Genomic DNA, 207,369 nt, shown 5'->3' with positions numbered 1-207,369 from the left:
TTTTTCCTCCGGTTCATGACAACAGCTGGAGATTGAGCTGTTGGGTGAGATTCCCTCCTACATTGGACAGTTTTACCCATTGACCTAGTGCCTGCTGTGACTTTGGTTAAGATAATACAATTCATTCAGTGTTATTCACAGCAGGAGCAGCAAAGAAATTGTTTCATTACAGGAGCACAGAACAATGATAATACTACCAACTGTATATAAACACAGAGCACTAGTTACCCACCAGCCAATACTTAATGGAGGTAGAAGACTGGGTGGATTTCCTCAGCTACTGCCATCTGCCAAAACGCATCCTGAAAGAACAGACGTCCAATGTTGTGCTTTGAAAGTTCCAAAACTTGTGATCCAACTGCTGAATTCATATCCCCCAGACTGTAAATCACAGCTCTCCCAGGCTGCAAAATGATACCAGCTGACTGCAGCCTGAGTGAGTGAAAAGGGTTGCATCAGACTCCAGAAACAGTGAAGTAATTCATCTCTTTGATTTGGCAAAATGTTTTAAAAGGTACAAACACTGACTGAAAGAAAATGCTGGCGTTCTGCCTTGCTTTACTACCTCACTCCCTTTTTCTTTCCCACAACCCCTCTCTCCCCTCACTGCAAAAAGTAAGCATTTTAAAGGAAACAGATTTACCAAAATTACAATCCTGCATGTGAGCCAGCCAGTTTTCACAGCATTGCAGTCATTAGCATGTGCTGCTGGAACGTACCACTTTGGATATCAAAGAGAGATTTGATCGGGAAGCTAATGGGTGTTCTGGGCAGCCACATTTGTCCCCCGGTTTGCTTTGAAAGCTAGTTTCCATGTGCAATAAAAGTAGCCATACACTTTTGTGCGACTGCTATCCAACACCCACAATGAGTGATTATAAGTGAAAGGAACTACTGATTCACTTAGTCATCTTCTATCACAGATGCCCAATGACCAAACACTAATTGACTCTTTGAAATTGTTTTCAAAGTAGATCTATGTGTGCAGGGGGAAAAAATTACCCTAAATGCTTGTGGTTTTGTCGGTAGCTGTTGTGACTACTGATCAGTCCTCTGCTATTCTTCAGCAATGAGAAATGTGTTTGAGTTTCACAGTGGAAAAAGACAGATGAATTGGCCTTGCAAACTTATCCCTAAATTAAGAAATCCATATTGATCTCGCAGTTACCAATAAAAAACCATGATGTGGGGAATTTGTTCTGTGATAGCACTGTGTATCACACAGAGAGCAATAAAGAGCACACCAGATTGTGTCTCCTGCTAGGGGTTTAACAGGAGTAAATCAACCCAGGTGATTCTCAAACTTAGGACTTTGAGACCAGGAAGTCCCAAATACAATTGCTCTGATTCCTAATGCATTTGCACTGTAAATTTGCCCCAGGGAAACTGCTGAGCTCATTAGAAGAGGGACCTTTCCATCTGCTTTTCCCCACAACCTCTGGAATAAGGTCAGTGCTCTGCTACCTCTCCTTTCCTCTTGAGACTGCTCAATGAGGAAAACTAATCTCTTACTCCTGGCTTGGGAGAGGGTGAGAAGACCCCTGGCACTGGGTCTTCTATTGTTTTTAGGTGACCGGTGGCCCTTTTCCTGATGGCGTTGGGTTGTGCATGTCGCTCCCTCTGCCAGTTTGCGCTGCTGGTGAGAGCCCAGCAGCTGCTTCTTCTGACCTCCGCGTGGCTGGAGCCTCCTGTTGTTTCGCCCTGCCCTGCCTTGCCCCCCCTGGAGCGTCCGAGCCATTCTCTCCTGCCACAGGGCAGAGGGAGCCTGGGGCAGGGTGAGAACCAGTGCACACTTGCTTCACAGGTGCAGGTCACCCGCATTATATTTGGCGTATTGATGATATTCCTGTGCTGGGAACAGTAGAGGTGCAGTGCGTTTACTAGAGACCTGAGAGTTATGTTTTTTGAACAAGTGAGGCCCTTAACAGTATTATTTGGAGTGCAGCACTTGGAGGTATCTAGCTAGGATTTAATCATGTGTCTTCTCCACAGTGTGCTGCTAGTTATGCTATACCCCCTTCCCCCCAGCCTTTATTTTCCTCTTCCTGTGTTTTCTTTCAGCCAATAGAAACTTGAAAGCTATAAAAAGAAAGGATTTTTTTTTACAAGGATCTAGAAGTGCACAGTTTTTCCTCTTATTGTAAGTTTTAATATTGCTGATATCCATCAAATTTACTTGTTGCTTGACATGTCAGTGTGAATATATACAACTCTCTTTCCTGAGGATAGCTGAAGTGACAGATGATTTCATTGTTGGGTGTACAATAGGCATAAGTACAATGGAAAAGAAGGGCTGACATCTGCTATGGTGATATGTTTTCAAAAACATGTATTGTCATCCCTTTCTTTTGTGTGTTATGCAATGATAATTAGGAGTGGCAAAGTGAGCATCAGTTTGACTGCTTTGCAGTGATTCAGAGTTTCTACTCAGCAATCTGTATAAGTGCCTTCCAGGGTCTGACAGTGTAGCAAGCATATTCAGATGCCACATCTTTCTCTTTCTGAAGCGGTGTGCTAAATGTGCAAAGATGGCAAAGGATATGCACTTTATATGAACTGCAATCTACCCATCCTTCCATAGGCCAGCTTCAGGCACCTCCATTCTGTCCATGCAATGCCCACATATTGATCGACCCTGGAAAAGCCTCAGGTTAATTTTCTATGTCATGTGTTTTTTTCTCTCCTGGCTTTCTCTGTACGCTGAGCATGAAGTTTCCATCATGTTTCACACCCACAGAATGCCATGCCAGTGAAGACTGTGATACTGTAATGGCCGTTCAATGACTAACCTGTTTCTGAAGAATAATCTTTACATCTCTGCTGAATTTGACTCATACTTCCCATTTGAAAAACTGTAACAAGCCCAGATATGATTGATGGGCAATAAAGTAACACTGTCCACCTGAAATATTAACACGTTTTCTCAGATGATAGCCATATTTCCAAGCACCTCAGGATCCCACTGTGTGGGGGTCTACGTTTTTAGTTAACATGATAGTTCTTGCATTAAAATCCATTTCTAACCTAAGATGAAGAGTGAACAGGTAGATGAGAGAAACAGAGGAAGGAGTGAAAAAGCTGTATTTGAAAGGTAGATTGGAAATCAATAGGTGCAGTCACAGCTGTGAGCACAGTGCAGTACTTGATGTGCATTGTACGGAATGGGAGTTTTGATGTCTCTCAGCTCCCTGCTCAAAGGTGGTGCTTGCAAAGCAAGTGCTGATTCTTTGTGTAAGAGGTAGTCTGGGAAGAAGTTAAAGAATTGGCAAGGGAGACAGATTTTGGCAGAGTAGGGCTGATCTTTTAATGAGATAAAGATACAACAGGGGAGGGGAGCTGCATTGTGAAGAGTTTTCAGAGAAAAAAATACCAGAGTTTGCATTTCCTTTCCCCTTGCTGAGCACTTCATTCTCCCCCCCCACCCCAAATGGGGTCCAGTCTATGCCTATCACATCACCTGGACATATTGTGCTCTCCAGTCTATGCCCCAACCACCTCCCTAAGGAAAAGTTGTGTTCCTTGTTTTCCAAACACTGACTAAACGATTTACTCATTCGATCTTTACATATGTTAATTATTTTTTTCCCTATCGAGGGTTGGCTGTGGCTCCCATAGCATTTTATAGCGTTTAATAGCATAACTAGTGGTAGCTATTCATAGAATACCCAACGCTGGAAGGGACCCACAAAGCTCACTGAGTCCAACTCATGGACTCAGTACTCCACATGTAGGTCACATTATTCAACCTCCTCGTTCACATTTGGAAGGCTTTGGCAGCAGCTTTACTCATCTCCTACTACACGTGGGTTTGGGAGTTTTTTGCCTCCAAACACATCTGGAGAAGCATGTTGGGAGAGCATGAAGCCTTGCTCCCATCACAGGTGCAGGCCATTTAGCAGTGATGTGGAGCTGGCCGGGCATAATGAGCAGCAGCTGTGCCAAAGCCAGCACCAACAGCTGGGGCTGATGGGAGCTGCGGTGGCCATAGCAGGCCCTGAGCATGTCCTGCAGTCACGTCTGAAGATGTGCTTTTGTCCCTCTCTTGAGATGGGTTTCCAGGTCTAGCTGCTGGAGAAATACAGGTAGCGTACCAAGCAGTGAAGTTGATTTCTGAAGTGGTGTTGTAAGGGATTAGTTTAAGGGGTGGGAAGGGCAATGTCATTTGCCTTTGTGTATACTTGGTGAAGAGGCTGGTAAAATTAGTCCCTTGTTGTGAAATATGACTTAACTTTTAAAGGTGTTGGGAGAATTTACTGTTCCCTTGTAAAACCTCTGACATGTGAGGTGTGTATTTCCATGTTACCAACTACATGGTGTATGTAAGCACTCAGGGTTTCCAGTAGCTTTCTAATGTAATGAATATGGGGGTTAAGGGTTATTTGTAACTGAACTATTTCTTCTAGTAGCTGATGAAAGTTTCAGTCAGGCTTCTGTTGTGCTAGATTGTGTTCAAATGCCAAGCCTGTGTCTGAGTCTGCCCCCCTCTCAAAAAGAGTTTTCTGGTGTTTTTTACTAGATACAAGGTGGTATAGGTGGTATAACAGAATATAGTAAAAATAGAGCATGCTACTTTGCTTATATGTAATTAAATGAATTTACTAACATGTGATGTAAGAATCTTAAGTGGTACTAAAAAAGTTTGGTGTGTGAAGTCTACACTTGAGCATAAACTGAGTAAAATCATTAGTCTATTACTCTATTTCTAGAAGAAACTACCATTACACTTCACTCTATATTGATGCATAGGTTGATGGTGGGTAAGTTTTACTGATCATATTTATCAGGAAAAATAAAACTAAGAGGAGCTAGTGAGAGAAAATATTCCTCAAAATATCAACATCATATTAAAGTTTCAGTAACTGTTCCTTGATCTCTGCTTCTGATGTACTGTAATTTTAGTAAATTGAGTTCTGGATCAGAGGCTGATCTATACTGGCAAGGTATTTTGTGTGGTTTCAGTAGCAGAAGAGCAAAAGCTATGAGACAGGATCCTCTGACTTTAAGGTCAGCCACTTTTTGTCCCTTTCTCACTATGGAGATGACTAGAGGACAGAAAAAGAAGTTGTACATGAAGTTTCTTTGTGCTTTAGGCTTGCACGGTGGCAAAGCAATGCTTGTGCATTTCTTTTGCTTCTGCAAAGAGATGAGTGGGACGGGCAGGATTGTGTTTCCTTTTATCCATGTGCAAAAACTGCCTATTACTGATAGTTCTCTGCCTCTTTAAAAGATTGAAATATAACTAATGGATGAAGGTTCAGGCTAGCTTAATTTGTGCATAGTTTATCCTTAGTTTAATGGCAAACATTTCTTTTTTTCTGATATGAAGTTAGACTTTTTTAATGTTATTTTGTGGTTGTCCTCACAGCAAGTGTAGGACCTGTGTTAGATTTGTCCTGAAGGGAGATAAGACCACTGAGTTTGGCTGACGGCTAACGCTTGGCCTGATGTAGATAATGAGACAGGAGGTCTCTTGTGGTCAGGTGCTAACTTGAACAATGGGGGCTTTGCCGTTTGTCCTGGAGCCTGTGGAAAGAATATGGAAATTATTTTTATTGTCTGGGATGGTTCTTGGAGTGGGACAGGCTGTGGCGGGATGTATAAATGAAGTTCTTTTTGTCAACCTCTCTTGGATTTTTTTTTTTTTTGGCTACCAGCACATTTTCTATTAATGTGGTGTGGTGGATGGTGTCCTGAGCTGCCATTAGCTGGAAAGCAGAAGGAAGCTAGTATGTTGGCTTCAGTCAATTCTGTTTCTTCACCCTGTGTGTGTGTATAATTGTTCGTGCATAGGTTGCAGTGGCACTACCACTGTGAAGCGGAAGAGTCCAGCCATTCCCTGCTGCCTCTGCTCTGTGCTGGCTTCGTTTGTATGTGCTGTGTGAAGACCTGGTCTGACAGTGCTGGGAGGACTTCCCTAAGCAGCAGTGCTGGCTTATTCCAGCCTCGAAAGTGTTTGTGAAATTAGAGCCTGTGAGAGAGGATTTACGCTTGTACAGCTTGATCTCAGAGAGCTTACAGAGGCAGGGTCATATAGACCAAATACTATTAGAGCTGCTCCATCTTGTGCAAGTTTAACCCCCCACAAAAATGCAACAAGAAAGTGAGAATAGAAGCCCAAAGGCAAGGCTACTTGGATTTCTTTTTCTTGGTCTGTGCTCATGTAAATGGTCACTTTCTTACAGTGCTTTATATTACAATAGAATCAATTCTCCATGTGTTTTCTTGTATTCATGAAACAATTTGAAGAAAGGATGCTATTGCTGTGGCTCAGGCAGCAATGTTCACAAAATGTCAAGGAACATCTCTGCTGAATATATTTACCATCATTACAGTCTTTAAGATTGAATGTCTAGAAGAAGCACACAATAATTCCTTGAAGAATTTTATAATCATGCCCCCAGTCCCTCTATAAATAAAAAGATTTAAAGCACTTTACTTCCCTGAAGTGAGGCTTCTCAGATTTCCTAGGGGAGAAAAATCTGCAGACAATTGTATTTTAAATACAAACTAGGTGCTAGACTGTGTTTTGAATATTGGCTATATTTGTTCAACTTCGTTTGTTGCAAGAAGAAACATGCTCGTGGGTTGTCTTTTTTCTTAGTTGCTTGGACAGCTGCTGAAATATCTCAAAAACTGCAGACTGAGAAATACTTCCTTGATTCATCTTTTATTCAAATTTTGCTGTCTATTCTCTCTCTTACCATTTCCTTTCTCCTTTAGGCAGCCTAGTTTCTTTTTTTCAATTTTTGAAAAGAAAAAAAAAAAAACACATAAAAACTAAATTAAAACTGCTCTTAATGAGTCTTATGCCAATTGGGGGTGGATTTTTTTTTTCTGAAATCTTAATTTCAAGTTACATGGTTGTATCTCTGACTAAGAAAGGATTGTTTTGTTTGTATTGTGAAACCTTCCTATAACGAATGATGTTTGTACTTGATTTGAACTACAAGAACTTTTTTTTTGGTCATATTTTAACCTTCAGTTTATCACTTGCAGTCTTCATTTTGGTATGTACTCATGTTGCTGTACTGGGGGCCTCTTTATCCTTCTCTCCTCACCTATGTCCATTGCTTGACTATTGAAAAATGTATAATTGAGGTAAAGCAGGGAGCAAAATTGGTAGTATAGACCTCTTAATGATGTTTATCTTTATTGTCACTTGTGTGGTTCTGCAGAAGAGGAGGACTGGAGTGGTGTTGGAGGGCGTGGTGGGCTGGGGGCCCATGTGTTGGAACAGGGTGCTCTGAGGGTAACAGAGAGGTTCTCATAGCATGGTCAGTCTTTGCTTTCTCCTGAACAGGAAGCAAGAGGGCTCTTGATGTATATAACCAACAGCTTAATAACCCAGAACTTACTACGTCTCCTCTTTGCCAAAAGCCAACCAGGAAGACAATAGAGGTCAGGGCTGGGTGGCAGCAATATAGATAGAGGGCAAGGTGCAAGCTGTGGGAGGAGACTGAACACACCTTTCATAGAGACAGCTCTCCTATCCTCCTATTTACTTTCTGTTCCTGTTCTACACGCTTACTGGTACACACCAAATAGAGTTGGGCTGGTTGGACCAAACTATGAATAGTCCCATGCTAAAACTAAACATTTATGGTAGGCTATTTTTAACCTGAGTCAGTCGTTATTTGTCTGAATGCACAACCGCACGAGCAAATGTGCTGGCATAATGTGAATGAGTGCAGAGCAAATCAGTAAGAGTGAGGAAAAGGGACAAGGGGCTGCAAAAGTTGGAATTGCTGCTTAGTAATGTGCCTGTCAAATTACAGCGTAAGAGTCTGCTTACAGCAGCAAAGCAGTATGTGGTCTGCTTGAGAGCTGCCAAAATAAAATGCATCTCCTGAACAGGCTGCAGAGGCACCTGATCTGCCTTGTCAAGGCTCATTAGCAATCAAGGTGTGGTCAGAGGAGCACCAAGGTTTGGTTACCTTTATCTACATGTAAGCAGAAGTTCTATTTATAGTTACAAAATGTCATTGTCCTCTTGGCAATGTAGCCCTACTGGGTAAGGGAGTGATTTCCTTAATAACTGCTAGTTTTAGAAAAGGACAACTTAAATGCTACATTGTGGGTTTGTTTTTTTGGTTTGTTTGTTTGTTTGTTTTTGAATATGAGGGAAAATTAAAATTATTTACTTGTCACGTAGTCAGAAAATAATTGGATGCTTTGCCCCTGCATGCCCTGGAGTCTGCCTCCAGTAATTCTCATGTGCAATCCAAATACCTGTGCCTTGTATTTCGGTGACCAAAACTGGATGCAGAAGGGGTTTACTCAGAATGGCCAAACTCTTGACAGACATGATCTTTTTAGAGAATCATTTATTAAGAAATGCTAGGTGTTGGGGTATATCTGTAAGCCTACCAATGTTAAGGTAGGGGTCAAGTAAAGCTAGAGCTGCAAAGAAAGTTGGTCAGCCACTGAGGATCCACAAGATGAGCTCACTCTTCTCTTTTATGCTGTGGTCTATGATGGGAGAAGTGGAAGCCATTCTGATATATTTTGCCACGTTCTGGAGGTGGAAATGTACTCAGACAGAGTACATTCTCATCAGAAACAGATACTTCTCATCCCTACGCTACAAGGGCCAAGCAGGCATCTTCTGCCACTGAGGTGACAATCTGGGTGTCTTCTGACAGATTTTGCCTGTTGAAATCCTGGTACTGCAAATACAACAGGGAGCAAGACTCTCTATTTGAATAATTTGAATGGGAAGCTGTAGCTTCCATCCCCTTACTTAATATCCCTGCATTTTGTTTGTTTGCATTAGTAGTGAGCAAGAAACAAAACCAGGGCTCTCGTTTGAGCTCCCTAAGCACCATGTCACAGATCAGGCTGTAGTTTGACCCTTACATTCCTGACTGTCTGACGCCATGGTTTCTAAAGGAAGGACCAGACATATGGTTGGAGTGCTCTCTTGGGAAGAAGTGTAACTGCTGGACTGATATACAGAAACTGGATGTTGCACCAAGCAGCCTAGCTTTCATCTCTGTGACTGAGCAGCTGCATTTTTATCTTATTGTGCTGATGTGAGTTCAGTGCGCTCGGGACATGCCTACCTGTTTGGATGCGGGGTGCCTAGATATTGCTAGTTCCTGGAGCACACTGCAGTTTCAGCTGGGGTAATCAGAATCAGATCAGACCGGGCATCTCAGTGGATGCAAAAACAGAACAGAGGAAGTTTGAGGCCAGGCAAGAATTAGTGCCTGGCTTTTTTTGGCCTTAGGCTGCTGCGGAATGCTGCATTTTGGATGCATAAGGGAACAATCCACCCCTCACCTTAAACCCCCCAAAAAGGCAAGCAGAAAATTTCACTGCCTTCCTCTCTTTTCATACTTGATTATTGCTAAGAGATCTAGAACGTCTGTCCCAGGTGGGGTGTACTTCCCATTTCAGGACCAAACTTCATCCCATAGAGCCCTGATCATCTCAAATGTGTTGCATGGGGTATATAAACAATGCAGAACTTGGACTGTACTTTGCTTAGCTTATTGCATGTGTCAGTGGGTATTTCCCACAATAAGGAAAGACTTTTTCCTTTGATGGCAGGAATACAAATAGGATGTACTTGAGAGATTCACAAGTGGGGAATAATTTGTCTCTTAAGGACTGGTAGGTGCCCAGCTTCCACCAAAAGCTATTTTAAGTACCTCTTAGATACTGTGTTCTACTGATTTCTGTGAAGTCTTTGGAAAAAGAGGACTTCTGACAAAAGGTTTGTATCATCAGTGACATCTGAAGTAGTTCCCGGAACTTTTTAATGGGACTTAGTGCACAGCAGAGGCTTTCACATCGCTTACAAGGATTTCCAACCTGTTGATCAAGCAGTGGTATAATTGCAATATTTTAAAAGATTGGATTAATTCTTTTTATATCTAAAGAGTGGATTGAAAATGTAAATGGGCAATGTGCCGCGGTGCTTACATACAGCTGTCCTAATTTACTGTTGACTTGGCAGCATAAAGGCTTGCAACTCTATAAACTTGAAGTTTTGTACAAATAATTTAAAAAAAAAAAAAATCCCTTGCTACTTGCCAGCTGGGTATAGGTCTGTGTTGGTAAATGATGGAAAGTAAATAACAAATCACAGAACGTATTTGTGGTTCAGTTTCTGTTGGTCTCTGCAGCCAACTACCTTTGAATCGCAAGATAAGAGAACGTGTGCATGAAGTTCATGGATGTTTACAGTAAATAAGGTAACATTTTGGAATGTAATACTAAAGGCAATGCATCATTTCATCACAATCTTCACCAGCATTTGCTCCAGAATGCCTTAAGGGTGCAATAGCCTGTTGGGTCTCCAGGAGATAGAAAGCGTAGTTTTGTATTTGCATTCTAAATCATGCAGAAGAGGAGGGGTTAAACCTAAATTCTCTGTATCCGAACAGAGGATTACTTGAGCTCTGGTTATTTTGGAGCATGAATATCTTGTTTTTTCATGGAAAGGCAACCTGTTTAGATGTCTAATTCCAGAGGGGAGAATTTCCAGGGAATTGGGCGCTACTTTGTGAGATTTCTATGTGTTTAATTATTTGTATGAAGTGGGCTTGCATCCAGAAGACAGCTGTTAGCTGCGGCTCTGGGATATGTGAAGGAATAACAGACTAGGTGAGCATATCCAAATTCATCCCTGCCTAGAGCTGCACTTTTAACATCCACTGCCCCTTTAAGAGCTGCCTGTATCACTTGATGTTGCTTGTGGATGCTGAAGTCTTCTTAATCATGATGGGGAAGGTTAAAAGCAGCCTAACAGTGCAGGCTTTTGAATTCCTAGATTTGATAAACTTTGTTCAAATGAGGTATGGGTCCAAGAAGTCTGTCTCCACTACCAGCTATTTTCAGCTGGACTAATTGTTCAAAAGACTGTGCTGTTCAAATTTGATGAGTGCCGATTACCTGTCCTTGCTCAAAATGAGGGGGCAAGGGGAAAACAAACAGGCTCTTGTGCATTCTTACGGAAAGATTTCAAGTTGGGAAAGAAGACAGACTGCTTACAGGTGAAAGAAGTAGAATATTTCCAGAAGTGAGATAGCTGATGTGAAACCTTTGCTCTCATTCCTGAGGCTTTTGACGCACAGTAACTTTCTACTGCCTGTCCCTCCCTCTTCCCCTATACCTGCTGTGGGGCTACCCTCTGCTGTTTGCATTCCTCACTGTCCCTTTCTGCAAAAATTGCCTTCCAATTTCTCCTACATGCACCAAAAAATAAAAATAAAAATATATATTTTTAAAAACTATATTCAGTTGATGTTAATGCTCACTAGAAAGTTTATCCATGTCCTAGCTGATAGTACTTCAGTATTAGTTTTTCCTGCTTTATTAAGAGCCCTGGGATATGGATATGTACTTAGATCTTTAATTCAATTTGTGGTGGTTACAAATAATTTTCTAGATTGAGGCTGGAAGAATGCATTAAGGTAGACTAACCTGACCCTCTGCAAAGAAAACATGTGTAATCTCAGCCGGTGATGCCTGCAGGTAACCCAGTGACTTATGAGTGAACCTAGCATATCTTACAGAAACTTCTCTTCAGCCTTGATCTGAAGATCGTTCCTTCTGGCACATTGATTGTATCCTTGTGTAATTTGAATTTCTAGTGCTTGTTTGCTTTTGTCTAAGAAATGGAGCCCTCTAGTTACTGCTATTCTCTCTTCTCATACGTACCTGTAGATTATGATCAAGTTAACTTTTGACCTTGTCTTTGATAAGTTAAATCCCCAAGTTATCCTGGCTATGAGGCCTTGTGTCAATGCTGTGTCACTCTTCTAGACAATTTTTTGCAGGAGGCTTGGGGGGGGAGGGGGAAAAAGAAAGGTCAGATTCTTGATGAAAGGAACTCCCATGTATGCAACTTGTATTTCTAATGTGGAAGTACCATGGCCTTTTCGGTATTCATGTGTACAAGTTGGTTTGTTTAGGTAGTTAAACATTAATGTTCCCATTTCACAAACTGAGAAACTGGAGCTGAACAGTCAAATACCTTATCCAGGGTCATGCTGTGATCCAGCAATACCTGCTCCAGTGCTCTGCGTGCTGGATGTCTGCTGCAGTGCTACCGCTTGGATCTGTACCTGAACGCTCCTTCCACAATCCTTTGAGATGCTGGTCGTTATCACAGCATGCATGCAATGCACATTCTCATTAGATATATATATATGTTAGAATATTGTTAAAGTTCAAAAGTCTAGTGCTTAAAAGAAAAAAATCACCAATAATTAAAAATTAGATGCTTTCATAAGATATGGGAAAAGTGATAAATATGTCAATGCATATGCCTTTATTTTGTATTTTCACAAATACTATTTGTCTTTCTAAGTACACAGAACAAAAGCAAATACATAAGTAGCCAAAAGTAGGGACTCTGTCAAAAATGTTAAAGTAAATTCAGCTTGTAATTGAAAAGTGCGTTTTGGGCATTTCTTCCAAGATTATTCTGAGAATAATTTTGCTTTGAAGTGTTCTCTGTAATTAATATCTGGGATGGACTTCTGCCATCAAATTGAAGAAAAACAGATAATCTGATGTGACTAAATATATGTTTTGTTTTGCTTTTAACAAACGTATCTAAAGAACTTGCCTTGGTTACAGATACTATTAATGCGCCAGCATGTATGCTATTGAGACATGAAAAGTTGAAGCAATCTGTAACCTAGGCTTCAGAGAGGCTTTGCAAATCCATTTAGCACTGTCTAGAAGGAATATAAATATTCTTACCGTGTTGTGACCCTGTAAATTCCTTTATAGGGCATGTTCTTTTTTTAATATCTCTGAGGCTGAAACTGTTGCATTTCAATGTATTTAAATTCATTTCCTTTGTTTGCCCCTGGAATGCATGTTCTTAGTCATCCAGCTATTGAAGAGTTGGATATCCCTTTGTCTCTAACTTGACATAGAACATTACTGTCTTCATTGTGGAAAAGGATAGGTATGGCTGATAGCTGTATCAATTTAATACTTTGCTCAAATAAAGCCTCTTGACAAGGAGGAACAGGCAGGCTTGAGCCTGCTTTCAGGTAGCTTTGTAAGCTTCTATTATGGTATTTAAGACACTTGTTATGATTGCTGGGGGCAGAGGGAAAATATTTTTTCTTAGTTCAAAGGGTCCCCAAATGGATAATCTGGTTTATCAGAATTTCATTCTATTCCCTGACCAAGCAAGTTTGCTTTTGTGGGTTGCTGGTTTTTGTTTGGTAGAAGCAAGCGTGGTTTATAAAGGCTATCTTGTCTAATCAAGAAGCACAATGGCTGCCAAGATAGATTTCTAAAAGAGCTCAGTTCGGAAACCATTATCCAACCGGTGGAAGTGTTGTTTGTTTATTTTAAATAGGGTTTCACCTTTTGATTTTTAGAAGGAGGTAATTCAAAAGATAGCTGAGAATCCACCTTGGTAGATCTCTACATCTTAGACTTCCTTGTAACACACTTCAGAAATCTGTGCTGTAACATTTGCAATCAGACTATGAAGTCAGATGTTTGATACAACCTGCTTGAGCAACCCCAAAAAATACAAGGAAGTGGAGGCCCCAAACATGTCTTTTCCTTATTAAGTTAGCACAGGAAGGATAAACTCATCAAATCACAGTAAATATTTCAATATGTTCCCATAGTTATCTCCTGTCTTGTCACTACTAGGACTAGAGTCACTGGGAATTGAGTAAAGTTGGGTTTATTATTAACCACAACTTATGTAAGAGGTTATTGCATCTGATTCTATTTTTTGAAATTACTTGGACTCTATTGATTTCTTTCAGGCAGGCAGTGTTTTGTGCTGCCTGCACACAACTGCTCACATGAAGCAAATGTAACATGCGATGGGTGGGCAACAAACTGGGAGCTCTGAGGTGGGGGTCTCCAGGTGTGGTGGGCACACCGCCAGCTCCTGGAGGTCATGCAGGCTCCATCCTCTGGCTGTGGAGTCCCAGGAAAGGGTTCCTTAAACACCAATAGCAGAGTCCCTTGTATAAATGCAAGTGTGGAGGAAACAGCACAGGGGTATGCAGGCTTCCCAAGCAGCCTGCTGACCTGATGTAGGAGGCCAGCAAAATCAATATTTCCTGGTAACAGTCCCTATGATGAATCTTTTGAAGGGGGTAAGGAACCTGTCCAGAGCCACACAAGCCTAGGGGGAGCCAAAACGTGCTGCTCTTGGTTTCACAGAAAAGCACATGCTTGTGCAACCCGTGACGGGTGTGAGATCAATGCATTACTACACTCTGCAATGAGGTGCCAGTTTGACCCTTGAGGTTTTCTTGGTGTCACCACCACTACATTGATGTTTCAGCGAGGTGTAAGTGGAAACAGGAGAGTTCAGGCAGGACACAGGAATTCCAGCATGGATGTGAATGGGATTTCCAGCTTTCCATGAAGGATGGTTCTTACAGGAAGTAAGTCCTGCCCTTCCTCTCCTTGCCCACCCCAAACCACATGCTGGTGCTGAGCTCCATCTGCCCTGGGCAGGTACGTGGCACCACTGCAGTGTTCCCCCATGTCTCTCACCCCAACCCCACCAAACTGTACTAGTGCAGTGGGCAGGCTGGTTCTCCCATACAAAGTTGAGGAACTGTGAAAACAGGTGCAGTACAGCCTCATATTCACCAGTACAGCACCCCATGTCCACCATAGCAAGGGGCCAAGATATGGAGATTTAGCAACATAGTCAAGTCCCCCTGCTGCTGTGAGTCAAATACATGATGCATTTAAATGTGCTGTGTGCATATGCAACCTGGCAAAGGAGGGAAGACTTTTTCTCATGTTTTGGGTTTGTTTGTGTGCTAAACATATGTATAAATAACTGTGGGGGGCCTCCTTAAGGCTTTCGGTCTCTGTTGCATGTTTTATCCTACATCACATGGGAAGGAGTGGAGGGTAAAAGCCAGAGAGCTGCAAACTGGGACCTGTAGCTCCTGTGTGGAACTGCACGTCTGTTTATGGAGAGGTATCCCACTATCTCCCATCCACTTATCTGCAGGCAGACTGTGTTCTTTACTGATGCTGGCACCGTAAACACGGCACTTGCAAGGCATTCTTTGCCATCAGGCAGCGTTGGAGCTCCTCACCTGTCACCCCCAGGCTCTTTCCTGCTTAAGCCTTCAAATTTTCTACATAAGCTAGCCCAGGTGAGATAGTGTCCCTAGAAACAAGGGTATTTTGCCGACTGAGGGTCAAATCTCACTTTCAAATCTGCTTCGTACTTCTCCTCAGGGATGAAAACATCCTGAGGTATGGGGGCATCCTGAAGTTTTTGAGATTACTGTCTGTGAGATAATTGACAGAGCATGTAGCAGCCATCTCTGGAGTGAAACTGTGATGAAAAAAGCAACACATCTGTACACTGACATGAAGTATGTGATAGCTCTCCTATGGTTTGCCTAAGCTGGTTCTTTTTTTTTTTTTTGGCTGTTGTTCAGGAATATGAAGTGTATTTCAGGGTGTGCCAAAGAGCCCCAGTGCATCGAGCTGGAGCTGTGGGTGTCTTTTTGCATGAAGGCTGGTCTCTCAGTGTGAGCACCACTGTAGAAAGGCTAGCGTTTTGATGGAGGGAGCATTGGACTTTGATGTGATCATTAGTTTCTCTTTGATTTACCTGAGTTGCAGGCATAAACAGCTGAAGAGCGTAGGCCAGTCAATATGTCTTGTTGTGAAAAAGCATTCCAAATCAGCCTGCTTTTTCCCAGGAAAGGAGGGGGAAACTTATTTTTCATCTTTCTCCTCTATCCTCCCATAATTTAAAAAAATAATAAAATAATAATTAAAAACCTTCCAGGACCTTAATTATCTTTTGATATCTTTGCCAAGCTGGGTTGACATCAGTCAAGTCCAGAAGCTATGTAAGTGGATGGGCAGTCTGAGAATTTAATTACCTTTTAGGATCGTGAGACACTTCAGGTTGGAAGAGGCTCAAGTGGATCATCTAGTTCAAACTCTTTATCGAAGCAGGGTCAGATATTTTAGCTTATGAAACTAGGCTATCAAAACAAAACTTACTGAATCTAAATCCTGCGGTAATTACTGAAGACCAAGGTGTAGCAAAACATATATAACTGTATATGTGTGTGTATGTATGGGAGCATTTAGCATTTGGACAACACTCTTACTGTGTCTTATTTTTTTGTGTGATCCTTTGGGGATCCAGGAGTTGGACTCGATGATCTGTGTGGGTCCCTTCCAATTTGGGATGATGATTGTGAATGGGATTATGATTTTGTGATTCATTTTACCCAGGCTATGATTTCTGCAGAGCAACAGGGCTGTTCCTTAGACTGTTCCTTAGGTTTTCGTTACACCTTGTGCTTGTATCTCCCCAGTTCTCTCTTTGGAGTGGGGAGGGATGTGCCAGATAAGAAGGGTTTGAATAGGCTTGAAGGCCCTGCTCTCAGTCTTAGGTAGCAAGTGAAACCATTTTGAGGGCTAAAAGAATTAGCTTTCCTGACAGGCTGGTTAGAAGAGGGCAAACCTTTGCTCGTCTCTCTCAACAGAGTGGTGTTATCCATAGGGAAATAGATCAGCTGCAAAAAGACAAGCACTGAACCTTTGGTACCACTCAAGCTCTCAGTAAAGCTGAAAGGGGTTTTCTGGAATAAACAAGAGGAAAAATAGAGAAAAAAAAAAGACTTAAAAAACAGGCTGTTTTTTGTTGTCGTTGTTTGTTTTGTGTGTGTGTGATTTTGTTTCTATTTTTAAGAACATGAAAACCAAGGTGGCTTCTATTAAAATCTGTCTCTGTCTTTAAAAGAAAGTGAGCCTTCTAACATTTTCCTACGGTGCAGTGAATCCAAACATAACAGTGACAAGCTGGTTCATGGGAACCGGAAACTGAGACAGACTAGAAAACAACATCCTTGGAGGAAAAAAAAAAAAAAAAAAAAAGGCCAAAATGCTACTTTCAGGGCTGCTTCTTTCTTTCTCTCTTTTTTTTTTTCCTTCTTTATTTTTATTGCTGTCGGAAACAAGTGACCTACTGGAGTCAAGTAGGCCTGGGGCTAAAATAAAAGGACCTTCAGAAGGCAACCAAAATATGCAGCCCAAATGCTGTACTCAACATGTGTAATTGCTACTGTGCTGTCCTTTTCCTCTACCACTGTGTATCATTTTAATTTCTGGGGGAAAACCAAATGTAACTGGAAAGTTTCTATTGCCTGAGTTATTGCTCCCAAGGGGGAGAAGAATTGAGCTAAAGGGGAAAATAGACAAGAACATGAAGTTTGTGTGCAGATAAGTGTCTATGGGGAAGGGGAAGGAACTAGAGGAAGATTTGGTGAAAAACGTTTCTCACCAACGTAAATGGAAAGATATAATATGCAGAAAATAAAGGTTACTATATTTGTATATCTATGTGCCATAAAGCTGACAGATGCCAAGCTTTAGGCAAGACAACAGTTACGGCTTATTTTAAGCTGGAAGGAGATGCAGGAAATATTGCCAGTTTTCAGCAAGACATAGTAGGTCTAGGAGTTGGAAAATACTTATTAGGTCACAGTAGCCTGTTGTTCCTGCCAGTACACTACTCCCTAGTGAGACACCAATCTGGTAATGTAACTGTTCTCTAATGTAATTAAATACCAAAATAATTAAAAACGTACACTTTCAACTAATGCATCAGTCAATACTATAGACATGGGGATAAGAAACAGCAGAATTATGTGTTCTGTTCATTTTTCTACTTTTTTTTTCTGTGAACTTGAGAAGATTCAGTTTCTGACAATGAAATCAGAATGCTCTGGTTATAGCTGTGTTCTGAGGACTTCTACAGGACTTAAATGTATTTTATGCAGTCTGCTTTATGACTGAACCAATGCATGCAAAATGGTTGTCATCAGTTGTAACAATTTTTTTGCCCTTTGTGGATGAGCTTTCTATATAAAATAGCAGGTCAGTATTTTTAATTGTTTTTTGAATGAAGCATTCTGCTAGATGCTTGAATTAGCAGCACTCCAATTATTTCAAGAATTTAGGGGAATACTTTAGACTTTGAATTTGAAAAACACCAAAAAGTCTGTCATCCATAGGGTGTTATTTTCTGTTATCTCAGTTTACTAAGTGTAGTAATCCCCAGGGCTCTGTATAATTCCAGTAAATAACACCCCACACATTTGGTCAGTACCTGATAATCTGGACTGACACAGCTGCTTTCCTCTCCTTTCCTCTCCTATTTACTTCACAGCAGAATCATTCTTGGGTACACTTTTCCCTACCAGCTAACTTTCTATATTTTAATTTTAACCTGTGACACTAATTGGCTTTGTAGTTATGTGAGAAACTTCACTTTGCTTTTGGGCTTCAGGTGAAGACTCTCTTTCAAAAATTCTCAGGTCTGTCTCCTATTGCTGCTGGAGACTGCTCGGCCACACTAGATATGTTTAGCTCTTATGAAGGAGCCTCATTCCACATAATTGTTTTGAAGATCTTCTAAATCCTTCATGATTGCTTACATCTTTCTGAAGTGAAGATGAAAAATCTTTCTAGGTTATCGCTGGGCTTACAAAGAGATGCTTGCTGATTCAAGCCTCTAAAGACCGTCTGTTGTGGCTGAAGGGGTCCTGAAGCAGCAAATCTCGTTCATGCATTCATACAATTTTATACCTTAACTAGCTCATGTGGTTTAGTTAAGGATAGATCCTTAACATCTGAACTGTCCATTGGAGGTCTCAGGTTTCATCAACTTCACTGCCTCAAGGTTTGTCCTGTCTCTATATATTTTTATAGGAGCTGCAGCTTCATTCTGCTCAAGTTGGGCTCTGTGAAGCCTTAGTATTCCTGTTATGCTGAAATAATTTCAAAACTATTGATTAACTGCTCTGTGCTCTCCTATTCAGCATTCTAGGTGAATACCTTCCTAATACAACATATGTGACATCAGTGTTTAAAGTGAAGTATATGCTCACTGCAGTGAGCAAGGGGGGGAAAGTGAATTCAGATGTTAACTAGTCCAAAGTAAATGGTTAACGGTGAATACTTGTGGTTTTAAAAAAGTCAAGTCTCACACTTTACTTGCTGTGTTAGAGTACCTCAAGTCTTCCACCTACTCTGCATTAGGTGCACTCAGTCAGCCACTTTTCTTTGTAGAAGCACTTACAGGGTCTTGCTTTTTGTGAGAACTGACCCTCCAAGGAGGAAAGTGCTCTAGGACCAGGTCAGAATGCAATACTAAGCAATGAAGATAACCACAGAAATGCAGAGAAACCAACAAACCTGTAGATGACTTGTGGAAGACGCAATGTGCTGCATTACTGCTTATCAGCTGGCATGGTGCACTGAGGTATCGTAACTGTGAGGCAAGCTTTCTCAACTCTTTTGTAGTCCTAGAGGCAGCCCATCCATACCAGCCATTAGCAGATGGTTACATTAGGAAACTCACAAAATGTTTATTGTATCACACAAAGTTGCAGATTTCCTGTGATAACATTATTTTTTTTTCATCCTGTTTGGAATTTCAAAAGGTTATTGTAAACCTCCTCCCTCTTTCAGTCCCAAGGCTTGTGTGAAAGAAAGTACTTTTCCTATACCAGTATGTCTAATAAGGTAGTGCTGCACTGACATGCCTGTTTCTTTTGCACTGTTCCTGTGTCTCAAAGCGTACTCGAGTAAATGTTGCATCTCCTGAGCTGCCTGGCGAGGCCAAAGGCTTTTCACCCCTCTTCTCCTCTACCCCTTTTGGGAGAGGCGCCTGGCAGAGCACGAACTGGTAGCCCCATGTGCCAGCAATTCCAGGCAACTTGTGGAAAAGCAGCCCGCTACTGCAGGACTGGTGTGCAGTTGATTTAAGGCAATTTAGATTGAGATCAGGGCTGGTATTGTTTTCCCCTCTGAGAAAAGGGAATTCAGCGCAGTGCCTGTGGCTACTGCAGCACATGAACACTGATGGCATTGCTAGAGAGCCTCTGCAGTGCATTTCTCCAGTGGTTTTATGAGCTAACCACACCCGCCACTGGTTTCTACAGTACCAATTTACAAGATTGGCTGGTTTGGATGAGGAAACCCACACTTCCTGAGGTATCCCAGGGAGCTTGAAAGCCAAGATCTTCAGAAAATTCACAGAAGTGGTGATTTTTTCAGCACTGGGCTTTAGGGAAGCCTGTGTGCTTCTCCCCGTGTTGAGGAGGGAGGTGCAGTTGCATGCTTACAAGTATTAGGAACTTCAGGCATTTCTCTTGTGACAGAGCTGGGATCACTACCCAGTTGTTTGTTTTGTTTTGTTTTTATCTTGATCCAAAACTAACATTCTGCCCAAAGGCATTGTGTAGCCTTACTCAGGTAGGCAAGGGGGTAGCAAGTCTCTGGCCCAAAAAAGGAGAAAAGCAGATGCATCAGTTTTTCACTGGAAAGATGAGGAGGTCTGGCTCGCTTCCTTGTACCAACTGCATAAGACTTTTTTTTTTCCTGGTATTAAGGTTGAATCATCTACTTTATTTTTTTGCTGGGTTGTTTTCCTCCTGGTTTAATAAGTTAAAGTGGCTGATAAGAATAGTCTAATTAACATCAGGTCTGGCACAACATAAGGCTGGCATGGGTGTGGGAAGGTGGAAATGCTTTTCTCCTGTGGTGAGCCATTAGGTGGCTCATTTGGTCTTGTGGAGCTGTGGACCTCTTCCTTCAGCAAAGCCGTGATACTTTGAAGAATTTGTGGGAATGGGGTGAGGGATTGGACGTAGGAGCCCCTGGTCAACACCAGTTGCAGTCTTCTGGCCTCCAGTTGCCCTCCTGCTGAAATAGGAAAGAAGTGCTTTCCTGCTGCCTCTGGAGCTCTGCTAGAAAGTGTTACACAAACTCTTGTGCAAGCGTAAGAGGGTGGAGGCTTTTTTTGAGTTGCTTAACTCAAAATTTTTAGGCATTCCTTTTCTTTTACCAAAATTACCAGTAAATACACTGAGATAAACGTTTCTTAAAGAAGTAACAACAACAAAAAAGCAAGACATGCTTGTCAGGAATTGCTGACATAGTTGTAAGAAAATCATTACTAAAACTAGGGGATAGCTGTTCAAAAAATACTTTGTAGTATAATAATTACTGTTAAAAGCCGGGTAGTGCCTTTAATACTTCAAGGAACGTGAAATGCAATTTGCAGTTCTAATTCTAGCCTCTGTAGTTCTCAACTGCTACTATTGCAAATGCATTATATGCAAAATCCATTCTAGGGTAGTGCAAGTGCAGTTTCCTATACACCTGGAAACTGCAGAGTCAACCCATGCAGGATATCCAGCCGGAAAACAATGATGCAGTGACGTACCCACATTATTTTTATGGCACATACTTAGCAAATGCTGAAACATGAGAGTCTGCTGCTTAATGACTGCATCCAACTTAGTGAAACACCCTAGGAGCTGTCTTCATATTTCCAGGCAGTGCTTTGGGCATCTTGCAAGAAAAAGAAAATGGAAAGAAATGATCCATCCTTGAAGAGGTTACAGCCCAGTGCTGGCAACAAGTTAATATAAAGTGGAGAGGGGAAGACACAGGGAAGTGTAAGGGTCACTCTTAGATGGCTGTGTGATTACACGGTCTGGGCATGTTCATGACTTGATGGCTGATTCCTGATCCACCCACTTGCTGCAAATCTGAAGACCCAGAGGCTTTGGGAGATTCCACAATAGGTTCTCAGTGTGGTACATACTTCAGGAAAAAATTTTTGAAAATAACAGTAGTGGATATTTCACAGCTAAATGTTAATTGCTGTTGGAAACTTAATTCTTAAATTTCTTACCTTTTAGGGAAGAGGTTTTGTTTTGTTTAATTTGGTTTCCTTTGAAAAGAATAATCTACTAAACCTTTCTCTTTGTTCATCCTACCAGTTAGCTTACATGTTCTTTTTGAAAGTGATCAGAGCATGCATCTAAAATTTGAAATGGTTTTCTTATGTGTAAGATATCTTTATGCCCTGTCTCCTAGCAAAGAAACCCTCTCACTCAGGTATCTGCAAGGAAAGCTTTGGATCTGGACTGCCAGTCCAGATGAGTCTTGAGTGTGTTTTTCTGGCAGGACAGGAAACTGTTTTGGCCAGTGAAAGGATTTGTCATGAAACATTCAGAGCACAGTAGTTTCATCCGCATATGTTACCTGATAAAGAATCCAGGAGCTAAAAACCCAAGTACTGTTACTTACATAGTTAAAATACTGTAAATGCCTACCACACCCTGTTTGGGTCCTGTTTGAAGGAGAACAGCACATGCCACTTCATCTGGCTTTCTCTTTAAACCAAATACTGTTTTCTTTGCCTCGAAGTGCTCCATTTTAAATGAATGTCATGTAACTGAGATATTTTGTTGTTGTTGTTAATATGGGATAAATGGGAAATGACAACTGCATTTTCATTACTGGGGAGACTAAGCAGGTGATTTCTTGCAACTTCCTTTTCATTAGGGAATGTCCCAGAGGTTTGCACAACTGGGTTGAAAATTAAGGATCCAGTTGAATACACTTCAGTAGTTGCACACTAGTGCTCAGGCATGAGTCGCTATGGGATTTACTGATGCTCTTAAAAACTAAGCATATGCTTTATGTCATAGAGCTAAGGGAGTTGGCTTTCTAACTTCAAGATGATCTTTTCTTCTTTCTGTTGTTACAACATGAACCTGAGTTAACCAGCACAATTATAAATGCTGATGCAGACACATACATCTGTTCATTGCTGCAGATGGCCCTGAATCTTCCCATGGAAAAACCAAGAATAGGTCATCCAAAATGTAAGCTGCTTTACCCCAAATGCCCCTAATATTGCTCCTTACTTGCTCTGCTCATAAAGGGATAAAGAAGGTATTATCTCCTCATGTCTTTGGCTAATGATCTGGCCAAAAGTAAATAGAGGCCATATCACAGGAATGCACGGGGCTTAACTGTTGCTGCTCTCTGGCTCGGGGACAGCCCTCCTCGGTGGCTGCCTCACTGGCCCAACAGCGACTCGTGCTGATGGGGCTCTGCTGATGGAGCATGTGCATGCCCTTGGAGAGGAGCGAAACCGTGGTGCTGGATGAAGATGCGGGGCTTCCTGTAAAGCACACAACCTGGTGGCAGCTATTCTACCTTAAAAATACTGTAAAGAAACTGTTCTTCTGTGAGTTTGTCCTGGTTCTTGTGTTTCTGCTCTGCGTGATGATAAGTACTGGCAAAGAGGAAATGGGGTTTCTTTTTTTAGAGGTGAGAGACACCCCTACATGAAAGAAACAAGCATGTGTGGTGGCAAACAGCAAATCATTAACAGCAGCCATATACTCTTATCTAACTATAAGCGTATCAGTTCCACATCAGAACTATCAAACCTATTCTTCTGAGAGCCCCAGACCAGAATTTGTGTTTTGCTGCCTGCTAGTCAGTCTCTTGTTGATGAATAACTAAATGTCATAAAGGCATCAGCAAGCACACTTTAAAAAAAAAAAAAAAAAAAAAAAAAAAAAAAAAAAAAAAAAGTAACTTACAGCAGATGAAAAGAGCCAAGAAACATGAGTAACTGCCCTTAAAGGACACTCTCTTGATCAATATGTCTGTATTACAGACACTCTCTTGATCAATATGTCTGTATTACAGATTACTGGAAAAGATGAATTGTAATCTTCTCCATGCATTGAGGTCTGGAGATAAAGTGAATAAAACTCCTGCAGAAAGGAGTCAAGATGAAGAAGACAAGTAGGAACTGTATTTCATTGGGGGAATTCGTGGACTTATGAAATTTGGAAGAGTGCAATCTTTTTAGTCTTTGCCAGATGGTCACACAGTTTAAAAAAATAATAACTAAAAAAAAGTGCAGTTGTAAGAACTCATATTTTGGTGCTCTTAGTCAATATTAATAATAGTCATAATAAGACTTTAAATACTTGGAATAATGGTTTGGCTTGGTTTGAAAGACACCTTAAAGATCATCCTGTTCCAACTTCCTGCCCTGGACAGGGACACCTCCCGCCAGACCAGGCTGCTCAAAGCCCCATCCAGCCTGGCCTTTAATGCTTCCAGTAATGGGGCATCCACGACTTCTCTGGGTAACGTGGTCCAGTGCCTCACCACCCTCTGAGTAAAATGTTTTTTCCAAATATCTATTCTAAACCTACCAACTTTTATTTTAAAGCAATTCCCTACTGTCCTATCACTGCATTCCCTGAAAAAGCATCCCTCCCCAGCTTTCCAGTGGGCCCCCTTTAAGCACTCAAAGGCCATTATAAGGTCTCCTTGGAGACTTCACCAGGTTGAACAACCCCAACACTTTCAGATTTGGTTTATAGGAAAGGTGCTTCAGCCCTCATCATCTTGGTGGCCCCTCCTCTGGCATAGCTGTAATTAGACCGCGTCTTTATTTTGGTGGGGGCCCCAGAGCTCAGGACTCCAGGTGGAGTCTTACAAGGATGGAGCAGTGATGCATCTTAATGTTTTTTCTTGTATTACTATGAGTGAGTCAGGGTTAGCATGTCTAATGAATGCAAATAAAATTGAAATAAAACACAAGGCAAAAATGAAAGTGATTTGATTGGAGCATAGTTCTAGGATTTGCACTGATTTTGTAGGTTACGTATCATAATACCGTGGTATTTTGTGGGAGATGCATGTGTTGGGGGATGCATGTTTATATTGCAGTCTTAGTTACTGAGCTATGAACACTTATACATTATTTTTCCAGGGCAGGAAACCCTGAGCTAGTGTGAATTGACCAAGTTCATTTATCATGATGTTGCTGTAGATCAGGTGCCTCTGATCTACAGTAACTGTGTCGGCATGCATTCAGGTTTCCTCTGCCAGGAAGTGACAAATGAAACCTATGCAAATAAATAAGAAAAGGCTTTCTGATACTGTAGCCACATTCACTGGACACCTAAGACAATTTCTGACTTCTTGTTAATTAATACCACGTACAAAATTTGTTCTATTTTATTGCTATTGGAAGTCACTGTTTTTTAGATGGAGTCTGAATATGTGGTATTGATTATGAAGTTGGGAATAAAGCATTACAACTTAATTCATACGAATCTCTATCAGAGTTTTTCATTATAATCAAAATATTGTGTAAAAGCTTGTTGTCTAATCAAGTGTGCAAACTGGAGCTGTTGCTCACCTGTGGAATTTGCATCGTACTTAATTTGATCTAATTCCCACTGCAGTCAGTGGGAATCTTCTGACAGTGGTATTCGAGAAATGGTTAAAACCTGCAATCCCTTGTTGTTCCCATGCTGGCTGGGTGGCTGAGTAGGGAAATAAACTTGAAAATGATCCTAAATTTAGACACATCAAAATATCAAAAGATTATTGTGATAAAGGATCAACTTGAGTGAATTATTCTGTTATTCTAACTTCTAAATGAAGATTTGTTTATTTTTAAAAGGGTAATAGCAATGAAGAAAACTTCTTTTAGAAGCTGAGGTCCATAGGACATATTGCATAGATTGAAGACCAGATCCTCAAGCAGAGTAACTGATGCAATTTCTCTGAAGACTTTACTTGTTGTCTCTTATATGTTGACCATATGGATGTATGAATATCCCTGTTTAAACACATTACTTTAATTTGTTTTATCTTGCATGTCTGTCACACATCCTCCCATTCAAGATACAGGAAAAAAAAGTAAAAGATGACAGGAAGTAGTTAATAATTCATCACTTCTGCAAACCATGGGTAACATATTTAAATGCCTGTTTGTTTCTGTTTTAGTGCTTAAATGGCAGTATCAAAATGTACTGTAAACAAGAGATAACCTTCTGTGAGACAGCTGCTTTAAAATCCTTCTTAGAATTTTTCTTACTGCTGAAAGAACATTTAAAAAAAGAAAAAAGAGATTTCAGGAGCTGATCAATCCTTCTAGGAAAATGTCATTTAATAGTCACCCTATTTCTAACAACCACACATGCAAACTTTTTTTTTTTTTTTTAACTGAATTAAAAAATACTTCCTCATGCAGTGCAGTTGGAGAAATTGGCAAGCAGTCTACGTTTAAATGGAATACAAGTACTGTCTTTTCTTCCTTTGGATTCTCTCAGCCCAGCTGTAGTGGCTTCCTCCCTCCGCTGGCTCAGCTCCTTGTGCCAGGTGGAGTCTGGGTCTACAGCTATTTACATCAGAGATTTAATTCTGCTCTTCCTGCAAAATTTCATGGTCTACTTGCTTCACTATATTCAAATATTTATGCTCAAGAATAGAAATGTTTATTGTGGAGACAGTAATAATATGAAAAAGCCCCAAATAAGTATATCTATTTTCTATCTTAAAAGGATTAATAGAAAATCTGACTGAAAAACAGAAGATGGTACATCATCGTGATATTGAGAGATACGTATCACTTGGCTGCTACCCACGGCGGTGGCTTGTACTGGAATTAGTCATGTCTAGAGCTTCATTAGGAGGTTTGTGGCTAAGGCATTCGGAAACTGTCTGTGAAGTCTCAAAGGCTGATATCCTCTCACCAGGTCGCTTCAGTGGTATTCACTTTGCACTTGGGTACATGATAGTTCTTTGACACTTGTGGCTTTTCTTTGAAGCTAGTTTTTCCCTATTGGGTCCTAGAAGAAGAGTAAAGAAGAGTAAGCAACAAAAGGCATGTGACACCTCTGGCAAAAATGACCAGGCAGTTTCAGCTCAATTAACATGTGAGTTGTCATAATTTCTACTTTGGTTTATCTTGTGCAGTTATCTCTGTTACAAACCTCTGCTCAAAGGTAGTTCTGCACCCTAATGGTGATAAATGCCTGTTTTTGTAACTCCCATGTTGTACCACGTGAGAAAAATCAAAAGGTCTCACCCGTATGCTTTTGTTGGCTTTCTTGTGAGGCAGTGAATAACTTCAGGAAGCTTGAGTGCACATGCGTCCTCTACTGAGATTTCTTGCATGCCCTCTCTGTAATGCATGGAAGCATGTAACTTGGTGCAGTCAGTCAGTCACACAGAAACACAACGGCTTTCCCTGTCCTCTCAGCTACCACCCAGCTCGCTCTAACAAGAGCTAGAACTTGTCAAGTACCTGTATCAAGATGCTTTGACTCATCTGACTTCCTGACTCACCTAAACTAATCTCTCTCATTGCATATGAATGTAATAAATCCTTTTTAAAAAACAAACAAACAAAAAGTATAAAGTGACATCTGAACTATTATCTTCCCATATATTTTTGCTACACAGCTATTTAGGCTATTATTCCTCCAGTTCTCCATGTTCTTCTCAGCCTGAACACTGTATCTTGCAGAATTGCTATTGATTTACCAAAAGTTATATGGTAATTGATTGCTTTTCTAGAAGACAAGGAATGGAATATAGTTCTAGCTTGTCTGCTGTGTACAACAGAAGTTGTGTTGAAGGGTTTGTAAAACCTGGTACCTGGTCTATGCAGCAAAACAAAACCAGTACCAAGTTTCCACAGAAGACTTGTATATGACTGTTTCTTGCTGCAAACTCTGAACAAGTGGTAAACACAAAAAAAAAAAAGTTTTCAAATGCAGAAAACGGATACCTACCATTAAGGAGGAGGAAAGAGAAGATGCATCTTCAAGATATTATACTACCATAATTCCTCTTCTATTATAAAATTAAAGGAAAAAGTAGTGGAATTGCATTGATCATGTTTTAACTCCCCTCTTCCACTCACACCGGTCTGTAAGCTGTGTCCTACACACTTTTTCCAGTTTCATGCTGCTAAAGCTGGGATTTCCGTGCCAACCACAAGAAACACAGGACCGAGGCACCTGAGGAGATGATCTTTCAGCTTCATGTCTCTCCTCATCAGCTAATCACACTATTTCTAAGTGTTTGTATAAGTCAATATTTAGTCACAGCTCTTCGTATTATTAATTAGTTCTCACTAAAATCAGAGTCCATATAACTTAAGTCTTGGTTTTGTCCTTCTCACCACAGATGATGATTATTTTTTTTTTTTTGTTATTGAAACCTTTCTGAATTTTGAGTGCAATAAGGAAGATGCCCATGCTCATAAAATTTAAGGGTAATGAAGATCAGTCCATTGATAACAGAGCACTTGCAGGAAAAGGAAATTAAAATGGTAGAGCCGTGAATGGTACAGTCTATGAAGATAGGGATTTTAAAATATGACCTGTATATGTAAGTTCACTTAAACATAAAAACACGAGCATGTTTATTTGTGTTTTGTACTTGAGAGAAATCCAGTGACATAAAAATGACAGGAAGAAATCAAAAGTGTTTCAGTATTACTCAAAGGAGTATACGAATCAGAAGTTTCTTGACTCGCATATTGATAGGCTCAAATGAGTTGCAAAATGAGCTTTAAAAGACATGGCTGAATGGGTCTCTGAGATGCTGATTTCTTCTCCAGCAACTTCCTCAAATAGTTATTCAAAACTTTAGAAAAGATTTGACCAAAAATGTTTTTAAAGACATAAATTATAGATGAGTTTGGGGGAAAATGATGAAAGAAGCAACACAAAATGTGATGAAGAATTACCAGATAAACTTTATGGAATGCAATAGTGCTGCAGTGTAATGTATGCCCCACTAAACAAAATTTTCTGGAAGTTTTGCTAATAAAAGTGGTCTTTAGTAATATCTTTTACTTTCTATAAAACACTTCAATTGATATCATACATGGTTTAAATTAGAATAGTGGCAGGTACTGAGTGGATTGAAACTACATGACTGATAGTCTCAAAATGTTATTGTGAATAGGAAGTGTTTCTAGAAAGGTTTGGTCGAGTCTAGTTCTTACCAGCTCTGCTTGCTTTTAAGGACTGATGACTGACTGACTGACTTAGATTTATGAGCAGAAGAATTCCAAGTAGATCAATAGAACCTACTCTTGCTCTATATTTGACACGAGATGCCTTTATAACACATTTTAGTTAGGCTAGTATAGATATTACAGGAAATCTGCCAGGGGACGATTAAAAAAGTAGAAAACTGTGTTTGTAGTGCAACCCAGGGAGAACATACTTGAAGAGTCAAGCAGAAGGACGGGAGTTGAATAGGTCACAGATCATGAGCTTCTCCCAAGGAAAAGGGAATTAAGTTGGGGGGGGGGGGAGGAACACACTTATTTCTGATTTAGAAACATATAGCATGACAGTAGAAGCCAAGCCATTTCACACTTAGTGTAGATTTATAACTGGGAGGATAAAACATGAGAACAGTTACCAAGAATTGAGATGTATTCTCATCAATCATCCAAAATATACTAGAAAACTTATCCGGGATGTGCTGTTTTACTGGCTTTTATCTATGGATTTATGACAACTGTATTTAATGTATGTGAAATAGAGCATTTTGAGCAAAAGTGAACTGTCAGTTTGAGAAAGATGATAAAGAGTGACATGGGCAAAGAGATGTGAAGGGGGAGTTTGGAAGGAGACTTCCAGCTGCTAAGAGGGAAGGAGGAAAAAGAGAGTGAGGATTTAAAGGACAGTAGAGAGCTGACATCTCACCAGTAGGCTCCTGCAGGATAAAAGCTAGTTAGGAGGCAGCTCTGACAGCGTCAGAAGGCAGACAAAGCCATGGGACTGGCTGAAGGGGGAGTCCTGTGGCAATGCTTGAAGAGTGCTTTCCTTCCTCCCAGCTTGGGTGCAAACTCCAGCTGCTAACAATCCCATTTACTTCTCTGTTTCTCCAGAAGAGATGTGTTAGGCTCCTCAAAATATAGGAACTGGAAGTATAATTTTATGGATCTCTTCTAAATCATGAAGATTAAAATTAGCTCAGCTTCTACAGGGGAAAAAAAAATCCAAGAGAAAATCAAACAAAGCCATTTACAAGGCATGGAATATTTTAGTCAGTCAACAATACTTAGTGATTCTCTCTTTTTTTTCCTCTTCTCTCTTTTTTTTTTTTTTTTTTTTTTTTCCCCTGCTGTTATAGGCCCAAGTCCACTGCCTGCTTGAACACTCGCTTTGTGGTTGAAGTTTCCCTACCACTAAAGGGGTAATTCACAGAGGGTTTTATGTTTGAAGCTAATAGGAACTAATCATCCATGTTGTAAATCTCAGATAGAAAGTGAAAGTTATCCCACATAAGTATAGCAATTCTCAGCCTCTGAGCTCAGGACTAGTCCTGGCTTTATTCTGATACTTAACCATATAATTACGTACTTCATGACAACACTGTTTCCAGTCTCAACTCCTTCATCTGAATCCTTCGTAATCTGTGTCTGTTATTTATTCCACAAATTTAAATGTTTTGACATAAATTACACATTCATCTCTCAGAAGATTAATTCTCTCTTTTATTTGCCAGGTTTTGCTGGAAAAGAATTGAAAATCACCTTCAGAATAGATATTCCAGTCTTGTCTTTGTGTTTTTCATTGTTTTAGGCTGTATGGTAGGGGATATCAGGTGTTTTCTTGTTGGTGTTTTTTTTTTATATATATAAAAAGTCTAAAGAATATTCAGTATTTTAATGTGAATTAGCTTGTCATTTGAATAGAAACTTCTCTGTTGCATGTATTCAGACTACAAAAACCACTGTTTCCATAAAAAGTCATCTGTTCCTCTTGTTTCCCTTCCAAAACATTTTTAGTAGACAAAACTACAGAACACAGAAATTAAAATTAAATGGAAAAAATAAAAAATAAAAAATAAAAATAAAAAATAAAAACATTTAGGGACAAATTGAAAACTGTGCTAATAATGTGAACACTGGGTTAATTCAGCTTGTTAGAGAACTGCTGAAGTCATTTATGTGCCTGTAACTTTGGATGTATGCCAGCACCCTGTGTTAAGCCAAATCATATGAGTATCCAGTCAATGAAGGACTTAAAAACTTAAGTTCTTTACTGTGCTTGGAACAAATCTGGGTTTATTTAAGTAAGAGGCCGATTCCCTGTTGTTACCTTGCCTTTGGACATTGCTAAAAAATCCGAATGCACTTTTATTTTTCTGACGACACAATGTGTGCAGACTTTCAAAAGCTTTTCTGAGGCCTGGATGCATTGAATGAAATGGCTTGAAAGAATTAATAATCATAGAATATTCCGAGTTGGAAGGGACCCACAAGGATCACTGAGTCCAATTCCTGGCACTTCTGCTAAAACATATGTCTGGATAACCAGATCAGTGTCTGGAAGCATATAGGTTTGGGGGAAAGTCTTGATAGCCAAAGCGGTTTTAGCTAAATTGTTATAATAACAATTGGTGTTATGATTTCAAAATCCTGCTGTTTTATTGAAAACTGGTGTCAGTGAGGACTTAGGAAAATCCCGCCAGTGATCATTTAGCATAATGAAAACAACTCGTGCTGACAGTGGGAAATGTCTTAGGTTGACTGATGTAGATGCCTTTAATGTTAATGAGGGGAGCTGTTTTCAGTGGCATCATTTGCGTTGATGTTCTGCGGGACTCTTTTAGCAAAGTTTATACCTGTGTCTCTCTGAAAACTTGAGCCCAGAGTTCATGTATTGCTTGTTGTTTCCTTCTGATGCAAGGCATGTCTGGGGCTCTGCTATACTTGTTTCAGGGCTGGTGACACAATTCAGGGAGAAAACCTGCTGAGCCTGTCAGGCTGGCCAAGATTTTGGGCCATACTGGCCTAACATGCTTTGTCCGCTATTTGAAAAATGTAATTGGAGGTTTTAACTGGGTTCCTGAAGCCTCTCTGTCTAGAGAAAAACTCTGTAAGTCAACAACTCCCATAGCTTGATCAAATGTGAGTTTTTTTTTTTTCTTATTGGTTTGTCTGAAGAAAGCTTGGTGTAGAGCACTAAAAAAAATGTCCTGGAGATGGAGATTCAGAGCTTTTAGCATTTTTTAAACTTAATTTAAAGATAGTTGAAGTATGATATGAGTCTTTGGGCTAATTCCTCTGTCAGAGGTAGAGACAGAAGAAAAACAACACATGATGATGATCTGGATTCCATGTTACTGAATTGGATTTTCAGACGCTTGAATCCTGATTAGTTGTCTGTATCAATGGAAATGAAAAGTGACTTGGAACCAGTGACTACCTAAAGGTATTCATGTGGTCCCCAGTTTTGGTTTTGTGGAAATGTAAGTACATATAGCTGTTAGTTCTGCTGTTTAATATTAATTTTGTGTATGCAAAAATGGGATGATGAGCTCTTATTTGAATGGATTTGTTGTGACCATACACCCTGCCAGTTTGGGGTTCATCATTAGGGAACCTAAGCCAGAATGGTGGTTCTTGTTTTCATTCTTATGACTAATGAAACCCAGGAGGTAAGGGTTTGGTGAACAGTAAAGCCTTCCTCTTCTCCCTTGCCAAAGCAACTCACAATGAAATTGTTTGGGTTTCTTTGTGTGTGTTTGTTTGTTTGTTTTTCTCCCCCAGAAATAAATGACTTGAGAGACAATAGTTGCAGTTTTCTACTTTTTTTTTTCTTTCTTGTCAAAATGGTACATAGTATCATAAATCATGTATTGTAATCTAACAACATTAATGAAGAGAAATGTCTCAATGTCATTACTGATAGAAGGTGCTTCACACAAAGGGTGCAGCACATCAAAATAGGAGGAAAAAAAAGCGAAGCTCAGAGATGTTTTTTGTGGGAGAATGAGGGACAGCTATCCAATTCCTTGTCTGTATGTGAATCACTTACACTGTTACCAATATCCCATGTTATCAGTACTTAAGAGCCTATAAATATTTCCAGGAGCAGACCTACTTGAGAAGCAAGTGTTAGGCCCTGTGCCAAATGGATCCTGGAGTAGTTCCCCAAAATAGAACAAGTTTCAGGGTGAAGGGGAACAAGGTGAATGTTACCAGCACTTGAAATAGTCAGGGTGCCGTAGTCTCGTGAAGACTGAGGAGGCAGCTCGTGAGCAGCTTGGCTGTTAGCACGGGGCGGCTGTGGTAGGGAGGTGGAGGCTGCTTGGAGTCCCACCTGTCACTGAGCCCCAGGTCAAGCTCTTGCTCTAAGGCATTCTGTTGTCGAAATTATGCTTGTTGTTGACTGAGAGGGAGCTAAGGGAGGTTTGACTGGGGGAGACCCACTGTGCTTACCCATTACTGTCTCAGGTAGATTAAGGTTTAAATTATCCAGGATACATCTGGGAGCTGCACAGAGTAACTTAGGGCCTGGGATTTCAATTACCAAGAACACTACACACCAAAAAAAATAGCTTTTTTTATTTTTTAGGACAAAATGAAAAGGTCTAGAAGTCTAGGAGCTTGAGCAATAATTTCAAAGTGTGCAATGATAAATTCTTTATCTCTTTAATGATGTTCTCCAGTTCCCAGAAAAGCTGGTGTTTTGGAGGGCAGGGATTTATCATTTAGTATAGCAGTGTCAGGAGAATTTTTGCATTTTTTCCCATTTTGCAGTAATTTGACACCTTCTTTAGGTGACAAGTGTCCATAGGGTTAACAGGTTCAGTAACTTTGTTGAACATCAGTCATTTAAGAATGACTATTTTAAAACAAGCACTTTTTGAGGTCTTCTTTAAAGTAAGTTAGAGTCTTTGGGGAATAAAAGCAATGCCCAAATCTCTAGAAGTAATTGCCACAGATGAAAAGACTTAAGAGCAGCATTTCCAATGGCATTTAGATTCCTAAAATAAAATACACGCAGACGCGAAAAATCTCTTGGCTCTTTTTAAAACTCAAAGTTCTGCAGTGAGCATGCTACACTGCCTCTAAATAAATATTTGGTGAGTGACTGAATGTTAACTACTCAGCACTGGTATCGCTGCAATGTTGCAAAAATTCTCAATCACATCTTCCCATCTCTTTTTGGACGTTTATCCAGCATGCAGTGCTTTTTGGGAGGGAGAGCCTCATGTTTATGAGGCTGTCTCTCACACGGGAGGAGCAACTCCTGTGTGAAGACAGCTGTTTCACGGGCATAGGAGGTAATGAGTATGAAAAACATTGCTACAAAGTTTGGCTTTTAAAATCCAGCGAGAGGAATGTTTTCCCTTCCCATCTGAATGTTACTGTTGTTTTTGTTGGCTCTGGGTAAAACTTGTCTCTGGTGATCCCTCAGTCATGCTTCCTTCGAAGAGCTACTGTCGAGGAGCAGCAAGCGGCTGCAGAGCTCTGCTGCCTGACACGAGGGCTGGCAGCTGGTGGGGGGTGGCGGGGGACAAAGTAAATGGGTTAAAATTGAGTAGGAGGTGGTGATTACTGGTATATCTGTATGGTGCCTATCTTCCAGAAGCACTGGGTTAGAATTTCTGTAAATGAAGGCTGTATCTGCCTCATACTTTATTTTCATTGAATTGAACTACTACTGCCTTATGTATCAAAAAGCATGCAGTAAAGTTCTGTATTTCCAGATTTTACTCTCTCCTCTTTGGTGTTTTTTTTTTTTTTTTCCTTTGCTTGTTTTTGGGTGTTGGTTGGTTTTAGTTTTCTTTCTGGTTGTTTTTTTAGTATGCTGGAGTCTAACATGTACCCAAAGGTTTTAAGGTTTGGGGTTGTTGCCCTGGCTGCATTGGAGTTGTTTGCACTCTAAATAATGTATTTAGCCTTCAGTCTTTACAGGTCAATAAGAAAATGTAACTGAAGCGCCAACAAAAAATGTAACTGTGAATCAGTATTTCTAAATAATATGCTATTGAAGGTCAGGGGAAAAACCCAAAATAAAAGCTTTCTTCATTTAGCAAGCTGGATTGGTTTCTTAGTTGAGCTTTCCCAAAATTTCATAATGATAATTCCCAGTACCAAGACAGGAGTGTTTCTCTGTTCCTGTTCATCATCAGTTTTCTTTTCCAGCTGGTCCTATTACAAACCATCACTTTCTTTGTTTTACCACCTTTGCTTGGAATCAGTTTGAGACATCCTCAGTATGTAATTTTGAAAAACTCTGAAAGATAAGCTGAGTAATTTTAAGCCTTTTAATATTTACAGGTACATTCCCTACATTTTGGCCATCGTGTCTTTTCTTCACGGGAGTGTGATGACTGAAACGCCTGGAATGTGTCTGTAAGTAATCAATGCCTCAAAATCCCTGAGCTTATCAGTGAGCCTTGCTCAAAGGTGTGCTCCTGGTATACAGAAGCTTTGAGATACATCTGCATGTGTTCTCTCAAAATAGCACTTTACACTAGCAGTTACGGTATTGCCTGTAGTGCATTGCTTTCTGCGTAGGGCAACAGGGGTGAATGCTGTTATAAATTGTTGGTGGTTCTATTTATTTTTTTTCTCGATCTTCTTTCTAGTATTAAACTACACAAAAGGCAAAGAAATCTTTAAGAAAGTCCATGTTTGCTAGCTGAGCTCCTGTTCACCACTGATAATTGGTTGGTGCTGCTGTGTGCAGAAAGGGCCCGGCTCCTGACCGTGCAGGAAGTACAGCTACATGGAGATGCAGCTGTGGGCCAGCAATCATGAAAGAAAGTGTAAATGAGCATAAGTGACTGGTGACTAAGAAACACTATTTCTTTGCACCCCAGCTCAGGCATTTTTGTTACATCTCCATCTTAGTAGTCTCCACCTTTTGCCATGGACCTTTGTGTTTTATCCAGTTTATAATTACCACTTTTTCCCATTCAGAAGGTTAATATTTTTTTTTTGTCTCATTTGTTATCACATATAATAAGTGTTCTGTGCCTGTAACTTATTCTGGTATGAGTAAGTGAGGAATCTCTTCTATTTTCTTCAAAGGATCAGATGTGTTGCAATAACAGGACTCTCCTTTCTCCCTTCCCCTTTCCCATAAGATAATTGTTTGTTATTACAGGCCTCAACTTTTTGTTGTCATACTTTCTGGTGGTGTTGAGGAGCCAGAAAAAGAAAGAAAATGACCAGGGATTACTAATGAATCTGAAACACTTCAACCTCTCAAGTTGTTTTTAATTTTAATAATAATGCCTCCCTTGTAAGGAATGGAGTGTCCATGTATTCTTTTGACTGCCCTGGAGCATTAATTGCTGAACAATCTTGAATGTCTGTATGTTTTACCAACACTCTTCTAGTAAATACAGGTGCCAGTAGCATGCATGCATAATACAGAGTCCAAGAAGTGCTTTCCCTTGGTGGCTGATAGCTATGCGCATTCAAATTGGCACACGCACTGATTTGGATGGTTGATTACATACATATGTATATCCTGAGAAGACGCCATGTAGCATAACTGGTCCTAAATCAGTGGTGTGTTTCAGAATAAAGGGCAGTAATCAGGAGCTTGCCTGCTTCTTGTTTGGGTGATGTGGTGTTCCTGCCTTGGTACACCAGAAGGATGAGTCAAGCTCCAGTGGCCTAGTCCCTGCCGTATGCAGATTTTCTAATTTCTCAGTGCAGTTTGACCTGAGGGTAAATCACGAAACTTGCTAACACAACATGATTTTATTTTTGTAAGTCTTCCATTTGTTTTCTTCCTAGAGTCTAGTCCAAAAGTAATTGACATAAACTGGTCCCTGTTGACTTGAGGGACACTTTGAGAACGAGCCACTGTTATCCTGGCAGATGGTAACAAGTCATTTCCAATGCCTCTCATCTGAAGATTGCTCTTAGGAAATCAAGAACTTTCTATTCCTATATCATTTCTACAATAATTCACGCGGGAGCAATGTGGGGCACTTCCTATAATTTCCAAAATGGGGATGGGGGCGGAGGGGGGGCAAAAAAACTGCTTATATTTTCACTGACCACAGAGAAATCTGTGGATCTAGAAAGCACATCTAGATGAATTGTTACATTGATTCCCCTGTAAACCTTCACAGGGCGGGGAAAACAGAAGCTAACCATATTTTCTGAGTACTTTTTCTCCTTCTGTGAACTTTCTTCTGAGTGATGCCTATTTGTTATAAGTTAGCTGTAAAATGTAGCAAATATGAGATAAAATCTAAGGAGTAATACAGGAGTATGAAACAGAAAGAGCCCATACAATGATGATAGTAATTGAGAGGGCAAGCTGTGTTTACTGGCTTGAACCAAAGCTGTTTGAGGTTTCTCTTGGCTTTCCTGGAAGTTGTCATCTCCTGCAGATTAAATATGGCATCTCTCTGAAGTAATTTCATTCCCAGTGTGGCTCCTATGGAAACTTCCAAGAGTCTAAGTACAGAGCAAGTCCACCTTACAGTGGACACTACTGTTAATAAATAGTGGCAGTAAAGAAGATTAAAGCAGTAATGAGGTATGTTTGAAAACAAACTCTTGTGATTCTCTCTGCTGTTCTCCATCAAGGCAAAAGCTTCCTGCCTCTTTCTGTAGGAGCCATGAGCCAGGATTGTTGCAGAATGGGTTGAGTAGAGTGACAATGCTATTAAATATATTTGATCTTTCCCTCCTTGAGTAGTCCTGGGAAAGGGAGGGAATTAACAAGTCAAGTAAGCTCCAGAAGGCAGGACATTTGTTTGCCTTGTGGTCAAAGCGAGGAGCTCAGCTGCCAGAAACAATAGTACGGACAGCTTGGGGAACTGACATTGTGATGGAGCTGCAAGAACAGCTCGGTCTCACTCACTTTACTTTAGTGACTCATCAGCAAGGTTCTGGTTTTGCTGGACACAACTCTACCCTGAAAGCCCACCAGCCTCTCTCCACAGAGGAGCACAGGTGGTGCTCAGAGGTGAATGCTATGATTGTGAAAGCACTTTCAGACCTCACTGGTCTGCAGAGTTTTAGGCTGTTAATCAACTACACTATATCCATGTGGACAGAGCCAACAAGAGCTAGAGCAATGGGCTGGACCTGAAATATTTGAAATTTACTGAGTGGTTTAGATTTAGCCAGTTTAAATGCTTGTCTTGTCTGATTTTTGAAGGCAAGTTGTTTATCTAAGTGAAGTGCTCTAAGATACAGCAAGGAGCATTGACATCAGCAGAGATCAATGAAGGACGAAGAAGTCTATTTAATCTAGGAAATGAGTGACTTGGCTCTTTGATCCTGTTGCATTCTTTTATTCCCAGAAGGTTAAATTTAGTCCTGCATACACAAATTCTGTTTAACTAAGTTTACTTAGGATTTAAATATTTGTGGGTTTCTTTTGTTTAGGTTCTCTTGTATAACAAGAAGGAGAAAAAAAAAACTGTTACCACGTAATTAGGCTGTTGCTGTGTAAGCATGTGTAGCTCTTTTCAGACCTGAGAACAGCATATGCAAATTCAAACCCAAATGCATTTCTTTAAACACTCATATGGTATGAAAGAGAAAAACCTCTGACCTATTGTACACAAAGCAGCTTATGATACGGCCCAGGGAAATTGCTCAAATTTGAATAACTGAGGAATAAATCTAGTTTGGCTCATTTTGCCTGCAGTACTTCCATTTCCCAGCAGTACGGGAAGCCTCGCAGAGCTCAGTGCAAAGGTGTGCCTTTGCGTTGGAGATGGGCAAGTGTAAGTGAGGGTAGCTGCTCTGGTGTAAAACAAGAAAAGAGAATCCGTGGTTTCAGTTTTCTGTTGACCCTAACTCCAGCAACCTGTAGCGAGTGCTAGCAGGAGCTGAGCTTTAGCGCTCCTTGCCACGCAGCCCTACCTCCTCCCTGTGTTTCCAACAACCATCAGATTTTGGAAAGTTTAGGATGCGGAACACCCCCGTCGCCCAGCAAACGAACTCGAGAAGCGAGGCAGAAGCAGAAATCCCAAGCTGCGAGTCCCAAATGCGGTGCCCCGGCCCCCAGGGGCTGCTCCGCACCGTGCGGGCAGCGGCACCGCGCAGCCCGGGGCTGGCGGGGGCGTTTTGCCGGTACCAAAAAATCCTTTATTTTTTTTTTTTGTGTGTGTATTTTTTTTTTTAAGGGTGGTGGGAGTCCCCTTTTTATCGCAGGTGCGGCGGCGGCGCCCCCCGGCCGGCCGGGAGGCGCTGGGAATTACGGGGCTCAGCCCGCCTTATTATGGGCAGGGAAATAAGGCGAGCTGGAAGAGCCGGAAAGTAAAAGGGTTTTGGGGAGGGGGGTCCCGGGGCCGGTGTGTGAGGGGGTGTCCCGGCACCGGAGGAGGGGCGGGGAGGGGTCCCGCTGACCCCAGGGCCGGGGGCGGGGAGGCCGGGGCTCGTCGGCAGCGCCTTGCCGGCCCCATGGGCGGGCGGGGCCGAGCCGTGCCGGGCCGGGGCCGTGCCGGAGGGGCCGGCCCTGCCCCTGCCCCCGCGGCCGGCGGCGGCCCAAGGTTTAAAGTGAGAACTTTCTGCGGGCGGCGCCGAGCCGCGCAGCCCCGACACCGCCACCCGGCCGCTGCTGTCCGCCGCCGTCGTTGCTTTCTCCCACTCTCCCTCCCCCCCCCCCATCCCCCGGGCGGGCCGTACAATCCTCGGCAGTGTCCTGAGACTGTACGCCCGCCTCGGGGGCGAGCCGGTGCTCCGAGCCGAGCCGTGCCGAGCCCCGCGGGCAGGTGCTGAGCCCGCCCCGGCCCGAGAGGCGGCGCAGGAGCCGGCCGCCACCGCCGCGATGACAGCTGACAAGGAGAAGAAAAGGTGAGGGGCGGCGGGAGGGGGGGTCCCCGGGGCTGGAAAAGGGGCTGGGGGCCGGCGGAGAGGCGCTCGGCTCCTCCGGGCTCCTCTGCAGGGGTAGCGGCGGTGCCCGTCCCGCTGCCACCTCCCCGGGGCCGGCCGCCACCCGGAGCGATGTCCCCGGTCCCGTCCCCGTCCCCATCCCCGGGCAGGTGCACCCGGAGGGGCTGAAGGCAGGCTGACCCCCCTCCCGGGCTGCCGCTGAGTTTCATAGCGGAGGACGAAGTGTTTCGAGGGAAGCATCCCGAGCCCGGCGTGCCGGGGGGCTGCAAAGGCCTGGCTGCGGGGGGACCGTGGGCACGGGAATAAATCTCTAATAAACGCCGGCTCCTCCTGGCTGCAGCCCCCCGGGGTGCCCGGGGAGGTCCCCCCCGGCTGCCGGCCGCTTTTCCCGGTGTCCGGTGCGGGCTGAGGAGCGGGGAGGCAGGCGATGCCTTGTGCCGGAGCGGGTTTCCCGAAGGGAGCAGAAGCGGCTCGGAGGAGCGGAGTCCTGCCGGAGAATCCCCTCTGCCGGCCCCGGAGGCTGGACATCGAGCTCCAGCCGCGATCCCTGCCGTAGGAGGTGCAGGTGGAGAGTTAGGAAAGTAAACACGGCGTGGGGATGAGCGAGGGCGCTGATATTGGTGAGGAGTAAGCAGGGGAATAAAGGTCCGCGAAGTCTCACAACAGGGTGTTTATTCGGGCTGCTCTGTACAACCGGCAGGCACAGGGCTGCCCCTGTTGCTGGCTCAGGTTGCTCTTTTCTGACTGGAGCTTGTGTTCATAAAAGATGTGATTTACCGAGTAAGAATTTTATCTTGTTGTTTGTCATGTGTACTTTCCAGTTGATGATGCAGTAAACACTGGCTTTGGTTTGTAGAATAGCTGCTTTTTTATTGAGTCACCCTGTGACTACGGAGTAGGGGAGCTATCGTCGTACATCCCATACGTTTCCCATGTAGCCAGTCCCTGTCTATCAAACACTGTTAGAGAAACACCTCGAGTGTATTTTGTTCCAGGCGTCAGGCTTGTGCTCAGGGTATAAAACGTGGGTACATTACCTCTTTTGTGGAGGTCTTTTGTTGGAGAGAGTAAACAATCGTAGTGCAGTAAGATGCGCTCCTAAGAACGTATTGTAGGAGTTTATGGGAACTAGAAGAATTAAATAGTGTACGTACAGGGAATACACGGCTCCATGCATTTATCCTATCACCTCATTTTATGAGAAATTCTTAATCTCTTCAGGTTTAACCTCTTATGTTCAAACACGGTAAGGGAATGAGTGTAATCTTTCAGTGCAGCACGCTGAAGTGCCCTGTAGAGCTACTCTTAAGATACGCCATAGGAACTTCACAGAACTGGAAACTTGGAGCGTTCGAATGCTAATCACGGCTCTGTCCTCAATTTCACGTAAATATTGTGACATCCTACTGGCAGTTTTCTGTCTCTCACAGAAGTAGGCTAATAGTTGTTATCTGGCTCATGGGATTGTTGTGTAAATTGATGTTTGTGAAAGAACTGGGAGAGTATCACATGAGTGATTGAAGATAGCACGCTCAGCGCCTCCCTGGCCGTGCGAACATGTACCTCGCTACTGGAGTACTCCGTAGCCTACTGAAGCAAGAGTATTTATTTTCTTAATTTTCCAGTACTATTACAGAATAGATTTATTGCCTTGAGTTCAATGGTTGTTTTATTATTTACTTGATTTCTATCCAGATGTACAGCTGGGATCTCTAACCTGACTTGCTAATAGCGTTTATAAATCAATTTCAGGGAGAAAAGGTGGTGGGGGTAATCTGGTTTACCAGATTTGCAGGCAACTCTGGAACATATGTTTGGAAGAGCAGTTCTCTTACTATTAAGCAGATGCTCTGTGGAAGATAATCTTTGATTCTTCTAATGGTCCATTTAAGTTGAAGAGCATCCTCAGGTTTTTGTTTGAAGCTCTGTCTGTCAGTGGAAAAGAGCAGTTACTTTCTCTGGAACAAACGTAGCACGTTTATGGTCATTTCTTTCTTTTAAAGTTAGTAGGAGGTACTGAGTTGAGATTAATGTGATTATTGTTTTTAATCAACAAAAATGTTACCATCTACATAGTCTTAATAACAAAGTCTGATGTTTCTTTCAATGTCAGTAATTAAAAACTGAGAAATGGATGAGTAATAAAAGGGTAAAACTCATTTTGATAAAATAATAAAAGCGGGGAAAATAATCTGTATTTATGATCATGTGCAGCACAATAACAATTTGTAAATAGGTCCCATGGGGACAGCCTTCTAGTATATCTTTTTTTTTTTTTCTTCAATTATTCAGTGTTTCTGTTAATTTTATTTGAGGAAAATTGTTATTTTGTTAGGAATGGATGGTTTGTTAAAGGGACTGTTCTGGAAAGACAACAGCTTATGTTTGAGAGAAGTTTGAAAGCAGTCTCAGGGTGAATCAGGTACCGCTGCATAGAATACATAATTTCATTTGGACTTTGTAGCTGTGTTGTTTGTGGGGTTTATGTTTGTTTTCTAGTAGCATGAGAAATAAGCCAGTTTTGCAGCTTAGTGAGATTCTGTAATAGTGGTTCCCTTATAACTACAAAGTACTGTTTTGGCCCCAGAGTTTGGGGAAAAAAAAAAAAAGTGTCTAGTTTCGTGATCCAAAGGCTGTAATGTTATATAAATTTGTTTAACTTCTTATCCAGAGAGTAAACAAATGAGATTCCTCCCAGTTATTGACTAGATAACTAACTGCTTTCAGTTACTCTTTCATATTTGGCATTATTATTTGCTGAGCCCCTCCAATGAGTCACTTTGTGCCTGAATTTCCACTTACCTTTACTTCAGGAGAGTGATTCTGAAGTCACTCCTGGCTGTTCCTCCTCAGGATGAGGAAACGGGCCTGACAGCACCGCTCTCCAGAGCTCAGGTAGTCACTTGCTTCTAATGGATGCATTCAGATGCCAGGAAATGTAAATGTCTCAATATGCCAAGGTGTTAAACTGTAGATTTCAGGAAATGTACGCTCTCAGCTTTATGCCACCCAGCATGCTTTCTATTTTAAGGTGTGCCACTATTGTCAGTTATATTGCCTCTTATCTGTTGTGATGACGATTAGGTCACCCACTTGCCACTGTATTTTTGTCCTTATATTCCTGTAAACCTCACTTTATGTGCTTCAGATGATGGTGCTTTGAACGCTTTGCTCATAGGTTTGTTACATAGATTACTTGACCTCATCCAAAATTTTTTCATGTTTTATTATTGCTCAACATTTCTCCATGCATGGCCCATATATTTAATTCACTTCTGATTGCTTCAGCATTAACATCTGCCCAACAATTTTTCTTACTGGAGTTTCCAAAAGGAAATATCATCTCCTGAATTCCTGATGAGCAATCTATTTATGGTATGTTAACAAGAAGTTTGGACTTCAGCACCAAAAATGCAGATGTTTCATAGCATACAGGTCTTCTTCAGTGACTGGGGCCACTCAATCAATACTCATCAGTTTAACTGCAGAGTGACTGTACATTTGCTACTGTGTCTGGATGGGACCTTCTGACCCACATGGCCTCTATGCACATTGTACAATATTGGTCTATGTTGTGGAACAATTTGAGAAGCTGGAAACACTTGCAGCTGGTGTATTTTCTGTCCAGAGACTAGTTACCAGGTCTGAAGAACCCAGCATATTCCTCTTGTTCTAATTCAAAACTCGGTGATTTTTAAATTATTCTCTCTGGAAGGAGGTAAAGTGAAGAGTAGTAGGCACCTGAGCTGGAGATTCTTCCAGTAGGCCTACTGTGACAATTACGAGTGCTTGAGAAGAAGTTTTTATAGAAAAGTTACTGGCAATGACATCTCCAATACTTTGAGAAGTCTTGAGCGTGACATTTGATTTTGTCCCTCCTGCTTTCTGCATTAACCACCCTTTCTGTATTTCTACAGATGTGGAAAGGGCTTTTCTACCACGGGGTGGCCAAAGGGCACAGGAGTGAGGAATGATACACATGGGTACATCCCCTTCTGCCAGCAGTGGCGCATAGCAGAGGTTGGGCTGAGCTCTGACTTGGGTGCCCGGGCCTACTTCAAAAGACTTGACTTGAGCTGCCCAGCTGCTATGGCTTCACATCCATGGAGCTGAAGTGTTTAAGCTTAATGAGGGCTCGATGGCTTTCACTGTGAGAGTGGTGTGCAATGTGAGTGCTTCCTGGTGTGTGCAATCCTCCCAAAGGTATCTGGGCTCCTGAGAATTCGTGCGTTGTGCTGATGCCACAAGGGCCAGTTCTGTTCCTGGGAAGTGCTTACCCCAAGAACGAGTTTATCTATGATTGCTGTATATGATATAGCATCTTCTGTTGTCATCTCTTTTTTACTTCATCTTAAGATGTTTTTTGTATTCTATCACATTTATCCTGTTTGACTCATTGGGGATATCTTGCTTATTGGTGGTACTTCACTGATAGAAGTTTTGGAATTATGCTGCTAATTTAAGAGTTCCATCAAGAGTATTAAAAATGGGTCTCTCTGCTTTTCTATAATGTATTTTACTATGATGGATTCATAAACACTAGGTATTTTTGTTTTCAGGCTCCAGGTAGATGTGGTGGGGATAGAAAGGTTCCATTGCTTAAATCTTTGCCAAAATTTACCTATCTGCAGCCAAGTATAGAATCACATTCTCTAAAAGTCAACTTTCACATCTTCAAGAGCTTTGTAGAAAAAAATGTGTGTTTTTTGTTGTTGTGTTGTTTTTTTTTTTTGTTGATTCTGAATTTTAAACTCATTTGTTATAATGGGAGGCAGTCTTGTGCATGTGAGACAGCCAACATTGGCAGCAGGACAAGGGCAGTAAACTCATTTGCAAAGAAGAAGAGGCCTTAATAAAAACAATAACAGTTGGCATTCTGACATTGTGTCAAATTTCAGAGTAGCTTTTCCAAAAAAGCACTGGTTAAATGTGCTGTACAAAGAGTATTTTCTATACAAAGAGTTAAATACTGTACTGGGATATATTAAGTGAAATCTGTTACTCTACTTGGGCAGTGATACATATGCTTTAGTTTTAAATGCAAAAAAAAAAAAAAAAAGCATTAGAGTAAGCAAATAAACAAAGAACAGGTTGAATTTAAATAATTTGGATATGTGGAAAGCTTTTATTCCTCTAAAGCTATATGTGAAATCCAATGATCCTATTCTCTTAATTACACCAATATTCATAGTGCCGTGTATACATATCCTAGTAGTTATAAATTCTTTTACTCCTAGCAGCTGGAACAGTGGCAGAACCTTTCTCTTAAATTAGGCAGAACTGCAAGTATGGTTATTGTGAAGCTGGTAATTTTATTTTGTTTTATTTTTTCTCCCCTCATTTTTCAGTCTTGTGTTCTATTTGCTTAAAAGGCAATATAATAGTTAACTACTCAGGGTAAAAGCTTGACTGCCTATATAAGAAATAACTGCCTTCTTGGATTTACAGGGCTACTTTTCATGGGGTCTCTTTCTGAAGTAACTTCAGTAGGAAACTATTTTACTGTGCATTTAGAAAGTAGTTTAATGAAGTACAGTAGGCCAATTGGCTGATAAATAAGTAATGTTCCAAAGTAACTCTCATTTAATTACGCTTTTTACTTCTTGAGCTCAAATCTAATTATGATTTTGTTTTTTTTCCTCTGTGACTTTATTTAGCTCTAGAAAATTTAGCTGAAACAAAATCTATCATAATATATTTTGATTAAATGTGCATATTTAGCTCTTAAAACAGTTAGACTTGTAATTTAATTTACTTTACTGCTATTATGAGGAGTTTGCAGTAGGATAAAGTATCCATTATGCTTCTCTGTCCAGTGCATTACATGACACAGCAAATATTAAATATTCTATTCTATAGAAACTCATCAAATGTTTTGCCAGGCAAAAGCAAAGTTGCTTTAGTTGAATTTTTATGTCTGATCTTCAGTCAAAGAGGTGCCCTGGTCTTGACCCTTCCTCTGTGCATGAATATGTGGAATCAGCAGTTTTCTTTGATTAGGGAAATGTTTAGGGTGTTGCCTCCAAAAAGATTGTCTGAAAAATTCAGAAACTTTACAAATGGTTTATGTTAGCCTGTGGGTGTGCAATTAATACTGGCTTATTGCAGATTTATGAATGCTATGTGCAGAAGTTATGAATAAGTTATCTGAGCAGAAGGAAAAAATATACATATTTTTTATTTCTGCTTCCAAGTGGGACAAAAACAGGATAATAGAGGGCCTTTAGCATTTTTTTTTCATTCTTAATACAAAGTTAAAAATATTTCTATTTTTATGTTTGCATTAGATAGCGATCTGCTTTCAAGCAGAGAAACATTTAAAACATACATATTAATCTCAAGTATTTAACACTGCTTTCAAGCAAAGAAACATTTAAAACATACATATTAATCTCAAGTATTTAACACATCTGTAGAACTAAACAGACTTTTTCATAAATATCTCAACAATTTATTTATGTTTCCAACAAGATACAGGAGAAGGGAATGCATCTCTAAATATATGTCTTGTCTGTGCTTCTTCTTGAGGCACACCCCTCAATCTCACCAGTGACCCACATGAGTTAAAAACCTTGCCAGAATGCACATGGGCTGTAAAGTAGAGTCATCAAGGAGAGAACAACCTGGCTGTGGCTGTTTATGTCTATCCTATGTCTAGGATATTTGTGTTTGTTTGTTTTCTTGCTATACTGTCAGTAAGCTTAAGAGTTAGTGCCCCACCAAGATCTTATGATAACTCACAGCGACTAATAGGTCTTCTCAGCTATTTTTTCCAGCTAGGTGTAGCAGAGATTAGGTCACCTACCATTTGCTCTGCGAAGGCAGTGCTTATTTTATAGCTGCATATGTGGTAAAACAAAGGTGAAGTTAGGAGTGATGATTCCCCACAAGCATCTGCTTCAGCACATCAGATCTGTAATGTAAAGGATGCATTTATGAAATAGGTGATGGGAAGAAGATGCTACTTCTTAGTGATCAGGGCTGGTGTAAAACCTGCCTTAAGTTTCTTGGAACTCAAAAAATATTTTTTGCCCCTTTTGCACCGGTGTAACTGCTAGCGCTTCCCTGCTTAGAGGGAGCTACTCTGTTGACCAGCACACCCCATGAGACCTTCCTTACCTGCCACTTGCATGTGCCCACAGCCTCTCTAACATCCTGGATGTCTTGCTGGTCTTGGTATGGGGGCTGTCCCTGGAAGCCAGAGCCATAGCATCATGGCGGTGGGCACGCAGAGGGTGATGGTGCTGGAGTGGCTGTCACTCATCTGGCTGCTGTCCTGTATCCATTTCAGGGTTTAGGATGAACCCCATCTCATTCCCGTTGTCTCACTGCTACTGAGCTACTCCAGTGGGCTGCCCTACTGCTGCTGCTTCCACAGAAAAGTAACCATTGGTGTTATTCTCTGTTGGCCACTTCAGTACTTCTTTTGATATTTTTTTCTTTTCAAAAATTTCTATGTCCCTATTGCTTTCTTTCCCTTTTTTTTGCAGCCCCAACAGGACAGAAGTTTCAAGCAGTGCAGCATCCCTTTGCATTTGGATACAAGTCACTGTATATGTTCAAGTATTTGTATGAAATTTTTCAAATAACATTTTGGAACACTAGAGTCCGAGCAAGTTCACCATCTATTTTTTTTTTTTCATGTTTCAGGAAATTGTGTTATCTAACAAGGGGCTAAAATTAGTAGGAGTATGGAGAGGTCTTTTTTCTTTTATAAAACTGAGCAACTCTGATAATGGATGAATCATGTGGGTGTAACGTAAGGCACTTGATAGCAAGCAGTCTGGAGATATATGTGCAGTAAGATTACTAGGATCATTCAGAAACTATTTCAAATGGCTGAAACATGAACTTAATCTATTGTAAATATTTGTTACTCATATTCTAATGTATCAAAATACATTTGGTTAGAGTTAGACAAATGAAGGCAAAATAAAAGCTACAAAGTTTTTAACAGTGGGTTACTAAACGTTGGAAGAGCTATACATGTACTTGGTAGAACTGAGTGCTTTTTCAAATGAATGTTTTCTGTAAAAATAAATATTTAATTGGAAAATAATTTTCTAAGGAGGAAATGAGAGCTCAGAGTAGATTAATAACTAGACAATTTAAATTTAGTTTGAATGAGGCTTTAGATAATGTTTAATCTCTTTACAGTAACAGATTTCTTTCTAGAATTTGACTTAATTTCTATGTTTTTTCAGATGTTCTTTTTTTACTGAAAGCCACGATACACATGCATAAATCTGCTTTGGTGGCTTGACCTGAATCAAGCTCTGGTCTTCCTTTGGCATAGACTCTTTTTAAGTTTGTCCAATAAACCAAAATACTAAATATTCCTTTTGCACTTCTGATGGAGCCTTTGTCTCTTGAGGCCTCAGACTAAAAACAGTCACAGTCTTTTTAAAATGGCAATTGCTCAAATACATTACTGGGTCTGATGAAAATATTTATTTGTCTTTGGATTGGTTTAGGCAGGAAGAGTGACTCGTTGATGACAAAGGTCTTCTCTAGCTTTGGTTATGGGAACAGATTTTTAAAAACGTTAATGTAGTGGAAAACACAGCAGAAAGGTACACCCTCAGCCCACATCAGCAACTTGTGATATTACGAATGAGAAAGTCAAAATGCGGAAGAGATGAAAAAAGCGTGTTGCCAAATTTCTGACTTGGTTGTTCTCAAAGGACTGATAATTTTGGAGTCACGTTTTTGAAAACCTGCCTACGTATGGTGAGAGATAGAAATGTTTGTCTTTCCCACAAAAGCTGTTGCTTTAAGTAACAGATACAATAATATCTTGAAATACACAGATCCTAGGTGACATCCACCTTTGGCCTAGTACATACATTTTCTTTAGGTAGTCAGGTTCTGAGTCCCTTAATATGTATTATTTTATGTACAGAAGGTGGTTTGCTGAATTACTGCATTTTAAGAAGCTAATGCAATGACCTGATTTAGTTGAGTGATATCTAAAAAATGTGCCCTATTGCCCTCCTTTTCTTGAAAGGGAAAGTTTTTGCTAATTCACAGTGTCAGAGTCTTTATTAACTTCTTAAAATCACAGTACTGGAAAAATCCTTTAGGAGCTGAGAATTTTGCTCCAAGTCATCTCATAGTGTCCAAAAGTAACCGTATAGTGTTTTTCCTCGAAAATATATAAGATAAATATTAGTTAGAAAGTAAACTGAAGGAAGCATGAAGTCTTGTGCTTATGAAGGACCTTTTTTAAAGGTGGTGGAAGTATACTTAAAGAACATTCCTTGTATTTTGTTTCGGCCCTTAACATATCTAAAGTCTTTAATGCCATAAAATGGTCCTTAAACTCTGGGTATCGCTGTTGTCTTCGCACTTGCATTTGAATGATAAACTACAAAGCAGCTCCATTCAGTCATTGTTTTCAGGACATTGTAGAGGCAGTTGTTGGTCCTTTAGCTATGTCCATTCACCATTGTATTGCCCTCTCTGTGAGTAAATTCTAAATACTGGCTACTTGTTGTCACAATACTTCAAAGGTCTTTGTGACATTAACAAACACTAAGGGGGAAAAAAAAAAAAGAACAACTCTGAATTTTTACATTTTTAAATGGGAAATGTTGCTATGAATGTACCAAACTTTAACTGTCATGGACTTTGTATCCAAGACTTGTTGCAAATACCAGAATGTCTTCTGATACTACATGCTGTTGTTCTTGGTTAGATTTTCATATCCCGTTATGACAAAATAAGGCACTTTTCAGGTGATGTCAATGACAGTGTTATCAGACGTAGGTAATTATGGAAAGTATTGACTTTGAAGCTGGTATGAACTTTGCTGGGAACACACGTGGAATACCAGAAGCTTACAAACAAGTGTGAAAAGAAATTCTCACATTAGGTGTCTTTATTGTGCCATGACTTTTTAAGTGGTATTTCTCTGGAATACAAGTTCATTGACCAACAAGAGCTATATTCCACTCCAAGATTTTAACAGAGGACTAGTATGGTGCCTCTTCTGCATTTGATAACCTGACAAAGGAGATTGGATATTGGTGGAATTCCTGTAGACGGTTTGCCAAGTGATTATCATGACAAGGCTGCATTTGCCCACTTCCCCAGAGGGTGAGCTTTTAGGAATAGCCTCTGCATGTAACTTTCACCAGGAAGGGAGATCTTTCTGTGAAGGACCAGTCAGGCTTCTCTCGCTGCTTGCTCTAGCTGACTCTGACTTTTCACATCCCTCCTTAAAGGGAATCTTTGTTGCAAAGGAAATCTCGAACTGTAGGTTTGGAGGTTTACTTCTAGTGTATCCTCATGATAACCTGTCTGATCCATGTCCCATTGTCCTTTTAAGCTGACTCTTGTACTTTAGGGAACGTGGAGGGTTGCAATTGGCCAACTTTTGCCTGTGAGATGGGTGACCTTCATTTACAGAGGAGTGCCTCTGCCTTCCTACCCTATCCAGTCAAGAAGACTTTGGTCTTAACAAAGCAGCATCACTTACATTTTCAAGGAAATGTGTAGACATCTGGAGGGATTTGACCCCTTTTATTGTTTTCAGCAGGTTACTGCTACACTTGTACAAGTGTTGATTTGGAGGAATATTTATTGGACTGATGGATAGTCTTTCCGGTGGTTTGGTTCAGCTGAGGGTGGGCTGTTTATATGCTAAAGCTGTAAGGTTATCAGTCACATTTAATAACTTCAGTACTTGTTTTTGTGTTGTGTTTTGTTTTGTGTTTTTTTTTTTCTTTTTTTCCCCTGATTTGAAGGATGTGTTACTGCCATTACTAATCAGAGGGACATTTTTATGAGAACATCCTTTCCACGCTCAAATTGTCTTAACACTGCTACTGGCTTTTACATAACAGTGAAGCTGTATTTGCCTTCCAAGTGATTCACAAGAGGGACTATGCTATTCACTTAGGCATGTGCTGACCTGAAAGCAGAATAGAAGCAAGTGCAGGTAACTTGAGGGAAACTTAATGCTGGTGTTTCGAAATGCCCATTATTTCCAGCTTAAGGAAAAACAAACCCCCCAACCCTACTTTTGTTTGTTAACCACATGGCTGGCCCAGACAAAGCCTTTCTGGAACGGGGGACCAGGGCCAAAGCACAGCACAATGTGTGGCTAAGCTGAACAAAACCATTTCTTGATTCCGTCTCTTGAGCTGGTTTGCCGTGCTTTGCAGAGCTGGCTGTTAAAATGGCATCTGGCTGTTAAAATGGCATCTAGCTGCTGAATAGCCACTCCAGGGAGCAGCTCACGTCTCTGCTGCTTCTTCTGCCTTTGCCTTTCCTCCACCATGCTCACTGAAGGCCCTGCCGCCTGGCCAGGCTCCCTGTCTTGCTGGGGCATGGGGCGGCTCTTGGATTGGTAACACAGCTCGTCTGGGGCAGCAGATCTCCGTCATTAATCCTCACTCCCTAGTCTGGAAAGCTGGGATGGCAGTATATCCTTCCTTCCCCCCTTTGTGCGTCTTATTTATTTAGACTGTAAACTTCTCGAAGTGGGGACTTTCTACTTCCATGCCTCACACAATGCCGTAGCAGTGTTGGCAAGAAGCTCGTCTGATAAACCTCACTCGAAAATGCTCAAGCAGGAGGTTGTCAAATGCAAGGGGCTAGGTTATCTCATGCTCCCGTGGCTATTTGCTTTCTTTACTGCACCACTCCATTTTATCCCTCAATATGTTGGTTACACCCACATGCTGACGCGTGGCCTAAGCCCTCATTTGCGTCACCTTTGAATTGGGCCCTCCTGTCATATGAGATCAATGTGCAGTTTGGGAGATGCAGTGGTGGGGGACATAAGGAGTTGTACCACCCTGAACGTGTCTGAGAGGTGATAAACCCCCTTATTCCTTCAGATTTCCTCAAGACATGGACAGGCAAGCAACTCAAAGGTGTGACAGGAACAAAAAGGAGGATCTGTCTGTCACACCTATCTAGAGCTTTCTGCGCACAGGGAGCTCGACTGTGTTTCGAGTGGCAATTGTTTTGTCTCCGTTTCTCTGAACCGAGAGCTGCAATGGAGGAGAACACTGCCAAATTACAGGGCTAACCTGGAGTGGTTTTAGAGAGGTGAGCATGCACAAGCTCCTTCCCTGGGCCACAGGTCTTCCATCAGGATAAAGGTTCTCCTGCCTGTGCTTGACAGGCAGGCCTGGAGAGGGAGCAGGCATGTTCTTCAGGCTGAAGAGGATAGTGAGAAAAGCATAACATTTTATATAGGCTTTTATTGGCAGTTTTGCATACTGTATAAGCAGGCCCTGAAGAAGATAAAGCAAGAAGCCACGTTATCTGTACAGCAACACTCCTGTCCTTTAGCCTGCCAAATCTTAGAGCAACCTCCACCCCCCAACCCCCAAAGCTAAACTTCACCATAAACACAGCATGAGACAATTGCAGCTTCTCAAAAATGAAGTAATGAACCACAGTAAACAGTATTTTTACTTTTTTTTTTTTTTTTTTTTTTTAAAGGGTGACAGCAGATAGTGCCTGTTCTAACAGTATTGAGTTTTCAATACTTTTCAAACCTGGGAAGTAAAATGAGCAGAATGCTGCAGGGAGCAAAGTCAGCATTGCAGGTTGCAGTAAAGGTTTCAGGTTTAATGATGACTGATGTGGAGCATAAGTCCAGCTAGAGAAACCTGAAGGAGGAAAGGTGTCTGGAGCCTGATGTGTTAAAAGCTTTAAAAGCAAATCATGCCAATATGAAGTCAATGTAAAGCGCTCCCATGGAGGGAGTCAGTGTAATGGATATAGTGCAAGCACAAAATGATTTCATGTTGTACTGCATTTTGAGTAAGTTACAGCCATGGAGAGAGCCTACTGAGTCATTTGTGTGCTAGGATGTGTGCTGCTGTTTGTTGGGTTTCTTAGTTTGCATTTGTGCCTAATTTAGCAGATTGAGTGCTCTGGCTTTTGTACCAAAATAACTCCCGCTCCAAAATCTTTGAAGTCTGATAATATGTGTAGACCTTCTTGCAAAATAAGGTTCAGTCCTTGTCTGAAGTCTCTGTGAACTGCTTCGTGAATATACATTTGAAGAAAATAAGTTAAGCTGGGTAATGTGTGAACCTTTATCCCTCTTAAAAGGAAACTTCACAATCAAATGAAAAAATTGAAAATCAAATGGAAATTCGGATTCTACCTTCTAGTGGTAGATCAAGCAGGTAATGTGGTCAAACACTAAAAAAGTTATAAGAAAAGCAAGTTAACAATCTATTCTTATGTACTTATTTGTGTGTGAAGTAGCTTCTGACTTACCAAGTTATAGAAGAAAATATTTATTGGGCAAGTCTATTTTAATACACTGTTCTAAAAGTATTTAGCTTGCTCACGTACCATGCATTGTTATAGGACTTACAGAGAAGCTCTTTAGTATGAAATTACAGTACCAAAGGAATATAAAGAGAAGGCCTGAAGTTAGAGATATCACAGAATCATAGAATATTCCAAGTTGGAAGGGACCCACAAAGACCACTGAGTCCAGCTCCTGGCTCCACACAGGACGGCCCTAAAATCAAACCATGTGTCTGAGAGTGTTGTTCAAACACTCCAGCAGGACTGGTGTTGTGACCCACTGCCCTGGGGAACCTGTTCCAGTGTCTAACCACCCTCTCAGAGAAGAACCTTTCACTAATATCCATCCTTAACCTCCCATGTCACAGCTTTGTGCCATTCCCTCGGGTCCTATAGTAATAGCTATACTAGCTGGTGAGAGTCAAAACATCTCCCACTCCACCCAAACACAGTAAATGCTTTATTTCTTTTGCTGGTAGGTGTATTTTAGTTTGTTGTGGCTGCGTATGAATTGGATATGTAAAGTTCAAGGAATCATTTTGGGTCATTGTGAATTGCCTTTAAACTACGGCAGTCATCAAAATAAATTTCAGTATGAGATGTAGTTTAATAAAAATCAGGCAGCGATTAGAAGAGCTATCCTCTTTCAGTCCTAAATAAGCCTAGTGGTAGCAACTCCAGCCAGCCCCATGCTTGCAGCTCACAGCTACAGATACCAGAGTCCAGCAAGAGTTTGTGGAGCACTGAGAAGCGAGGTTTTGCTCGCGCAGTAGTTTGCAGAACAACTCGTTGCCTGTGTAGAATGATTTACTAATTTAACTCCTGTGGCATTTCAAAACTTGTTATGAAATTATTTGCCTTGATATATGGTTGAAATGGAGGCATTTAAAATGTTTTTCCTTACTCCTGGTATTTCAGGGTAATTCAGAATGCTTAAACCTGAACAGTTTTAGACAAAAGTGGGAAATGATTAACATTAACGCTTGATACTACAAGATATTTTACACTGGCCAGATTAAAACCTTCAGCGTGAGTTTGACTCAAAACCTGAGTAGAACAGTTGGAGTTCTTTGTTCTGGAAAGGAATTGCTGTCTTCAACTCTTCAACTGGAGAAACAAATAAACTTCTGAACCAGCAATAGCTTTGGATCCAGATGTAGAAAGGTCTGTTTTGGTTGGAGGTCCAATTGTGTATGCATTTGGTATTTATTGTCAGATTCATGATTAATTTTGGTCATTGTTATACTAGTGTAACAATGAAGGCATTGTCACCAGTAACATTTTCACTTTCCTGTGTTGCTGCAGTGGTCATTTAATTATTTTTGCAAAAGTGCTAGGTTATGGGAACCTTTTCATGAGTGAACCACGAGGAAGACGGGAATCTCTTATTAAAAGTTAAGTGTGTTTGTTGTTCCCGTAAGTGGTAATAAGGGAAACTTCAAATCATTTCATTGCTGTTGGCAGTCCATATCAACTAAAGATCTATTATACTTCTCAGAATCTTTTCCCCTATCAAGGCAGTAGGACTGTTTGGTTTTTGTTTGTATTGTGTGTTTGCTGGAAGGAGAGCCCTATTGTTTTTTAGGAGGTTGATTACAAACATAAAATAGATTCTCTTGAGAATGCTTTGTCTACACTCATCACAATTGGTAATTGTTTTGTGTTGTGTAATACGTTACATGCTGCACTTCTTATTTGGGGGCATGGGGGCATGTGTGTGAATCTCAAAATGGATTTCCACCTCAAACCATTGATGTTTTTAAGGTGGGTCCTTGAACGAAGCATGAAAATTCTTCATGCTCAAGTGTTTGTAGATTATGATGCCGGACAGAGGCCACGTTTTTCCGCTGTTTGGAGACAAACTTTGCTGCACTTGAATCGATGTCTTCTTCAAGTAAGACCTGGATAAAATAGTCCTTGAAAATGAAAAAAGAAACAAACAAAAAACCCACCAACAACTTTATGTATGAAAGCAGATTAAAATAGCGCCATTGAGCGAGAGGTGGGTGTCATTTTATTTGCGCCAACTCCACTTGCAGCAGTCATTCCGAAATGCCAAGGGAAGAAGAATCCAGGACCTTCACATATCCTATTCGCAGAGTATCTTGAGGTGGAGATGGGCAAAATGCATGGAAAAAATGAGGCTTCTGCCACACATTTTCTTTGTAGGTCACTTATTGTAGTTGAAATTATAGGGGGCATAAGAACAAGCGGTCTATTAGCAAAGCCATGAAAACAAACCATTTGCCACTTCTAACAAATGTCGGACAAAAATATGCTCCAAATTTTAAAAATAAATGAAGACTTGGCGAAAAATAAGACCTGGGTTTATCTGCATCTCATCAGGTACATGGCGTCCTGGACCGCAGCCCACTGGCAAAAACATGGGGAGTGTTATCCTTTGCAGCACTGGGAATGTTCTCTGCTGAATTTGGCGCCAACGACCGAGCTTTGCTTGTTAGCTGGAGTTCACACAGACTCCTTGCCAGGCCTGCCCAGAATACTGTCTCCTCTGACTTCCTGTGGTCTTGCATAATATTTCCTTGCTCCTTGTATAACTGCGACTTGATCTGGTCACTGCCCCGTCAGACGGCTGACTTTTAAAAGGCCAGCCCTGCAAACGTGCGGGCGAGTAGCCTCGGCCGCGGGAGCCGTCCCAGCAGTGATGCTGACGGAAACGTCCTTCCACGGGGAGCCGGGAGCACGGCGTGGGCGTGCGGCCACGGCCAGGAGCAGCGAGGCTCCCTGCCTCGACCTCGTGACGAGACAAGTGCCGGACAAAACGTCAGGCTGAGTACACCTTTGAAACATGTGCCGCTGTTACTCTGATTTCTGTGACAGATAGAGACGTCAATTAACAAGGGGGAGACAATGCCACAGGCAGCGTTATCAATGAACGAGCACGTTTCCAGAGCAGTATGCAATTCTCATTATGGCTAGTCGTCACTCGGTTAGGAGTCCTCACATGTGCCTTGCAAATGTGCTCCAGGTATCTCGAGTACTAATTTTGAGACACGGATAGCAAAACCAAGGTATTGAAGAAAGCAGTCTTCTAATTCTGCTGATTTGCAACGCTTCTGCACAAGTTGTTTCTGCAGTTGTCTGTGTTAATAAAGTAATGCAAAATTAATGCATATTTCAAAGTTTACTGCTTTTTAGCCTGGATTATTTTTATATATGTTTTAGAAGTGACTTTTATACTTCATGTATAAAAGTTCATGTGATGTAACTGCCTTTATACCAATCATTTTTTAAATATTTGTTTTTATGTGTATTTGCACATACACCACTGCGTGTAATTACAGAGCTTTGTCCGTAACTCATTTTCAAAAAGACAGCCGTCTGACATGACACCTTCAACAGTCCCCTTTCTAAATGCAGCTTTCAAGCTGTTAATCCTGTTCTTTGGCAACCCCATTCCTGGCATAAGTTTGAAAAGCTGAAGAGTAAAGATTACGAAATAGTTGTTTCAGTACACTTGTAAATTTCCTCAATAGACTTTCCTGATTTGTGCATTACAGTTCTCAGATCTGGTATGGCCTTTCAGTTAAATGTTATCGGCTGTGAAGAAATAGAAGAATAATTTTAGGGAAAACATCTGAAGTGGCTTAGTCATCCCAGCTATGTGAGACTTTGTTTAAATCAGCTCATACTGTCATCTCTTCCACAAATCCAGGTTATCCAGTTGCCATAGTAACTTTGACATGCAAAAGTTCATGCTGCCTACACATGACTTCTTGCAACACTGTTTATTAATCTGATTAATTTAATGGAAAATATTCTTTATCAGTTAATGTGTATTATGAGGTCGCTTTTCTGGTCAGTTAAGAGCGGTTTATTACTTTGTGTTCTTAGGATCCGAACTTTAATGACTGTGTGATAGTCTAGCTGATAGGGCAGTTGGAGAACTTTCCAAGTAACATAATGTCAATACTACTGACAACTAGCAGACCATTTTACAGTACTGTGAATACCACCATTTCTGGGAGGATTGTATAAATATACCGTGTTTTTGGAAGATGGCTGCCTGATAAGCCAGGTTCATCTGAGCTTTTTTTAATATTTTTTCAGGTGATGGGGAAGCCACTATATGTCAGTACAAAGCTAGCTTCTCACAGATGGTTTTGGGGTCCTGGATAAGCCATTCAAATAGAAATCACATTGTACAAAGTACATAGACCAATGATGGGTTGGCTCTAAGATTACAGAAGAAGTGTAAGAATTAGAAAAGATACTGAGGTGATCATAGCGTAGCCAGCTGTAGAACACAGGCCACAGCCAATGAAGAACGATTTCCCCTCTAAATGAAGTAGTTAGAGATGTACACAGCAGTCTGTCTTTACAAAAAATATTTGTGCCTACTGTGCAAAACATCTGAACAGTTTTAAAAGACTTCAGAAAAAATGGCTTATCAAGTCACAGGGCTGCAGAATAAAGAGTTTCAGAAGCTCTCCTTCAAAATAGATCAGTGCAACCACAGTAAAGAATTACAAGCCTCGATTTCTACATGAGCTTTAGATCTGAGTGGCAGTGCTAGAACACTGTAAATGCTCTCTTGAGTCAAAATGTGAGTCAAAATGTGGCTGAATGTCTGAGAGGCCCACAGTCACGCGGTGATGCTCTCCCTCCTTTTCTTTTCTTTTCTTTTCCTTTCTTTTTCGTTGATGATATAGAAAGGTGCAAGTGATTGCTGCAGAGCGTTTAAGGGTTTACTCCCTAGCTGAGTCTGCAGACAAATGCCCACTGCATTCGGCGGGGTTTCATCTGAATAAACAGCTCAGGGTTGTGCACTTGTATACATGTCTAAATATGGATCTCAGTCAAGTAAACAAGCATGTAGCCCTGCACAGTAATCTACTTTTGGAGGGGGGGAACACCCTGTGTCACTTGCGTAGCTGTATGCATGTCTACATCTTGAGCTCGGAGCAGGCTGGGGCTGAGGACGGTGATCGCGAGTCCACACGCGTCTTGCCACAGGAGGGGAGCGATAGCTATCTTTGGGGGGTAGCAGCCTCCGTCACTCGCCTTTTGGTGCAGGGAGATACTGCTCGCCTTTGAAGGACGTGTCGGGGCAGATACACGCTTTCAAAATGCCTGTGCTCACAGATAAAGGGAGAAGGGAGCAGCTTGCTTAACGCTGGATGTTTTCAGTCCTAAATGCCCGTCAGTTCGTGAAGCCAAAGATCTTGCTCCTCAGGCTGAACTTTTACAGGAGCAAGACTAACCTTCTTATCTAAGGAAGAGGCTGTGTTCAGACTAACTGGAAACATTAGAAATGGGGTTGTGCTTGTGGTGCCAAAGAGCATTAGAGTGCTTTTTGTGAACTGCATTTTGCAGCTGACAAAGTAGGCAACATCTATAAACCTCTTCGTACGTATCATGCAGAGAAATACTTGTGACGTTGTTTAGATACTCCTTATGAAGAGAGAGTTGGTGATAAATATGCATATATATGTATATTTTTATATGTATTTTTAAAATTTTCATATTATAATTGTAGATTTCTTTATGAAACTTGCCTGTAGGCTGTAGTCCATCCCTAAAGAAAGCCAAACTTGTGATGCCACTGCAGAGTACGCCATGTCTCATGCAGTGTTATAACTTGTATGCTGTAATTAGTGATCTGTGCACATGAAGGAATGTTGTAGGTGTGTAATGACAATTTTCTTGTATGCCATAAAATCCAGTCTCCTTAAGACCTCAGGAGTTTTGGAACAACTTCTCCTACTGTCTGAAGGAGTAACGCAGCGTACTTAGCCCTGTAGAGGACAGGTCTTAATAGCAACAATTAGTACATTTGTGTGTCTAAGTATGCTTGAAAAGCTTAAATGGATGTGGTTTGAAAAAGTGAAGTGAAGGAACTGTAAAATTAACAGTGAAAACCAGTGTATGCTATGGTGAGGAAGTCTAGTCTTAGCTATACTACAAAAAATAGAGATCTGAAAAGCTCTCTGGTTGTCAGATCTGCCAAATGAAGCAGAAGTGAATAGTAAACATTACTGTTGCTTGTGGTGCATTGGTTTTTGTTTGTGTTTTTAAAAGCATTAAGGAATCATGCAGGAGGTCTGGAATCAAGTTAGGAAAATGCACCTTTTGAAATGTCAGCAAAAAAGTCACAGAAAGAACAATGACATCTTACAAATTTTGCATACTTACGTTTCTCTAAACAGCAAAAATAAGGAAATTTCTGTTTCCTTTAATAAGGAAATTTCTGTTTCCTTTAATGAGGGACATTGTTGAAACAAAGGCAAAGAAAAGCGTAGCACTCTGCACTGTGAGTGTTGCAGAGGACAAGAGGTACACTTTCCTTTTCCTGATCCTAGTGCTCGTTGAGACTTGGCCTTTCTGCAGAGCCCTCTTCCACAGCATGGGTCTCTCTTGATGTGGCTGCTGTACGGTGCCTGCTGCATGGCAGGGCTGGCAGGACAGTACCACGAGCAGTTTTACCTGTGAATGCCATGCTGACCTACCACTGCATGTAATTTGAAAGGTTTTTGCTGAGGATTAGGTATATGCTAGTCATCAAAAGCATCTGTAGCTACTAGAGGTTTGAGTGAACCAAACGTCTTGGGGACAATATTCCGTCCCCACAATGCTCAGATGGAGGTTTTGGAGAAGCACTACTCTGCTTTCTGTGCCATTTTTTGGGTGTCCGCTGATTGAAATGGTCAGATGGCAGGATGCTGGGCTAGATCTACCCCTCACCTGGCCCACCAGGGCTATTCCTCTGCATTCCTCTACAGACAAGAATACCCCAAGAGGGCAGAAAAGATTGAAGAAATAGGGACACAAATTACCTAAACAGGCAAATGAGCTTTACTTTCACTTTATCTAAATTCTCTGCAAAAATCCCTCCTGCTGATTTCAGCAGCTGTATATGTTTTTTGAGCAGACATTCTCATCACTGTGTCTGTTATTAATATGTGTGTAATCAGCTTTCAATCTTATGGGTAATAAGAGCTGTTATGAAATAAGTATGTTTGTTGCTTCTGCTTTGCTTTGTTTTGCAGAAAAACAAACATTTGCTACTAGCAACCATAATTATTCCTTAGCAGTTATTGCTCCTTTTCTCCAAATGGTATGTTGTTTTCTTTTCCTTAGCAAAGCACATTTTACATACCCTTAGCACAACTTTAGCCTTGGTCTAACACTGGGGGATTACTTAGATAAGATACTAGCCAGGGCTAGCGTAATCTCCTGATAAACTGGAGCATCATTAGGGTGCAGAGTTATAGCCTTGGAAAGCAGAGAAATAGCATTTGGAACTCTTCTTTAAGGTTTGAATAAGAGTCATGAGCAAACAGATTTTTGCAAGGATTATGGGGATGCTGTTGTTAACTTTTGCAATAATCATTAAACTCGTTTCTTGTTGCTTAAAAGTTGGTGTTCTCAGTTGTTTGTTACTGTTAAATGAATGAAGTGAATTACTTGGTAATAAATTACAGCATATGGAAATAGTAGCATAGTCTGTTTCAAGCAGAATTTGAATACTGGAAACAGGTAAAATGAAAGGTGAAGGTTAATGATTTAATAACAAGGTCCCCGGGACCGTGCCTTATATATGGAAGGCAGTAATTTGCATTTGCTTCCTGTAGGATGACTTCAATGAGGAACAGAGGGCATTTAGCATGTGCAAATGCAGAGTCTATTTTATGCATGTTGTACTTGGAAAGTGTAAAACCTGTGATGGAGACTTGTAAGATGTTGCACAGACAGGCTTGAGAGTGCTGCTGTAGGCAGGGAGTGGTGAGGAGAGGAAATGGTGATGAGCACTCCAGAAAGCTTGGGGGGCATCAGTATAGCTAATGTGGGGTTCTGTTTGAGAGAGGGATGTTTATATGCTAGATAGAATTGCATATGCAGCAAATAGCCTGAAATATATTTTGTGGTTACCACTACTTATATACAAAGCAAAACCATAATTACAATGCTGTTCTTGTTTTTGGAACATCATCATGTGCCAAACAAGTTCTGGATATTTGTAGGGCACAATAATGTCAAAGATCGACTGAGTGTGAAGAGGATTGGTTTACAGGTACCTGCCATATTCACAAAAACAACAAAAGCTAAATTCTCATTCACATTGTGTTGCGAAGATGTTAACCTTCAAGTGTTTGTCTATGGCTTCTGCAGCACCTGCTTGCGCAGCCCGCGTGTCCCAGCAAATGCAGCAGGCGGTGGATGGCTGGAGAACGGAGCAGCTGGAGCAGTCCTTTGACTTTTACCTGGTGCTGGTTTGGGCTGTGTCGTATGTGCAGCAGCATCATTAAGGTCCCTTTGTTCTTCTCCAGTGCTGTACAAACAGCTTGGGGCAGAAAATTTTCCTTAAACTGAGTTTGCTGCTGATGACAACGTCTTTTGAAACACTCTAGTTTTTCTTTCCTGCTGTGATCACTCTGGTAGCTTCTTTTGGAACAATCCCCAGTATATTGGCTCTTACATTTCTTGAAGTGTTTTAGAAAGTTCAAGGGAAAAAAATGGCTTTATTAGTTGATTGGAGAGAGTTTTAGAATGAGCAGTGCTAACTGCAGTTGGAACGACAATTTCCTAGACAGTTTAGTGTACTTATTCAACAGCCCTCCCTCTCCTACCAATGTCCGTCCCTGCTGTTGGTTTTAAGATAAATGATAGATCTAGAATAGCATGCAGGTCAGAAGCCTGGCATAAGAGCTAAAGATTTCATCTTTGGCAGTGTCCAAGCTCCCACAGACCACATGTCTCCAGGATTTCTCCAGGTTAGCTGTAGGGTATGATCCTACTCCTTCAGTCCAGTTTGGAGAGCTCATGATCCCAGATTATTCATTGGACTTCTAATGAAAACAGAAAATCTGAGCACCCCCAAGTATCTTTGTAATGCTTAATCACTAATAGTTTTAATACGTTAATCACTAATAGTTTTAATACGTTAGAAAAAAAAATACACTGCTTACGATGAAACTTGTGTTACCGTCATCTTCTCATACTATGTTTTAAAGAGCATAAGAAGCACTAACTTTTTACAACGACGAGTAACAAAGCACAATGAAAATGTGGAGGATCTCGTGCCTTTGTCTGCCTTTATTTATGCCCTGTTCAATACTAAGGGGACTGTATGGCATGTAAATGGCCACAGCACTTGGGCTGTTATATGTAAACTAAATTTGGGGAATTCTTAGTGTTTGTTATGCACAGTGAACCTCTGGGAAAGCTTCAACCTTTGACCTCTGTAGTGGGTTATGACAGCGAAGAATCGTAAGAGCTGGATTTAGACCCATCTGTGGAAAGCTGGTTAAAAATATTCAACTAACATGTTCTTCCTCCTCCCCCTGCTCAGTAAAGGTCCTCTTAAAATACATGCTCTGTGACTTAATTTTTATCATTGCTTTGGGAGCCCTGTACCCAAGCCTGCTTGTAAGGAAATGATTAAATTGTATTCACGTTTGTGCTTTGAAACGGCCTTGGTGGAAGTCCAAGAAGTTTTTTTCTCTTCCAAATTTCCATGCTCTTTAATATTAATCTATTTTCATCAGTGTGCCTTGCCCCAGCAGTAAAATTTGTTTGTAATTGGTCATGTAATGATTGCTGAAGGGACATAAAAAATAAACTAAATTTATCAATTTATCTCAGACTAAAAAATGTATTCTAGGAAAAATAAAATTTTTATTAGAAAATGAAATGGAGTTTGACAAGTATCAGTGGGTAATTTGTCACACAACTGAATAGTCATTAAAGAAATTATGGTAGCAGAACTCTCATTTTGCTTTTACGACATGGAATATTCTTTTCTTTGAAATACTTTGTCACTAGCTTTTAATTTTGCATTATATGTTAATAAGTGTTTATGTTTGGATTGTGGTGGCAATTTCAAAGTGAACAAACCATAATAACATTTATTGCCTTTGAGAACCTTTTTACACGGTTTGTATGTCACAAGTTAAAACTACCCCAAATATCTAGAATTAAGAACTTATTATTATTCTTTTCTTGAAATATTAGCCTATGTGGTCTTCAACAAAAGTCAAAACATTTGGCTGCAAGTTCACAGACTTCAGAAATTCTGTTTTGCTGATAAGGCTTTTTTGTCAGGTTAAGGTGAAAGGATATTTCATGGAAGAAAATAATTGACTTTAGTGCTTAGGAGAACGGCTATTACTAATGAAATATTAGTTGCGTTTTTAGAGGAGTTGATAATATTTTGTTGGTTTTCTTGCAAAACTGTAATCAAAGCCATTATACTATCACTTAAATGGAAAGGCCAACATTTGCCCAGAACAGCTGTGAACTTACATTAGCTTCTATAAATAAGTTTATTATTTTAGATGAAAGTTATAAAGCGATCTGTCTACCTCTATTGAGGTAAATAGAACTGCTTAAAACATGCCTAAAAAAAGAGGATAAAGAACAGCACTGGAACAACATAACATCCTTCAAGGGTTCTGCATGCATATATAATAATTTAATCAAACACAACTCTGTGGTTTTGTGGTCTTCAGAAAACTGGAAGGAAGGAAAGTGCTATTTCACTGTTCAGCTGACTGAGATGCAATAATGTCCTTGTTTAAGACATCGATTCTCCCTGTTTTCATTTAGACGTATCTGGAAGCAGAACAGAGAAAAATGTGAGAATGTGTTATGCCATTTTCTCTAAAATATGAGAAGTTCTATTCACTGTGTGGAGAAAATAAAATCATTAGCATGCACTCTGTTCTCCTTTAGAAACATGTATTGGTTAGATACAGAAGTTTCATTACCATGCATGCTGAAAATATGGTCTAAGAGCTTTAATTTACCTTCATCTGTCAATGTTAATGGACAGAGCAAGTGCTGGAGCTGCTGTAAAACAAATCTGTTTTCCTTTTGTCTGCTGTGCTACATAATGAAATAAAAGCTAAATTATCACTGATAAAAGTAATTTGCAGAAAAGCAATGATAAAAATATAACAACAGAGCTTGCCATTAGCAGTTTAAATGGATAATGTTTGCTAGTGCTTCTAACCTACTTTTGTCCTCTGTTTTTTGTTGTCTTCTCCTCCTTCCCATGCTGGCAAGGGCCTTTAAAATTATGGGTATACTAAATCCCAGCAAGGGCAAGGGTATCTTTTTTTTTTTTTTTTTGGTGGGGGGGATGGCTGTAACTATTAAATATAATAAATATGTGTGTGCGCATATATGTATATATATACACACACACACACAAACGTATAATCTTTTTCTTTACAACAGTATTGCCAAGTCCAAGCATGTTTATAGTGCTTTGAAGTGCTGTATCAGTATAATTTTATCCACCCTAACTTTAGGAATGTATCTGCTAATGATGAATACTGAAAAAGTGGTTTATCTCATTGCAGCGCTGGTATCTCTTGTAAACTTATCCTGAATTATGTGAGGCTGTGAATTATGAACTAAGGTTGTGAAAGCCTTAGGTCTTAGAGCCATGTTTAGGTAAGGCTCATACTTCCCTTTTCTGTCTGTCTGGTGTTTTTGTTGTTGTTTTTATTTATTTTTTTTTTTTTGATTCTAAGATAGAAATAAGTTTGAAGCCATATCCCAGTCACTCACAGAACTCAGAAATGGGAAGGCAGGTGCACAGACTGCTGAGCCTGGTGGTTTTGTGTACATTTTGTGATTCCAATGTGTGTGTTTAAAGAAACATAAACATTCACGTATTCTTAAATCTTATAATTTACTTTTAAACCAGACTTATCTCAGTTGAAATTGAGTCATTTTTTAAATGGTTGGAATTCAAACTACTTTTATGACAGAAAGCTGGTGTCCAGGGTAAAATATTAGCCACGAATTTTTAAGAGGATTGATTTCTCGAGGACATGCTGATTGTTACATTTGTAGTCTGTAGAAGTATTTATTTAAAGACATTCAGTTGTGAATGGCTACATAGGGAACAACTGCTAAACTCTTAACTGCAGTACCCAAAAGTACTCTGTGTTTGCGGCCTGGATACTGCTGTACAGTGCTTGCCAGTTTGAAAATGTCAAGGACAGTTACACTGTCACATTCCTGAATGGCTTGCCTCTGACCATCCTTCAAAAAAACTGCCCTTTCTCCAGTGCTCCTTCTGCACCTACTGCTGCCAATTGCTATTTTGCTCTATCGCTGCACTGCCTGCGCTCCTCGGGAAGCCAGGGGCCTTGCTGGGCCAGGGCCTTGCTGGGCCAGGCAGTCTGTGAAAGCATAGCAACTCGCTTTCCCTGCCCCAAAAAAGTAAGGCAAGGGCACCTTGGAAGTTAGGGAAACTCTCACCATCTGTGTGTCTGTGCAGGGTATGGGCTGTAGCACACAGTTCTGCTGCTGCTGGTCAGACAACTTCTCATAGGTACAGGCTCGTATGAGGTACAAAGCTGCTATTCTAATGTTTTCTTGTGCAAGAACGTCCTGATTTTCGTGACTAATGTAGGAGAAAATACCACACGTAAGAACTTCTTTATGAAGTACTTTTATCTGACAAATATGGGTCTGTGTTATTCTAATCTGCTTTACTATTTATTGTGGCTGAACACTACTGTTATAAGTATAGTGTTATGCTACTTCCAGCTTTGCTTCTGTATTATGCCTGTTTTGTGTTTTTCTTGTGTTCCCTCTGTAGCTTCAAAGTGTTTAGCGAAAAAAAAAAAAAGAAAAAAGGAAAAAAAGAAGTTCTGCTAAAATACGTTAATATGTCAGTATAGATCATCAGGTTCTTATTTTTGTAATACAGTTCAGATAGACAAACACCAGCTGTATTTCACTTAGCGGCCTTCAGAGATGCTTTTGTGGCATAATAATTACATATCAATGTACTAGAATAATCACAATACCAGAATGGAAGAAAACCTATATCTTACTTTACTGATATAAAACAAAATTATGAAAGTTTTGTTCAACCTGAAACCACGATGGCAGAGGTCTGCTTGCCAGTAGCAGTTCTTCTGTTCCGAATAGCTGGCTGCTAACAGGCAGGCAGGATGTGATGCACAAGCTGATTCTTTTCACAGTGTGTTAAACACAACTTCATTGAAGTAAAACTTTGAGTAACATCAAAGCTGTATCACCATAGCTGGATAGCAAAGCAGTCTAACACATCAGTGCTATATTCAAGTGCTGGTTAACAAACACATCAGAGAACAAAATGGAGCAGCAAAATTGATGTTCATTTAGAAAAAAAGGCCTGAAGGTGAACTAACTCCAGTGCACAAGCAGAAACAGGAGTAGCTCCACTGTTGGTTTTATCTACATATGTATTTGTCATCTTGTAGTTATGAATGGTTGTTGGACAAAGCTACTTCACTTCAGAAAATAATCCCCTATTCCCTGATGACGTAGTAAAATGGGAGAACAGACCACAAAAGCACTGAAAACAACAGCACTGAAACATGGAGAGCTTTAGGAAAATGGTCTCTTAGCTGCAAAGTCAGTGTAAAATGCATGGGGAGATGCACACTACTGCAGAACGGAGTCCTGAGACCGGCTGGTCTCAGCCTAAACTCATGTATGTCCCATTCCTCTTTGGGAGGAGGTTGCAAAGTGCTCAGCACCTCCAGGCCTGCTGAGTTGTGTTACAGTTATGCTAGAAAATTTGTTATTTTAAGGGAATTTAGGTGAACAGCCAGACCAGAGGGTAAAGCATGCAAGACCAGAGCTGTTTGGACTGACAGAAGTTTGTTCAGGCCAGAGGTAGGAAAAACAGTGCCAAAGGCTTTCCAGTAAATGAAACTGTTGCTACTGGAAAGGGAAAGTTGTCCTTAGGAGAGCACGTAGCTTTCTGAGCAGGGCAGAGAGTGGTCTCGAATGTGCAAGTGCTAGCATGAGGCTTCCTGAGCAGTCTTGGGAGATCTGCATGGGTGAGGAAAGGGCAACTTGGTGGGCAGCAGCATAGGGAGGAGGGAAATACTTGTGTGAGTAGAAAATAGATCCTGATGTAAAGTTGTGTCTGCATGGCTGTAGTCTCATATGTTTATGTGAAGGTACTACTGAATAGAGGGTATATTTTTGTCATTTTTAAAAGTTTTTATCCAGTAACTTTTCTTCTTGTGGGGATGAGATGTGGCTCCTTCTTTAGACCATTTCTGATTTACGAAGTCTTGGTCCATCAGGCTGATGAAGCTACTGGGCTGGCTGGACCCTTTTGATCTTAAAAGTGCTAAAAGAACTTATCTTTGTCCTTCTGACTGTTCTCAAGACCTGGTTAATTAAGGTGATCACTGCTTGCATAACTGGGACTTAACAGAGTCCAGATGTTCCTGTATTTCAGCCACGCTTGCACCTTTCACGCTGTGTGAAGCAAGACACTTAGGGTGAAAAGTTCTTCCACTTCTCTCTCCATCTAATTCTAGGTCTGCACTTAAAAATATTTTCCATGCCCTTGAAGTCTTTCTGCACCCATGGGATTTTTTTTGGTTGTCTCCTTTCCCCTTCCTCTCCCTAAGTCTGCTGACGGCACTCCCAAATCTTTCTCCCATTTTCTGAATCGTGTTATCTACTTCCGCCAGAGATGGTTTGATAAAAATCTGGTTTCCAGTTCTCTCCGTGCTTCAGGCCTCTTTATGGTAGAAAACATTTAATGAAACGTTGCTAGTGATCCTGCATGCTTTACTTAGAGATGTATCGATTTCAAATACTCCTCAATACTTTTATATATTAATATAAATATGTAGTGAATTTGTCAGATTTTTTTTATTATATAACCTTTTTTTTTCTATAATAATATATTTTTGAAGCACTGAAAATACAGTACCATAAGCTAGCTAAACATTTGTTCTTTCTTGGACTATAAAATCACGTGAAATTTTCATTGCTTTTTGTAATGGACTTGTAGAAATAGTTATTTTTTCCATGCAGACCTCTTGTTTTGTTTGAAGTTCCCCCCAATATGTTGTTTCTATGTACTTTATTTTCTAAACCTTTATGCTCCTCCCTTGGCAGCCAAGTAACAGAATCAATGCAGAAACTTGGATGGTCCTGGCCATGCCGAACAGTGACTGTCTTTTTCCAGTGGCTGCTCTGATATAAGGAGTGTGACATGTCAGAGGCAAATCTGAAAGCAAAATATTTTCTGCTTGTTGGCATTGGCACAAGACGAGAAAACAGAAAACAAAACCTATTTTGAAGAGGTGTGTTCTAGTCTCTTACCGATGGATAATTCCACTACCCATTAATGTAGTGAGGTCAGACTAGGTCCCAGGGACAGGTGTGATCCCGCGGAGGGGAGACTTTGCCTTTGCAGCACTCAGGCTAGTTCTTCATCCTAGACTCTGCTAGGTCCCCACTGGGTCCTCTTCCCTCGTAATACTGCAAGTACCATTGCTTGGATAGAATTTTTGATATATATATATATATATTTTTTTTTTTTTCTGATTCCTACCATGTTTGGGTTCCTTGTTTATTTGGGGGATAAGCATGAATACTGGAAACGTGCTCTGGATTGGGGTCTGATGGGGCATGCTTGCGACATCCTGCACCACACGTTGAGGATTATTTTCCCTGTTGTTTTGTTTCTGTTTTGTTTTGAATGCTAAAATGAGGTAGTGCGGCATTTAATATTTCAAGATGATGATTTAAGTAGCAGTAGATCCCAAAATACATGAGAAAGACATGTTTGGAGGCTGGCTGTGCAGAGTTGTCCTGAGTCAACCCTAAACCAGAGGGGTATGCGCTTTGGCAATTCACTCCTTCTCATGCAAGCACTGGGGAGAGGTCATAAGGCAGCAGCAGGCTTACTGGCACTACCTCTAGCTACACATGGATTTTTACAGTCACAACTTGTCTGTAGAAATGTTCGCAACAGGCAGAGTTGTGTGATGGTGAGTACCAGTGAACGGTGTAATTCGAAAAGAACCTAGGTAACAGTTTGCTGTGGCTGGTACATATGTAATGCAGGCAGAGCATTCACCAGCATAGGTGCAAACGCTGTTTTCTGGGAGTTGTGGGCTGTTTATTTTTTTTCTCTCCTCAAACCCTGCAGCTTATCTTGCTTGTTTCCCTGTCTTTCCTCTCCCCTCTGGCCAGACTCCAGTTTGTAATTCTGCATTCTTTACTGCCTGAAGTTTTCTCATTTTGAATGTTTGTTTTGAATTTGCACAGTGTTTTTGCACAGAACATATCAGTGATGCAAGGCCTGCTAGTTAGAAGAGTTTTTTGAGAATATAAAACAGAGGCTCAAATCAAGTGGTATCGGCCTGGCACGCCTATGTGCCCTAAATAACTTCAGACCTATAAAAATAGGCAGTGAGAATTAATTCTTATGCAGGAAAAATAAAATCTGTGCAAATATTTTGACAGTGAAGGTGACTGACCAGTAGAACAACATACTAAATGTTAGAGTGGGTTGGTTCTCCAGCCCTGAAAGTTGCTTAAATTGACCAGGTTGTTCTTTTAAAGAAATGCTCAGGTTCAGATTGTATTAATTCAAGTGAATCTTGTAACCTCTGATGTACAGGTTAGACAAGTTGTTGGCATTCATCCTCTCTGGACTGGTGAGGATTGGCACTGTCATTTACTTCTCACAGAGCTGTTAGTAAGCCAGAGCTTTGGGGAAACATTTCTTCACGCAGGGTTTTAATAAAACACTCTATAATCATAATCAATAAAATCCCTGCATCTGCACAGGCTCTACCTCCACTCTGATTTGAAGCTTTATTGAAAATACAGTAGATAAATGGACTTTCCTGTTTCTTGTCACACTGTGGACAAACCGTACTCACTGTGCTTTCCAACATGGCTTTTCCCAACTTGTGTAAGATAAGACTAAACAACCTCTTCTCAGCTATGATAAACATTTATTGGTAGATAATAAAACTTTATTTAGTACTGTTCATAAAAATCACCAATTTGATCCTGAGGTGGTGATCTGAGATATTGGACCCTCTAAGGTGAAGAAGTTGTCATTGAAATGCTCAACCAATATGGGTTTGCGCTGTTAATGACTGTTCTTCTACAGTCCCTGGAGATTTATTCCAAATGTTCTCAAGTTTTCTTTGAGAGACTAGTGGGAAGGTCAGCAGAAATTGGTGGTGGACTATTACATGTATGAAGAAATGATAATAAGAACTAGGGGAAATTTTGATGTTCATGGTTGTCGTGTACAATGGTGAATAAGATGAAAAAAATTGGGAGTAAAACAATGTACATAATCTGTGTTTCTCTGTGCTTTGTTATTTCATAAATGCACTATTTGCTGAAAACTATACTAAATCATCTTGAAATCACATACAATCGTGTGGTATGCCTTGCTCTTTAAAACTGATTTTTGATGTTGTTTACCATATGCATTGCATTGTAAAGGTTTCCTAATCTTAAATGCATTTCACACTGGTTGTTCCAGTAAAAGATTTAAATATTTATTCATGTTCTGTACTATATGTGAAAGCACTTTATCTTTTTTTTTTTTCTTTTTTTTTCTTTTTTTTCTGTCTATGAAGGGATAAAAATCCTTTTATAACTACTCCTGGCCATGGCAGCATGTTTTGTACAAACATAGTTAACCACACTGGCATACAAATGCAACTCAAAAGGATACACTAATGCAAGCAAATGCAAGCAACGTTGCCTTTTGGATTCAGCTTGTACCCACACAGGTACATCCTGCTCACTCTGTGCCTGCCTCATCATTCTTTTCCACTAGCATTTTCAGTGGGCTTGTACAATTGTTTCTCAGCATACCTCATCTTTGGCCCGTGTACCATCCCAGTTGTGTTTTCTAATGACAAAACCGTCGGGTTTGGCAGTGAGTGCAGCTTCTCTCCCTGCCCCCCCCACTTTTTTTCCTTTCTGCTTCTCCTGAGAAAGCAGTCATTCTTGGAACAGCCATTCAGTTTGGTTGATAAAGTTATTTAATTTAGAAAAAGACAAGAAGAAAAAAAAGTTGCATTTTCCAAGAACTGCTCTAAGCAGAGACAAGGTATGTTTCCAAAACAGTGCTGGTAATTATTGAGACTGTCAGCTCAAAAAGGCCAAGGGCACTTTCGCCCTTGTCTTGGGGAGTACCATCTGTTTTCTGTAATCCTTGTGACCCCTTATGCATGTACTGATACAGTTGTATGCATTTCAGCATGTGTATCTTGGGCTGTCTTGTCAGAAATTTGGCTGCCTTACAGTTAGAACCAGAATAATGAAATATCGTGGTACCACGCCCTGACAAATGCGAACTGGAGCGTCACTGCTAAGCCCATGGAGTCATGCTGATTGACATGAGCAGAGAGGATGGTTATTCTTCCTGTGCTTGTTTCATTGCCCTGCTGATGCTGACTTAGGCACAGCTGAAAGGAGAAGTTCTGATATATGTCCAAGATCTGGCTGATTGTAGCGTGCCTTCTGTTAAGAGAATGCAAGGGACTGTAAGAGTAAGATGATGACTGTGAATTATAATGAATTAAACAAAAAAGTAGACTATTTTCTGGAAAAAAAAAAAAAAGAAAAAGAGTTTTATCAACCTCATACTCTTGTCATAACTATAATTTATTACTGTTCTTCAACTCCCCCCCCCTCCTGTCCTTCTGGGGCATTGGGATGGTGATGAAGATGAGAATTAGGCCCAGTATATGCACATGTGCCCTGTTTGCTTACATTTGGGGAATAAAAGCTCCAGCATGAATAATGGCAAAGTACCAATTTATTTCTTATTTCTGAAGGGAAAAAAAATAAAATAAAAAATGGAGAAATCTGGCATTGTGAATATGCCTTTGTATACACTGAATGCTTCCCAGCTTTGTGGCCTTCATTCATTCATTATCATCTTTTACAGTTGTCTAGAGCAGCTACCCATTGGTTCTAGATACACAGAAGTTTAAAGAGTTAGTAGTTAGGAGTGGGAAAAGAAACCCAGATAAAGTAAGAAATGCCGAAAGAGAACAGCTATATCCGGTTATTCACAGTTTGTAATACGACTGCAGACTGCCCTTATTACTATCAGTTCCCTTTGAAAGTCTTTGTGTAGTGAGCAATTAATTATTCAAGGCTACGCATCAGAAGAGCTGGCGGCCATTTCCTGACAGAACCAAGCCTTAATTTTTAAAATACTTGAAATTCTCCAGTTGAGCATGGAGAGGCCACAAGTGTTTCCTCCTCAAGTACTGGAGTTTCGACAATCGCCCTCACTTCTGCCATATCCTGCAAGGCAGGTAGCCATGAGAGCACTCGTCATGGCACTGCCAGCGGCCAAAGGAAAGGCTTTGCTGAGAAATGATGAGGGTTTTGTTCGGATAAATAGCTTCTCTGTGACTGGTGCTACTTTCTTCAGATGACACACGTTGGCTAAGCTCAGCTCTGGTGCAGCCATGCAGGGAGAGGGTGATAGCGCCAGGGAGCGAGTCTGGCTGCCCTGGCAGTGGGAGCACGGCGTTGCAGCGCGTGTTAGCCCAAAGCACTTGACCTGAGGCTGGAGCAGAGGAACGCCGTGTCAGCTCACAGGGAACAGAGCAGCAGAAAATGCTGGCGTGATCACCAGTTGATTCTTCCCAGTATAACACTGCAGTTGTCTTAATGAGCCAGACAGGAGGTGATTACAGGGGAGCTGTGAAGAGGTGTGCACAGGGGTTCCCCTGAAGTACATGGCTCCAGTTTGTGATTTAGCTGTAAATCTAGAAGAATTGCCTAACACTGCTGAAGGGACTACTGCTTTTTTGGCCAGATAGGGGAAACAATCTCAACCTTCAGTAGGTGACTCATTTTCCTGTGCAGAAAGAGGAGACCAAATCAAGCCACTAATCTTTTATTTTATCAGTTTAAACTAGTGACAGACCTAAATACCAATGGGAGATTGAAATCACACCATGTGAAGTTGTCACTGTTTCAGTTTACCTGATGGCTTACTTCAGAAGAGACAGACAATTAAAGAACCACTGTGTAAAGTAACAGCCCCCTGGAAAGTAAGCAGGGACTAAGAAGGAGGTTTGTCCCAGGATGTTTGTACAGACAAAACTTGCACCCCAAAGGGCAAAAAAACGCAGCCTGGCTCTGAGGATTTACACTGGATAGTTGTTTCAGGAAGTCAAGGAAACAGCGTTACATGGAATAATCAAAATTTAGAAACATCAGTATTGTTGTTCTGAAGAATTATTATTCCCTCTTTGCCAAAGAAGTGGCTGTTTAATCTTTCTGGGTCTCTGGACATCTGTCTTATTGTGGATGTCTGCAATGACCAAGAGAGGGAGACGGAGAAACCGTTAAATTGCATTGTAACTGGGCACATATTAAAATGATATAGGTTCAAAAGGGAAGAAGAGAGTCAACATCATTCCATAAAGATTTTTATTGCAAGAGCTGTTTTCTTAACTTCATTAACAGAGGCGTTTAAAGGATTTGACACTTAGGGAAGGACAAGACACAGCTTATTAACAGGCAAAGTAATGTTGATGATTGCTTTGAATTTGGTAGGAGAAGGAGGACATCATTTTGTGTTCTCAAGGCTGGGAGGGGCTCACCTGTGCAATCTTTGCTTTTCTGGTAACCTCACCTGCTGCAGTGGAGACAAGCCTCTGTGAAAGCTTGGCCTCCTTACCTTGAAGGCTGGCCTCTAGCCTTTGAGGATGTGCTGATTTCAGAGACCTATTTCATTATGGATCAGTTTTATTGCTCCTTTTCTGTCTTGCAGCCATTCTATCTTAAATATTTTATTAGTTCTAACTACTGCCCTAATTGGTAAAATTAGCAAATGCAAGGCAAAAAGCACAGCTGGAATGCATTGTGGAAGGCCATTCACTTCTCTAACAATTTTTTGAGTTGTCACAATATATTTACTTTACGATCTCTATAAATGCTCACTGTCATTTCTTTACCAGCCAATGCAGTTTGAAATTTTGATGACTTTGAAAATAAAGACGTCTAATTGACTGCTTATATAGAGAGAGTGGAGACGTGAGACTGCTGGTGGGGGAAAGGTTGCAGTGGATGCTTGCAGACCTGTTACACAACTCTGTTTGGTGAAGATTTCTGCAGCATTATGGCTTGCTGATCTTTTTTTTTTTCAGGGGCTGAAGAACCTACAGCATATTGAAGGGTGGGCTGTTTGTTTTCCCTGTGTTGTTTTTTATGTACTGAAATATTGTAGTGAAAATAGCTGGGTGGGGTGTAATGAATGTTTTCAAAGACCTTCCTTTGAAAGAGGCTTTTTTCCAGTTCTTGGTGGTCACCACCCATTTTCCTGTTCTGTGCGCGCCTCTCTCATTGTTTCTATCCACAAAGGCCCCTTGTGTGAACCTGTCAGCGTATGTGCCAGTGCGACGAGATAAAATGTTGTGGGATGTGTGTCTGAGCCTGGTGAAGCGCCAGAGATTTTAACCACAGACTCCACAAATTTCAGTGGGTATTGCCCACATTGCAACGCAGCATTAAATCGTAAAATTCTGGATTTGTCAACAAGCTTCAGCGTGACTCCTTCAAATGTTTATAGTTGAGGGGGTTTCAGGCTGAAGCGCTACCAGGGCAGGTATGCGTGCTGGTGGTATTACAGTCATGTGATGGTAATATTTGTCCCTTAGTCTTGAAATAAAGCTTAATTGAAAAATTGTGCTTGTTTACTTAAACCATCTTGATAAATAACGCCCGTTGTGGTTGGGTACGGGCTGGGATGTGGTCAGTGTCCCATCTGAAAAACGAGGCTGGTTTTGAGTTTAACTTCTGGGCCTGTGAATTGCACTTCGTTCACCTTTAGCTTTAACCCACTGGTGAGGAGATAAAGCACATCCTTTGGTATGTGTTTTTTAAAGTGGGTAAATAGTTGGGTTATCTAAAAACAGATCTCAGCAATACCTGCTGAGCTTCTGAGCAACAATATCTATGGACCTTTAGATTAGCTGTCAAAATTGACTGATTACTACAAGTAAAGCCACAGGATAAGAATCTGTAATCTCTCAGAACACAAATCATTGATAGAGATCTCAGGTCGTGCATTGTCATAACCTTATCCCCGCTGTTGCGGTGCGATTCCAGCTCTAGCTGGGCTGCAGGTACTCTTGAATGTGTGAGTGGAAACCATGAAGAAAAGCAGAGTTGTACATTTATCACCCCCAAAATGGCTGGTTGGAAGCATGTTCAGTTTCAGCCAATATTGAAACAGTCCTTTTCTGTAGTGTTGTTCAGTGGGTCTGTTTTTCCTTTTAGTCTACGAGTTATCTCTGAAGCTTGCTATGTCTTGGCTGGTATCAAGGAGTTGATTGCCACAGGGAAGGAATTCATGATCCCATATCTTGACTGAGCAGAGCAGTACAAAACCAGTCTCGGGAGAGAAGATTGAGTTTAGAAGGCGTTATGCTCCTCTGGTCGAGGTTTGGCCATGTGCTAGGCATTTTTTTTCTCTCACAATTTCCTCAGTATTTGAGAACACAGGGGAGTTGGTTCTCTGATTTGCTTAAGTGTTGGCTCTGGCTTTATGGGATGATCCAGAGCCATCCTCCCTCTTTCTGTGGCTGGCACTCGGGCTTGCTGAGTGCACAGTGACTTGGTGAAGGAAACTGCTCTGACTGAAAACTAAGCCATGAGAAATGTTTCTCATCATGCTGCGCTCCTCTCACCTGAATCCAGGGAATGGGTTGAAAAGGCAAAAAGGCACTGCCTACATCTGCTCTACCTGATGATCAAGCATCAGTGTTGCATCTTCTATGCATGGCACGATCCTCATACAGTTCCCAAGAGCTACATCTTGCCTCAGGAGCAACGTGTTTGGCATACCTTCAGAGGTGCCGGGTCCATGCTGGCATGGTGACTAACGGACGGACTGCGCTCCCATCATCATAAAATAATAATCAAGGACCAGATTAATAGCTGCTGAAATCCTAACACTTATCTCTCCAGTTCAAGGTACTCATAACCCGAGAGAGAAATGGTAGGACATAAATCCTGTGGACATTGTTTTGCTTACTGTGATTAAATTTATCATACTTTGGTGACATATTGCAAACCTTAATGCTTTAAAAAGTACAAAGGCTCCAGCAGCATCAGTAAGATTCCCATCACTGAACTCACAAAAGTAATTTTTAGCTGCTGTGATAGCTAGTATTCGAAGTGGTACTTCAAATTGGAGGTACAAAGAGTTATCCTACAAGCTGCATAAAATGGAAGATGCAAGTGATAAAAATGTTTTTTAAAAGTGTAGTTATAATGTTTTTGTCTCAGCATTCCTTTTTTTTTTTTCAGAAATGAATGCCAGGAATTTTCCTTGAAATAAATAAAATGCAAATCCAGTAACACAGAGTTTTCATATAGATTTTAGATGCCATCAGAGCTATAGACATTGGGGAAGTTGGTCTCACATGTGGTTGTAAGGTTCATATGGGATTTCACAGAATCACAGAATGGCTGAAGTGGGAAAGGGACATCTGGAGGTCACCTGGTCCAACCCCTGCTCAAGCAAGTTTACCTACAGCAGGTTGAACAGGACCACGTCCAGGCAGCTTTTGAAGATCTCCCAGGATGGAGGCTCCACAGCCTCTCTGGGCAACTTGTGCTCCATCACCTGCATGGCAAAGCAGTGTTTCCTTGTGTTCAGAGGGAACCACTTGTGTCATGGTTTGTGCCCATTGCCTCTTGTCCTAGCACTGGGCACCACTGCATCTTCCTTGTACCTATCTAAACATTTGATATGTTCCCTGTTCAAGAAAGCATACTCATGGCTATGTTACTGTCAGCTGTGGTGGTGGTGGTCCTAGAGTGACATGGACTTAGTGAACCATCAATATGCCCAGCTTCAAGACACCAGAAGTCGGTTGTGTTCTCTTAAGCTTCATCTCATGATACCCTGCTTGTACTAGCCAATCCCCATATCATGCTAAGCATTGTTTGGAAATGTCTAATGAGAACAGAAATGAGTTCCTTGCCCTTAACATGAACTCTTCCCTGATCTGTCCCTGAGTTGTTCGTATTTCTCATTTTCCTGACTTTCATTAAATCAGCCCTTTGGTTTTAAACTTGGAGGGAAGAATGGCATCACGTGTTGATATGGTAGTTGGTGCCAATGTTTACTGAACTAGCAGTGATTTGTTGTTTAGTGGGTATGTACATAAAATGTAAGAAATCCCCCGATCAAACCAAGGAGCCGGTGGTGAGATGCTGTAAGTTAGAGCAGCTTTAAAGGAAGGGTGGAAGGTATTTCATTTCCTTATTTTTGTAATAGCCTTTTCTGTTAGTAGTTTTTCTTGTTACCTTCGAACTCTCATTTCCTCTATTAACAAATTCCCTATTTTGCTGGAGTTTATATTTGTTTTGTCTGTGTACTGAGTACCATATCCCAGTGTGCAGCAACACTGCTTTAGCACTTAACAGCCATGAGCACTACACATATTTTCAAACCATTTTTTTCTCTGTCCAAGAATAACTCTCTGTCCTCCTTCCTTCCCTCTTGCTGGTGTGCTGAACTCACTCATCTAGTGCATATTCAGATTTTAGAAATAATTATTTTCACTGGAAAGAGTTCAGGTATAAGGACGGATCTCTATGGCACTGTGTATGGGTTTCATTGACAGCTTTCATATTTGGTCCCGAGTTCCTGGTGAGTGAGTAAATTGCTGTTTGTAGCACCTTTTATTTACTGATGGTCACTTTTATTACTTTAACGGAGGGGGCTTTCGAAAAGCACAGCATGTCATCCAGAATAAACTGCTTGTTGGGTAGAATGGTTACAAAGCTGCGTGAATACTTTTTAAAGGAATTTTAAGGCTAAGTAAGCATGACTTGGTGCCCATGGAAGCACATCTCTGGAGCTGTCAAGCCGTATGGTTCTGAGATAGCTATGGAGTGCCTCACAGTGAGCGAAACTCCTTTTTCGATAGAATGGTAGATTATAAATTATCTAGGAATTTGCTAAGCAGAAGGTACAGCAAAATGTAAACACAGCAAAAAAAATGGACTTGCTAGTTTGAAATAAATTGTTGTTGTTATCTAAGATAGTACTGCCCATTAAAATATTTTTATTGGGTTTTTACTGGTTTGAATTGGAAAAACTTATTTGTGCTATATTTTGTAATCCTTTCATCCCTAGAATGTATTTTTCTTGCTCTGCAAGTTAGCTTTTGAAACTTTAACTCTAAGGCATTTTAAATGAGAATTTAGTACAGAAATTTCATGTGACAGCTTAATTAACTGTGGATTCTTGACCTTTAAAGTGCTGGAGCTAGAAGCATTTAATAACCAGCCACTGGATATAAAGTAATATGCTTGCTGTTTTACTAGCTTGCGTACGAGGCAGTCTGAAGCAAAGTCCAAGGGTCACCAAAATAGTGAAGGAAATAGAGGGAAGTCAATCTGAACTATGTATTTCAAAAGGTTTTATGTGCGTGTCACACAGTGTGCAGGTATGAGTGAAGGCTACCAGATATAAGGTATTCTTATTCAAGGTGCAGGCTGTGATTTCTCTAAAATCTTCTGTCATCTGGGACCTACAAGGTGGGAGAATAATTCAGCACAGTTACTATGCTGCCTAGTCTTACACACGCGAGGTATCGACCCATGTGGACTTACTGAGAGCAACGAAACGGTGAGCTGGAGGTTGGTATCTCAGCCTGGGACGCAGAGCAGGCTGCTCTGTGAGCTTCAAGAAGGCCACCAACACACTAGACATCGGGAGGATGGCTGAAGCTGACCATCCAGCGTCATCGTTGGCTGGGTAGGTACCAAGGGCTTTGACAGGTAGCCGCAGGCTGGGATTGCTCCTGCCTGCTGCAGGGGGTCTGAAGCCGCCGGGAGGACGGGTCCCCAAGCCCACAGGATGGTTTTGCAAGGTTGTTTGGACGGGAGTTGTTATGTGGGGCTTCAGGTTTTTCCGAGCCTGGAGTTTCCAGTACTGCAGCCAGAGAGGCTGCTGAAAGCCAGATTACGATCTGAACCCCAAGCGAGCGAGCAAGGCCTTCGTCTGCAGGCATTCCCGCTGATTTCAGTGGAGCTGTGTTGCAAGGGTGCTGGGGTGAGCGAGGGGATAGGAATCCAGCCCCTGCCAGCACTCCTGGGCCTGCTCGGGTGCTCCCCACCGGCGGAGCCGTGTGCTGGGCAAGCGTGGGTGTACCCTTTGGGCTTCTTGCTGTCTGGGTCGGTGGAAGAAACACCAGAGAGGTTTGGCTCCTGTCAGCTTGGGATCTTCACCTGAAATTGCTACTGCTTGCTGGTTGTTGGTGTTGCTGCTCGCAGGCTACAGACCCTAACTTCTGTTTTCTGAACACAAACCAAACGTGGCCAGCAGCGAGTGGCCGGGGTCCTGACTGGAGACCCCAGACCTGCTCCTGAGCTCCATCACCCCATTTCCAGTGGAGATCTGAGCTTTCCCATTCCCTTGGTGTAATTTTAAAGGGAACAGTCTATGATCACACTGCGATTACAGTGTGAGTGTCTGTGGAGCGGGGCCTCATCGTGCCTGGGACTCCTGAGAGAACAAGGCATGAGGGAGGCTTCCCTGCAGGACCTCTCTGCCTTGTCAGTGGGCTGGGGTGGGTTGACCTGTGGTGGCTTTCTCCTCTCTTTTCCCTCTGAAGTTTTAAAAATCTGACATGGGTTTGGGTGAGGAAGGTTTCTGCCTTTGCTTGCGTCACTTTCTCCTAGCAGTGACGCACACATGTGCTCGATTTTGCCACATAAGTGGGCGGTTTATACACTGGGAGGGAATGATTCATGAATTAGCTGGAGCCTATGCCATTCCTCTATTGCCCTAATGAAGTGTGAGCAGGATTCAGTGTAAACCTTTCTGCCTGGCCCTCAAACAGGGTTGTTGTGGAGTTAAGTTTTTGCTTTCTGGCTGTGGGTAGCCAGCCCTTGCCCAGGGAGAAAAGCTTGCCCAGTAAATAAAATGGGGGCAACTGCAGAGAGATGTGATGGCCTGGTGCATGCAAAGGAAAAGCGTGAAAATAGTGCATTCTGCAGAGCTGGAGCACCTGACTGCAGGTTTTGGAGACTTTTGTGTAACCAAGATGAATGTGGGCTAGTCTTTGAAACAGGGAAAGAACAAGCACAGCTGTCTGCTTGGGGGAAATGCTATGGGGCGTGGGGCCGGGGGGTTGTTTTGTGCCTCCGTGCGCTTGTACTTGTCTGGCGAAAACAACAACACAACTTGAGGGTGTGCTGAGCTAGGGAAGAAGAGGAGGAAAATTGAGGTGCAGGAAACCACACAGGGAAATGCTTAACAAGCAAATTGTTTGTTTATTCAGAATGATAATGTGCGAGCAAGAACATCTTTTGATAGCAACCAAACAGGCTGATTCTTCCTCTCATTTTCCAAGTCAAGTAGACTATCAAACGTTTTTTTCTTTTGGAAAAGCTGCAAACTACCATTGAAGGCAGTGGTGAGGGAAGGAATCTGCAGCACAGAGGAAAAAATCATGCTCATAGCATTACTTGTTAGAAATCTTGGGCGTCCCACGGTTAATGAAATGAGCTTGTTGTCTCATTAGCCACCCTTGACAATTCTATTTACAGAGGTTAGCAAGACTAAATATTTTTCTTCGTGACTGGAGTGGCATCTTGAGAGACCCAACCCCCTCTTATACAACCCATTTTTTCCTGCTTGAATTGCGACATGGCTTTGGCCTTAGTTCCTAAAAATTAGTATTTAAATGAGGAGAAATTGGACCGTGTTTTCCCCAAGTTGGTTCTAATGTGAAAATTGTGGGCTCTAGACTTAGAGCAGAGCTCGCGCGTTTGTGGTTCAAGTTAGATTTTCCAAGCTGCAACTGGAAATTCTCATAAATATTGCTGTGTAGTTTGCTCTTTTTGGTTTTGCTTTGTTTCTAACCTTTTATTTCAATGGTAGAATTAGAAACTGGGAAGATTTTTTCCCAGACTGGAATCTTTATTGGCACAGCACAGATGCATTTTTATTTAGAGAGAAGGAAGTACCTCTGAAAGTATAAGTAATTTACCTGGTACTCCCATTCCCTGCATCTGCTCCAGGATGACATAAGGCATTTTCTGTTGTACCTTGAAGGACATGTGTATGAAGTTGTTTTTGTTGTAGTTGTGGTTGTTTTTGTTTGTTTGTCTTTTAATGTGCATACAATCTGACTCCTACTTGACAAAGAGAAAAGTAACATGTTAGTGTTACCTTGTAAATATCTGATGCTTTATATTCAGACTTGGATGGGTTGATGCTCACTCCGATGACGCCACTGAAGTTGTTACCAAAGTTGGATCCTGCTGTTGTATACTGAAATGTGTGTTAGTCTCATCCTGTGCATACCTCCTCTATCAGATACCGTGCTAGAAAATATTCACCTGGGGCAAAATAATTGTGAAAGAGGTTTGCCAAAGGCTGATCATGGATCTTGAGAAGATACCATAAGCATTTATGAGGCCCTGTGCTCTGTTAGCACACCCACTAGTGAGCACCTGCCGTCCCACCTATCTGATCCCCAAGCCTATGCCCAGCTTCAACTGTTCTGCAGCATGGGAGCCCTGCTGATGTGCTGCAAGCAGATTCCTGCTTTGGAAGATGCTGTTGAATGCCCAGCCTTGCATGCGCCCCAATAAACACCTTACTGTTACTTTATTTTAACATGTATCCTGGCTATTTAATTTTCCTATACATTTTTTAAGCCACATGAGGTTTCCATGCTAGAAACTTCTGCAGTGGTCTGGCTCATCTAGAAATGGCCATCTTCTCTAAAGTATGTTAGTATGTATTAAAGTTCTTTTCTATTTCATGCAGTGTTACATTGTACCAGCCACGATTTAAACAGCATCTAGGATTAAGTGTTGTGGTTAATATGTCACATTGTTTGTTTTCCTCATCTTCTTTACATGAAAGAATACAGTTAAATATCCTGGTGTGATGGGGATTTTTTTTTTTAACTTTATAGACTCAATTACTTTATACTAATATTGGAAATAGCAGGTTATGATAAGCTTTTTATTTAGAAGGCCTGTTAAGTGGGGAGCCACAGGTGGTGATTCTGGAAATGAATGTGCATCCGCAGAAACAGTGTGGTTGATCTTTTCCCCAGCCTGTGCGCATCCAAGCTGTGATGTTTGCACTGATACCGTGTTACAGGAATCTGCTAGAAAATAAATCCATTATGTATTGAAGTGACTGAGGTGTGAAACACCAACTCATGCAAGCGAAGGAAACTTGTAGTATCAGCAGAGCTACCTGGGTTTGAAATGGTAGTATTTAAGCACAGGCTCCTTGTGCTCTGAAATAAGAATCGTACTTTATCAAACACTAGTCAGTGGAGTTTGCTCTTAAACTAACCTATCCCAAATCCGTAACAAATGTAGCCTTTGTGTTTCTCACACGTTAAATTTAGCTTTGTATCCCTTGGTGGCTTAGTTTTGCATACTTGCTTCATAAAATGTCTTCCCCTTTGTTATTTCCTGCTCTTCTGTTCTCAGTGGAGTTTGAGGGAGGCTAGCTCTGTTGGTCTTGTTATTTCTCAAGAAGAAGCCTGTTCTCGTAGACAATGGAAAGAGGGTGATTTCATTAGAATAGCTTTTACTAAGGAGAGGTTTCTTGTGTGCATTAGTATTTTCTTTCCCATTTTATATTGCTCGTGGTTGAGGAAAGTTGGTTTTTCACAGTACTGCTAAGGGCTGAGACAGCTGTATATACAAGCACAATTGGATACCCTATTATTACCTTTACTTTAATGCAGGGAACAGCAATTGCAGCTTATTTTATCAATGACACAGCCACACACACCGCCATTTCTCCAGCTTTAATTGTCCCCAGCTTTGAGTGTCATTTTGTCCTGGAGTATTTTTCAAGTAAATAAATACAGACTGAACAAAACAAATTTAGATATACAATTTTTAACATTTCCTGAATCCCAGGAATAATGGTTTGCTATTTTGTTTTTAATCTCTGACCTAAGACATATCTTGTACCTGTTACATTCAGCAAGGACTCAGGGACAAAGGCTGATTTTCCCGTTGCAGCAGTTCCCTCCTAATTCCTATTTTTAAATGAGCAAATAGATATTAGCTTCTCGTCAACTGAGTTTAAATCAGTTGACAGAATGGATTCATCACTGATGAGACTTACTCTTCTAAATGCCTCTCTTAAGTCATGAATTGCATTTCAAGAAATGCTTTTTCCTTTCTCTCTTTTACCTGCCAGGAGCAGTTCAGAACGGAGGAAGGAGAAATCAAGAGATGCAGCAAGATGCAGAAGAAGCAAAGAGACCGAAGTTTTCTATGAACTGGCCCACGAACTGCCCCTTCCCCACAATGTCAGTTCCCACCTGGACAAGGCATCCATAATGCGCCTGGCAATCAGTTTCCTACGCACTCACAAGCTTCTGTCTTCAGGTAATGTCTGGCTGAAAGAAGTTATCAATGCTGGTTGGTATCAGCTTGGTGAAAATGTGAATGGTCATCTCTGAACACGAGGTCTTAAAATGAGAACAGGATGTAAGTCCTTGTGTTGTGAGAATACAAATAGACTTAAAGTTGTTTGTTTTTCCTTTTTTTGTTGTTGTTTTGTTTTAATCAGAATTATGTATATTTGAATTGGGATAGGAAATGTGAGTGAATCTGGTCGCATAAGATCTTCATTACCAAACTAACAACTGATGCAGTTCTGCATCTTTGAAAAAGAACTATAAAAACTATTGGATATGTTTTATTAAACTCAGTTACAAGCTTTTGAGCTTTTGGGAGTTAAATCAGAATTCAGACATATATCTTATAAACTTCTATGCTGAAAGAAGTAAATCTGGATTGGTCATGGCAAGCATGTGTGTGCCAGTGCATTCAAAAGGCAGCTGGGAAGTTCTGAAGGTCCAATTCTTCATTTTACAGGCTTGATCATGCTATACACTGGTAATATGTAGTAGGTTGTCCAATACAATGAGATAGCTAAAGTGAACAACTTTTAAATACTTGACACGAATTGGTTCTATATCATCAGTCTTAATTATTTTGGAGTAGTATGAAATGTGAACCAGCATCATTTTCATAGCCTGTTAAAACCAATAAAATGAACAGTGCTCTTATTTTGCCCCTATGTTTGCATAATAACTTTGATAGGAATCTATAGTTGGAGTAGCCTTTAAGATCAATGAAAACAACTGTTTTTTTCTGGGGGAACTTTCACACAGTGACTTCTATGTGCCAAGAATATGTTAAAAAAGAAATCCTGTATTATTTGCGAAAGGTAAAGCCAAAATTTCATCTTTTCCTTCATTAATGGCAGAAATCCCAATAAGGTCAGGATTGCACTTCCTCTCTTTAGAAAAGTTGAGTCATACCATAACAACTGCTTTAATAAATGCCATTAGGAAGTATCTCATTCTCTGGAAAAGTATGCTGTTGGTTTGTTGTTATTAGTCTCAAAGATATGACAAAATCAGTTCTATGTCTGTAATTTTTGTAGCTTTTCTGGGCTCTGCTAAGACTATTTTATGAAATGTGTGTTGTGTTTTGTGGTGGTGGTGTTTTTCTTTTTAATCTTAGCTTATAGAATCTGATATTGATGTTTACTTCTGTAAGAAGTAAACTTTATTTGCTGAACAGCATTTGGAAATCATCTCTGATTTCTTCATGCAATTAATGCTTGAAGTTGCATAAAATAGGTAAATGTTCTTAAAAATGCTGTCCACCAAGCCAATTTGTTAGTAGCTTTCTCATAAAAACACAGCTTAAGCTTTACAAATATTTGTATTAGATGAGCTAGAGACTGGCACAGAATAGGAAAAGCAAACTTCTGCAGGACTGTAACAGATAATGTAAATAATGTTTGTGTCTGTGAAAGCTGAAATGAAATAGTTTGATGTTGTCATCATGAGAAAAATATACTTGCTGACCTGGAAACTGCTCAATTTAAAGTGAACTTTTCAAATACACTTACACTTCTTGACAAGGAAAAAATTAGATAAGATATTTGTTTTAGTGCTTCTGTAGTGTCAAGACTTAAGCTCGTATTAATTGATAGTGATGACAACTACATATATTTATTTAATATTTATACTTTTGCGTATGTTTCTGTTATTTTCTGTGACAGTGTTTGAAAAACAATGTGACTCATGTAGCTGATTTACGTTTTCTTGAGGTATCATCATGACCCAGCAGTTCAAAAGCAATCGTCACAGTTATGACAGGCTGTGTTTTAATAATATTCAAAGCTTCTTCTAAGTTAGTTATTTACTTCGCCTTAAATCTGATCTGCTTCCCCAGTTACAATATCAGTTTAATTTAAGTCTTCTCACAAAAATTTGTGTTGTTAGTCACATGCAGGTTTGTCCATAAGATGTAGATCTGAATTTTAGAATCTTTTAGTGCTTCTATTATGAGGAATTGAGCTTAAGGTAGTCTAAAGGGACTACTTTTCTGGAAGAGTTGGGTGTTATTTTCAGACATGGGAACAAATGGAAATGAAAGAACTCAGGCCAGAAAACCACGGGTTGCTTGTAAAGGCCTCATCTGCTACTTATATTCCTCTGGGTATAGCTAACATATAAATTAGCCAAACTAAACAAAAAGGCTGAAAATTTGTTTAGCCCTGAATATTTGAAAGATAAAATTTATCATGCTTTGGAATACAGTGGCATAAGAGAGAGAACTTTATCACTATCAGGATAATGACTTCAGAGTATTATTTCTTGCTTGTTTGGTTGTCCTACAGTGTACACTTGCTGAGATTCCTGAGATTTGCAGATGCACAATGCTAGTCTAGCCAAAGTAAATTTCTATCAGTTTGAGAACTGTTTCTTCCCCTCAGGAGACACGACTGGAAAATTGAATATAGACATTTCTAAGCAGGCTTCTGGCAGGTGAGATTTGTTGAAAAAATACTGCCTTTCAGGGCTGATTAACACTGTTGTTGCACAATAGTTACTTAATGCAGCTAATGTCTGAGGGGTGCTGTTCTTCTGATCCTTTCCTGTGGGAGCAGAATCAAAGTCTTCGATTGTGGGCTGCCGAGTAATGTCAGTCTTCCTAAAGATACTGCCTTTCATGAGAAGGCTGTCTGATTTAATTAAAAGCTACAAGGTTTTGATACAGTTTTTGGCTCCTGTATGAAGAGGTTTGCTGCTTATCACGTTTTGACAAGAGCATGGAACAAAATGGAAGTGGCTTGTGCATGCCTGTCCATCCCCTGCTCTTGTTTTGCTCCAGACCTCTTTTGAACCCCATGCCAAACTGCCCCTTTTCTGAGGCACGTTTAGCAGATGGAATTTGGCTATTAACTCTGTGTTGGCTCTGAGGAGCCTAACCCCACTGATGGGGAGAACGGAGCTTCCTCTGTCGTCTCTGACAGGTGAACAGGGAAATAGGAAGGTGGAGAACTGGAGGAGTGTGCATGAGAGACAAACGTCTCCCCCAGCCCGCAGACCTCCTCCTTGCTTTATGTTGTCTTCATGGAAAACGTTTTGATTATTTGGGCTAGACACTTAGTGTAAACTGGAGTTAAGTGGGAGTATATGTTCAGTCATTAATTAGGACATTAAAATAACATTTACTGCATTTATATATATACAATGTCACTAAAATAATCCTGTAGTGCAGCTTGAAAAATACTTCAAAGGTTAGCAGAGAAAAAAGTTGTGCTTGATGAGCATTTTTGCTATTTATTATTAATTCTATCAAAACCTCCTGGCACAACAGATTTTATTTTATACTGCTGTTTGTGGGCACAATCCTCAAACGAGGACTCATCTCCTCATTTCATGGTGGTTTTGCTGGGAACGAAGTGAGCAAGGGCCTTCCCAGGGCTGCATCCACTGCAAGCCCACGCTCCAGATGGGGTTTCAGAGATGGCCTCAGGCAGCGTGCCAGCCGCAGGCCTTTGGCATCGAGCCTCTAATGCCCCATCGTGCTATTCCCTGGCTCGAAATAAGGCTTTTTGCTTGTGCAACTCAGGCTGTTTCACTAGCTGTGTCTGCATAACTATTATTTATCAGTCGGGAAGCCGAGCCCTGGAGAGATCTATGCCTATACTCTTCCAGCAGGTGAATGGCAGAGCCCGGAGCTGGAGCCAGCACCAAGAGCTCGCCCGCGACGCGCCTCTGGGAGCCCCGGCGCCTGGGCTGCAGGGCGCGCTCCTGCAGGCATGGCGGGGTCCCGGCTTGGCCCTTGTATCCTATCATAATAGGAAATAGCTGGTTGTATATCTCAGAGTTCAAAAGGGTAAAAAATACCAGGCTTTGCTTTATAAAAGTTGCTTCTTTACTTAGTAACACGTTTCCCTTTGATTTTCACAGTAGGCAATTCTGTGTGGGAATGTTGGAGAGGAAGCCTTTAACATTTAGAAATGCAGGCTGTTCGTCTGACGGCCTGATTGAGATTAGTATCACAGGAAGCAAACTGAAACAATGGCTTTATAATACTGTTTCCATGTTGTGCACACAACAGTACACGGTATAATTGGAATGTTAGTAGAAATATCATTTAATTATGACCTCTTAAATATTTTTCAAGATGCCTTCTAATTCTGTTGGCATAATACATTTTGCCATTGCTACGTTAACATCTTTGGGATAAATTTAGAATAGATGTTTGTTCATTAAAAGTAAAGATTTTGATCCCAGGAAGTTGCTTCTGAAAATAGTCTGGTGGATGCTTACCAGTGTCAGAGCTTGTGGATATCAGGCCTTATGTTGTCCTTCAGTGTAGTCAGAAAGACCGATACTGGTATTTGTCTCTAGTTCTCTAGTGTAGCTAATTTTTTTTTTGAGTATTAATGAGTGGCAAAAGGAATATATATGTCTTTTGCTAAAGAACAATATTGTCTGAATATTAGGAAGAGAATCCACTTTAGGACGCCTGTATGGGGTGCCAATAATTTCAAGTGTTTGGACCACGCTCTCGATAAAGGCATTACTGGAACCAGAACTCCTTGGCACCAGCGAGGGTCTGTGTGCCAGGGCTGCAGGCCTTTCAGTTAAGCTAATCAGGCGAGCACGACTTTATCAGCTTTCTTCAATCCCATGCTAATTGCACGGTCACCCGGGTGTCTTTTCGGCATGGAGAGTCCAGCAAAGGAAACTGGATGGGAGTCGCTCCCGTGCAGGCAGACGGCAGGAGAAATGGGGAGGGAACAGGGAAGCAGACGGGAAGTTGTTTGGGAGAAGGGAGGCCACAAGGAAGCCAGTGTGAAGTTGTTTCAAGGGAGGCAGACAACAGAGCCGGAAAGCCAGCAGGGAGCAGAAGGGAAAAAATAGCTTTTCTCTACGCTTTTAAGGGAGAGCGCAAACTGCAGGGAGAACTGGTGTGGGCATTGTTTTTGAACGTCTGGACAAGCTGCATCTAATCTCAGACCATTGTGGCATAAAACAGTGCTTTAAAAATAGCTTGTCTACTTGTTTGCTTTTATTACATTGGAAAAGTGGTTCTGTGCCAGCCCTGCTGCTAGGGGTGAGCGGGGCTGGGTACCGAGTGCTTCAGCCGCCTGAAGTGCCATCCCGTTTCTGGGAAGGTGAGCTCAGAAAGCCCAATCTGATGGGATGCTGCGTCCCACCGCTCAACACCCATCGCTGCACAACTCCAGCACCTTCCTCAGAGCAGTATCTCAGTGATTTGGCTAGATACAAACTCTGCCATAAAGTTGCAAAGCAACAATAACAGAAGTGTTTTCTTTATCGAGGTTGCTTGTGCACTTTGAGATAAGAGCCCTTCAGGAAGCTTTGAGTTTAAGAGCAGGTTTGTCTTGATGTATCTAAACTGAAAGCTTTTATTGGGCATATTGAAAATATCCCTTTGAACAGGATGTGGTGTCCTGTCATGACAGAAAAAAAAAAAAAATAAAAAAAATAGTTGCTTTCTTTTGATGTGAGACAAGAAACTGGGAAAAGCCGAGTCTGTCTCAAGGCTGCTCTTTCTGATGCAGGATAGAGCTGCCTTTAGATCTTCCCTAACTTCCGCTGAGCAGCACCAGGCAGTTTTTACCACCCTGTTGTAGTTGCAGCTATAGCCTTGTGTCTGCTGTGCACAATATGCAACCGATTTTTTGGTACTTGCAGAATCCAGGGTAAGAGACAAAGCCTTGAAAGTTGTGTGAAGGTGATGACGTAACTCCTAGTAAAAGCCCTTTTTACACTTTGTACCTCTGAACTGACAAGAAAGGCACCTTTGCGTCAGAGCAAAGCTGCTGAAAGGAGCAGAGGCTGTTTGCTAGGAGTCTGTTTATACCTGAGCAGTTATTTCTTGCAAGGAGAGCCTGGGTTTTGAGCCCTCAGACTTGTTCCAAGAGGTTGGACTGAAGGAAATGAGCAAGCATCTACGGAAAAAGTGTTCTTAAACTTGGGAACAGTGCACATCCTGACAGTGGGAATTAATCAAAGCTTGTTTACACGAGATATTTTTAGCATAAAAGGTTATCATAAACACTGCAATAGGCATTTGCCATTGCAGTTCAAAGTTTCTTCTAGTCTGGTTGTTTAGATTTTTTTTTTCAAAATAGAGCTGATTAAAACTACATTTCAATAATGACACAGACTGAGAAGCAGAGTGAAAAAATACTGTATCAAAATTTGATACGGACTAAGGAATACTGCCTTGGGGCAATGTGAACAGTGGGTGATGCATCAGATGGGGGCTCGGGGCACCGTGGCTCTGTTCCTGCCTCTGCTGTAGCTCTGACAGTTTCTGCTTCTCTTCTCTGTGTCTCTCTGACTTATTTCAAGATCTTCCATCTCAACCAGATAGGGATTCTCCCTCCTTTACAGGCTTCTTAGTGCTGCATGAGAACAGTCTTGGCTGGGGTCCATAAATGGAACCATAATATGAACAATTATATTGCAATACCTCATTCTGCTGAATGTGCTATTAATTTCTAGAGTTAAACTGGAATATTTGCAGTCCACTCTCCTTTCTGTGTTGTTATGGTGCCTGAATTGAGATGCTTCTGTATTAGAGGGGAAATGGAAAAGGTTGCAGGAAAAACAAACAAACAAATAAAACAAGAAGCACATCCTTATTTCAAAATTTATTTAGCAGCTAGTTTAAACAGCAGTGATGTTTAAATTTCTGCCTAAAAATCACAATAAATTGAATCCACAGTTACCTTCCTTCAAATCCTGGCAAAGCCTGGCAAGTCTGCAGGGGATGCTGCTACCCAGACAGTGACCTCAGGCCTGCTGGAAACCAGAGGCTGAAGTTTTGTCCCCCCCTCCTCGTGCTAACCTACTTGCATTTGGTCCCAGCTTTCTCAAATGCTTTCCATATGAAGTTGGATTTTTTTGTGCTAATGCTCCAGTCCAGCCTTAAGGTAAATTAATGAAGAAAATTTAAAGCAAAGTGAAAGACATCAGGGATGCCTTTCTGGGAGCAGCAGCTTGCAATAGCAATGGCTTTATCTGTTTTGCTGCTGCAAGATAGATTCATTCAAAAAAAAAAAAAAAAAAAGAGATTCTTGCTAGTGGCAGTAACTGAATTGCTTCCGATGTATCAGTCTCCTAATGTGAGTATACACCCTCGTGTATTAATTGCGATTTGCACAGGAGAAAGGGAACAAGCTGTAACGCTGTAACTAAACTGTGGGGATTTTATACGAGGGATTTTTATTAATATAATTATTCTGCTAAGCTACCTGATACAGGGCCTACTGGGGCACCACAGTGATGCCCCCCGGCACATTTCTTTGCTGCAGACTAGGGGTCTTCAGCCAGCTCAGCTAGCAGAGCTCAGGGGTTTAGCACAGGTCCCGGGGCTTCCTCTGGTGGGGCTGGCAAGGAGATGGTGTCAGGAGCAGCACGGGGGCACACCTGGCTGTGTTTTCCCCTCCACGATCCCTGGACGTACTTGTCACCCATCTTTATGAGCCTGGTAGTGCCCTCAGTTTCCCGGATTCAGGTGATCCATCTTGGCGAGCATTTCCAGTGCTGCCAGGAGCTGTCTGCCAGCTCCCCTTGCCTGCTGCAGCCGGCTGCAAAGCAGGGAGGGATGGGAGGGATGCAGCAGGGTTCAAAACACGCTGGGGGGGCTTTCAGGTTACGTGAGGGGGGCACGGCAGCGCAAACCCTCTCCCCTCCCTCCTCCCAGTCCACATCGCAGATGCCTCCAGCTGGACGAAGGTAATTTTAATAATAAAGTTAAACTCTGATCCAGCAAATCCCTGTAAGCACGTGCTTTAAAGCTGACTATGTCTTTAAGTGCTTTGCTGGACTAGGATGTTACGGGTTTGAACCTGCAGCCCTGATGTGAGTGATCCTATGTCCTCTCTGTGTGTTTGTACAAGTAATATAATTTATATACATGGAAAAGCAAACTTAATCATCTGATAATACAAGTAAAGTGTTTGTCTTTCACTGTTGGAGGCATTTAAGAATACAAATGCTTTGAATAGCCTTCCTGCCTTTGAATGGTGATGTTTTGTTAATGCAAACTTAATGAGCTAGAAAAAAATTGGAAAGGAGGGTCTGGGGTTAGAGCTGAAAAGTCAGTTTTTTCTCTGAACCCACACTTGGCTGATTGTCTTGGGCTATAGCCATGATCCCTGCTGAATAAACCATTTGTTTGCTTCCGGAAAAGTTTTTAAAAAAAGAAAAAATAAAAAAAAAGACCCTTGACATTCTTTACACAGCAGAAACAAGCTTGGTAGCAGATGGTCACTTACCTTTTTTTTTTTTTTTTTCCTCCTAAATGTCATTATGGTCAAAGTGCGTACTATTCAAATATATTATTGTGCAGTTTCTGTATTTTAAACGCTAACCCTGATGTAATTTCCTGAAGTCAGTTGCTTTGTACTGAGGAGGAATTGGCCCCTGCCTGTGTAGTTAAAATTGCAGTGCAGGCACACAAAATGGTGCATCCCCAGCCTGTGCTGGTGATCCCCAGCATCTTCCCTTCCCTGACACCAAACAATTGCATTGAGAAGCGAAGGGTGATAAACTGAGTGCTCCCAGTGGCTCTGGGGCTGCTCAGTTCGTTCCTGTGCTTACACGGTGGATGGTGGGCCAGAGGTGTGCTGAGGTGCAGCAGGAGGCTGCAGAAGCAGCAGCTGGTGTCACTTTTGTTACCACTCTTCTGTTCCAAAGAGGGGCTGGGTGTGCTCTGCGTTGCAATCCCTCTGCATTTGCTCCTGGTCTAGCCTTAGGCAGTAGTGGATGCAGCTGCAGGACTTCGGCATTAGTGGATGCAGTTGCAGGAGGTATGTAGATCAGACTCATCCTTTAACAGTAGTTTGTAATACTTCAAAGTAAAGGCCCTGGTACTTTGACTCAACTTCTTCTATATTTAAAAAATAAAAACAAACACTTCTAATAACGTGCTTTACAAAGCAATACCTGATTTTTGCTTCTAGACTATTTCTGAAATGAAAATTTTCACTAGAAAATGGAAGGAAAACGATGAATGTGCTGTTTCAGAGTGGAAAAGAAGAAAAAGGAAATGCTTTTCTCAAGTGCACTGGAGAAAAGTGTCTATGTGCTGAAAATGGAGCATTAAACCAACAAACAAAAGCAACTTCTCCAAGAAACTGGTTTGAGTCTCCCTGCTCTTGCAGGTCAGGCTGATGCAATGAGGGCTGGAGCCTCTGGCCAGTAAAACCCTGCGATGGGCCCAGCCTGGAGCACTCCCATGTACCCAGGGAGCAGAGACACTGCCCCCTCAGCACAGGGCAGTCTTGCTGCCTGCAGAAGTGAAGGCTCCAGGGAGACCTTACAGCAGTCTTCTAGGACCTAACAGGCCTACAGGACAGCTGGGGAGGGACTCTTTGTCAGGCTATAGTGATAGGACAAGGGGGGAATGGCTTTAACATAAAAGCGAGGAGGTTTAGATTAGATATTCGGAGAAACTTCACTCAGAGGGTGGTGAGGCACTGGCGCAGGTTGCCCAGAGAAGCTGTGGATGCCCCATCCTGGAGGTGCTCAAGGCCAGGCTGGATGGGGCTTTGGGCAACCTGGGCTGGTGGGAGGTGTCCCTGCCCATGGCATGGGGTGGAATTAGATGGGCTTTTTATGGTCCCTTCCAACCCAAACCATTCTGTGTTTCTAGATGGGACTTACCCATTGCCTTGTGTCTTTGGCAGTGTATTAACAGTTTGTTATCCTGTATTCTGAGGCAAGAAGGGTTTGGTTTGGGTTTTGTCCAAATTCACAGCCTTACCCTTATGTAAATTTGTAATGACTGATCACAAATGTGCGGCCTAACTGGTAAAACTGTAAAGATAAGCTCACCATAGCATGTTAGGGGGACACAGGCCAGGTTGTGGTATCTGTAAACAGTTTTCTAAAAAAAAAAGAACAACCTGAAGTTTCACACTAAACATGTCAAGAAATTAATATGTCTGCTCTTACGCAGAAATGTTTCAATACAAGTCATGTACTCCATGTACTACAAGCCATGTAATAGTCTCCTGCAGGCATCTTGTTCCTGGGGCTGAACGTGGCTGAGAGTTTGGCAGAGTTGGCTTAAACCTGCTAAAGCAGAGAAGGTGTTAGGAAGAACAGTGTCTCCCCTCTCTTCCCGCCTGTGGCCGTGCCTCCGTATTGCATCCCATCTCAGGAGATGGAGCACACACATTGAGGGCATAGCAGTGCCATCAACCATCTCTACAGCAAAAAAAAAAAAAAAAGCAACAGGAAAATGAGTAACCAAAACCAAACAAACCAACTAGCTGCTAGCACAACAGCCACGTATCTTCCATGGAAATGGTAAGATGCACTGGGTTGTGAATGCTACGTAGGCAAATATGTGGGATGCTTGTGGGATCTGAAACTTTATTATATTTTTTAGTGGGTTAGGAGGAAGGTAGATGGATAACAGGGCGTTTCAGAGTTGGTGGACTGTTGCGTAGGGAGTTCTGACTCCTACAGGTAAAAAATCAGGTATTGATGGGATGGACCTCTTTTTCACAGATCTTTTGAGGTTCATTTAGTGAAAGGTGCTCCTGAAAGGACTTCAAGGGAGAGTTTTTCTACCTTTTCTGCCAAAGGTAGTGTTAACAGCTGTCTCCATTCTGAGTGGGGAGGTCTACAGGCATGCTTCATAGGAAAATTTGAACTCCTTGGAAAAACCGTCCTGATAGAAATGTCTTTTGTAAGACCGTTTGTTAGGAACGCACAAATTTACTTACCTTCTGTAAGATTTGCCCTGTACTTGGTACCTGTTAAAAGACACAAAGGTAGCATGTGGCCAAAACGATGTGCACCCAGAACCTGCGCTTCATGTCTGGGTGTTGCCAGTGTTACGTGCTGAGAACATGTCCTGCAGAAAAGCAATTAAGGTCAATAGAGGATCTATTGCATTTGCCAAAAGGTTTAGAAAAATATCTCCTGCCTTTCCACTAACAAGGACACCCCTTTTAAACGCTGTGCAGATGGCTTTCTTCTCAAAAAAAAAAAAAAAAAAAAGACTCCATCAGAAGGGATTTACGGAAAGGAAATTCAAACAGAAAAATATTTTGTTGCCTTGTTATTGGATGAGATTGTGCTGAAAAGGCTGGCTAAGGTGCTGAAGATTTTTAGATGATGTTTTCTTCTTTTTTTTTCTCAGTATGTGCTGACAATGAGAATGAACTAGATGCAGACCAGCAGATGGACAACTTGTACCTGAAAGCTTTGGAGGGATTTATTGCCGTGGTGACACAGGATGGAGACATGATCTTTTTGTCAGAGAATGTCAACAAATACATGGGTCTCACCCAGGTAACTTGTTCCCTAACACTTACCTGTGTTTGTAATACAATTCCTAGAAACTAGGCATATGCCTGAAGGCAGAAAAACAGGTGTATGTCACTGCAAAAAAGATGGAAATAAAATGTCGCATTTGTCAGACGGGTACCCTGAACACCAGCCAGCACTGTGTCTGTTGTTTGTTTTTTCCCCTCTCCCTTTCTATCAAACCTATAGCATCTTTGGACACTGGAAATGAGCCCAAAGCTGTTGTCAATGCACTTAATTCTAGCGACTATTTTCTTGTAAACAGGTAGTATTTAACAGCAGATAAATGAGCAACTGCCCTTTTCATCAAGAAAAGATGATTCCCAAGAAATTGTCTTCTGATCCATTTGATTCACTTTGTATTATTTTGAATACATTGTAAGTTGCTTTTATTTAGCTAAGTATAGTTTTTGTTTCTGAACAGGTGGATTTAACTGGACACAGCATTTTTGACTTCACTCACCCATGTGACCATGAAGAAATTCGAGAGAATCTGAGTCTGAAAAATGGTAATTGTGAAAATACAAAAGGGTCACTCTTTGCCTTTTAAGTAACCAAATGAAGTAATCGGCTGATAGTAAAGATCTGTTAGTCGTGGTAAAGGGACTTTTAGTTCCTAGAGTAATCATTAACTGTTATTCAATGCTTTGCAGATTTGTTTTGTTTTGCCAAATATTGCTTAAGTATAATAGGCCTCAGAACTGTTTGTTTAGTGTTTCCTTTCACCAAGTTAAAGCTGGGATAATGGCTTCACATGTAACACTTCGAAAAGATTTATGTGCTACAAGCTAAAACATAAATTTAAAGTCCCATTTACGTTCCACTTAAATTTTAAGATCTACAAACTGGTCTTAATAGTCCATGCATCTTCGATGGTATTTGCAGCTATATTACCTGAAAATTAGTCTGTTACTTCTCTTGAATCCTTTGTGATTAAAAATAGGAGAAATCAGGAAGGGAAACTGAGAAAACTCATTTGCCATTTTCCTTTTATAGGTCCAGGCTTTGGAAAGAAAAACAAGGAGATGTCAACTGAGCGTGACTTCTTCATGAGGATGAAATGCACCGTTACCAACAGAGGCAGAACTGTTAACCTCAAGTCTGCCACCTGGAAGGTACCCTATTTTAGCCATAAGAAGTGTTTTTTGGTGGTTTTGTTGTTGTTTTGTTGTTTTTGTTCTTGTTTTTTACTTCAAAATATATTTTGACTTGTGGAGAACATACATTCTAAGTTCATTTTCCATTCATAAATCCTTATTTCAGGTTTTGCACTGCACTGGACAAGTTAAAGTGTATAACACTTGCCCTCCTCACACTTTGTGTGGGTATAAAGAGCCTCTTCTCACCTGCCTTATAATAATGTGTGAGCCTATTCAGCATCCTTCAAACATTGACATACCCCTGGACAGCAAGACCTTCATGAGTCGCCATAGCATGGACATGAAATTTACCTACTGCGATGACAGGTAAAGTCCCCTGATTTCTCCTTTTCATGGATGTTTCTACGTTCTTTAACAAAACAAGCAGTCAGTCCCTCTAAACTGCCCTACTCTGTGGACCTGGTAAGCAAGGACTAAAAGAAAGTACAATCTGTTACCAAGACAGCTATTCAGTGGTTCACTTAATCCCTCTCAAATCTCAGTATAGACAAAATGATACTTCTGCTGTATTTCTTCCCTCTGCTGAATGAGGAATTCAAGCTCACTGGCAGACGATGAGACAATTTAGATCTGTAAACGATAGCTTCTTGGGTTTTAAACTGAAGAATATGGGGGATTTCTGTTATGTTTTGAGAGAAGGCCTCTAAGGACATGCCTTATGGACCTTGGTCAAGGACTGTCTAATGGTTGGTTTGGCCCAGGACACAATTATCAGTTAGCTGGAAAGTACTTTATGCTCTACATTAACTAAGAATTGCTAAGGCACACAGAGCATCTGCAGCTCTGAAATAGGGTTGCAGTCTCCTCTGCTCAATGAGGAGCCATTACTCTTTACTGTTTATCTGTCATGAAATGGAGAGGAAGATCTTCGTTCAGGGGCACTGTCTTCCATTCCCCTCACTCTTGAGTAACAAAATGCAGATTCCCTTAACCTCTGCCTGCATGTGTTTGCCTGGGATCTCCATGGCATTTCATACCATCCATCTCTTCTCCCTGCTCACATGTTGTGGTAACTACCTGCCCTGCCTCTGAGTGAACCCCAAGTCCATTCCCATGAAGATTTCTCCTGTTCCTTGCTTTCCTAAAAAGTCCCACCTGCACTTCTTTGGGTTATTTTTTTTTTGTTGTTGTTGGTTGGTTTTTGTGTTTATGAGATTGTTACCTCAAGTACTGTGTGTGGGTTTGGGCACCACAATATTAGAAGGACGTAAAATTGTTACAGAAGCATCCAAACAAGGGCTACAAAGATGGTGAAGGGAAGGGGAAGACGTGTGAGGAGCAGCTGAGGCCCCTTGGTTTGTTCAGCCCCGAGCAGAGCAGGCTGCGGGGAGGCCTCATGGCGGCCTGCAGCTCCCTCACGAGGGGAGCGGAGGGGCAGGCGCTGAGCTCTGCTCTCTGGGGACAGCGACAGGACCCGAGGGAACGGCATGGAGCTGGGACAGGGGAGGGTCAGGCTGGGGGTTAGTGAAAGGTTCTGCACCCAGATGGTGCTTGGGCACTGGGACAGGCTCCCCAGGGCAGTGGTCATGGTACTGAGCCTGCTGGAGCTCAAGATGTGTTTGGACAACACTCTCAGACATCTGGTCTGATTTTGGGGTGGTTCTGTGTGGAGCCAGGAGTTGGACTCCATGACCCATGTGAGTTCCTTCTGACTCAATCTATTTTCTGATTCTTTAATCCCCAAAGTTAATTTGAAGTTTTCTGATGGCTTTGTCTAATGACACTGCTCTCCTGAAAGCTGGAGATGTCTGCAACCACTGAGATGCATAAGGCTGTTAGTGGGATTATACGTATGCTTGAATTTTATGTAAAAACTTGCAGGATTGAGATCTTGGTTATTTTCTTGATCTTTTGAGGGTTTTTTTAAACCTGTTCCATGCAAGATTATTATTTTAAATAGTATAGTGAAGCAGCCATATAAACTAGCTGGATTAGCAGCTGTGGATGAAAGCAAGATTAAGAGTGTGAAACATGTGACTGACCTTCTTCTGACCTCTCTGAGAATTTAGCAGCCAAGTCTGTTGTAATTAGAAATGTGCTGTGATGTAACTGAAATAGAAGACACTTTTTTTTTTTTTTTTTAATACTTTCAGGGTGAGAAAATTGAGGTATCAATAGGCTTTTGCTACTGGGGAAAAATCCAACAAGACAGTAGTGATTCACTATGAAAAGCAACTTACCTCAGAATTACTGGGGCCATAAAACTTGCTCAGTGGTAGGGTGGAGGAGACTGACAGAACTTTGCTATGCTGCAGCATTCGTGTGTCTCTAATAGATGTGATGCATAAGCAGTTATAAGTGTGAACTTGAGGGACTGATACTTTTCCGTTAAAGATACATGTGATTGTTTTAAAAAGAATAAAGTCATATGCCTCGTCTTAAATAGCGGGAGTGGATTTACAGGGAATACTTTTCATATGGCAGAGAAATGCAACAGCCTCCTCTGGATGATTCAGCCCACAAGGAATTTGAGAGATTTCTCTTTAAAACCAGGCAGCAAAACAGCATGTCTTCTACTATGTAGTTTTCCTTGAATGTTTCATTCATGTTTTACTGAGAGTATGATAAAGTTGTAAAAAGGCCAGAGAAGCAAATAAACTTCATGCACCTTTCAGGTCCTTCCCAGCTGATCCTCCTGGCTCTCTCTTCCCTCCCAGAGGAATGTTGGTTCCTCTCCAACAGGCGACACATCAGTAGCTGCATAAAAATGCAAAACACTCAGCTGTTCTTATCAAATTCAGTGCTGCTAGACAAATGGTATTGAAGGAGCAGTTTATGCCAGGAATGTAAATCCAGGCTGAGGAGCGGGGGAGGAAAAGCAGCATGTGCCAGTCAGATGCCTAAACCTCTCTCAGTGTGCTCCGGCCTTCCTGCAGTGACACGGCAGGGCTGACAGATCATTTCTCTGTAAGAGGCTGTGTCTTCTGAGCTCAGGGGTGATATCCTTGCGGGCAGCATGCCTCCTCAAGCAGGCTTCTGTCGCAGTCTGAGTTTTGCAGTTCATCTGGTGTGAGCAGATCTGCTCACAGGGCTGCTTCCACTGCTCAGGAAACTCTAGGATTTCTGGGGAAGTATTGTAATAAATGGTGGCTGTGCTGGACCTTCCTCAGGGAAGCATCCACTGTCAGTGTGCCTACAAAAGATAGCTGCATGAAGCTGAAATTTATCCAGGCAGAAAATGAGGGTGACATCTGTCATCTCCTTAGGAAACCTCATAGTTTTTATGTGGCAGAATGACATGCTGACTACCTTTCAACAGTTTGTAACGAAAACTGGATGGCTAATATAAAGTGCCTTGATTATTTTGGCTTTTTCTCAGGAGAGCACAGTGACTGATTACACATGAAGTTGGATAAGTCTGGCCTTCCCTCATTTGAAATATAGGAGACCAACCCATATATTTTGCCCTCCCATGTAACACATATATACACATACATATGTGGTCCTTGACTTGCCTGTGGCTAGGTGGGTGGCATTTGTATTCCTGAAACAACTTTAGCGAGGCGATAAGCCTGTAAAGACAGCTTTTTTAAGACATAAATATTAAAAAGTTGGTCCATAATTCAAATTCTTGTCTTGCTAAATGCCTGCTTCAGCCATTCCTGAAGATCGACTTAAAAACATTCCCTTGCTCCACTTATCTTGGCTAAGTGTTTTACAGGAAGGATTATTTTAGCTGTAATGCGGAAATACTGATCAGTGGCACAATCCAACAATCCAAGTGAGGCCTTAGTTCGACTGCACAAGGCTCTGTGTTGGGGACAATCTCTGGTGAGGGTGTCAGAAAAAGGCAAAGTCTTTGTGTGAGAGGAGTTCTGTTACTTTGGGGGCAATGGGGTGATGGGTAGGTGTAAATAACTGCAGCATGTTTCTGTGTAGGAAAATCCACAAAACGAAAGTGAAAACTATCTGCATTTGGCAGAAAACCCCAAAACTACATCAGGTGCCCCTGAGGTACAGAGGAAACCCATGCGCTGCATCTTGGAGGGGTCCGGGGCTTGGAAAGCAGAGCAGGTAACGTGGCATTGAGGGTGGCGTTGCCTTTCCACCTTCATCCCCGCTGCCTCTTCAGGGTGTTGTGGAGGGGAACAGGAGCACTCTGCCCCTGATGGCTGTGGGGGACCTGCCCGAGAGGAAAGGAGATAAGGCCAAGGAAGCAAAGCTGCCCTGTGCAGTGCGAGAGGGCTGGCAGTGCCGGCCGTGACTCTGGAGGCAGCCGGCAACCAGGTCCCTGGCACCGACACGCTGGAAAGCATATGGTGTCCATTACTTGGAAGGCACGCTTGCTTTGGGGAATTGCATGTTCCTGGTTACAAGAAACCCAATTAGTTACACTCTTTTGCTTTTCGTTGATTGGAACTGTGTAATGAGAGAGCTGAAGGAGAAAATGGAGCGATGGAGGATGGATGGTGATTCACGATAGGACTGCGCAGGACGGTACAGTTCAGTCGTGTTGGTCCCAATCCGGTTTCTTCTAATATGAGCACATGTGGGAGCCAGGCTGAGAGGACACTGAATTGTATTATTTCCAGGTCTGTCTGCGTAAAATAGAAATATGCAAGCACAGGACCTTACAAGAGGTTTTCAGTCAGTTTGCCATTCGACCTATATTTGGAGAGTATTTTCAAATTAGGTGAGAAAGCAAATAAGCATTTGAAAGGACTTCCTGTCCCTCCTCCAGCCCTGCTCAGGGTGCAGATGCTGCAGGGAGAGGGGAGTGGTGATAGCTGAAACCAAAGATTTGCATTTGGCAAAACTGACTCTGGTGGTGGCTTTTTGTTGTTATTGGATTTGTTTGTTTTTTTCATAAATATCACATAGAACAGGAGCAATCTGTTAAAATTAATTATTACATTAGTTAAAATTATTATTTTGTTAATAAATAAATTTAGGTTCAGATAGACCAAGTGAGTAGGGGACAGAGTCCTGTTGCAGTTCGTGACGCACCGATCTAGACTTTTTGCCCAGTAGGGCAGATGCCCCCCAGCAGAGCAGCTCTGCCTCTGAGGAGCAGCCAGGGGGTCCCAGGCTTGTGCATTTTTTGAGCTTGGGTTAGAGTGGAAGAAGTCATGAACATGTCTCCAGTGCCGTACCGCAGTGCTTGTCCAGCTATACCCCAGAGGCAATGGCTGTTTGGGCTTTTTTATTATTTTTTTTTTTTAGTATAACTTTGTTTGTTTGTTTGTTCCCGGCAAGACCAATTTAACTTCAATAACTTGGTAACAGTTTGAATACAGAAAGGCTTTGTTAAGGGATACACACCCTCACACACAGAGTCCACACAAGGGCTGACAAATACACACCCAGCTATTTTTTATGAGCAGTAAACATTACAGTAGGCTTTCACAAAGAGCCTGACTTCTCCGTGCTGTTAGCTCTCACCATACTATTTTAACTCAAGTAATAGTATACAATAAAAAGCTTTGTGCTCCTGTAAAGAGACAGAAAAGCAGCAAAGCCCAATTAAAAAAAAATAAAAACACCTGAAATAGCTCATCTCTTAGGAGACGTAGCCTTTGAAGAAGTGAGCTTTATTTATGTTTTGCCGTGTCTCAGAGCTAAAGAAGGCCAAAGTTGCATTCACCTAGGTGTAGGATTCAGATATTCTGTTCCTCCGTTGTGTGTACCTTAAGCACAAAAGTTTCCCTTTACTCCACATCCAAGAAACGGATGCATTAAAAGAAACTGAAATAGTGCTCAAAAAGCATTGAAATAGCGGTAGCTGAGACGGACCTGCACTGGGGGCTATTGCCCATCCCTTCCATGTGTGCTCTGAGATTTTGACCCTGCTGCATCATGGTGACAGGGTTAGCTCAGAAAACTGAAGTGCCAGTTTGGCAAAATGAAGGTTCCCCCAAAGGTCTCTGTGCTTTGAGACCAGGGTGGATTAGCAGGAGAATAAACAGCCTCTCAGCCCACTCATCTTCTCCAACAGAAATTAGTATTCTCCTTCTAATTAGCAGCAGTGCAGCTTTTACACATGCAGAGAAAACACAAAGCCTAGCATGAGAGGAGAGCCATCCAAACCCACCATGCAGTTTGTTTTCCTATTTTGTCATTCCACAGCTTGCACAAAGAGCAATTTTCTGTCTGGTGCCTAAGCAAAAGTAGAAGTCTTGTGCTTTGGACTCAGGTTTTGTAAATGACCCGTTGGTCCCATGGGGCATATAAATTTCTGTGACTTTTTTAGCTTGGTACTTCTCATAGCTCCTCTGTAGGACGCTTTTTCCTTTCCACTTACTGTTCTGTGTGTTCATTTGGTATTTTATCTCTCAGAGAGGCTCTTGTGGACTGCTTGCAAAGCTCGGAGGATGCTCTAAAATGGCCAGAGCCAAAGCCATGCTCAGGCAACATCAGCGGAGTGGCTGCTAAACCACCTGCTGTGCTTCAGCCTGTTCAGGCTGTTAGCTGCAGGCAGTCTTCCACAAATGTCCTGGAGAGGAAGAGGCCAGAGGTGACAGAGATGGGAAAAAATAAGAGAAAAATAAGTATTTTCTTCCTAAGAGTGTTTAAAGAGAAATGTAATGAAGCTGAGTAGTGGTAGCACATTAACAGATCAATTAGCTAGGGCAGAGGGGCTGATAAGCCTTTTTTTTTTTTTTTTTTTTTTTTTTAAGTAACTATTCTAAAACTATTACTCTTGACTGGTATTTCACCATTACCTGGCCTGGGTTTAGAGTTTGGTCAGTATCTTGGGGTTTGTAGGTATCTTAATTTTACCTTTTTGTATACATTTTACTTGGTTGAGGTAAAAACCTGCATACCACTTGCTAACTTTAATCCGAGACCAAATTCAATCTAATTAAATTTGACATAATCACAGCAGGATTACACTATGAGTCTTTCTGTGCCATGGACTGACACGAAGGGTAATTTTATAGTAAGGATACTTGTTATGACCTGATCAGTAATGAATAATTTGGGAGGAGAATTACAGGATTGGAATAGACAATTTTGGCACACAGATTGCAGTCCATATATGAAGAGAGTTAAGAGTCCCTCAGCTTGCTGTAAGGCATGGTTTCTGCTCGCTATCTCAGTTCCATTGTTGACACCCATTATGGTTGTGGTGTGGTTTGGGATTTGCATTGGTGCTCCTCGGTACATGATGCTTCCTTTTTTTTTTTTTTCTTTCCCAATTCTTTTATTTCCTTTTCATTCTCCACATGCAATCCCCACTTGTTTTTGAGCTCCAAGTGCCTGGATTAAGATTAAATCCTGCACTTTAAAAGCCTTCCCCTTGTGCAGAGCTCCGAGCTAATCTTGATGGCTTTATGGTATGATGCCAACCAAAAGTCAGATTTGCTGTTTTTGAAGGTTGCATGTTTACACTGGTCCTGGCAAAAGCCTCTGGCCACTTACACCAATGTATGACACCAACTGCACAAAGGCAAGCAGCAAATGTACTTCAGGAGCCTTTATTTTATTAGGGCTCCTTCTGTATTCAGTGTTTTCTCCTGACGTTCAGCTCTTGTGACTCACTTGTTATGAGAACTTCTGCTTTTATTGAAAAGAAAAAGCATTGTGGTTTCAGAGAAAAGTTATAGATTTGACTGTGTTGCAATTTAAAAGATCAGAAACTTGTCAGTGAAGACAGTCCAAAAAAAGCAACTCTTTGAAACCTGATTCAAGAATTTCCCCTTTGTTGGTCTAGCTGTAAGCGTAAATAAAGCTGTAAACATAAACAGAAGACTAAATCTTCTGGGGGAATCCAGTAAAATCAACTACAGTCTTTGCTTAGCAGAGCCATTGCAAACTCAGGTTCATTCCGTGGAGATCAGGACAGAGAGCAGTTTTCAGCGTGACAAACCAAGGTGTCCTGGGGGTATGAGCTACACACTTCTGTGGAGGCGAGGGAAAAGCTGACTCAACACCTTGGCTTTCAAACCCTACACAACACAGCTACATCTTACTTGTCTTCCTTGCTCGAGGGGGATCCAGATCCCTGCCATGCTCTTGTTCTGTTTGTTTTGCAGTATTTACATGTCTGTCTTGTGAAGGCATGCTTTTGTCTGGAGGGCTGGGCCATGACCGTCCTTCCAACAAGTACACAAAACCCCAAACCCAAACCGGGGGTGTGCATCTTAGAAGTAGCAGTGCGGTGACACCACTAATCAAAGAGCTGTAGAGGCAGATAAACCCTACCAAGGGAGTTTAGTTATAAGGCATAAAGCTCAGCTCTTACCATTCGCAGCAGTGATGTGCTCTAAGACGTGACCATCCCTCTCCAAACTTCCTGGCTTTTTAAGGTGTATGGCAGCGTAGCAATCCGTTTGTAGTTGCTTTGAGATAGTGCTCGGCAACATTCTGGGCTGTTATTGCACTTCCAAAGCTAGGAAAAGGCATCTAAGAGTTGCTACTGACTTGAAAAACAGTAATGCTTTTCCTTGTTATTCCAGATGATGGTATCTTTGCTTTTGAATGCATATAGAACGTTAATTTTTTACTAACTGTGTTTTCTGTAAAGTTGCATGTGATGGATTTTATTCAATTTTAATTTAGGAGAAAACAACCCTTTTCCTCCACCCCCTCATTAGACAAAATCATCTGCACAGTTTGATGACCTATTTTCATTTATTCAGAAACTTGTGACAAATCCTGCCTTGCCCGAGTACTCAGAAAAGCTCTGAAAAAAAGTCTAGTTTTTCAGACCATAGCTTTCTTTGTGTAAAATCCTACTTAGTTTGTGGATTAGTCACCCAAGTAACCTAATCCACATGGTAAAGTTCTCATACAATTGAGAAACACTAAGTAGAAGAGCTGATTTGATTTTTTTAAAGCCCTTAATTTCTCACCTTGCTTTATTATTTTATTAAATGTAATACCCAAAGTAGTGAGTTAACACGTGTATATTTTAAAAACTTACATAAACTTTCAAAACTGACGGTGCCAACTACTACTACCTCGCACACGTTTATTTTTGGATGATATAGTGGGAGTTTCTGTATGTAGTGGACAGCTTGAGAACTTTGCTAGTAATGGTTTCCCTATTGTGAGCTTCTGTAAGAGATGCTGTGCAATAGGCCTGGGAAAATTTGCAACACATCACTACTGTAGGAATATTTTTTTTTTACAGTAGGAGCAAAAGACAACCTATTTTTAACATGGAAATGTTTAAGAACATGCTTGGAAATTCTCTACATATCCTAATGACTTTGGAAGTTCAGGATTTCTCACACTGTGGTTTTAATTCTTTTAGTTTAAGAACTAGAACTGAGACCTGTGAAGTGCTGTCAGGTGATAGGAGTTTTAAATGTTTGTTTTTTCTTACCCTAGAATAACAGAACTGATTGGATACCACCCAGAGGAGCTGCTGGGCCGTTCAGCGTACGAGTTCTACCATGCCTTGGACTCGGAGAATATGACCAAGAGTCATCAGAACTGTAAGTCATGTTCTTATTTTTTTGGTCACAGTTTGCACATAGATATCTCAATAAATTGTGAGGATGGGTATTTGTGTGCGTATTCTCTGAGAAAAGAATTTACACTCTGCAAGAAAGCTTACATGTTACCATGTTTGTCTCCCTGAAAACTGCTCTTGCTCTTTCCACAGGGACTGATTTTTGCCATACTTAAAAAAAAATAAATTTGGATTATAGCTAAAAGAGGATCTTTTTCTAAGGGATAATGCATAGATCAGCTGAAAATTTGAAAAGATGGGTTAGGCAATACTAGCTTGGTTTTACCATTCTAGTGATAATGAAGTGCATGAGTGCATTTACTGGTATTAGTCTACCATTGGGCTCAGCAATAAGGACAGCTGTAAAGGGCAATAGGAAGAGCTTAATGCAGCGTATTTTTTGATGTCTTTCTTCTGCTACCAAATAAAAACTACTTTCCCCACTCAAAACAGGTGTGCAAGAAGATTTTCTAAAAGGGATAGTCATTGTACAGATAACATATACTTCTAGGAACAGTTTCTTGTTATTCTTATGCCTTTGTAAAGTGCCACTCTTAGCTGTTCTTAATATAAAATACCTGAATCATTTTGGGAGCAGGGATCAGAGCCAAGGTCTGTTCCCTCTATTCGGCAAGCCAGCCACACAATTACACTTTCTCTCTTGCACATAAAGTGACTTAAAATTATTCAATTCAAGTCTTCAGTCTCTGTCCTTAAAAGTGGCACTTATACTGGAGACAGCATGGTGCCCACTGTACACACAATGCTTCCCACCTCTGGCTGTTACAACCACTGAACGAGTAGTGCATGGGAGAGTACTCAGCAAAAAGTCACTAAAACTGCTGCTGCTATTTTTATAAAAACAAGGCAAAGCTGCTAGACTGGAACACATGAATTTAAAAAAAAAAAAAAAAGAAAAGAAAACCAACAACAACAGAAACCACATGTAGTTAACTATGATCAAGGTCTCTGTGGCTCAGGAAAGTCCATGACTTAGATCATGTCTGTGGGGAATTACCCACCAAATATACTTACAGAGAAAGTATTTCTGTACATCTCAAAGAAAAGTAGCAGTAAAGCATAGCTGTCTGACCTTAAGGGGAAAAGGGAATATGTGTTAGCTGCAATGGCAAGGATTCAGGATAGCTTTGAGTTGAATGTTATTTGAAAGAATGTTTGGCAGTGATTAAAGTTGTGTGCTGTAGAACAGTGTTGTTATGAATCATTCTGTTTCCAGAACTGCTTTATAAAAAAAAGAAACACAACACCATCCTTACAGAGGGATGTCTGTGAATATATCTTTTAAAATTGTTTCTTTGAAAGCGTGTTCATGGTTTTAACAGTGAAAAGGAATTAGTGATATTATAGATAAGATGTGCATAGCCTATGCTGAGCTATCAAGAGTCATCCTGTGAGAAATCAGTGGCTATGCTGTACAGTTGGTTTTGAATTGCTGAGTTTCATTTCTAAGAATGAGATAATGCCAGAGAAGGAATGAAATGAGAATTGGCAATCTTTTTGGTAGCAAGAGAGAGAGCTCATGTTGGTTTATCCATATTTAATTAATTAGATAGGACCATTGAATCAAGACTAGTCCATGTAAGGATTTCTGGAGAGCTTCTGCTAACCATCTTATCCAGGCATTGATGGAGGCTTCTCCTCCCTGTAGCAATTGGATTCAAGATTACACCTAGATTCCCTTTGTGCCTATAGAAAAAGCTGTGTCCTATAGATAGTTGCTGTTGGGCATGGACTGGTTGAGATGCTGAATGAAGCCAATAAATGTTTTTAAATGCTTTTAGTCCTTCTAAGAGAAATGTTTCCTCTATCTTCTGGGACAGTCAGGGTTCTTAGCAAGCTGTGCCTTCAGCAAGCACATAAGCCCTCTGAGTAGGAAACCCCTAGGTTTTTTAATGTGTGCCATTATTACTGAGATGTTATGTAGTGCACAGGGCAACCAAGCAGGCACACAGCTTATAGGGAACTTACTGGTTCTTCCTGGCCATGTTCATTTACACATGGAAGTATGCACCTCCTGGCTTACATAGAGACACAAGTCAGAGTGCAGAACCAAATATGGTATTCATGTTCAGTATTCCTGTATTTATTAAACTAGTACTTTATTAGAATTATTTTATATAGAGTATATATTCATACAACAATATAGGCATCAATTCTGATAGTGCCAACCATTTAGTATTGTGAAGATACATAGGAGATAGGAGTCTGAAGATGGAAGAGAGAGGGAGAGAAACCTCAAATGAGTCTGTGAGATAGGAGAACTCTTTCCCTTCCTTCCAATTTAGTGGAAAATCAAGCTCTGTGCAGTTTTACTATACTGATTTTTGTTTTCAGTGCCAAACTTTTTCAATACCAACCTTGCATTCAAGGCACAGTAGTTTGTGTTCTGAGTTGGAAATATAGTTGCATATAGAATATGAAAGTCTTAATTAGTCATCATCAAAAGAAAGATTAGAAAGCATTTGGCAGCAGTTAGCATACCCAGTTTTTCACATATTATGCAAGCAAGGTGAAAATCTCTGTTTTGTTACATAAATCTACATAAATGATTGACTGTAGAGCTATGTTTTCCATTCAGGGATTAATAGTCAATAAACACTTCTAGTAGGGTTGGGTCATGTTGCTGTTAAAGCCAATGGGAATTTTGCTGTTGACTTTGTTGGGGAGCTGTTGTCACCATCTGGGGCATGTCACTTGGTAGTACAAGCAGAAGTTCAATAAGCCTTCCAAGTGAATCATATTTCTTAAACATTTCTCAGCAATTAAAAAAGCAAACTTTATATTAAATTAAATTCATCCCTGCCTCCCCCCTTCTCTTCCCCAATATAAGGTATCTAACGTGAGCATATTTCATTGAGATATTACTAATTCTGTAAAGACACAGGAATGTATGTATGTAAGTATATAAATGTATATGAGAGAGAGAAAGAGAAAGAAAGAGAAATTCACTCCAAAGCCAGAACCTTTAATGCAGCATTGATAACAAAGTCAGCAGTTACAAGTGTATTAGTAATTTATGAGATTACCCCAAGGAGGGATTCTGCTGTACTTTATTATATCAGAACATGACATGCTTTGAATAATATTAATAAAAAAGATTAAAGCAGTAAAAAGCTTCTTTGTAATGTAGCAGGCGCCTACACTGTGACTCTTATTGATGAGCTGATGATTAGGAAGCAGTGTAATTATGTTTCACAAGCAGAGCAGAACAGTTCAGTCACTAAAACACTTTGAAATGAAAGGCTTTTGATTTTGTTCCACCAGAAGTATTTAATCAATAAAGGTAATGTTCTACTTTGTCTAAATAAATTAAGTAAAGGATGATTAGATACTCCTAGGAAGAAAACAAACAAACAAACTTCAGAGATAGAAAGATAAACACAGTAACAATTATCTGCAAACCAGTTGTGTTTCCGAGGCCTGCATTGTGCATTTGTGTGGTGGCAATGTAGGAGAGACTGACAATAAATAGTTTCTGCTAATGGCCACATTCACAAGGAATTTTTCTGTATAAAGACTGCAGAATCAAGTTCCAGCCTTCCTGAGCCAATTTGCTTTATTTTTAGGGCATTAGTTTGATGGCGTACTGTCTTAATGCATAAAAGCTGTTTAAAAGGAAAGATGCCAAAGTGTTCAAAGGTTTTGTTGTGCCAGTTCCCATTTTGCCACTCAGCGCGACTACGTCTGCTTACAAATACAACCTCTTGTTTGTACTGCCTGCATACTCTAATACTCAGCCCTAATTTTACCACTTTCAATCAGCAATATTTTCCCCAGTTGATGACTATAAATTGCATGACAATATCCCTTGCTTTTAGGAAGGGGTTTGCGCCTGGCAGCACATCATAAAACTACACATCTCAGAAGTCCAGAGCTCCATACTGAAATCTCATTCTCCCCAAGTATTATAAAATACCTGGGGGATCCTCAACCTTTCAGACATCTACATGAAACTTTAAACCCATTTACCTTTCTTAACGATGCCTTTTTAAGTGATATTACTTCTTCAGTCACTTAAGACCACTGTTGTCCTGGTGATATCTTTGCTTTCATTGTGTTGTTATCTCCAGCTCCTTACTCTAAGGCATGGAAAAGAGATTGGTATGGAATGAAATCACGACAGTAACTTTCTGTGGAGATTGCTTTTAAGTCATCTGATTCTTGGGAATATCCATCACCTAAATAAGGAGACTATTGAATAGTTTCCTAAATAAATTTACTTTTGTACCGATCCATTTAGGAACCTAAATTGAGAGCAATTGTACTACAAAAGGGACTTTAAAGAAATATGCAGTGGGGTTTATTTGGGGAGCAACTAGGATCTTATATTGAAATCAAAAAGTCCCACACCCTGATCTAAATACTCAGTCCACCCAAAGAACTCAAATGCCATGCATCTTGAGTGAGAAACTCAGCTCAACAGCCCCTTTTATATCAAAAAATGGCTGAATTTTCCAGGAATTAAGTATCCTTGCTTACAAATGTTTTTTGTGTGGTTTTGTGTAATGAAAACTCAGAAACGGGTTTATTTAAATTACTGTTACATATAGTGCATTCTAATTCGTGCTGCAACATTATTTTTATTTCTCTGCTCTCATTTCTCAGTGTGCACAAAAGGTCAAGTGGTGACTGGCCAGTACCGTATGCTTGCCAAGCATGGTGGATACGTATGGCTGGAGACTCAAGGGACTGTCATTTACAACACGCGCAACCTACAGCCTCAGTGCATCATCTGTGTCAATTATGTGCTGAGGTAAGTTGTGCAGAACAACAACAACACACTTAAATCCATCTGCTGGAAGAAGTGCGTTAATCAGAGGTGTTTTTGAAGGGTCTATTTATCCAATGGTACTATGCTTAAATCAGTTTAGTCGTGTTTGTTCAAGCTTGTTTACTGATGTTAGACATTCATGAAGAGTATGGCATCACTGTTCCCATACAAGCTGTTGAAACACGCTTTAGTCTCTTTTCTACAGAACAACTGCTCTGTTAGTGGACCAGAGAATAAAGCCTGCAGTAAAGATTTTGTTTTGCAACACAATGACTAAATATGTTTTATTTTTCTAGTACAGTGACAAGAGAGATAAAATTCAGTAGTAATTGTAACTTGTGTTGCTAGGAAAAGCCATTTTCCTCCTCAAAAATCAGGACCACAGAATAGTCTTTGTCTGACAAAACCCAAGTATTTTTGGCCCTAGATGAGGCCAAAATAGGAAATACTTATTTGAGTCTGGGTCATTATAGCCTTGACTACATCCCTTGAAAAAACAGAGCAACAAAGCCCCGAGTATTCCCACAGAAGTCCTGACCACACTCTCTGCGTCATCTGAGATTGTGGTGCTCAGCAACGCTGGAACCGTGCCTCGCCTGTCAAGAGCCTGGCATTCCACCGAGAGCCACCAAAATGCTCTTACAGCTGATCTTTAGAGAGTCTGTAATACCTGTGTTACCACATCTTTTTCCTTTAGAGAGCAAAGTGCCTTAAACCTTTTTTTTTTTTTCTTTCCTGCCAGTGAAATTGAGAAGAATGATATAGTGTTCTCTATGGACCAAACGGAATCGCTCTTCAAGCCTCACCTGCTCACGATGAGCACTGCCTTCGAGAACGGGATCCCCGGGACAGAGAAGAGTGATTTCTTGTTTACTAAGCTAAAGGAAGAACCAGAGGAACTTGCGCAGCTGGCACCAACACCTGGAGATGCCATTATTTCCCTGGATTTTGGTTAGTATTTGTGCAAATAATTTTTGTGTAACAAAGAACCATGTATGAGCCTACATTTAAGAACTTAATAGACAAGGTCTGTTTGCTGTGTATAAATTAGGAGTAACAGTCATAAGAGCCTGTGTGCTCATATCAGTAGAAAATTTCTGTGAATGAGAGCAGAATCAGGTTTTTCTTGCTGACTAAACAAGATACAGTGAGTCTTTGCCAACTTATTGTTATGGCAACTAGGAGCAGGGTTCACTTTTAATGAATAGCTGTAGTTATATCATAACAGGGCACATGAGCCAAAGGCATCCATTAATATTGTTACAACTCTTTCCAGGGACACAGAAGTTTGAGGAAGCCCCTGCCTTTACCAGCACTGTTTTGACACCAAATAAACCCTGGCCAGTGGAAGTGAAAAGCCATGCTGCTCAAGGTGAAACACTGACGATACCATCCTTTACCATGCCTCAGATTGCACCCGGCAGCAGTACTCCAAGTGCAAGCAGCAACAGTAGCTGTTCCACGGTAAGAAAAGCTTTAAAAAATGTGAAAGCGGTGTTTTCTGTGTAGGTCCATCAATATATGCAGGTGATGTTTTCATATTAGCAGTCCTGTCTCAATGCTTGTAATCAGACCCAGCATAACTATATCCCTACTGTACTGTGTATACCTGAAGCATCAGTAGCAAAAATATCAAATGGGAACTATCTCATGTCTTTGTAGTGCAATCCTCATTTTGTCCCAGCTCACTCAGTAATTATGATAGTCTATAAACCAACTGGTAGATGAACTTGGAACCACCATTCATGGAGTTAGCCTTAAATGAAATGCCAATGTAAAACGGTCTGGCCACTAGCACAATCTCCCTTAGACCAATCCTCTTTCTGTTTGTTCACTAGAAGCTACAGTCTTCATCCAGAAAACTTATCCAACACAGCCTCCAGAGAAAATTTACCCAACAGAGTGGCTCCATGCAGTTCACCACTTAAACAATGAATGTACTTTCAGGGCATTTCCCTCTAGAGCTGGAGCCACTCTTAGCCAGATCTTTACTAGATAATGTCCAGTTTAAATGAAATCATTGAGGTGGTGCAAAGCATTTCCTTTCTTGACAAAATCATTTATTAGTTTACCTACCATGTTACTGGTCTGAGTTTCCAAAGACAGCTAGGTTCCTGTATTGGGTGCCTCTGCTAATTGGTATGTCTCTCAAATTTTGTAGTGACAAGTAATCTCGTGTTGGAGAAAAGGATGTGATAGAAGTGCAGTTTTAGGTTTTGAGGACAGTATATATGCAATCTTGCTATTTTCTCTTCATAGCAAAGATCTGTTTATCTGACTAGCACAGTATAAGCTGCATGATGCTAAGGCAGCACTGCGGTTGTCTTGCTGCTTATAGCAAATTCTCATTTCTGTGCAGCCAAGCAGCCCAGGAGATTATTACAGTTCTGTGGATGAAGATCTGAAGATTGAGGTGATTGAAAAACTCTTTGCCATGGACACAGAATCAAAAAATCAGTGCAACTCCCAGGTAAGGAACTAATATCTCTTCCAAATCCATGAAAATCAGTCCTGTGCTAGCAGGTAGTAGAGATGCATGCTGTATGTGCAGGTAACAGTGACATAACATGCAAATTGCATTTGCACACGTACACCAAAACTTTGATGCACAACATTAACACGGGCATACGCTTTCAAAAGCTGAGGTGTACATTACTGTCCCTAACTGTATGAAGTAAGTGCCTTAGGGTATCGCTGTGGTGGCACTGCTAAGAAAGAAGCAGCAGAGAGCTTCAGAATTTGGAAGTTTCTGTAGACTGGATAAGAAATACAAGCAGCAGCATATTTTTTTAATCTGGCCTGATGAACAGCAAGTAAACATCCTTTCTAGAACAAAACATAAATAGACTAATTCCTGCAAAACCTCAAAATGAGAAATGTTTGAGTTAACCCTAAGAGGCAGCAAAGATGCACACCGCCACTTGCTCTCTCCCCCACAGTAGGATGGGGGAGAGAATTAATTGGAAGGGTAAAAATGTGAAAATTCATGGGTTGAGATAAAGACAGCTTAATAAACAAAAGCAAAAGCTGCACGTGCAAGCAAAGCAAAAATAAGGGATTTGTTCACTACTTCCTATTGGCAGGCAAATATTCAGCCATTTCCAGGAAAGCAGGGCTCTATCATGTGTAGTGGTTTCTTGGGAAGACAAACACCGTAACTCTGAATGTCTCCCTGCCCCTCCTTCTTTCCCCCAGCTTTTATTGCTGAGCACAGTGTCGTGTGGTATGGAATATCCCTGCGGGCAGTTGGAGGCAGATGTCCTGCCTGTGTCCCCTCACAACTTGTTGTGCACCCCCAGCCTCCTCCTTGGGGGTGTGCAGGGTGAAAAACAGAGAAGGCCTTCATTCTGTAAGCACTACTCAGCAGTAGCTAAAACAATGGTGTATCAACACTGTTTTGCTCACAAGTCCAAAAACATAACACTGTGTGAGCTACTATGAAGAAAATTAACTCGGTTCAGTTCAAAATGAGTACAAATTTATGCCATTGAAAGAAACAAGACATTTCTATAAATAGGAGCAGGTGAGTTTCATTTACATAAATCCAGCATACAGTGACTTTCTAGCTTTACAGTCTTCCTAGTAGCATTTCACATCACATCAGCACAACTGTTATTAACTTTTAGTTTCTTTATGAACTTACTTATTTCATTTTTTTGCAGACTGACTTCAATGAACTGGACCTTGAAACCTTGGCTCCTTACATTCCTATGGATGGAGAAGATTTCCAGCTCAGCCCAATATGCCAAGAAGAACGTCCTCTCTCTGAAAGTGCACAAAATACCCAGCAGAGTCTAAGTAGCATGAGTACTATCTTCCAACCCCTTGCTTCTGCTTCACAGAATCAGTTCCTCCCGGAGAAATATTGCCCACAGCTATCAAATAAAAACATTAACCCTGGCCATGGGTCACTGTCATCTGTGTTCTTCAACAATATGAGTAGGTCATCGCTGCCGCCATACCACGACCAAGCCAGCACTCCCCTGTCTTCGATGGGAGGAAGACCAAACACCCAATGGCCACCTGATCCCCCATTAGAATATGTTCCAGCTAAATGGAGACTCATGGATAAATACTCAGGAACCTTATCAAGTTCACCCTCAGGGCCCCCAATACATTCTCCCGGCATGCCCGTATATAAAAAAAGGTAAGAACTTCTGTATTATAATTGTCTTTTACTCAGGAAATATCTGGGGGAGGGAGGTCATAATCTTGAAAAATTCTTTTCCTCAGTTCAGCTGAAATAACTTGTTTTGAAAGGCATCAGATTGCAATTCTGGGGAAATTGTTGTGGTCCTCTCCCACTGGCAGTCAGTCAAGTAGAAGCACAAGTGGGCTATCTTTTTGTTGCTTGTAAAGACGTGTGACTGTGTTTCAAAGTTGTCAAGTAAAAATTACGCAAAGTAATTTTGCCAAGCCTGCTTTACTTTATGCAGTTTAGAAAAGTTCTGAAAAGGCTTACTGGTAAGTTGGGACACGTGCTTACTTTCTGATTTTGCACATGTTTTTTGCACAACAGAAGACAAAGGAGAGACAGGGATGACAGTACACTTATTGCTGGCATGTATAGGTACTACAACTCAAATTTAAAATAACTTTTTTTTTTTTTTTTTTTTTTCTCTCCAGCTCTTCCTCATCTCTGTTACTTTCTGGTACACACAAACAGTATGGGCTGAGGTGTAGCTCAGAAGTCAGAGTCCTGGCAGTTTCCTATCATTTTGTCAGTAGCTCTTGGGTAGCAAGCAGAGTGTGGGTTTTCAAAGCTTGCCATGAGAAACAGTCAAGAAGTGCATAAAATAGGCACAGTCCTTTTAAGATACGGAGTTGTGCAGTTTACCTGCAGTTTGCTTTCAGGGTTTTTCTTGTTGCTGCCAGAAATGCCAGCATCTGAACATACACTTGGAAAGAGAAGGTTTGTCTCCAAACAGCAACTTGTGTGTTACTATGCAAAGCAAGGGGATAGGCATGGCTCTCAAAATCCTAAACTTAAAAAAATCTCATGACTCTTTTCCACAGTATTTTTATGCCTGTCTGGAGATTTCTAGAGGCTGTTTATGCTAATCTTTCATTAGTCTTTGATCCCAAAAGTCAAATGTTTCCAAAGCTTGTAGGATGACTGACAAAAGGAAACAAAACCACGTGATGTCCAGTGTCATGCATCAAAGGCAGCTTAAATGGAACTAGGTTGTTTAGATTTGCCTCCCTGCTCACCCAAAGATCCTTTCTCAACAGGCCACTGGATGCTTTTGGGCAACGAGGCATAGATATAAACCCAGCAAGAATTGCTCTGTCTAATAGTTTGAAACTGAAGCGACAACTGGATTATGAAGAACAAGCATTGCAACAACTGAGTGGGGTAATTATGAGAAAATGCATCATCCCCTTCAAAACTTTGAACATACCAAGATCATCAGTGTGATCGTGTTTTGCTTTTCTCCAAATTGTAGGGAGATCCATCTGTCACTAACCCATCTCACTTAATGTGGAAGAGAATGAAATTTCTCAAAGGGGAAAATTGTTCCTTGGTTTCAGAAAAGAAGTCTCTCAGCACAAGTGTTCTTACTGGTAAGAGATTGATTAATTTTGCAATGTTAAGTGCTGAAACAAAATGTTAAGAAAATTGAATAGAAATAAAAACTCTTACAAAATGAGATGTTAATAAGCACTGTCAAAAAATCAGTAAGCTAAAATTAGAGATCAGTTTGTATCAGTAAGAGCTAAATGGTTTATGGTACAGTTGATAGCTACCAAGTAGGTTGTTTCCAATATGTTCATGCCCTTGCTTTGGAGGCAATAGGGATCCATTTAATGGAGGTGGGTTTAGCTAATGCTGATGTAATGTGCAGACACCTCAGAGAGAGAACTGATACATCCTCTCTGCAATATTGTGCTTACTTATTTGACTGTCTTGAGTACAATACTACTCCCAGAGATAGCACTGGTTTTGGACATGCTTTGCTACAATATGTAGGGATGCCTACACTGTGTGATCATCACGCTGATGATCACTTTGCTTTGAATTAGTATTAGCTACTATCACTATTACAATAGCTTAATTTAACTTCGCTTTTTCCTTCTATGTAAATTAGATGAGTTTGTCTGTAACTCGAGAGGCCTGAGCCAACCAATGAATCAACTGCAACAGCAACAGCAGCAACAGCAACAACAGCAGCAACAGCAACCCACCTGTGGCAGTCCTGGTGAGAATTTGAAAGCAGGAGCGTTTCCCCCTCAGTTTTACAGTTCCCATTATCAGGACTATCCTGCCCAGCCAACTCATAAAGTATCAGGTAAGAGACTTCAAATACAGCAATTGGAAATAGCTGATTACATGAAGTAAAAACTTTAACAGAGGATGATAAACTGAGAACCACAATTTTGTTTCGCAAAATGCAAAGTGTTGTTTAGTATGAAATGTTAATGTTTACATTTGTGATGTACGAGGGAAAAATTATTTTTGCTCTTCATTTCAATTGAACTTAACGCCTTTGTGCCTTGGTGGTCTAGTCATCCTCTTACGTATTCTTGCCTTGTGATGGAATTGATTAAACTGTACTGAACAACTGCAGTGCAGCATTGATGCCTGAATTAGGTTACAGTCTAACATATGCCTTCTACAAACGACAATCAGTAATGAAGGGAGGTTTATGTAGAGGGAGTGCAGGTGTCAATTTAGAAACTGTTGTTTACTATAGCTTTCCTCACTTGCACCAGTATCATTTTCCTGAGAGCAATCTAAATTGGGGATAGAGGTGGAAAACTTCATGCTTGTAAGCTGTTCCGGCTGAGAGGCATAGGTTTGCTCTAAAAACTAACTGTTGGTGTTCTGAGGCACACTGACATAAGTAGAAAATGAAATTATAACTGATATAAACAGAAGAGGGAGGAGAGGAAAGAAGTTCTCGCTCTCTCATTCTCTGTCTCTGGTCTCAGTGCCATGACTCACTTTACTCTCTTTCAGGTGTGACAAGTCGTCTGCTGGGACCCTCCTTTGAACCATATTTGTTGCCTGAGTTGACAAGATATGACTGTGAGGTTAACGTCCCTGTTTTGGGCAGTTCCACGCTTCTGCAGGGCAGTGAACTGCTCAGAGCCCTGGACCAGGCAACCTGAGCAATCCTGCAATATTCCTTGGCCTATACTGTTCAAAACAGCTTCAGTTTTTAAATATATTTTTGCAAGTAGACAATTTCTAATACCAATACACTTTTACAGGATTTTACTTAGATATTGAACCTGTCCACATTACCAAATAGTGGCCTTTTGAAGTTACTCACTTTATTATTCATATTAAAGAAATACATCTACTGTATTTTCTCTATTGCAATTAATGTGTTGTTTAGAGAGTTTGATTACCCTCCCCTTATCTCATTACCTGTAATTTATACTCTCAGATTTTCTTCAGTTTTCATGCTAGTAAAAAGCTGTGGTATAAATGCCTCATCTTGTGATACTTTGGCTGCAGTACTGCAAAGATTTATTTTTATTGCCAAAGACGAATGAAACAAATTTGATCTCCAACCACAGTTTTTTGTTGATCTGCCAAATTGATATCCTTTGAGTCTTTCTGTTTTCCAGCATTTATTGTATTGTAACTTTAATAACTTTTGGGAAAGCATACTAAAGAAAAAAGTCCCAGCCTTCTGACTCCCTCCCCTTCCCTTCATTTTTATACACTTTGTTGAAAGAAATGTGAATGGTGAACTACAATGTTTGTGGGTATCTGTGAAGGTTGCACGTTGTAAGCTTTTTTCCTCAGAAGCAAGCCACATTCTCAGCTGACTTAACCTGGCTTAGCTCTACGGACAAGGGAGTCCTACAGATTTACCCCAGTGGAGGATTTTTGTTTGTGTTGGGATTTCTTGTTTTGTGCTTTGTTGTTCTCTTTATTTTTACACAAAACAGATTTTTTTATTATTATAATAACTCTCTGGGTCAGTTGTTAATCATCTCTTGGTACTTTTTCTGTATCTAGGACACAACAACTATAAGAGCTGTTTCTGCTAGAACTAGTAGTATTTCTTAGGATGTTGCTGACACTTCAGGAATCTCACCAATGGCCAGTACTAACATCTCTGAATAATGCTAGCCTTTTTCATGTTATATGCTAGCTAGCAATATAATTTCAATATTGAATCATTAAAACTAAAAGTAGTATTTCCCAGTATATTAGGCTAACTCAGTTATAAGTAGACAAAAATAATTAAGGATTGTGTAGTGAGATGAATTACTGGCAGACAGGTCTCTCTCATTTTAATTTACCTTATATTAATCAAGATCTGAAACGTCATTAAATTCAGCCAGACATTTTCAGAACTTCAACTATCATTTATTGTCATGCACATATTTTAAAAAGTAAGGCTTTGAATGCTTTCAAAGGCTAAGGTTGAAATTAGAGTGTACTTAAACAGCAAAAATATTAAACTAATAAAAGGCAGGTGAGCAGTTCTGACTCTGAAATGCATACAAACCAGGGTAATGTATTGGAATATGTCCATCTTGTTTCCTCCACTGGTATAAATCATTGTAGCTTTGCTGAAAAAAATGGAACAGTGGCAATGTACAACAGGTAAAAAATCTGGCCCAGAAACTTAGAACAAAGATAGGCTTCAGTGGAACTGGAAGTCTAAAAATAATGTGTTTTACAAATTTGCTTTCTATCATGCACTGAAGCTTGCAGAGAGGGAGCCTTGGGTTCATTGAGCACTTCGGAGATCGCTGTGTTAAGTGAGTCTTAATCATACACACTGTGCACTCTTAGAAAAGCAGATCTTTTGTTGTTATTATTATTGGTACATAACATTAAAAAAAAAAAAAAAAAAAGATAGCCCCTATTGCAGCTAGATCTTTCAAGAGTTTGTTACCAAAAATAAGCTACTCCTAAAGTGATCTTATTTCTATGTGGGAAAAAAAGAACATATTTTAAGCATCAAAATGTAATGAAAATTGACAAGCCAGATTTGACAAACCTTCAGTGGCAAGGACTTAAAGGCTTCAAGGATTAAAGACACTTGAATACTGCTCTTTTCTGTTTCTTATTTGTGTAGTTTCAGCATTAAAAATGTTATACCCTAACAGTTTACTAAAACACTCTGAAAAATATTCCATGTCTTAATATTAATCATACTTTTTATCATAATTATTTCATAATCTATATTGCTGAATTCTTATTGACAATATTATAACTGTATGGGAACTTTAACTTGATAAGGAAATGTATTTTGACACTGATACCTTATTAAAGTATACTGATCCTAAATTCTTTGTGACTCATTTGCTATGAATTTGTCATTTGTTGTATCATTGTAAAACAAAAGTATTTATTAAATTATTTATAGAAAATAAAGGTTTGCATTGATCTTTACAGAACAAAAGAACAATCTAAGGTTGCCCATATCTGAGACCTGAGAAGTAAGCTGACCAAGGGCCTGTACTGTCCAGCTTTTTTTTTTTAGAGTTTGCCCAGTTTTCCTTATACGGAGTATTAACACCCTGTAGACCACACTTCTAGAACCTTTCTTATTACTTGTACTTCTGCTTCAATTTCAAAAGTGTATGTCTACCTAGGAGCTGAAGATGCCTGTCATAATGCTACTGTGAAAAACAGCAATAATAATAATTTGTCAAACCAAGTACTTGCCTAGAGACATGGTCTTGGATTTCAGGGGCTGAACTGCTGCAGTATCCCTCTGCAGTTTTTGTGGCCATCATATTCTGGCAGTCCTGGCGCATCCATGAATATGTCTGTCCCCAGGCCAAGCTGCTTCACCCAGTCCCGTGTTGCAATGCTGCTGCTGAACACTCTGATCCTTTTCCTTGCAGAAATTACCATTTCTGCCAGCACAGTAACCATCATGCTGTAGAACAAACACATTAAAACTGTCACTTTCAAACATGCACTTAAATGCTGATGGAGTGTATGGAAGCTGTTGGTGCTTAACCCCTCTGGTAACTACTGCTGAGTTTTTCAAACAACAGTGACTCTTTGGAATAATGTAAGTGGGCTATCATCACCTTGTTTTCCAGATGGGATGCCAGACTTAGCAAGTAACTTGCTTCTAAAGCTGTTGGAATCACAAGTGTGCCCAGAACACCTGGCAGTGACGAGGTAATTTAGGGGGTGTGTATGTTACCTCCCTTTTACAGCATCCCACTGGTCTTCAGGGCACTTTGACAGAGACCAGCTCAGCATGCTGGTCCTCCTTCCTTCACCAACTAAGGGGTAGGGGAAAAAAAATAAATAAATCACCGAAATAGAGAACAGGAACTACCTGTTCACATCAAGTGAACATAAAGTTCTCTTTTAAAGGTTGCAATCACTAACAGCTAACACTGTCCTCAGCTAGTGCTGCCAGACACTACTTTCTCAGGGTGTCCGAACACCCTCCTTTTATCTAGCACACCTACACATCTCAGGTTAGTGAGCTTCAGTGTTTTTTCCCCTTATGTTTAGGACACAGCTGGATGGCTAGCATCTAGCTAGCAACGTTCTGACACTGCAATTTATATACCCAAAAGACCCAACCTCTCACCCAAAACTTAATACATTGCATCAATAGCTGAGCTTTGTTCTGCTGAACAGAGGTTTAATACAGCTTTTTTAAACCTTTGTTTCCTCCTGTATGCCAATAGAAGTGCTTAAAATCAAATGTACATCAGCCGTCACCGTGTAAATGCACCATTTCTTGGCATCCAAGCTTACGTTTCTAACAGCATAGACAGAACTGAGCAATTCTGTTGTTCAACACACCATTTTCTGCTGAAAATCAGGCAGCTCTGTGAAACTCATGATTTGGGTCGGTCTCAAGCTCAGGCTGATTTTCCAGTCTATCATCTTTTTAAAATGATCGAGCCAATGCCTGCAACACAGATTTCAAGCAGGTGAGAGTCATACTCTTTGCCAAGCAAATGGTTACAACAAAATACTCAGGCCTCAACACCCCAGTGTATTTTGTGATTTACTAACAAAACTGCAAAAAAGCCCAGATAGCTTGGAGCAAAGTCCACCTACCCTTTCAAACCGAGACACCAATTCCTAAGCAATACTGAGATCTGTGGACAGCAGGTAATTCATCACATTTGTTTGCCACAGCGGTGAGAGCACAGGATAACAACACGCAGTCTAACTTGCACCTGCTCTTGGTCTACATGGTGATAGTTAGTCTTCCTGAAGAGCTTCACAGAACTATTAACATACATGCCAGGTTTTTTTTAAAGTTATAGAGAGAAGTAGAAATATTCACCTACATTTAAATAAACAGCATTAATTTATTTTTTTCCCTGCAACTTTCTTATAATAGGCTTCCCAAGAGACAAGGAAAAAATATCAAAGAGAAAAAAAAAAAAAAAAAGACAATTCCTCACTATGTTTTCTTAGGACAACCAAACCTGTCACCCTCCCACAGCTCTGCTGCCCCAGCAGCACACCAGCCACCTCCTGGTTACCTGGGGCTGTGCTTTAGCCCCATGCCACCACTCTCACTGGAGGAAGCCAGGCAGGGGGTCCCACTCCCCAGCCTCCACTCAGTGTTGTTGCTTTGCCCTGGTCAACTGAAGCAACAAAAGCAGCATTGGAAGCTCTGGCGATTGGTATGAACTCCGTTTTTGAGGTGTTCAGATTTCAAATGGATTCAAATAAATAAAATGACTTCAGCTGCTCAGTTTGGAAGCATCACCTACTTCTGCCTGAAAGCCAGCCCACAGTTTTGGCAGTGTGTGATTTGCCACAGGTCTCACATGGAACATTTTTCTTGAAGCCCTACATTCCTAGACTCAAGGTGTTACATAGTTCTCTTCAACCATGCCTCTCAATTAACGATGTGGTGACACATGGTTAAGATGTCCCATAAAGGAACAGAAGCACAGGCGTGAGCCTGGATTGCAATCTCTACCTTCGTGCCCTTGGCACGGGGCAGTAACAGGCAGCTGGGTGCAACCAAAGCTGCTTCACTTCTCTGCTGTTTGCTGTAGAAAGTGCTCTATCTCAGCATCTCAGCAACAGGGGCTGGAATGGCCATTCAGAATTGGGTTGCATCTTAAAAATCCAACTCCATGTAGCTTCATTAAGAAAAAAAGGAAAAGGAAAAAGATAAGAAGCCCCACAAACTCTTCAGTCAAAAGGTCTGTGTTTAGGTCTTGGAATTATAGGCAGAGCTGTCCAGCTAGATTCCCAAAGGCCCCAGAAAACCATCAGCTTCGGTAGTTCTCTATCAGAGCTCATGTTGGAAACATCCAAACCCCATTCCCACTCCAGTCATTGGGCATGAGAGACCTCAGTCCTTGCCCTGAGATGAAAGCAGATTTAATGCTGTGGGTCACAGGAGGTGTGTGTGTCCCTGAGAGCTGCCCATTCACGTCAAACATTTTCTTCAGCTATTAGATGGCTGTTCTCATTCTCTACTCAGGCAAGCGAGAGTGGTAGTGCAGATGATAAAGGTTCTTCTGGCTCACAGACAGACTCTTTCATCACCTCCTTGACACTTTGCTTAGAGCAAAATCCTAACAAATATCAGAAGTACATAGAGTTTCTTTTACAGTTTTGGAAATGAGCAAAATTGAGTGTTTTCCCCAGGTGCCTGAACTCTGTCTATAAAGCCAGAAGAATTTCTTAGCTGTAAGAGGTGCAGCATGGTTTTGCTTCTTTTGCTCCTATATTAGCACTATAGAGCTGTAATTAGCAGGAGGAGAACCTGGATTTGTGGTTCCCCAAACCTGCTCCCCAGACAAGTAGTTTGCATTCAGGACAAAAATTAAGCCTCAGATAAAGAGAGGAGCGTGCACACAAGTTAGAGCACTCTAAGATCCTGTTACGTGCTTGATGGACACCAACAACCATACCTGGGGTGTGATTTCTGAGTCCAGCTGTACCCCCTCACGTTTCCAGCCCTGATTACATGCTCATCCCTAATTTGGGCCATGCAGAACTCGGAGAACTCCAGGGTGTCCTGGAGGAAGGTGACCCAACAAGGATCTCTCTGGCTCAGTATAAACCTGTAACTCAGAAAAATGGAAGATTACAACTCCCACATGCAAACTAAAACCCACTCATACATCAGCCAGAGAGCATGATCACAATGCCAGTTCAGTAGAGCTTGTCACAATAAAGCTTTTTCTAACAACACAAATGCATTTCCCAGTTAGAACTGTTTATGCAACTGGATTTTATTTAGGAATATCCAGTTAAAAACAAACAAACAAACAACAAAAAAACAGTAGCTTAAGTCTCGTACTGTTTTTTCCCCAGGATTTTCACAAAAGCCAAATCTGAGGTAGAAGGAGAAAGCACAAATCCCATTTGCAGTTGCCAAAACCCAGACTGAAACCCATGGCTCCCTGGCTTTATTTTGAAGCAGAATTTACGTGGACTTCTAAGCTGCAAACCACAAAGGTTGCATCACACAATGAGCCTTGTGATCCATATATGCTTTTTTTTCCTTTTTTTTTTTTTAAATTCACCCCTCCTCCACACAGCAGATCCACGACTGCCAACAAATGGATGTTGGCACCATTCACTTTTGGATATGTCGCGTAACATCTACTGGCCTTTTTCCTGGAAGAGCACGCAAGTACGACTGGTATCTCACCTTACCGCTAGCACAGGCAGCGCTGATGCTATCTGCAACCCCAAAAACACCTTGGAGTTAACAGAAAGCAAAGCAACAGAAGTTTGCTGGGAAAACAGGTTGCTCTCTATTATTGTAACTGCAACTGCAAACATCAAGACGAGCTTTCCTGTACTTTGCTCAGCTACATAACTGTTCCTGTTAATTAGCCTGTTTACACCTTTTATCACAGCTTGTTGTTCACAACTTCAATTTCCTTCTACTTCAGTAAGGTTTTGGTATCATAGTCTTCAGGGTCAATCTGATCACTGCAGACACCTCCAAGATAAAGGAGGGGCCAACACTGAATAATTCAATTTTTGCTCAACCTCCCCCTCTCTGACCAAAACCTCTCTTCCTCAGAAAAGATTCTGTTTAATGATAGCCAACACCTTGAACAACTCTGCACTGGTTTTCCTCTTATCTAGCACCACACTGCCTTCCCCAGATCCATGGTGACCAGTACCTCAGTCTGTACAAAGCCACCCAAGTATTCTGACAAGTGGGCAAAAACGTGGCTTTTGCAACCATCAATTATATCTTAATATACTGAATAAACACTTTAACTTGTACTTTCATTTTTAGAGTGAATTCTCCAACCTCAGCCCTTACAAGCTCTCCCTCCCCCCTGCGAAACCATGAAGAAAGCATCTTTAGAAAAACAGAGTCACTAAAATACTCGTCTGGGTAACCAGCAGAGGAACCAAGAACCAATGAATACCTGGAACTCCCTTAAGTTCATTGAAAGACAGGGAACGGTCAGGTCAACAGTGCTGTCATTCTCCTTTTTGGAACACAGGCCCTGCTGGGCAGAGTTTATTTGTACTGAGGTTTTGTATTAGAAGCACACACACTGCTAAACAAGAATTTGTTCATCCAGGATTTCTTCTGTCCTGCTCAGAGCATAAATTCCACTAACGTGTGCCGGAAATAAACAGAGTGAAAAGCGTCTGTGCTCCGTGCTCAAGAACCAGAACTGGTTTCAACAGCAGGCTGCCATCCTGTGCATACCCGAAACGTGTGTCCTGAAACCTGCTCAGAGCAGGTCCTCTACAAAACCTACCAGGAGAACACTTTCCCTGTTGGGTACACGTGGAGCAGATCCCAAACAAGCCATCTCAGAGTGCAGCAAGCGCTCCTGCCTTTTGCTGCTGAGCCATTCCCAAGACTACTTCCAAGAAAGCAGAGGCAGAAGGGATCCTCCTTCTTCCCCATCCCTTTTCCTGTGCCTCCCTTCCACAGAAATCCCTCAAAGCGTATTTTCAGTCCTATAGGCAAAGTGCTGTGCTGACTCATGCCAAGGAAGGGAACAAATCCCACATGTTTGCACAGCCTACGCCACAAACCGATTGCTGGGGGGTAACCATTTACAAGCCCCTGCAAGGCAGCTCTCTTGCAGGCTGTGGCAGAAAGCCACGCTGTTCGTGGGGCATTCCCGACCCGAGGCAGGTGTGTGGGGCTTGCTGCAGGGTGGCCATGCCAGCCAGCACGGCTCTTCCTCGTGGCACGGGCCTGAAGCGCAGGGGCCGAACGAGCTGCTCATTTCTTTTCACTCCCGAAACCCATTTACTAAGGTTTAGCACAGATAACGCACAACCCTCATCTATATGGAAGAAGGAGGTGAATGAGCCTGGTGATGTGCTCCTTCCACGGGTCATGGAGTTACTCTGTGGACCTGCACCACAGAGCGACACTAAAGCATGGGAAAAGCTGCTTAATAGGAAAATTTCCCAGAAAGCTCTCCAAAACTCATACTTTCCACTTTCACACTAGACCCCAAGCCTCACTGCACAGCCCACCCAGGGTGCTACAGATCGCATCCTACCAGGGTACTACAGATCTCATCCTCCCACAGAACCAAACCACAACGGCAGCAGCTTGGTAGGACCAAACGCAGCGAGTATCGCAGGGTCCCCCAAGTACACTCCTGCTCAGCAGCCCTTGCTTTGAAGCCAGACCTCTTATTTTCTCACATCAGCTAATTTCACAGCAGACACGCACTTACATTCATTACTGCAACCCACAGCCTTTCCCCTCATTTCCTAAATACCAAGATGCTGAATTTTCCTCCTGCCTATTGTATCATCAATTTGCTTTCTCATGACACCTAGTATCATTTAGAAATCCTTTTCCAGATGCACTTATTGGAAATGAAGGCAATGTGATTGCAAAAGGAGTTCTGGGATCTTATTTGTACCACTGTGAGTCATCTCTAGAAACAGTATTGCAGCAGCACCAGAATTTGCATTCAAATTATTTGCTTTTTTTAAAGTGAGCTTCAAAACACAAAGAAATTGGACAGTCCATGGTCACATGCGGCACACAAAACTGGCTGGCAGTTTGAGGTGTCTGTAGCATTAAACCCGTCCACACCAGAAGAGACACAGTCTTGCAGGTCCGAGCTCTATTAAGAGAACTCAGTATTCAAAAACTAATTCTAGCAGACAGTACATCGCAGCTCTACAGCTACAGCTGTGTTGCACCTGCACCATACAGTGCCCGTAACCCCAATAACGTCGACAGATTAAACTTGCCCTCTTCCAGGATCTCCTACGAAGATCCAAACAGGTATTTTTATAACAGCCAAGCAAACGGGACAGAGTGCATTTGAAGTCGGATGTAAGCAGGATACAAAGAGGCCTTTTTGAGAATAATGCAGACTATTCTCTCCATTTTAAAAGTGAAAACAAGTAGACTTTCATCCATTTTCAACCAATCAAAACACATTCGTGCTCAACATTTCTTTCTTCTGAAGCTTTCTCACTTCTTCACATTTTTCAATGCTGCTAAAGAAACAAAAAGCATTCTACTTATTCGTTTTTTTCTTTTAGCTTCTTGCTGTCTCCCCCAACAGCTACAGCAACGTAATTTACAGGCCCTAAAAATGAGCTACTCTGAAAACTTTTTAAACAGTTCAGAGAAGATGGTTGTCATACTTTCATTTCCAAGAAGCAGTTTGTATAGATTTTAGTACAAACAATTCATGTCTATGTCATGTTTCATTTTCATGCTTCACTTTACAACCCACTAATCAGAGTAATGAGGTTGAATGTGAAGAAATCTCTTTGTTTCAAGATGAACAGCCTCTGAAACCACATTTATAATGGTCTTTCTCTGCTTATTCAAATCCCATTTGCAAGCAATAGCAAAAAATGGCATTACAGATTTTTTCTTCCAAATTTTAAAGAAAGCCATTTTACTGCAACATCCCTTGTAACTCACAGGAGATGGGTCTGCATACTTAAGTAAGAGAGTCACAGTGCCTTCCATTCTGTGAACACGTTTAAGTGAAAAATAAAGTCTTATTAACGGCTTTGATAGGGCTAAAAATATGTTCCATATGTCCTATATCAGTGCCATAAAATGGTCCAGTGAGCAAATGCCTGTCTGCAGGCAGTGAGGAGCTTGTGCCACACTGACCCAACTCCCACATGAAGGACTCAGTTTATCCCTTGCCCATATATGATTATTTCTAGGACCTGGACACGACCTGGGACCTTCCTGGTTCATTAACCCATCTAAAGCATGAGACACGTATATGTAGATAATCCACTACAAGAGGCAGAAGTTAGAAGAGGAGATGGAAATTCCCACTCTGGGATTCATTACAGAGCCATTGCAAGCTGTAACACCAATATGCCAATGCTCCTCGGATCTTTTTGTCACGAGTCAATAGGACTACAAAGAAACTTACAAAGGAGTACACACCACTATGAGACTGTGCCACAAAAGGCAGCGCTGTCAACTGCCACACAACTCCGATAAACTTGAAATCATGACTGCAAAACATTCTCGGCTTGAATTTGCTCATTTTTGTGAGCATTTTTAAATATATCACTTACAAATCTCTACCCCAACTCTGCTTTGGAAAGCTAAATAGTAGTCAGCGTATAATAGCAACCAGAGAAAAGTTTGCTTCTGATCCTTTAAACACCTAAAATAGCAGAACATCTGTTGAACAAGTGACAAGTACACTGCAGAGGCAGGGGGCCACAGAGCACTCCATCCCTAGTGTCAAGATTGCTATGGGTGTCACCAGAGCTGCTCAGAGTGAATATATAAGATTCAAACATGTCTTGGAGTTGTCTGAAAGATGCTAGATACACTCCTACAAGGGTATGGAGATGGGAGGGGAGTGAGGTTATATTTTTAGCCTGTAGCGAGATGATCTCTCAACAAGTAGTGCCATGGCTAAAATCCAGGAGAAGGATGGCTCCCATTCAAAGCATAATGAATCTACAGAGAAAATTCAGGCAACATATTTCCTCCTAAAGCCATAAGCCAAGCATAAGAAGTATGCTTCTGCTACAGTACATTTTAGACTATGACAGAAGTTTAGACCTTTACACAGCACCTATAGGGTATTGAGCTGAAAGTCAGAAGAGCTTTAGAGGCTTAGAGGTACCAAGACACTAAACCTCCTGTCTCCAACCAGTCCATGGAGATAGGGCACAGATTTATTGTGCCACAGCAGGAGCCAAGCCTACCTCTGCATCAGCTCTGCCTGGTGGTTAAGCTTCATCACTTTCCTACGGAAAAGGATGAGCATCACTGGTGAGAAGACAGAAAGGCTGTTCCCATTCTGCTCTTCCCACTCCTGAAGTAAAGACACCCCACCATGCAGCAGCACCCGCTGAACCAGCTGGAGGTGGCCTGACCATGGACATGAGAACTGGGGGATCTGAAGAGTTGTTCGTGGAAGTAAGTTTTAACTATCTCAGTGATCCTCTAATAATCAGGAGTAACTAAAGAACAAACAAAAAGCCTGATCCTTTAATGAATACTTCATAGGCATACACTAGTTATTTTAAACAGGAGCTTGGTTCCAGAGTGGCAGATTCCCTTCACGTAGGAGCTGAGGGAAAGCAAACTAATCTGTTAAAGAAATAAAGCAAAGATGTATCAGATTTCTTCCAAAACAGAGATGTTTTTGACAAAAGATGCTGAAGCCAACAAACTGATTAGTAAGCTTAAACAAAGTGACTGAATAATGACAGACAGCAATCCCCCACAATCAGCCTCAAGACACAGGTGTTATTAAAATCAACAAGCAGCTTGACTGAAGTCTTCAAACACTGCACTGCCTCCCAGACATGGGAAAAGAATAAAACTGCCTGAGCAGCTTGGTTTTGGCATAGAAAGAGAGAGTTAATTAAGGAATTGGGTTATTCCCAAGCCGTGCTGTGTAAGAAGCCCCATTATACCTGCTGCACAATAGGTGGGATCCATTTTCTTTCAGTAATGCTTATGTAAGATGTTAATTCAAGACAGTATCTCATTTAACAAATAACCCCCAAAGTGAAACTATCTCCTGCCGAAAAAGAGGTAGGGCAGATTGCTGGGAGGACTGCCACGGGAAGCTCACAAACTGCAGCACACGGGTGAAGAGCAGGTGACAGTGCAATGCCCACTCAAGCGAGTTCAAAGGTGCAAGATGAAATATTGCTTACACTTTTCAGAGATTTGGGAGGAGTAATGGACGAGGATGTCTGCGTTCCTCAAAGCGAGGGAGCGCAGCCTTTTCCTTACCACTACACCTCCCGATTTCTCTCGTTTCAGGTGCAATTTATTTTTGGCCCCTCCAGAGGTGCATGACCCAACCTGAAGAATGCCTCCTCTGTGCTGCCAGCTACGGCCCCCATGCTGGGGAGGAGGCGAGAGCATTTGCCACCTCACAAACATCTCCCAGACTGGTTCATCTTCCACTGGGGGGGCTAGCGGGGTTATGGGATGGATTCCCACGTCTTTCGCACAGCTGTAGGAGCAGCAAGCCACACGTGACTGGCAAACGGGCAGACACGTCGCTTCTCTGGCAGATGTGGACACAGCCTCCAGAGGCCCTCCAGTGTGAGGGCACAGCTGGTGCGGGGGCTGCCCTCGCCACCCCAGCTGCACGGCCCAGCTGGGCACTTCTGGGACCGGCACACGCTGGCACGGCGGGGAGGGCACAGCAGGGGGCCAAAAGGCAGCATGGAGATAGCAGAGAAATGAACAACAGCCTCCCCGATACACTACACCTTTTCTTGGAAAGCCCACATGCAAGGAAGCCTCGGGGAGTTGTTTTTTTCCCCTCCATGGCTTGGGAGAGCCTGCTGGGTGCAGCATCTCCAAACCAAGCTCCCACCCCAAAGGGCATCGGGTTGAGAGCCAGCAGCCTCCGTTTCACCAGGAGGACTAAGAAATGGAGACCATACCAACCAACCACAAATGGCAGCTTTTCCCTTGTTTTAGGGCTGGAGGTCTGCAGACCTTCTGAGGTTCCTCAGAAAGGTCCTGAAAGGTCTTGATGCTACAATTCATAACTGAGGGTTGTGTGTTGCAGACCGACAGCAGGTCTGCAGCCACTGAACATGGGAAGGATGGAGGCTCTACAGCCACGAGGGCAGGAACCAAAGGTGTGGCAGGAGCCATCAACATGGAGAATGGGGGCAGTATCTCCGCTCTTCCCTGCCTCGTTGGTCTCATTGGAGATTTGAAGCTCTCTGGGGCAGGAATTTTCTCTCTGTGCTGGTTTTCAAGGTACCTTTGATGATGGGAACCTTGAAGCCATTTGCAGTTCTACAGAAATTTCCATTAACATAAACAATGCGAAGCAAGAAAGAGAAATTTTACTCACAGGATGACAATGTGGAGAAGGTGTTTAAATCAGCCTCTACCTTTAAGCACTTACCACTCACCAGTAGCGCTTTCACATGACTGCTGTGGACTTGTTTGGCTTAACGACACACTGCATCTGCTCAACGGGTGAACTAATCCTCTAGCAATTTTGTGGTCATCTCTTTCTGTCCATCCCATCTTCCTTGCACCAACCAAAGCAGCATTTCACACAAAATAATCAACACACCTGCTGACTGGAGCACATCCTAACTAGAGTCAAAAGCATCACAGTACCATAACTATCCTTTTCCCTGCATTCCCAAGAGCATAGTGCTCTCCCTATTTGATGGAGACACGCTTTGTCCTTGTCATTTATGCTACTGCAGCTAAGCAATCACCGATAGCTTAGTTTCCAAATTCTAATACTAAGTAGTGGTAGGATTTCCATGAGCATCACTTAAAACATATTAATTTAAACAACACAAATGAGACACAACGAGATCCAGGGCAGTTAGTGGAGCCTGCTCATAGCAAGCCAACAGAGCTGCCCCCGTGAAGCTAAAACTCTGAATTCCAGCTAGAGCTCTGGCTCTTGCAGATGTTCCTTTACCATCTCCCAGCCCAGCTGCTATCCTTGTAAGTTTTAAATACTCTCAAGAAACCACCACCGTTCTGAAGGAAATTCAGCTACACAAAGTGAGCAAAGACAAACACAACTAAGTAACGTGCCTCAATTCCATTTCAAAACTAACAATCATACACTGCTTGGACAAGCAAAACCATTTACAGAACAAATGATAGTAGACAGCCCACCAACAAGAAAGGCAACATTGCTGTTATGGTTAGTTTTCATGCTTAACCCTTCCTATTTCACTGGCTCCTCTCTTCTCTGTCCCCAGATAGTACACACTGATTTCAGCATGGAGACTTTCCAAATTCAACAGGAACAGGTGAAAGAGCAGGAGGACTTTCAATGATCTAAACACAGGACCAGAACCTTAAAATTGTCCATTTTACATTTACTTCCATGTAAGTGTTCTGGTTTTTAATAGCCTTAGGAAAACAAAAAATAAGAGTACTGTATTACTCTAGGATTTTGAGCTACAGCTGCTGTTAAATAAACATTTTAAAGTTAATTCCATGGACTTTTCAAAATTTTCTGCAGAGTAATGGTCAAGAAATACGACAGTGTATCATAAAGGGCATGCACTTAAAAATCTCAGAAAAAGCAGACACCAAAACTCGCAAACTACCATTTCCCTCCTCAATCACTTCAGTTTTAAAAGAATAGACTTAAAAGGCAGGATATTTATTAAATGGGAAATATACAGAGGTATACAGTTTATAGATATAATTGGGGAAAATTGGTGGGGAGGAATAGAAGTTTTCCACCACGCATGTTTCAGGCAACATTTCAGAACTAAAGGAGGATTTTCACATCCCAAGGATGTTTTTTGGAAAGTAGAATTTAAGTTAAAGGTGTTATGAAACAGAATGATATGGTTTAACAAAACAATAACAAAGGAACGTCAAAATATTGCCCAAATCAGTCTTGGTGTGTTATGTTACATGTTCTTACCCATTCACCCTTCCCACTTATTCCAGGGAAACATGCAGCATTAATTTGTGTGTATTTTGCTCTGCAATATTTACAGTATTTCCTCAGTTTAAGAAACATTCATTCTTGAGGTGTTCTCATTAGATCATAAAGGAAACATCAGCATCAGTAGATCTGATCACAGACACAGTCTCCGCAATGGTTAGACAGTGTTTATGCTTATAAAAAAACATAACATACTAAGCCTTCTGGATGAGTAAGCTGAACAGAACATCCCAACCCGCACAAGTATTGTGCCATATGTTTCTTCATTTAAAATAAATATGTATGCAACTAAGTTGAAAAACTGAACTTTGTTTCTTTAGTAAGCAATTGGTAAAATAACTGTATTTTTCCTACGTATCTTCCCCTTCGCAATATCCTTCTGAAGGACAAGAAAGCATGTGCAAATGAACTCTATCGTTGCTCCAGGATTCCTGAAACAGCTCACCAGTGAAAATAAGTTTTTAATGGGCTTTTCTCAGATGTGTGCATGTTTTCTCGTAAGCATTTACCTAAGAAAAGTGAAGTAATGAAGCACACAAATGCCTGTTTATGTAAGCTCATTCATGTGCAAACATGTGCATGAATACCAAAGACTGAGACCTCAGATCTCGTTTGAAGGTACTTTAAGTGAAAACGTTATGACTTAGTGCAAAGCAGATCTTAAAATGAGAGGCCCTGGGTTCTGGAATTTAAAGCTTCCCTGGTGAGAAACTGGTCGCGATTACACACCCTTGTGATCCACACTGGGCTTCTGAAGGCAGATGCCTGGTACCAAGTGTTTCACATCCGTAAATGCCGACAATTCAGTTATGTAAACATAACCTAAATCTCAGACTGAATTATAAATAAAGCTGAATTATATCACATTTAGTTACAGCCACACCACACAGTATGTAAACCTCATCCACTTAAACTTTTGTAGTTGGAAAAAAACACTACTCAGTTTCCTCACAGACTCTGCAGAAAATGCATTTAATGGAGAGAGAAAATTGTTTGCCCTTCTCAGGGATGACAAGACTCGAAATAACTCTGGTCTGGAGACTTAATTATTTATGCAAATATAGAGTTGAGGCAATATGGACAGTCTAGACATACTTATAGATGCAAAACTATCTCATTCGGAACATTTTCAAGCATGGCACAAAATGCAAATAAACCCAAAAACTCATCGCATTGTCTTGTCCATAGAGACAGATGTTAAAAACTGGCTTCTGAATCCAACAGAGAGCCCTCAAGATTAAAGCTGCTTCAAAAGTTTTCCCTGCATGATCCAATTATCTATGGGAAGCTCATAAAATCTTCACTGTGATTGTGAGTAGCTTTCATTGCAACTGCTCCCACCATTGCTGACTTGCCTCCCGTGCTGCTTATGAAGGAGAGTCAGAAGAATTACAGAAGTACATGAGGGCTCAAGAAATCTTAGACCCAAGATGATCATACATTTCCCCTCCACCGCACCAGTGGTAAAGTATCTGTGACCTTCCACTGTAACCTTTTATTTCCTTTCCTCACAAAATTTGCTAGTAAAGAAATCCCAAGTGCCTGAATTTTGAGTACCTAAGATGGAAGAAAAGCCTCTAGGCCATATTCCCACAATCCAGAGCTAGACTATTTGAAATAGATCCAGCTGCCACTCCTAATGGCTCTTTTTGATAAGCATAAATCACTGACTAAAAATGCCCAGGAGGTATTTTCCTATCCTCTTCAGAGCCGCCACCATTTTCAAGTTTCTCCATTCTCCACTACTGATACACATTTCCATCATCATAGTATATTGTTGCACCTTCTAGTCTACGTAACTTTTCCCCATTTTCATGCCCTCTTTCCCCCAAAAGATGCCAAGAATCACTCCATCACACCATGAAACAGCTACCTTTGCCAACAGCTGCTGCTCCTGAACATCTGGCTTAACCTGTTGCCAGAAGCATAATTATCACTTATAATACTCAACTGCCTGAGATGCTGGCAAGAGTCGCTATTTCTGGTATGCTGCTGCTTTTTTTTTCTTCTTTTTAATCCATGTAATGGACAGCAAATCTCAGAGAAACTAGAGACTAGAAAAATACCTTTCTTCTCTAAGTGGTTAGAGCTGTCTTCTCAAGATACGACCTCGCGTGCACTTTGGGCAGAGTATTCATGAAGATAAATCTTCAGCTTGTGAGAGCCAATCTTTCCCCTTGTTCACTCTGTTGGCAAGGTCAAGTAGATGATTGCACAGGGCTTCTCAGAGCCACCACCAAACTGCCCTGAGGATGGGGCTGCCCTTGATCTTGGTGTAACATAGAAAGGCCTCATTAGACACACGCAGGCTCACTGAAAGAAGATGAAAGAAATCTATGGACTAGCTAATGCATTGTTAATTTTGTCTATTAGGTTTCACGCCCTCACCCTTCGCACGCCAGACAAAACATAGACTTGGCATTCCTGATACCTCAAATTTTGCATGCCCCACACAGGATTGACTTTGATAGCCCCATGGCTTTTGACAGCATGCTAGGACTGGTATTCCTCCTAAAATCAGGATGAGGGTTTCTTCTCTCTGGAATATGAGTGTGAACTGTTCCCCATGCAACACCTGACACAGCGTAGATCATCTACTCAAATGAAAGCAAGTTTATAACTGAGAAAGAGCCCCAAAAGGGACAGGGTGAAGTGAACTCCTAATACTGCTAAGGAACTGCTGGACAAGCAGTAACCTCGTGTTATGCAGTTTAACATTCACAGGCAAACAAGTAAGCTGGAAATTATTCTCTTTCACATGGCTTGCTGCCCAGTAAGCAGGTTTCCATCCAAGTTCTTCACATCTTTACTGAGCTTCAGATTTTCTTTGTTAAAAGTAATCACACAGCCCACTCTCAAATGTCAGTCACTGTTCATAGCCAAAGGCACACCTGTCTTTTACTAAAAATCACAGGTACCTTGTCTCCCTGAGCTGTTGGTTTTTATTCATTGGGTCATCTACATAGCCATGTCACTGGGGGACAAGGGGATTTAAAGGCGCTGCTGGAGCTCTTCCTTTACCTCCCCACTCCCCATCAACTCTCTCCCACACATCTTGTGGAAAATGAGTTCTAACACAGAGGTGAGACCTACTGGCCCAGTTTTAAAACTACACTCTCTCCTATCAAGTGTGCATTATCCTCCTCTTTATTGTTCATTTAGATGTTCTTGCAAAGTTGAAGCATTCACCTCTTGAGTTTTTGGTTCTGTTCAAGATTTTCAGGCTTGAGTTCATGAATTATAACCATGGTTTGCTGGGGATATGGGGAGAGCACGTGTGTGAGTGCTGTCATTCACTTCTTTGCCCTCTGAGGATTCTCATATATTACCAGGTATTTCACCTCTATAAGCCACTTGAATTAGTGTCAGTATTTTTCCTTGGTTTAACTGATCCTAGAAGGCTGAGTATGTGACATTTCTTTATAAGCATAAATGGTGCCAAAGCATTGTGGAGATTTTGTTAGTAATCATACCTGCTTCACCATAAGCATGGGGGTGGAGGAGTAAGCAAAATCAGATAAAATAAAAATCGAGAAAATAATTATTCATATGTGGTTAAAGAAGCACACAAGTTTATCTTTTTTTTAAAATTATTTTAAATTCTGAGCTATGTAGGTTTAAAGATAAAATGTAGTAATGCAGGCTTCTGCTTGTGAGACTGAAGTTAAATTTATCCCTTACACTAACATGAAGTCCCACTGTAGCTCAGAGAAGAAATTACACAGGTTTTTTTTTGCTTTATTTTCTCTGGGAATAAAATGAAAATGGTCATACTGAACAGTGACCGATACTTAAGTATTTGGAGACTAAAATGTTTTACGTAATATTCCCTACTATAATGTGTACAAATGTTCTTTCATGTTCACTGTGAACATTTAAAAGCAACAAAGTTGAAGAGCACTTTGTTAAATTTTACTCTTGAATGCAGCTGTCGGGATGGAAGAAGAAAAATACTTCAAGTTGTTTTTTGGTGTTTTTATTATTATTATTCTTTAATGTATATTTATGGGACTCAGGTGAATACCTCTGTGATCTGTTATTGCTTTAGACACAAAAGAAATGGGGATGTGAGAACCACACCCAGATACCAGATTACAACGGAACTCGTGTAACCTCTTTCTAGGTAAGGTATTTCACTGTGCCCTGTCTGTCAGGACTTCCTCCTCCTTATCTATTCAGTGTTTTTCTAATTATTTCCAGACATATAGCCCATCTCATGGATGTTCAGTACTTTAGACAAGGAATGAAATTATATAAAAAAGAACAAAAGAAAACAAAACCCCACAGGCTCCAGAAGATAAATATTTTACCAGGCAATGGCAACAAAATAGCAGCTCAACAGGACCTAGGACATAAGATAAGGATCTCTGAAATCTACGGCTTTCAATTCTGCCTTTAATTGTGGAACAGCATGGATTCAGTAGAGCACAAAAGTATTTTCTTGTGTCAACAGAGCCGTAGCAATGTTCAAATACTTTTTGTACTTTGGCTTTAGTATCTTATGATACATCTGTTGCTTTTAGTAGTTATGTCTCAATCCTGATTCACATGCAGTGAACCAGGTGAACTTGACTCATAACTATGCAGATGGCCACATTCAGGCTCACCGGGTATCCCACACACCTATAAGATCACCTATCCCAGGCCTCTTGTCTCATATCCATTGCCTAACCGACTGTATTGTGCACCTTGTAACAAAATATCTTCCCTCCCACAGGAGGCCAAATACACTGTCAGTCCTTTGCTGTTGTATTGATTTTTCTGCATCACCAGGGAGCCGCTATTAGCGAGAGTAACAGGATCAGAGCGATTCAAACTTCCTGCACTGCATTCAGGCATGCAAGAGTATTGAGTGTGTGCTGGTTTTTAGCCTCCCATCTACCTCCAGGGTGCTGCGGTCATCTCAGAGAGCCACGAGCAAATCTTCAAACACCTTTTGTTTAGACGGCAGAGGACAGAAGCACAGCTGCATCTGTCCCTTCTCCAGCCTCCAAGGACTATCTTTTCTCAAGGACAATGACTGACACCACTGCTGGAATGACCTAAGTGGGAACAGTAGAGGTACAGAAGCCGTATTTTCAGAAAACACTGCTCAGTGTTCTGATTGTCTTTTGCAAAAGTTGCTTGGTGAGAAGAGCAGGATTGACAGATTGAGGTATAGTAGGGGAGGAGAGAAGATAAAAGAGAACAGGGCAAGTGAAAAGGAGTGCCGGGGCCTGCTACATCACTTGGGCATGCTCCAATCCTACAACAAAAATAAAATACTATTTCTTTCAGTCACTTGAATCCTGGATTTCTATTATGCTTGCTGGCAACCTGCATGCAAACTCCAGAAGTCTCTATTAGGTAAGGCACTTGATAGAGACCTGTACAGGAGAGGAGAGATGGTCAAAGACATGAAAAAGGCTACAAAAGTGCTTTCAAGAAAATACAGCACAGATTGGCTGGCTTAGCAAAAAAAAATGCTCTGCACAAGCTTCCTGTGAATCCTCAGAAATGAAAGGCTCTAGTTCAGTCCTCTGCAGCTGAGGCACACAATCTTCAACCTCCATGCGTCTTCTGTTCTAGCCAGCTTCAAAACTTCCATCAAGCTGTTGACAAGGATTCTGCATGTCTAGGATGTATCAGCGGGGATCACCATGGCATGTAGACTGGAGCACAGGACTACTTCAGTAGGAAAGTGTCACTGATAAAATTCTTGAGAAGGCCGTCTGTTTCCTCATGTACATGAGGAATAACATGATGCTATGTAAAAAAAGTAATGGTAGTGTCTACTAAGTCTCCTAATTCTCTCCTGAAGGAAGCCATTTTAAAGCAGTTATCAGAAAATAAAAGAGGATGTTGAAATACAGACAAATGAAATTTTAGCTACCTACAAGCATTGTTACAAACTATAGAAAGTGGCTTCCTCTTCTACGGGGTACAGATTTGATACTGCTGCATCTGTTGTGGCTTTTTTTCAGTAATGCACAGAGTAGCATAGAACTGTGAATCCTTTTGCAATGCAAATACTCTTTTCCCACATCTCATTTGCCTGGATCTTCCCTGTTTCCAGCTTGTGACATTACATTCTGATAACTCTATTTCCACCCTTATTTTCTACTAACAAAAGTCACTACATATAAAAATCTGCCATTGTTGTTATAAATCTGGCACAAAACACTGTTTCTTTCTGTCCTTACTGAAAAATAAGAGCCTAGATCTTCTGGAATACTTTCTCCGGTCAAATACAGTAATAGACTTGTGATGAGAGACTCCAGCAAAGCAAGCTGTAGTCATAGCACCAAGTCACTCTTCTGCCCCCTTCTCTACAGTTTCTCCTACAGCTGATTATATGTATTTTTAATTACACAGGAGTTGGGAAATCTGGATGGGGGATTCACAACTTCAAGCAAAAAAATAACATGTAGTGCGTGGAGATTCCAGAGAAGCTGGGATTTGACTCATAGGAAGTAGATTTCAAACAGAAGGAGGGGAAAAAAAAAAAAAAGAAAAAGAAAAAGACTGTTCCATGCTGCTCCAAGCTGTTCTATGTTTCCAAATGCTCCATGAATGTGTTTTGATGATTCAAAATTACATACAATGGCAAGACGACATGAGCCATGAAGCAATTTATATCATCTAGAAGCTATGACTGGAAATAATTAAATAAAATCAAAGATAAGTGTGAAATGGTGCCATGCACATTGCAGCTTCAATCAGTAAGCACATCAATAGTAAGGGTGTGAAATGCACTGGATCACACCTAAAGGCAAAGCACCAGGGGATCCCCTGCCTACAGAAATCTGAGCTGCAGAAAGCCAGCAGGCCTACTCTCTAAGAACAAAATATATATATATATGTATATATATATATATATGTATATATAGATTATTTATTTTTCTGGTCATGCAGGTGTTCTGTAGGGCTGGTATAGAACAGGTAGTATGGAAGAGGGCCCCTCCTTCACAAAGCTGAAATTACAAAGTCTAGTCTAAAGATTTATGTATTTATTTATTGCTGTCTCCTTATAACAAGGAAGAAAAGCTCTAGATACAAAACATCACAAAAAAAAAAAAAGTTGCCTTACATGAAATCCAAAGGCAATCTAAGCAGTTAGACACTAGCCTTATTTTTTCCATGAGCTTTATTTTATAGACACCAAGTGGCGTGGAAAAAGAATTTGGAAGCTGTGACCTGAAACCTGAAAGAGCACAGAAGTTCACAATGAATGCTGACATCTGCTTAACCTCACACCTCTATTTCTGTTCCTACTACAGCTATGACTGTCGCTGATTTTAATCAGCGTCACAGCCTTTCATACTAAATCTAGAACACAGAAAACTTCATCTTCCAGCTGTACATGGAATCAGTGGTGAGGAAAACTGAGGAAAAAAAGAAAGAAGAAACGATACAGCAAAAAATTTTTACTTTCTGTATTTAATTATCAGTATGACCTGTCTTTAACCCAAACACTATGGTTAATAGGTTTCCTGTAGCCATCATGTGATTAGACAGCTCTTGCACCTGTTAGCATATTTAGGCATGTATTTTTGTGTTAACGGCCAGTGTCTCTTTCTAAATAAGCCACGACTACATTTTAAATTGCTTAAGTCAACTTCCTCAAGCAACCACAAAGTGAGAGGTTCTCGTGGGAAAAAAAGAAAAAAAAAAAAAAAAGAGAGAGAAAAGAAAAAAGTGCCAGGCATCAGTTTTCAGTTCAGAAAACCTCAATGAAATCTAAAATTTATTTATCAGAGGAAGGGAAATTAGAAACTACCCGATCAGAACACAGAATAAAAAAATATAGAGGGGGATAATCAGGTCACCAGTGGAAAAATATCTTTATCTGTGTTTCAACTTTGCTTTGAAATGCTTTTGTTTGAAATCCTCTCGCTTTAACAAGATCATCTTAGATAACCAGTTTTCTGCAGGTAAACATAGTAGTAATCTGAAAATGTTCAGAACAATAAAACCAATTTCTGTCTGGGGAGAGGACAGAGTGCTGCTGGTACAGGGCACAACTGCTGTTATGTGCTTGTACCTGGAAAATAATCTGCAAGGAAGAAAAGGGATTTTTTTAAGTAACAGCAGAATGGTTTACCCTATTCCACCTTCCCCTTGCGCCTCGAAGTGTTATCATTAATGCCATTTTCTCTGTTATGCTCCAGGTACAGATTTCACGACCTTAACTTTTGCTATTCCAAGTAACCCATTTTGGCCCCATCCTCATCCCTACACGTTCCTTTTCCGGAGCACCAGCATGGGAAAAGGCATGCTGAAGAGGCCGAGCTGTGCTTCACCAGCAGCCTCCCTGCCCTCCAGGACATCCTGACTCCTTCCCTGCCAAAGCCTGGGGCAATGCAGCTGCTGCTGGGAGGCTGCAGGGCGGGAGGCTGAGCTTTTGGGGCCTCTGGATGGCGGTGCGCAGAGATGACTGCATCTGTGGTGGTTTTCACTTAAAAGACTCCTTCTGTTATCAGTCACGTAAAGGTCTATTGACTTCAGTCAGGCTTTATACACACTGTCACACACGCACATGCGTGCGAAGCGTGGTCATGCTGCATCACACAGCAGGCAGCCACCGTGACAGCGAGAAAGAGTTTTTGTTTGTGACCATTGGTACAATGACACAGAAACAACGGCTTCAGTTAAGTGCCTTGTACCAGGACAGTTCATGGTTCACATGCAGGAAGGAATGGGAAAGACATTCTAACGTGAAACACCACAGCACCCGCAGTACCAGTTCAGCTGTATTTGTGGGTTACACGGAAACAGTTCTCTGGAAGAGTTGGGGCAGCGCAGTTTTTCAGTATGGACAAGACCTGAGATGCTATCAGTTTATCCGATTCTGCCTTGCCGTAGACTAATCCCTTTGTATTTCCACACAGCTCTTGCATGAGCTCTAACCAGCCACAGCCCCGCACCCAGCCTGCTCAAATTGGAGCGAGTGTTTCCTCATACAAGGCTGCTCTGTGCTAAACACGCAACCACCACCCAGCATCGCACGAAAGAGAAAGATCCACAATTTTGGCATTTCTTCCAGCTTGCTTGTTTATTTGGACAAGAATCCATTTCTGCAAACATTGAGGCTGGAGAGCAGATTTGTTTTCAGGGCTGACGTTTGCCCAGGCTGACGAGAAGGCCGGAGGCTTGCAAAGAGTCTGGTAACTAGATGATACAGGCGTGGAAGAGGGATCCTGCCAGCTCCTCCTTGCTACAGAGGAGAGGCTGACAAATAACTGGTGGGATAAGCAACCTAATCCACCACAACGACAAAACTGGGAGTTTGCTACCAACGCCAGCAGATAAATCCCTTCAATTTTTGTGCTGAAATCACGTTAGCCTTCATAAATGCCTCCTATCTCATCTTCCCATAAAGTCACTCACTTCCGTGTGTCATTACGGGCTCTGCAACACACCAGTGACAACCAAGATGTGGTTATGTTGCCTCAGGCAACATCGCTTGATTTCTGGTTTTGAAGTTGCCGTATCTGCTCTGCCTCCTAATTACGGTTTTGTACTTACAGTTCAAAGAACGATATTTAAAATAATAGACGGCGAAAGCTGAATTGCTAATATGCAGAAGTAGCTACATTGTATTGCCTTGGGTTTCACTATATCGTTTTGACGATATGATACATGTGTTTCTCAGACATTAAGCACATTGCGTGGCCTGGGATTAACCAGTTGCAGGTTTGGGTTTTCCTGCTTACTCACATTTTCCCTAGCCATTTATGAAGTTAAAAAGAAAGCCTCAGGTGTGTTAGATTGTGTGATAGAAGTTCGTCTGCACACGCACAGAAGAGCGCAGAGATGCAGTGGCAGGAAGCAGAGCCCCAGTAATACCCTGTCCTGACCCCTCCCAGGCCCGGCCCAGATGAGCAGGAGGCACAGAAGTAGGTGGGAACCCAAATTAAGGGCTCTAAAGAAGGGACTGCCCATACAGGGGCCTGCCAGGGCTGTCCCACAAGGGTCTCAGCTCCAGTGTGAACATAATCGATGATGGCTGATGAGCCAACACTAGGGCACCTTTTGTATGGAGAGGGGTTGCTGCCCTATGTATGGGATGCAGGGGAAGAGCATTTCAGGATTGCATGAGACTTACTGGGGGATGTTTAGGAAGGCATCAGAGGTGGGAAAGGGATGGATTTAGGTGATTTGGGGGTGAACAAGCATGGGAAAATAGAGAGATAAAGGGTCAGTCACAACCACCACAACAGGTGGCTGGTTAGTACATTTGTCTGGTCATATTCTGCACGTGATCAGCATGGTCTGTCCCATCTTATTTAATTCATTTCCACCTTTTCCAAGGTGAAAGACTTTCTATTCTTCACCTATGTGCCTGTATGGACCTCCAACTGCCAGCAACTGGAGTCAGCCCATGGGTGGGAGGGCCCATGTGTTCACTGTACAACAACCCCAGAGCAGGTTTGCAAGTGCTAGCAAAGTGCACGCTGGACTAGCTAATGAGTAGGTAACTGGCCTGGGAGCCAGGGGTGTCTCTGGGGTCAAGACACGGGGCCAGGGGAGTCCCTGGCCAGCTCTGTCTATGTGCACGTGCATGCATGAGCGGGGCAGTCTGTACCAGCCACCGGAGTGGGGCTGAAACCTTGGGATGCAGCCACTGCTGCTGTCTGTTTGTATGAGTGCTCTGTGTGCCTCTGGGAGCTGTGTGGCCAGCCATGTATATATGCGGTGTGTACGTGTGCTGTGGGCATGTGCTTTCTGGGAAGATACAGTCAGACCCGCTCCTGGTTGGACCTGGGGCCATGCAGATGCAGCAGCCTTGCCTATCTCAGGACATCGCAACCATCACCACATATTTTCCCCTAGCAAGGTATTTTTTTCTAAATTACTACTACTTGTGTGGAAATTGTTGGCACTACTCCATACCACAAATGCATTTTATAATATATTCTATTTCCCAAAGAGATCTGTGCACTACAAATTACTGTTTCAGCACCCTACCTTCTCAAATCCCTTCTCACCTTTAAAAATAAAAAAAGCGCAGTGGCTATGACACCAATAAGTCTCTGGAACTTAGATCAAGACAACCTAACTGGCGACAAAATAACAGCTATGACAAAGAGAACCATCTATTTTCCACAGGAAAGAGCAGATGTGTTTGCCGTTCACCAGCAACAACTCCCTCATCAGGGATCACGATGGACCTCCCCGTCTCTTAATTTATTCACCATCAGGCCTATGGGCCACAGCCCTTAAGAGATGAGAAGTAGACATTCAACACTAAACACAGCGAAAACTCTGCCTGAGAAGTGTGCAGCCTACATAAACAGGAAAGGAAACGCAGGCAGGGAGAGGCAGAGTGCCTTTCCCCAGGTCATACACCAGGTCCTTGACGGAGCCAGAAATAGAGCTCTGGCTTCCTGAGCCCCCTCCAGCGTGGCCCACCTGGGCTCCCATGTGGGTAGGTCGCAGACAGAGCTCTCATGCAGCGACACCGCTCCAGACATCGGTGGAGAACAGAGCAGCAGCAACCCCACCGGAGCTGCGTCTGTACTCTTTTCAGGAACAGCAGTTTCAAGCAGGAGGAATTAGGCCAGGAGGCATTACATAGCCATGACTGTATTTTAATATTCTTGACTCCCAATCTGTTGTCTACCCTTTTCTGGATAGCATTTAAGGGATTTGTTTTGCACAATGAATTCACAGTTCCTTCTTACATTTAACAGCCTATTTTTATCAGCAGACAACAACATCACCACAGAGCCTAGTTATATGACTACTAGGAAAAGCTCCTATTTTTAACACTAATAAAACAAAAAACATAGCATATGAAGAAATCACTCTACTAGACAAACATTAACCCAAATATATAGCATTATTGTAGCTTCTTACAGGCACTTCATCCTGGTAGTGACTGTTAAGCAACTAGGGAAAAAAAAAAATCATTCTCTACAGATTTAATGTGATAACACTTGCATTCACTGAAATGAATGCTGGGCCCCCAAGTCTATTTATCCACAAGCAAAATTCATCAGGAAGGGTAAGAAACAGATCTGAATGTGCTTTTCTGGGCCCTTTCCTGCAAGATGTAGGGCAGCAGTTGGCTTTGCTAAGTAACTCAAAAATCAGAACTGTAGGTGGAGGAGTCTCATTCAAGGCTGGCATCTGCACCATTCCCAGCCGCATATGTACTCGGTTCTCTGCTGCATATCCCCAAGCCTATGTGGTGGTGGTAACACAATATGAAGTAGGTGGTTTGGTTTCAGTTTTCTTATCTCTATAGAGCAGACGGACTTGAAGGAGGGGTTGAATAGTAGCCCAAAAGAACTTAATGCAGTTTGCTCTCAAGCTTCTGGGTTTCTTCCTCTTCCAAAACTAGTCCACCTAAGCTCAAAATCCTTCTCCCTCTCCCCCAGGTTTGAGTTGATTATATACGTGTTATTCACTGGTCACATATCATTACCTCTCTTGGCAGTAAGGACACACAACCATTCAAGTACATAAAAACACAACATTTGTGGATGCACAGCACCTTGGGCTGGCTGTCCCCATGGAGGATGAAGGCTCCCATCACCCCACCCCAGCTCCTGTCCTCCCTGCAGGAAGCAGCCCCCTGCACACAGCAAAGAAACACTCAAAAAGTCACCAATTTGAGACACACTACTGCTATTACTACTGCTATTTGGCTAAACCTCGTGATTCTCCTCAAACACCAGGCAACGCTGGGGCAGAAGAATGAAGGAGGGCATGTTTCGATGATGTACATACAGCCTGGAGTAAACCAAAATAAATTAATAATGTTACACCTGGGCAGTTAGCTGCGCGCGCTGACTATTAGCATGAGGCTGTGAGCCAAGTGCCATTAACCTCCGAGGCATATCGTTATTAGACCATAACACCCAACCTGTCATGTCTCATTGTTTCATTAACACAGTTCTGGAAAGCCTCTAATAGAGTCAGGGAAACTGTTGCCTCAAAATTAGCAGAGATTACAAGATTTTGCACGTGGGTACTGAAGAGAAGAAAAGGAAGTTTATTACAATAATTTTAAGGGCATTAGAGATAACGGCGATAATTTTGCTTCTGATCTAAAGCTCACTGAAGTCAGCGAACAGGCTCCTACTCTTTTATTCTGAAAGAGTGATTATTATAAATATGATTCTCCCCTACTCATTTCTTAAATTAAATTAGAAGTTGCCCAGCCCAGAAGAAACCTGTAATGCATGTACCAAAATATTTGCATGGCTGACAAGCTCTGCCTTTGAATCTTTATGAAAGGCATATAATTGTGCTTAATGCAATTTATTTGTCATTAAAGAAATAAGCTTTGATCCAAACATCTTTGCAGAGATCCAAGAAACTAGAACTCCAGGTCTATTTTAAAGCATCGTGCATTTAACATTCATTCCTTGCCTTATCTTATTAGGAAATTTATTCCCTAGTAGATTATGGAAATATAACAAAGGGAAAAGTGTTATACTTAACTGTATTAATACCTCAAATTATAGTTGGGCCAGGTTTATGTTTGTTTTAAGAAGAGACGCTGTCAAATAATGTAAACCAAAAATCCGGCACAAAGATTATTGATCACCCCACCACCCTGTCAAGTTAGATAGCATCAAATCAAGTAGGTTTCCATGTTTCACTCAGTCCCAAATGCCAACAGACAAATAAAAACAAGAACTATACTAGGAAAGAAAGAAAAGGACCGTTTCTTAAATGTTAATGGAAACACTGTCATGACAGATTTTAACGATAACGGCAACTTGTCTGCATTTAAATAACTCTCTGCAGTCTGTGAATGGCCAACACAGGCATTGCACTCATATCCACAAGGGAGGAATCAGCATAGCTTGGGGGATTTTTTTTGGTTGATTTTTGAGAAAGAGTATCTGATTTCTTTCTTTCCTTTTTTGGTTTGAGCAAGACATAAGCAAAGCAAATGCTTCAGAAAGTGATCAGCTGAACAAAAATAAAAAATGGGAAAAAAAAAGAAAAAACCTTCTGTAATAGAAAAAATTGGGTTTTGTTCCCCCTGCCAAACGCCTCTAGGAAACTTTCTGTGGGAGTTGGGATATTCATCTCCCAGAATCTGGCTCCTAACGAGGAATTACACAGGCCAAGCCAAGAACAGAGGGACAGCAAAAAAGGAAAGCAATTCCTACACTGATTGTGAAATAACCCGGATCATCTAATTTCCTATTACTCATTTTAAATATTTCTTTAAACAGAGGAAAATTACTTAGTCATAAAGTGACTTTAAGAAAAAAAAAGCACTTAAAGCCACACTAATTTTACTTTTAAACTGGTTCTTACCATGTAAAAATTAATTATTTTGATATTCAAAAAAAATCACAATGCAATCAAAACACCCATATTGGATGGCACTCTTTCTCAGTCACATCTGAGCAGATGCCCTGCTCAGTATCTTAGATACTGCTACAAATCACTGTCCTTACTTAAAAAAAAAAAAATAATAATAATAATTAGGGAGTCTTGGAGTCTGAATTTCATATGGTAAGCAGCAGCAAGCAATGTACTACTCATCTTCTCATGGCCTGTAGCATAAGTCTTTCATCAATCCTTTCTTAGTGGTACCTTTCCTAAGGGAAAAAAAAAAAGTCCAATATCTATCTGCTGTTACAAAGAAGCTGGTCAGAACCTTTGACAATCACTGCTGCTCTGAACCTTCTCTCGCTCTAATCTGCCTTCTCTGATGTGGAGCAGGCCTTAGCCATTTTCTGTACTTTGGCTTTTGACTATTTATCCCATCATTTGAAGCCTCAATGCAATTGTTTACAGTGGAACCAAAGAATCCTCAAGAAAATCAGTAGTGAGGAGAGTACTGGATTTTGCACTCACAATTTTGCAGGGTTTGTCATTCTTTACAAAACAGAGGAATAAATGAAATTCTCCCTCTAAGTTATCTAGTGTTTAAGTGAAGGCAAGTCAGATTTCTTAACCAATGAATACTTGAAAGGCAGAGGAAAAAAAATAAGAGACACATTCCTGGAGCAGAAACACTGACACAATATACTTCTGTTTAGCCAAATGAAGTTTTTAGAAGTACGATGTCAGTCTGCATTATTATTCATATGAAGATCCTTTTAGTCCAATCTGACTGATGTGGGAATTGCCATGCTGTAAAGACAAAGATACGTTAGTGTCTGCACAGTAAAAACAGCTCAGGCCCAGTGAATTTGTTTCTAGAATCCCCTTGTTAATTTCCCACTATCTAAAAAAGGGTCTCAAATACAATCACCAGTCTCCTAAGAGGAAAAATCCACCCTGGGAAGTCTGTTTTTCATTTGTTTTTAAGCAACAACCAGTGCATGTCTTTGAGAGTGTCCCAAGAGGTAAACTCGGGCTTCTCGTCCCCAAATGGAAGGACAGAATTAGCTGCTTCGGCAGGCATTTTCCACTCCTTTCCTTAGATTCATTGTGAGCTCTCCAGGGAGAAGACTACAGAAGTAGATGAGGAAATCATGTGTATAAGGATGTGATGGGGGCAGGGGGATGGAAATGTCAGGGTATGAACTGCATTCCCCTCATCCCGTGATGACCACTGGCTGGATCTTGCAGCAGCATCCACAGGCTTGTAGCTGCTGTCAGATCCAGGAATAACTTTGTCTGTGGAGCAACTGAGTCCAGGCAGAGATATAAAATAGAGCACCATCAGAACAGCACCGGTAAGCAAGGAGCACCAGCTTCATGGGGTCTGGATTATGACTCAAGGACAGGTTCAAGTCCTTCAGATCTGACCCCAAACTGAGAGAACACCAGAGAAGCCCAGGAATTTTGCATATACCTGGAGAGTACAGGTCCAGGCCACTGGCACAGTCTTCAGGGAACAGTTGTAGCTGTGATAACATTTTAACGAGCTGTAGAAGTTCAGCCACAGATGCAGAGATGAAGCATTCATAGCATGCATTCTAATAATTTCTGTTTATACAGCTTAAAAAAAAAAAAAAAAAGTGACTCGAACTAATTCCTTTTTATGTGGGAATCTGCTCTGGTTTAACTCAAAGGTCATTTTTAAGTCTGTGTGCATTTACAGTGCTAGACAAATATTTGTCAAATATACAGGCTGCTGGTCGCATTTGAAAGATAAAGGTTATGGGGGAGGAGGGGAGAGAAAAAAAAAAAAAAAAAAAACCTCAGCCAGTGCAGAACATAGAACTGAATGAACCTTAAGGAAAAGCACCCATCTGTCAGAGCATGACACATTCCTGCTAGCAGAGACTGCCACCTTTTGGGGAACAGCTTGAGAGACAGAGCAGAAAAGAGGATGATTCATTTCCAGTTTTGGTTCCTTATTTGCCTGAATGTCAGCAGAGTCAAATAGTTTTAATTTCTCAGCTAACTTCCAGCAGAGGAAAAAAAGAACATTTCCAAGAGGATCCCTGAACACCACTAGTTTCTTTTTCTGTAGCTCTTAAAAAGAAGCATTTTTACAGTCTGTTCATCTCAGCTACTGCTACTGTTTTTGAATCTCTTAGCCACTTTCAATCAAACTGGACACAGGGGAAATATCTCAGATAAAATTCCAGCTTTCTTCCTAAGAAACAGAAGTGAGAAGATGAGCTACACTCAAATTCACGCCTCATTAAGGGAAAGTGGAGGAGGAACGTATCTTGGTTGGTAGCAGCCAGTCAAGCAGTATGGATGTGGTTTTCTACTAATCACTGCAAATATACTTTCTTATCCCAGACCCAGCACTGAGTTTAGGCACACAAGAAAGGAACAAATTGGGGCCGTTGTTGTAGGTAATCAAGGAGGGAAATAGATCACAAGTCAATAGGACTCAAGTGTCATTGTCAGCACTACTCTTTTGGCAGCTTGCCTTGCCAATACACAGGGACAGAAGCTACAATCAGGGGAGACATCCATGTACTCTTCACTCTTTGGAAGTGCTTTGTATGGATGTTTTTATATCATCTACAAAATATGATTTAAAAAACAAACAAACAACAACAAAAAAAAAAAAAAAAAACAGATACTGGCTTAGGATTCTTGGATGTATTACTTCCAGTCTGATATCAAAATAGGTCATCAGATTCCAAAAAGAAAAGTTTGAGTAACGCATACAGCCAGCGCTCAACCATATTATTCAGCACAAGAGACTGTGCAGGAAGCCAGATGCCAGTCAGTAGTTCCAAGAACTTACATTTGCATGTCTGCTGCCTGCTTTGACTGGTGAATGCTATCTCACAACGCAATGTGTAGCTGCACCCCTCTGTGACACCCCCCTCTTGACCCACCTCTTTTGTTATTGTTTCTATAAGAAACACAGTCTTCAAAACCGTCATTGGTTCTTTCCCATTTACTTTCTCAGATGAGGAACCCTGTAGTTTCAGAGAACAATAGAAACCTCCTGTACAGTCACCTTGGTTAATGACACCAAGCCGTGCATTTCACATGAGCCTGCCCGTCACTGTCTGACTAAACCACCCTACAAGCCCGTAAGATGCTATCTTCTAACACCATAAAGGGAGACTGATGATATTGTCCTTCAGAAGGTCAAACAGCCTCAAGTTGCTCCAGCAGAGGCTTAGATTAGATATTATGAAGAATTTATTCATGGAAAGGGTGGTTAGACATGGAAACAGGCTGCACAGGGAAGTGCTGAAATCCCTGTCCCTATAGGTGTTTGAGACACATGGACATGGTGCTTAGGGACATCATTAAGTGGTAGACTTAACAGTGTTAGGTTGATAGTTGGGCAAAAAAAACAAGACACACCACAACTGTGATTCAATCCATCTTAGAGCAACTTATCCCAGCAAGTCTTCACTGAGCAGCTGTCACCTACTAAGCTGCTACCTCCTTTTCCTCTTCCTCTTTCTCCTCATCCCCACCTGCATTTATGCAAAACTTGATCTTGATGTAGAGGAACAGTGAAAACTGAGATGTTAATAATGCTGAAGAGAATAACTGGGACTGCGAATGGAAAAAATGACATCAAGGCTGAGGGGACAATAAAAGTCACACAAGAGGCTCAATGCTGAAAGGGCCAAAATAAAAAAATATTCAAACAGTATGAGAAATGTTACTTGTAGGGATCACACCTCTCCATTCCTTCCTTCTCAATTTATATGAAAAGCAGCAGCAGGAGCATTTCTGGAAGCAAAGGGTATTGGAGAAAGAAGGATATTGACACAGCCACATCAGAACCAACATCGCAGTGGAGCAGACACTAAAAGACACCCTGATCTTCCTGTGCTTCTGCTGTTCCTTCCCAGCAAGAAATAAGCCTTGCCTGGTATTCACCTGCAGCACGCCAAGACCTCAGTGGTTAGAAGCCACAGCACTAGTGGCTTGTTAGCTACAAACTACCACAGTATTTTAGAAGTGGAAGCCTAAGTAGAAATTCCAAATTGAAGCCAAATCTTGCAACAGCAGTTCTACTTTGGATCCTATCAGAATGGCACTTGTTATAATTCTGGTGCTCGAAAAGCACCAGGAGAAAACTGATCTTAAAAGATTCATTCTAGTTTAGCTTAAGGTCTAAAGTGTCTTATTGAAGGATATGCCTAAAATTCTTGCTATTAGAGCAGCTTCAGACTCTGTACCTCTGAATTAAGGATTGAGGTCATAATAATTTTCCACCCCCTGCAGGTTTATGAAAGAATGTGCTCCTGCCACCACAGGAAAGCATTCTCAAACATGAGTGTGCGCAAAAAGAACAAAAGTTGGGCATTTTCTAGTGTTGATTGACAGGAGGGGAGATTGTTCATGCTACAAGAAGAACACAGAAGATAATATTTCACCCCTGAAAAGCTACTCTTGTCAGAGACAGAAATTCACAATACCCTTTATAGTTGGATATCTTTGAGAGACGCTACAACTTTGGTGAGCCAACAGGAGTTAATCAGTTTGTTTCTTTGTTCTCCTGGGTGGGAGAAGCATTTTTCCCTTTGGAATTACTGAAGCAGAACTGACAACAGATACCTATTTGGTGAGCTGAAGAACACTGTTAGGAATACATGATGCTCAAAGGCTTTTTAAAAATCTTTGTCTATCCCAGACACCAAAGCAAAATCAAACTGAGCTGATCCCAAGTTTCCAGTATTCTATTAAGAAATAATAACATTATCCTAGACAAGCCAGAACGTAACTTAGCCCCTCACAATTCTCAGTCTGAAGGTAGGTAGGCACACTCTGAGGAAATGTCTCTGAAAAGAAGTTAAATTGCCACAATCTTATTGAGCTGCTTACAGCACTGCTCTGGATTGCCTCCCTCCTGCAAGCTTAATATCCTCTAATATCTGTTGGTTCACTCTTACTGCCACGGGTGCATTTGGCTTGCCCAAAAACATGAACATGTGCAAGAATCTCTCCTCTGACGTGGGGATATCCTATAGAATGGGGCAAAATCAGGCTGCCTGGCAATGCTCCAGAGGAGCAAAATGGACAAGCACCTAGGCCAGCAGAAATATTCAAGTGTGTTTTCTCCTTGAAACAAGCAATAAACTACTCACGGGAATCTATCAAGGCAGGCCATAACAGCAAGCTAGGAGAACGCTTTGCAAATCAGCTGCAACAAATTTGTGTCACCTTAGATCACCAGAAGGATTTTGTTTTGTTAAAACAAACAGAAGCACAAACCAAAAACACAGATGAATTAAATAAACATTTTCTGTCCTAGGCACCAGAACTAGGCTGGATAAACAGGTCGACCAGCCTAACTTGCCAGTCCAGTTAAATCTTAACAAATATTTCAGCATTATTTTAGCCAAAGACAACTTTATGCGCAAATGTCTTCTTGTTCCCCCTGTCAGATTACTAAGATGATGTTACGTGAAACCTTTAAGTAGAATATGACTTCAAATTGTATTTGATCAGTTGAGGTATATACGATGATACATACTAAAATGGTAAAGTTTCTTATGGCATTAAGGTAGTTAAATATTAAAATCCTTTCAAAAATTCAGTGAGGTTTGGTGATCTACATCCTTTTGGCTCCTTGGAACTCTGCGCTCATTACTTTTAAGCAGTTTTTCTGAAAAGTTTTGTCTCTATAACCCTTTATCATCCTCCCTTGTTCCCAAATTGGGATGTGTGAGTGTGTGTAAGAAAAGAAAGTCAACTTGGGTGAAGGTGGCAGAAAGCGTTTAGCATTATTTTGAAACTTCCTAGAGTTTCCTCTAAAGAGCACTAACATTATAAAAAAAGCCATAAAAGCCAGGGTCAATCACAAAGCAGAGGTTTGCAAGAAGACTTAACTACTGTGAGAAACCTGTGTGAGCACGGTGCAACAGCTGATAATCTCCAAGAGAGGGCAGTCTTAGACTGGCGATGGTTCGCAGACAAGGATTTATTGTTACACCTGTTTCCTGCCCCCTTTTTACTGTATGTATCTAAGAAGCTCGGGGTTTAAATAGCATTGTCCGTCAAAAAAAAAAATAAAAAAAAAATTGTCTAGGCAAACGCTTAACAGTTAACCTTCTTCAAGCTTCAAAGGGGAGGGGAATATTTAAGCACATGCTCATCTTCAAATATGTGATTAATCCTACAGCGGTCAGCTGCACTCTCTCTTGCTTCAGAGTTCAGCAGCAGTTAGATCAAGGTGAGAGGCAATCACAAAGGTTCTTCCAGGCTTTTTTATTTTTTTAAAAGTCCCTATCATACAGCTAAGCTATGCCAGCCCTGCTGTCTGTTTTCATCTCTAAGCAGATATTTTACTACTTAAGTAATTGGAGAGATAAAACTATACCAAATCAGAGTCTTCCTAACCATTCTTCAGATCCTTAATAAAGACAGACTGGAAAAGTCAGCCCCAAAATACAGTCCAGTAGCTTCTTTCTTGCCAGCAAGCAGACTGCCTTCTAGAAAGAGGCCAAAACTTTCCACCGGCTCTCACTATTTCCAGCTTTCCCATGCTTTAGAGTCATCATTTGGATACTTGTACTTCCAGCTTATGCACCAGCTAATCAAATCATAGAATACCCCAAGTTGGAAGGGACCCACAAAGATCATAGAATCACTGAGTCCGACTCCTAGGTCTGCAAAAAGTCAGATTGATGATGGTGGTTCCCAAGCCCTGGAGAAATCCCATATTTATGGGTGTTGAGGGTAACCACTGTAAGGTAAGCTTGTTGGAAGTAACCCAATTTCTTTAAGGTACTTATCTCTTACCTACACCAATGCTGAGGGCAGAGCCACCAGTTGAAGTTCAGGAAACAGCATCCAGAGCTGTGGGGACCAGGAGCAGCAGTCAAACAGCAGTGCTCCAAGGAGGGGCACAGGCTGTCCTTCAGGAGCACTGGACAAACACTTAAGAAACTAGGGATGGAGGAACGGCTGTGAGCACTGTATTACTTAACATTACCTAAGTAACAGGATCCTGCTTCATACACAAGTGCCCTGCTGGGTCCCTTAGTCCAACTAGGCACGCCAACACTTAGCCCCTGTGAGACTTACCTGCTGTTGCCTTCTAGGTGGCAAAGCTCACGGGTGTGTTCACCCCACTCAGTAAAACTGGAGTCCAGTGAATACCACTTCTGCAACCACAATCACCCCCAGCATTGTACAGATGCACCTCTTCTTTTTTTTTTTTCCCCCTCTCTCCATCCCAAGCATCCACATGAAACTATTTTTGTTTATGTTGGTGAGCAATTTCATTAAGAGGGGAACTAAGATGGTGAAAGAGGCCACTTCCCCTCCCTTCCCCCCCAGTAAGGCTAGTCCACGTGGATATCAGGAGTTTCAGAGACTTCTGTGACATGAAATTAAAATAAAGATTGAGAAAAAAAACAGCAGCAAAACTTTTGGGGTAGAACACAAAAAAATGCAGGAGGAAAGATGCCTTAAATTAAAAGTTCTTAACTATGATTTCAAGGCTGCAAAAGAAAGTAAACAATGACTTGTTTTCTTGCTGGAGTACTCAAAAAAGAAAGCTCCACCCCAAAAGAAAACAAGAAAATACCCCACCAGGTTCTGCTGCCCACAGAAGAACACCATGGGAAACAGTGAACCACTTTGATCAAATTTGCTACCCAGTGTGAATATCTGGCAAGTAGTGTGGCTGTAATGGCACTTCTTAAAGCCGTATTATCCCGTCGGACTCTACAGTGGTACTTGAAATACTTCTTGAAAGCCAGAACAGCTAACCCAGCCACCGCTGAGGTTAACAGCATGATTTCCACTGGTTTCGGTGAAAGTTGGACCAGGCTATAGCAGTAGTAACATCGTTGGAAGAAAGTACCAATGAAGTCTCTTTAATTTCTCTTCACAACAACAAGGTAACTACAAATCCCAGGAGACTGTATCATTTATGCCAAAGGATCATTTCAGTAACACCCACCCAAAGCTGGGTGTTTCTAGTAAATTAGGAGGGGATGAGTCCATGGAGTGCTAAGCAACTACAGTTCCCAAGCTCCAAACAAGAAGAAAGGAGTCCCCAAAGCATGGAGTTCATTAACCTAACCAGAGCATTACAAACATTGATTTTTAAGGCAATGCCAAGAACACTATTGCTTATACTGACACTGCATCTCTAGAGAGGTAGAGTGCCTCACTTTTAAACATGCAACACACATCAAAGACAGCCCTAATGCAACTAAAGCACAGACAAAAGGGTAATTCAAATACATTTCCGTAGTTTAGGTCAAATAGATGTTTTGCAACACAACAAATGATGTTCAAGTCCTGAGGTTTCAGTTGTGAGGCTGCCCTAAGGAGCCAGAGCCCACACCTGGCTGTGACTGGTGGCAACCCAGGTGCAAGCACTTCCCCTCAGGGGTGAGGCCTCAGTGGGTAAGGGCAAGCCACCTGCACACACAGACAAACCCTTTCAACACCCTAGTTTTGTACTTAGGGGAGTCATTCCCATAACTGTAATACAACAAGAAGCCCATCTCATCCCATACAACCTACAAAGCAGTTTATAAAGCTGAAGGCAGCAGGCAGGACCTAAGACATTTTTCTCCAGCACGGTTAGTGTCAAATGAGTATCAGAAGACCTGAAAATTTCTTCTCCACACAGCCCCAAAGTACATACAACATACCTGAAAGCCGGCTGCTCATCACTGCTAGCAAGTGGCCTTTAGACCAGTCCCAAAAGACTTGGAACAAGAGCACCCATTCCAGGACAACAGCAACCTGTTGCACCACAAGCAGAACAGCACCTGGCTCTTCACCACAGACAATTTGCTAACTGAAATCAGGTGTGCAGGAGCTCCCCCCCACACACACACAAACACACCTGACCTTACTGCACCTCCTTCCTGCTCCCTGCCCCTGCGAGCCAGGCTGGCAGGGAGCACCTGAGCACACAGGTGCTGCCCAAGCACTGCTGTAGCTCAGTCATCTTTCCTTTTTTCTGCTGCCCCTCCTCATAACAGCGAGTTGGAAATAATTTTCCCCAAATTATTACAGGTTTCTTACCTTGGCAACACCTATTCTGGGACTGCATAGCTGGAAAGAGGCGAAATTAACTTCACGGTCCTAAGAGCATGAAAACCACCTCCAGCATCCCCTCCCCTCGTACAGAGGGGATGGTGCCTCTCATCCGTGCGTCTTCACGAAGCTCTCCGAGGTTTTTGTGTCCCACGCTCCCGGGGATGCCCGGTAACTCCCCTTGGGCTGTCACTCCCCTTGTTCTCGAGCAGCCTGCCCCTAAGAGCAGCCTGCCCCTACCTTGCCTTGCTCCAAGGGGCCGGGCGAGGCTCCCGGTGCCGTGCCGGGCTTGTCCCGTGCCTGTCCCGGGGCATCCAGCACCCGCTGCCCCGCACGGAGCTGCTGAGACGGAGGCGGGCGCAGAGCGGGGCTTTGTGACTTCCCTGCCTGCTACAGCGACGTGAGCAAGTGCAGGGCTCTTGCAGTCTCTCGGCTGAATTTCGCTGGTAATGCTCACTGTAATGTGGTTTTAATGTCGCGCAGCTGAGACAATGAAAGCGAGCAGTGTTACCGACGTGCTTACCCTCTTTCCGCTGGGGTTCGGTTTGACCTGCTGAACTTTGCAGGGATGGCACTGAAAACAGAGGGTGGTCTCCAGGCACGATCTTCCTTCCTTGCTGCAGGTCTCGTCTTTCTCTCTCCTTAGCTTTCCACTGCAATGGAAAAAAAAAAAATAAAATAAAAAAAATGCAGAGGGAGGCTTGGATCAGGTTGGTTAAACCTGTGTACAGGTAGGAGCTCATCTTAGGCTCAAAATGCAGCTGAGGTCAGAAGTCACAAATTAACTGAATAGAGCCTGTGCAATTCTTATTTATTTATTTATATTCAGTAAAGCTGACCTCATGGGCTTCTAAAAAAAAAAATCAACTTTGATTTTTAGAAAAAAAAAAATTGGCTAGAGGGTCCCCAAAAGAACTTTGAAACTTTAGAGGGTCCCCAGATGATTTAATATCTGAAACACCTTTGGCTTACCTAGCAGGTTGATGCCTTCCTTTCTCTTCCAGGTTTGCCCTTTGATTTTGATTTGGTGCAGCAAAACACTTTGGAGGAGAACATGGCAGTTGACTGCTGTGAAATGTAGTAGGCAAATTAGCAAATGTTCTGTTTTGTCAAGTTCAGTAATGCCCAGCTCAGGTACTTGTAAATCACAATAGCTGCAAAATAAAATTAATTTAAAAAAAAAGAAAAAGGAAAAAAAAAAAGAAAGAAATCACCACACTACTATCTCTAATCATTAATTTGGGGCTCTTCAGAGGGGTATCAGAAACTTTATGCTACAACTCACAGGGCTTTTTTCTTGCTTGTGGTTCTCTTGAAATCAAACCAGCTGTAAAATACTGCCTACCTTAGGCTTAAAATAGCTGAAACCACCAAGTTTCCTGTGGTTTTACATAAAACCATGCACTTTGTGATGAGTGCCTACTGTTGTAAAACAAGAACATGGGGCATAGTGGGCACCCCAAAGGCTGTAGTTGTCACCCCAGCAAAAGGCAAGTGCTGATGAGAGCTCAGAAGGACCTGAGGCAGGCACAGAGTAAATTGGGTTTGTTTCTGTTCTCAGCTGCATGGCTAGTTCCTGTGACTTTGTGAGTGGATTCACAGCATTTCAAGTTTTATTGAGCTGAAACTCCCAGAAGCTGAGCAGCTAAACAGAAATTGCCACTGGGGAAAAAAAATACCTAGCTCTCATCCATGTGAAAATAAGTTTAGAAGTACAGAACGGGTACCCACAATGACCATGTACCACCAAAAAGGCTAATCCATTTTTTCCCTTGATTTTATGATTTTAGGATATGCACGTGTTTGGCATATGCATGCATGGCAGGGCAGCTGTCACAAAACTATTCAGTGGTACCTCCTATGTGCAGTAAATAAAATGCAAAAGACTATTCCTTCTGCCCCTCACCAAACTAGTTAGCATCAAAGTCAGCATCTCCAAAATTTAGCATCTGATACATATTAAAAATACTTACTTCTGTGGAGACTCTGTATTCTGGAACTTCCAGTGGACTCACATTTGTGACAAATTCCAGTTGTCTTTTGATTTAACAATGCTAAATGCTGGTTGATATTCTCTCCTGTCAGTTAAAACCCAACAGTCTCCAGCAATGAAGAGAGGTATTCCAAGTCTCTTGTCCTATGTCAAACTGCATTTATATACAGGTTAACTACAGGAAGCATTTCCAGATTCAGCTGAAAACAAAGGACAGGCTTCTCTCACCTGTCTGGCTGACGTTCTCAAGATTTCTGGAAGAAAAACACAGATTTGAAAGCAGCTTATTTCCAGGTCTCCCCATCAGGTCATTTGCAAAATAAAGCCTAATCGCTGCCTTCCACAGAAATCCTGAAGCAGATGAGGGGCCCTGGGATGTTAGAGAGAGATAATGACCCCTTCTGCTGGAAGTAGAGGAGCTGGTGCTTGATAAAGCTCTTATTGGCTTATTTTTGATTATTCTGGTTATCTAAATCTATATATACACATCATACCTATAGCAAGCAACCTCACTTTACCTGGTCACGTTTCCTTTTCAGAAGATCATGCCACAGTTCATTTCAATCTTCTGCAGATTTTTCCATGTCTATAAAGCGGACCCTCCTTGTAACCTTCAGAAACACAGAAGCTGTGGAAATGCAAGACCCTGTGCTCTACGCTCATTCTGCCCTGTCAGGAAGCCACTGAGTCAATAAACCTGGATCTGAAATACTCTCTTCTTTACTGCCTTGGTTCAGACAGCCTTGTACACAGCATTGGTTTTGTGAATGCATTGCCACTGCCGTGCCCAATGAATACCATGTTGACTGAGGTCAGACTTATCACGGATACAGTCCTGAGTAAGGACTACATTCCTTTCATCATTGTAAACCCTGACCTGAATGTGGTTTTGGATATCCAGCCTGATTATCAAATACTTTTGAGGTTGCGCTCCCATTAAGAACGCAATGCAAACGGAAGGGAGATTGAGACAAGAATTATTTAAATGAAATAGTCATACGTGTATGAGGATATATGGGTGAACTTTGTTCTGCCTGTAACACCACTGGAAGGTTCATGAGATTGCAGCTACTCTAGCCTGACATACTACTGTATGGCAGACAACTCTTCACTTTTTCTCAGTTGGGAGTATCTTCTACTGCATGATTAAAATAACATTAAAAAAAGGTCTCATCTCACTAGACAAAATGCCTTTTTAATGGGACTATATTAGGTATCTTTCCTTACCAGTGTGGGAACTTCAGAAATGATGACACCTCGATAACAAAGAACATGTTTGCCAGTGCTTGGTGGTCCATTGCTGACTGAAGCTGTGTGTAACTACAGATGATGCCACAGCACAGAGGGGAATGTTTCTATCCCAGAGGCAGGGAGCCTCAATCCAAAGCAAGGTGTCTGCCCAGCAAATGGCAGTGAACACATAACAATATTAATCTTCCCTGAACACTTTCCTCTGTGCTAAAGAATCTAGCTCTGAAACCTCTCCATGAAAAATTATTATAGGTAAGACCAAGTCACTGTGTTAATCCAAATGAGAAAAAATAAAATACATTTGAAAAAGGTTTCTCATTGTGTATCAGTTTATTTGTATAGATGAATGCCCCTGAATGATGCTAAACATGTTGGTGAGACAGCATGAAGTCAAATGATGTCATTCAGTCCCAATTTTCTTCAGAAAATCAATTTTGTATTATTACATTCTGTGCATATAATCTTAGCTGAAATCCTGCAGGTATGATTGGCGTGGTGAGTAAAGGATGATAAAAAGCAGCAAAATCAGGGGCAGAAAAGTGCACACTGCCTTTTTTAAAAGCATTTTTTCTTATTTTTGTAGTCCTGGAAAATCTTTTTGAGAATGAAAAAGATCACAATAGCAAAACAGAACAGGTAATGGGTTTGGAAAAAGTAGAAGGCCAGATCCTTTACTGTATAAATAACATGAATAAAGACGAAGCAGTACAGGAACAAGGCATACTGGTTTGGGGGCCGGAGTAGATCTTGCAGTCCTTGGCTAAACTGTGGAAAAAGGAGAAGATATTACATTACGCTACTTGACTCTATTTCACTCACACCCAGTCCATGTGCTTCCTTAAGCAGACCTGACCCACTGGCACACTTAGTTCATAAAAAGTGACTGTGAGATAAGGCGTGTGAACTGAGACCAAATCAGCTATTCTGTTAAATAATAGGCGTCACATTCCCACCCATAACCTTAACACCAGCTAGGTTTTCTCTAAAGATTAGTGATCTTGTATTTACTGCAAGAAAGAATCTGCAAATATGTGGAGTAGTTCATGTGAAGTAAGTGCACACCCATGGTAAAACTTTTGTGTATCCATCTCTGTATCTGTGGAACAAACTGTACCCTGTGCTTTTTTACTTTACTTGTACTTTCAGGTCTTAATAAAATAATAAAATAAATATAAAATAAAAATAAGAAAATAAAATAAGAAAATAATTCATTAGTTAACTTCTTTAGCCCAGATGCATGTCATTTAGCTAAATACATGGCCTGACCCCCATATGTATTTCTCTTAATTGTCACTGCAGTTTCTTCAGCTATGCTAAAGTGAGATCCTATCTAGGAATATGGATTACTATATCAAAAAATATATACATATGTATATGGAAAATTTTAGGGCTTTTATGGAGTTCAGCAGAGTGCCATTCTTGTGCATGACCTGAGCTGTTTCTATGTACAACAACAAAAGTGCTACAAATACATGCAAGAGAAGACAAACTTGCAAGTACCTCAAAACACTGATGATTTAAGTTAGATGCTGTTTATTCTGTAAATCAGTCCAATGACAAATTGCTCCAAATCAGAGAAGAGTCAGATTAACAGACAGCAAATGTGATCAGGAAAAGCCCAGACAAAGATTTGTAGCTGTCCCAAATCGTAGCTATTGACAAATAGTGTTCTCTTTTGGTCTGGACTGCCATTAGCAACAGACTAATTTGAATGTATGAAAACTTCATCTATTTTTGTAAAAAAAGGTTTGCAAAACTGATTGTCTGTAAAATTTGTATCATATGATTCTTTCACCCACTCATTTATTTATGCATTTGCATGTGCATATGATTTTGCATATAAATACACCCTTACGTAATATATATGTAATATGAGTATATAAATATAAATATATATTCTTTGCATATGCATATTATGTATGCATGTCTGAATAATCTAACTGTAACCCAGGAAATTGATCCCACTGTAGAAGCAGGAAACCAATCAATGTAGAGTTCAGATCGAGCCCTCTATCTTTTTGGGGAAAAAATAAGAAAAAAAAAAAAAAAGCGTTCTTGGATCCTTACCTCATAAACTTAATTTGAGAATTACCTGCTCTTTACTGTATTTTATAGCAGTGAACTTTACTACAGTTCACATTCTAGGGAGTAGAACAACTCCACGCTCCCTTAGTACATGTACAAGCTTTAAGGAACATCTACTCAATCTAACTTTAAAAGTCACAGTACTACACAACACACAAAAGAATAAAACCTTACAAATTGCTTAGCAAAGAATGTGAATGTTTCAATCTCTATTGCGTTCAATCCTTTCTCTTTTTCCTACTTACTGATCTTTTCACTGCCTGTTGATGAATCTGCTCCATTCTCTCCTCATGAAGCCTTTGCTTTTCATTGTCCTCATGTTCATACTTCAGTTTAGCCAGCACAAAATCCCACCTCATCTTCTCAAGCTCAATATCAGCAGCTGTGACCTGCCTGCAGCAGAGCTCTTCCAGGTCCTCTGCATTGGTGGATCCTTCTGACTGCAAAGCACTGGTTCTTCCCTTCACATCCACATGTGCCGTATGGCACTTAGCATCCATGCTCTCACTTGCATTGTCTGAGATGAAAGATAATGTTGGCATGTCTACGACGTCTCCCTGTTAGAAATTGGAGAGAGGGATGATAAATTCTTACTCAAGCTGATAAATGCAAATGGAATAGGTTCATCTAAATTTACTTGAACATTTATTCAAGTGATTATTCACACATTTGCACGGTGACTCACCAATTCTCTTACATCCATCATCTCCTTTTGAAAAGTTTGTTCTTAGAGTTGGAAAAGAAATCTCACAAAAAGAAATCTTGAATGTCATCTATCAAAATATGAAATATCTATCGTATAAAAATTGTCTGATCCAAAAATTTAAAGAAAATTAAAAATATATATATATAATTAGGGCCTGTGTGACCTGAATGAAATGCTACAGCTCTTTTGATCAAATGCAAGGATCTCATATTTCATGAATTTAATATAATCTATGAAAATGTGAGCTACTAATGTTCTTTAACTCTGAGAAGTAACTAAAATGTCTTGTTCTTCACTTTTCCTTTATAGACTCAGTTTCCTGGCTGATCTGCATCTTCCATGATGCATTACACCTAGAAGAACTGTATTTTCCACTTACCATCTTTTCTTGCTTCTGCTTCCTGTTATCATTATTCTGGGCTTCCCGTAATTTAAGATGAATACCTTTCTGATTTTCCTCTAGCGCATCCATAGTTGTTTGTAATGAATAGCCTGATCCCTCTAGATTGCTGAGTTCTTGCAAATTGCCTTGTATTTCCTTTGTCTTTAGCAGAAACCCTGGCTGAACATGGGAGACCCCCCGTGACATTAAAGCGTCTCTCTCCAGGGATGTTCTGGAACAGAATGGGGGTATGTATGTGGTGACAATGAAGCAGGTGACTGGTGTGTAACAAAAGGAGTGGCTGTAAGCTAAATGTAGGCACATACACTTATGGCATGCTGGGCCATATACTGAAATGGCAAGGGGATTAAGTCTCATTGAAATCCCATCATTTTCCTTGCCTAAATATGAAACAAACAAACAAACAAAAACACAACACATACACACACAAACAAACACACTGTATGTAGATCTGCAGGTAGATCTTCTGAAGATCTTGTTTGTAGGCTTATTAAGATGAGAACTTGTCAGTAAATCCCTTTATAGTAACCAGTGGAGCTGGCTAGAGGCCCTCAGGAAGTGAGCCTGAGTATATCACACTTCTTTAAAATGTGACATAATCAATAGCTCTCTGCAGCTCAAAGAAGGATGGCTTTTCTTTCATGGAAATAAAACTTGACTGAATATCTACCCTAGACTGGGGAGTTTCTTACTGCCTCCTGCATGGGTGGATCACAGCTTGTAGGGTAGTCATTAGCTAGAAGTCAATACCATCCTTTTAACCGGCCGGAGCTAGGTAAATGATTCAGCATGTGAACCCCTGATTCAGCCTCTGATTTCCAGGCTCATGGTATGTGCTACATTGTATAGAAGCGATACAATATATAGATTTCATATCTGATAAAAGATTTAGTCAAGCCAACAAACAAGGCAAACAAATTAATTTGTTTGTTACTGAGTTTGAGGAAGAGGAGCAAAAGAGAAAGAAAGTAAAGTGAGCTAAGTACCATGGGAAGGTGACGTCAAAAGAGAGGGGCAAGTACTAGGCTAACATAAGGCAACAACCACCTCTTCACAGGATTTCCATACAGAAACCTTGAAACCAGCTATGCCAGTTCAAAGGCCAGGATGCTGTGGCTCATGGAAGTCCTGCCCTTGGCTGACTTCATACCTGCCCTGTTACCTGTTGGCAAGGTGACGTTCTGTCACATTCCTTGTTCTAATGCCAAGGCAGCATCCAGGTCTTCCAGGGGACTGAGCTTAACTTCTCTGTTACAGACCGTCCTATTTTCTCCACTATAAATACATTTCTTTGTCACAGTGAAGCTTTCTATCAGGATCTGTGGATTCCCAGGACATCCCTGTGCCAAATCCAACTATCTCCTTCTGGAAAGCAGGTGTATTGGATCAGGTGAAACACCACGCTAACATAGATAAACCATTTTGGTGCTCCTGGATAGTTTCTCTTCAAGGTGCTGTATGCAATCCGGTGGATGTATTCACGCAGGGATCTCTACACTGTCCTCTATTCCCTACTGTAGATGCGCCAGCATTTCAGTTTCCAGTCTATAAATCTGGGACTGATTACAAGTTCACAGTGACCCTGTGGTACAGTAGAGGATGTCCTTGCAGTACAGTAATGTTAAGAACCTTGGAGAAAACTTTCTTATTTGCTGTTATTCATGAGAAGGAGGACAAATTTCTTCTACTGCTACTAGCATGTATAAAGCACCTTTCAGAAAAGTATCTGTCAACTGTAGATTATATCCTGTAAATAAACACAGCATCCTCAGTTGTTCTGTATCATATACACCAGTGCAAAGTCAGTATATCTGCTTGGTAGGTGATGTGTGGAGAGCTGCATGACAGATCTGGTTAAGATAAGAAACTGTAATGGAGTTGCTCAGACCACTTCCTGTTGCATCATTTATCAAGTGTTTGGTGAGTTTACAGATGTGTTTTCAAATCCCAAGGCACAGTGAATGCAGAATGACACACAGGGGGCTGGGATCCATCATTAGTTTTGACTGAAAATATTAGACAACTTTTAATTGCTTTTGCTGTTGCCATTCTTTGCGCTGCAGTTACCAACAGAGACTCCAAAATCCTACTTTCTTTCATTATCCTTTCACAGAGTTGCAAGGACACAGTAGGGCATATATTTAGAAAGAGGGGGATGCCCATGCCTGAGCCAGATGTCTCTCTTCAAGATGTATTTTAGTATCTGAAGGTAACTTCTCAAGAAAGCCTCATGCATCTCATATGGGTATCCACTGTGTTGGAGACCAAATTTAGAGCAGGATGGGATACGAGCAACAAGGCATCGTGAGCAAGTGCAAAGAACCCAAAATGAAAATATTTGATCTAAGCTGACTAGAACAAAGTTCTGTAACAGACACTGAGAGAAATGAATGAAATTATGGTCATGCTGAGCCTTATAGAGATAACTTCAGGGCGGGAGCTGTGCACAGTTCTGTTCAGAGGCAAATGCTGCTGGGCTGCTTCTTTTGAAGGTGCACCAGGTGTTCACCCATGCTCAGTCAACCTCATTGGCTAGAGAGAGCAGTGGAGGTGAAGTAATGGCTCTTTTTTTTTTTTTTTTTTTTTTTTTGAGAGGATTCTTGCTCTAGGAAATTGTCTCTGTGCTGAACAGAGACACCACTGACTGACCAGTTGTGTGGTTGCATGTTCTGCCCCTCACTCCCAACATATCCAGGTAATTTGGCAGAATCAGTTTGTGCTGGCACAAAAGCTTACTCACCCAGCCTCATCGGCCTACAAGCTGTGGGATTTGGATATCCCTGGGTTGCTGTAAGGAATGAACAATTTCAAAAATTAACATGGCAAACGAGATCAATGCACCCAACAGGCCAGAAACAACAGGAAAGGAAGGAAACTGAGAACACCTCTACAGATCTCTAGTGCAGATGCTGAGTTAAAACATTATTTCTGGGTAGCAGAAGTTGCTGTCTACACACTTTCCCACTTGCTAACTTCATCTGTTTTCTTGCAAGTATATAAAGGGCAATACGAACACCAGTGTACCCCTAGGTAATGCTTTTGTGTCTTGGTGCTCCCATAACTCCCAGGATTTATCAGGGACATAAGAGCAGCTACTGGATCTCCCCTGGCATGCCTCTACAGCTTTTAGCAGCCACACAAGTCACAGAATGACAGTGCCGTGCTTCGCCTCAGTGCTGCCTCTCAGTACTGTCCATTTTCAGACTGTCTGCTATGTTAACACAAAAAAATACAAGCTCCATGCAACATGACAGCGTGAGGCCCTTGGAGGGGACATTAGTGACACAGAATGCTGCTGCTGATAGGACAGAGATAGGGTTCAAGTGCATGTAACTGAGGTTTGAGGCTGACTTTTTTGCTTCTGGTTTCTTGCTGGTGTCACGTTTTCTCCATGGGAGTGTGACTGCTGCCTGGGAATCCCGTCTTGCCCTTGCTTCCTTTCTTGCTGTGGTTTGTGACTAATTTTTTATTATGAGAAAGATTACTCATTTATTTCCTTTACTGGTCAGCCTTTAGATCCAATAACTTAAATTGAGAGAGAAAAGATGTGCATGGAATTTGATCTAAGCTAAAATATATTTATGAAGAGGATGGGAGAGGCAGCATGAGCAGAAATCTCAAAAGAAAAAGGAAGAACAGTGGAAACATGGAAAGAGGATGGAAGATATGCATCCACTGCCATTACCCAAAGGGGCAACACAGAATATGCCAAGCAGCAAAGCAGCAACATCTCCCGAATGCAACTGGGAAATACAAAAAAAAAACTTCAGCTGACTCCACAGGCAGAGCAGAGATTTGGCCACAGCATGTGGGGACACAGTGGGGGACTTAGAAGAACCAGAGGCCAGGCTTTCCCCAGAAGAAGCCAGGTTTTCTGGATTTGAACCTGAGCTGGTTGCGGAAGCGGAAGAGCTACAAACCACACCAGCCAAAAGCATTGTAGCTTCCCAAAGCAGCATGAACAGGATTTGCTGCAGGATTTTTTTTTTTTTTTTCAACAGTTGGCTCTGCCAAACTTTGTCAACACATCTACAGCTCTAGTCACAAAAGAAATGGAGTTCAGAAAAGCAACAGCTTGTAGATAAACACAGGAGAGGCAACAGGTATATGAATAACAAGCTAGCTCTGACTATAATGATATGTGAAACACAACTTGGTGATGAAAATGGAAGTGTGAGTATTCTTTTTGACAGAAAATTCAGATATCTTTCTTATGAATACAGAGCAATGTAAAAGATTATTCCAAGGATGAATAATCCAGGCAGGTGTGCATGAAAGTACCACTGATAGCTTAAACTTTAGTCCAAAGCCTAAGAGACTTTAAAATATCTTTTTCTGAAGAGATTTTGCCAGAAAAATCACTCCAGATCCTGGAGGCCGTACCTTGATGGCTTGAATATTTTGCAGCTCTGTAAGAAGCACTTGAAAATGGCATGTAAATGCAAATGGGACCTATCCAAACAAGTAGTTACTAACAGGGACTTGCATCAAGAAGAGCATTAGGCCATGCAGCTCTCACAATCAAGTTCAGACTTTGTTAGTAGCATGGTCTGACAACACTGGCAGTGTAAGGTACATTTTTCTTAAGGAAAAGAAAAACTAAGGAGATAAATACAAATCTAGTGATGGAATACAGACTGTGCTAACAGCTGCACTGGAAGAGTTTATAAAATAAATGGACCCCAGTTCTGTTCAATTTTCAACAGGAACAGTTGGAAGCACCTTCAATGTTATTGTAAAGTAAATGGATGCACCAGGCCAGGAAGATTCAAAGTGAATGAATGAAATTGTAGCTTTTTTAATACAACGCTTCATCATTCTGCCAATGTGCATCCCAGGGGGATAGAGGTAGTAAATCCTGAGAAACACCATCTAAATTTCTAATAGCAAGAAAGCATTTTTAATACTAGGTTACCCAGTAAGCAAAAAAAAAAATAAAAAATAAAAAGAGACAGCAAGTTTTTAGACATCCTTTGATTATGATTACCTCTGTTTTTCTGGTAATGCATCTGGGTATTACAGAGCTCTCTGTGGTTCCAAGAGACAGAAACAGTGGGGTTAAATGGAAATAAAAAGTGGACCTTAAAAGAACCTAGATAATAGGCATTGGGAAACAACAGATCATTTTATATGATTCTGATTTTACCCTTTATAGTAGCAGAAAAGGAATCCAGTCTTTTCTTGGCTTTATGCCTATATCTCTCTGGTATGAATCATACTGATTGGTTAGAGAATTTTTTCTCCTTTATATGTTTTTATATTTTGGTACTCAGACACTGCAAGTTCCCACATAATAGTTAATACATGGGAATAGTCAATACAGCAGCTAACACACAGACAATCATCCTCACACTGTGATCACACTGGAGGTCTTGTGCAGGCCTTGATACAGTCAATCTCTGTATAGTGGCAACATCAGTAAGACCTCCAAGATGTTAAACATTTAAAAATTACAGACAAATGGTCAAGTTTCTCTTCTTCTGGTAGGACAACTCTTAATGCAAGAAAAGACTTCATGTCTCAGCAAACTTAAAATATATGTACCACTGGTCAAAATGATGATAATCTGTATAGCCAAGCATTTCAAAAGCTAAGCTGCTTCCTTTATGTATTTTTTATCAATCCTGATGAACCATTTTTCAATTATCCTAGCTAATTGTGCTTCATTGATCTCTTCAGTGAATTTTGATGACTGCACAGAATATGCATGTTTGAATTTCCTGAAGATAAGCACAGAACACATGGGCTGTACATAATGCATGACAAAGACAAGAATACTTAAGGTGTGCTCAGAGGAAGTGGTCTAATTTCTCTGCCATCCTTTTTCTTTTCTTACCGCTTGCCTAATGAACTCAGAATCTACTCCTGTGTCAGCGCTGGGGTACTTCCTTTTCATGGGCTGATGAATCATGGTCTCCTTTCCTTGTGCACCAAGAAAATAGCTCTTCCTCCAGGGATCAGATTTCATCTAGAATAAATTAACAAAACTCATTTTCTTCCAAAGTCTGCTGTTTTTAATCATCTGAGAATTTGGCCTTGAATATTGCACAGCAATCTGGAGGCACTACAGGTAAAGTTGTGTCATTTTACCTGACAAATAATGCTGTGACCCTCAAATCCAGATAACTTCTTAAATTGGCATTTCGTGGAATTTCAAAGATACCCAAGAGTTTCAGTAGGGAGATGATGGTTGAGTTTTTGTATAGGATTTTGAGGAACCGTGAATGCATTTGGAATGTGAAAGGGCTTTTTTCAAACACCTGACAGGAACTTCTGCAGTTATTCCACGAAGTCTCAGAAATGAGCCTTGAAGAAACATAAAATTATTTGTAAAACCTGAGCTGCTCTTGTTGCTGGTTTCACTGCAGTCAGCGTATAAAGCACTCAAGAGTAAGTGAAGTTTTTGTATCCAAGTGAATTCTTCCAAGTTGTAAGCCCAAAGTTTTGGTTAGGTTCTGCGTCATTGATAGAGTCCAAGCTGAGGAGTGATCAGTACTGAAGGATGAACGCAATCTTTCTTCTGATGGCTTTGGGCCATGACTATAAGGTATGGTTTCTCCTATTGCTTACGCCTACATTAGTTTCACGACTGCCTGCAGTTCTGTTAGAACACAGTATCCATTTAGAGAATGACTATCAACTGGCAGAATGTCATTTCTTCCCCCATGGATGTTGTTTGGGTGGTGTCTCATGTCTGAGGTACTGCTGATTTCCCTCAAGTTCTTTATAGCAAGTTTGCTGCATTGATTGCAAGGATAGAAGCACTTCCAATAACTGGCAAATCTCAGGTTTTTGAATTTTCAAGATATCTATGTTCAAATGAGATGATTCACTGAAGTTAGATTGTTTGATCTCTGCTTAGAAGATGTAGGATATACACTAAGTAAGATGCTGAGTAAGAGAGGAGATGGAATTATAGCTGTTGGGAAGCCCTCTCCAGTGGCCTGAAAATAGACAGGTACCATGCAGGCTGATAACAATCACACCTGTGAGACACCATCATGGAGCTACTGCCATGATTTGGATAGCTGCTCTTGTTCTCCTCCTACCCTGGAGATGAGGTCATGGAATCATAGAATGATAGAACAGCTTGGGTTGGAAGGGACCTTAAAGATCATCTAACTCCACCCCTCCTGCCACTGGCAGAGATGCCACCCACTAGATCAGGTTGCCCAGGGCCCCATTCAGCCTGGCCTTGAACATCTCCAGGGATGGGGCATCCACAGCTTCTCTGGGCAACCTGTTCCAGTGCCTCATCACCCTGACAGTGAAGAATTTCCTTCTAATGTCTAGTCTAAATCTATCCTTTTTTTAGTTTAAGACCATTTCCCCCTTTTCCTATCATTATCGACCCAAGTAAAGAGTCCTTCTCCATCTTTTCTATAAGACCCCTTTAAGTATTGAAAGGTCACAATGAGGTATCCCCGGAGCCTTCTCTTCTCCAGGCTGAACACCCCCAGCTCTCTCAGCTTTGACAGAGGTGTCACAATGACAGCTGTACTTAGAAGTACCCCCAAAGTACTACTATTCACACTAAATGTCAGCTTACTTACTCAGCCTGTCCTATCTCATCCTATATGGTCATTACTGTCTTGGTATGGCATTAGGATTTGAAATATGTTTTTGAGTTATCAGCAATCCTCATCTGAAATATACAGTTACTGCTTCAGAGAGAAATACATCAGTTATCAAGTCATCAAGACAATATTTTTTCATATTTTGTTTTTAAAAATAGATGTGTATCATTTCAAAAAACTTTTCGGAATGGTGCTTTCCTCTTTCTGACTAACCTTACTGAACATAAATAATATGCCTGTCTTGATGTAAATATGTAGATGAGTCCCTTCTCCCAGGACCTCACAATATAAACCAAGGTCAGGATGATTCAGTTAAAAGCCCAAGTTGTTCCAGGCACAGCTCTACTTCTGTAAACGGTGCACAGTAGTTATTTACATTAGCTGGCTTTTTTTTTTTTTTTCCCTCAAAAAGGAGGTGGAATTACAGTAAAAGCGATGGAACACAACAGTGATTCTTAGTCTACTGGGTCAAAGTTAATAATTCAGAGGACACATATAGAGAGTTATTTGGGAGATGACTCTTGGTGTTTTAGAAAAGTAAGGCAAAAAAGAAGGCATGGAAATCCTTATAGGACAAAGAAACAAAAGAAGAAACAAGGGCTGAATAAAGAAAGGGAGCTAACAAGTAGCTTTAAACGGCAATTGCTCCTGAAAAACAAAGCAGATTAATATCACCAGGGCTGAACTCCTTCATGGAGTAGCTCTGGGAACAAAGGACAATAGATGACTCAGAGAGGAGCAAAAGAGCAAAGAAATATTAACTGAACATAGACACTCTTGATGTCAAAGGCAGTCTCTGTCTTCAATCTGCATTTGTGTGTACTGCATGGGTGAGAAGCCAACACAGCTCCATCCCCAGGCACGCATCCCCTTGGCAGAGCGTAACGCTGCTAACGCCACGTCTCTCAGCTCCCTTCACATTCCCCCAGCAAGTCAGACAAGTCCTAGAGAACATTTCTCTTCTGGGGATTTACACTCTCTAAAACACTTACCAAGCAACATGGGAATACCCATCCAGCCTTCCCAGCTGGCTCAGGGTCTTCACACTGAGTCCTTAATGTAACTCCTGCTGAGGTTATCTACCAGCACAATTCATCTTTATCATCCAGGCTCTAAGCCTCCTTTTCTCCCAAAGGCAAACACAGATTCTCTGTCAGCTAAAATCTGCAGGTAAACTGTCTATGCACACCCCTTTTCCAAGAAGTGACTCCCAGAGCTTCCCTTTCAAAATGTCTCTGCGGGACTGAAGAGCTGCTCTCCTGATCTGAACAGGGAGGTCTCTAGTGGTAAGCACTCAGCCCCTTCCTCAGCTTGGCTGCAGCAGCTCCAAGCAGTCACCTCTTCAAATGGCAACGTCAGGCAATAGTGGAAAGGAGAGGGGAAGCATACTACAGCCCATACAGCAGAACTCAAGAGTGATGCTGACCATCACATGCAGTCCAACCTCCTTTACCCCCCAATTTTAAAAATAATGTGAGAAAAACTGTCTTACAGAATAAAGAAGAAAAGTGCTGTATCACCCCAAAGTGACCTGCTTGGGTTGTCATTCTTCTTCCCAGACAAATTACTCAGGCAATATAATAACAGCAAAGAAAACGTGTCATTCTGACATCAGGCTTGGCAAACCATTCTGGAGGGAGTCCAGGAATGGGCAAATGGGCTGGAACAGCCAGAGATGCACCAGTGTGAAGAGATTGGGAAATACAGACAAGGGCATAACAAACTTCAGGGAAGTGGCTGTCACTGACACGGTTTCAAATATTCATAATATGGGGAGATGGAGCACAGGTAACACTGAATTGTCTCATGTTCTGTGTCTCCAGTCAACCAGCAATGAGGCTGCTCTGGGGTGAATATGTAATTGGAGAGCAGCAGTCTGTTGGAGACTTCTCTCCATTACTGAGCTTTCCGCAGAAGCACTCTAGGTTCAAAAGGGAGCTGTGTGGCTGTAAATAGCATGCCTAATTATAGTCTATACTGCCTAGGTCGCCATATAATATATTATCAGTAAGCAGAACCAGGCAGCAGCAACATGGCTTCATTCACATAATTGAGGGATGATCATAAACTTACTCTTAGACACAATTTAGCAAGAGAATGAGACGGGGTTCCCTCCCCCTCTCCTCCCGCAGAAGGTGCATTATCTCATCTAAAGCATGAAAAGGAAATGGAAACCCATAAAAACCAGACTTGGTGAGAGAGCAGAGAGCATCTGCTGCAGCACTGGGCCACGTGGCCTCCAACTCATCAGGTGAACAGGATATTTGGTGTTGGTAGACAAGCTGAGCATGAGTCAGCAATGTGTCTTCATGGGGATGAGGGCCAACTGCATAATGGGCTGCACCAGCAAAAGCACAGCCAGCAGGTGAAAGCAAGTGCTTATTCCATCTACTCAGCAGTTGTAAGAACACTTCTGGAGTACTGTACCCAGTCTGAGCTCCACAGTACACAAAATACATTAACAAACTGAAGCAAGTCCAGCAGAAGAGTCCTAAGGTGGCTAGGGGACTGGAATGCATGAATGAGAGATGTGGGTTTGCTCACCCTGGAGAATAGTCCATGCAGGGATCGACCTGCTTAACTACCTGATGGGTAGCTGTGAAAAAGACAGAGCCAGGTTTTTCTCAGTCACGTAGGGAAAGGCTGAGACGCAGTGGGCACAGGCTGCAGCCAGGGAAATTCTGATCAGCTGCCAGCAAAGCTTCTTCACAGTGAGAATGGTCCTGGAGCTGGAGCTCAGAGAGATAAATGACCCTTGTGAACTCCAGCTCAGCTAGACTTGCAGGTGGCAACAGCAGTTTCAGTTCCTCGTGTGGGGAAGCATTTAGCTGAGCTGAGCTCAAGCACCACTCCTGCACGCAAGGAGTTACCTGCACCCCACTGACTGCTAGCAGCTCATTTCTGTGTGTGCCAGTGGCTCCATGCCACCCTACCTGCTGCTTCGCTTGCAGTTTGCTGCAGGAACTCTGAGCTGGGGGCTGCGCTTCTGGCTCAGGATGCGGGAGCAGGTGGGCTGCTGATGTGTGAACGAGAAGGGGAGAGAGGTGTGAGATCTGTGGGTGGTGCAGGTTCACTCACTGAGCCGAGATGCCAATCCGTAGGAGTGAAGAAATACTGTAGGAGGCTATAAAAGAAGACTGACTTTTCTTGTGTATATGCATTTTCTCTGGCGGAAGGAGTCAAACACACCCAGAGACTCAGTGTCTCACAAGTCAGGTTTGAAAATCCCTTGTTTTTCAACCACCTACTGGGGAGAAATAGGATGAAGAAAGTACATTTATGTTATGGTGAAAATCGGAGAAGCTGAAGAACGTTTTATAAATATTAGAAAAATGTCTTTATCAATAGGACTGCGACCATCAGTGATATGTGCTTCTTTTTATGTAAATGATGGTATTTCCCAGAAATCAGCTAACTGGTGTCCTGGTTTCAGCTAGGATAGAGTTAATTTTCCTCCTAGTAGCTGGTATGATGCTGGATTTGGGATTTAGGATGAGAATAATGCTGATAACACACTAATGTCCTAGTTGTGGCTGAACAGCACTTGCACAGAGCCAAAGACTTTTCAACTGGGAGTGAGAATATTTTCCACAAGTAATGGCTCTTGATTTCACTGCCAGTTTGGCGATAAATGCCAGTTCTAATCAGAGCCATATGATGTGTTAGCATCATATTTGAGTTCTGGGAAGGTAGAGATGAGGTCAGAGATCTCAACACATACCAGAACAAGGGGATACAATAGCTCTACGTGTATGATCAGCAGGTTCTCTGCTTGCAGTTTTAGTAGGAGATAGAAAATAGGAGGGAAGAGATTTTGAAGTAGAGTGCCAGCTGTTTTACACTCACTACCTGAAGGAAGTTGAAATGGAAAAGCAGTGATGATCAGAATAAAATAGTTAACAAAGAGAAAGTGACCTGGGCCAGCCTTAAGAATGGATGATGGGTTCTCCCTTAACTCAGTTAAGCGTGTTGCTATGAACAGCATCAGAGGCCTTTCAGCCTTTATTATCTGTATAGTCTGATATCTTCCAAAAGGAAGAAAAAGCTCACGGTGTGACTAGGTCATTGGATTTGCCTATAGGTAAGCTATTAGGATAATGCATGGAAAAACATGTATTGAATGAACATTTGCCAAAGCTGATTAGAGAGCTTTCTCTGCCAAATAATCTGGAGGACCTGGAACAGCTTTGATACATGATGATCACAGAAGATGATTTATAACTGGCAAAGATGAGGTGGGATTCAGAAACAAACAAACAAACAGAAAAAAAGATAACCAAATGTAAAAGATGTTCGAGAAGGAAATGGAGGAGATACGTCAGCCCACAGATGAGCAAGAAAGGGTGGCAGAAAGAAATTTGGGCAGAATATAGAAGGAAGGATCATACCTGACTCGGTTGTTAAATGCACTTTGCTAATATCTCCTTCCATCAAGAAGTACTCTTCAGAAATCCTCTCAACCCGCTTGAAATTAGATTGGGCAATGTACCAATAGTGCAAACGTATTCACAGAAAATGCCAAAATACTCCCACCTGGTCAGCTCAAGTAGATGGGGTAGGCTATTAAAGTATGATGTATTCTGCCCTGAAGAAGGAAGGTTAAAAGTTCAGAAGAAAAAGATATTAAAACTGAAAAAATGATATTGAGACTGCTAAGAATAATTCACTTGACAAAGGACTTCAGTGTTTACCTACCACCTAAGGAAAATTTGATCAGTAAAGTGGTCACTGAGTACCATCCACAGCCTTTGCACCCCCTGGCCTTGCATAAAAGACAGACAGGAATGAGCCTGTAGGTCTCAGTAGGGTAGAAGTGTGTCTCATTTACATCAGCAGGCCAGTAGTCAGTGCACTGACATTGCAGTATTTTCTTTTTCACGGTTCTGAGTGCTGTAGCTACAGGTGAGTCATCTTATCTTCACACCCCTGGTTTTATTTTTACTCTGTACAAATACACTTACTTTCTGGTTCACCCCAAGTACCCGCAGCCAGCCCTGTAAGCCAACCCATGGCTCTTACTATCTATGAAAAATAGAGGTGCCAAAATCATTAACTGGCTATTTGCATCGGTACAGCTAAAGAACATAAAAACATGGATCTTGTAGAACAAACGGACAAGATGAAGAAGAAATACTATTAACTAACTGTTTAACAGATGAAGACCTGACACAAAGCTTTCAGAAATCATTTGATTTTTGTGGGTTGTTAGGTTTGACCTTAGGTTGCCCAAGCTCAGTGCCCAGCTTGTGAAGGTCTGGCAATGAATCCAGAACAACTGAGTCCATCCTGGTTTTAGTTGCATGACCTTCTGATGAGATCCACAACTGATCTGACACTCAGTTCGGTTTAAAAAAACATCCAAACAATACTGCTGCTGTATTTAGCAGTCCTGTGTAATTTACTGTCAGTCAGAAATGATAACACATGGTGGAAAGGCAAATAAGGTTTATTTATAAATCTTTTGAGGATGACTCAGCTACAGTAGGTCATCTCCCCCTCTTCCCCAAAGGCTACATTCTTCTATCTCCATAATGAATTTTGTAGAAACTTCTTGGAAATGTTTTCATTAAATTTACCGGGTACTCTGTTGCCCTTTTTTTCAGGTACTGAAGGTTACTGGGCATTTTCTTGCTCTTATAATATGGCACTGCAAGACTATGTATACACATTGAGAAATTTTATCTAGGCTTTCTTTTAGCACAGTTCATGGTATTTTCTACTAATAATTCTTGGCGTCATTGTTAAAAAAATGGAAGGTAGCTGCAATCCCTTGTTCTTCTTTGTGTTTATCACACAAAATCAATAGGAACTATGTCTTTTCTATTGAAATTTTACTTGCCTCAGTCCACTGGTGATGCTTTTGAACATTCTGAAAAACCTTCCCCATGCTTTTTGATATCCTTTGAAGAGAAGGAATCAACAGGTCAAAGCCCAATCCAGTGACCATGGAGTGAAACAAAGATTCCCACCAAAAGCACTGCATTATGGCCAGAGATAAAGCTGGTTCTTGTAAGTAATTGCCCTCGTTTTGTCCCTACTGCATGTGAGCTCTGTCCTACCAGTTCAGCTGCTTGCTTGAGTGCCACTGTCTACAAGGATGTCATCAGTTCTGGTAAGATTTCACACACTGGCACAGCTCTAATGTAGGTATGGGATGGTCTGATTGCTAGTTATGTTCTCCTTTCTATCACACTTACATTGCCATGGTGCTACTGAGTACTTGTATCAGCTCTTCTAAAACAGCTTTGACTTTTTTTTTCCACTTTGAATAGTTTTTCTATATTACTTCTCTACTTTCATTAAGTTTTTATCCAAAAACTTCAATTGTCAGAGTCCAAGGTTTTATCAAAAACAACTAATCCATTTATTACTTTTTTTTTTCCCTTTTTTTTTTTTTTAGATATGAGGCTCTTTTTTCCTTGTGGAAAACAATAGGCTTTGAGTAGTTCAAACACCCCAATCCATTCTTCCTATCCACTTCGGTGCAGGCTTCATGTAGCCTCATGCTTTTCCAGGATTTCTTTTTGCCCAATGTATGTTACGAAATAAAATTATCTGCCTGTCATTACATATTTTCATGCCTCAGTTTCTATGAAGATCAGTTCTCATAATCATTCCATCTTTGTTCTTTTCTCAAAGACTGTTTCACTTCTTATTCTGCTAAAAGGACATTCTTTTGAAGAATTCTCTGCACTCTTTATTAGAACTGTTTATAAGAAATGACAACTCATCAAAGATGGGGCAAAATAACCAGAAATTTCACATGTACATTTGTGCTCAGCAGTTCAGCTCACAGGCAGGAGAGAAAGAGCATGAAGGAAGCCATACCTTAGGAACACTTTGTGAGATTCTCTTAAAAAACTTCCACTATATATCTAATCATGACAACCCTTCAGTGTTTGAGGATATTTTAAGCTGACTAAGATTCAAATTTCTTCCCATTTTCCCTTCTCCTCTCATCATGGATGACAACATCATCGTCCTACTCACTAAGCATAAGCAGTGCATCATGTTTCCCTGTACCCCTCCCAGATTACCTTATATCTTGGCTCTGTTTAAATATTATCACTCCTTCCTCCTCAACTTTGCAAAGACCATCATGTTTTGCCTGAGAGATTGCCAAAGTGTTTGTCGATGGGCTGATAATCTCATTGCTTGACTACTGTCACCTCCACTTTTCCAGCTCTCTTACCTGCAGTCCTTTTGCCTCTCACGCCTATGCCAAACACTACTACTATTTTCTGCCTTGCTTTTTGCTTGTTTTCCAGGTCCACTTTGCTTTCTTTTCACCATCTTACTACTTGCAGTGTAAACAAGGCTTTGAAGACTACCACAAAGTAACATTTACCATGATAATCAGATCTCCTTTGGCACAAAAATAACAGCTCCATGCCTTGTTATTCCAAGTGATCAGTATGTGACACAGTATAAATATCCCTATCAATTTTCCTATCAAAAAAAAAAACAGGAAAACTTCACCAGAGCATTCTTTAATTCCTTGTCAAGTCTTTCTTCTCCAGGTCTTCTGGGTAATCATGAGTATTTTGGAGGGTGAATTAAGACCACCCTCTAGCACTCAGAATCAGGTGGAAGAAGCTGCATCTCCTCCATTTGAGAAGCCAGTAAACAGGAGGCAGGCAGGAAAGAAAATCTGACTGATAGCTTAGTGACCACAGCTTTAAACCAGCTTCCAGCTTCCATCTCGGCTGGGCTCTGCTCCAGATCACTCAAGAAATACTGGAGAAACACAATTTCATCAGATTTTCCAGGCCGGAGAGACAATGGCCCTCTGCAGCCCCGGTGCAGCAGGGTGGGGGGTGAAGGCCACACAATGGCATCAGTGAGGTCAGCACGGCCGGGATGCTGCAGGCACAGCGCTGGGCCTGGCTGAAACGGGCTCCACCGAGTCCTCGCAGGGGGGAACAGCGAGAGGCTTGAGAAACAGGGGCTGCTGTCTGGGAGCCTAGCAGTGGTTCCTCTGACTTGGTGCCTAACTTCTCAATGGTAAGAGTGGTGCTGTCTCTTCTCATGTTTACTGTCTTTTTTTTTTTAATGTAGACTTTGAACTACGGCAGAATTTAACTACTCTGACAGGGGCTGTTTGCCTTTTCTGTCTGATCTTTTCTAAATGAAAACTCTTGGGCAGACTTCCTGCGCTTCCTTGCTAAACAAACAGATCTTCAGACAACATCCCTCAGCTTACCTCAACTGCCGTCGCTTTGAAAGGGCACAGAATTATTTGGGTTTGCACATGAGCTGATGGAAGTACCCAGCAGGCCTCTCCCAAACTCCTTCTGCAACTATAACTAGATACCTCTGATACAGTCAGTACAAAACTGCTCTCTTCCGAAAATAACAAGACAGACTATGAAGGTTTAGCCGTGAGGATACAGGACATGAGAGATGGAAGGGCCAAAGTGGAGGAGTCTTTGTGGTACAACTCAGAAGTGAGGTCAGCTTCAAACACCTGGGTGGGAAGAAAACTGTCCAGTTTTCTCTAGCTTTTTGTTTGTTTGTTTACAAGCACAATTGACCCTTAATTTGAGAATAACAAGGGAAGCATATCATAGTCATCCTGTACCACCATCTAGAGCTCAGTCCTATGCTGATGGTTTGGCATTTGACACAGGTGACAGGGGAAGACATTTCAAGCACGGAGTAAGGAAAAGGCAGGAATGTGCACTGGGATGGGACAGGAGCCTTTGAAATCAATAATGAAGTTTGTGAAATTTATAGTCGATAAATGGGTTAACATTAGAGATGCTAAGGTATTCAGAAAAAAAATAATAATAAAAAAACATGATTTAAAAATGTAAAACGTGATAACACCAGTTAAAAATACTGTAGCTTTAAGAAGCTAAAATTTCCTTCTGTTCAGAGGGAGCACATATCTGCCTCTGGCTTCCGTATGGCAGGTTCCTGCTGTACCCTGCCTGTAAAGGGAAAGCCTCTGCTTAAATGTGCACCCTGTGTGACACCATTCACTGGAGCCGTACTGGTGACAAATTTGACTTTTATCTCCTTCTCAGTTTCACTGACAGTGACCCCTCTGCCTCTTCCACCCCGGAGTCAGGGATCTGGGTCAAAGGCCCTGATCTCGTTGTGGGGATGTGGCACGGTAACTTGACAGAGCTGCACCCCCTTGACTCCTATAGTTAAGAAAAAAGCATTCACGTTTTCATAAGCTCCATGTGTTTCCATAGATAAAAAATCTACTGGGAGGAATCTGCTGCAGTTAACCAGTTGGGAAAAAAAAAAAAATAATAAAAAAATATGATTTGGTTTCTCTTGGTTATAGATGAATAACACTTTTTTAAAACTTTTTTTTTTTTTTTTTCCCTCACAAATTACACTAGGAAGAAACTCTAGGAAATCTTCCTTGTGATCTGAACACCAGCAGTTGCCAGTCACCAGCAGCTGGAAATCAAGAAATGCACGGGCAGATGAAGGTACAGGAAGAAAATGATAATTTTCAAATGAAATTAAGCAGCAGTGAGGGTGAGATAAACACATGGCTGAAGACAAAGCAGGCGAACCTCAGGCTGAACCAAGCATCTCAGCCTGACTTGGAAAAGCTGAGGGTGGACATGGAGCTTGCCATGCTGAAATGCCAGTATGAGGAGAAGCAAAGGAAACGGCAGCACAAAGAGAAAATGTGTTTTCTTCAGCTGCAAACATCACCAGCACCTGTAAGTCTGCTTAAAAAGCTGGGAGGAAGAGTGGGTAGTTCCAGATGTGTGCTTGGCACCCAGTGGTTCTAAATGTGATCCTCAGCACCTCCACGCCTCAATAAAAGTTGGTTCAGTGTGATGCAGCTGGACACCCTTTTCCCTCCAGCCTGGCAGAGCTGGAGGAGGAAGTTTCCATTTGCCCCGCCACAATCTTCAGCTCTGAGAGCAGACTGAAGTAAGCAAGCCCCTTTTCCCTTCCTTGCCCAAAACTCTTCCCAGATGCTTGCTGGTTCATTAGTGTCCGAAAAGCAGCTACACTACACAGAAATCTTCCTTCTCTGTGCTTTCCTTTCCAGCTAACTTTCTGTGCAATACCCTGAAGATACTGCCATACCCTGTGCAAGGAGGAGAGGCCCACAGCCCACTCGCTCCTACACTTCCCCTGGGTTGTTTGCATACAGCCAGGCATTCTTCCAGAATACCTTGCTATAATTTATCTAGAAATGCACCCCTGGATTATATAGCCCCATATTTCTTTGGTTGGGGCATATAAGCAGAGAATAGCTGAGGCTGGAACCTGCATACAGAAGTGTCGTGGTTTAACCCGACACATTTGTTTTCTGAGGCAAGGTAGCAGTCATTCGGTCAGCTCAAAAATACCCTGTGACTGAATAAATCCTGCAACTGAGGAGGAGATGAGAGAACCAAGTCCCAGGCATAGGAAAACAAGCAGTTGTGGTGGTTAATAGACACAAGGACAGCTCATAGGAAAAGAATAATGAGACATGCAGCATGATGTAAAAGAAACGGGCCAGATGGCACTACAGCTGTGGGGAAACTCAGCTAGCTCTGAAATGAGTCTTCAGTTACTCAGACTGCTGGCTGTGGTTCCAAGCCACTGACTGGAAAAGAAAAAAAAAAGCTCTGGTTGTCTCACGAAAGTGGCAGTTTGTTAACAATTATCCAGCTGAAAGCAAAACGGAGCAGGTGTTGTTAAGAAGTCGATCATTGCACAGGTGATGAAGAGCCATACGTGAATGTTCCCTGCCTCTCTTCATCCAATAGCAAAGATTTAACAGATATTTAGAATTTAGTGGAGTTATAACTTAAAGCTTAAGTAACAACAGCTAATAACTTTATTCTGTACAGGATTATCCACTTTAGATCAGTTCCAGGAAGTCTTTTGAGGTCATACAATACCTCCTTGGATGGCTCAGTATGTGAATAGGAAAATTAATCCATAAAATACTGCTGTGACTTTGATGGTGTAGTTTTACGGGATTTCTGTGCTAGCATTTATTTCCTTAATGCTTTTGTCTACCAGTGACAAAGATCACAAGGAAAAACCTAACCTTAGCCTAATGCAACTCTCATTTGAATCAGAATGACTCTTTGGAGATAGCAGTGCTCTCGTGGTAGATTTTAAAGCAGCTACTGGTTGCTATCCAGCATGGTGCTGTTCTTACGGTAGTTAAATGGAGCAGTGTCCCAAGACTGGGCTATGAACTAAGCACAAGTCTCCCAAGGAGTCAAAAATGAGCAGCAGCAATGACCTCAAGTGACTTTATGTACGAGTTCTTGGAAACTGTATTATTTAGCTCATCATCTGGGATTTAAAGAAATATTCTGCAGCTGACATAAAAATGTCCAGAATATTGCTGTTCCTGTCTATGCAACAAGAGCATAAAATTAGGCTGAAGCACAAGAAAGGCAGAATTCAGTGCTGGAATATTCAGGTATTCAGAGAAATTTTAGCGCACGCCACCAAGCACTAGCTGAATGGTCTCCCTAAGTGAGCAGTGCCATCAGCCTGCAATTCACTGGCACTCTCCCCAGCAGTTGTACTGGTTTTCAGTTGGCCATGACAAGTGTCGGTGCCAAGTGCTTGTCCTTGGAATATCCATGGCTGCAATTCAGACGGGAGGTCAACTGTGCACCACTCTGTGAGCAGTGCTGGGCTGGGCAGAAAGAGTACATGAGATTTCTCCGCCTGATTAAATCCTCCTCATCTATTTTTGCTCTGTTTTTCCCACAGTCTGATGAAAGATTGCAGGACAGCCATGTACCCCAAGACCAGATTGCTTTGCTTTTGTACTGCTTCATCTTCTTTCTCCTTATCAACACAGCAAAGGAACTGCTGTTCTTTTTTGTTGAGAAGCACGAGCTGTTTGTTATTGCACTAACCCTGTTATATATAATTAAAAATCTTGTGAATTATTTGCTTGTTATTAGTTCTTCCTCTCCAATATCAGCCTTCACTGAAATTCTTGACTGCAATCTACAGTGTTCAGGAGTAAGGATGAAAGGCATCTTACAAGAAGGATGAACCACGTGATGTGTCACTGGTGTTTTTTCTGATACTTCACATTTCAGAACCCACCTCATCTTTCTGACGCTCTCTCAGCCCTGTAAACCATTTCATCGATAATAAACTATTTCCTTTATCAAAAATCATTTAATTAATTGAGTTTGATTAGAGAATGGATGAACCAAAGATGTATTACAACACCTCATCAGCGTCTTGGGAACTCAAAAACTGTCTTCTCCAATACTATGTGCAATGCCATCATAAATGCCACAAGCAAGAGGACCTGTCTTTCCCATGGGAGGTTATTCTAGAATAGAGCAGTTATTGCCAGGAAGATCTGACATTGTACATTTCCCTCACCATGCGGCCATGCTGCCTTTTCCAGCTATTACTCTTAAAGTAAACCACCAGCAGCAAAAGAAAAGACCACTACTTTTAACAACCATGGCATGATGTCCTGTTGTGTTCACTTTAGACAGTGCCGAGCAGCTAGATTACAGGGAATTCTGTCAGACCCCTTGATTTTGGATGATTGCTAAGCAGCAAAAAGAGCAATTGCTAAGCAAAACAAGCAGAGGAAGAGAAATTAACGGATCAAGGGAGCAAGGGATAGAACAGGGAAGAAAATCCTATGAAAGATGCGTGTAAAGGAAGACTGAAGTTCTCAGGTAAAGCCTTAATGCAGTGCTGGGACCAACAGAGTACAGCACAAGGCTGTTCTGGGAGCTGAAGCAGTTCCCTGACGTGCCCTTCATTATTTTTACACTGATTAGAGCCATCCGAAGGGTATAAAAGCGATGGTATGGCATGGCTGCCTGCAATAGCTCTGGACAAGACTCAGGAAGTCAGTTCTAGCTTCATCTTCCTTGTTCAGCCTGCACTAGACAAAAGGCCCAGTATGAGCCTAGAAACCATTTAGAAAGGGTATATTCATACCTCTCTCCAGCCATAAATCAAACTGTTCATTTTTAAAAGTTCTTTGTAAGCCTCGGTTTGGCACTATTGTAAACCTATTTAGATTATGCCAGCTTAAACTTTGGCTCAGAATGAGGAAGCAAAGAAGAAGAAATGTACTTCAGAACTCATTCCACACTCCCTAACTCAATTTGGTAAATGGGACCAGCCATAAATCCTGAAAATGTTATCGCCTGGTTCTTTTTTATTAAACTTTATTGCCCGTGCAAGTCTGGGTTATCAGCTAGACTGAGACTCTAATAAAGAGGAAGAACTTGCACAGCAGTTACACCGTGAATCAGGAGTGTTATGCTTGATTTAGTTTGATGCAGAAGAAATGGATTTCGCATCAGCATTGCTGGCTGGATGCTTTTGTTTTGCAGCTAGGCTGGCATTCTTCACTTCAGGAAGAAGCATGAGCGTCACTGCCATGCTGCAGTTCCAGTCCACTGATTTGCTACCGCAAGGTGAAAGCCAGATAAGCACTGCTCAAGCATATCGTCCCCTTGCACCTTCAGCTGCCTCCCTCACTCCCCTTGTGGGAGTCTTTGTGGCTTCGAAGGTCTCTCCGACCTCTGTATACACCCTCTCCACGACTTTCTGCTTCATCCAGCTGTTCACTGTCTACTAAAATCTCGCCCTCCTGGGAATAAGTTAGGTTTAAGATAAACATATCATAATCTGCAGATCCCTTAAAATCCTAGAAGAAAGAGGAATGGTAGGCATGGTTTCTTTGACAACCTCTGTGCTCCCTACACAGGTTAGTTTTCTTGGGGAAAAAATAAATAAAAATACCAATTTCCCTAGAAGACCATAAGGTAGATTCCTAATTGTGCTGGAGATCTGGGTCCTGAAAGGACCTCTTGCAAGGCATGAGAAACAACTCTACCTGATCTAGAAGGCCCTGGGTAGCAGTGGGAGCGCTCTGCCTTTATTTAAGAGTGCAGAAATACACTGCCAGCTGTTGGTATGACCTCAGGCCTAAGCTCCACCTTAGTCCTTTTTTTCTGAAAGTATCATCACCCAGGCTTTGCAAGGACAATGCCACCTAGGAGGGTTTTTCTTACTGCCTCTCTGGAAAAAATGCATTCTTACACAGAAGCAGCGATCAGAGCTGCCTTGTGAAAAGCTTCATAAATGCATGTAGTGCTCAGCACAGATAATAACCGCATTACTATCTATCTACAATTAAAAAGAACAGTACTGATTGTTTGCAGCCCAATCCCATGAATTCTCTGCAAACTGCAGCTGAAACACAACCTATGCTGGAATAAAGGAGAGGCAGCTTGCACCCAGCAGCATGCAGCAGCAAGGATTCATAGCTGCCGTCGAGACCACAAACATTTGCAGACACGGTAAAGACCCTGCCAAAAGCCTAAGCATTTTGCCATAACACAAAGGCACATTTGTTTCTGGTAACACCTGCCTGTAACCAAACAAACTCGGCTACCAGAAGATCCTCTTGTCTGCGGAGATGTACACAGCCTGCTTCCTTTCTCTTTGCAAGGTAAGCGACTGAGAGGATCGGACAGGACCTAAGCACGCAGATTTCTATGAGCATGCTGGAAACAGGCGAGAGGAATATTAACTGACTGAAAGTGAAACTCAGAACCTGCGATGCGATTGTCACTGCAGACAAACAGAAATTAACCCATTGAGGCTCTCCAAACAGGTCTTCTCAGAGACCCTTTACTATCATGCCCTAAAGTTCTGCTGAACTGTGGCAGTTTGGGATATTTCCCAAACACAGATCAGCCAACTAGGCTGAGCTCTGAGATGACTAGTTGCTCAATATCCATACATCAAAGGCTAAACTTCGATGCTGCAATAAGGAGCAGGAGCAGGACGAGGGGTAGCCACAGGTCATCCTACAACTTTCTATATTCTTCAGATCTTGGCAGCAGAAAGGATCTTGTCTGGTCTCTGCCATGATTCAGAGCAGTTTTCTAGCTGCTTCAGTGACCCAGTGGTTGTTGTGGAACTGCTCCCTTACCCTAAGACCATCCTGCTCCCTTACCCTAAGAGGCATCAACTTGGTTGGTAAACAAGGGGCAATTATCTTCACTGAATAGAGCACATTTTGGGGGGGGAACCCTATTAATTATCCGACTTCTGTAGCGGCAGAGTGATGGCAGCTGAAGCAGCCCCAAGAATCATGTCCTACCCGTTATTAAGGATTCCTTTCAGGACAGGAAACCAGTTTGCTACTTCATTGTCAATTCGCTTTCCTGGCCAGCGAAACGAGTTGGATGGCAGCTGCTGGCACGTGTAGTGGAGGCGTGCAGTCACAAGAAAAGTGGATGAGAGCTGCTACAGTGAAAGAGAGAAGAAATTAAAAGATGGAACAGCGCCATGAGGACGGGAAAGACTTAAACAGCAGGTTTAGAGGGCCAGGCATGATGCTGCTACAGGAAAAGAGGAGAAGAGGGGCGGCAGGGCCAGCAGGGGGTCAGTACGTGCTGTGCCCCGCGGGCGGCCCCGCTACGTGCGGCCGCGCCCGGCGCTTCCCGGGGCCGCCCCCGCCTACGTGAGCGGCCGCAGCCGCCGGGGAGGAGCGGGGCTGGCGGAGGGACAGGGCGCAGGTAGGGGCAAGGGGGAGCCGAGGTTTACACAAGTCACAGACACGGTTTCATTGGAAATGAGGTTTATTTCTTTTTTTTTTTTTTAACCTTGCTGTGGGTGATGCTGATGCCGTAGGCAGCTGGAGCCCTGCCGGTGCCTGGCGCAGGGGCCGTGGAGCTGGGCTTCAGCAGGGTGTCCTGTCCTGCCAGCACGGCGTTCCCACAGGGGCCAGGGGTGTTTCAATACCACTGTGATAAATCATGCAAATTAGCCAGTGCATAAATAGCAGTGGCATTTCCAATGTGCTTATCCGGGAATCGCCAACAGCCACGCAAACGTGATGGCAGCTGCACATCCATCACCCAGGGAAAAAGGTGGGCAAGTAGCATTAGCTTCACATACGGCCGGGCACACTGAAGTGCAGAGGCTGAGGATCTGGCACGGCTCCGGGCCAAGGGGTTTATTTTCAGTGTCAGCAAAGCTCAAGGCTCTGCTGGGGTCAACTAGTAGCAGACTGAAGCTCTGGAGCGCAAACACCCCTGTAGAAAGCTTTCCTCGAGCAAGGAGCAAGAGCTCGGTACCTGCCTGCTGCTTAGTCCAGTGCTCAGGACTGAAGGAGGGCCCAAGCGAAGCTGCTTGGGAGTGCTCGATGTAATACGGCTTGTCCTTAGAGCCTGGGCATAACAGAAAGTGATGGGAAGCAGCTATGTCACTCAGAGCAGCCTTGACACGGCTCAGTATGTCACTTGAGGCCACCAGAATGATGGAAGAGCTCTCCCCCGAGTGAAGGAACAGGATGACTGAAAAGCAGGCCATGTGATGAGGACGTGGCAGAACAGAAAGAAAGCCACAGTAACCCTAAATTCTCTTCTAACCACGGTGAATGCAAGTCTTCATTTACATTCAGCCAGCAGCAAAGATGAAAAAAGTGTTACCTTGCATCAGCCCGCATTTACTGGCCCATACTTCACTTCCCAGCTATTTGTCCATGCCCTCAGCACAAGGCTGTAAATTTATTTACAGTGGAACACTGTATTTACATTTATTTACAGATGCTGGGTAAATTCTCGGTTTTTATCCCAGTTGTTTCATCAATTTGTACAGGGTTTGTACAAGTGAGTCCCTTTGTGTCAGCTGTCCCCACCGCAGAAATAACAGCTCGGTTCTGTCTGATGATGAAGTAGTGCCTCGAGTCACAAGAGGCCATCGATCTACTGGAGAGTACAGAATTCCCATGGGATGGTGTCTCTTTACATGCAGTTTTCCTACAGGTGAGCTACTGGGCAGCTTCACCTCCTAATTTTTGATACTGTCTATTTCTGATAGTTCCTATCTATGAACAGATCTCTACAGTCAGTCCTTTACCTGGAAAATGCAATGGAAGAACTGAAAAAGATGGCTTTCAGCAACCTGCTGCCCACCAGAAATACCAACACGGTTTCTCTTTGCTATCGTTTTCCTTTCCTGGGAGGCATTCATCATGTTGACACAGTGCATATGACCGAAAAAAAATCTGGGTGGACTCTGTGCTGTTGATGTTGAGTCATTTACACCACTGCCAGCAACCAAGTGAAGTGGTTGTGTAACCCTTCTCCTGGGACCTTTGTAAATGATGTCAAGCGACTGGTGTTCAACAGCAGTGAGGCCTCCTGTGCTTTGTACTACATTCTCATGTATTTTAGGCATATTGGCCTTTAAGGAATCAATGAACATTTTGGGTCAACTCAGGATATTCTATGATAAGCTTTTCCATTAGGCACATTTAGGCTTTTTGGTACATACACTATAATTTCCCCATATTTCTAGGCAGTAATCATTTAAGGTTGTATCAAATAATTCCATACACTCGCGTGAGGTCAAAGCTTGTCTTAAATAACAGAATAAAAGGTACACAAATCCATTTGTTTGGAATTTATGAATGCTGGATAAGGTTATGAAATTGCTATATCATGGAAAGGCTCAGCATGTAATGAATCTGCAATTTGCTACCACAGCTGGTGTCATGTAACTCCCTGGAAACAGAAAAATCTAAGTGAGTCACCGACATGAACAGTTTTCCTTATAAATAGGACTGTCTTAGAAAATATGTATGGCTGCCATTGCACCCAGTGGTGAGAACTGGGGGTGAGTCACGGAAAAATCCCAGCAAAAGAGAAGGAACAAAGAGCAGGAAGTGGCTTTTGAAAACACGGATGTTAAGGGTTCAAAGGAGCACACTTTGACTGAGGGAAGTCTTTTGCTATTGTAGAGAACTGCAATAGAAATGCTAAGACTGATATGAATGGGAATTGTCTGGGTGTGGAAGTACCAGAAGGGACACAAGGTAGGAAAAAGACTGGAGGAATAGCAAGTGTTGTTGGCATCTAGATGAACAAGTCATTTTTTTAATTTTATTTTTTGTGCAGCTTCTCAGGACACCTTTGTTGAGAGAACAAAGGGCAGTAAATCCTGATTCATCACGGAGCTGGGCCAGGATGGAGAGATTTGTCACTGCCAGCTCCAAAAGAATACAAAAAGGTTCATACGAAACCAGCAGATGATTACCCATCTGTAAAGAACACGGATGTGAGGAGGACTCAGTCGCAGATGTCCTTGTCCTCTACATCACTGCAAGGAATCCTGGCCAGGCTGCCTGAACACATTTTCGGTGCCCACGTGCTGGACAGGTTACTTCAGCACCTGCACACACAGGGCTGTGCCTGGCTGCTCAGCAGGTTGCTTGGACACGTGCATCCTGGTGCTTGTATGGGCTGAGAGGCTGGAAGCGTGAATGACTGATATCTGTTTGGCTTCAGGTTTTGATTTTACAATAAAATCACCTTCCTCTCCCATAGGATCTGGCATTGAGGCACTACACTGTTAATAGAGGGTCGCAAAATTTCTACACTATTTCCGAAAATTTGGATCACATGGCTTTATGGTTTTAAATGAGCTCCTAGTTTAAACTTTTGTGTGCATGTTTGTCTGAGTTCACAAAGTGATTTCTATTTCAATAGTTCTGAAGAGAAAGTGAGATCATTAATTGCATTTACAGTTACTGGTTTAGAGAACTCTTAAGGAATCCCCAGGGTGATGCCAAGTACTGTAGCTGTCCAATAAGGTAATAAGAATGAACCCAATTCAAGTTGTCAACCCTCTGTGGTTTTATTAAAGCTGAGAATGAGCAATGGCTACCAAAATGCTGCAAAATACCATTTGCTGAGATAATAGAGAGGGGTGCTCTGTGCATCCCTGTGGCTTAAAGTGCTGACAGAAACTCTCTTACCCAAACACAGATCATCGACGTTGGTATTTCATTGTGGGCATTGGAATGAGTGTTGAAGGTAGTGCCCACCAAGTGAACATTTTGATTTTATTTTAGTACTGCATAAGAAATCCATATGTTAACAGAAACCAAAGAGCCTGGTCTCACTCTTGGGTAAACATATATGTGTGTGTGTATATACGTATATACATACCTTGTCTTCTTAATCTGTCATAAAATATGGTTGGCTACTACATTACAGTCTTCTGGCATTGCAATGGGGTTTAAAAAGAGAACTGACATAAATCACCTCAACCTTCCTAGGTACCTCTTGTGGTATCTGCTTGATGTCAGCTTTGTTGCAGTGGGTATTACACAGGCTTCAGAACTACAGCACATCGCAACTACAGCACCTCAGCTTGGCTTTTGCTTATTCCACTAGCTCCTTCAGTTGGCTGTAGACAAGCCATCTACACCAAAGTTTCAAAATCACCCACCTAACACTAGTATCACACAGTCAGTGATACTCTGCGACCTCTTTATGACCTTTAATCCAAAGTGACAAGCTCAAATTCAGCTTTGCCTAAGCAGAGCTCTGATGTTGGCAGAGAGCTCACTTCTGTGCTGCAGGGGGGCTCAGTCGCGTTATTCAAATGCACGCTCTTGTATCAGAGTGTGTGTGTAAGAGAGAACATGTATCACAATAAAGGTCAGAAAATCTAAAAGTAGCTGTCCCCATTAAAGTAATTATTTTCCTGACAGTCTTTTTTAAGTTGCCCCTGTTAAAGGCACCCCTATTTGGGTGCCAACATACAGACAGGCCTTCCAGGAGTAACATACACCCTTCAGCAGCTTGGGGACTAATCTGCACCTCAGTTGCTGCCCAGAATCACAGCTCATACAGCAGCCCAGGCTGACTCAGCACCTCTTGTTGCTTACACACAGCAAACCCATACCCAGCATGGAGTCTGAAACTGGGAGTTTTTTTCTGCAGTTGCATCAAAGCAGCAAACAATAACGAAGACCAGCTGCAGCATAAGAAAGCTAACAGACAGGGCTCTGAGGCTTCACTCCTTAAAATGCCACAAACTCCTTCCAAAAACCCTAATCAAATAATTTAAATTGTGTCCAGATCTGTTCATTTATACAACAGATCCTGATTCAAAGCTCATTTATCTCAAAACAGTAAAGTATCAGTATGTCCTGGATTCACTACACATTTCTAAATGAAAGATAATGTCACTTTAACCAAATACTTTGTGCATGTGTGTGAGAGAGGTTTATATGGGCTAAAAAATGTGAGCTCTTGTATGCAAAATGTCATAGAATCACAGAATCACAGAATGGTTTGGGTTGGAAAAGACCTTAAAGATCACCTAATTCCACCCCCCTGCCATGTGCAGGGACACCTCCCACCAGCCCAGGATGCCCAAAGCCCCATTCAGCCTCGCCCTGAACACCTCCAGGGATGGGGCACCCCCAGCTCCAGCACACAGAGGAGATGGGGAGCACAGCAGGTATGCACTGAGCCTTGGATAGTCTCTGCTTCAGAAGACCTTAAGAAGCAGAGCACAAACTAGGCTGGCCCTGCGGATGCTCTGGCTCACAGTAAGAGTTGTTGCGGCCCCTGCAGGACTCCAGGGTATGAATCCAAACTTCACACATACTTTTGCTTCCCTGCCTGCAGTCGTTCCCCTCCTGCCTGAAATGCAGGAACCAAGTAGCTGAGCATCAGATCCATTATATCCTTCTTCAGCACTAGGCTACGGAAGCCCAATTTCTTTATTTTTTCCATCTTACAAAAATACAAATCGAAACGGTCCTGCTGGCTGTTGAGGATTTTGTTGCACATCACAGCCACTAGTTATGTGATTCCATGATTGCACTTTCGTTTCAAGCTTTGAGCGCTCATACCTACTAAAACTCCAGAGCAAAACACGGAGCCCAGAAAACAGATGACAATTTGAAGATTTTAAGGCTCTTACTTGCTTGGAAATAAAAATAAAAAATCAATATGAGTTTTAAGCCAGTCATCATTTTGAAATCTCAGTCATCTGAGTCATGGTTTCTGAATATTTGGATTTAGCAAGGGTGAGGGAACTATTATTTTTGTAGCACTAACGATGTTGTGGTCCTGGACACAGTTTGGGTGTATATACTGCTCTTCAAGAAGTATCCCGTGTCAGGGAGAGGAAGAAGAAACAAACAGAAACAAGCAGATTGCAGTGGTGCCTGCCCTTTTCTAACTGTATTTTGTGGAATGTGCTATAACAATAGCAGGGAGGCACTAAGCCTGAGGTCCTATCTTTTTGTGTGAGTTTGTCACTCTATTTTTTTTTTCTTTCATTTTAATGTATATTCTTTATAATTCAGTTTGTGCTTTGCTCCCTTCTTCTGTCCTACTGCTCCTGAAGCACTGCAGAGCCTCAGGACTGTACCAGAGAGATCATTTCTGTATGAAATCAAGTGGTTCAATAAATCTGGAGTTATAGCTGACCAAAAATAGCCCGTTTCCTTTCTGTGGGTACATTCACAGACTGCACTCTCAGCACATAACTTCTAAAATTTCTGTTCCTTACCTCAGCTTGCTCAAACTTCAGGGTAAGAGGACATCACTTGACTATCACAGACGTGCTCATTGCACTGCGGTTTTTGATAAAGACCAAACTGGAGAAATTCCATAAATGCTGCCAAACAGACTGCTGCTACCGAAGGCATACATTGTGGTTAAAGCCACTGTTTTCTTGCTATATTTCTGTGTTATACTTTTAAGTACAGGTTTTGTTCTTTTCTTCTTAATAACTGCTCAATCAGAAGGTCTGAATCAGAAGACTGGATTGTCTGTGAGAATTTCAGCAGATGCTAAGGAGACAAATGGTCAAACACTGCAGTGAAAATGTAAGCGGGGGGAGTGAGCGCACCACCTGCTTTCAAAATTTTTGCTAGGCAACTGGATCAGATAATTAGTTAATAACAAGCAGATGCAGATCTCATGATAATCAAAAATCCCTGAGAACAAGAAGCACAGTTTTAGAAACCAGAGGCTTCCCAGTGTTACTGCTTTCCACCTCACCTATAAATATTCACTGGACGTACCATCTGCGGATATCCCGAGAAACGGAGACAATCTGGGACCAGTTAGAGTCTGTCATTGATTTTCCTGTATTTTTTTTCTTCCATGTCCCTTTCAAATGGTAGCAATTTTTCAGATGTAGCAGTTACCTGCTTCGGTTTGCAAGGACAGAAATTTGGCCACTTAACTTCATTGCCCTCAATCACTGCCAGACACTAATGTAAGAATTGGATGAGGACAAATGTTTTTCTAGTTTAAAAATATCTGTTTTCTGATGAGGTTGGTATTTCCTCTGAATGTGCTCTTTTTTTGAACCTTTTTTAAAGGCTTCCAGAATCCCAAAAGCAAAAATCCTTGAATTGCAAGTGGAATAAACAAAATTTTCCAAAGGAACCTATGCAAGAAATGTGCATTTTGTCTTTTCAAGACAGTATTTCTGCCTCGGTCTAAGAACAATTGTAACAGATTTTGAAATGCCAGCACCAGTCACTTCCTCTGGTGATAAAGCATGGAGTGGGGAGTACGTGGAAAACCATCTCCTACATCATCAGCATTTTTTTTCCAGGGATTAGCGAATGCGCAGCTGAAGCCTAGTGTGATGTGTAAAAAGGGAGTTGGTAATTATTAGTACTGCCTGAGGAAACTCCTGATTTGACAAAGCCTGTGGGCATAATCCTATTGGTACCACTTCGGTTATTTGCGGACCCTCGTCCTTGACTGGTCCTAGTCATGGTCTTTCAGTTCAGAATAGGCAACAGGCAAACACGGCAGCAAAAGGAAACAGTGTGAGCAAAACCGCCTAGGTTTTTGGAGGAACCCACTGCAAACCCTGGGAGGGCAATGACTTTTCTGTCCTTTGGTGTGATTAAGCACAAACACTCTGGGTTAAAGAGCACATTGGTAACTCAGATGTTCTGGTATTTGAAGCTGTGGGATATATGTCAGTTTAAATCCAGATGGCCGGGGATAAATATCAAGGCTTATTTTAATGCAGAAGCCACACAGGATTAAAGGAAATACCTGCTTTTCTTCTCATACAGAGAGGGTGAAAATAACTTGTGGAGACCTCAAATTTATGTATTATTTAAGGCCAGTTCTGATGCTGCTAAGTAGAGCCTTGTGGTGGCTGTCTGCATGAAGGTGACCTGCATAAAGGGCACCAGCAAGAACCTGATTAAATTCTCCAATAATTCTCCAACATTTCTTGGCAAAACCCTCAATCCAAATATTTTATGTAAGTATTTCTGAAGCTCCAGTCTTATAAAAGGTATTTGTATAATTTAAGTGTCTTCCACAAGGTTTTTTATAAATCTTTCTTCTGACCTAACCCCTTTAATCAAGGTGGTTTTGTTTGTTTGTTTTTAATTAAACCTTTGCAACTACTTCACAGTGGCTGCTTCTACCTACAGCGTAGGGTAAACTCCCACGAAGGCCAATAGCACCGCTGTTATTAGCAAGACAAAATCTTTGCCTCAGATAGTCTGGATACAACGATATCAATTATGATACTCTAGGATGACTTCTTCCGAAGGGCTGACCAAGTAAAGTAACCCAGGAGTTCCTACTTGAAGCCCATGGCTCTCCTTTGAAATGTAGTTAAACTTCAAGGAAGGCATCTTCTGACAGGGACTATGAATGGCGGGGGATCCAGGACCCCCAGTAGCCAACTATTCTTCACTGCCAAAAAAAAATGCAGCTACAGCCTGAACTACTGCAAGACATTCAGACACCCACAGAAGGCTGCAACTATCATTTTTACTTTTTGGAGTCTTCCTCCCTACCTGACCGTGGGGTTTAGTGCCAGTCTATTGGCTACACAAAGGCAGGCTCCTCGTATATTTTTTTTTACCCCTTCAACAGATTATATTTTGACCAGTGATGACACTGAACCTGGGAGTTCTGGGACTGAGGGAGCAGAAAGAGTGCATTCATGGCTATGGACGGCAACACCCTGCGTTCAAGCTACCTTTTCAGTTAGCATTGCCTTTTCCTTTGGGGATCAAGAGCATCCTAGGTCTGCAGGGAAGCAAGCAGGAAGGAAGACTCCACATATGTTCTGTTCCCAACCTTCTGTATCAGCAGAGAAAGCAGTCACAAACTAGTTCCTAACAGAGGCAAGAGTGCAGGTTCAGAGCACTGCTGCAAGTCTGGGGGACAGAAAAATGCCACCCCTGATATTCATTGAGGCATTTCAATGATTTAGTTAAAAATACAGCATGACACTGCTCAAGCTCAGCGCAGCTATGTGTGTATGTGCATGTCCTGTGCTAGTAGGGGGAGCTCCATCAGGGTAAGCAGGATTTGAATGGACGTGCAGTTAAACCAGTGCAACATCAGCCTCCTAACTGGGACATTTCCACTGGTTTTGAGGTCACGCTGCCTTGTCTGCATCCCCATTTACACCTGCTTGAAAAGGGTACTCTACCAAATCAGCAGCAGGGATACTTATCAGACAAAAAATTACCCAGGTGACTCTGCAGAATCAAAATCAAGGTTAACCTGACTTGGTTAACTTTAGTGCCTTTCCTGGTAATTTTTTTTTTTTTTTTTTAAGGAAATGGCAGGGACTACAGGTCAGTGTGATTCATCTCAGACTCCAACTATGGGGGTAATTGCTTTTGTGGCACGTTTCTGTTTCCATCCGGGTTTCCTAGCTAAGCAAATTCTCTGTGTAAATAATCTCACCAAATGACACAGGGCCAAATGCTAGTCCAGCCTGTACTCTGTATGCAGGATGCCAGCAGTTCTGGGACACTGTATCTCTGGATCCCTGTGAGATAGAAATCCTGTTCAAGAGCCCACACGACTACCACCACCTGACTAAGCACTGTGAAGGTCCTTGCTGCCTCCTCCAGTGTAACAGCACTGGAGTGACCCTGCCAGAACAGTTGCCTCCTATCCAGCTCAGCAAGCTACAGCCCCTAAAAGGTGTCAGCCTGAAAGAGACAGAGACCACGCAGAGGACGCAGTATTTCCTGGATTCACCCCTTGAAACACAAAAGGGATTTTACTTCTTCACCCACACAGTGCATAGGCTCTGCAATTGCTCTGGAGTTCCCTGTTATGAGAAGTGTCAAGCTATGGAAAGCGGAAGGCAGGAGGGGGTGAAAATGGGCATCTATTTCATTGCTTCTGTCAGACCTCCTGCCAAACATGCTATGCCTGAAAACTCTAATTCCTGTTCTTTACTCATTCAGGATCTCCCACCTGTGGCACAGGCATGGAAGAGTGTATGTTCCACAGACAATTAGCCATGAATAAGCAGGGATCATATTTATCTGGGTACTCCATTTCCTGAGCAACCCCAATAGCCTGTCCGCGGTGGAGTTTAAGTTCTTGTCTCCTGTCCCTCTTTATCATCAGTAACAGGTTGTCCAGCACACCTGCAGGTTTGGAAGTAAAGGGAGGTCACGGTGTCACTCGTGGACACACAACCAGAGCTTGAATCTGTCACAGTCTGCTTGTTTGTCAACTATATTCTGATACCTAAAGGAAACATTATCCTATGCCCCATAAGAACAAACTTATTTGCTCAGGCTTTTTATATGAGGGATGACTGAAATGCTGTCTGCTTTAGTTATTCTGCAAGGCAGGAAATCTGCAGTCTATCACTGAAATTGTAGCAAGCCCCACATGTGCTGTGTATATGTTATGTAAGAGTTACTATTCTGGGCTGTGCTAAATTTAAAAGAGAAATCTATCAGGGACTCCTACCAGCAACTTGGGCATTTAGATATTCAGGAGGATCTCCTGCTTTGATTAGGCAGATTGTGAGTAGAAAAGCAGAGTTTAGCAGCTTAATTTAATTCCTGGTTCAAGTCAAAAGAGAAAATTGCAAAGCCCTAGACAAATTGCCCATGATACTGTCATCTAATCTACTCCCTGAATAAAATTTCATTCGCAGCAAGACATAACACTTACAAGGGTGCATATCCTGAAACCCTTGTATAATAAATTAAGTTTTCCTCCTAGACTGGCTGTAGAAGGTCAGGTGTGTAGTCAAATAAAAACAAAGGTAGTCTATACTCAAGCCACGTGGCCTTACTGCAAACTTGTAAAAATGAGCTTTTGTCACTCCTGAATGTCCATGGCTTAGGTGGGGCTCACACAGAGGCCTTGGACTGCTTTACCTCAGTAAAACTGATTTCTGATCAGTGTCAAGTCAAAACAGTGAAGTATGCGTTAGGTTGTTTGATGCTTTCACCCCAGCATTATTCTAACAAATAATAGCAATTACTTGATTACTACTTAATTTAACAATACTAACAAAAGAAAAAAGTATTAAGCTGAACACTAAGAGGCAGATTTCCAAATGTTTAGGGGCATTTAAATGGACAATTTATACCCACTGAAATGTAGATGTTTATGTTCATAACACTGTGAATACAGAGTACTTCTCTGAAAACCTTTTATCCAATGAAATGAGACATTTGAGGTCTAAATAACACTTCTTTAAAGGTTTTAGTGAGAAGATGGATAAAGGGAGACTACCTAAGGGAAGACAGGTGACAAACCTGAAAGTGACTGTTGCTACTTTATTATTTACCCCTACACCAGGCTCATCTCATCTTTCAGTTCAAATCCAGCTTTGGAAAGTACGTAAGCCCCAAAAGGTGTATGAATTCTCGGCAGTGTTTATCTGAGCCACTGGTCTGCTGTTTCTGTCTGGCAGCAGGGGAGACCAGTTCAAAACTGGGGATAAATTGGCTTTCTCCACCAGTTTCTGAGCACCATCATCACCTCTTTAGGTGGAGCTGGTCAGTAGGTTGTTTTCCCAAATGCTTACTTGCAAATCAGTTTTTACTAGAAAACACATTATCACAAGCCAGGCAATAGGTGAAAATATGTACCCGAGAATAATAATTCTTGGTGAAATGTGGAAACTATATTTTCAGCGATGTACACATAAAAGGAGTTAGGTGTAGGCTCACCCCAAACAGGAATAATGCTTATTTAACGCCACAATATTTTTACCTGTTCAGCAGTGCTGTGCTGCTGATGTCGTTTTCACTGGGAAGGTCCTTCCCATATGCTGGGATGGAGCTGCTGCTCAGGAAGACACCCACAAACCCCACAGTGGGGGCTTTGGTGGGGCTGCCACCCTTGTCGGGGTGCCAGCGCTCCTTGCTGCTGCAGGGTGTGCAGCGCCGTGCGCCCATGTGGTGCACACCAAGGGCAGAGAGGCTTCAGAGGGGGGCTGCTGTCGCAGTTGTTCCCTCACTTTCTGCACCGAGAAGCACTTTGAGATGTTTTTACTTCTCTTTGTAACACAGAGGGCAATGGTCTCAGCAGCCAGCCCAGTTTCCAGGGCCCGGAGACGCCACAGCCCGTCCTGGCACCAGCCCACAGCCACCACAAGATGGCGCCCCGCCCGCCTATACGGCTCTCAAAATGGCGCCCGCGCCCGAGGCAGGTCGTGGACCTTGAAGCCGGGGTTATCCCCTCCAGTATCGATGAGCATCTTCGCTTTTAGCACGGGCAGGCTTCCCCTCTGCCGTTGAAAGGCTTCCTGACTGAAAGTGCTGGCTGAAAGTATCTCAGAGCCGTGGGTGTGAAAACTTGGGCAGGGATGGGACAGGAGCCATGACATAGCTATGGATTACTGATGTGTAGTCACAGCAACCGCTGTCAGATCTCCAGGAAAATACCGAGGCTGAACATAAGTCATGGGGAACTGCCACAACAATGGAGGAAGATGGGCTTGACAGGCTGTAAAGACTGGAGGGAGGCTGGAGCAGCATGCATGCCTCAGGAGGTCATTACAGGCCCCTTTCTTTGCCCACACCCCATAGCCTTCATCCTGCTCTGTGTGAGGGGTTTGCCAGTTAGCACCTGTCAGTTCAACACTCTACACAGAAAAAAGCAATAAAGTAGCTGTTTTTCTAGTCAGCAAAGTCATTTAACAGGTCAGCATCAAAGCAGGGCACAAGCAACAGGCCAACTAGCTGCTGGCTCTTTGGGGAACATTAACACTATAGTTGTGATAATTAAAATAACAGTTACCACATCTAGTCAGACCTTTTCAAGCAAAGGCTTTCCTGGATCTGAAACCAAAACACGACTGAAACTCATTTTATCCAAAGCAGAGAAATTCCATCCTGGTCCAATACACTGTCAACATTAAGAATACTAACTAGAATCTTACTGATCCGAAGTATTACTACTGCAGTTGGTAGATTAGAATAACTGCAACATGTTTCAATTCAAAGAGAAGATAAGCAACATGCAAAAGAAAAGAAGGGCTAGAGAAGAGTAACTGTACAGAAAAATCTTTTTGTCTATTTAACAACATTGAAGCCATGCTGAAAAGTTTCAGGTCCGTTTTCTAGGAATAGTTGTAAGTTGGAGATTTATTAGTGAGAAAACTCTAAAAAATGCAAAAATCTCTGCATTTTTAAAACATTTTCCATTGGGATAACTCAGGAAGAAATTGCTATTGCCATTTCATTCATGGTGTAACATGTCAGGAGGTCAGCATGAAAGCTGAGATTATAATTTAACTTCTAGAACTTCTAACTTTCAGGCAGCCCCAGCTTTGGTCCCTGTGTAACAGTGCTATGATAGAAAATTATCCCTATAGGACTGTTCACATCTTTGTAAATTTCCAGGGTGGGTTGCCCTTCATGCTGAGTGTTGTTCAGCTGTCTAGAGAGCATCTTGTTTCTTCCTCCAAGAACCCTTTTGGGACTTGCATGATCCAAAATCTACACAAAAAGGAATGGGCAGGTTTATGGGGACACTCAGTACTTCTGGAAAATCCCCAGTAAATGAAACACCATTCCAGGCTGTTCCATTGTCCTGGCAAGTCCTTAGCCCCCAGGACTCCTGGAAAAAAGGCAGAAGCTCTTATATGCCTCCTGCAAAATCATCTTGCCAGAGCATCCAGAGCCGCTTGGGCAGAGGCAGGGCAGAGACAACCTCCTTATTGCTGCAGTATCCTCCCACAGATCCCTGGAGGACATCTGAGCTTGCAGCAGCCTCATTGTTTGTGTGGTAATCCTGTGAACAGATCATTGAGGCATTTCTTCCCTCTATGGCCCCTCCTGCAGATTTTTCATTGGGAAGTGATGATCTAAGCCCATGTGACTCGTGATTCAATATTTTTACCCTAACAGCAACTGTAGTTTGCTTCCCAAGAGGATAAAAGAGTTTTGCGTAATTGCCACTGTTGAGAAGCTGCTTAATAGTCTGTACATAGTATATCTGTGGGTCCAAATTCAGGTTTCTCCTTTAAGTAACTCACAAACTAGCCTCCTGTAAATGCCTTTTGCTTATTTACGTGCTAGCGCTACCCTCATCACTGGGAGGAGGGGAGAAAGCAGAAATATGAGGTCATGTTCTAGTCACATGGCTGCTGCAGCATCTGTCAACCGTGATACAATTACTAACCCATAACTGTGCATTTATGACATTCAAACCTGCTCAGTGAAGTCCCTCCTCCTCCTCTGGTGCCTGAGCTCTTTCTGTACTTAGGGATCATCTTAAAAGTTGTCTAAACAAACCAGTACCATGAATCACACAGCATAGATTTTGGCAGTCGTTTATTATACCGAATACTGCAATATACCAGGAAAATCACATTCTGAGAATTTGGTTAATTAAATCCTTTCCCTGTTGAAAGCTTCAGGGCAGTCTCCTGGGTAGGACTGCTTGGAGCGGAGAATTTAACCTCTCTGCTTCGGGAGAGCTCTAAGCCTGCTAGGCTGAGCAGGAGTAAATGCAGTCTCCTTCCTAGAGGAACTGGGATTTGAGACTTTTATTCCAAATTATCTGGCTGAATGGTTCTCACCTTAGCTGCAGCATGGCTTCGCAGGTGGATATCATTGGACAGAGTAGTATTTTTTTTCATTGATTATTTTACAATGACAAGAAGAATGAATAGCCAGATCTGCTGCAGGTTTTGTCAGGAGCAGTACAGCAGCACACCGGTGTTTTCTACCACTTTGCAGCCTCCTTTTTGTATCACAGACTCAAAAGCAATGCAAGCACAGCATGAACAGGTTCTTATCCTCTGAGTTTCCATTTAACATGTTTATAAAAAGTAAGGGAAGATTTCTATATTGTGAGCTATGGCAGAGAAAAGTATGTGTTTACTAGTAAACCCCCTAATTATCTTATATATATATTTCACTGCTTAGGGTCCAACAATATCCTATTGGTTCCAAGTGACATATTCACCAGAAATGCATGGATCAGTATGTATAAGTTCCTGTACAACACAGATCAATCGCCACACAAAGCATTAGCCAAATGCAGAATTTTAAAGCAAAATACAAAAACATTCGTGCTACTCCAAAGTTCAGTGAGACTGATATTGTATCCTCAACAGGGTGCAAGAGCTGATGCTCAGGGAATGTTTCTCCCTGTAGAGTGTTTCTTCTCCTAGAACTTTATGGCAGCTTTTGGCAAACAAAGTTTAGCAGTTTACTGAGTTGAAAGTTGCATTTGGACAATTGTACTTAACAGCTAAGGATGGGACCACCCTCCACAAATCTTTTTAACGTTTTAAAGCCCATCTATCCATTTTTGCTGCCACAACAACTGATGGCTATGAGTTCTGCAACACTAGTAGACAGTGTTAAAGCAGTTGTTTTCTGCTCATTTAAAACGTGCTACCTGGTAATTTCTTTACATTCCAGTTCACATCAGTTCACCTCTATCTCATCTATTAAGCAACGTAAAACTACTACTTACATTTTAGGAATTGCATGCTGGTACATATACTTACAGTCTTCACACTCAGCAAAGAGTCAGAGAGAAAAGTAACCAAGATGAACTGATGGAAAGGACTAGGACCTTTGCCCACAGCATTTAGGCTGTCTCTGACGTTGGTACTGGTGATGTGAGAGAACAGCTGTGTTTTGTAGCTGCCTCGCAATACCAGCCACATAACCCCAGTGGACTGAAGAAATCCAGTAAAACGGGAACGCAAAATCTCTGAAGGTCTTCTAGGTGTTGATTCAAATGAGTGAACAACAGAAAAACAAAACAAAGCAAAGCAAAGCAAAACAAAACAAAACAAAACAAAACAAAAAAAACCCACCAATTCTCTCTGAAGGCTTTGAATCCCTTCTGCTTCTGCAGGCCCAGTGGAGATAAACTAAAGGTGCTCAGCCCTAAACTCTTTGCCATATTCCCTAGTTTGAAGGAAGGATGATGCTTATGCAGGTAGCAGTGAGCTGAGAGTGAGGACAGGCTATTAGTCACAAGTAGATGAACATACTGAAGAGTCTGGAGGATGTGTTGGGCAATAATGGTTCTGGATGGAAATTGCACTCGCTGGGAAATCTGTGATCCCTGAGTAATTGTTACAGGGCCTACAAAAACTGGCAGAGGCTAATTGATTAAGATAATATATAGGGGAAAGGTTTCTCTGAATGCTGCCAAGGGAGGATTTGAACAGGCCTTGAATACAATTTGCTAGCAGAATCCTTAGTGACTAACACAGCCCTGATACCGATATCAACAGCAGCTAGAATGAGACCATCCTTTACAAAGCCAAATTTGAATCAGATGAAGCCTCATCCAATACCCGAGTGTCTTAATTAGAAAACATGGCATAGATGTGATGTTTGCCGCCAGCAGCGGACAGGAGTTACATCACATTGCTTGGCAGAAACTGGAAGTACCTGCCTGCAGGCACTTGCTATACAAGAGACTTCAGGAAGAAATGAGAGCAGAAGACGAGGAGGGCTTTCACACTCGTGGCTAGGCATGCTGCCTGTGGCATGTGTGAAATGAAGCATGCAAGCTGAAGTCACTTTCTAATGAATTAAGAAGTGGTGTCAGGCCCATCTTCTCGCTTTGGCCTGTAAGTGCCATTCAGGCTGCAGGCTGCGAGTTCTCACTGTGTCGGCTGTACCAATTCAGTGTGTGCTCTTCTGTCCTGTTTTTGTCTTGTTGCTTCAGTCTTTTCTCTTGCTTTCTGCACCCCTGTAGCAGCTAGGTTTTATTCAGACTGAAATCTCCATGAAGAAGGCAACACCTTGCTATAGACCACAATACAACAGAGCCTCCAGATGCAGCAAAGGCTCCAGGAGCTGCTTTGTTATGAATGCATTTGTTTGTGTATGTCTCCTTCTCCATTTATAAATAAGCCGTACAATGAGAGAGATTTCCAGATGCAAGAAATTCTCTGAGAGCTTCCTTAATAGAAAAAGCATTCGATGCTTGAAAGAGCATAGTAACAAGTTGGCACTGCATCTAAGCCTTTTATAACAGTTTAATTCACACCCTCTCTCCAAATGTAAATTAATCCAGATTGGGAAACGTTGGAAATCTGAAGCAACGTATGTAATTTGGTACTAGTCTTGGGGTGGGGAAGGAAGCATAATAGAAAATGTCCTTTCTAACCCTTGTGAGAGCATTACGGCACTTTTTTTCTGCCCTTCTAGTCTTGAGGGTAACCATGCCACTAACCCCAAATACTTGAAATGAAGAGTCAGACCCCAAAATTCAATCCTCAGACTTGCTGAAATTTCTTCTAGTGCTTGAAGCTCTACAGTTCCCATCTCCACCTTTTCTTCACAGTCACGAGGGCAGAAATTTTAATGAAACTGAAGTAAGGTGGGACCCATGGAATTATAACTCCACGGCACAGATTTGGGGGAAGAATAAACCTCTATAGATTCTTAATACAAACAATATGATAGAAGAATATAATTCTTGCAAAAAAAGAGCTTCTGTGCATGTATAGGAATAACACACACACACAGACCCAGCCAGGTTTGGAAATGCTTTGTTCATTTTGCAGTCTAGCGTGGCTGCAATTTTTTGAACCAAGTTTTCCCCTGTAGTGATGGCTCTTTAAAAACCAGGCCATATCCCATTAAAATGTTCTGAGGCATACCCTTGCAGAGCACAAAGGCTGGCTTCCTGCAGGCAGTCAGACAGGTGGCAGGGCACTTACACAAAAGCTGTCATTAGCATGAACGCTCCTTTTCTGGTCCTGCTAGTGCTTTCTACAGTTAACTCTTTTCTATCCCTTTTCTTGAAAGTACCACTGGATCAGGTGGTACTTTCCTAACCTGAGATTTGCCTGGGAGGCGAGTACATATTGGTATAGATGATGCAAATGAGGTTGAAGGTGTTTGGGTTACTGTAGATTGCCATTCAAGGAATGCGCAATGTAGCAAATAGGACTGATTCACTCTGCCTGCAAAAGAAGTACATTAATGATGATAAATTTAATTAATCCGTCCTTTTGTTAATGCAACACCATTGCTCATAAACTCACAAAATTGACTTCCACATATCTATGCTCCGTGCAGTTCTACCAACATAAAGAAAATCAGTTTTTTAACTCAAAGTTGTCCGTGATTTTGGAGTACTTCGTAAGATCACATATAATTATGCAGTGTTACTATCTGAGGTGTAGGGTGGGCTATTTTTCTTTTCTCTGAAGCCTTTCCTGGGTGGACTGCTATGTCTGCAAATGTTCACGTCCTTCAGTTCCTGTCTGTCTCTTTGGGTTTCTCATGGTCAGTAAGACACTACAGATCCACGCACGAGGAAGCAGCAACTTCTGTATCTTTTCCAGCTAAAGGGCAGCACACACAGCACAGTTCCTCTGTCTGAAAACATTAAGTAGTTTTCTACTGTTTTCTCGGTTTGCATGAAGCAAGATGACCAGTAAGGGAACTGCAATTTGTCTGGAGCCAGCAAGCAAATCTAAAACAACTCAGCAAGCTTGAAATTCAGAAGATTTACAGCCATTATTCCCAGCATTTTGGCAGTCGCTCTAGCAAATGAGTGATCATATTACTTATTTTTGGGAGAGGCATGGGGCACAAGTTGGAACATATGTGAAGACGTTCCGTTTCATTTAAGAATGTGTTCATTTTAAAAGAAGCTCATTTTGACTCAGGAAGAAACAGCTCTCTGAAAATATTTTGTCTGGTTCCAATCACACATAATTACTGGTTGCCACAGAAATCTTCCTTTTGGGAGTGTTGGAGTTGTTTGTGCCTGAAATCATTTTGTCCATCTCCTGCACTGCTCTGCAGCGCAAAGGCCGTGTCAAATTTATTTCTAAGGCAAGACCTTCTTTGTTCAGGTTCCTCCACTGACCAAATTCAGACATCAGTGAAGCTGATGCGACTGAGCTGACTCATACCAGCACTGATTTTTTTTTTCAAACTATTGCTACAAAGTAAGATCTAGATCAGGTTTATCTCTCTTGTTTGTGCCCAGCATCAACCATCTCTTTCCGTAGTGATTTAATGGGCGGTGAACTTGGTCGCAGCACACTCCTGCATATTCCTACTTATCCTTAGCTCAGTATTTTCTGACTGCCTTTGAAAGCAGAACCCATAAAAGCAATAAAGAAAACAGTAAAACAGTGGTAAACCCCACCTGGTATAAAAGAGCCAGTCAGCAAGAAAATGTTGAAAAGCAAACCACCAGCCCCCACACACCAAAGGAAAAAACAAAACAAAACAAAAACTCTGCCTTTCCCTCATGCATCTGGTTCTTACTAGAAACCTCAGGACTCCAGTAACTTCAGCTTTTCTTTTTCTTCATGAATCATGGCTCACATAAATCACAAAGATGCCTGCAGAAGTCATATTTTGAGGATCAAGGAAAGCACGAATTTCAGGTCCTTCATACAAACATCTTCCCTTCTTACTGATGGGTGAAAACCCTTAATTAAAGCAGAGATGGGACTTCCTAACAGTAGTTAGAGCCACTAAAAAATATCAGCTTCAGCAAAATTCAGAGTTTTGGAAGCCAGGTAACACAGCACTTAGGTCAACATTCAGGCAAACTTTATTTTTCCTTCCTGGGAGCTGGCAGCAGGGATGGGGAGCTGGCGGTATTTACTCAGCTCAGTGTTGCTGTGCCAAATGGTAGCAGGCTGGGTAAACTGTGCTGGCAGGATGTATGGGAGGCCATAATTCACAGCTGGAGCCCAACCCCACAGTGCTCATCCCTACTGTGGGTGGGAACAATGTGTATGTATATATATTCCCTGAGATAACCAGCGCCTGCCTCTCCTCACTGCTGAGCTCTGTACGCTGTCAGCACTGGGACACGGGGACATTTTAGCCACTGCCACTCAGGCAAAGTAGGAAAAATATTCTGTGGGCTTAATAATATATATGGGACCATATATTGTTATCTGGTGTCTAGCAGGAAAGAGAAAACTTAATTATTATGGAATTGTTTCCATGCAATTGGGTCAGTGTATATGTATAAAGGAAGTGTCAGTGTAAATGCAGCGCCCTTTCCCAAAGGGAAGGTGTGCCTGTGCCATACCGGTTATCTACTATCTTCTCTGAAAGATGCTTACTGGAACAGTGAATTATTTCCATTGTAGATACGTGGAGGCACTGCTATAAAGACTGGAGTTCATACTGCTCTATTACGCTCTGTATTTTCTGGTTTCTCAGAGGTTTGAAATATGCTGAAGTCGACTTTATGGAAACAAGTTGCAATCTTAACCATACGTTATTAAATATTTTCTGCAAAGTAGTGTTTCTAAGAGAGACATATTTTTCAAAGATCTTAGAGGTTCTTTGGGTGCTTGTAGTTACCACTGCGACAACAGCACTACTGAAACGAGCAAAGGGAACTCTGTGATTGCCAGGCCCTGCTCTCTCTCTTGTGCTGGGAGAGGTGTTACTACCACTTGCTGAAATATTGGGAAGGTGAAGTTTCTGCCAGTGTGATGAGAGAATCCTCAGAAATGACGGCTTCACATTGATTACAACAAACACCTCAGAAGAAGAAAATGACGAGTGTCTCCTCTTCTCCCTTCCCTCCATTTCCTATCAGGATATACATAACCCTTCCTGAGAAAATTTCTAGCACTCTCTTCCCTTCCAGCCCTATTAAGCCATTAGCATCTTATAAGCTATTAGCACTTAGGGTTTCTCTTTGCTCTCTGGTTCTCTGCTGTTGCAGGCATGCTTCACAGCAAACAGCTCACATATAGTATGTTAGATTCCCCCAACTCTGGATTTCTGTCCTCAGATCTATTTTGGATTCCCTTCAGCATTCTCCACATGCCAAATTACATGACAAGTTGTGGAAGAGGACGGCCAGGGAAGGATTTACTCTTTCCCTCCCAGCACAGGACAGGTTCAGCTCCTAGAGCAGGACTGAGTGGGGTGACTGCAAGGTTCTCCACCTTTCCATTCAATTCTCCCCTTCTCTGCCATCCACCCCCCTTCCCAATATCCCACCCATCACCATTCCTTACCCCCACATTACACTGGATGTTACAAGCCATGGAAGGAGTCAGCATTCCCTAAATAAATCCTGTCCCATTCATGTAACAAGAATATCTTTTCTGGTCTCTAGCATGGCGCCAAGATTCAAGATCTTGATTCTTTCTCCTTTTTGGTACACTGTGGTACATAACAGCCATGCTAGACTACTCAGTCTTGAGCACTGGAATGAGTCAGAGGTGTACATTTCTTAGCAACAGTGAAAGGGATGCTCTGATGCTATGGTGATGTATGGAATCGTATAGGTAGCATGAAAAGAGGATGCTAAGTGCTCAGAGGAAGCCCTTGCTTGCTTTGTCCCCTCTTCTGTGCTGGCAATGGTGTTGACTGTAGGTGTACAAAAACCCCACCATGAGGTGGATTTTATCTCCAACAAAATATCTGGTGAACTGCAAGTAATTGTCTCTACTTTGGCCTGGGGGAGAGAATTGCTTCCTTTTGACACTTAGCCCAGTGCTAAACAGCTGAGAAGCGATTTATTCTGCTCAGGCCTCTTCGCTGAATAGGGAATAGCACCAGAAGAGCTGTCCCGAACTGTGGTACCTAGTCATTTGGAGATATCTAAGGCAATGAAAACCACCCGACTGGGTGCTCATGTGCCACGAAGGGGTGCTCACCTGGAAGGGAGAGTGGGTGGCAATAACATGGAAACTGATGTCAGCAGTAGCTTAGCTGGCTGATCTCTGCAGAAGACTGACCCAGTCAAGTTCTTCCTTCCAGAGGATGAAACGGGTGCCTGAAGGCATCTCAACCTCTAGCTCACTGCTTCTGTGCTGTGTCCAGAGCATCTGTGTTGGGATCTTTACTCTTGCCTAAATGCATTGCTTAGAATGATGTAATATCCCCTTTAAGGTCACTTTTATCTCCCTTCTTATGAAAGAATTCATTCATTAGCGCTGCTGCTGAGTTCTCCTTGGTTTTAGTCAAGAGGCATTCCTCCTGACAGGAGATCCATTATCTTCACCACTTCTGCTAGATGGATAGTGGATTTGATAGTCACTTAAATGCTGCCGTTTGGAGCTACAAACAAATCCAAGGAGCTGAGTATCTCATGAGTGCCTTTGCATGGAGGAAAGTGAGAGAGGAACACTGGGTCTCTGCTGTGGCAAGACCAACTGCATCTATCCATACATGTATGTGAGATCTTTGCAGAACCTTGCTCTCCCTGTTGGGGCCCTCCTCCTGTGATTTGCAGCAGGTAGGAATGGTATGGGCACTAATTAGGAATGCAACCTGAAATTTTAAAAATCCCTTCAAAAACTTTTGGGAAAAAAAATAAAGGGTATGATTGAAATGTTTCATGAGGTCATTTTTTCATTTATCTTACACTATAATCTAACACTATGATAACTTAAATTGAGACCATAGCTACTTAGAAATGGAAATGTTTTGACCTAAAATTATAAAATCTGGATGCTTTGAAGCTGCCGGAACATTTTTCTGCTTCTCCTGAAACATTTTCATGGAATTCACATAATTTCAGAAAGTGTTTACCTCAAAGAAGCTGTCTTTTCAGAGAAGAGTTCCCCTGATATATTTTCTTTGACCATCTTTAAAGCTTAACGTTATTAAGAAAAAGCACGTAGACTAGTGATTGTGACACTTTCCAGTGTCCAGTGCCAAATTTATTTTTAAAACACTGTATCTCACTCTCAGCAATGGGCTCTAGTTTTGGCCCTGGTGCCACTGTTTCCCTGCTGATAAGACACAAGTAATGACACTTCCATAAAGTTAAGGAAAGGCTCCCATCTCAGTTACATCCATGCAAAGAGGAAGGAAATCATTTAGGGTGGCTAATAAGGGATCCCAAACTGTAATAGCATATCAGGATAAGATTAGATAATTCAAGAGACCTGTGCAGGGGCTTTCCGTATAACAGAGGATTGCCACAAGCACTGTAAAGAGCAAGTGTGCTCAAACAATCAGATGACTACAGCTGATCGCCTATAATTTTCTTTATTTCTTTTATTCTAATTTTACAGACTGCATGCTTTCTGCATGGAGACCGTCACCATATTCAAGAAAAATGTTGCAAGGGAAGCAAGCACACAGGTGGGACCCTTTAAACTGAGAGGAAATTAGTATCACTGCTCTTGTAAATTATGAAAAAAAAAAAAATTGGAGATGGCTTAGATGCTGAGATTCCAAAAGAATTTTGTATCTGCAGCTATTGAACTGCCTATCCATTTTTAGCACAGCAGAAATATGTAATGTTTCCTCTGTATTAGCTCTATACAACAATCTCTGCATTACCTAATCTTGGGTAGACAAGCAAAACTTAATGATCTGATTCATAAATTGCAGAAATGGTGTTCTCACCGTTTATGGTGTCAATAAATCATTCAGACTGAAATACAGGCTTGTGTTACGTCCATTCCGGTATTACCTTCTGCTGCTTACACCACTGAGAACTCTGTTTGAAAACGAGAGATTGATTGGTCTGAAAGATGATAGGCTGCAAACAGGATATTCAGATGACATTGCCCTTTCTACTGACTTTCACAAAGACTTTACATTTCTTGTAAGCCTGTAAGTATTGTAGAGAATCTTAAACCATGGCTCCAATCTTGCAAACCCAGGCCTGCCTAAAAAAATGCATCCTCCGATTGACTTTTGTGGGACTAATATGAGCATTACTCACGTATCATTTGGAGCAACTGCTGGGACTTGGAGTTTTCTGGGATGCTTCCTCAAATACTGGCTTCTTCCATGAAGCCTTTTCACCCGCCGTGGGAAGACATTCGCCTCTGTGGTGAGATGTCACCATTAGTGGCACATGACAA

At 41.7% G+C, this 207,369-nt stretch overlaps 2 protein-coding genes and 1 long non-coding RNA gene across 7 annotated transcripts; 1 reads left to right on the top strand and 2 right to left on the bottom strand.

The window, feature by feature from the left end:
- The first annotated feature begins 1,338 nt into the window (after positions 1–1,338).
- On the top strand, positions 1,339–118,637 carry EPAS1 (endothelial PAS domain protein 1). 5 transcript variants are annotated; one of them, XM_068676658.1, is made up of 17 exons: positions 1,339–1,448; positions 34,727–34,801; positions 82,545–82,735; positions 93,860–94,011; positions 94,451–94,535; positions 95,023–95,141; positions 95,290–95,492; positions 104,463–104,569; positions 109,213–109,360; positions 110,121–110,329; positions 110,655–110,842; positions 111,738–111,848; positions 113,041–113,525; positions 114,611–114,734; positions 114,826–114,943; positions 115,468–115,668; positions 116,340–118,637. In XM_068676658.1, exons 1-17 carry the CDS (start codon positions 1,354–1,356, stop codon positions 116,489–116,491), a joined length of 2,763 nt encoding a protein of 920 aa, XP_068532759.1. In that variant the 5' UTR covers positions 1,339–1,353; the 3' UTR covers positions 116,492–118,637. The 5 variants fall into 5 exon arrangements, with proteins under 5 accessions (XP_068532759.1, XP_068532763.1, XP_068532762.1 ...); XM_068676662.1 differs by lacking the exon at positions 1,339–1,448 and adding an exon at positions 4,066–4,082; XM_068676661.1 differs by lacking the exons at positions 1,339–1,448; positions 34,727–34,801 and adding an exon at positions 38,887–39,226.
- On the bottom strand, positions 118,162–157,049 carry LOC137853851 (uncharacterized). Its single transcript, XR_011094769.1, has 5 exons — positions 156,502–157,049; positions 155,501–155,682; positions 154,517–155,181; positions 120,129–120,237; positions 118,162–119,235 (listed from the first exon to the last, which is right to left on the bottom strand). It is a non-coding gene; the product is annotated as an uncharacterized lncRNA (long non-coding RNA).
- Positions 157,050–157,922: 873 nt separating this feature from the next.
- TMEM247 (transmembrane protein 247) lies at positions 157,923–183,977 on the bottom strand. The gene is made up of 4 exons (XM_068676663.1): positions 183,641–183,977; positions 166,803–166,934; positions 160,103–160,414; positions 157,923–158,537 (listed from the first exon to the last, which is right to left on the bottom strand). The coding sequence occupies exons 2-4, from the start codon at positions 166,932–166,934 to the stop codon at positions 158,328–158,330; spliced, it is 654 nt and encodes a 217-aa protein (XP_068532764.1). The 5' UTR covers positions 183,641–183,977; the 3' UTR covers positions 157,923–158,327.
- Positions 183,978–207,369: the final 23,392 nt, after the last annotated feature.

The sequence above is a fragment of the Anas acuta genome, chromosome 3 (genome assembly GCF_963932015.1).
Source record: "Anas acuta chromosome 3, bAnaAcu1.1, whole genome shotgun sequence".
NCBI classification, from domain to species: Eukaryota; Metazoa; Chordata; class Aves; order Anseriformes; family Anatidae; genus Anas; species Anas acuta.
This window is presented reverse-complemented; position numbering and strand designations above follow the sequence as displayed.

Bases quoted from the DNA above. Each gene is read 5' to 3' on its own strand.
- TMEM247 (XM_068676663.1), bottom strand. From the start codon at position 166,934: ATGAAATCTGATCCCTGGAGGAAGAGCTATTTTCTTGGTGCACAAGGA. The intron at 160,415-166,802 runs GTAAGAAAAGAA...AATTTCTAACAG, and splicing joins CTGAGTTCATTAGGCAAGCG to GGAGACGTCGTAGACATGCC. The intron at 158,538-160,102 runs GTAAGTAGGAAA...CTTTTTCCACAG, and splicing joins AACAGGCAGTGAAAAGATCA to TTTAGCCAAGGACTGCAAGA.
- EPAS1 (XM_068676658.1), top strand. From the start codon at position 1,354: ATGCATTTGCACTGTAAATTTGCCCCAGGGAAACTGCTGAGCTCATTA. The intron at 95,142-95,289 runs GTACCCTATTTT...TCCTTATTTCAG, and splicing joins TCAAGTCTGCCACCTGGAAG to GTTTTGCACTGCACTGGACA. The intron at 111,849-113,040 runs GTAAGGAACTAA...ATTTTTTTGCAG, and splicing joins AAAATCAGTGCAACTCCCAG to ACTGACTTCAATGAACTGGA.